Source organism: Giraffa tippelskirchi, chromosome 1, assembly GCF_054371585.1.
Source record: "Giraffa tippelskirchi isolate mGirTip1 chromosome 1, T2T-mGirTip1v1.2.pri, whole genome shotgun sequence".
NCBI lineage: Eukaryota > Metazoa > Chordata > Mammalia > Artiodactyla > Giraffidae > Giraffa > Giraffa tippelskirchi.
This window is the reverse complement of record NC_137275.1, coordinates 84473328-84761685: the sequence shown is the minus strand read 5'-3', so window position 1 is coordinate 84761685 and position 288358 is coordinate 84473328. Positions and strand designations below refer to the sequence as shown.

Sequence of the window (288358 nt, the reverse complement as noted above, 5' to 3'; positions counted from 1 at the left end):
ATTAATATAGATCCATTAATAACCCATCAGTTGCCTTTTGACCAGCTCCACAAAGCTTTCGAGTTGTATCATGCTGGAAAAATGTGAGTGTTTTCTTTGATGAACTTCTGTACCCTGAACTCACAGAAAAAAAATGACTTTTCAAACATTCCTAAGTGGTTTTGTGAAAAAAAGATGGCTACTTGAAGACCTTCAATATCTTTCATATACTCTATCTTATTTCCTGTTGTCACAAGGACAAGAAAAGGTTTTATCTACAAGTTCCTCTTTGGGAAAGATCTGTATTAACCTATCTCAAAGAAATGTTTGAGGAGTCAGTGTAACACTAAGCACCAGTCTACTCCACATTGGTCAATTATGCATTATTTTTCTGGTTAGAGAAATGATCTAGAATAAATGAGTTGACATTACTGGCATCATAAAATCTTGCAAGGATCTTTGAGGCAAAGGTTCAGACTCTACCCAGGGCACAAAACCTTTCTACATCATTTCTTGACAAATGTCAATCTGCTCCAGCTAGCATACCTTTAGGGATGAAGTGTTTACTCAGTGTGTTCATTTATATACTCAATGCATATTGAGTGATGGTACACTCTTTGCCAGGACTGTCCTAAGTGCTGGAGACAGTGGAGAGCAAGTAACAAGGAGTCAATGAGGAATTACTTGTGTGATGAATTCTTTGACTTTCTAACTCTGGTTCTAAGAACATCTCTCTTCCCTATTCTCTCCCCACTTCTCTACCTATATCGTTTGTTTGTTTTATGATTTTTTTTTAAGATAGGTATTTACATTTTAGCCTGCTATACCTTGTTGGTTTAGACCTAGCATGTCAGCACATTTAAATCAAGAATGAAGAGTCAAGAAAACTCATCTAAAATTTTAGAGACAAATAATAGAGGAAGGGAATGGATCTAGCAGGTAGTAGACACACTACAAACAGAAAGGAACTAAGGGAACCCATTTATTCTTCCCTAATTAGACATGGTATTAGATTCTAGGATTGATGGAAGTTGATAAGAAGCTGTAACAGAGGGTTTGGGTGTCTTTGTGATTATGTAGCCAGAAGAAATGGTGCTCAAAGCTGGGGTCTTCCTGTTATAGCTGATTTGGGATCCTGCTTTCACCCCACCCTATATTTCTTATAGGTAATCTAGATGAAGGTGGAGTGGGGTGGGGATAGGCAACTCAGTTTTTCAATACAGTGCATAATTGCTTTGCTGATATCACTGTTTCTCAAGGAATTCAATTGCTTTATTATTACACTTTTATGTTTCAGGATCCGCTGTATTCTGCTGTTCTGAGATTCCAAATAATGAAAGGTGCAAGGATATCTTTGGGGAGTTTATTCCTTTCCTGTTTCACCTCCCTGATTGTTCCAGTGCAGTGAAAAGAGCAGCAAAAAATATGGAAATGCAGTATGATTGTAAAAATGAAACAAGTGCACCTTGAATTTAATTATAATAAAATAGCCTCTTAGAGAGCAGATGTTTTATAATTCATTTTGTGACATTAAAAAAAGGGATGGTGGGATTTGATTGATAACATTTGTGATATGTCCATCAACCCAACTGATCTCTGTCATCAGGTCATGAAAAGTTGTCCCTGAGTTATCCCTTATTCCTATTCTCAATATACAGATTTCTCTGTATCTTTCACACCACTCCAGGGTTTACATGATGATTTTGCTGTTTCTACAACACATGGGGTCTCATAAATTCTTGGAAGGCTCTCTTGGGACACAGTGAACCATTTTCTATCCTGGGGTCTTCATACCATCCTATGCCTACAATGCCCATGACACGCTGAGGCACAGTTCCCATCTGCTTTCAAACATACAAGCATATGTGGGAAATTTTGCCACCTGCATCCCGAGGAACCATGTGTTGGACTTTTAAAGGGAAACTCACCTACGACCTCATAACTTCCTTTTCAAGTCTTTTTCTCTTCACTAAACAAATATAATTATTTCCTCACTAAGGTTGGGAGATTGGGAGAAGGATAAAAACAGCTCCTTTTATCTAGTTTTGTCCTTATACTTTTCATCTGTTCTTGGGTAATTTACATTCTCCTTAAACTTTTGCTGTTGAAACAAAGAAATCACAAGGAAAATTTCTTTTATAATCTTGTTTCATTTGTAATATCCCTTCCTGAGATTTGAGCTCAAAATGTCCAGCTGACTTAATGAGGGAAGGTCTAAGAATTTTTAAAAAACACATGAAGATTTTTCTTAAGTGAATACTTTAAATATAATCCTGCCAGTCTATCTCTGTCACCTTAACAAGCTCTTCCCTCTCTGAGTATCAACTGCCACATTGTCAAGTGGGAGAATAAGAGTAATGTTATAAGATGATTTTTAAGACTGGAGATCACATGTATAAATGAAGAAATAAAATGAAAACATGTATAAAATTTTAAAGAATAGAATAATTGGGATCCAAGGAAAGGGAAAAGATAAGGCAATGAAATTAAGAAATTTTAAACTAAGAATTTAAGAATAAAAATTATAGAATTCAAACATTCTAAAGAATAGAAAGACAAGGCTAGGAGAAACTGAGTTTCAAAAGAATAAAATAACTACTCTGTTACATAGATAAAAGCTATCAATGTGACCTAAAATCATGAGGAAAAAAATTAGTAACAGAATGTATTCTTAACAAAACACAACTGGAAAAATAGAAGAGCTGATACCAGAGCTGTATCAGAAGCTTGGAGTTGGAAATACCCAGCTACTAAGAACTGTCCCCCAAGCTGGAAGAATTCTACACTTGAACAGAAGCTTGGAAAGAAAAACAAAAACAAAAAACCCATAAAACACACAGTAGGGCCAGGAGAAAGATTCACTTAGATGGAAGGCTTTCTCACTGTCCCCAGACACAATTAGAGAGACACTAAGTTGATTCTATTGCATCAGAATTGTTGCCTCCTTTTTTTGTTGTTGTTGGGAGCATGGTGCAACATGCAGGATGTTAGTTCTCTAACCAGGGATGGAACCTTGTCCTCCGCATTGGGAGCATGGGGTCTTAACCACCTGACCACTAGGGAAATCCTTGTTGCCTCTTATCAGACTTTTCCTCTGTGATTGATCTCTGAACAATTCTATAGAAAGATTCCTAGTTAGGCATATTTCTGTAGCTTTCATTATATCTCTTTTCTACCTCATAGCCCTTAGGGTGTTTCCTTCTATTTCTGACACTGTCTTCAAAATGTCTCCAGTTATGTATTTGTGGAAACATTATTCACACACTCACTTCTGCTTTTTTTGTGGCCAGTTGTCTCATGTTCTATCCCCCCAAGGACAATTGAGTAGGTTTTATATTTTGTTTGCTTTTGAAATAAAATGGACAAAGAATTATTAATTTCATGGCATCTTTCTCAGATTTCAAGAAGTCCGAGTGCTAGGGGTCATTATTTCTCTTGTGAGATCACAATAGCACTATCACACTTTATTAAGAGTATCTCCTGGTTTACTGTTTAGGGCAAACCATATCTTTATCCCCTGTATCTGGTACAAAGTAAGTGCTCAATGAATTTTTTTGAAAGAATAAATCACAAAAACTCGATGAAAAGTTAAGAAGTTTTGCTCAATGCTTTAGGCTAAAACAATGATTATTTTCAGAAATAAGGAAGGCAGAGAAGTATGAAGAAAGGAGAATAATTCTCTGAGAACCCGCAATTCAGAAAGCATCAGAATAATGAAGATGTAGGAAGAAGAGATGATAGAACAAAGCTAAAATGGATGAGAATTTGTGTTCACTGTTGTTTAAAGGTAAAGATTAACAGCTGCCTTTCTGATGATTTCAATTTTTACCCACTATATACAATGGATGCTGGAAGTTCAAAGAGTTATATAAACTTCCTAAGTAAGCCGCCAGAGTATAACTGAGTACTTACTAAATACCAACCACTGTGCTAAGTACTTCACAATCATCATATAATCTTCACCTTAGCCCTATGTGTTTGGGAATATTATCTCCATTTCACAGATGAAATAACTAAGATACAGAGAGACTGATTAATTCACTCACTATGAAATAGTTATGTGACAAAACAAAGACTGAAATCTAATCAATATAAAAGCTGTGTCTATTTATTATTCATAAATAATACAGTGATTTAATATTTATTATTGTGAAAGTAAAAGTGTTTGTCACTCAGTCGTGTCCAACTCTTTGTGACCCCATGGACTGTAGCCCACCATGTCCTCTGTCCATGGGATTTTTCAGGCAAGAATACTGGAGTGGGTTGCCATTCCCTTCTCCAGGAGATCTTCCTGACCCAAGCATTGAAGCTGGGTGTCCTGCATTGCAAGCAGATTCTTTACCATCTGAGCCACCAGGGAAGCCCAATTATTTATTATTATTATTATTCTTGTATTTGTGGTATAAATAAATTGCTATGAGAAAAGCACAAGGGGTATGATCTTGTGACACAAAAGCTCCAAAAACTGAGTAGAGAGTGGAAAGATAGACTGAATTCATTTCAGATTGTGAAGGAAATGGGACAGTAGAGAATGGAAGGAGCAGGCAGTCAGGGATTCTTTTTCATGCCGTGAGTTTAAAACAAGGAAAGAACTGAGGCTTGATATTTCAGCAGCTCTGCTTTTAAAATGCAACCTAAGTACATATGGATATGGACATAGATACAGATATGTATATGGATATTGGACTCGTGACTTCCCAAGTGTTCTTCCCAAGCTCACAGGACAGAAAACCATAAGCTAGACCCAGCTAGCTAACTTTCATTTCTTACTTCTCACAATTGATATCATAGAGATTGAATAGAGGTGGAAAGAAAACAGCACATATGACTTTAATCAGATTTGCCTCATCTCTTCTTATCAATATATTCCATGACTGTTACAAATCTGTGAAGTACTGTTAATTCTTGGTGTTTTCAGCTGCACCATAAACTGGATGTCTAATATCTCTATGTGTGTGCTCAGTCGTGTCCAACTCTTTGCAACTCTATGGACTATAGCCCACCAGGTTCCTCTGTCCATGGGATTTCCCAGGTAAGAATACTGGAGTGGGTTGCCATTTTCTTCTCCAGATATCTTTCCAATATGAGGATCAAATCCATGTCTCCTGAGTTTCCTGCACAGGCAGGCAGATTCTTTACCACTAGCACCTCTTGGGAAGCCCCCAGCTAACTAATATCTAACAAAACTATCTTTCATTCCTTTAATCTGGGTTGTAAGGAAGATGAATATCTTTTACCTTTCACTTTACTTCTTACATACTAACATGAATTTTTAGTATAAACATGCATAAGTGAAATATACAGAAGTGATGTAAAAACAAAAGTGGAGTACATGGATTTTCAAAATATATATGGCCTTGAGTTATAAATCCTAAAAGATGATGCTGTGAAAGTGCTGCACTCAATATGCCAGCTAATTTGGAAAACTCAACAGTGGCCACAGGACTGGAAAAGTCAGTTTTCATTCCAATCCCAAAGAAAGACAATGCCAAAGAATGCTCAAACTACTTCACAATTGCACTCATCTCACATGCTAGCAAAGTAAAGCTCAAAATTCTCCAAGCCAGGCTTCAACAGTACATGAACCGTGAACTTCCAGATGTTCAAGCTGGATTTAGAAAAGGCAGAGGAACCAAAGATCAAATTGCCAACATTCATTGGATCATAGAAAAAGCAAGCGAATTCCAAAAAAACATCTGTGTTACTGACTATGCCAAAGCCTTTGTGTGGATCACAACAAACTGTGGGAAAGTCTTAAAGAGATGGGAATACTAGACCAACTTACCTGTTTCCTGAGAAATCTGTATACAGGTCAAGAAGCAACAATTAGAACTGGACATGGAACAACAGACTGGTTCCAAATGGGGAAAGGAGTATGTCAAGGCTGTATATTGTCACCCTGCTTATTTAACTTCTATGCAGAGTACATCATTCAAAATGCTGGGCTGGATGAAACACAAGCTGGAATCAAGATTGATGGGAGAAATATCAATAACCTCAGATATGCAGATGACACCACCCTTATGGCAGAAAGTGAAGAAGAACTAAACAGCCTCTTGATGAAAGCGAAAGAGGAGAGTGAAAAAGTTGGCTTAAAGCTCAACATTCAGAAAACTAAGATCATGGCATCCGGTCCCATCACTTCATGCCAAATAAATGGGGAAACAATGGAAATAGTGACAGACTTTGTTTTGGGGGGCTCCAAACATCACTGCAGATGGTGATTGCAGCCATGAAATTAAAAGACGCTTGCTCCTTGAAAGTTTCTTTAATAGCCACAAATCAATCAATGTAATACACCACATTAACAAATTGAAAGATAAAAACCATATGATTATCTCAATAGATGCAGAAAAAGCCTTTGATGAAATTCAACATGCATTTATGATAAAAACCCTCCAGAAAGCAGGAATAGAAGGAACAGACCTCAACATAATAAAAGCTATATATGACAAACCCACAGAAAACATTATTCTCAATAGTGAAAACCTGAAAGCATTTCCCATAAAGTCAGGAAGAAGGCAAGGGTGCCCACTCTCACCACTACTGTTCAACATAGTTTTGGAAGTTTTGGCCACAGCAATCAGAGCTGAAAAAGAAATAAAAGGAATCCAGATAGGAAAAGAAGAAGTAAAACTCTCACTGTTTGCAGATGACATGATCCTCTACATAGAAAACCCTAAAGATTCTACTAAAAAATTACCAGAGCTAATCAATGAATATAGTAAAATTGCAAGATATAAAATTAACACACAGAAATCCCTTGCATTCCTATACACGAATAATGAGAAAACAGAAAGAGAAATTAAGGAAACAGTACCATTCACCACTGCAACGAAAAGAATAAAATACTTAGGAATATATCTACCTAAAAAAACAAAAGACTTATATATAGAAAACTATAAAACACTGGTGAAAGAAATCAAAGAGGACACAAACAGATGGAGAAATATACCGTGTTCATGGATTGGAAGAATTAATATAGTGAAAATGAGTATACTACCCAAAGCAATCTATAGATTCAATGCAATCCCTATCAAGCTACCAATGGTATTTTTCACAGAACTAGAACAAATAATTTCACAATTTGTATGGAAATATAAAAAACCTCAAATAGCCAAAGCAACCTTGACAAAGAAGAATGGAACTGGAGGAATCAACCTGCCTGACTTCAGGCTCTATTACAAAGCCACAATCATCAAGACAGTATGGTACTGGCACAAAGATAGAAATATAGATCAATGGAACAAAATAGAAAGCCCAGAGATAAATCCACGCACCTATGGACACCTTATCTTTGACAAAGGAGGCAAGAATATACAATGGAGAAAAGACAATCTCTTTAACAAGTGGTGCTGGGAAAACTGGTCAACCACTTGTAAAAGAATGAAACTAGAACACTTTCTAACACTATACACAAAAATAAACTCAAAATGGATTAAAGATCTAAACGTAAGACCAGAAACTATAAAACTCCTAGAGGAAAACATAGGCAAAACACTCTCCAACATAAATCACAGCAGGATCCTCCATGACCCACCTCCCAGAATATTGGAAATAAAAGCAAAAATAAACAAATGGGACCTAATTAAAATTAAAAGCTTGTGTACAACAAAGGAAACTATAAGGAAGGTGAAAAGACAGCCTTCAGAATTGGAGAAAATAATAGCAAACAAAGCAACAGACAAACAATTAATCTCAAAAATATACAAGCAACTCCTACAGCTGAATGCCAGAAAAATAAACGACCCAATCAAAAAATGGGCAAAAGAACTAAACAGATATTTCTCCAAAGAGGACATACAGATGGCTAACAAACACATGAAAAGATGCTCAACATCACTCATTATTAGAGAAATGCAAATCAAAACCACAATGAGGTACCATTTCACACCCGCCAGAATGGCTGCTATACAAAAGTCTACAAGCAATAAATGCTGGAGAGGGTGTGAAGAAACGGGAACCCTCTCACACTGTTGGTGGGAATGCAAACTAGTGCAGCTACTATGGAGAACCGTGTGGAGATTCCTTAAAATACTGGGAATAGAACTGTCATATGACCCAGCAATCCCACTGCTGGGTATACACACCGAGGAAACCAGACTTGAAAGAGACACGGGTACCCCAATGTTCATCGCAGCACTGTTTATAATAGCCAGGACATGGAAGCAACCTAGATGTCCAGCAACAGACAAATGGATAAGGAAGCTGTGGTACATATATACACAATGGAATATTACTCAGCCATTAAAAAGAATACATTTGAATCACTTCTATTGAGATGGATGAAACTGGAGCCCATAATACAGAGTGAAGTAAGCCAGAAAGAAAAACACCAATACAGTATACTAATGCATATATATTGAATTTGAAAGATGGTAACAATAACCCTATATGCGAGACAGAATAAGAGACACAGATGCATAGAACAGTCTTATGGATTCTAAGGGAAAAGGTGAGGGTGGGACCTTCTGAGAGAATAGCACTGAAACATGTATTTTATCATATGTGAAACAGAACACCATTCCAGGTTCAATGCATGAGACAAATGCTCAGGGCTGGGGCAATGGGATGACCCAGAGGGATGGGATGGGGAGGCAGGTGGGAGGGGGGTTCAGGATGGGGAACACATGTAAACCCATGGCTGATTCATGTCAATGTATGGCAAAAACCACTACAATATTGTAAAGTAATTAACCCCCAACTAAAATAAATAAATTTATTTTAACAAATAATAATAATAATAAAATAAAAATAAAAGATGCTTGCTCCTTGGAAGAAAAGCTATGACCAGCCTAGACAGCATTTTAAAAAGCAGAGACATTACTTTGCCAACAGAGGTCTGTCTCGTCACCACTATGGTTTTTCCAGTAGTCATGTATGGATGTGAGAGTTGGACTACAAAGAAAGCTGAGCACCGAAGAATTAATGTTTTTGAACTGTGGTGTTGGAGAAGACTCTTGAGAGTCCCTGGGACTGCAAGGAGATCCAGCCAGTCCATGCTAAAGGAAATCAGTCCTGAATATTCATTGATGCTGAAGCTGAAACTCCAATACTTTGGCCACCTGATGTGAAGAACTGACTCATTGGAAAAGACCCTGGTGCTGGGAAAGATTGAGGCTGGAGGAGAAGGGGACGACAGAGGATGAGATGGTTGGATGGCATCACTGACTCTATGGACGTGAGTTTGAGTAACCTTCAGGAGTTGGTGATAGACTGGGAAGCCTGGAATGCTGCAGTCCATGGGGTCGCAAAGAGTCGGACACGACTGGCCCTGAATCACAACTAAATAATATCTTTAGGGTATGAGACACTGCTAAATATAACATTGACTTTTGAAAGCTTCAGACATAAAGGAAAATTGAATAGTCAAATGTAGTTTTGTTAAAAAATAAAAATTTTGAAATATTCTAAATGGAAGGAACCTGAACATGCATTGATTTCATTAACCAGTGGAGCTCATATACCCCACAAAGCATAGCTCTAAATGATACAAGTAACTAAAGCCAATATTCAACATGTTATACTAATATTGGATCAAGTCCCCAATTTTAAAAAACCTGGGGATGTGCCTATAATGAATAGGAAACTTGCTTATCTTGTTTACCTTTTAAATATGAGTGACTATCTCAGCATCTTGTTCACAGTAGAGGATCAACTGTTATTTGCAATAATGAATTAACGAATCCATGGACGTGCTGCTAAGTTGCTTCAGTTGTGTCCGACTCTGCGCGACACCACAGACGGCAGCCCACCAGGCTCCGCCGTCCCTGGGATTCTCCAGGCAAGAATACTGGAATGGGTTGCCATTTCCTTCTCCAGTGCATGAAAGGGAAAAGTGAAAGTGAAGTCGCTCAGTCGTGTCCGACTCTTAGCGACCCCATGGACTGTAGCCTACCAGGCTCCTCCGTCCATGGGATTTTCCAGGCAAGAGTACTGGAGTGGGGTGCCATTGCCTTCTCCAATCTCCATGATTATGTTACATGAATTACTAGGGTCTTCCCTAGTGGCTCAGATGGTAAAGCGTCTGACTGCAATGCGGGAGACACGGGTTCGATCCCTGGGTTGAGGAGATCCCCTGGAGAAGGAAATGGCAACCCATTTCCTGCTATTGTTATAATAGAGTGAAATACCTTGGTAGAACTATAATAGAGTGAAACCCGAAATCCAAGTGACAGGACAGCTGTAGCGATAAACATGGAGCAATCGGGAAGGAGCCAGTTTTTAGGAGGAGCCACAGATTCGCAGGGAAAGAAACTGTCAAGGCCGCCCGACACGTGTCAAGCCCCGCAGGCCGCCGGCTCCCGCGTCATGACCGTGGTGACCATCCTGAGCCTGGCGCAGCTTGCAGACCTGCCCGGGGTGGCCCTGTGGAGAGCCGGTGGCCCGCGGCTGCGTTCAGGATGGGTTTCCCTGCGCCCCAGCCTTCTTCCTCAGTGCGCGTGGCCACTTAGTCTTTTTCCTTTGGAAAAATGAAGGGAAGAGCCTGGCCAGCACTCATTCCTCTGATGCTTGTTACGTGCGCACTCTGTCCCACCCTGCTCCTTCCCGTGGGTCCCATCGACTCTGAAGGGGACTAGCCCCTGCTGGTTCGATAGGAAAGAATTGCCTGGAGGGCCTCCCCTCCCCCCATATTCCTAGTATATCTCTCACCCCTCTTACCCTTTGGGAACCATGTTTTATGTTCATGAGTCTGTGTTTTGTAAATAAATCACTTGCATCGTATTTTAGATTCCACAGATTAAAAAAAAAAATAGAATACCAATACCCAGGTATTCTTGCCTGGAAAATTCCATGGACGGAGGAACCTGGTGGGCTACACAGTCCATGGGATCGCAAAGAGTCGGACACCACTGAGCAACTTCACTTTCTTTATGTTACTTGGCCAAAGGAGACTATCTAAATCGGCTTGATCTAATTACAAGAGCACTTAAAAACAGGGAGAAATCTGAGAGATTTGAAACAGAAGGATTCAATGCACTGATGCTGGCTTGAAGATGGAGGTGCCATGTGCAAGGGCTGTAGCCAACCTCTAAAAGCCAAGAGTGACCCCTGGGTGGCAGCCATCAAGGAAATGAAGGCCTTAGTCCTACAATTACAAGGAAATGAATTCTGCCAATAAATAGAATGAGCTTAGAAGAAGATTCTTCCCCAGAGTCTCTAGATTAAGAGCCCAGCCCAGCCAATCACCTTGATGCTGGCCTCCTGAGGACCCAGTTGAGCCTGCCTAGACTTCTGACCCACATTGCTGTCAACTAATAAGTGGGTGTTGTTTTAAGCCACTGCATCTGTGAGGTTTTTCTCTTTATTTTGTTACACACAGACACAAAAGGATGCAGCTGTCAACATAATTGGTCATATTTAAACCACAATAAGGACATAAAGAGGAGGGTGTTACTAGCCCCCATTTTCAAATGAGAAAAATAAGAGACAAAGAGGCATTAGGTGACTTGCCCAAGGTCACACATAGTTTGACTCTTTTTGCAAAGAAGATATGTTGTGTTGAGTGTGTAGGTAGTTAGCCCTCAGAACAACTTGACAATATTTTAAACTAGAAAACCAGTTATTCTAACTAATTGTTCTAATTCATAGATTGGTAAAAGTTAGACATTTTACAAATTCTATGTTTCATTTGGCTCAGTGGTGAAGAATTTGTCTGCCGTTTCAGGAGACATAGATTTGATCCCTGGGTCAGGAAAATTGCCCTGAGGAAAGAAATGGCAACCCACTCCAGTTTTCTTGCCTGGAAAATTACAAGGACAGAGAAGACTGGTGGGCTATACAGCCCATGGGGTCACAAAAGAGTCAGACACTACTGAGCAACTAAACAACAAAAAATGTGTCTCATTTGGATGTCTAGAAGCCTAAATTTGTGTTCTTTTTTTATCACTTCCTTTTAAGTATTAAATTTAAAGTAAAAAAAAAAAAATCCAGTATTATTAAAAGTCAACAGGTTTATGGTAATTAGAAGATAACAAAGTCTATGACTAACCAGGGTAGTATATTCTAATTTTTAATATTTTTCATTATGTTTACCGTATGGATTAAAACATATATTTTGAAATTAGTTTGACTTCTTCATTCAAGTATTTAAACACAAATGATAATTTTAATACTATGAAGCAAGAAGAAAATGGCATGAAAAAGGAACAAAGAAGAGTTCTTGGAAAGTTAAAATGATTTCTAAAAATTTTTTTAAATGAAAATAATGTAAGGCTTTAAGAAGAAAATCTTTCAAAAAAAAGAGAAGACAAAACACCCCACAGAAATGATAACAGGAAAAAAAGCTAGGAGGAGAAAAACATAATATCAAACGTACAACTACTTGAAATTTAAACAGAGAAGAAGCAAAAAGGAAATTATAAAATAAATAGAAAATTTCCAAGATCTGAAAATGTAGAATACTTCTCTTTTCACACTAAAAAAACCCTTCATCAAGTAACAAAAACAATTAATGAAAAAACACTCACAAATGAATTATTATGACATTTCAGAAAATCAAAGCAGAAAGATTTTCTTTAAAAATCTTTCAGAAAAAAGCACATCATGGCAATAAATTAATAAGTAAATAAACATTTAAAATCAGAATGACTTCATACCTCTTATCAGCTTCATTAATGATATGAAAATATTAACGATGACTTCAAAATTATAATGGAAACTATTCTGAATCTATTTTCTAAATCCAGCTATATCAAGATTGGAGAGAGTATAGAAGTCTGGGAGAGGTCTAGAGCTCCAGAAAGTGGATCCTGTGCTAAAGAACCTATTACTGAGGGTTCAGGCACTACAGATGTCCACAGCACATACCTAATGTTTAACTTCTCTTTTTTTCTTTTGAAGTTAAATTTAGAAATTATCAGGGAAGCCTGGCATGCTACAGTCTATGGGGTCACAAAGAGTCAGACCCGAGTTACTGACTGAACAACAGCAACAACCACAGAAATTGTCAAATTTTACTTCACTACTTGTCATATTAGCAGATATTAATTAGAATACAAGTGTTGCAGATGTTTGAAGTTTGAGCCGACCTGGGATATACTTGCCATTCAAATTGGCAAAAGCACTAGTTGGTCTTTATTTTTTAATTAATCTTTATTGGAGTATAGTTTTCACAGTGTTATGCTAGCTTCTACCATATACAAAAGTTAATCAGGCATGCATATACGTATATCCACTCTTTTAGATTGAATCAGATATACATATAGGTATACCCACTGTTTTAGATTCTTTTCCCATGAGTCATCACTGAGTATTGAGTAGTTCCTTCTGCTACACAGTAGGTTCTTGTTATCTATTTTATATATAGTGAAAGTGAAGTCGCTCAGTCGTGTCCAACCCTTTGCAACTCCATGGACTATAGCCTACTAGGCTCCTCCACTCATGGAATTTTTCAGGCAAGAGTACTGGAGTGGGTTGCCATTTCCTTCTCCAGGGGATCTTCCTGACCGAGGGATCGAACCTGAGTCTCCCACGTTGCAGGCAGATGCTTTACCATCTGAGCCACCAGGGAAGCCCCTATATATAGTAGTGTGTCAATTTATCCTTCTCCCCCTTTTCCTCCTTGGTAACCATAAGTTTGTTTTCTACATCTGTGACTCTTTTTCTGTTTTGTAAATAAACTCATTTGTACCATTTTTTTAGATTCTCCATATAAGGGATATCCTACAATATCTGTCTTTGTCTGACTCACCTCACTCAGTATGATAATCTCTAGGTCCATCCATGTCACTGCAAATGCCATTATTTCATTCTGTCTTATGGCTGGGTAACAATTCATTGTCTATATGTGCCACATCTTCTTTATCCATTCATCTGTCAGTGAACATCTGAAGTAACATACCCCTCTCCACAGTAGTCTGATTTCTGGCATGAGCCAGGCTCCTGAGACTCTGTTAGAGGAGTTCCATTGGATCTCTGAGAGAGAACTCAGCTATTTCTGCCGGGGTTGCTAAGTTGGTAGAACACTTCTGAGAAGCTCCAGGAAGCAAAATAACTGAGCTAAGAATGAAATGAATACACAAGAAAGGCAATACAAGAGATGCAGAGAGGTTGCATCCTCATCACATTGCTTTTACTTACCATTCTACATACTGGGCTTGCTGCTGCTGCTACTAAGTCACGTCAGTAGTGTCCAATTCTGTGCGACCCCATAGACGGCAGCCCACCAGGCTCCTCCATCCCTGGGATTCTCCAGGCAAGAGTACTGGAGTGGGGTGCCATTGCCTTCTCCTATACTGGGACTAGCACATGCCTGGTACAGCAAGCTACAAGAAAGTTCTGACTGAATTACTGACAATTAAATCTATTTCAGTTCAGTTCAGTCGCTCAGTCACGTCCGACTCTTTGCGACCCCATGAATCGCAGCACACCAGGCCTCCCTGTCCATCACCAACTCCCGGAGTCCACCCAAACCCATGTCCATCAAGTTGGTGATGCCATGCAGCCATCTCATCATCTGGCCTCCCCTTCTCCTCCTGCCCCCAATCCTTCCCAGCATCAGGGTCTTTTCCAATGAGTCAACTCTTCACATGAGGTGGCCAAAGTATTGGAGCTTCAGCTTCAGCATCAGTCTTCTCAATGAATATTCAGACTGATTTCCTTTCGGATGGACTGGTTGGATCTCCTTGCAGTCCAAGGGACTCTCAAGAGTCTTATCCATCACCACAGTTCAAAAGCATCAATTCTTCGGTACTCAGCTTTCTTCACCGTCCAACTCTCACATCCATACATGACCACTGGAAAATCTATAGCCTTGACTAGACGGATCTTTGTTGGCAAAGTGATGTCTCTGCTTTTAAATATGCTATCTAGGTTGGTCATAACTTTCCTTCCAAGGAGTAAGCGCCTTTTAATTTCATGGCTGCAATCACCATCTGCAGTGATTTTGGAGCCCCCCAAAATAAAGTCTGACACTGTTTCCACAGTTTTCCCATCTATTTCCCACGAAGTGATGGGACCAGATGCCATGATCTTAGTTTTCTGAATGTTGAGCTTTAAGCCAACTTTTTCACTCTCCTCTTTCACTTTCATCAAGAGGCTCTTACTATAATTACTAATATACCTGATTTTATTTCTTCCTCATTTTTATGCTTTCTTTCTATGTTGTGTTCTCTATGCTATTTCCTTTCTTCTTTTTGAGTACCTCACACCATTTCCTTTTGTCTACTAGTTTAGAAGTTATACTAAACATTTTAATATAAGTGCTTATAAATTATCTTTACTATTCTCTGAACAATAGAGGGAACTTATAACAGTAACTCGAATCATCCTACTTCCCCATCTCCAATCCATATGATTAGGAAGCCTTTTCTCTACAAAAAAAATATAATAAATTTCTAAGTCCCTAGAACCATGTACTATCTACAGAAGAGCTTCATTCAATATTTATAGTAGCTTCCATGTATTTGATGCTTTGAGGTTTCAGACAGTATGCTAAGTGCTTTATAGGCTCCTCCAGTTATCCTGATCAAAGCCTTATGATGTAAGTTTCCCTTATTCTACATGTAAACAAACAGAAGTTCTGGAACATTAAATACTGTTCAAGGTCAGCAATTAGTTAACAGCAGAAATGGGTTTCAAACACAGGTCTTTCCACTTCCCAAGTCTGTGCTTCTAGCACTAAACTAGATTACCAATAGAAAACGTCACTACAGCTTACATTCATTTATTTAGCATATGAATTTAGCACCTTTTATATGCTAAATACCCACTCCAGTATTCTTGTCTGGAAAACCCCATGGACAGAGAAGCCTAGTGGGCCATAGTCCATAGAGTCACAAAGAGTTGGATATGACTGAACAACTGAGCATGCACACACATGTGCTCATATAGGTGTTTTATATATATATACACACACATAGGTGTGTGTATATATGTGTGTGTGTGTGTGTGTGTCTGTGTCTGTGTGTGTATACACACTCAAATAGATATAGAGGATACAGCAAACAAAACATATGTGGTGCCTATCCCAGGTACATTACTGTATGTTTACATGTTATTGCAGAAAAATAAATTCCCTTTTGGTAGATGGACTGGATGGAAGTAGTTGATTTATTTTCAGAGGAAGATTTTTAACATTTTTGTGGCACAAGAATGTTCACAGTATGTACTACTTGAGAGGAAAGTACAGGTATAAAAATGGTGACTTGTCCACACACTACAGAGCTATTGTTGGGCTTGCCTGAGTATTTCAGAGACGTTCTCTATACAATGAATGCCAGATCAGTCAACGGTTTTGCTGATGATACAGGTTCATCCAGCAAAACAACTTGAACAATGTAACTTCTGAGTGCTTGGATCACATGTTCCACACGTACACCAGTGAACATGGGGAAATGTGCCCAGCCAACATCTTCAAGTTCAGGGCACCTGGTGCTTCCACTGGGCTCATCAGCAGCTGAAATCAATGAGGAGAAAGTTATCCAGGAGAAGGATTGGCTCAAGCCTTTGAACTTCAAAATGCTCATCCATCAGAAGCTGGTGGAAATGATTGGTTTGGGCACTGGTTTTGCATTTCAGGCAACCAAACTATTCAATGCTACTGTTTATTGGTTTTAGAAAGAGAGGAAGGTTACCAAATATCAAGTGTGACTACACACTGAATTAATCTTATGTAGCTATATATTTTTAAATTATGAATGCTCTTTTTGAGCACTACTTACAAGACTTTATCAAGTGCTTCTTATAATGTTTCCTATGTAACCATCTAAACAGCAAAAATTGAGTTTTATACATTAAAAACTAGTATTTCAATCACTAACACATTTTCCATAACATCTCAGATATTACCTGTGTAAAAGTATCTTATTAGACACCAAGGCAAAATCTGAAGACCATTCTACCTAATTACATATTACCTGCAACATAAAACTGAAAATAAACCCTGGGATTACCAATGAAAAACTAATCCCAGAAAGTAAGACCAGCAGGATGGCTAAATAGGAAGTCCTAGTCCTCCTTTCCCTGCAGAAACACCAATTTAGTAATGATATAACCTGATAGCTGAGATGGTAAAGAATCTGCTTGCAATGTAGGGGACCTCGGTTCAATTCCTGGGTCAGGAAGATACCCTGAAGAAGGAAATGGCAACCCACTCCAGTATTCTTGCCTGGAGAATTCCATGGACAAGTATTCTTGCCTGGAGAATTCCATGGACAGAGGAGCCTGTTGGGCTATAGTCCATGGGGTCAGACACGACTAACACTTGTACTTTCACATAAACCCAAACATCTTTATGTGAATTCAAGATTCCAGTTACAAAGTTGCAGTACCACAAGGAAACACAAAACCAAGAACAGCTGCACTGTAAGGGTAAGAAAAGCAGCATCACTTTACCTGTATCAGCTCCACCCCCAAGCTAACACAGCTCAGTGTCAAGGGAGAAAGGCCCCAACCTGCAACTTTTGTTTTGGTAGAAAAGAGAGAGTGAACCCTTCTTTTCAGAGTCAACATCACATTTTCAGAGCCCTGGTTTCTGTCTTGCCCCACTTCTTACTGTTGGCAGAGCTATTGGCAGAAGCACCGTAGGTTGGAGGCCCAGAGGCAGCTGAGCACAATAGTAAACTGGAAGGCCTAGTTGGCACAGTTTTGCCTATCTGGGATAAACAGCTCACCCTGAGACTTCTCTGGGAGGGAGGGAAAGAGATGAGAGGAACATGCCTCCTACATTTTTTATTTTCTGAGAGCTGCCTAAAGAACTAATTTTTGTCCCTCCTCTGCTCAATCAGGGGGCTGATGAATCAGCACAATGTGTCGATCTGGGGGTCTGCAGAGACACTGGAAAAGTGGCAGGCAGCCTAAAGCGCCAGCACAACTTTGCTCAGGCTTCCCTGGTGGCTTAGATGGTAAAGAATCTGCCTGCAATGCAGGAGACCCAGGTTCAGTCCCTGGGTTGGGAAGATCCCCTGGCGAAGGGAATGGCAATCCACTCCAGTATTCTTGCCTGGAGAATTCAATGGACAGAAGAGCCTGGCGGGCTACAGTCTATAGGGTCACAAAGAGTCTGACACAATTGAGTGACTAACATTTTGTCTTCACAACTTTGCTCAATGGAGAGAAGGTGCACAGCCAGAACCTTCTCCCTCAGGAGGAAGGGAAAGGAATGGAGTGTGCCACCAACATACCAACTTTTCTGAGAGCAGCCTGCCAGATGGACCAATTTTTGTCTCATCTCACTCAGAGTGAGGGAGAAGGTGAGGAACAGAGTGTGCATCCAGCAGTAGGCATTTCAGAGGAGGGTCCAAGACTGTAATCTCTCTGGCCTGATTCAGGGCCCTGATGGGGGAGCTGCCTGGTGGACCAGGGAGAACAGAGTGGCTTGCTACTGCAGAATCAGAACCTGCAGAGCTACATAGACAACAGAGGAAACAAGATACAACAAGCTCCTGAAAAAAGAAACTAGCAAATCCCTCTAATTAGCACTTTACATACACAAGTTAGAAGAAAACACATCCACAATAAAGGCTTGAAGGAAAATACAAACTTTCTCAGCTAAACAAAAAACTGATGGAATTTATAGCCAGGACACCTGCCTTGCAAGACATGCTAAAAGAAATTCTTTTGAAAGAAGGAAAATTATATAGGTCTAGCTCAGATCTGTATAAAGAAAACAGCATCAGAAAATGAAGAAGTAAAGGAAAAGTAAAATCTTTCATTTTACTTTTTCTAAAACGAAATAGCAGATAATAGTTTGTTCAAAATAATAGTAGCAAAAATGTATTCAATTATGTGTGTTTGTATATATACACTATATGCTTATGTATAAGAGAAATAAATGACAGCCACGATACAAGGGAAACGAGGGAAGGATTAGGATCATTTGGTTATTACAAGGTACTCACTACCCATGAATCAGTATGATGTTATTTTTAAATGGACTTGTATTAGCTGTAAATGTATATTGTGAACCCTAGGGCAACTACTAAAAAAATAAGTAGGACTGTTAAGCTCAGAAGAGATTTGTCTGGGAGTAACATCAGTTAAATGGCAGAATAGAACATTTTAACCATCATCCTCCCACAGAACACTGATTCTGGCAGCCACTCAGGGTTGAGACTACCTTTGTGGGAGTCTGAGTTCAGCAAAGAAGTTCCAGCACATTTTTGGAGCAAAAAATCCTAAGAACAGACACATTAAAGAAGAGAAATAGAACATTTCACTTTGTCTGAATTACTCTTCCCTTGAGGCAGCACGGCTTGGTGCTAGGAGAGACCCTGTGACAGACAATTTCTTCCAAAGGGGAAGGTGAGAGCATGGGAGTGAGTGTCCATCCAGTTTCGCCAACATGTGAGACAGTTCCCAAGAGGCCCAGTTCTTTCTCACCTAACCCAGATTACTGAAGTAGTCTGCAAAATGGAAGGACTGGGAGAGGCTGGAAGGCAGCCAGGGCTCAGAGGTCATCAAAGAAACTCTACTAATCACTTCACCGTTCTTTCTACTAAACGTTTCATGGACTCCATCAAGAATTCTACTGATGAGCCACTGGGGTGCCTCATCTATGAACCCCAGCTGACTCACTGTCATCCTCAACACTTCAAATTTCTCTACTGATGCCCTTTACCTTCTCTGTCCATCCATGGCCAGGAAGAGCAAGCCTCTGCAGACAGCTAATGAGCAAGTGCAGAAAGCTGCCCTAACTCTGCAAGATGGACTGAAAACTCACAAACATGAGCACTTAGGAAACAAATGAGGGGCCCTCCACACCTGGCCTGGTTTTGCAGGATTGAGAGAAGGGATACAATCTTAAGAATGCACCTCTCCCAAGAGGGAACAAGAAGTGCGTAGTAGGTGCATCAACAGAGAGGTCTGAGAAAGCCTCAGAATCCCTAGCTGGACTAACAGGTGAATCCAAAGTCTGCTTGTAAAGAGTGGAGGAGGTTACTGCTTCTTCGAATCTGAAAACAACAATACAAGACTTTGAAGAACATGAAAAACCAAGAAAACATGACATTACCAAAGGAACACAATAATTTTTCAGTAGAGAACCTCAAAGAAATGGAGATATGCAAATTACCTGACAAAAAACTTATTATTTGAAGGAAGCTCAGCAAGCTCTGGAGAAGGAAATGGCAACCCACTCCAGTACTCTTGCCTGGAAAATCCCATGGACAGAGGAGCGTGGTAGGCTACAGTCCATGGGGTCGCAGAGAGTCGGACACGACTGAGCGATTTCACTTCACTCATTCATTCAGCAAGCTATAAGGGAACACAGATAGAAATAATTCAATCAAACTCAAAAGAATGAAGAAAGCTTATGTGAATTATGGGACACCATCAGGCAAAATAGTATTTCATTATGATAATATCATACAGAGAACAGAGAGAGAAAGAGGAAGAAAGTATAATTAAAGAAATAATGGCTAAAAAATTCCCAAATCTGAGGGGACATCCATATACCTGAAGGTCCCCAAACAAATTCAATCAAAAGAGGATTTCATTTGGACTTCCCTGGAGGTCCAGTGGTTAAGACTCTATGCTTCCAATGCAGGGAGCATGGGTTCAATCCTTGGTCAGGGAACAAAGATCCCACATGTTTTGCAATGTGGCCAAAATATATAAACAAAATTTTTTAATTAAAAAATAATTTTTAAAAAGAGGATTTCATTGAGACACACTATAGTAAAATGTCAAAAATCAAAGAATTTTGAAATTCAAAAAAAGCAGCATAATAATTTCCTTGGAATAAATTTCTTTGTTAAATGATAGGCACATTTTTAACACATTTAGTACAACACTGTCAAACTATCACCCAGTAAGTTTCTATCAGTTAACTTCCCTAACAATGGTGCATGTTTCCATAGGTGGGAAAACATTGAGTATTATCCACAGAAATATTTGATGCTTGGAGAAAGTGTCTTAATTTGGTTTCAATGTGTACTTTTTCAGTTCAGTTCACTGCAGTCACTCAGTCATGTCCTACTCTTTTCAACCCCATGGACTGCAGCACGCCAGGCCTCTCTCTCCATCACCAATGGTGATTTAAATATGTGGAAAGGGAGACTCAAAGACTTAAAATGACACACCCACTCTCATGGTGCATGTTCAGACCTGGATATAACTTGGCCTTTTGAAATCTACTCTGTACACCCTAAGTCATTGACTAGTTTCTTGCTCAAACTCAAGTCCGTTGAGTCGGTGATGACATCCAACCATCTCAACCTCTGCTGTACCCTTCTCCTCTCACCTTGAATCTTTCCCAATATCAGAGTCTTTTCATGAGAGAGTCAGTTCTTCCCATCAGGTGGCCAAAGTATTGGAATTTCAGATTCAGCATCAGTCCTTCCAATGAATATTCAGGACTGATCTCCTTTAGGATGGACTGGTTGGATCTCCTTGCAGTCCAAGGGACTCTCAAGAGTCTTCCCCAACACCACAGTTCAAAAGCATCAATTCTTCAGCTCTCAGCTTTCTTTATAGTCCAACTCTCACATCCATACATGCTGTTGCTACTAGGTCCCTTCAGTCATGTCCAACCCCATAGATGGCAGCCAACCAGCCTCCTCCCTCCCTAGGATTCTCCAGGCAAGAATATTGGAGTGGGTTGCCATTTCCTTCTCCACATCCATACATGACTACTGGAAAAACCATAGCTTTGACTAGACAGAACTTTGTTGGCAAAGTAATGTCTCTGCTGTTTAATATGCTGTTTAGGCTGGTCATAACTTTTCTTTCAAGGAGCAAGTGTCTTTTAATTTCATGGCTGCAGTCACCATCTGCAGTGATTTTCAACTTTTTAATAAAGATGATATAGACCTATTTCAAAAGTAGCATTTATCTTGCCCAAGGTGTCAATGATGAGTTTTCTGTTTTCCTCAGTGTCTTATAATGCCCAAAAGAATATCACTTCTTTGACTCTGCTTCTGGGGAAACTAGAATATCTATGTGCTGAGAGTAATTAAAAATAATCACATAATCACACATCATGGGAAACCAGAGAGGTGAATGGTTGGCAAATATGTGAAAGTGAAGGACAGAAAGGAATATGAGAGAATGATTCAGGAGAGTGTCAACAACTAAGATGCTATTAGGGGAGAAGCAGTTTGAAGAGAAGCAATAGGTGAAAAGGCAATGAAGTGATTATAAAAAAAAAAGGTGAATAAACTAAAGGAAGATCAGTTTGTAACTAGTTAAGAATTTCGGGAGTATCAATTAATGCCAGGTATTGCTAGATGCAGGTGATACCAGTATAACACTGGGTCTCCAAGAGTTGAAGAGATGGAAAAGCACAAGTAATAATACAAAATACTATTAAAAAGCTGAGAGATAAGTGTTAATAGATGACAAAGACAAAGAGGTCATTAAGAATGATTAGAGATGAGATGCAGAGGAGACTTGCCATCCTTGTTACTATCGTGGTGAGTATCCCTGCCTGTCACTTGGGAGACTGAGGTTCCCTGGTGGGGAGGCAACAGGCTCTTTTGGGCTTCCCTAGTGGCTCAGATGGTAAAGAGTCCACATGCAATGCAGGAGACCTGGGTTCGATACCTGGGTTGGGAAGATCCCCTGGAGGAGGGCATGATAACCCACTCCAGTATTATTGCCTAGAGAATTCCACGGACAGAGGAGCCTGCTGGGGTCGCATAGGGTTGGACATGACTGAGCCACTAATACTTTTTCACCTTAGCTGCATTTTGAAGAAGGAATTTATATAAAATAAAAGAGTGGGTAACATATTCCAAATAGGGGGTTAAGCACAATCAAGGCAAAGTGAAACTGTGTAACGTGGGCTTGGGGTAATGCTGATGGTGATGGCGAAGCTGCTGCTCCTGTTAATAAGGATGATGACCATCATCGTGTTTACCTTTCATTATTTGCCTAATGCAGTGTTTCTCCAAGTCAGACCACATAAGAATCTCTTGAGGAAGATTGTTTAAAGTTTATAATTCTGGACCCTACCCTTTGATGTTTGGCTTCTGCTAGAGGCAAATATTAGATCAGAAAACAGCAAGGGCACTATTTATTAACTTGCAGAGTAAGAATGTGAGTTCTTGGCTGGTCACTCTGGCGGCCCCTGATTCACATCCCTTAGACATGATTGATTCAGTGTTCTTCAAAGCTTCCCTCGAGGAAGTCAGTGAAATAGCTATTTTGATGAAAACCTTTATAGTTTGCAGACGCCATGAGGTGTGAGTAATTTAGGTAGCAGTAGGTATGAGAATAGTTTGAAATGAGATTCAATAATTACATGTCTCTAGGCTTGGAGCGTTTCTAGCAAAAGAACTCTCTTAACCTCCTAATCACTTGTTCATAACTTTTTGTTTTCTTTTGTAAGAGTTTCATAACTGCTATTTAATTTTCTCAGGGTCTTGCCCTAATACTGCTTCTCTCTTGTTCTGCCTAGGAATTATTGAAGCTTTTATCTCAAGACTTGGATGAGAAACTGTGCTAGGACAGAGAGGGCTGGCTTACAAGCACAGGAGAATGCTCTTAGGAGGCATTCCAGGTGCCTATGCTTTATTTAGGGAGCTATCACCCATATAGGGAAGAAGGTACAGGAGTGGAGGTGTTTGAACGGGATTAGAGGGACTTAGTCTTGTTCATTTCTCTCTCTTGAAATAATACCCTGATCTCCAAGCTTTCTGCACCCATGCATCTATTGTGAGAATGTATACATTATTCCTATTCAGCAATGCTTGGGCTGACTTACGTGAAATGAAGTCTGGCATGAACTATCAGAAGGTAGTTTGGGCTTGTCTCTCCCATAGGATCTTGCTAAAGACCAAAACAATAATCATTTTTTTCCTACCCTGTTACCTAAATCTAGACCTTCATTGGGCATATATTCTGAGCCCTAAGCAAACAGCCAAACAAGGTCAAGGGTAGGACTGCAACTGGGAGCAGAAACTTGGATCAATTCAACTTCAATAGGATTTTCCCTCTCTGTTACATGAGGCAGTACAGTGCACTGGTTAAGAGCATGGATACTAGCACTAACAGACTTGCATTCCAATCTTAGTTCCATGTCTTACATGCCTTATGGCAGTAAGAAATCCAGCTTCTCTGTCCTTCAGTTTCCCCATAAATAAAATGAAAATGATCATAGTAGCTCCTACTTCATAGGTTTGCTTTAAACATTAAGAAAGTCAACATGCGACAAATGTTTAGAACTGTGGTGGGCACATAGCACTGCCTTTCTGTAAGTGCTATCCGTTATTATTACAGTGTCTCCCAGGATATTATTTCATTTTCTCAGCACTGCCTTGTTTTTGGGGAATATGTCACAAAAAAAGCCACACGTGATTATGAAATCTAACAACTGCAATGAGAGAGTTCAGATTTCTCTCAAGTCCAAAAATGAAAAAAAGGTACTTTTTGCTTAGCTTGGGTCGGATGTTCACTCCTAGACCAAGCAAAACAGGCCAGGTTGGAAACTGGTTGGTTGGAAAAGAATTTGGTAGCTATGACCACAGTCATGCTGACATTCCTGAGCAGCTGAGGGTGAACAGGGAAGATCAACAGGGAAAATCACAGGGCAGATTGGTTCCATTGTGAAGTATGATCACCAAGAAAAATGAGATGTCAGCATTGCTTGGAAATCCAGCTTTTCCCTAACCAACTTGTTGTCCAGTTTCCTGAAAGAGCTGTCCCTCTTTTAATACTTGTACCAAACATCTGACCGTCACCCCCCCCATCCCTGCCCATTTTCCTCCATCCCTATTTATCTTGTGAGAAAGCTTACAGTAAACTGAAAATTCACCCAGTTGCTTCAGGCAAAAACCTTTCCCTCTTTATACCCAATCTACTAAAATCTCTGCCGGCTCTGTCTCTGATGTATTTCCCTAATTTGTTAGTGTTTAATGTCTATATCCCTACAGTTCCTAGAACAGAGGCTTTGAATCTCTTGTTGTTTTTCTCTACTCCAAGTATCTGGAACGGTGCCTGATACATAAGTATTGATTAAATGAATTAAAATGGATGTTATCAGAGGGGAGCTCCTGCTAGGCCTGTTACTAGTCATGTTTCTGCATCTCCACTCATCCTATTCTTCCTCATCACCTATCTCCACTTATGAAGCGTGATGTTAATCTTCTCTCAATGGGGTTTGTCAGCTTTTTAACACACGCTACCACTGAAAAGGAAAGCAGAAACAAACTTTCCATTGCCCCAAATCTCATTCCAGCTGCCATTGGGAATCAAGATGGATGTGTATATGGCTCTCTGAAAAGAGGGTGAAGAATTCTAAGCCAAGCACTACTAATCTGGGCTTCTGTTGACTGGCCATAGAAAGTACCACTGTAGTGAAGTAATTAGAACTTCTCGATTTGACTAAGTAGTGGATTGACTTTTAAATTTGAATAACGAATTTGATTTATAAAAGGATGCCCACGTATAACTTGACTTTGTCATTTGGACTTTGCAGCTTTGGGGAGTTTCTATAGTGGTGTCAGGCAGTTACTTTATAGCCAGCAATATATCAGGGTCAAATTGTCTAAGAATGACATAATTTAAGAAAAAGACCCTTTACGTTCATTGTCTCCTTTTCCTCACCTTCCTCTCAGTCCTTCAAACATGCCTTTGTGTTTTATATCCCTAACATTCCCCTGAAAGAGCCATTACTTAATTTTATTAGTGTTGTCCATTTTACTAAAGCCAATAACATCTTCAGCAGTCATCCTGACAGTTCAGTACGACTGATCACTCCTTGAAACTCTTCCTTTGAATTCTTGCCTCAATACTCTCCTGATTTTTATTCTATCATATTTGACTGTCCTTTTCTGACTTTTTTTTTTTTTAATATTTCATCCTTTTCTTCTTGGCCATTAAGTGTTCCCATCAAGTTTTCTGACTTGGCAGAGCAGGCTTGCTAAGCTTGAGAATTCATCCTTCTCTGGAGCTCCAGTACCTCCCTTACTAAGTCTTAGACCTGAATCTTAGCTATGGTCTGCCCTCCAACTTAAGGAGATTAAAAATGAAATGTTTCCCTTGGGATTGTTCTTTCATACTTTCTCTTTCTAAACCATTATTTTTTGTGTATGTAAGTAACTTTTAAACAACATGCTTATTATTTCTCTTTATTAAAGTAATACTTTTTCTTATTATAAGTGATATATGTTTACTTTAGAATATTTATAAAATATAGGAAGCATAAAGGAAAAATAACATTCTTATAATCTCATCATTTAATCACTATAAATGTTTTGGAAGTTTTTCTACACATATATAAATTTTAGTTTTTCAAAATTGACTATCTTATATATATAGTTGACTGTGTGCTACACTGCTTCAGTCATGTCTGACTCTTTGAAACCCCATGGATTGTAGCCTGCCAGTCTCCTCTGTCCATGAGATTCTCCAGGCAAGAACACTGGAGTGGGTTGCCATGCCCTGCTCCAGGGGACCTTCCCGACCCAGGGATCGAACCCGAGTCACCTAACTCCCCTGCATTGACTGGCAGGTTCTTTATCTCTTGCACCACCTGGGGAGTCCTATAGTTGACTCTCTCTCTCTCTCTCCATATATATATATATGTATATATACATATATATATGTATATGTGAAAGTGAAAGTGTTAGTTGTTCAGTCATGTCCAGCTCTTTGTGACGCCATATATTGTAGCCCTCCAGGCTCCTCTGTCCATGAAATTCTCCAGGCAAGAATACTGGACTAGGTTGCCATTCCCTTTTCCAGGGGATCTTCCTGACCCAGTGATCAAACCCAGGTCTCCTGCATTACAGGTGGATTCTTTACTACCTGAATCATCAGGGAAGCCCATATATATAAACATATATATATATGTGTGTGTGTGTGTGTGTGTGTATATATATATATATATATTGTGTTTTGCATCTTAAAAGTCTAAAATTACATTATGACAATTTCCCATGTTTTTACTATTCTTCTAAAGCATAGCTTTTAGTGGCTTTATTGTGTTTCATCCATAATTATATTTCTTCTGCAATTTGTCTAGCTGTGGTGAGAAGGAACTACTTTCTATGCAGTGCTCACGTTTCTCACTGTGGTGAATTCTCTTATTTCAGAGCATGGACTCTAGAGTGTGTGGGCTTAGTACTTGTGGTGCACAGACTTAGTTGCCCCTCACCACGTGGAATCTTCCAGGACCAGGAATTGAACCCATGTTCCATAAATAGGGAGGAGGATTCTTAACTACTGGACCACCAGGGAAGTCACCATTTGTACTTCATCCTTGTTTCCCTCTATATCCACATAATAAAAAGGATTTTTGTTTGTATAATTCATTTGGAACTTAGCACATACATTCTTTTTTGTTGTCTGTTTTATGGGCGGAGACTACTCTCTGGATTAGATTTGAGTCAAGAAATTCAGAAGCCAAAACTGTCGAGTAAAACTTTTCTTCTTCTTCCTATTTTTCTTCCTCCTCTTCCTCTTCTATATAGGAGAACTGGGTTTGAATCTCTATCAAGGGCAGTTTAATGATGGTTATTTTAGGGATTAAATTTGCCTAGTTATTTTTAGTCTTGAACATCAGTATTGAGTTAAGTTGATTTCTATTCAATTCAATCATTATCAATCTTTCTTTCATGTCAATCTCTACTTCATCTTGTAGAGCTGCTATCTGTCAAAACATTTCTATAGGGAGACTGGCGTTTGTTCCAGCACTCTCTTCCTCTTCATAGCACAGCAGTCAGACACCAATCAGTCAACAAAGATGATCACCTTCCCCAGTATTTCTTTCATTTTTTAAAGTATTAATTGATTAATTAAGCTGCATCAGGTCTTAGTTGTGGCACTGGGGATCTTTACTGTGTCATGCGAGATCTTTCGTTGCAGCGTGCACTCTCTAGTTGTGGTACCTGGGCTTCGTAGTTGCTCTGGAGCATGTGCGATCTTATACCAGGGATTGAACCCATGTCCCCTGCATTGCAAGTTGTGTTCTTAACCACTGAGCCACCAGGGAGATCCCACCATCCCTGGCATTTCTCCTCCACTAAATACCAATCAGGATTGACTGAGCACCTCCTCATTCCAGACACTCAGGTGGGTTCAGTAGAGTGACAATGATGGATAAGAGTTGGCCTCTACCTGTGCCAGGAGGCAGTATGTGGCAGTGATTATAACACGGATATAGATTTGGGCAGACCCTATCCTTACTATCTATGTGAACTTGGAAGTATTGACTATCTTGTCCATTTTTAATCTACAAAAAGAGGGGTGAACAGATGAAGTAATCCTTTTAAAGCTCTTATCAGGGAGGCTGACAGATAGGACAACACTCAATAAACATTAGCTACAGTGCTTATCCATAAAAACAAGCTTATAATCTATGGGAGGAAAGACAGACAGACGATCAAGTCTTGTATGTATCAGGCTGTCTGGGAAGTGCTGTATCATGGGTATAAACTAGTGCTTTGGAAGCAGAGAAGGAGGTGGCATCCTGAGTGGAGGGCTCAGGAAGCTTGGTAGAGGAGCCGATGTTTGAGGCAGACTTTAAATAATCTTGGAGAACAGAGAAGAATACTCACTAGGTCATTTCTATTGCCCTTTGTTCAGTGTAAGCAGTATGTGTATGGTTTCCAGAGACTAGGACTTTGATTTTCCTTCTGTCCATGTTTGGAGGCCTCATATAATCCATTATACAGTCAGCTATTTAACTTGAGGTAGTCTGTCAATGTGGATAAATCAAAAAAAAGGACATATTTCCCTAAAATTGCTGAGGGAACTTCCGTGGTGGCTCAGACAGTAAAGAATCGCCTGCAATGCAAGAGACCTGGGTTCAATCCCTGGGTTAGGAAGATCCCCTGGAGGAGGGTATGGCAACTCCCTCCAGTCTTCTTGCCTGGAAAATCCTATGGACTGAGGAGACTGGCGGGGCAGTCCATGGAGTTGCAAAAGAGTCAGCCATGATTGAGCATGCACACAAGAGCCAAATCATGGAATTTTAAATAAGACATTTAATTTGAGCTAAAATTAGTCTTCGTGAAATTCAGTCTCCTTATCAATAAAGAGATGATATGAACAATTAGTTTGGAGGTTGAGGTAAGAATGAAATGAGATTATGGATACCGAATTTCCAAACCATGAAGCACTATATACATTGTAGACAAGTTTATTTTTATTTATACTCTTTTCCTTCTAAACCCCTCATTTACTTTCCTTTTTTCCTTTCAAAAATCCCCCTTCCTCTTAAATTTTTCTCATTCTCATCCTTCATCTCGCCATTTTCTACCTTCCATTTCATTTTTTCTCATCTCCCTCAGTTTTTAATTTCTTCCCTGCCTTCACCCCTCCATCCCTGACTGGTGTGTAGGGGCTATGAATCACTCTGAGGTCTAAGAACACTGTAATTCTCAGCCTAGACTGGTGAGGGGCAGAGACAGAAAAACTCTCACTTCTGCACCAGGCAAAAGGAATGATGGGGCAAGCTGGACTCTCCACAGAAACAGCTAGCGAAGAAATGCATGGTTTGCTGTTGAAATGTAGTCCGTGTATGATCTTCCTAGTGGGTGGAACTTGGTTATTTAAGGCTGTGTTGAAGTTGCCATGGGATTCCCCATGAATCATGTTTTACACAATGAAGTATTCCTGGTAATCTGTAACTCAAATTTTATGAAATAAGGTCGTAATTGTGATAAAATAAGAATAATTATTATTTAAAGAAATATCTTAATCAATCATTCTGTAAAGTAAAAAATCCTTTTATAAATCTAAAATCAACATCAAATTGCAGCCATCTACTAACACAGGAAAATAAATAGTAGATAATATCTAAGCTTGAGCTGTATAGATATCTGAAGATAAAAATGCACTAAATGAATATGAGTTGTAAGACGTAAGAACTAGGTACAAAGATAAAGTAAAATGCTCCGCATGATGTTTTATAAGCATGAATTTGACTAAAGAAGAAAAATTAATAGTTTCTTTTGTCCAGCAATCAAAATAATCTCCAACTTTTCTTATCATTTTCTTCACATCAATTCAATTCAGTTGCTCAGTCACATCTGACTCTGCAAGCCCAAGGACTGCAGCATGCCAGGCCTCCCTGTCCATCACCAACTCTCGGAGTTTACTCAAACTCATGTCCGTTGACTCCATGATGCCATCCAACCATCTCATCCTCTGTTGTCCCCTTCTCTTCCCGCCTTCAATGATTCCCAGCATCAGGGTCTTTTCAAATGAGTCAGTTCCTTGCATCAGGTGGCAAAAGTATTGGAGTTTCAGCTTCAGCATCAGTCCTTCCAATGAATATTCAGGACTGATTTCCTTTAGGATGGACTGGTTGGATCTCCTTGCAGTCCAAGGGACTCTCAAGACTCTTCTCCAACATCACAGTTCAAAAGGATCAATTCTTCAGCGCTCAGCTTTCTTTATAGTCCAACTCTCACATCTATATATGACTACTGGAAAAACCACAGCTTTGACTAGACAGACCTTTGTTGGCAAAGTAATGTCTCTGCTTTTTAATATGCTGTCTAGGTTGGTCATAACTTTTCTTCCAAGGAGCAAGCGTCTTTTAATTTCATGGCTGCAGTCACCATCTGCAGTGATTTTGGAGCCCCCAAAAATTAAATCTCTCACTGTTTCCACTATTTCTTCATCTATTTTCCATGAAGTGGTGAGACCAGATGCCATGATCTTAGTTTTCTGAATGTTGAGCTTGAAGCAAACTTTTTCACTCTCCTCTTTCACTTTCATCAAGAGGCTCTTTAGTTCTTCTTCACTTTCTGCCATAAGGGTGGTGTCATATGCATATCTGAGGTTATTGATATTTTTTCCCCAGCAATCTTGATTCCAGTTTGTGCTTCATCCAGTGCAGCATTTCTTGTAATGTACTCTGCATATAAGTTAAATAAGCAGGGTGACAATATACAGCCTTGACGTACTCCTTTCCCCATTTGGAACCAGTCTGTTGTTCCATGTCCAGTTCTAACTGTTGCTTCTTGATCCATATACAGATTTCTCAGGAGGCAGGTCAGGTGGTCTGGTATTCCCATCTCTTGAAGAATTTTCCAGTTTGTGGTGATATACACAGTCAAAGGCTTTGGCATAGTCAATAAAGCAGAAGTAGATGTTTTTCTGGAACTCTCTTGCTCTTTTGATGATCCAGCGGATGTTGGCAATTTGATCTCTGGTTCCTCTGCCTTTTCTACTTCTCTAAATCCAGCTTAAACATCTGAAAGTTCATGGTTCATGTATTGCTGTAGCCTGGCTTGGAGAATATTGAGCATTATTTTGCTAGCATGTGAGATGTGCAATTGTGTGGTAGTTTAAGCATTCTTTGGCATTGCCTTTCTTTGGGATTGGAATGAAAACTGACCTTTTCCAGTCCTGTGGCCACTGCTGAGTTTTCCAAATTTGCTGGCATATTCAGTGCAGCACTTTCATAGCAGCAGCATCTTTTAGGATTTGAAATCGTTCAACTGGGATTCCATCACCTCCACTAGCTTTGTTCATAGTGATGCTTCCTAAGGCCCACTTGACTTTGCATTCCAGGATGTCTGGCTCTAGGTGAGTGATCACACCATCATGATTATCTGGGTCATGAAGATCTTTTTTTGTATAGTTCTCCTGTGTATTCTTGCCACCTCTTCTTAATATCGTCTGCTTCTGTTAGTTCCTTACAGTTTCTGTCCTTTATTGTGCCTATCTTTACATGAAATATTGCCTTGGTATCTCTAGTTTTCTTGAAGAGATCTCTAGTCTTTCCCATTCTATTGTTTTCCTCTATTTCCTTGCATTGATCACTGAGGAAGACTTTATTTTCTCTCCTTGCTATTCTTTGGAACTCTGCATCCTTCACATGATAAATTATAATTTTCTCTATTCCAGATAAACTCTTAATATTAGAACTTGTAATGCAGAAATTTAGACTCTGTAAACTGAACTTATGTGCCTTGCACTATACTGAGATAGCTACATAATTTATCCCATTTAATCTTAATATCATTTTATGAATTAAGTACTAACATCCTAATTTTAAAGACTGAAAAACTTAATTGTAATTAATTGCCTAATATCTCACAGGGATGTACCATATGCCTTATTCTATATTAGGTCTCTCATATAGCTACCTAGAAAATATATTTTAGACTAAGTCAGAAGAGGTGTGATTTGGGGTCACTGAGATGCTAATCAGTCTGTCTCTGAAATTAGGTCATGTCTCTGGAGTCACACCCTCTGAGCTATGGAATACACATGATCTGTCAAATGCACAGCCTTCCTTTGATCCAAGGCTGATTATCTCTGGGAGAACCATAAGATGTGATGTCATGGGAGGTAGGTCTTTGACGTCACATTGTCTTTTCCAGAAATCTGGATACCTTTAATTCTTCTTTGCAAGAAATGAAGGTATGAAAAAGTTTCATAGAGGAAAAATATTCCTCTATGAAAGAAAATAGAAGATAACGTGTTAAAATCAAAAAGCACACCTTTACCTTCCCCATAGGTATCTCTTACCTGTCCTATAGGAACAAAAATGATTAATATCCTGACATTATCAATGATATAGAATAGTCACACTTCAATGCACTCATTGGCACCCAAACATTCCATAATTGGGAAGTCATCTTACATCTCTGGGTCACTCACAAGCAAAGGATAAGACCAGAAGAAAATCTCTCTGTATTGACTCTAAATTCTCACCTTTAACTGTCACTCTAATTTGCCATTTAAGAACAAAGCAGACAGTTCTAATGTGTTGTGTTACTTAAATCTCTCTTCTCCATGCAACATCTTCCATTCCCACTCTTACCAGCCCTCACACCCACACCTAGTATGATTACAAACTAGCTGTGTCCAAGAAAATTTTCTTCAATGATGAAATTTTTCTTTGGTTTATTGCTCAACTCATTAGCCACAAGCCATATGTAGCCATTGAACACATGAAGTATGCTACTGCAACTGGAAAACTCACTTTTTATTTATATTTAATTTCAATTAATTTAAACTTAAATAGCCACATGTGGCCAGCAGCATAGTTGAGATTATTTTGTTCTCTGGCTTTTGCTAGGGTGCTTGAGGAAACTATGGTGTAGAACTTAAACACATGAGCTTTCCTTTCAGATCACTTACTAGACATTAGCGACCTTAGCAAGTAATTTAAAGTCCTGAATTGCCAGTCCCATCGTCTGAAAAATAGGGTGAACAATAGATCCTTTTTTACCCAGGGTAGTAAAAACTAAATGAGAATGCAGGTAAAGCACTTGGCAAACAAGTGCTGACATATATTAGTCATTAAAATATTAAAAGTAATGTTTAATTGTAGCAGAAACAACAATGACAACAATGATAGTAGTTTAATGGCCCTAACAAAAGATGAGGAAGAAGGCATCTATAACTGTACAAAAGATAAATGTTGCAAAAGATAACTGAAAGATTTTTTGCCTTTTTAAGATACCTGGGAGCTCTTTTATTTTTTCATTGGTGTGGTTTTGCGTGAGTTGATTAGATGTAAATAAGACTGTATTAGTATTTCAATGCAAAATACTAGAGAAAACTTTACCATTGACCAACCTCCCATTCTGAAAGTTTCTTTTCCCAGGAACTCTAGATGTCTGAATTTCCAATTTGAATAAAAACACAATTTAAAAATTAAACTGTTTCAAAAGTGATTAGGCTGGTATTTGGAATGACTAAGCATAATCGACAATATTTCCTCTCAATGCTAGTCCTTGGCTTCATTGAAGGAATCTACTTATTTTTCTAACACTTCTCCTGTATCTGCCACATTTTCTTCCTCCTTCACTATGTGCAGCAAGCACACTGAGGAAAATCACCCTTAAGAAGACTCTTGTTCTGGATGGAAAAAAATCTGTGATGAGCTTCTCCTATCATTCAATTCCATGCTGACAAGTTTCTAAGTTACTCAAAATCTTGCTTAACAATTACATAATACTCAAATATTTTAGTGAATCTTGTCCTCTTAGGCAACAAAATATTTGAGGTCAAGGATCTGATAAAGAGTATTAGCCATCTTTTACAAAGAGCACACAATCTTTTTCCTAAAATAATGCCTGTAACCATATCCTAACTTCTCAAAAGAGCCTTAAATGCAATGTTACATGACACTTATAAAGAACCTAATGTTATAGAAACAAAACCTTTCTAGGAATATAAAGACCTGGGTTCTAGGTTCAGGTCTGCAAATTTCTAGGTATGCATTAGTGTTTTAAAATATACCCAGGATTTGACTTAGTCAGATATGGATGATGACAGACATACAGAAATTTACTTAAAAGAATTTATTACTCACAGTTTCCCCCAAAGGAGGGAGCATGCCATGCTATGCAGAGTCAGTCAGAAGACAGAAAGAGGTAGGGAAAAGCATGGGCCAGAGGCTTTATTGTGGATTTCAGGAAAAGGAGTAGGCAAGGTGGGATAGGCAAGGCTACATGAGCTTCAGTGGATTCTGAGCCATAGGGGTGGTCCCCAGTTATCTGGTAACTGGACTTGGGGTGATTTAGGGCAGGAAGATAACATCCCAGATAGCTGGCAACAATAAAAGGAGGTGGTCGGGGATAGGAACTTGAGATTGGTTGGCTTGCATATCAAAGAGATACCAAAGCAAGCTGTTTGCTATCTCTAGAAATTAAGTAATCCTGGGAGAGGCAGTCTCTCCCTAGGTCTGCAAGGTCCCAAGATATCAAAGTGTAAAATATTAAAAAATGAAAAACATAATAAATACAATCAGTGAAAAATACTTAACTTCTTGAAACCTCAGTCCTCTCAAAGTTATAAAAATGGGGAAAATAATGCCTGTTTTTGCCCTACTCACAGTGATCACATAGTAAATGGGGTCTAGGCAGGGTGCCACTAGCATATTCTGCAACTACTTGACTACATTTCTCTCAAAATATAACTAAAGTGCAGAAATTTATTTTTGAGGTTGAGACATTAGGTTTGTGAAGGAGACATATCTAGAGCCTCAGAGGGAGGGAGTAGGTATGTGGTAGCTCAAATCATACTAGCTGGAAGGTAAAATGCTACAGGAAATTATGGGTGTCCTAGGCACAAAGGATAGTTGCAGGCCAATGGTCTGTGATCATGGCTGTACTGAATCCACTCCAACAGTCCCCTATGGCCCATGTAGGACTCATCTACCATATTAGTAATCTAGGTACTATGAGTGTAACTGCATTCCACAATGAATTAAATTACCTTGCTTTTGATGAGGAGGAAAAGAGTCAAAAAGTAAATGGTTGCTATCCCCATGAATGCTTTTTCCAATTTTATACATAAACAGTTCATTTGATTCTTTGATTAGATTTGCTTTTTTTTTTTTTTTTTGAAGCCATTTTATTATTAAGTTTCCTTGTACAGAATTTAAAACCAGAGATTCTATTCCTAAACTGGTAACTGCTGCTGCTGCTGCTACTAAGTCGCTTCAGTTGTGTCCAACTCTGTGCGACCCCATAGACAGCAGCCCACCAGGCTCCTCTGTCCCTGAGATTCTCCAGGCAAGAATACTGGAGTGGGTTGCCATTTCCTTCTCCAACGCATGAAAGTGAAAAGTGAAAGTAAAGTCGCTCAGTCGTGTTGGACTCTTAGTGACGCCATGGACTGTAGTCTACCAGGCTCCTCCGTCCATGTGATCCTCCAGGCAAGAGTACTGGAGTGGGTTGCCATTTCCCTCTCCAAAACTGGTAACTGACTACTTGCAAAAAAAAAAAAAAATTAACATAGATCTGCTTATAACCTATAACTCGCCTTTTGCAAGAAATGAATAGGCATTTGAATTGCTCCAAGATGAAAACTGGTGTTTGTGTGTATGTGTGTATGTTTGTGTAACGTATCTCTGTGTGATATCTTATACATATGACTCTTACACCCAAAATTTTATGAAAAATGAGAGGTGTCAGATCAAGTATAAAAGAGAGTGGTTGTAGGAAATCATGTAGATACAAGAGCTTTAAATCAGTTGTGAAGAATCCTTTAAGAAGTCATTGCGTGACCCTGAAGTCAAAGTCTCGGGTTAGTCGCTCGGTCATGTCCGACTACGTGCGACCCATGGACTGTAGCCTGCCAGGCTTCTCTGTCCGTGGAATTCTCCAGGCAAGAATACTATAGTGGGTTGCCATTCCTTCTCCAGGGGATCTTCCCAACCCAGGGATTGAGCCCCAGTCTCTTGCATTGCAGATGGACTCTTTACCACCTGAGCCACCGGGGAAGCCCGTGTGACCCTAAGTGCCTTTGCCCATGTCATCACTGTCGTCATCTATAAGATGAGGATAATGATACTTCTTCCCTTGAGAGTCAGGTATGAAGATCAAATGAGAAAATGAAAAGGAAAGACCAATGAAAGAATAAATACTACAAAATTATGTTATAATAAAATTTTCTTTGTGACTTGAGTACTGATATAAGTTAAATTAAATTACAGTACAACTTAATTAGCAACCTACTTATAACTAACACAATTTTGAAATGATCTGAAATGATCTAAATTCCTCCAGAGAGTTATTTATTTATTTACAAAGTACAATTTGTGCTGCTTTTATGGGTTTATTTTTAATCAATTGTTTATGATTTGCTACTTCAGAAGTATTTCTCTTCAGCATACATTTACTGAACATTTAAAAACAACACTGTAGTAGACATACTGGAAAAAGAGATAAAAGTAACCACTGCCTTCAGGTCACTGATGGTTCAGTATTATAAGATACTTGTACAAAAAGACCTACAATATAGGGCTGGAAGTGACATCTGGTCAGACAATCCAAAAGACTGTAGATTCAAGGCATAGTGACCTCATTTCTGACTGGAAGACTGGGGAAGTTCTCTGAGAGCAGGTCACTTCCAAGTTGGGCCTTGGGAGACTATATAACTACAATATGAACAACAGGGTAAAAGACATTGTAGAAATTGGAACTGTGCATAAGAACTGACAAAAGAGAGAAAAAACCTTCCATATAGTAAGCAGCAAAAAATTTATTTTGCAAGGGCCAGATTGTGTTTGTATAGAGTAATGAGTGAGTTTAAAGGCCTTGACTGAAAAATATTGTCCATGTAAACAAGTAAGAGTGCAAGAATGTTTACATTTAAAGAGAACTGGGTTTTCCTAGAATACTGTATTCCCTTTCCTGAGCCTTACTATATGATATTGCTATGCAATATCACCTAGTAGTGATTGATATAAACTAACAATAAGTTTTGTTGAAATTATCAAAGTGCACTTGGTAGACTGACTAAAATCAGTCAGTTACAAAGCATTTGAAAAACAGTGTTGGAGTGTTTGGCCTTGAAGCCATTTTCTAGCTCTATGAGTCCATCCATGCATCTCTGTACATTGAGTTCAGAGCTGATGGGACTAGGGTTATGGGTTCTGAAACAACGTGACCCAAATAATTTTTATAGAGCTCTGAAACTGACCCTTAAATAGGTCTCCTTTAAAATTCTTTAACTGAATAGCTCACTCCTATCCACTGGCAATATTCAAATAAAAGTATCCTTTTGGTCATTAGTAGTAAGAGAGTACCAAAATTCACCCATCATTAGCCTAGAAAAACTAATATGCAGAATACATCTTGAGAAACACCAGGCTGGATGAAACACAAGCTGGAATCAAGATTGCTGGGAGAAACATCAACAAACTCAGGTATGCAGATTTTCACCACCCTAATGGCAGAAAGTGGAGAAGAACTAAAGACCTTTTGATGAAGGTGAAAGAGGAGAGTGAAAACCTGTCTTAAAACTCAACATTCAAGAAATGAAGATCATGGCATTCAGTCCCATCACATCATGGCAAATAGTTGGGAAAAAATGGAAACAGTGGCAAATTTTATTTTCTTGAGCTCCAAAATCACTGCAAATGGTGACCACAGCCATGAAATTAAAAGATGCTTATTCCTTGGAAGAAAAGCTATGACAAACCTAGACAGCATATTAAGAAGCAGAGGCATTATTTTCCTGAAAAAAGTCCATCTAGTCAAAGCTATGGTTTTTCCATTAGTCATGTATAGATGTGAGGGTTGGACCATAAGGAGAGCTGAGTGCTGAAGAATTCATGCTTTTGAATTGTGGTGTTGGAGAAGACTCTTGAGAGTCTCTTGGTCTTCAAGGAGATTAAACCAGACAATCCTAAAGGAAATCAGTCCTGAATATCCATTGGAAAGACTGATGCTGAAGCTAAAGCTCCAATATTTTGGCCCCCTGATGTAAAGAACTGACTCATTGGAAAAAACCCTGATGTTGGAAAAACTGAAGGCAGAAGGAAAAGGGGACGACAGAGGATGAGATGATTGGATTGCATCACCGACTCAATGGCCACGAGCTTGAGCAAGCTCTGGGATTTGGTGATAAACAGGGAAGCCTGGCAAGCTGCAGTCCATGGGATCACAGAGTCAGACATGACTGAGCATTAGAACTGAACTGAACTGAGGTTTCGCATAGCTTTTCATTCAAGTAGCAAGTGTCCTTTAATTTCGTGGCTGTAGTCACCATCCACAGTGATTTTGGAGCCCGAGAAAATAAAATTTACCACTGTTTCCATTTTTTCCCCATCTATTTGCCATGAAGAGATAGGACCAGATGCTATGATCTTCTTTTTTAGAATGTTGAGTTTTAAGCCAGCTTTTTCACTCTCCTCTTTCACCTTCATCAAGAGGTCCTTAGTTCCTTTTCGCTTTCTGCCATTAGGGTGGTATCATCTGCATATCTGAGGGTGTTGATATTTCTCCTGGCATCTTGGTTCCAGCTTGTAATTCATCCAGCCCGGCATTTTGCATGATCTACTCCACATATTGAATGGTTTGCCTTGGAAACGAACAGAGATCATTCTGTCATTTTTGAGATTGCATGCAAGTACTGCATTTCGGACTCTTTTGTTGACCATGATGGCTCCTGCATTTCTTCTAAGGGATTCCTGCCCACAGTAGTAGATATAATGGTCATCTGAGTTAAATTCACCCATTCCAGTCCCTCTTAGTTCACTGATTCCTAGAAAATCCAACCAGTCCATCCTAAAGGAGATCGGTCCTGGTTGTTCATTGGAAGGACTGATGTTGAAGCTGAAACTCCAATACTTTGGCCACCTCATGCGAAGAGTTGACTCATTGGAAAATACCCTGATGCTGGGAAGGATTGGGGGCAGGAGGAGAAGGGGATGACAAAGGATGAGATGGTTGGATGGCATCACTGACTCGATGGACATGGGTTTGGGTAAACTCCAGGAGTTGGTGATGGACAGGGAAGCCTGGCGTGCTGCGATTCATGGGGTCGCAAAGAGTCAGACACAACTGAGTGACTGAACTGAACTCCACATATAAGATAAATAAGCAGGGTAACAATATACAGCCTTGATGAACTCCTTTCCCAATTTGGAACCATTCCGTTGTTCCATGTCCAGTTCTAACTGTTGCTTCTTGATCTGCATCCAGGTTTCTCAGGAGGCAGGTAAGGTGGTCTGGTAGTCCCATCTCTTCAAGAATTTTCCACAGCCTGTTGTGATCCACACAGTTGAAGGGTTTAGAGCAGACAGTGAAGCAGAAGTAGATGTTTTTCTGGAATTCTCTTGTTTTTTCTATAATTCAACTGATGCTGGCAATTTGATCTCTGGTTCATCTGCCTTTTCTAAATCAAGCTTGTATGTCTGGAAGTTCTTGCATCATGTACTGTTGAAGCCTAACTTGAAGGATTTTGAGCACTATCTTCCTAGCATATGAAATGAATGCAATTGTGTGGTCATTTGAATATTCTTTGTCATTGCTTTTCTTTGGGATTGGAATGAAAACTGACCTTTTCCAGTCCTGTGGCCACAGCCGAATTTTCCAAATTTGCTGGCATATTGAGTGCAGCACTTTCACAGCATCATCTTTTAGGATTTGAAATAGTTCAAATGGAATTTTGTCACCTCCACTAGCTTTACTTTTAGTAAGGCTTCCTAAGGCCCACTTGAGTTCATATTGCAGAATGTCTGGCTCTAGGTGAGTGATCACACCGTCATGGTTATCGGGTCATTAAGACCTTTTTGTATAGTTCTTCTGTGTATTCTTGTCACCTTTGCTTTATCTCTTCTGCTTGTTAGGTCCATACCATTTCTGTCCTTTATTGTGCCCATCTTTGCATGAAATGTTCCCTTGATATCTCTAATTTTCTTGAAGAGATCTCTAGTCATTCCCAATCTATTGTTTTCTTCTTTTTCTTTGAACTGTTCACTTAAGAAGACTTTCTTATCTCTCCTTGATATTCTTTGGAACTCTGCGTTCAGATGGATATATCTTTCCTTTTCTCTTTTGCCTTTCACTTCTCTTCTTTTCTCAGCTATTTGTAAGGCCTCCTCAGACAACCATTTTGCCTTCTTGCATTTCTTTTTCTTTGGGGTGGTTTTGATCCCTGCCTCCTATACAATGTTATGAACCTCTATCCATAGCTCTTCAGGCAGTCTAACAGATCTAATCTCTTGAATCTATTTGTCACTTTTACTGTCAGACTTTATTTTTTTGGGCTCCAAAATCACTGCTGATAGTGATTGCAGCCATGAAATTAAAAGACGCTTACTCCTTGGAAGGAAGGTTATGGCCAACCTAGATAGCATATTTAAAAGCAGAGACATTACTTTGCCAACAAAAGTCCTTCTAGTCAAGGCTATGGTTTTTCCAGTGGTCATGTATGGATGTGAGAGTTGGATGGTGAAGAAAGCTGAGCGCCGCAGAATTGATGCTTTTGAACTGTGGTGCTGGAGAAGACTCTTGAGAGTCCCTTGAACTGCAAGGAGATCCAACTAGTCCATCCTAAAGGAGATCAGTCCTGGGTGTTCATTGGAAGGGCTGATGTTGAAGCTGAAACTCCAATACTTTGGCCACTTCATGCAAAGAGTTGATTCATTGGAAAAGACCCTAATGCTGGATAGGATTGGGAGCAGGAGGAGAAGGGGACGACAGAGGATGAGATGGTTGGATGGTATCACTGACTCGATGGACATGGGTTTGGGTAAACTCCGGGAGTTGGTGACGGACAGGGAGGCCTGGCGTGCTGCAATTCATGGGGTCGCAAAGAGTCGGACACGACTGAGCGACTGAACTGAACTGAACTGTATAATTATAAGGGATTTGATTTAGGTCATACTGAATTACCTAGGGGTTTCCCCTACTTTCTTTAGCTTAAGCCTGAATTTTGCAAAAAGGATTTCATGATCTGAGCCACGGTCATCTCCTGGTCTTATTTTTGCTGACCGTATAGAGTTTCTTTACCTTTAGCTGCAAATAATACAGTCAGTCTGATTTTGGTACTGACCATCTGGGATGTCCATGTGTAGAGTCGTCTCTTGTGTTGTTGGAAGAAGGTGTTTGCTATGATCAGTGTGTTCTCTTGGCAAAACTCTGTTAGTCTTTGCTCTGCTTCATTTTGTACTCCAAGGCCAAACTTGCCTGTTACTCCAGGTTATCTCTTGACTTCCTACATTTGCATTCCAATCCTCTGCGATGAAAAGGGCATATATTTTTGGTGTAAGTTCTAGAAGGTCTTGTAGGCCTTCATAGAACTGTTCTACTTCAGCTTCTTCAGCATTAGTGGTTGGGGCATAGGTTTGGATTACTGTGATATTGAATCCTTTGCCTTGGAAACAAACTGAGATGAAATAGGCATTGATGCTAATTTGATGGAGAACATGCTATTACTGCTGAAGTGGCCACTTTTGCAGTGTTTACAAGCACATAAAAATGTCAGAAAAGTTGCCATTTCTGCTCTTCACATTAAATATGACTAACAGGTAGTAGCTATAAAGAAGCCATAGGTATTAATTTAATATAGTAATCTTCCCTACCTTGAAACCTTATTTCAGAATTTGACCCTAGAAAAATGGTAGTTTTTCCCCAACTTATTCACAAAGTCCTCAAGTAATTTACATTACTTAATTGGAGTATGAGGAAATGTTACTTTTCTTTACATTTTCTTTTTTGAAATTGGCTTAATAATTATCTATGATTTAGCAACATCAGACTTTGGCACCAAACATTACTCTTTGTAGTATTAACAGTGCATGTGATAGTAGAACAAAACAGTGCAAAGAAACTGAGATGAACTTTCATGAGAAAATTCAAATGCAGACCAAGCTCTGGTCTGCAGATTCCTGGACTAGAATATTATTCAGTTCAGTTCAGTGAGTCACTCAATCGTGTCCAACACTTTGTGACCCCATGAATTGCAGCATGCCAGGCTTCCCAGTCTATCACCAACTCCCGGAGTTTACCCAAACTCATGTCCATTGAGTCGATGATGCCATCCAGCCATCTCATCCTCTGTCGTCCCCTTCTCCTGCTCTCAAACCTCCCCAGCATCAGGGTCTTTTCCAATGAGTCAACTCTTCGCATGAGGTGGCCAAAGTATTGGAGTTTCAGCTTCAACATCAGTCCTTCCAATGAACACCCAGGACCGATCACCTTTAGGATAGACTAGTTGGATCTCCTTGCAGTCCAAGGGACTCTCAAGAGTCTTCTCCAACACCACAGTTCAAGAGCATCAATTCTTCGGTGCTCAGCTTTCATCACCGTCCAACTCTCACATCCATACATGACCACTGGAAAAACCATAGCCTTGACTAGATGGACCTCTGTTGGCAAAGTAATGTCTCTGCTTTTTAATATGCTGTCTAGGTTGGTCTTAACTTTCCTTCCAAGGAGCAAGCGTCTTTTAGGCTGCAATCACCATCAATAGTGATTTTGGAGCCCCCCAAAATAAAGTCTTTTACGATTTCCACTGTTTCCCTATCTGTTTCCCATGAAGTGATGGGACCAGATTCCATGATCTTAGTTTTCTGAATGTTGAGCTTTAAGCCAACTTTTTCACTCTCCTCTTTCACTTTCATCAAGAGGCTTTTTAGTTCCTCTTCACTTTCTGCCATAAGGGTGGTGTCATCTGCATATCTGAGGTTATTGATATTTCTCCTGGCAATCTTGATTCCAGCTTGTATTTCTTCCAGCCCAGCATTTCTCATGATGTACTCTGCATAGAAGTTAAATAAGCAGGGTGACAATATACAGCCTTGATGTACTCCTTTTCCTATTTGGAACCACTCTGTTGTTCTATGTGCAGTTCTAACTGTTGCTTGCTGATCTGCCTATAGGTTTCTCAAGAGACAGGTCAGGTGGTCTGGTACTCCCATCACTTTCAGAATTTTCCACAGTTTATTGTGATCCACACAGTCAAAGGCTTTGGCATAGTCAATAAAGCAGAAATAGATGTTTTTCTGGAACTCTTGCTTTTTCGATGATCCAGTGGATGTTGGCAATTTGATCTCTGGTTCCTCTGCCTTTTCCAAAACCAGCTTGAACATCTGGAAGTTCACAGTTCATGTATTGCTGAAGCCTGGCTTGGAGAATTTTAAGCATTACTTTACTAGCTTGTGAGAAGAGGGCAATTGTGCAGTAGTTTGAGCATTCTTTGGCATTGCCTTTCTTTGAGACTGGAATGAAAACTGACCTTTTTCAGTCCTGTGGCCACTGCTGAGTTTTCCAAATTTGCTGGCATATTGAGTGCAGCACTTTCACAGCATCATCTTTCAGGATTTGAAATAGCTCAACTGGAATTCCATCACCTCCACTAGCTTTGTTTGTAGTGATGCTTTCTAAGGCCCATTTGACTTGACATTCCAGGATGTCTGGCTCTAGGTGAGTGATCACACCATCGTGATTATCTGGGTCGTGAAGATCTTTTTTGTATGCCAAATTCAGACTTAAATTGAAGAAAGTAGGGAAAACCACTAGACCATTCAGGTATGACCTGAATCAAATCCCTTATAATTATACAGTGGAAGTGAGATATAGATTTCAGGGACTAGATCTGATAGACCAAGTTCCTGATGAACTATGGACGGAGGTTCATGACATCGTCCAGGAGACAGGGATCAAGACCATCCTCATGGAAAAGAAATGAAAAAAAGCAAAATGGCTGTCTGAGGAGGCCTTACAAATAGCTGTGAAAAGAAGAGAAGTGAAAAGCAAAGGAGAAAAGGAAAGATATTCCCATTTGAATGCAGAGTTCCAAAGAATAGCAAAGAGAGATAGGAAAGCCTTCCTCAGCGATCAATGCAAAGAAACAGAGGAAAACAACAGAATGGGAATGACCAGAGATCTCTTCAAGAAAACTACAGATTCCAAGGGGACATTTCATGCCAAGATGGGCTCAATAAAGGACAGAAATGGTATGGACCTAACAGAAGCAGAAGATATTAAGAGGTGGCAAGAATACACAAAACAACTGTACAAACCCTTCCCAATATCACTATCAGAAGCCATTTGTAGAACCTTTCTGCAAAGGAACCTATTGAACTTAGCTTTGTTTGGGTATCAGTTCAGTTCAGTCGCTCAGTCGTGTCCGACTTTTTTCGACCCCATGAATCGCAGCACGCCAGGCCTCCCTGTCCATCACTAACACCTGGAGTTTACCCAAACCCATGTCCATTGAGTCGGTGATACCATCCAACCATCTCATCCTCTGTCGTCCCCTTCTCCTCCTGCCCCCAATCCTTCCCAGCATTAGGGTCTTTTCCAATGAGTCAACTCTTTGCATGAGGTGGCCAAAGTATTGGAGTTTCAGCTTCACCATCAGTCCTTCGAATGAATATTCAGAACTGATCTCCTTTAGGATGGACTGGTTGGATCTTCTTGCAGTCCAAGGGACTCTCAAGAGTCTTCTCCAACACCACAGTTCAAAAGCATCAATTCTTTGGCACTCACCTTTCTTCACCATCCAACTCTCACATGCATACATGACTACTGGAAAAACCATAGGGCAGAGGTAATTTCTGAGATTATCTGGCTGTCACCTTCATTTTATGGGGAAGAAAATCAAGACCCAGGGAAGCTCAGTATAGTTACTTACCAGAATCCCATAACCAATTACCAGCTGGGTAAATTTGGCATTCTCACCACTCCTTTCTCTACATGAATCTTCCATGTTACCCTCACATCTTTCATTTAATTCCTTGTGCCTCAATTACATTGAACTTCTTTCAGTCTTCCCACAGTTCCTGTCCTTCAAAAGATACCAGTCATTGTCTATGAGCCTTCACACTCAGCCATGCCCAAACCAACCCTTCCCCGCCCCACCAAACTCTATGTTCCTAACTCCCAGCCATTGTCCAAATCACATTTTAGCAAGACCCTTGGGCTCCCAGAAATATAAGTTACATATACTTCCTCTCTGTTTCTATTGTGCCCTCTACTCCCCCCATTATACCATGTCAAACACTGTATTATAATTGTCTGATTATTTGTTCACACTATGAGACTGTGGACTCTGAATATCACGTTTATCATCATTACCCCAGCATCAAATGAATGCCTGAAATATAAGAGTGGCTTCTGACAAAGAAAAACAGAAAGAAGACACAAATTATCAGTAATAAGGAATCAAACAGAGTATATTACTACAGACACTGCAAACATCAAAAGAGTAATAAGGGAATACTATTAACAGTTCTGTGGCTCAGCTGGTAAAGAATCCGTCTGCAATGAGGGATACCTGGGTTCCATCCCTGGGTTGGGAAGATCCCCTGAAGAAGGGAAAGGCTACCTACCTGAGTATTCTGGCCTGGAGAATTCCATGGACTATATAGTCCATGGGGTCGCAAAGAGTCAGACATGACTGAGCAACTTTCGCTTTCACTCTTTGTTAGCAATTCTACACACATAAATTTAACAAATTAGACGAAATAGAGTAATTGCTCAAAGACTGCAGACTAAAATACAAAACAGATCATTTACATATTCTCACCTGGAAAATCCTATGGACAGAGGAGCCTGGTGGGCTAGAGTCCATGGGGTTGCAAGGATAGGACACAACTTACAGACTAAACCAAACCAACCAGCCAACAAATACGAAGGTAACTGAATTCACAATTTTAGACATCCCAAAATAGAAATTTCTAGACCCAGATGGTTTCATTAAAGAATTCAACCAAACATTTAAGGAATTAATATCAATTCTACACAATCTCTCTCAGAAAATAGAAGAGGAGGAAATAATTTTATGAAATTATTATTACTATGAAACCAAAATCAGACAAAGACAGTGCAAAGAAAAAAAACTAATACACCAAGTAGAATTTGTTCCAGATATGTAAAGCTGGTTCAATATTTGAAAATTAATCAGTATAAGCCACTGTAATCTCACAGGCTAAGGAAGAAAATCATATGCTCATATCATGACACAGAAAAAGCATTTACTCTTCTTTTCTTCCCTTCTAGCTAAAACATGCCTACTGGTGTTGCCTTTCATTGGGAATGTATTTCCTTTTCCTCATGTTCATCAGGGTCCTGGTCAAATCTCTTAAACCACATACAGAGATTTGCTCAAATTCAAATCCTGATTGTTAGGCTTCTTACCCAAATTGGTTTCAATTTCTCTGAGTAACCAGCTCAGCGTATGGAGAGGTGAGGAGCTTATGCTAAACTACTAGATAAAACTAGCTAGTAACATCCTAATTCCTCAACAATGGGACACATGCTTGGAAAACCAATGGATTACTCACATTTAGACTCCTAAATACCATATCTACATTGGAAAAACAACACAGACACAATTTTATACATGTTATTAGAAATTTTAAACTTGGACATTTAGAAGACCAAATTTAAAATTCAACAGAGTGAATTCAAATTTAAAATTCAAATTTAAAATTCAACAGAGGTTACTAAAAGGGTAACCTCATGACTAAGAGAAGAAAAACTTTGCACAATTTCACCTTTTGTGCTTTTGCACTGAGCTAAATCTTTTTCATATTATAATTAGGAAACAGGAAAATATGTTTCCAGTTATGAGGTGTATTAATTAACTGATTAATACACAAAGGTCAGGACTCAGCCTCTTGGTCAAACAGTGACCTCTACTCTCTTGGACTTTGAAAGTTGTAACCAGAATCTCCTTTTCTCAGTATATTCATCTGTGGCCAGAAGAACACAGAGAAAATCAGCATGAGTACTACAGGGAAAGTAAGTATAGTATTCTTTTTTATGTCATATCATAAATGTGTCAACCTGTGTGCTTGTCTATTTACCAACACCTCATCACTCAACTACTCTCTATACTCCTAAAGGTGGAAGACAATCTTCATCTTAATATCTCTCCTTCTCCTTTCCCTTTTCTTTTATTTCTTTTATGTGCCTCTTCAGTTTTTTTTTCTTTCAGTCCTTTAATAGGCAATATATCAAGCTGTATATCAAACTTTCCAAAGTTAAAGATATATCCCCTCCTTAAAGGATCTCATAGAGAGACATAGTAATTATGAAAGAGAGTCCAAGGGTAGTAAAAAAGCGAGGGGCATCACCCCTAATCTTGCCTGGCTTCCCAGAGAAAGTGACATCTAAGAGACAACTTACAGATGTAAGAATTCACCAGGTAAAGGAGGAGACAGTTGTGCAGGTAGACGAAACATGAGGAAAAACAGAAGAAAATTATCCAGAATTTTTCTGTTGTTCCTGAGGGCAGGAAATGACTAGAAATAAGGTTGGAAAGACTGACAGGAAGATCATGGAAAGCTTTGTAGACCATGTCAACAGATCCTGACAAACAGTTGGGGACAATATCATTTTTAGGTAAGGAATTAGCATGATAAGGATTATAGTTCAGGGCTTCCCTGTGGTTCAGACAGTAAAGAATCTGCCTGCAATTGGGAGACCTGGGTTAAATTCAGGTCTGGGTTAGGAAGATCCCCTGGAGGGGGGCATGGCAACCCACTCCGGTATTCTTGTCTGGAGAATCCCCATGGACAGAGGAGCCTGGCGGGCTACAGTCTATGGGGTCACAAAGAGTCAGACACAACTGAGCAGCTAAGCACAGCAATGCTATAAAAGATGGACTTCAAGGTGATGAGCCAAGCCAGGTGAAAGACAATGAGGACTGGACCACACAGTAGCAGCAGAAATGAAGAAGAGGTCAGATTACAGAAATTTTTAGATTGTGGAGGTTGAGGGAAAGAGACAAATCAAGGCTCTTTCCAGGTTTCTTTCTTGTATTATTGAATAGATTACATGGCAACTAACTGAAACAGAGAAAGCAGAGGAAAGAACAAATTGTGTGCTGTGTCCACCACTGGTCAAGGGAAGGGGTGGTGGTGGAAGAAAGAAATAACAGTGTCTTCATGTTTTATCACGTTGAATTTGAGATACCTGTAGGACAGTCCAAAGGGTCGCAAAGAGTCAGACATGACTGAGCAACTAAGCACAGTACATTTAAATAGCCAATGAATAGAATATAAAGCTTAGTAACAAGTCTGTTACTAAGGTCATCTACATAAAAATAATAGTTGATTCCATAAAAACTAGGTTAAATCACATAGGATAATAATTTATAGTGAGAACAATGATGGGCTGAAATCAGAACCCTTGAAGGACTACCTTACCACCAAGAACCTCTTCAATCTCAGTCTGCCAGTGACCACCATCATTTGATGAAATGCCACAACTAGATGGTCTCCATTCCTGCCTGCACCCCAAAACTGATTCTCTCCCATACCTAGGATCACAAATAACTCTCACACTGCAATGTCATTTCTACCCTGAAACTGAACAACTTCGTTTATCATAAGATAAAAAGTATGACATCTATCCTCTTGGTTGTGTAGCAGTATATAAATACAGTTAGAATTGCAAGCCTGATTTGAATACAGAGACTGATAGTACAAAAAAAGTTGAATTGAGGTCAAGAGGCTACATTCTGATTATATTTAAGTGATGATTTCTTCCTTTTTTTTAAATCTAGGCTTGAGTGTGAAAGAATTGGATTCAACCTTCTAATAATCATTAATATAGGAATTCTCTAACTCCCAAGCCTAAGGAGTTTCCCTTTCTGCCTCCATATTCTTTTTCCCAGGTTATCAGGTGCAGAGCAGCCATAGTCTGGAAGCCTGGTGGATCATTTTCCATTGAGGAGGTAGAAGTGGCTCCACCAAAGGCAAAAGAAGTTCGCATAAAGGTAAAAAAAAAAAAAAAAAAAAAAAATCCACAATATTTCCACACCAAAACTCAGAGCTGTTCACTGTAGGTTATACATTCTTTTCACAACGTTCAATTCAGAAAGAAAACTACACACTCTCCTATTTCTTTTTTATTAAACATTTCCATTAGTCTTCAAATCCAGCCAGAGTAACAGAAAGGTATAGCATAGGCTACATACCCAATGGACACTTGTTTTTAACTATTACTAATTAAAAGAAGTTTCTACCCACAAACCATACTTTAATCTATACTTTCAAATTTCTTTATGATATTCTTCATGATATTTAAGTTACCTTGAAATACAGTCCTCCCCCTATATCTGCAGAGGATTGATACCAAGACTTCCCCACTCCATACCAAAATCCTAGGAGGTTCAAGTTCCTTATATAAAATGGTGTGGTATTTGCATATAACTTACACACATTCTCCCATATACTTTAAATCATCTCTGCTAAGTCACTTCAGTTGTGTCTGACTCTTTGCAACCCTATGGACTGTAGTCCACCAGTCTCCTCTGTCCATAGGATTCTCCAGGCAAGAATACTGGAATAGGTTTTTGTGCCCTCCTCCAGGGCATCTTCTTGACCCAGAGGTCGAACCCACGTCTCTTACATCTCCTGCATTGGCAGAAGAGTTCTTTACCACTAGCGCCTAGGTTACTTAAAATACCAAACACAAGATAAATGCTATACAAATTGTTGTAAATACAGTGTAAATGATATGTAAATAGTTGCCAGCATGCAGCAAATTCAAGTTTTGTTTGGGGGACTTTCTGGATTTTTTAAAATAATTTCAATCCCTTATTGGTTGAATCCATGGATGAAAAACCCATGGATAAGAAGGACTGACTGTATGTTTTATGAAATTTTGTTTGATTATAGATAAATCAAGACTCAGTCTTTGGAATTCAGGTTAGAGCTGGAAGGGGCTTATGGATACCTGTTATTTTAAAAATAAGATTGAAATCAATAATGTACAGGACTGTTCAAGTGGTTAAATAAGAACAGAGACTTCAACTGCCTTTCTCAATCTTGCTTATATGTCTGGAATCATTTGGGAGCTTTGCAAAACGCTGAAAACTGAATCCCACCCTTAGACATTTTGAATTTGTGATTTATCTGGTGTGGAGTGCAGTCTGATCGGGCTTCCCAAGGGGCACTAGTGGTAAAGACCCCTCCTGCCAAGCAGGAGACCTGGGTTTGATCCCTTGGTTGGGAAGATTCCCTGGAGGAGGGCATGGCAATCCACTCAGTATTCTTGCCTGGAGAGTCCCCTGGACAGAGGACTTTGGACTGTAGCCTTACAGTCCCTAGGGTTGCAAAGAGTCGGACATGACTGAAGCAGCTTAGCATGCATGCAGTCTGATCATAAGAGTTTTTAAATCTCCCCTAGGTGATTCTAATAAGAGGCTACCAGCCCAGAAGTTAGCTCACCTGACTTCTAGTTCAGTTTCTTTTGAATTTTCACTATTTAATGTTAATAATGATGAATAAGTATTGTTTATTAATGGATCACAGAGAGATCATCATTTTCTAAGTTACCTTGCCTGTGCAATCCATGCCCTCTTTTCAAAAAGTCCTCTCTGGCCTATATGATCCATGGAGTTCACAGAAGGTCATTTGGCTATCTCTATTCACTCTCCACCCACAGGATCGCAACTCATACAGAGAGATGTGGACACCAACTCAAGGACATCCAGTCATTATCTGATAAGCTACAAATCTGAATCTCTCACTCAAGAATTTGAATAAGATACAGAAAGTCAGAGCAAGACAGAGGATGGAGGGAACTAGAGAGGCTGGAGGGGCTCAGGGCTGGCAGTCATTTTTAACCATGTGATCATGATGAATAAGAGAAAGCCTGTCTGCAGAGAATGATAGGAAAATGCAACTATACACACACTGAGTCAAAGAAGACAGATGAAGACAAAGGCTGCTTGATGGAGTTCTACATCCATTAGTTCTAACTACACTACTTACAGTCAGGTTGCAAGCAATTTTATGATAGCCTTCAAATTATCCCCCTTTTACATGGTCAAATTTCAATAGATTTCAATTCTTGACTTAGCCATGTATGTGTATGTGTATGTGTGTGTGTGTGTGCGCACATGCATTCCAACCCCATACCAATTTTAGAGATGAAGAAACTGAGACTCAGAAGGACAATTAATCCCCTGATCACACAATTAAACAGGGGTGCAGAGCCAAGATTTCAGCTCTGAACTCTTTAGTAACCACTGCTCTGAGTGCCTCCACTTTAAACTATCTGGCTGATTCACAACAAAAAAGTGGAATTACAACTTGTACCAATAACACAACTGTAAAGCCCTCATGTGAAATAAATTAAAGCCTCAATTATAATAGGAGTCATTATCCCTCTCCTGCCTGTATTCCAATTCCTTCATTTCTATAATTGGTCTTGCTCTTCCACACTCCCACCCACAAGCTCCAGTGAAGCACAAAGTGAGACCTTTGATGGCACATGTGGTTTTACAACGGTCTCTTCTGAGCCTATCCTACCCCCTCCAGTAAGTTTTAAAGTCATCATTTGATTCCAAAATTAGCTAGTGAAAAACAATGCATTGATTGAAACACATTACTGGCCCTCATCCAGAATTAAAACTAAGAAATGCATGCATTAATATTAATGCAGCATATCAAACTACCAAAACAGTTTATAACATTAACAATTCTAGAACATCTCTGAGACAGAGAAAACTATATTACTCTTTTCCTTCCATGCAGATGGTGGCCACCGCGCTCTGTGGGACCGAGATGAAAATGTTGAAGGATAAAAATCTTCAGCACCCACACTACCCTATCATTATGGGCCATGAAGGAGCTGGAATAGTCGAGAGTGTGGGAGAAGGAGTGAGCACAGTGAAAGCAGGTATGAACTGGTACCTGGAATTAGGAAATAGCAGCAACTTGGACGGAGAAGGCAATGGCACCTCACTCCAGTACTCTTGCCTGGAAAATCCCATGGACTGAGGAGCCTGGTAGGCTGCAGCCCATGGGGTCGCGAAGAGTCGGACACGACTGAGTGACTTCACTTTCACTTTTCACTTTCATGCACTGGAGGAGGAAATGGCAACCCACTCCAGTGTTCTTGCCTGGGGAATCCCAGGGACGGGGGAGCCTGGTGGGCTGCCGTCTATGGGGTCGCACAGAGTCAGACACGACTGACGTGACTTAGCAGCAGCAGCAGCAGCAGCAACTTGGAACCCACCTCAGGAATAAAAAGCATCCTTTAAATTATGTTAAGATTAAGTGAAATAAAAGGTAAAATATTGCCCATTTCTTAGAAAAGGTGGGTTAAGTATAAATTACAATTCAGTTCAGTCGCTCAGTCGTGTCCGACTCTTTGCAACCCCATGAACTGCAGCACACCAGGCCTCCCTGTCCATCGCCTACTCCCGGAGTCTACCCAAACCCATGTCCATCGAGTCAGTGATACCATCCAACCATCTCATCCTCTGTCGTCCCCTTCTCCTCCTGCCCCCAATCCTACCCAGCATTAGGGTCTTTTCCAATGAGTCAACTCTTTGCATGAGGTGGCCAAAGTATTGGAGTTTCAGCTTCAACATCAGTCCTTCCAATGAACACCCAGGACTGACCTCCCTTAGGATGGATTGATTGGATCTCCTTGCAGTCCAAGGGACTCTCAAGAGTCTTCTCCAACACCACAGTTCAAAAGCATCAATTCTGCGGCGCTCAGCTTTCTTCACCGTCCAACTCTCACATCCATATATGACCACTGGAAAAACCATAGCCTTGACTAGATGGACTTTTGTTGGCAAAGTAATGTCTTTGCTTTTAAATATGCTATCTAGGTTGGCCATAACCTTCCTTCCAAGGAGTAAGCGTCTTTTAATTTCATGGCTGCAATCACAGAAAAATACTAAATGTATTCTTTATACTTATATTTTGATATTAATAAAAATAAAAAATAGAATGCATTGAAATTGAACCTGAAAGAAAGTGCAAATGAGACAAAAATTTCCCCCCCAAAAATCAACTGAAACTGTTGAACAATTATTTAAATGAAACATATGATAAATAGTTCAACTATGATAAACAGTTGAACACATTAGTGAACTAAACAAGGAAGAAGTTCAGAAATGAATCAAATATATGTAAGAATTTAATATAGGATTATGTTTGCCTTTCAAATTTGAGGGGAAAACATGGATTTCAATATATTATATTGAAACAACTGGATAGTTTTCTGGAGAATAAAAGTAACTTGAGTTGCTATTACATTCTTTATAGAAAGAAAGACGCTATATGAATCCAAGAATTAAATGTGAAAAGTGAAACTGTAGAAGTATTATAAATTATTGTAACAGAACATTTTGTAATACCTCAAAGAAGGGAAGGAAATTTTAACCAACACAAAAAATTCAGATGTAAAATAACATATTGATAAATTTGAAAATAAAGTTCTTTAAAATTCTGTTAAAAAAATACCCTCCTCCCAAATCAACAAGCCAATATGACAGTGGGTAAATTTCTTTAATTTATAAAGAATTCTTTAACACTAACTTATAAAAATTGGCAAAGGAAATATACATCTAGTTTGGAGGGAAATATATAGAGAGATATAGATATATACACATATACACACAAATGCTTTTTAAGCATGTGAGAAGATGCTCGATCTCAAACCCTAAATAAATTAAAATTTTAAAGACAACAGAAAAACACTGTTTATCTAAAAAATTAGCAAAGACTTGAAAGTGTAATATTTAGGGCTGACAACCTCTAAGGTTATAAGACCAAAGTTCTCAACCTCAGTTGATGGGCTGTCAGCTGGGGCTACAGCCCTCAGCTCCTTGAAGCTGCTCACATTCCTTCTCACGGGGCCCCTTCACCCACTTCTAGCCTCAAAGCAGCAATGGCACATCAAGTTCTTCTCATGCTTTGAATCACTTTTTGTTCCTCTTCTGCTTTCCTCTTGTCTCCTTTCATGGATCTTTGGTCTACCTAAATAACCCAGGATAATCTCCTACTTTAATGTCAATTGCTTAGTAACCTTAATTGCATCTGCAAAGCCTCTCTTCTTTCCATGTAACATTCACAGGCATGATAACTTGACGTATTTAGTTTCTGGGAATTAGGATAAGACATCTTTGGTGAGCCATTTTAGAAATTCTGCCTACCACAGACCATATATGCTCAAAATATTTATTGCATTGTTCTTTTTCATGTCAGGGAGGAAGAAATAATAAAAATAGAAAGCAACCCAAATGTCTGTCAGTATACAGGGGGCTGCTTAAATAAATTATGATATATTTATATAACAGAATACTATGTAAATATTAAATAAATGATAGAATGCTGTATATACTAAGATAAGAAATCTCTAAGATCAACTGTTAAGTAAAAAAGTAAGGCCTATGATAGGGTACATAGTATGCCAGTTTTTGTATTTCTAAAGGGGTTATGTCTCTGAAAAATACCTTGGATATTGATAAAAGTAATTGTCTTTAGGGTGGGATAAGGAAGACCGGAGACTTGGATGTCAATTTTCACTTGTGCTGTTTAAATTTTACCATGAGTATGTATTACTTTAAAAAAACTGAAAATAAATGAAATTCTACAAATTATTTTTACAGAAAATATGAAGTAAATTGCTCTGGTTTACAAGGATAGACAATGGGGCAGTCAGTAAGTCCATCACAGGCAGGTTATTCTAATATTCTTCTTATACTTTGAATATTAGTAGAGAAAACTGCCTACCTCTGGAGAAAGGATTGATGTAAAACACAGAAGATAGCATGGAGACAATCCTTTCTCCCTGATCCAGGAGCTTATTCTGTGAGTTTGTGGTATCCATATAATTTTAAATCCAATTCTTGACAGCAGAAGTTATATAGAAAATGTAAGAAAAGACATGGCTCAGTGGCTACATGACAAAGTCATCTGGTGCCTCAAGAGGAACTTAGAGAGGAGGCAAATCTGAGGCCAGCTCCTTGGGAGTCAGACATTGAGCCCAGGGCTAGACACACATGCCAAAGATATCCCCTTTTTTGTAAGTATTCTCCACAAAGCAAGCACACTTAAATGTGGAACTAATTCTTAGTTATATTTTCTTGAGTGCCTTGTTGTTGAGTTCCTGAGATACAGCTATCTCTTTACTTTAAAAATAATGCTTTCATAAACACTTTTGCTCTCTTAGGAGATAAAGTTATCGCACTCTTTCTACCACAGTGTGGAGAATGCACCTCTTGCCTTAATTCTGCAGACAATTTTTGTATAAAATTAAAGTAAGTTTTTAAAAACATTTTTTTTGAAAAATTAATTCAATTTCCTTAAAAGGAATCTAAACTTTCTAATTCTAAGTAAATGCTTTTTGTTTGCTTTTGTCCATAAAAGACAGGGAGAAACCCACCTGATGTCTGATGGTACCAGTAGGTTTACCTGCAAGGGAAAACCAGTATACCACTTTGCGAATACAAGCACCTTCTCTGAATACACAGTAATGAATGAAATCTCAGTCGCCAAGATTGATGCAGCTGCACCTCTGGAGAAAGTATTCCTAGTTAGCTGTGGTTTTTCTACTGGGTATGGTGGTGCAATCAATACTGCCAAGGTGAGAAGCATTTACATTACATTACATTATGAATGTAATTGTTGACATATGGAGTTGGAAGGCCTTATGTATCTGGCCCATGTCTGCTCATATAGTCTGAGAGAGACTCATAAACCTGCCTCAAAACATCCTCGAGTTCTTTATTATTGTTTAGTCACCTATACTCCCTTGCACATATTTCCCATTCCCTCTTGGTCAGTAGTATGCAGTAACTTAAGTCTAGATGCCATTCACAAGTGGAGACATCAGGAATTCCTGGGAGTTAAACATAATACAGTTAAAAAATGACTATGTATACTTCCACATTCCAGTTAATTATTTTTTTCTTTCAACATACATTTATGGGGCCATTCACTGTTCCAGGTGCTGGGATTCAACAGCTAAAAGTGCCCATTGAGCTTCTATTCTGTTGCATCAAATAACAGATGGTGATAAGTTCCTATAAAAACAAAAGGGAAGTAAAAAGACCAATTGATGGAGAAGATGTTGGTATATAAAACAGACTAGTCAGGTAATCCCACTCTGGTTAAGTGGGTTACTGCTTTCTTTCAATTTTTTTTCTTTTTGGTGGTACCATGTTGACTTGCAGGATCTCAGTTACCCAACAAGGGACTGAATACAAGCCACAGCAGTGAAAGCCTGGAATCCTAACCACTAGGCCACTGGGGAACTCTAGTGTAGGTTATTGTTAAATGACAGTTTCTGGAATATCACCCAAACCTGTCTAGCTTCTTTCTTTAAGCGGTTAATAAATTTCCTTTAAAATTTTTTTTTCTTTGAATTTCTTATTTTGTATTGGAGTATAGCTGATTAACAATGTTGTAATAGTTTTAGGTGAACAGCAAAGGCACTCAGCCATACTCAGCCATGTATCCCTTCTCCCCCAAACACCTCTCCCATCTAGGCTGAAGCAGCAAGTGAATTTTAGCTTTTATTTTTTCCAATCTCCATTAGTCCCCATACTATCTAGAGACTTAGGATGGGGTTCATCTTAAATTAGTCTCATTTTAGACCCAATAAAAAATAAGTCTTTACCTTTATAAGCCACTGACATTGTAAGTGAAGCAAAGTTTACGGATATCCAAAAGAAAAGAGAGGGGAATTGTTGCAAGAAGGTAGAAAACTCAAAAATATATGAAATTAAATACTCTGTTAAATAAGTCTTAAGATTCAATGAAAGTTCATTAAACTTCTTCTACTTACCCTAATTCCTGAGACTTAAAACTCTTTTTACAGGTTAGTCTTTGTTCCTCTGTCAAAAAGTATCCCATATCTAGAAATATGTTGAGAAGCTAAAACTCTCTTCAGTTCAGTTCAGTCGCTCAGTCGTGTCCGACTCTTTGCAACCCCATGAATTGCAGCACGCCAGGCCTCCCTGTCCATCACCAACTCCCAGAGTCTACCCAAACCCATGTCCATCGAGTTGGTGATGCCATCCAGCCATCTAATCCTCTGTCGTCCCCTTCTCTTCCTGCCTCCAATCCTTCCCAGCATCAGGGTCTTTTCCTATGAGTCAACTCTTTGCATGAGGTGGCCAAAGTATTGGAGTTTCAGCTTCAACATCAGTCCTTCCAATGAACACCCAGGACTGACTAGTCACGTGTTTTATTTGAAAATGGCCTTTATGTCTCATAAAAAAGTACATTCAGATCTTGTCTGTCCAATTAAGTAACAGTGTATGTATGTTCCCTTCGCTCTTTTTTTCTGCCTTTGGGTATGCAGGTGACCCCAGGCTCCACATGTGCTGTGTTTGGCCTAGGAGGAGTTGGCCTGTCTGTTATCATGGGCTGCAAAGCAGCTGGAGCAACCAGGATCATTGCAGTGGACATCAATAAAGACAAATTTGAGAAGGCAAAGGAAGTGGGTGCCACTGAGTGCATCAACCCACAGGACTATGAGAAACCCATCCAAGAAGTTTTATTTGATGTGACAGGTGATGGTGTGGACTTTAGCTTTGAGGTCATTGGAAATCCAGAAACTGTGGTATGTGATTATCAATTGTGAAAATTACCAATATTTCTACCAGTCGTTATTTTTTTTTTAAGATTTATTTATTTATTGGCTGTGGTGGCTCTTCATTGCTGCACATAAAGCTTCCTCTAGTTGTGGTGAGTGAGGGCTACTCTTTATTGTGGTGTACAAGCTTCTCATTTCCATAGATTTTCTCTTGTGGAGCACAGGCTCTAGGTGCCCAGGCTTCAGTAGTTGCAGTGCACAGGCTCAGAAGTTATGGCACATGGACTTAGTCGTGCCACGGTGTGTGGGATCTTCCCTGACCAAGTATCGAATCTGTGTCCCCTGCATTGGAAAGCAGATTCTTATTGACTGGACCACCAGGGAAGCCCCCAGTCTTTATTTTAGATTTTTAACTGAGTGAAAATTCTAAAATTCCCTCCACAATCTTCTATTTAATTCTCTTTGTGCCCCTGACATCCCAGCTGGTACCTTCTGACTACTCTTATAAATCTATTCCCAAACACTGAACTCCCATACTGAGTTTTCTTCTCCCTCTGTTCCATTATATCAATACTATCCCTTCAAATAAGCAGACAGCCTACAATAGGCAGGAGAAAAAAAGCTTTGTCAGGAATTCTCACTGAATTATTTCATAATAAGGAGCAGCTTAGTAACTATAACTTCCAAGCCAGAAGATTTAAGTGTGATAAGAATAATTAATGACCCTGCAAAGCTCTACACTTTCAGCAAAGTCTTTCATGTTGGATCTGAGATAATCATCCAAGAAACATTATTTACCAACCTTGATTAAAAGAGTTCATTTCAAGAATGAATGAAAAAAACAGTAATTTTTCTGGCTGAATATGGTTTATGTAAGAATATAAATGTATAGGAAATTATTTCACAATTTGAGACTCTCTTTCTTTGGGACTGTAGAACTAGCATACTATTGGGTTGCATGTCTCCATCTTCTAATCAGCTCCATGAAAACCTGAGATCTGTCTCTTCCAACTGAGGCCCTTTCCTCAGCTTACAAAATGTTTCCATTCCTCACTACACATAAATCCCCTCATCTGTAAAATGATATAACAAAATCTTTGTCACAGGCTTTCCTGCGGATAGTCTTGCTCCAAAAAATAGCGTTTGAAAAGAAATAATGGGAACATTCTTATTTATAACTTTACTAATATATGATGCTGTACAAATAGCCAACTATATTTTTCAGTATCTAAAAGAATATACTAAGTCGCTTCAGTCATGTCTGATTCTTTGCAAGCCCACAGACTATAGCCCACCAGACTCCTCTGTGCATGGAATTCTCCAGGCAAAAATACTGGGGTGGGTTGCCACTCCTTTCTCCAGGGGATCTTCTCAACCCAGGGATTGAACCCACATCTCCAACATCTCCTGCTTGGAGATGTTAGAAGGGTTCTTTACCACTAGGGCTACCTGGGAAGCCTTATGAATATGTCAGCTCTAACTAACCACCAGTGTCAGTAATGGTCCTTATAAAAATTATTACTGTCATTATTATTATTACTACTACCATGGGTGCCTTTATTTTCATTTTTTGATTTTCATCTATTGTACCAGATACTATACTCTGTAGCACACAATGTCTTATTTATGTTTCAGCGCATTCCTAAAACATAAATGTTATTTCAAATGAGGACAAGGAGCATCAGAAAAGCATGTCACAGACCACTGAGAACAGTCAAGCTGAGATTCAGACTTAGGTCCAACTCTCAAGTACACCTTTTAACCCCCTCATTGTCTTACATTGCTTTACAACAGGCAGCTGCCCTGGCCTCCTGCCATGAGAGCCATGGGGTCTGCGTGATTATTGGGTTGATCATTGGTGTCCAACTCAACATCAGTGGCCACTTGTTCTTCTCAGGACGTTCTTTAAAGGGATCTGTTTATGGAGGTATGAATGATTCAGGGAAGAATGGAAATGTGTGGGATTATAGAGGAGGGAAGTAGAGAAATGTGTAATGAATACTTGAATGAGAGCTTTAGATTATAGTTTTTGTTTCAACACACAAGTATCTAAGATAAGGGGATGAATATTGATGTATGCAGTTGCTTCTTAGTAATTTTTTTCTCATGCAAAGGAAGAGATTTTTTTAATTGATTAGTGTCCAAAGTTTAATGCAAATTCTAAATCAAAAAGGAAAGGCAATACTGTGATCAATAATTATATTCAATTCAGTTATATGATGGCCAACTGGAATTCTTTGGAGAATATACTGAATTATTAGTAAATGGTTCATCTAATGTTAAATCTTACCCAAAACAATCAAGTTGGCATTGTACAACTCAAAGACATTAAACATAATGAACTCATGATTGAAAAGAGAAACGACTGATAAAAGTGAAAGAGAATATTTTTTCCAGAGGAAAAAAAATTTTTCATAGAATCCCTTGGTTTTCCATTTTTTAAACCTGTCTTAGAACTTATATATTTTAAAGACTTTAGAAGAGTTTTCTTACTGAGGAAGTAGAAAACAAACTAAAATAAATCTGTGTAGGATTCTAGGCTCATAAGCAAGCAACCTGATACTTAAGAGAAATATAGTTATCCAGAGATTTGGAAGAAATTTGAATTCTTGGGCAGAAGAGATGAGAACCAAGAGCTACCTGAATTTTGGGGACTGGTGATCCATTTGTGTTCTCCCAACTACTTAACGGCAGTGTACTGTAGATACCAGGAATCTTACTGAATTCATGGGTGTACGGTAGATAAATGGCATGGCCAGCCAAAAAAAGTAATAAATCAGTTTAATTATCAGTTCCCCCATTTGGGATAATTAGACATACCCATTGCTATTTCCTTCTAGAGACAACATTTCCCTCAGAGACAATAATTGTTGATTCCAAATACACATACTCAGTAAACTCTTGTAAAATAGGATCACTAATATTTCAAATAAAACTCACAAGGAAACTATTTTGCTTAATACCTATGCATTCATATAATGGTCATGAATGTAAGTTAATTCCTTCTACAGATAGTATAATCCACTGGTTTCAAAGGTTTTCAGTTAAAGGATAGCCTCTAATGACAGGACTGCTAAACCTCCTATAATGTACACAGTGAAAAAATTTCCCCCTAAAATTAGTGCCCTTGTTCAGAAACACTATCTAGCCTAGTTCTATGTTCTTGGACCCATCTTTTTTGTTTCTTTGTTTTTTTTGGTTAAAAGAAGAAACAGAAAACAAGTGAAAGTGTTCTTTACATAGATATAAAAATGCTTTATCAGATCACCAATCAACAGGCAGAAAAGACATCAAAAGTTGTTATCACAAGAAAAAACGGTAACTATGTGTGGTGATAGATGTTAACTAAACTCAGTTTAATAGTAATCATTTCATAATATATACATATATCAAATCATTATTATTATACATATAAAACAAATATGTTACATATTAATTACACTTCAACTTTTTAAATGATAAAAACAAATAGAAAAACGCACCATGCCTCATGTCATAACACAGAGCATCAGTTAGAATTCTTGATTACAAATAATTAAAACCAACTTAAATAGAAAATAAATGTATTGAAAGTGTTTTAGATTGTGTTGAGAATAGTTTTGGGAAGGCTGGAGAAACTGGCTGGGGCTGGAACCAAGAAAAGCAAGTAATTGCCAAGACCTTGTCACAGAACCAGCTGCTTAGGACACTGTTGCCTCCTTGCAAAATCACACAACTCACCCTTTGCAGAAATGAGCAGACCACCAAATTCTCTGTGGTGACTCACTGGGCATGTCGCTCAGCACAGTGCTAAATATGAAGACAATGTTTCTTGAGAATCACAAGAACAGAAAAAATACAATGCTAAGTTTTATATTATCTTAACTGACCCCATCTTTTCCTGTGCAATTTTACTTCCTGAAGGCACATTTTATTCTTATCTCGCGTTATAAACATTCATTTTTCAAAAGCTGTCACTGAGCACTGCCATGGTGAAAGTTCTCTTCCCTTAAAATATTTGGCTCTTTCATGAAGCTGCAGATACACACACACACACACACGAAGCATCTCTAAGGAGAGGTCCATGTTCTAGTTGCTGTAAACAAATACTCCTCTGCAGGCCCAGAGGTCTCCTCCAGGATAATAGCCTTCCACACAAAGTATATGGCTGGGACAGGCATTCATTCTCCTGATGGTCCAGACACGTTAGTAGGAAATCCTTGTTTTTCCTCAAAGCCAACACCTCTAGCTACAAATTGTAGGGCCTTTCTTGTATAATGGCTCTCGTATATAAAATCTATTGTTATTCTGTGTATTTCCAGGCTGGAAAGGCAGAGATAGTGCCTCTAAACTGGTTTCTGATTACATGGCAAAGAAGATTAACCTAGATGCACTAATTACCCATACTCTGAATCTTGACAAAATCAACGAAGCAGTTGAATTAATGAAAACTGGAAAATGGCAAGTAACTCACATAATTTTTATGTCTGAGTATTTGGGGACAAGAGAAAGTGTATGTGGAGGTGGGGGAGGCAATGGAAGGGAAGTCATGGCTGGAGAAGCCACATACAGGCAACTGAAGGAGGTTTCAGGAATTTGCAAATAATCTCCTTCCCTTATGTATTTTGTTTTATTACTACTTTATAAAATACATAATTCTTAAAATACTTAAATGATCACCTTCCCTTACCACTAGAATTTTATTCCCAATTTGGTATTGCTTTAAATGCACATTAACTTACTGAAGTTAGCTCATAAAATTCTAGCCCAAATTTAAGTTCATAATTTATAAAAAGACAATTATTATTTTTGTTGTTCTATTTCAAAGGAGAAATTATCTCTAGAATTCTAAATTCTGGCACCTATCTTCGGCCCACAAACCAGACACTAGCCATAAACTGGGCATTAGTATTCCCCAAGAGAGTATAAGCCTACTTACATATTCCTTACTCTTGGGGTTTCACATCATTTTGAAAAATCTCATAACTGATTTAATCTGCCTATTTTCACCTAAACTTAAGGAAAGGGAATCCACTTTATTCATTGGTATACAAAGTGAAAATTTGAAATTCAAATCAGAAATGTTGCTTTAGAAACATTTCAACTGTTTTTTTTCCTTTCCTTTCTTTTTAGTGTCCGCTGTGTCCTGTTACTTTAAGTATGATGCTCACCAACTAAATATCATTTGCATAATTTCACGATTTAGAAGAATTATCACACAACGCTGTTTCTATCTGCTTGCCTCTGATTCATTTAGCAATGGGCTCTTATCCGGCTTCTACTGTCACCACTTCATCACCATTGTTCTTATGTGACCAAGTGTCATCCAGGAACATCCTCCCTTTTAGAGCTAGATTAAGGGTGATTTGAATCACCGAATCCCAGATCCTTCAAATAAACAAAAATCATCCAGGATACCCCCACTTCATGCTCTATGTCTGAGCCCATGTTTCCTTGCACACTGGGTTTCTTCCACATCAAGTTCTGCCTCATTTCACACCGAAGAAACAAAACTCACCATTCATAAGCCTATTGTACATTCAATAAGTCACAAGTTCCAGGAAATCTGTACCTCCCAAGAAGCCCTCAGCCAATGACTGACAAAAGTTGCTAGAAAATACACAGTCCACAGAGTATCCCTATAAGATTAACTCCAATTGTCCACTTTGATAGTCGGCTTTAAAAACACACTCTTACACCCATATGCATAGAAGCATTATTCGTAATAGCCAAAAAGTGGAAGCAACCCAAGTGTCCATCAACAGATGATGGATAAAAAAAAATTGTGCATGTACACACGATGGAATTATATTCAGCCCTAAAAGGAAGGAAACTCTGACACATGGGTGATAACATGGATGAAACTTGAAGACATTATGCTAAGTGAAAAAAAAGCAGTTATGCAAGTATAGTTGTGAGCTGGACCCCATTGTAAGATGCACCCCAATGATCCCCACCTTCTGATATTCATGCCCTTGTGTAATCCCCTCTCCTTAAATGTGGGTTGGACTTCATGACTCACTTTTCACAGTAGAAATGATGAGATATCATTTCTGAAATTGAGTTCTATTCCATCTGGGGAGTATCTCTCTTCAATTGCTTGTTCTGGGAGAAGCCAGCCTGGTACATCTAGAAGCGGTCTCAGGAGAGGACCTGAGCTTAGAAATGGATCTTCTGAGGCCTGTGAACAGCTATGTAAGTGAAACTGGAAGAACATTCTCCCTGAGCCAAGCTTTGAGATGACCAGCCCTGGCCAATACCTCAATTACAACTTTGTGAGAAACCCTGAACCAAACCACTCAGCTCAGCTGTTCCATGATTCCTGACCAATAGACACTTTGAGAACACAAATGCTTGTTTTAAGGCGCTAAGCAACAGATAACTAATACACTGGTAGTAAGTGAGATAGAGTCTCTCTTGGCATGCTCTTGGGATAAAATTACTGTGAGTCTCCTGTGATCAATTTGGATGGGATACAGATTACAGGAGAGTGCTGCCTTGTGCATTATTATTAGCACTTGAGAGATAAGATGGTAATGGTAATTATGAGGACTGTGGATTTGGTTATTGTTAAGTGTCATCAATACACTGAAGGAAAAAAAATGATAGGCTTGAGTCAGACAACAATCAACCAAGAGTATGACTAACAACCATAAGACTTTTATAGCAGCATTTAAATGTCCCCCTATCTCCTACAACTAGAGGACAAATTGGGCTGAAAAATCAGGCCAACGATTTAATTATGATATTAGCAAAATTACAGAGAAGTTTTCATCTATAAATCTGTCACTAAAACCAGGGCAATGATAGGAAAGGGGTGATATCTTAAAACTGAACTGGACTATCTTAACTTTGAACCGCAGATTCTCCTAAATGCTATAGGCCTAAAGAAGTGTGCCACTCCCCCTTGCCACAGGTAGTAGCCTCTCCTTGCCTAGAGACCACAAGGAGCCTTACTAAGGTGAATGCCTCATAAAATGATACTTGCCTCCTTAAAGGTATACCTCTACTTCTCCTCATGATTTCTAGGCCAATAAATGCATTCAAATCTCAGTTTGACTAGGGAAATAGTTTATTTTTTAAAAAAAAAAAAACTACAAAATCTGGCTGACATGTATTAGTAAGAACTAGAAAAACATGTTGAAATCAATCATAAGCATTCTAAACCAGAGACTATAAGGGAGAGATTGTTGGAATAGGAGCAGTGTCTTATAACTCATGACTTAATCCCTGAGAAGGACATCTGGAGTCAGTTCTGTGCTAGTGGAATGGCTCCTCAAAGCTTGGAGGAGAAATAATGCTTTACAGTAAATGAGATGAAGACACCATAAATGCTCTGGAAGAAGCCAACAGGTTTAGAGAGGAGTGATGTCAGCATCACATGAGCATGAAACACTCCCTTTGTCTCTCCCCTTCAGTCTACAACCAGTAAAACATCCATAACTCAACAGAAGTCCTCTGCCCAACACACGAAGATGTCAGAGATTTCCACATCTGTACATCTAACAGTCAGTAGACTGGAACATATAGAGGAGGCAGAACTGAAGAAACTATGGAGGCAGTCCCTGTGATCCCAGCTCACCAGCTGTGGTGGCTGAGCCTGTAGCCCCAGAGAACCTGGTAGCAACAGGAGAGGTGAGACACTTGACTCCAGTCTTCTGGCTATGCAGCGGTGGGGCCTGCAGCTCTGTCCCTGAAAGCACCCATGACCCCAGCTCACTGTCCCCCACAATGGCAGCTCCTGTGAACTCCAAAAGCACAGATGCAGCAGAGGGACCTAAAACCTTAGCTCTTCCCCCCACCCTCCTTCTCTCCCTATGGTGGCAACTCAGGTGATCCCAGATGTGGTGGAGGCCCCAACCAATCCAGTGCCCCAGGCAGTGATGCCAGTGACAGCAGCAACCCCAGGATCAATGAGGCACCAGCAACCCCAAAGGCATAAGCAGTATCAACAAGGGTACTGGGCAACACCTCTGGCAGGGACACTGCAGAGTGGGAATATCTCAAAAAAGCCAGAGGCAGCTTATGTAAGAAAAATAAAAAACTTGAACTATATTGCCACCCATAGATTTATATTTCATAAACATAAATCTGTTTTGTTGAAAAAAAGGCCTTTAATTACAATTTATCTAATTATTAGATTCAAGTTAAAAAATAAATAAAAAGCTTAAAGATGTTTGCTACTTCAAACGTACCAGCAGAGGGACAACCAATCAAGCACCATGAAAAGCCATGATAACATGCAATCACAAAAAGAAATCAATAATTCTCCAAAAATCAAACTTAAAGTCAGACAATACTGTGATCTAACTGATAGAAATTTCAAAATAGTTGTCATGAAAAAACTCAATAAGCTATAAGAAAACTTGGAAAGGAAGTTCAGTGATCTCAGGAATAAAATTAATAAACAGAAGGAATACTTTGCCAAAGAGATTGAAGCTCTCAAATAAAGAATCAAATAAATTCTGGAACCAAAGAACTCAATAAATGAGATGAAGACTGCATTAGAAAGCACTAAAAATAAAGACCATATTTAAGAGAGAATCAGTGACCATGAAGATAGAAACCTAGAAATGACACAGGTAAAAGAGGAGCAAGAACATCTTTTTAAAATGAAAAAATAATATGAGAGCTATCTGGCTCCATTAGGAAGGGCAATATAATAATAATTGGCATCCAAGAAGGAAAAGAGGGGGAGATGGGAGCAGAGAGTTTGTTTAAAGAAACAGTAGCTGAGAACTTCCCAAACCTGAGGAAGGAGCTAGGTAAACAAGTCCACAAAGCTAAGAGAACACCGAATTACCCCAATGCAAAAAGAAATTCTCCAAAACACAATATATTAAAACTGTCAAAATTTAATGACAGGAAAGAATTTTAAAGGCAGCCAAGGAGAAAAGGACAGTGACTTATGAAGGAACCTCATTAGGCTACAACAGATGTCTCCATAGCAACTCTACAGGCCAGCAGAGAGTAGAATGACATACTCAAAATATTGAAAGATAAAAAAATATCAGCCAAGAACACTCCATTCAGCAAAGTCATCTCTAACATATGAAAGAGAAATAAAGACTTTCTCAGATAAACAAAAGCTGAGGGATTTCATTACCACTAACCTGCCTTATAAGAAATGTTGAAGAGAACTCCTGTACCTGAAATGAAAAGGCAAGTATAGAAAACTTTGTGTAAGGTGCTAAATAGACAAAAGGAATCAGAAAATTGCAACTGTATATCAGAATAAGTTGTTAAACAATTACAGCATAAATGTTAAAGGGGGAAAAGTAGTAAAAATAACTGTAACTACTTCTATCTGGTAACCAACTCACACCATAAAAAGGGATCATTTGAGACAACCTAGACATAAAAGGCAAAGAAGGAAAGGATGGAACCTGTGTAGGCAAGTGAAGGAAGATAAGATGTTATCAGCAGGAAAAGGACTATTTTATCTGTGAGATGTTTTATACAAACCTCATGGTAACCACAAAACTTAAATCTAGAGCAGAGACATGAAACATTCAAAAAAAGAGGAAACCAAAACAAAATATATCATAGGAAAGCACCAAACTAAAATATCAGACAGAAACACAAGGGAATAGAGTGATAGAACAACTAGAAAACAAAAGACAAAATGACAGTACTAAGTCCTCTTTTATCAATAATCACCCTAAATGTAAACAATTGAATTCACTAATCAAAAGATACAGAGTGGCCGAATTGTTTTTGCTTTTATTTCTTGTGCCTTGGAAGACTAATCTAGGAAAATATTGCTACAGTTTATGTCAGAGAAGGTTTTGCCTATATTCTCTTCTAGGAGTTTTATGATGTCGTGTCTTATACTTAGGTGTTTAAACCATTTTGAACTTATTTTTGTATATGGGTGAGGGAATGTTCTAATTTCATTGATTTATATGTAGCTGTCCAACTTTTCCAACACCTCTTGCTGAAGACTGTCTTTTCTCCATTGTATATTCTTGTCTCCTCCATTGTAGATTGGCTGTAGGTATCTGGGCTCCCTGTTCTGTTCCAGTGATCACTGTATGTCTGTTTTTGTGCCAATACTATGCTGCTTTGATTACAATTCTTTGTAGTATTATCCCAAGTAGCATTTTCAAATGTTCAGCCATAGTTTGCCATGAGCAACCTGGTGACCTCAAAAACCAGCAACATTTGTTTCTATAAAGTGTGCCCTTTCCAGTATCTTAGATATTTTTCATATTTTGATGGCTAGAGTAGCAAATATAAACCAAGAGACAATATATATATCAGAAAAAGAAGATTCAAAGAATGTAAAGGCCTTCTGGTCTTGTTAAAAGATAAATCATACATAGTAAATTACTGGTGAAAGATGGTTTAAAACAACCCCAACTTAAGTCTACAAAAAACATTTGCAATTTTGTAATTTTTAAAAACAAATAATTTAAAATGTAGGTCTTTAAAACTCTGTAACAACATGCTTTTCTTAACTAATTCCAGTAGTCATGTACAGATATAAGAGTTGGACCATAAAGAAGGCTGAGTGCCAAAGAATTAATGCTTTTGAACTGTGGTGCTGGAGAAGATCTTGAGAGTCCCTTGAACAGCAAGGAGATCAAATGGGTCAATCCTAAAGGACATCAACCTTGAGTATTCATTGGAAGGACTAATCCTGAAGCTGAAGCTCCAATACTTTGGCCACCTCATGCAAAGAGCCGACTCTTTGGAAAAGACCCTGATGTTGGGAAAGATTGAGGGCAAGAGGAGAAGCAGACAACAGAGAATGAAATGGTTGGATGGCATGAATGACTGAATGAACGTGAGTTTGAGCAAACTCAGGGAGATAGTGAAGGACAGGGAAGCCTGGCCATGCTGCAGTTCATGAATTCACAAGGAGTCAGATATGACTTAGCAACTGAACAACAACAAGTCTTGAGGCACCTCCATGGTGTTTTCCAGACAGAATTCAAATCCCCTGAACCAAAGCACCCCTCAGTGAATATGATGTTTTCAGTAGCAGTTGTCCTCAGCAATCCAATAGGTATTTCCTCAATAACCTCTCTTAATGCATGGACCCAGCCTTTGGAAGTTCCTTGCAATCTCACAAATTACATTTATACCCATAATTTCCCATGAATCTGCAGAATGCATAATGACCAAGATTAATTTAACAAGAAAGAATTTTTAACAAGATATCTTTTTAATGACACTAATAGTCATAGAGATGTCAAATGTGACACTTTCTCATTTAAAGATGGTCTAGGACAAGGTTAATAATCAGCTGCCTGTTGCTCTGGCTAAGCCATGAGAAAAGCACCATGGGTAAAGAATAAAAGCAAAATATAGCAATATAGTATAATCTAAACAAAAGTATATCGGGTTATTAGTTGGGGTTGTCATGTCCTGCTAAGCTAAGCAAAACTTAGTGTGGACCTTGGAACACAAGGTCAGCACAAGTTCAGACCGCTGCTTGTACACACACCAAGATGTTTTCCCAAGGCATGTGCCAGGGTATGACCTCCAGCTGGGTGATACCCCTTGTACAAGAAAATAACAAAGGTAGTTCAAAGTTATCAATAAAATGGGAGACGTGACCAGGGACACAGGAGTCTGATTTCATCGTAGCACAACAGATACTTTCTGCTTGCCAGGACACTAAATAAAAGTGATAATAAAAAGAAAAAAGTGATGTGGCTCTAAGGAGCAGGTCTCTTGATTCAAGAGGTGTTAAGTTCCCCAGTCCCATCTCTAAAACTTTAATTCTGTCTCTAGTTTCTTTTTCCCAAACTGTGTGTTGACCACTTTCAATCCCTACCTGCTGCGCTGGAAGCAGCAGCCCTGTATGCAAAAATTGCTGATCCTAGTTATTCATCATTCAATAAACAAATCGTGTGTGTAACAGCTGTCTGCCAGGCAAGGTTGACAGCCACCACATGCATGATTTGAACAAAAGAGATGTTCAGTTCAGTTCAGTCGCTCAGTCGTGCCAGACTCGTTGCGACCCCATGAATCGCAGTACGCCAGGCCTCTCTGTCCATCACCAACTCCTGGAGTTTACCCAAATCCATGTCCATCGAGTCGGTGATGCCATCCAACCATCTCATCCTCTGTCGTCCCCTTCTCCTCCTGCCCCCAATCCTTCCCAGCATTAGGTTTTTTTCCAATGAGTCAACTCTTCGCATGAGGTGGCCAAAGTATTGGAGTTTCAGCTTCAACATCAGTCCTTCCAATGAACACCCAGGATTGATCTCCTTTAGGATGGACTGGTTGGATCTCCTTGCAGTCCAAGGGACTCTCAAGAGTCTTCTCCAATACCACAGTTCAAAAGCATCAATTCTTCGGTGCTCAGCTTTCTTCACCATCCAACTCTCACATCCATACATGATCACTGGAAAAACCATAGCCTTGACCAGACAGACCTTTGTTGGCAAAGTGATGTCTCTGCTTTTAAATATGCTATCTAAGTTGGTCATAACCTTCCTTCCAAGGAGTAAGCATCTTTTAATTTCATGGCTGCAATCTCCATCAGCAGTGATTTTGGAGCCCCCCAAAATAAAGTCTGACACTGTTTCCACTGTTTCCCCATCTATTTTCCATGAAGTGATGGGACCAGATGCCATGATCTTAGTTTTCTGAATGTTGAGCTTTAAGCCAACTTTTTCACTCTCCTCTTTCACATTCATCAAGAGGCTCTTTAGTTCTTCTTCACTTTCTGCCATCAGGGTGGTGTCATCTGCATATCTGAGGTTATTGATATTTCTCCCGGCAATCTTGATTCCAGCTTGTGTTTCTTCCAGCCCAGCGTTTCTCATGATGTACTCTGCATAGAAGTTAAATAAGCAGGGTGACAATATACAGCCTTGATGTACTCCTTTTCCTGTTTGGAACCAGTCTGTTGTTCCATGTCCAGTTCTAACTGTTGCTTCCTGACCTGCATACAGGTTTCTCAAGAGACAGGTCAGATGGTCTGGTATGCCCATCTCTTTCAGAATTTTCCACAGTTTATTGTGATCCACACAGTCAAAGGCTTTGGCATAGTCAATAAAGCAGAAATAGTTGTTTTTCTGGAACTCTCTTGCTTTTTCAATGATCCAGAGGATGTTGGCAATTTGATCTCTGGTTCCTCTGCCTTTTCTAAAACCAACTTGAACATCTGGAAGTTCACGGTTCATGTATTGCTGAAGCCTGGCTTGGAGAATTTTGAGCATTACTTTACTAGCATGTGAGATGAGTGCAATTGTGAGGTAGTCTGAGCATTCTTTGGCATTGCCTTTCTTTGGGATTGGAATGAAAACTGATTATAGGAAAGACATAAGGAAAGACAGATATTACACATATAAACACATAAATAAATAGAAAATTACAAACTGTGACAAATATCAGAAAAAGAAGATAATTGGCTGCTATGAATCAGAATGAAAAGATGGAAAGTCAGGTTTTAAATACTTAGGGAACCTGTAAGTACTAATATAGCAATATGTGTTTAATAGACCTAGATAAAAGGTTTGTATTTGCACTGAGTGTTTTTACTGTCTTTTGGGATCTGTTCTCTGATTTTTAGGTTTTCATTATTTGTTTGACAGGCCTGCTTTTCTTCTAACATTAGGAGGATGTGAAAATGTTTGAACTGTAATTACTCATTTTGGTTTTCAATAATATTCAATAAAACATGTGTGATGCTTAATAACTCAGTAATGGGCTTCCCTGGTAGCTCAGTGGCAAAGAATTCACCTGGCAATGCAGGGGACACAAGTTTGATTCAAGATCCAGGAAGATCCCACCTGCCGCGGAGCAACTCAGCCCCTACACAACTGTTGAGCCTGTGCTCGAGAGCCAAGGTACTGCAACTACTGAGCCCATGTGCTGCAACTACTAAAGCCCGTATGCTCTAGAGCCCATGCTTCACATCAGGAGAAGCCACTGCAATGAGAAGCCCGCACACTGCAATGAAGAGTAGCCCCCACTTGCTACAACTAGAGAAAAGCCCGCCCAGCAGCAAAGAGCCAGTGAAGCCAAAATAATAATAATAATAATAATAATAACTCAGTATCTTTTCTGTAGTCTCCTCACCTTTGTTTTCTCCTGAGGAAAAACTTTATGTTGACTCTGCTTCAGAGCAGCTCATGTTCATCCTGAGAAAGATCCCCCACTATAGCCTGTGATGTACCTAGAGTTTGCATTGTAAGCCAATGATAAAGAATTACTATAAATCCACTTAAATCCTGTGCACTATTCACCCTAGAGATACAACTGAGTAACACCAAATTTGAAAGTGAAAGCTAAAAGTGCTATGAATAAAAAGTATGAGGGGGTTTTGAGAGAGTAACATAGGGGCCCTGACCTGGTTTGAGAGATTTGAGGAGGCCTACCTTGAAGCTGAAACTCCAATACTTTGGCCACCTCATGCAAAGAGTTGACTCATTGGAAAAGACCCTAATGCTGGGAAGGATTGGGGGCAGGAGGAGAAGGGGAAGACAGAGGATGAGATGGCTGGATGGCATCATTGACTCGATGGACATGGGTTTGGGTAAGCTCTGGGAGTTGGTGATGGACAGGGAGGCCTGGCGTGCTGCAGTTCATGGGGTCTCAAAGAGTCTCACACGACTGAGCTACTGAACTGAACTGAACTGAACCTTGAATAAGTGAGGTTTATGCTAAAATCTGAAAAATAAGTTATATTTGTCTGACGTCCTAATGCTAAAACAACTACCTTAATATAAATTATCACTTTACAGACACTCATCTAAAGATGAAAAAAAAAACAAAACACCTTTTCTAACTAGGACCTAGAGAAGCAATTCATTACAATTTTATTAACAACAAAAATAAAAGTAAATGTAAATTTAATTTAAATTTATAAAAAATTTTACAGTAAAAGTAAGATGAGCAACATCCTAGAAGTCAAAATTCTACCTACGGGTAATGTCAGGAGTAGGGAAATTATAAAGTTCAAATTTTACAACTTTCTAGACCAGCAGCTTAACTGGAAAAAAACATGAACTTTGTAAGCAAACATTTCAAATCAAATCCCCACTCCTCTAACTAACAACTTGGCATCAAACAAGGTGGCTATGCTGTTTTATCTGTTAATAAGAAACATAATGTCAACCTCACAGACTGTAATGATTAAATCAATAATGTACATAAAGGTGTCTGATTTCTAACTAGGCACTCAGTGAGGGTTAGTTTGTTTCCACTAAATAAAACCAAACAGCAGTTTTATCTTGGTTAATAATTTAAATTGCAAACAAGAATTGTAACAGGACAAACTCCTATTATAGAAATAAATCTCTCAGTGAAAATAAGCCTTCTCTTTACCCTTCCCAAGATAGAGACTGTGAGATCAAGGACTTTTGGCTAATGATTGATCAGCATGGACATTTCAAAGTCTCTTTTCTAGAAATCAAAGAACTTCCACTGAAGTTAGCCAAGGACCCAGTCCTATCCCAGATCTGGAACCCCAAAGCTACTAGTCCAAAATTGTCTGCTACTGCTTCTCAAATTAGGGCTTCCCTGGTGGTTCAGTGATAAAGAATCCACCTGCCAATGCAGGGGACACAGGTTTGATTCTTGGGTTGGGAAGATCCCCTGGATCAGGAAATGGCAATCCACTCCAGTATTCTTGCCTGGGAAATCCCATAGACAGAGGAGCCTGGTGGGTTACAGTCCATGGGGTCACAAAGAGTCAGACACAACTGAGTGACTAAGCACAGCACTGTGTACTCAGCACTATATATATTCATTATCTCAAGGAATTTTTCAAACCACCCAGTGAAATAGGATTATCATACCTATTCTAAAGAGGTAAGAAAGGAAGGAAAGTGATCAGGTTGGGACCTGTGCATCTAGAAGGGGACACAGAGGGGAGGGGGATTACATGGGCTCAGATATCCTCCTGTGGAGTGAGCAGTTTGAACTACATATTGAGCACCTCAGCCCTGGGGTCCAACACTGGGAGGGCAAGTCCACTTAGCTGGTTTGAAAACCAGTGGGACTGACAGCAGGACTGTGAGAAACCTAGACTCCACTCACAAAGAATGTGTGCACACACCTTGCTGTCTCCCAAAATAAGGTGGAGGAAGCAAACTGAAATCGTCTGGGACTCTGAGCAGTTTCCTGCCATTGCCTCAATGTATGTCCCAGCCTGAACCAAGTGTCTGCCCTGGCCCTCTTGTTCCATGGCACAGCTCCACACTAGGGCAAGGGGAGATACAGCCAGGGTGAGTGAGCAGTTGTGCAGGATGAAGCCTACTCAGACCCTATGTGGCATCTTAACAGGGTGAGGGTGGCCATTGCTAGTGCCCATGGAGTCAACAGATTCAGAGCTCTGATTGGGACCAGGACTGCCACAGCCCATGCCCTGCCTCAGGCTGAAACCTACACCAGCCTCTCTTGCTTAAGCACCACTTCCCTCTGGGTGGAGGGAGCAGTTAGTTGCTGGGAAGATGGAGAGCACACACTTAGAGGGATTGGAACCAGCTCAGACCCAACCCTCAGGGTTTTACACCAGCAACTAGGGTCCTGATCCTGCTCCCAATAAGGTCCTGCTGGACACTGAGCAAAGGAGAAGACCTAGCACATACCTGAAGAAGGAAACAGACACCCAGGTACAGAGAGTCCCAAGCAAGATGAACCCAAACAGACCCACACTAAGACATATCATACTCAAAATGGAAAAATTTCAATAATGAGAGAGTTCCAAAGGTAGCAAGAGAACAGGAATCACATACAAGAGAATCCCCATAAGGTTATCAGTTGAGGAGTGACAGGGTCTGAAGCAAGTTGTAACAGTCTATGGAAGACTAACAGGGCAAGTAGGGAGACTGGTGGAAGTGACTGCAGTAATACAGATGGCAGAGTAGAAGGACTTAATACAAGATGGTGGAGTAGAAAGATGTGCACTCATCTTCTCCTGCAAGAACTCCAAAATTACAACTCATTGCTAAATAACCATTGACAGGAGAATGTTGGATCCCACCAAAAAAAAAGATACCCCACATCCAAGGGCAAAGAAGAAGCCCCAACAAGATGGTAGGAGGGACAAAATCGTGTTTAGAATCAAACCCCATACCTGCCAGAGATGCTGGGAGGGTGCAAACAAAACCTTGTGTGCACCAGGACCCAGAGGCTCCACAGAGACTGAGTCAGACCTGCCTTTGAGTGTTTGAGTGACTCCTGTGGAGGCACAGGTCAACAGTGGCCTGCGACAGAGCCAGGGGCTCTGCATGTAGCAGACCTGGGTCACAAAGAGTGTGGCATAAGCCCTCTTGGAGGAGGTTGCCATTAGCCCCACCATAGAGCTGTCGAGCAGACAACCCACAAACTGCAGAACAATTATACCAAAGAAATTCTCACGTTGTTAAGAAAGTTCTAGGACCCACAACAGATTCTCCAACCTGGGGATCCAGCAAAGGGACTGAGAAACCCCACCAAATTTGACTTTGGAGGCCAGTGGGATTTGATTACAGAACTTCCACAGGACTGGGGAAACACCCTTGGAGGGCACAGACAAAACCTTGTATGCACCAGGAGCCAGGAGAAAGGAGCAGTGGCCCCACAAGAGACTGAGTCAAACTTGCCTGTAAGTGTCCAGGAGTCTCTGGTGGATGTTTGGCCTCAGGCCAAACAACAGGGAGGGAACATAGCCCCACTCATCAACAGAAAATAGGATTAAAGGTTTACTGAGCTAGGCCCCACCCATCAGACAAGACCCAGTTTCCCCTACACTCAGTCTATCCCATCAAGAAGCTTTCATAAGCTTCTTATCCTTATTCATCAGAGGGTAGAAAGAATGAAAACCACAATCACAGAAAACTAATCAATCTGATCACATGGACCACAGCCTTGTCTAACTTAATGAAACTATGAGCCATGCCATGTAGGGCACCCAAGATGGACAGGTCATGGTGGAGAGTTCTGACAAAACATGGTCCACTGGAGAAGGGAATGGCAAACCACTTCAGTATTCTTGCCTTGAGAACCCCGTGAACAGTATGAAAAGGTAAAAAGATAGGACACTGAAAGATGAACTCCCCAGGTCGGTAGGTGCCCAATATGCTAATGGAGATCAGTGGAGAAATAACTCCAGGAAGAAGGAAGAAATAGAGCCAAGGCAAAAACAACACCAAGTTGTGAATGAAATGGGTGATGGAAGCAAAGTCTGATGCTTTAAAGAACAATATTGCATAGGAACCTAGAAGGTTAAGTCCACGAATTAAAGCAAATTGAAGTGGTCAAATAGGAGATGGCAAGAGTGAACATCGACATTTTAGGAATCAGTAAAATAAAATGTACTGGAATGGGCAAATTTATTCTGATGACCATTATATCTATTATTGTGGGCAAGAATCCCTTAGAAGAAATGGAGTAGCCCTCATAGTCAACAAAAGTCCAAAATGCAGTACTTGGGTACAATCTCAAAAATGACAGAATGATCTCTGTTCATTTCCAAAGCAAACCATTCAGTATCACAGTAATCCAAGTTTATGCCCAACCAGCAATGCTGAAGAAGCTGAAGTCGAACAGTTCCATGATGACCTACAAGACCTTCCAGAACTAATACCAAAAAAAAAGTTGTGCTCTTAATCATAGGGGACTGGAATGCAAAAGTAGGAATTCAAGAGATACCTGGAGTAACATGCAAATTTGGCCTTGGAATACAAAATGAAGCAGGGCAAGGACTAACACAGTTTTGCCAAGAGAGCACACTGGTCATACCAAACACCTGCTTCCAACAACACAAGAGACAACTCTACACATGGACATCACCAGATGGTCAATACCAAAATCAAATTGATTATATTCTTTGCAGCCAAAGATGGAGAACTCTATACAGTCAGCAAAAACAAGACCGAGATTTGACTGTGGCTCAGATCATGAACTCCTTATTGCAAAAATCAGACTTAAATTGAAGAAAGTAGGGAAAAACACTAGACCATTCAGGTCTGACACAAATCAAATACCTTTTGATTATACAGTGGAAGTGACAAATAGATTCAATGGATTAGAGCTTATAGACAGAGTGCCTGAAGAACTGTGGACAGAAATTCATGACACTGTACAGGAGGCAGTGCTCAAGACCATCCCCAAGAAAAACAAATGCAAAAAGGCAAAATGGTTGTCTGAGGAGGCCTTACAAATAATCGAAAAAAGAAGAGAAGCTATATCAAAGGAGAATAGGAAAGATATACCTATCTGAATGCAAAGTTCCAAAGAATAGCAAGGAGAGATAAGAAAGCCTTCCTCAGTGATCAACGCAAAGAAATAGAGGAAAACAATAGAATGGGAAAGTCTGGAGATCTCTTCAAGAAAATTAGACATACCAAGGGATTATTTCATGCAAAGATGGGCACAATAAAGGACAGAAATGGTATGGACCTAACAGAAGCCAAAGATATTAAGAAAAGGTGGCAAGAATACACAGAAGAACTATACAAAAAAGATGTTAATGAACCAGTTAACCATGAGGTTGTGATCATTCACCTAGAGCCAGACATCCTGGAGTCAGAAGTCAAATGGGCCTTAGGAAGCATCACTATGAACTAAGCTAGTGGAGGTAAGCTATTTCAAGTCCTAAAAGATAATGCTATTAAAGTGCTGTACTCAATATGCTAGCAAATTTGGAAAACTCAGAAGTGGCCACAGGACTGGAAAAGGTCAGTTTTCATTCCAATCCCAAAGAAAGGCAATGCGAAAGAATGTTAAAACTACCCCAAAATTGCACTCATCTCACACGCTAGCAAAGTAATGCTCAAAATTCTCCAAGCGAGGCTTCAATAGTATGTGAACCAAGAAACTCCAGATGTTCAAGTTGGATTTAGAAAAGGCAGAGGAATAAAAGATCAAATTGTCACATCTGCTGTATCATCGAAAAAGCAAGAAAATTCCAGAAAAACATCTACTTCTGCTTTACTGACTATGTTAAAGCCTTTGACTGTATGGATCACAACAAACTGTGCAAACTGTGGAAAAAAAGATGGGAATACCAGACCACCTGACCTGCCTCCTGAGAAATCTGTATGCAGGCCAAGTAGCAACAGATAGAACTAGACATGGAACAACAGATTGGTTCCAAATTGGGAAAGGAGTACGTCAAGGCTGTATACTGTCACCCTGTTTATCTAACAGATGCAGAGTACATCATGCAAAATGCCTGGCTGGATGAAGCACAAGCTGGAATCAAGACTGCTGGGAGAAATATCAATAACCTCAGATATGCATATGACACCACCCTTATGGCAGAAAGCAAAGAGGAACTAAAATGCTTCTTATTGAAGGTGAAAGAGGAGAGTGAAAAAGCTGGCTTTAAGCTCAACGTTCAACAAACGAAGATCATGGCATCCAGTTCTATCGCTTCATGGCAAATAGATGGGGAAACAATAGAAACAGTGACAGACTTTATTTTGGGGGGCTCCAAAATCAGTGCAGATGGTGACTGCAGCCATGAAATTAAAAGATGCTTGCTCCTTTGAAGAAAAGCTTTGACCAACCTAGACAGCATATTAAAATGCAGAGGTATTACTTTGCCAACAAAGGTCCGTCTAGTCAAAGCTATGGTTTTTCCAGTAGTCATGTATGGATGTGAGAGTTGGACCATAGAGAAAGCTGAGAGCCAAAAAAGTGATGCTTTTGAACTCTGGTACTGGAGAAGACTCTTGAGAGTCCCTGGAATGCAGTCAATCCTAAAGGAAATCAGTCCTGAATATTCATTGGAAGGACTGATTCTGAAGCTGAAACTCCAATACTTTGGCCACCTGATGCAAAAAACTGACTCCTTGGAAAAGACCCTGATGTTGGGAAAGATTGAAGGTGGGAGGAGAAGGGGATGACAGAAGATGAGATGGTTGGATGGCCTTACCGACTCGATGAACATGAGTTTGAGTAAACTCCAGGAGTTGGTGATGGACAGGGAAGCCTGGCATGCTGCAGTTCCTGAGGTGGCAAAGAGTCAGACATAACAGCAACTGAACTGAACTGATTTCTCTGCAGAAACTTTGTAGAACAGAAGGAAATGGAATGATATATTTAAAGTGTTGCATGATATATTGAAAGTGCTAAAGGGAAAAACCTACAACATATGATGCTCTACCAAGCAAGATTATCATTTGGATAAAGAACTTTTCAGGTGAGCAAAAACTAAGAGTTCATCAGTACTAAACCTATCCTAAAAGAAATGTTAAAAGATCTTCTCTAAGTGGAAAAGAAAAAGCTACAGCAAGAGGTAAGAATCTCTAGGAAAGGAAAAAAATATCACTAGTAAAGGCATATATATAGTAAAGGCTATAGAGCAACTATTTAAATAAACTAAAAAGATTAAATGACAAAAAACAATAAAATCAACTGTAACTATAATAAACAGTGAAGGGATAAATACGAAGACATGAATATGACATCAAAAACACAAACCTTGGGGGAGAGGAGTAAAAAAAATGCAGATCTTTTAGAATATGTTTGAATTTAAATGACTACCAGATTAAAACAAGTAGATAAATTTATAGGTCAAAAACTCCATGGGAACCACAAATCAAAACCTAAAACCGATACACAAAAAGTAGAGAGAAAGGAACACAAGCATATTAGGGTTCTTACTAACATTACTAAAGAAAATCAGCAACCTACAAGGGAAGAAATGAAGAACTATAAAAACACCAGAAAACCAGCAACAATCAAAACACACAGGGTGGCTGATTGGATTAAAAAAGAAGACCCATCTATATGCTACTTACAAGAAACTCGCTCCTGAGCAAAAGACACATAGAGATTTTAAGTGAGGAGATGGAAAAAAGATATTTATGCAAATGGAAATGATAAGAAAACAGGGGTAGCAATACTTACAGCAAATAAAAGGAACTTTAAAACACAGTCTATAACAATAAAATGGCACCCCACTCCAGTACTCTTGCCTGGAAAATCCCATGGACGGAGGAGCCTGGTAGGCTACAGTCCATGGGGTCGCTAAGAGTCGGACACGACTGAGCGACTTCACTTTCACTTTTCCCTTTCATGCACTGGAGAAAGAAATGGCAACCCACTCCAGTATTCTTGCCTGGAGAATCCTAGGGACGGCAGAGCCTGGTGAGCTGCCGTCTATGGGGTTGCACAGAGTCGGACACGACTGAAGTGACTTAGCATAGCATAACAATAAAATAACACCTTTTCTTCCTGTTATATATATGTGTGTGTGTGTGTGTGTGTGTGTACATATACATATATGTATGTTTTTTGTTTTTTTTTTTTTGCCTAAGTAGATGTATATAAATACATCTAAAGAAACTGCATCAGAAGCAAAAAGATATGCTTCCTTACCAAGGATTGATAAAGACAGTCTCCTTGACTGAACTTGAGTCAGGCTGTTCTGAGCCCTCTTCTGACTAGGCCTTGACCTTGGATTCTGTCCTTAGCCTGCTTAGTTCTGCTGGATCATTAATATTACATCAATATTACTCAACAATCCTGCTGGGTGAGTTTAGTAAAACTTCTCTATTCTCAATATCTAATCAAAGTCCTCAACCCTCACCCTTTTTATCTTACCATCCTAGCATGTCTTCAGCAAGAATTTATTGAATTGGTGTAGCAAAAATAACTCTATTCTGAATGTTTCCTCTTAGCAAATTTCCAGTGACTCCCAACCTGCTCCTTAGTATAAATCTCCACGTGTCCTCATTAGATTCACAGTCGAGCCAGATCTCTCTCCCATACTGCAAAACCTTCATTGCAGTAGTCCCTCTTGAATAGTCTTCCTTACCATCTTTAGTGTCATGAATAATTTTTTCTTTCATAAGAGTCAACTGCAACTGAAGGTTGTTAGAAAGTAAAGGCAGCCCAAGAAAATGACTTGTGTGTTTTCACTGAATCATCAGAATAGTCTTAGTTTTTAAAAAACATGACAGAATATAGCTTGTTGGGCTTAAATTCAATATTTAAAGAGAACATAAGACAAGAATTAATGTCACATTGTTCTTCAAAAAGTTACTGTCATGAAAGATAAATAAAGCCTAAGAAATTGTTCACAATTAAAGGAGGCAAATGAGATATGACAACTAAATTCAATATATGATCCTGGACTGAAATTTGCACTCATAGGGAAAAACATGCCATAAAGGGCATTATTAGAAAATGGTTAAAACTAGAACATGGACTTTTTTATACTTAAAATTTTTTTTTCTATTTTGAAACAATCCCAATTTACAAAAAAAAATAGCAGGTACAGAACAAAGAATATGTCTTTTGAACTATTTGAGAATAAGCTGACAATATCTCAAAACCCCCAAATACTTTAATGCATATTTTGTACAAAGATATTCTTACAGTAAAAACATCAAAATCAGAAAATTAGTATTGATATTCTATGACCATTTAATCCTCAGACTTCATTTGAATTTCTTAACTGCCCCAATAATGTCCTCAGAGCAAAAAGATATGTTGGTAATTAGAATAGGAAAAAGGAGTCCAGAATGGCGGTGGCTAAAAGACAAGAAAGGGAAAAGCCTGTGAAAATAGAACAAAGGAAGGTCCAAGGACCGGAGTGAGGACCTCAGGTAGAACAAACAGCACTACTAGCTAGCCCAATTTACATACGGCAGGGCCAGGGGGAGGGAAAAAACATATTAAAAGAGGAGCCAAAGGGCCAGGGGTCTCTCACCCATGTGCAAGCACACACTCTCTCTCTCTTTCTCTCTCTCACTCTCTTGCTCTCTCGTGCTCTCTCTCTCTCTTCTCATCGTGTCTTTTGGGTCAGCATGCCCTCACGCCTCGAGGATGTAGTTTTCTCTATTTTCTAAATAAAACTGAGCTGTAACACGGAGCTATAACACTGATCTGTCCGAGAGCTGAGACACGGTCTGTCCAAGGGCTTTAACGTCCGTGCTTCAAATTTTTGTTGTAATGAGACAGAACTGAGGAAATTAAACACTCCCCTGACAGATCCATTTCGGAATCACAAGTTGCATGTAGTTACTATGTCTCTTTAGTCTTTTAAGTCCTCTATCTTTCCTTGACTGTTATGGCCTTGGTGTGTGCATTCTAAGTCGTTTCAGTCATGTTCGACTCTTTGCGACCCCATGGACTGTAGACCACCAGGCTCCTCTGTCCATGGGGATTCTCCAGGCAAGAATACTGGAGTCAGTTGCCAAGCACTCTTTTGGGGGATCTTCTAGACCAAGAGGTCAAACGTGTGTCTCTTACGTCTCCTGCATTGGCAGGCATGTTCTTTACCACTAGTGTCACCTGGGAAGCCTTTATGGCCTTGGTAATTTTCTGTTAACTTAAAAAAATTTTTTTAAATAAAGAGATTTAAAAAAACCAGAATCAATGGCATTACTAGAAATTTTGTGACTCTATTATTTAATATTAATATTTATGTATGTATAAGTTGGGCTTCCCAGGTAACACAGTGGTATAGAATCCACTTACCAACTCAGGAGACACAAAAGACACAGGTTCGATCCCTGGTCAGGAAGATCCCGGAGAAGGATATGGCAACCCACTCCAGTATTCTTGCCTGGAGAATCCCACGGACAGAGGAGCCTGGCAGGCTACAGTCCATGAAGTCACAAAGAGTTGGACATGACTGAGCTGCAGAGCACATACACACAATGTGTTGTATGTGTTTTCCAGCTTCCAAGCAAGTCTCAAGATTGAGAGAATATTGCTAAAGCAGTAATTACCATGTAATCATAGTGTTCTTTGGAACCATTGAGAATTCTATAATAATCTATAAAAAGTAGATTAGGTATGAAATTTGTTTTATAGTGACCCTAACTAATTAACCCAGATCTTGTATGCTGCTGCTGCTGCTGCTAAATCGCTTCAGTCGTGTCCGACTCTGTGCGACCCCATAGACGGCAGCCCATCAGGCTCCACCATCCCTGGGATTCTCCAGGCAAGAATACCGGAGTGGGTTGCCATTTCCTTCTCCAGCGCATGAAAGGGAAAAGTGAAAGTGAAGTCGCTCAGTCGTGTCTGACTCTTAGCGACCCCATGGACCCCATAGCCTACCAGGCTCCTCCGTCCATGGGATGTTCCAGGCAAGAGTACTGGAGTGGGGTGCCATTGCCTTCTCCGAGATCTTGTATAGGTGGTCCCTATTAGATGCCATCCCCATTCTGGGATTTCTAAATAGATTACTTAGGACTGGTTTATGAGCTCCATGTAGGCTTCGGGTTCAGAAACCAGTCCTAAGAAATGAATTTATATGCTACAGCTAAGACAAAAATGAAACTAACTCCATAACAGACAACAACAAAGAAAATCCAAGGAGAATAAAAATAAGATTTCTAATTAAGGACACTAGTGGTATACATTTGAAGATTTCAAAATAAAATTATAAAAGGAATGAAATGTAAATGTCAAAAATACGCCAAGAGCAGAAAAATTAAAATGAAAGAACCTCTGTAGTTAGATATGTTAACTATATTAGAATATGTAAATGTTCTTTCCAGCTTTAAATGGTTGAAATAACAAAAGATCAGAAAGTAAGGATTCTTATAGTATCAACCCAAGAATTTGGGATTTCATTTTGTTGGTCCTACCAAATGAAACATTTCTTCTTCCAACATAGTTTCTTAAATTTCACGACTTAAGAACTGAAAGGAATGTATAAAAGACAAGATCTAGTTCAAGTCTTTCACTTTTAAGGTGATAAAATCTAGGCACATGGATGACCATTCACTCTCAAGATTAAATAGCTGAGTCAGGTCTTGATCCAAGGTCTCTCGATTTTTAATCCAGTACTTTACCCCTACATAGAAAAATCGTCATTGATTTTGTGATGGATAGGGAGATCCTATCCACATGTAACTATAGGAATGTCAATTTCCTGAGCAATTTACCACAAATGAATGTAAAAGATTGAAAACCTATAAGGTAATCTATCTAGCTTATCTCTTCATAGATTCTGCCTCTTCCTTAAATTTATGAGAAGCTAGGAGTCCTCTTTGTTGATGGGACCAGGTATGGTCATAAAACTCCCTGGAAATTTAGAATCTAGACCAAATAAAACGTGTTGATTCAGTCTCTTCCTAAGAGTCTGGCTTAGGAATATGTGACCTGGGGAAATAGTAATCATAATTTCAACCAAACAAACAGAGATCAAAAGAAAGCCCATCTGCAGCAAGAGGAATGAAGATGCACAGAAAGAAGAGAAATGGAGACGTTCCCATGGAGGTCTACTGCATAGTTCCAGTTCCTTCCTGAGGCTGATTTGACTCTGCTTTGGGATTCCATGTGCTTTGGGATTCCATGATACATCCCCATATATTTGTAATAAATCTCTGGCCAAAAGCCAGGTCAAGTGAGATGCTGCAACCAAACAATCCCAAGTAATTCTATAGCCTTTGCAATACAAAGTAAAGTACATTTCAAGCAGTCCTTTATTTGTGTAAGGTGATATTCACCAAAATGGACACATCTTTTTTCTCATTAGCCATAATATATTTATACTGATTCATTAATACTTCCTCACACAATCCTCTTTGTAATGCTTCAACACAAACATTAGCAATTTAACAATTTGATCTAAAATCCTGGAACAGAGAAAATCTAATTCATAAGAGTTGAACCAATGACACTGACGTAGCACACTTAATCTATTGGCTGACAGAGAGAAGCATGTGGTGACTGATACACGCATGAAACACATACAAATGGAACAGGGAAATCATAAAAGTAGGTGTCAATATTTTTCCATGCCTCTTCATGGGAGGTATTGTTTTGACTTTGAGCCATTAATTTTCTTTAAGTAAACGTATATCTAGAGAAGAGAGTAAAGAGCATTTATCCAGGTTTATTGTGATTCTGTTTGATTCCCCAGTATTATTCTTCTCCCAGATGATGAAATTAAGCCAAACAGCAGTTTTTAATATATTCCCTTGCAATTATTATTTGCCTAGAGATGAGCATGTGATTTGAGTTGGCCTAATTAGTTTACAATCTCCCATGAATTTAACTGGAATATACCTGGCTTTATTTCTTTGTTTTCCAGAACCCCTCATCCTGGGTGATATAACTTTTTTCCTTTTTTTCCTAAAGATATTTTTTTATGTGGACCATTTTTAAAGTTTTTATTGAATTTGTTACAATATTGCTTCTATGTTTTGGGTTTTTTGGCCTCAAAGCACATGGGATCTTAGCCCCTTGGCAAGGGATCAAACTTCCACCCCCTGCACTGGAAGGTAAAGTCTCAACCACTGTAACTCCAGGGAAATCCTTGATTTTTTTTTTTTCTTTTCTGGAACTGCAAATCCAGTAATCAAATTCAATCCAGTTTCTTCTCCTTCTGTCTTCCCTCTCCTCATCTTTCAATTTCACACAAACAAGGGAGCATGTGGTACCAATCAAGGACTGTAATCAAAAGGAAAAAGAGCCTTTGATGAATTCCACAGTGACAGTAAAGCAGAGAAAAAGATAAAGTCGGGGTTCTTACTGACATCACCAAACCACTAAATCAATCAACTCCAGAGCCAGTCCTGCCCCTGGAAATGTAACTAAAGTCATAATGATCTTAGGAAGCTAGCTTGAGTCAGAGATTTCTATCATTTTTTGCACAAAATATCTTGAATAATTTAAACCCTGCTTACTCTAAACAAAATAACCCAACTTTCTTTTGATTTCCCAAAAGCCAACTGATTTGTCTGAACTCTGAATTCTAATTTGAGTTTCATAAATGTATGTATTGATCAGGAAGGATATGGCCTTTGCAGAGATCAGCAATGCATTTCTGACAGGCCCTGTATATCTCTGATTATAAGTTAGGACTAACAGGCATCAGAGTGGGCAGTCACCTATGAGGTTTTTGTGGATTTTCTTGGCTGCACTCTGCAGCATTCAGAGTCTTAGTTCCCTGACTGTGCCCCCTGTATTGGTAGTACAGAGACTTAACCACTGGACCACCAGAGAAGCCCCCACCTATGAGTTTAATTTTATGCCTCTTTGCTCAGAACTACCTTATCCCTAGATGAAAAAATATCCTGTTTTTTAGGACTTTAAAATTAGTAGGATAATCATGGGCCAGATATTTACTTCATGCAATGTGAGTATATTAATCTGTATTCAAAAATATACTTTAAAAAGATGAATTACATAAATGTATTTAAAGTGTAAGAGTAATCATCTCCAAAAATACATAAATAGCTAATTTTCTCTGTAATTTTTACTGACTTCCAATTATTCCATCCCACCACCACCTCTCCCCTCAATCAAGAAAAAAATACAACAGTTAATATGCATTTAAAAAATATCTCCAAAAGTAACTGTTCTGTCTTAGCCCAAACCATCTCAAATTAGAAATATCTTTCTTTTTATTAAACAGCCTCGACTGTAAGATTATGAGAAAAACTGCAGCAGTGCAGAGCAACAGTGGTCTGGGGCTGGGAGAGTGCCGCCACTCCTGCTGAGGAGTGTCCCAATCTCCTCTTGGGAAAAGAATCAGAGACAAACAGCCACACACGTGCATCTTGCTAGCCAGATTTACTGCCCGAAGACAAATCACCATTTCACTCAAAACTGCTTTCACCACCAGCAAATGCTCTGTCATTGGTTATTATTACTTTAGTATCTTCTCACTGGCATAAATTAAACTATCTTCATAAAATCATGACCCATGACCTCAGGCCTGTTTGCTCTATAAAACCCTTATAGGAAAGCAAAAGTCTCTTAACAACATGGGTCATTGAACTTCTAAGCCACTTAACAGATGACCTTAGGAACACAGGTGAAAATAATTAAAATCAACAAACAAGATGTTTGCTAAACCTGAAACTTAAGTTACTAGGTTTACTGAACAAACTACACCTTTTTTCTACTGTGCTCCAGCTCACCTAAATAATACTGTCCTTTACGGTTTCAAGTCAACTTCCAGGAATCTGTCTTATTTCACCCACCACTTTTCCAATTCATAAGCATGATTCCTCCCCTTCAAGCCAGGTTTAAAGTTATTATATTTATGGATACATATTTCTGTAGGTTTCATATGTCAGTCCTGTTTCTCTGATTAGATTGAAGACAGGATGTTTCTCTTTTACCTAATAAATAAGCCAAGTACATAGTACTATAACCAAAAGTGAGGTCTGGCTGCTTGCTGCTCCAAAGCCAACAAACAGGCAAGGTTAGTGGAAAGCAAAGTTTGCTTTATTTTGGATGCTGGCAACTGGTGGCAGGGTGGAGAGGGGTGGGAACTCCTGTCCAAGGGCAACTCCACCCACCCCAGGCCACTGACAATCAGTTGGCAAGAGCTTTTATAGATGAAGGGAGGGGGCTATATGCAGAAACAGCACTGTCAGCTCTGACATTCATCTTTTTCTTGTAATATATGGAAGACTTTTATTTAATATCAGATTGTATAATGCCATAAAAGGAAGGATTAAAAATGTTTACTGCATAAAAGTACAAAGTAAAATTTTCTTAAAGTGATTTTGAGATTTAGCCTTAGGTCATAACTGTGGGTCTAGATCTCCAACAATCATCTTGAAATTGGTCAGAAGTGGTCTGACCAGTGTCATCTTGATTGTCTTAAGTATAGTTAATCTTCAGTTCCAGGTTGGTTTGTTCCCATTTCCTTGAGGCCAGTTCTTGGAATTGTGACAGCTTATGTCATGGCCACAGTCTGTCATCAGTAATTAACTTCTACCTGGTGGGGGTTTCAGTATCTGTAAGACAGTTCACAGGATATTGCTCAGAATATTATCTGTAGCCCTTGAGGAGGAACTAAAGGTCCTTAACTATGGTTAATGACAGCTATTATCATTTAGACTCCCCCCCTTTTTTTCATTATTAACTTTTTTAAAATTAATTTATTTTTTATTGAAATATAATTGTTTTACAGAAATCTGTTGATGGACATCTAGGTTGCTTCCTTGTTTTAGCTATTGTAAATAGTGCTGCAATGAACAGTGGAATACATGTGCCTTTTTCAGTTTTGGTTTCCTCAGGGTATATGCCTAGGGAGTGGGATTGCTGGGTCATATGGTAGTTTTATTCCTAGTTTTGTAAGGAATCTCAATACTGTCTTTCATAGTGGCTATACTAATTTACATTCCCACCAAAAGTGTAAGAGCGTTCCCTTTTCTCTGCACCCTCTCCAGTATTTACTGTTTGCAGACTTTGATAATGGCCATTCTGACCAGTGTGAGGTGATATCTCACTGTAGTTTTGATTTGCATTTCCCTAATAATGAGCAATGTTGAGCATCTTTTCATGTGTTTGTTAGCCATCTGCATGTCTTCTTTGGAGAAATGTCTGTTTATATCTTTTCTCCACTTTTTGATTGGGTTGTTTGTTTTTCTGGTATTGAGTTGTAGGAGCTGCTTGTATATTTTGGAAATTAATCCTTTGTCAGTAATTCCATTTGCTATTATCTTCTCCCATTCTGAGGGTTGTCTTTTCCCTTGCTTATAGTTCCCTTTGCTGTGCAAAAGCTTTTAAGTTTAATCAGGTCCCACTTGTTTACTTTTGTTTTTATTTCCATTACTCTAGGAGGTGGGTCACAGAGGATCTTGCTATGATTTATGTCATCGAGTGTTCTGCCTATGTTTTCCTCTAAGAGTTTTATAATTTCTGGTCTTACATGTAGGTCTTTAATCCCTCTTGAGTTTATCTTTGTGTTTGGTGTTAGGAAGTGTTCTAATTTCATTCTTTTACATGTAGCTGTCCAGTTTTCCCAGCACCATTTATTGAAGAGGCTGTCTTTGCCCCATTGTATATTCTTGCCTCCCTTGTCAGAAATAAGGTACCCATAGATACATGGGTTTATTTCTGGGCTTTCTATCTTGTTCCATTGGCCTGTATTTCTGTTTTTGTGCCAGTAACATACTGTCTTGATGACTGTAGCTTTGTAGTATAATTGAAGTCAGGAAGGTTGATTCCTCCAGCTCCATTCTTCCTTCTCAAGACTGCTTTGGCTATTCAGGGTCTTTGTATTTCCATATAAATTGTGAAATTTTTTGTTCTAGTTCTGTAAAAATGCCATTGGTAATTTGATAGGGATCACATTGAATCTGTAGACTGTGTTTGGTAGTATAGCCATTTTCACAATATTGATTCTTCCTACCCAGGAACATGGAATATCTCTCCATCTGTTTATGTCATCCTTGATTTCTTTCATTAGTGTCCTATACTTTTCTGGGTACAGTTCTTTTGTCTCCTTAGGTAAGTTTATTCCTAGATATTTAATTTTTTTTTGTTGCAATGGTGAATGGGATTTATTCCTTTCTTTCTCTTTCTGATTTTTCATTGTTAGTATATGGAAATGCAAGTGATTTCTGTGTATTAATTTTGTATCCTGCAACTTTGCTAAATTCACTGATTAGCTCTAGTAACTTTCTGATACTATCTTTAGGGTTTTCTATGTACAGTATCATGTCATCTGCAAACAGTGAGAGCTTTACTTCTTTTCCGATCTGGATTCCTTTTATTTCTTTTTCTTCTCTGATTGCTGTAGCTAGGACTTCCAGAACTATGTTGAATAATAGTGGTGAAAGTGGACACCTTTGTCTTGTTCCTGATCTTAGGGGGAATGCTTTCAGTTTTTCACCTTTGAGAATACTGTTTGCCATAGGCTATCATATATGGCCTTTACTATGTTGAGGTAGGTTCCTTCTATGCCCATTTTTTGAAGAGGTTTAATCATAAATGGGTACTGAATTTTGTCAAAGGCTTTTTCTGCATCTATTGAGAGTATCATATGGTTTTTATCTTTCAATTTGTTAGTATGATGTGTCACATTGATTGATTTGTGTGTATTGAAAAACTCTTGCATCCTTGGAATAAACCCAACTTGATCATGGTGTATGAGCTTTTTGATGTGTTGCTGAATTCTGTTTGCTAAAATTTTGTTGAGAAGTTTTGCATCTATGTTCATCAGTGATATTGGCCTGTAGTTTTCTTTTTGTGTGTTGTCTTTGTCTAGTTTTGATATCAGGGTGATGGTGGCCTCGTAGAATGAGTTTGGAAGTGTTTCTTCCTCTGCAGTTTTTTGAAAGAGTTTTAGAAGGATAGGCATTAGCTCTTCTGTAAATGATAGAATTCTCCTGTGAAGCCATCTGTTCCTGGGCTTTTGTTTTCTAGGAAATTTTGATCACAGCTTCAATTTCAGTGCTTGTAATTGGATTGTTCATAATTTCTATTTCTTCCTGGTTCAGTCTTGGAAGATTGAACTTTTCTAAGAATCTGTCCATTTCTTCTAGGTTATCTATTTTATTGCCATATAGTTGTTCATAATAGTTTCTTATAATCCTTTGTATTTCTCCATTGTCTACTGTGACTGCTCTTTTTTCGTTTCTAATTTTGTTGATTTTATTCTTTTTGCTTGATGAGTCTGGCTAAAGATTTGTCAATTTTGTTTATCTTCTCAAAGAACCAGCTTTTAGTTTTATTAATCTTTACTATTGTCTCTTTCATTTCTTTTTCACTTATTTCTGCTCAGATCTTCATGATTTCTTTCCTTCTACTAATTTTGGGGTTTTTCTGTTCTTCTTTTTCCAGTTGTTTTAGGTGTAAAGTTAGGTTGTCTATTCGATGGTTTTCTTACTGCTTGAGGTAGGATTGTATTGCTACTGCTTTTGCTGCATCCCATAGGATTTGAGTTGTGATGTTTTGTCATTTGTTTCTAGAAATTTTTTGATTTCTCTTTTGATTTCTTCTGTAACCTGTTGGTTATTTAGAAACGTGTTGTTTAATCTCCATGTATCTGTGTTTCTTAGTTTTCTTCTTGTAATTGATATTTAGTCTCATAGCATTGTGGTCAGAGGAGATGCTTGATTTGATTTCAATTTTCTTAAATTTACTGAGGTTTGATTTGTGCTCCAATATGTGGTCTATCCTGGAGAATGTTCCATGTACACTTGAGAAGAAGGTGTATTCTTCTGCATTTGGATGGAATGTCCTGAAGATATCAATGAGATCCATCTCATCCAATGTATCATTTAAGACTTGTGTTTCCTTATTAATTTTCTGTTTTGATGATCTGTCCATTGGTGTGAGTGAGGTGTTAAAATCTCCTACTACTATTGTGTTACTGTCAACTTCTCCTTTTATGTCTGTTAGTATTTGTCTTTATGTATTGAGGTGCTCCTATGTTGGGTGCATAGATATTTACAATTGTTATGTCTTCCTCTTGTATTGATCCCTTGATCACTATGTAGTATCCTTCCTTATCTCTTGTAATCTTCTTCATTTTAAGGTCTATTTTTTCTGAAATAAGGATTGCTACTCCAGCTTTCTTTTGCTTCCCATTTGCATGGAATGTATTTTTTCATCCTCTCACTTTCAGTCTATAAGTATCTTTAGGTCTGAAGTGGGTTTCTTGTAGACAGCATATATATGGGTCTTGTTTTTGTATCCATTCAGCCAGTCTGTGTCTTTTGGTTGGGGCATTTAATCCATTTACATTTAAAGTAATTATTGATATATATGTTGCTATTGTCATTTTCTTAATTGTTTGGGGTTGATTTTGTAGATCTTTTTTCTTCTCTTGTATTTCTTGACTATATATGTCCCTTTAACATTTGTTGTAAAGCTGGTTTTCTGGTACTGAATTCTTTTAACTTTTGCTTGTCTGAAAGGCTTTTGATTTCTCCATCAGTTTTGAATGAGATCCTTGCCAGGTACAGTAATCTTGGTTGTAGATTTTTCCCTTTCAGTACTTTAAGTATATCCTGCCATTCCTTTCTGGCCTGTAGAGTTTCTGCTGAAAGATCAGCTGTTAAGTGTATGGGATTTCCCTTCTGTGTTACTTGTTGCTTCTCCCTGGCTGCGTTTAATATTCTTTCATTGTGCTTAGTCTTTGTTAGTTTGATTACTGTGTCTTGGCATGTTTCTCCTTGGATTTATCCTGTATGGGACTCTTGGACTTGATTGACTATTTCCTTTTCCATTTGGGGGAAATTTTCAACTATAACCTCTTCAAAAATTTTCTCGTACCCTTTCTTTTCCTCTTCTTCTGGGACACCTGTAATTCGAATGTTGGTGTGCTTTACATTGTCCCAGAGGTCTCTGAGACTATCCTCCATTCTTTTCATTCTTTTTACTTTATTCTGCTCTTCAGAAGTTATTTCCACCATTTTATCTTCCAGCTCACTGATTTGTTCTTCTGCTTCAGATATTCTGCTATTGATGACTTCTAGAGTATTTTTAATTTCAGTAATTGTGTTGTTTGTCTCTGTATGTTTATCCTTTAATTCTTCTAGGTCTTTGTTAACTGATTCTTGCATTTTCTCCATTTTATTTTCAAGGTTTTTGATCATCTTTACTATCATTATTCTGAATTCTTTTTCAGGTAGTTTGCCTATTTCCTCTTCATTTACTTGGACTTCTGTGTTTCTAGTTTATTCCCTCATTTGTGTAGTATTTCTCTGCCTTTTCATTATTTTTTTTTAACTTATTGTGTTTGAGGTCTCCTTTTCCTAGGCTTCAAGGAAAATTGAATTCTTTCCTTCATGAAGGCTGAATTCTTTCTTCCTTTTGGTTTCTGCCCTCCTAAGGTTGGTCCAGTGGTTTGTGTAAGCTTCATATAGGGTGAGATTTGTGCTGAGTTTGTTTGTTTGTTTGTTTTGCCTCTGATGGGCAAGGCTGAGTGAGGTGGTAATCCTGTCTACTGATGATTTGGTTTGTATTTTTGTTTTGTTTATTGTGCAGATGAGACTTCCTGCACAGGGTGCTACTGGTGGTTGGGTGACATTGGGTCTTGTATTCAAGAGGTTTCCTTTGTGTGAATTCTCACTATTTGATACACCCTAGAGTTAGTTCTCTGGTAGTCTAGGGTCTTTGAGTCAGTGCTCCCACTCCAAAGACTCAGGGCTTGATCTCTGGTCAGGAACAAAGATTCCACAAGTGGTTTGTTATGGAATTAAGTGAGATTAAACCAAATATCCAAAAATGAGAAACCAAAGATGAACCCCAGACAAACGGCAGTTACAAAATAATGAAATAATAATGAAAATAATGGAATATACACATATACATATACACTCATGAGCAAAGTAAAAAGAGTCCAACAAAAATACAGTAGACTGACCTGGTGAACAAAGGAAATCAAAAATTATATTCACCAGTTAAGAACAAAACTAACTAAAGTACAAACTGGAAAACAAAACTAAAGCAAGGTGCCAAGGGGGAATAAAGCAATGAAAACAAAACTAACAAATATGTTGAGAAGAAAGAAAAGAAAGAAAGAATAGATAAGCAAAGTTAAACAGAGGTAGATGAATATTAACTACAAGATTAACTGCAAGGGGAAAAGAACAGTAGGAAAGGCAAACAAAGGAATAAATGTAGAAAAAATATAGCAGATTTAAAAGAATTAAAAATTACAATTATAAAAAAGAAAAAATGGAAGAAAAAAGGAAAACTTCACAGAATTGCAACAGCCCAATGTAGAGGTAGAGGTTTATAACATCAAAAAAAGTGTGAGTGAATATACACACATATATATATACAACCATAAGCAGAATCAAAACAGTCCAACAAAAATAAAATACAATAGATTGACCCAGAAGGAAACCAAAAATTATATCTACCAGAACAAAACTAACTAAAGCACAAACTAGAAAACAAAACTAAAGCAAGGTGCCAATTGGGGAATAAAGCAATGAAAAGAAAACTAACAAATGCATTGAGAGGAAAGGAGGGAAAGAAAAGAAAGAATAGATATGAAAGTTAAATAGAGGTAGATAAAGAATATTTATATACATTAAAGATTAACTGCAAGGGAAAAGGAGAAGGCAATGGCACCCCACTCCAGTCCTCTTGCCTGGAAAATCCCATGGATGGAGGAGCCTGGTAGGCTACAGTCCATGGGGTCGCTAAGAGTCGGACACGACTGAGCGACTTCACTTTCACTTTTCCCTTTCATGCACTGGAGAAGGAAATGGCAACCCACTCCAGTATTCTTGCCTGGAGAATCCCAGGGATGGCAGAGCCTGGTGGGCTGCCGTCTATGGGGTCGCACAGAGTCGGACACGACTGAAGCGACTTAGCAGCAGCAGCAGCAAGGGAAAAGAACAGTAGGGAAAGCAAACAAAGGAATAAGTGTAGGAAAAATAATAATATATTTTTTAAAAATTAAAATTAAAAAAAGAGAGAGAGAGAGAAAAAAAGGAAAACTCCACAGAACTGCAAAAGCTCAACACAGAGGCAGAGGTTTATAACAACAATAAAAAATGTGACTGAGGAAAAAAAAAGCTCAAAAGCTTAATTGGATTCCATAGAGCCAATAAAATCAACAACTACAACAGGAGAGGAAAAAAAGGAAAGAAAAAAGAAAAAAAATCCAAAAGAATCTGCAGAACAATTCAAAACATAAGAATAACACGTGTTTTTCTTGAGTCACTGCTGTCAGAGTCCTTTCCTTCGCTGGGAGTCACAGTCCACTTTACCTCCCTAGAAGGCCCTCCAACACTGTGCTGATCTCTGGACCTGCTGTAGGGCAGCTCAGATTCTAATCTGTCCCTACTCCTGTGTATTCTTGTCTACAATGTCCACAGGTATCAGAACTAGTGCGTTTTCTTTGTGGGAGCTCTCAATGACCTTTTATATGTTCCATAGACACAGAGTCTGCCTAGTTGATCATATGGATTTAATCTTCAGCTTGTACAGCTGGTGGGAAGGTTTTGGGTCTTCTTCCTTAGCCACACTGCCCCTGGTTTTCAATTGTGGTTTATTTCCACCTCTGCATGTGGGTCATCCACTGGGGTTTGCTCCTGAGGCTGCCCTGGAGGACTTGGGTTTGCCCCTGTGAGGGCCAGGCATGGAGGTGGTGCAGCTGCTTGGGTCGCAGGGGTTCTGGCAGCACCAGGTACTCAGGGAAGGTGACAGCTAGGGCAACAGCTAGAAGGGTATGGCAACAAGTATTGGCCAATATGCTCCAGCATTCTTACCTGGAGATACCCTCTCCCTGATAGAGATGCCTGCCAGGCCACAGTCTACAGGGCTGCAAAGAGTCCAACACGACCGGAGTGACCCTGAGCACATAGATGCAAGTCTTTTTTGCCTGTGGCAGCTCTGCCCCAGTGAGAGTTGAGAGTGAAAGTGGCACAGCTGCTTGACTTGCAGGGACCCTGGCAGTGCCAAGTGTGCAGGAACAGACTGCCTCCACCACAGGAGTTATGGCCCTATCACAGCCTTTTTTCAAGCCTCTTGTAGCAGGTGATCAGAAGGCCTCTTTGGCCAGTCTTTCTCCATAGCTCTGCCCACTTAGGCACTTAGAGGGCTTCCTTGCCTGAGGTCCTTCTCTGTTGTTTGGCACTTCAGGCACATAGAGGGGCCCTCCAGGCTGGGGTCCTACTTTGTAGATCAGCACATCAGGCACTTAAAGGGGCACCCTGAGTGGGATCCTGCTCTGTAGTTCAGTGCATCAGGTGTTTGATTGGCCAGCCTCTCTATTGTTCAGCTGCCAATGCTGGCGTGTGAGGAGAGAGAGGCTATGGTAATGGCTCCACCCCCTGAGTGTGACTCAGCAGTATTGCCTTGCTTCCATGCTTGCCTAGCTTTCCTCCACCAGCATTTCCCACCACAATCTCCTCCCTCACATCCCCTCAATCTGTCTTTCTGCAGTCAACAGCAGCCCTCACTCTGGGATTGCTCCACAATCCCTAAACTCCAGCTCCCAGCCAGGGAACCAGCGTTCCTGTCTGGGGTGTGTATGGCTGCGGCAAGGACTGTCCGATTCTCATTCCATTTAGGCTGCCACAGGTCAGCCGTTTCACTCTCAGCCTTAAATGTTTCTCCTCTGACTCAGACAATTGCCCCAATGTGGGGATTGGACCCCTGCTTCAGTTCCCCCACTGGCTGAGGGCAAGTCCAGTCCTACTAACACTCCTGTTTTTCCCCCTAGTTCCTTCATCCTACTGAGTTTTGCATGGTTCTATATATTCTTTTCCACTGGTCACCTACTCCTGTCCACTCTCAGCTGGTGTTCTGCATGCACTTGTGTGTCTGAAGGTGTATTCCTGATGTATCCATGGAGAGAGATGTACTCCACGTCCACCTACTCCTCTGCTGTCTTGTTCTCCCTCCCCTTTTTTAAAATTAAGATTTTTAGTTGGCATTTCAGTATCAAACTCTCAAAAATTAATAGAATGAATAGACAGGAAAGTAGAAGGATAGTGTATACCTGAAAAGCACCATGAACCAACACAATATAATTTAAGATTTATACAATTTTCACACAACAGCAGGGTACACATTCTATCCAAATTCCCATAGACTATAAACCAAGAGACACTGGAACATATCCAAGGACATAAAAACAAGGTGCAAAATTCTCATGATTAGTCTTGTCAGATTGTTTTTCTTTGCTTCTGCTTTTTCTCACTTCTGATTAAACTTATCCTTTGGCTAAAGTTTTTCCACAGACAACAAGCAGGCAGAGGACATGAGGAAGAAGGAGCATAGGGTTCTGCTCCATTTCAGTACCACACAGCACTCTGTACCTCAAAAAGTTCATCTATTATCTGTTAAACCATTGAACAATTTCAAATTAGTTGATCATTATTAAATATTGTATATGTGTAAGGCACTGCAGGGACACAAGATGAGTAAGTCTTTGTACTAATGAGGAATGTCAAGGAAAGAACTCAGTGTTTCAGATTATAAGGCAGCATAAGATAGATGATGTAAAAAACATACCAGTTACTCTGGATGTTCAAAAGAAGGGAAAGAATGGAAGGATCAGAAGAGGCTTCATTTGGAAGATGATTTCTGAGATAAGCCTTGAAGGAAAAGTAGTAATTTCACCTACAGAAGTGGAGGTACAGGAAACAAAATTAACAAAGGCAGGTAAAAGGACAGTATAAGAGATAGTCAGGTGACAGCTGAATTTTTCAGCTTTGTTGAAAACTAATACACTAGCAACCAAAGTGTAGCTCCATACATATTAGTAGATTAAAAATCCTTGAGTTCCAGGATAGCAAATTCATATCTAATTTGATAGATCCATTATGCAACCATTTAGATTTTTGAATAGGAAATTAAATTATTTTAATGTCCCTTTGGAAATCTATTCTGAAGAAGGAAGAGACCAGGAGGTCAATGAAGAAGTTGTGAAAGAAATACCACTTAAGAAACAGTGAGGAATACTATTTCACACCTGCTAGGATGGCTACAATGAAAGAAAAAAATAGCAAGTGTTGATCAAGAGTAGAGAAACTGGAAGCCTCATACATTGCTAGTGGAAAAGTTAAATGGTGCAACCATGACGAAAACTTTGGCAGTTGCTCAAAAGTTACACACAGAGTTAACTTAGCAATTTCATTCCTAGCTATATACTCAAAAGAATTGAAAAGATATGTTGTCTACATGCAAAAACTTGAACATGAATATTTTAGCAGACTATTTATTCATAACAGCCAATAAGTGAAAAAATATATTCATCAACTGAAAAAATATAAATAAATAGTGGTATATCCATACAATATAATATTACTTGGCAATAAAAAGGAAGGACATACTGATGCATGTTACAATATGAATGAAACTTGAAAACACTGTGATAAGTGAAAATGCAAAAGGCCATATACTGTAAGGTTACATTTAAGTGAAGTTTCCAGGACAGACAAATCCACAAAGACAGAAAGTGGATTAGTGGTTGCCATAACGATAGGCAAAGGGATAAATAAACTACTAAGTGTGGGGTTTCTTTTCGGGGTGATGAAAATATTCTGGAATTAGTATTCATGATTGCTGCATAATATTGTAAATATATTTAACAATCACTAAACTGTATATTTAAAAATGGTCAAAATGGTGAGTTTTATGCTAAATGAATTTATCTTATTTTTTGAAAAACAAAGAAGAAATACTGAAGAAATAAAATACAATGGTAGTCATGTGACTAGAAGGACAAATGAGGGAAATGTTAAGAAATTACAGTCTACTTTTTTTTTTTTAATGTTTAGGCTTTCTTTATTAAAAGTCAGAAGTTGATATTAAGCACATCAAATAATTTTTGAAATTAATATGTTCACAGGACAGCTGTCATGAAGCACAACATGAATTTCATAATTTGAACTCTACTGAGATATAGAAGCATAATTTTATTTTTTTAAAGACATTTTCAACTACACATATACTCACTTATCAGTTGAATAATGGAAGGCAAGCTTATATCCCATCTGTCACGCACATTCTGTCACAGTGTATGATATTGGTGATTTCTGAAAAAATTAGTTGTTGGATTGGAAGCAAATTTTTTCTTAATTAATTTTTATTGGAGTATAGTTGTTTCACAATGTTAGTTTCTGCTGTACAGCAAAGTGAATCAGATATATGTAGATATATAGATACACACACACACACACACATATACACTCTTTTTTGGATGTTCTTTCCATTTAGGTCACCACAGAGCATTGAGTAGAGCTCCCTGTGTTATAACGTAGGTTCTCATTAGTTATCCATTTGAGTGCAGAGTTCCAAAGAATAGCAAGGAGAGATAAGAAAGCCTTCCTAGTGATCAATGCAAAGAAATAGAGGAAAACAATAGAATGGGAAAGTCTAGAGATCTCTTCAAGAAAATTAGAGATACCAATGGAACATTTCATGCAAAGATGGGCTCAGTAAAGGACAGAAATGGTATGGACCTAACAGAAGCAGAAGATATTAAGAAGAGGTGGCAAGAATACACAGAAGAACTATACAAAAAAGATCTACACGACCCAGATAATCACAGTGGTGTGATCACTCACCTAGAGCCAGACATCCTGGAATGTGAAGTCAAGTGGGCCTTAGGAAGCATCACTACGAACAAAGCTAGCGGAGGTGATGAAATTCCACTTGAGCTACTTCAAATCCTAAAAGATGATGCTGTGAAAGTGCTGCACTCAAAATGACACCAAATTTGGAAAACTCAGCAGTGGCCACAGGACAGGAAAAGGTCAGTTTTCATTCCAATCTCAAAGAAAGGCAATGCCAAAGAATGCTCAAACTACTGCACAAGTGCACTCATCTCACACACTAGTCCCTGGTGGCTCAGAGGTTAAAGCGTCTGCCTCCAATGCAGGAGACCTGGGTTCGATCCCTGGGTCGGGAAGATCCCCTGGAGAAGGAAATGGCAAGCCACTCCAGTATTCTTGCCTGGAGAATCCCATGGACGGAGGAGCCTGGTAGGCTACAGTCCATGGGGTTGCAAAGAGTTGGACACAACTGAGCATTTTCACTTTCACTTTTCACACACTAGTAAAGTAATGCTCAAAATTCTCCAAGTCAGGCTTGAGCAATATGTGAACCATGAAGTTCCAGATGTTCAAGCTGGATTTAGAAAAGGCAGAGGAACCAGAGATCAAATTGCCAACATTCTCTGGATCATCGAAAAAGCAAGAGAGTTTCAGAAAAACATCTATTTCTGCTTTATTGACTATGCCAAAGCCTTTGTGTGGATCACAATAAACTGTGGAAAATTCTGAAAGAGATGGGAATACCTGACCACCTGACCTGCCTCTTGAGAAACCTGTATGCAGATCAGGAAGCAACAGTGAGAACTGGACATGGAACAACAGACTGGTTCCAAATAGGAAAAGGAGTACGTCAAGGCTGTATATTGTCATCCTGCTTATTTAACTTATATGCAGAGTACATCATGAGAAACACTGGGCTGGATGAAGCACAAGCTGGAATGAAGATTGCTGGGAGAAATATCAATAACCTCAGATATGCAGATGACACCACCTTTATGGCGGAAAGTGAAGAGGAACTAAAGAGCCTCTTGATGAAAGTAAAAGAGGAGAGTGAAAAAGTTGGCTTAAAGCCTAACATTCATAAAACTAAGATCATGGCATCTGGCCCCATCACTTCATGGCAAATAGATGGAGAAACAGTGGAAACAGTAGCTGACTTTATTTTGGGGGGCTCCAAAATCACTGCAGATGGTGACTGCAGCCAGGAAATTAAAAGACACTTACTCCTTGGAAGGAAAGTTATGACAAACCTAGACAGCATATTAAAAAACAGAGACATTACATAGCCAGCAAAGGTCCATCTAGTCAAGGCTATGGTTTTCCCAGGAGTCATATATGGATGTGGGAGTTGGACTATAAAGAAAGCTGAGGGCTGAAGAATTGATGCTTTTGAAGTATGGTGTTGGAGAAGACTCTTGAGAGTCCCTTGGACTGCAAGGAGTTCCAACGAGTCCATCCTAAAGGAGATCAGTCCTGAGTGTTCATTGGAAGGACAGATGCTGAAGTGGAAACTCCGATACTTTGGCCACCTGATGCGAAGAGCTGACTCATTTGAAAAGACCCTGATGCTGGGAAAGATTGAGGGCAGGAGGAGAAGGGAACGACAGAGGATGAGATGGTTGAATGGCATCCCCGACTCAACGGACATGAGTTTGGGTAAACTCCGGGAGTTGGTGATGGACAGGGAGACCTGGCGTGCTGCAGTCCATGGGGTCACAAAGAGTTGGACATGACTGAGCAACTGAACTGAACTGATCTCAGAGATTTTAACTTGTAAAAAAAAGCTAAAATCAAAGAAGCATAATTAGATATAGGAAATAGAGGAAACATGCAGTAAAAAGCAAGAGCTAGTTTGTGCAGAAACACAACAAATTCAGTTTGAACCATCATGGATCCCAAATACGTTGTTTGGGTATTTATACTGAGATTAATGAATTACTATTAAAATTATATACTAATTCAATGGGTGATAGAGTATACTTTTAAACATATGTAACATTGGAACTTTTGAGAACAACTACAAGTCTGAAAATCAACTGTTAGAAAAGGTAAAGCCATCCTCATGGAAAGAATCTACAATATTAATTTTAGCATTGGAAGACACATTCACATTCAAAATCCCAGGGTTCTACCATTTCGAAATCTCTTATCTGTTTCCACTTAAAATACTTCTTAGCAGGTTCTTTATGAAAGAATATAAAAGAGAGTCCCCTTCTTCAAAGAAGCTCATCAAAGTGCAACACAAAAAGAAAGGCAGAAAGAAGGTAAATACCTAACATCAGAAAATATGTTAAAGCATATTGGGTTTCCAAGGTAAATACTCAATTTGCCCAGCATTTATTAAATACCTAGTATCTTTCAGGACTCTAGAGTACTCTCTGAGGGGTGTAAAATGTAAGTAAATACAATCATTATAGTTAGGGACACTGGAGGCTGGAGACAGAGTGGTTTTGCTTCATGTAGCTATCTATGTCGGAGAAGGCAATGGCACTCCACTCCAGTACTCTTGCCTGGAGAATCCCATGGACAGAGGAGCCTGGTAGGCTGCAGTCCATGGGGTCGTGAAGAGTCGGACACGACTGAGTGACTTCACTTTCACTTTTCACTTTCATGCACTGGAGAAGGAAATGGCAACCCACTCCAGTGTTCCTGCCTGGAGAATCCCAGGGACGGGGGAGCCTGGTGGGCTGCCGTCTATGGGGTCGCACAGAGTCGGACACGACTGAAGCAACTTAGCAGCAGCAGCTATCTATGTGTGAGTGGTGAGTGGATGGAAACACAATGAATGCAGTAGGGATTCAAAGAGGAAAAAGATCATCCTGAATAGAAGAGCTAGAAATGGCAAGATGGTATCAGAAAATGAACCTTAAGAATATGATCTTAGGGTCCTGAATAAGTTCAGGGCTTCCCTGGTGGTCCAGAGGTTAAGAATCCACCTACCAATCCAGGGGACACTGGTTCAATGATCCCTAGTCTGGAAAGGGATCATGCCCCACTTGCCCCACATGCCACAGGGCAGGTAAGGGCGTGTGCCACAACTACTGAGCCCAGGGGCCCTAGAGCACATGCTTCACAAGAGAAGTCACCACAATGAAAAGCACACACACTGCAACTAAAGAGTAGCTCCCCAACTCCAACGCAACTAGAGAAAGCTGGCACACAGCAAGGAAGACCCAGTACAAGCAAAAATACATAAATCTTAAAAAAAAAAAAAAAAAAGAATATGTTAGTTTAGAGGCAGAATTGGCAGTAGTAGGTGTTCTAATCAGGGGAACCAGTTTAAATAAAATCATGGAGGCAGGAAGGCAGGCACACAGTGCATCGGAGGAAACCTGGAAGATAAGTTTTGAAACACAGACTGGGTTGTAGATACATGGTCTTGAATGCCAGAGTGAGAATTCAGTAGGGATTAGAGAGTTCTTGATGGTTTTATACCAAGAGAATGATATAATAAAAATTGTTGAGAATACTCATCTAACAACATTTTGAAACACAGACTGGCAGAGGGAGCTCTGCATAGGAAAATCAGTTTTTAAAAAAAGGCTATTGTGATGACATAAGCAATAAGTAAGATTACTCTTATCTATCTTATCTACAGTGTAATAATAAAAACAGAAAGAAGGAAATGAAAGGCACAATACACAAAGCATGTAAACAATGCAGAAAGCAAGGTCAAGCGGGGTTTCAAAACAATAAAAAAAGAATGGAGACGCTAGTGTCAAAACAGGCAAGCTAGAGAAAGGAGGCTGGAGTCAAGAAAGAAGATGAAATTATTCTGTGAACACTATTAAAATAGAAACATCTAAAAAAACAGAAACATCCAGGAGCAAACAGAAACTCCTGGCAAAAGTTTGGATTAAAGAGAAAGAAGTCATAAAAATAAAATAAGAAACGCTAGAAAAATCAAACACTAGAAAAATTTTTAAAGGTCACTTTTAAAAAAATGAGGCCACAGACAATTTTCCAAAGAATTTTCAATTAAAACATAGAGATGGAAACCAGACAAGTAGAGAAGTGAAATCATGAGTAGTAAGAAATTAGAAACGAAGAGTATAAATTATACTTCTAAAAATTGTAATAGAAAAACTTAGTCAATAATAAAATATTAAAGTTTTAACTAATATAAAGATAGTTCTACTATCTCTCTGGAGAAGATAGTAGGATACTATGGCTTTTTACCAACTGGATCAAAAGTATTTCAATATTTTAACAGTTGGCTTCACCTTAATAGGGTATGTTGGTTGCATAAAAGCCCCGAACTTTCCCTAAGGAAACTCAAGCACAGGCACAACGAAATACATGAAAGGAATTTTTAAGCAATCCTGATTCAGTATAAAACAGAAAATGCATGACAAAAATTGTGGTCAATTCATATAATGGAATACTCTACAGTATTCATATAATGGAATACTCTACAGTAATTAAAATAAAGTATAGCTACAGGCAATGTGGCTAAATCTCACAAAAATAGTTGAGAGGGAAAAAAGCCAGGAAAGAACATATGCCCTATGACTCTATCCGTATAACTTCTAATCTGTAAAACTAAACTATATTGTATGAAAAAGAAAGTAAAAGTGAAGTCGCTCAGTCGCGTTCTACTCTTTGTGACCCCATGGACTGTAGCCTACCAGGCTCTTCCGTCCATGGAATTTTCCAGGCAAGAGTACTGGAGTGGATTGCCATTTCCTTCTCCAGGGGATTTTCCTGACCCAGGGATCAAACCCAGTCTCTGGCATTGCAGGCAGATGCTTTACCATCTGAGCCACCAGGGAATCCGCTATATAGTTAGTAAAACTAAACTATATTGTACAGAGAAACATAAATCATAAAAGAAATGCAAGGAAATTATTACTAGGGTTGTGAAAGAGAAGGATGGATATAGGAGAGATTCAGAGGCACTGGAGATGTTTGTTAATTTTATAATTATTTGATAACTTACCTAATAGCTTTAATGACCTTTATAATTATCTGTTGACTTATCCAATAAGTTTAATGACCTTTTCTATGTTATCTTATATTTTGCAATAAATGAAGAAAAAAACAAGTAAACAAATCCCCCAATAACATGTGGAAGAAATGAGGGTTTGCAGCTGAAACAAGATAGCACAAATGATGACATGAAGAGATGGGCGAAGTTTCAGACTACAGCAAACAAAAAGGAGAGAAAATGATTGGAGAACACAAGAGCTGAAATGGTATTTATTCAAAGTCAATTCATTACAGGACATGGAGCACCCTGGATAGAAGTAGAAGAGCTTCTTAAATCAGAGAGAAACTTCCAAGGCAAGTTTCCCAAAGAAAATGAGCACCAAGGGAAAGGTAAGCAAATATACCATTTCTTTGATCAATTCTTTGGGGATTGTGTGTGTGTGTGTGTGTGTGTGTGTGTGTGTGTGCCTCTTTATACATCTGCTAAAAGAAGTTTCCTTGGGTGTTATGGTCCTTTAATGGACCGGAATCTTGGGGTACGGAGTCGACGATAAGAAAGTGAAAGAAGGAAGAAAAGAGGCTGATGTTCCCTGGTTTACACAGTATGTCAATATAACTCTAGACAAAGAGTTAGCACCGTCTACGTAGGCACAGGGCGCCCTCTCGAGGACGTCATGAAAGCCCGGGCAAGTAAGTAGACACAGTGGACACCTGTGCTTCATGGAAGCAGCCTGAAAGAGAGAGAGAGAGATGAAGAAAGACACAGGGCCGATGTTCTGATGGAACAGGGCGTTTATTCAACATATTGTGGGCATATATATACTGTCTTACAAGATAGCTTTTTCAGCAGAAACAGGGATCAAAAAATCTTACAAGTTATCCAGGAGGCCTGAGGTTAGAATCATTCTCAAGAGAGGGGATTGTAAAAGTTACTTTCCATATCAGAAGGGAAGAGAGTTGTAAATGGTTACTTTTCACTGTATGGAAAGGCTACTTTCGATAAGAACGAGATACATAAATTCCTATTATTCCCAAGAGCTGGCTTGCCAGCCCTCTCTCACCTGCATTCAGGGGCTGTTAAGGAACATAGGATTTATGCAAGACCGAAAATGGCACACAGGAAGCTTCCTGTTAAATGCTTCCTTACACTTGGGTATTGCTCTCAGAAAGCAGCAATTTAAAGCTGATCAAAAGCTAAGTCCCAGGGAATTCCCCGGATGTCCAGTGGTTAGGACTCTGCATTTTCACTGCAGGGGGCACAGGTTCGATTCCTGGTCAGGAACTAAGATTCTGCATGCCACATGGCCAGCCAGAAAAAGAAGCTAAGTCCCCATCAAGAGATGTATGAATAAAGAAGATACACACAAACACACACACAAACACACAAAATGAATGTTCAGTTCAGTTCTGTCACTCAGCCGTGTCTGACTCTTTGCAACCCCGTGGAATGCAGCATGCCAGGCTTCCCTGTCCATCACCAACTCCCAGAGCTTACTCAAACTCATGTCCATCGCGTCAGTGATGCCATCCAACCATCTCAACCTCTGTCGTCCCCTTCTGCTCCTACCTTCAATCTTTCCCAGCATCAGGGTCTTTTCCAATGAGTCAGTTCTTCACATCAGGTGGCCAAAGTATTGGAGTTTCAGCTTCAGCATCAGTGTTCCCAATGATTTTAAAACTCAACATTCAGAAAACTAAGATCATGGCATCTGATCCCATCATTTCATGGCAAATAGATGGGGAAACAATGGAAACAGTGAGAGACTTTATTTTCTTGGGCTCCAAAATTACTGCAGATGGTGACTGCAGCCAAGAAATTAAAAGATGCTTGCTCCTTGGAAGGAAAGCTATGACCAATCTAGACAGCATATTAAAAAAACAGAGACCAATTATACCTCAAAAACAAATAGCAAAAGAGGTCGGATTTGTGGTTACCAGAAGCAAGGCGAGGGTGGGGAAGGGGCGGGGGTGGATGGAGAGGAAGAATTGCATGAAGTTAGTCAAAAGGTACAAACTTCCAAACCTCCAGTTATAAGACAAATAAATAGTAAAGATATAATGTACAACTTGGTACATATAATCAACTGCTGTATGTTATACTTAAAAGTTGTTAAGGAAGTAAATCCTAAGAGTTATCACAGGAAAAATTTTTTTCTTTCTTTAATTTTATGTCTATATGAGATGATGGATGTTCACTAATCCCACTGTAGTGATCATTTCATCATATATGTATGTCAGGTCATTATCCTATACACCCCTTGAACTTACACAGGGCTGTATATCAATCATATTTCAACAAATTTGAAGAAAAAAAAATAAAGATGATCAAAAGGAAATGAGTGACCTCCATGCTAGGAATTTACTCTAGAAAATAATTGAATTTGCCAAAATGCTTACTACAAGGGTGTTCAATTAAATACTATTTATAATGGCCCCAAAAAGAGAGATTTCAGTAACTGTGCCATAATCATAAAATTTATATTTGTTAAAATGTTAGAAAAGAATATGGAAAATATTCATTGTGTATTAATAAGTAGAAAAAAAGGAGATTATAAAATATTACAATTTTGTCCCAAGTGAAAAAGCTCAAAGGATCTACCTCAAAGTCATAAAGTAGAAGACAAAATTACAGATGGGTTTTGTTTCTTTTTTTCTTACTTGTATTTCTATATTTCATTTATAATAAGACTAATATTTAAAATATAGTTCAAATTGCATAACAAGTGTCAAAAATACATGTTCATGTGAACAAAGACTAGGAATATCATACCAAAAGTAAACATAATAGCATTAGAATGAAGTATAGGTTTATTTCTTTCTACTTTCCTTCAGTATTACTTATTTAAAATTAAAAATAAAATTTTAAGGGGTTAAAATGATAGATTATAGAATCTTTAATGCTTAATTTCTTTTCATATATTTTTATCCAGATTTTTTCAAAGGGATAAAATCTTTATTTAATGTATGCTGCTGCTGCTAAGTTGCTTCAGTCGTGTCCGACTCTGTGCGACCCCATAGATGGCAGCCCGCCAGGCTCCCCCATCCCTGGGGTTCTCCAGGCAAGAACACTGGAGTGGGTGGCCATTTCCTCCTCCAATGCATGAAAGTGAAAAGGGAAAGTGAAGTCGCTCAGTCGTGTCCGACTCTTTGTGACCCCATGGACTGCAGCCTACCAGGCTCCTCCATCCATGGGATTTTCCAGGCAAGAGTACTGGAGTGGGTTGCCATTGCCTTCTCCATATTTAATGTATATTCCACTGATAAATTTAATAATTATGTAAGCCTCATTTCTTAAACTTTTTTGTGCATATGAATCACATGGGGATCTTGTTCAAAAGGAGGTTTTGATTCAGTGGATTTTGGACAGGGCTTATAGCTCTACCAAATTCCCAGGTGATGTTAATAACTGCTGGTGTCAAGGAGGTTCACATTTTGAGTAGCAAAGTTGTAAAACACATCCACTCTAGCAGTAAGGATTCAGGTAATGCAGAGCTGATAAATCAATCGCTTGATCATAAAATACATATTGGTCATCTACTCTCTCCAAATCCTATAAATTTATCCTCTCTGTTCTAGAGAGGGAAAAAAATCAAACCTTTACATTAAGGTAAACTTTAATAAACCTGTTCTTTTCAAAAATTAAAATTGCAGTGACTATAATGTAGACTTTGACTTCCTATTGTCAATTAAGGTCCCTTGTCTTTACAATAACTATGTATAACATCCAGCCACAAACCCCAAAACTCTCTTTCATGAAATAATGGTATCAACATGTTCTTTCACTTTTTTCCATGATATTTTTTTCTCTCTCTCTCTTCCTTCTGTTCTTTCCCCCTCCCCCTTTCCACCTTTCTCCCTCTTTCTCAGATTATTAAATGCAAAGCAGCTATCGCCTGGGAAGCAAACAAGCCCCTCAGCATTGAAGAGGTTGAGGTAGCTCCCCCCAAGGATCATGAAGTTCGAATCCAGGTGGGTATGGACTTTCCCAGGGCAGGACAAACAAGACACCATATGCTGACTTGGCTTTGGTCAGGTCAAACCTATGTGGTTTGACTGAGAGTTTCAGGAGTTTTCCACGAGGGGGATTACGTTTTTAGGTTCACATCAAAAACAGGTATTTATTCCCAGGAGGGATAAATTATAAGAATCAAACACAGGAATTTACATTAGATTAGAATTAGGTAGGTTTTCTTTCTGTTTTCTGGTTGCCAGTTATTGAAAGCGGTTTTAAAAGGAAGATTGAGAGTTTGGTTCAAAATAAGAAAAGATCTGTGGGTGATCAGAGGAGGGAACAGAAGCGAGAGGGCAGGGAGAAGAGATGGTACTGAGCAGAGAGGGATCATAGGTGACAAGGTGGGTCAATTTCTCTATTTTCCCTGCAGTTGAGCTGGCTTATATTTTTCCTCAGGATCACCACAGTAAGAGTTTTTGCCTGAGAATGAATGAGATATCCTCATGAACAGAATCTTGAAGAATAATGCAGGGATACTTTCTAATTAATTAAGACAATCCTTTATTTGATACAGCTCTTTTAACTATAAAAGTTTATTACTTCAATTGTATTTCATTTAGTTTCAATAAAATCTGAACAAGCCCTGGAAGCCTGTGTTCCCTGCACTCCCTCTAATAGACTTTAAATTATTACCTTTGATTTTTCCTCTCTTAGAGACAGTGACTGCCAATTCTCTTTGTGTGATTTTTCAGGGACAGTGAAAGGAAGAAAACAAAGATGCATTAAGAGGAAAGAATATATCCTAATATATTTTTAACTGTTCCTTTTATTTTTCAAAATGTAGTTCTTTTATTGACCTCAATGAGTGTTGTTAAGTTTCAAGGCGTCATTGGGCCTAAAATTATCCTAACAACCCTAATGATATAATTACAGAAACAGGACTCAAGTCTGTGATTGCTTTGCAGATAATTGCCACCGCCCTGTGCCATTCTGATACCTATATCCTCCATCCTCAATTTGAGGGGGGGTTTTTCCCAGTGATCCTTGGCCATGAGGCTGCAGGAATTGTGGAAAGTGTTGGGCCAGGAGTGACCAATTTCAAACCAGGTATTTTAATTTCTGATTCCAACTAAACGGAAATATCAGGGTATTTCAGGGATAATATCTGCTACAGTCTTGCCTTTGCATGCTATAATCGATCTCTACTTACATAAGGGGACTATCTTTTCCAAAGCAAAACTAAGACACACAATCTATCACAATCTAGCAATGAGGCAGAATATCTGCAGTCAGAACTGTCTAATGAAATCTGGAAAACACAGTCACTTTATTTACACCCAGCACAGAGAAGTTGTCCTATGAAGCAAAGCTACAAAGTGAGTTTACACTGAAGCCTCCATGGGGGCACAGATGACAATTTATAGCAACCTCCTCTAAATAAAACAGAACTATTTTAATATATAAAGAATGAAGACTCTTAGGTAGCTTAAGTGGGAAATATTATGCATATGTCAATGTTAGCTGAAATGTTTTCTTGGGAACTTGTAAGATAAATATATATAAAGCATGCCAACAGCCGAAATTATTTACTTTACATGTTGTAACAGATCCACCAAATACTGTAATATGAGCTATGCACTTGTCACTTATCTAGGATGAACCACATCATTCTTTCCTCCTTTAATGAGGATACTCCAAATTGAGAGGTATATTAGTATCTTTCTATTCCAAACAAGATTATAGAAGCAAATTGCTCTTCAAAATTTGGACTCTACAAAGAAGTCCAGCCAATTAAGGCACAGATCTGCCACTTACTGGCTGTGTAACCTTAGTCAGCTAAGTCATTTTTCTGTGACTCAGTTTAGATTTCCATTTTCTAAAGTGGGGATAATAATAGCACCCATCTCAAAGAACTGTTCTGAGAATTAAAGAGATAATATATGCAAGCAGTTAGAATGGTGACCGAGACATACTAAAGGTTGAACAAATGTTAATTATCATTATTGGACTTTAGTCATCAGAGGCTAGAAGTCTTTGTTAAATTCAAATTGAATAAAAAGTAGAAAAATGTAGAATTTGAGTGAACTATGGTGAAACATGGAGAAGATATATAATTTACTCTCCATATTAAGCTTATTGCCCACATCTCCTATAATTAAGGTGTTCCATTCCCTTCAGGTTGTTTACAAATGTAATAAATAATAGGCATGACATAATAAATAATAATCATGATGCAGAGTGTTGCAAGGACAACAGAGTGTCTGACAGGACTCTGCACCTGATGGTATCAATACAGATGTGTTGCTTGACTGTCCAGCAGAGAAAAAAAGAAAAAAAAGATAACATATGCAGTACTTGGGAGAATCAGCAATCTTGTAGGTTAACAAAATATTGTAGCTACCTATACTTCCTACAGAATATAAGACATACACGTTAAAGAATAGTGTTTTCCACCAATTCACCTGGTAAAAACTATTTATAAGTAACAACTTGGGCATCATCTAACACATGGCCTTTTTCTTCTAGGTGACAAAGTAATTCCACTCTACGCACCTCAGTGTGGAAAATGCAAGTTCTGTCTGAGTCCACGCACAAATTTTTGTGGAAAACTCAAGTAAGCTCTATAAGCTATTAGTAAGATAGCGGGTACAAATATTTTGAGCAGTACATTGGCATACCTAAATGGAGCTGAAAATGTTCATATTCTGTACCCACCAATTCTTGGTGTATATAAGAAACCATTGCAAAATCACCCAAATGGACATGCACTATTATGATCACTGCCACATTGTAATAACAAGAAATTGAAATAGGGCAAATGTCTATTAATAGGAGAACAGATTAACAATCACTGTGTAGTAACACAATGGAATTACCATATAAAAGTGAGAATGGCTAAACTTGCTCTAAATGTTTCAACCCAGAATAATCTCACACATATAATGGTAGGGGAAAAGAAGCAAGTTTATGACATATATTTAGTCATATACCATAACAATACCATATACTGTATTATTCATGGTTCATGTGAATATAGTAAAGAAAATGATAAACGCCAAATTCAGAATAATAGCTACTTCTGAAAGGTTGTTGCTGAGCCATGAAAGACTGGGATTCTTGGCCTCCAGAGGAGAGGAATTCAATCTGGGGCCAGTGACAAGGCTTGATTGCTCAAGCTTTTGTGTAATAAAATTTTATTAAAGTATAAAAGAGAGAAAGCTTCTGACATAGGTACCAGAAAAGGGCAGACAGAGTGCCCCCCCTCGCCCCAGCTAGTCTTTAGCAGGATATTATATAGTTTCTAGCAGGCTGCTAATTAGAGAAAGGAAATGTCTCAAAACTCAGAGTGGCACCAGGCCCCTCACCCACAACACATATTTTGAGATAACATTGGCACAAGGTGAGTCATCCCAGGCCATAAAATTGCCTTAAATCTTGAAGAAAGGCAGGTTTCCAAGCAAATATATGGTTTCATTAACATAGATTAGGAAAACAATTGTATGAGTAAATCGTATTGGGTTGTGAGTCTTAGGTGGAACCAACTTGAAGACAGACTCTAGGGTAAATACATAGTTCATTAACATAGCTTAAGAAAAACATTTCCTTAAGAAAATGCATTGCTTTGCTCTAGGTTTGAGAAAACTTAAGTTCAGGTGGAGCCAGGTGTCATCATGGCAACACAGAATTTTAAGAGAAAACTTTTAAGTTTGTATAGAGAAGGGGAAAAAAATCTGACACTTATAGTTTGTTTCCTTCTGCCGCTTAAGAGAGAGATAAAAAACATCTGACACTTGCATCCTGTTTCCTCCGTTTGGAGACCCCTAGCCTTCCTGCCTTTTACCCTCTCATTCCTGCCTTTTCTCTTAGGAGAATTATGTTGCCTAGGGAAAGGGGAGTCATTCTCATTCCGTAACTGCTTCTAAGCTGGTAAGTGGCATTGTCCCTAAATTGGTGAGGCAACATATTCTCCTAACCCTCATATTGAGGGTCTCTGATCCAGGGGCTCCAAGTAGTAGTTGAAGGAAGCTGCTGCAGTCAACAGGAGTTTGGGCAACAATTTGTAACTTAAAAACCTTCATGCAACTAGAAAGAAATCCAGCTACACAGTTACAGATGCAGGGAGCAAACAGCAAAAACAGAACAATAAGCAAAAAGTCATATTATGTCCATAGTTAAGGTACAAAGTGTTGCACCAGTCGATTTTAGGATTGTTAGATGTCATCAGATTAATGAGGCATCACATATGATTGTTGTTATCAAAGGTAGTCACAGATTTGGAGACAGTCCTTTCCCTGAAGTGGAAGGACTCCCACCATGGGAAGCCATCCACTGATGAAGAGGGGAGCACTCCACAGACCCAGTAGTTAGATCGATTGTGGAATGCAGTGTGGGAGTGAGCCCAGGACAGGAAGGCATTATCTTGAGGATCAAACAGCAGACTCAGGAATTTTGGAGTCAGCAGAAGCAGGCTCACACAGATTATCAGGCCCATCTGAAAAGTACAAAGTAAGAGCGTAGAAAGTAAAGGAATAAAATGACATCACTTAGTTCTGGTCAGGGTACCACTTCTTAACTCGAGTGTGGTACACCCACGAATCAATTCCTGGCACTCTGACAGCTGTGGGAGAAGGAAGAATAACCTGGTAAGGGCCTTCCCAGAGGGGATTGAGGGATTGGCCCCCAGATCCCAGTGCTTTTATCAGGACCTCGGCTGCTGGCTCAAACAGAAGCTTTTTTGACTCAGAGGCTCGGTCAGGAGTTAAACCTCCCAGAGTTCCTCTAATGCCTGTTGAAAAGCTGAGAGCTGAGTTACATAATTAGTTAATGCCAAGGCTTTAGAAAAACTTTTCCATTGAGCATTTTCAGAAATTTCTGATTGTCCATATTCAGACTGTAACCATCCTTTATCAGTAACCTTCGCTCCTCTTTTCTCATATCTTTCTAATTCTTCCTCAGTATATTGTGGTTTTCCTTATCCACAGGACCTGTCCAGATCAAAGGCCTCTGTAGTGAAGGGGTTTCGTTAAGTGCCACCTTTCTGGCTTGACAGCCAGCTGATTACCCTTGGCTATTTTACTCCTGTCCCTGCTGTGCCCTTTATGCAATGCATAACAGCTACTTCTTTAGGGCAATATATAGCAGTTAGGAGAAGGCAATGGCACCCCACTCCAGTACTCTTGCCTGGAAAATCCCATGGACAGAGGAGCCTGGTAGGCTACAGTCCATGGGGTCGCTAAGAGTCGGACACGACTGAGCGACTTCACTTTCACTTTTCCTTTTCATGCACTGGAGAAAGAAATGGCAACCCACTCCAGTATTCTTGCCTGGAGAATCCTAGGGACGGCGGAGCCTGGTAAGCTGCCGTCTATGGGGTCGCAGAGTCGGACACGACTGAAGCGACTTAGCATAGCATTGCATAGCAGTTAAAAGTCTCTCAATCTCTCTGAATGTGCTTAATAGGTTCTCCTGTTGCTGTTTTAAATTGTCTTTCTTTCCAATTTGCAGCATGAGCATGTAAAGTCAAATAAGCATATTTAGAATCAGTGTAGATATTTACTCGCTGCCCTTTGCTTAACTCAAGAGCCAGAACCATAATCTCCGCTAGCTGAGCACTCGTTCCGTGGGAAAGATTCAGCCATTACCATGGCATAACTTGCTTTATGCTTCCCATCCCGAACAAAAGAACTGCCATCTGTAAATATTTCCATGTCAGGATTGTCTAATGGGGTATCCATCAGATCTTCCCGAGCTGCATAGTTTAAAGTTAGATATTGGGAACAATCATGATCAGGTGTTTCATTTTCCTTTTCAGGAAGGAAAGCGGCAGGATTTAAGTTTCCACAAACTTCAAGCTTAGTTATTGGTCCTTCTAACAACGACTGATATTTAAGAAGCCAACTGTCTGTCATCCAAATATTAACCTTAGAGTTTAAGAATACACTCCTATAGGCTGCTGGTGAGGCCTTCGGGGTTGTGTCAAAAATCGCAAGGCCATACCTTTTCTTTCAGTGACAAACAAATTAATTTCTGACCCTGTGGGCAAGCTCAAAGCTGGAGCTTGCAGGAGAGCAGTCTGAAGAGCCTTAAAAGCTTTTGAGTATCTGGAGACCAAACCAGTTTGTCAGTTTGGACTTGATGAGTTTCAGTTATAAGTTTATACAAAGGCCGACAAGTTCCCCATAACCCAGAATCCAAATGCGGCAGTACCCTATGATTCCAAAAAATCCTCTCAGTTGTCTTAAAGTCATAGATAGAGGCGGAGAAGGCAATGGCAACCCACTCCAGTACTCTTGCCTGGAAAATCCCATGGACGGAGGAGCCTAGTAGGCTGCAGTCCATACGGTCGCTAAGAGTTGGACACGACTGAGCGACTTCACTTTCCCTTTTCACTTCCATGCACTGGAGGAGGAAATGGCCACCCACTCCAGTGTTCTTGCCTGGAGAATCCCAGGGATGGGGGAGCCTGGTGGGCTGCCGTCTATGGGGTCGCACAGAGTTAGACACGACTGAAGCAACTTAGCAGCAGCAGCAGCAGCATAGGTAGAGGATGATTTAATATAGGTTTAACTCAGAAAGCAAACTTCAAATCAATGACTGAAAAATATTTGGCTCGTTCAGGAATTTCAGACAATAGAGTATAAGAATTAGGCACCACGGTGTGTAAGGAACTACAGCCTCATTTATTGTTTGTAAATCTTGAACTAGTCTCCATTCATCATTCGACTTCTTTATACCCAAAATAAGAGTGTTGCATGGATTGTTACAGGGAATTAATAGCCCCAGCTCCTTTAAATTCTCAATGATGGGTTTTAACCTTTTCTTAACCTCAGGTTTCAGTGGATACTGCTTTTTTTGTGAAAATAAGTGCAGGTATTTGAGCTTGACAACTACAGGAATAGCGTTTTGTGCCCCACCCACAGATTTTCCATCAGCCAACACTCTAGGATTTACATTTTGTTCAATTAAAGGGAGAGAAAGGGAGGGCTCCATATTCACGAAAACAGAGGCATGGACCTTACTCAGTATATCCCTCCCCAAAAGGGGTGAGGGAAGCTCTGGCACGATCAGAAACTCGTGTGAAAATAGCACAGAGTACAGTTGCAGACTGAATATAACATTTGGCTCGTCCAGACAGGCCCATTACGGAAGCAGATCTGGGAGAAAGTGGGCCAGGGGCTTCAGTAAGCACAGAGTAAGTTGCCCCAGTGTCCAAAAGGAAGTTGACGGATTGGCACCCCCACAGTTATTAATACTCGGGGTTCCTCAGATGTAATTAGGACAGGAGCTTGCGTGGGGACACCGGGCATCTTCAGTCCTGATCGTCTTGAGAGTCTGACCCCTGAAACCTACACCTCTGGGGGCAGTCTTTCCTCCAATGTGGTCCCTTGCAGACCAGATATGGAGCCAGGGGCGACTTAGATGCCTGAGGGCAATCCTGTTTGAGGTAACCCTCCTTTCCACAGTAATAGCAAGCCTATTCCTTTTCACCTGGGTCTCTCTGGGAATTTTTCTCAGGCTGTTTAAGAATGGTTCTGACAGCCATTACAAGGGCTTCCCCCTGTTCTTTCGTCATTCTCTGCCTTTCTTTTCCTCATATTCCCTGCCATGATAGACTGTCTGAACCTGTTGCAACAGATGATCTAAAGACTGATTTGGCCCATCAGTTCAGTTCAGTCGCTCAGTTGTATCCGACTCTTTGCAACCACATGAATTGCAGCAAGCCAGGCCTCTCTGTCCATCATCAACTCCCAGAGTCTACCCAAACCCATGTCCATCGAGTCAGTAATGCCATCCAACCATCTCATCCTCTGTCATCCCCTTCTCCTCCTGCCCCCAATCCTACCCAGCATTAGGGTCTTTTCCAATGAGTCAACTCTTGGCATGAGGTGGCCAAAGTATTGGAGTTTCAGCTTCAACATCAGTTCTTCCAATGAACACCCAGGACTGATCTCCTTTAGGATGGACTAATTGGATCTCCTTGCAGTCCAAGGGACTCTCAAGAGTCTTCTCCAACATCACAGTTCAAAAGCATCAATTCTGCAGTGCTCAGCTTTCTTCACCGTCCAACTCTCACATCCATACATGACCACTGGAAAAACCATAGCCTTGACTAGACGGACTTTTGTTGGCAAAGTAATGTCTCTGCTTTTAAATATGCTATCTAGGTTGGCCATAACCTTCCTTCCAAGGAGTAAGCGTCTTTTAATTTCATGGCTGCAATCACCATCAGCAGTGATTTTGGAGCCCCCCAAAATAAAGTCTGACACTGTTTCCCCATCTATTTCCCATGAAGTGATGGGACCAGATGCCATGATCTTAGTTTTCTGAACGTTGAGCTTTAAGCCAACTTTTTCACTCTCCTCTTTCACATTCATCAAGAGGCTCTTTAGTTCTTCTTCACTTTCTGCCATAAGGGTGGTGTCATCCACATATCTGAAGTTATTGATATTTCTCCCGGCAATCTTGATTCCAGTTTGTGTTTCTTCCAGCCCAGCGTTTCTCATGATGTACTCTGCATAGAAGTTAAATAAGCAGGGTGACAATATACAGCCTTGATGTACTCCCTTTCCTATTTGGAAACAGTCTGTTGTTCCATGTCCAGTTCTAACTGTTGCTTGCTGATCTGCATACAGGTTTCTCAAGAGACAGGTCAGATGGTCTGGTATTCCCATCTCTTTCAGAATTTTCCAGTTTGTTGTGATCCACACAGTCAAAGGCTTTGGCATTGTCAATGAAGCAGAAGTAGATGTTTTTCTGGAACTCTCTTGCTATTTTGATGATCCAGTGAATGTTGGCAATTTGATCTCTGGTTCCTCTGCCTTTTCTAAAACCAGCTTGAACACCTGGAAGTTCACGGTTCACGTATTGCTGAAGCCTGGCTTGGAGAATTTTGAGCATTACTTTACTAGTGTGTGAGATGAGTGCAATTGTGCGGTAGTTTGAGCATTCTTTGGCATTGCCTTTCTTTGGGATTGGAACGAAAACTGGCCTTTTCCAGTCCTGTGGCCACTGCTGAGTTTTCCAAATTTGCTGGCATATCGAGTGCAGAACTTTCACAGCATCACCTTTGAGGATTTGAAATAGCTCAACTGGAATTCCATTACCTCCACTAGCTTTGTTCGTAGTGATGCTTTCTAAGGCCCACTTAACTTCACATTCCAGGATGTCTGGCTCTAGGTGAGTGATCACACCATCGTGATTATCTGGGTCATGAAGATCTTTTTTGTACAGTTCTTCTGTGTATTCTTGCCACCTCTTCTTAATATCTTCTGCTTCTGTTAGGTCCATACCATTTCTGTCCTTTATCAAGCCTATCTTTGCATGAAATGTTCCTTTGGTATCTCTAATTTTCTTTAAGAGATCTCTAGTCTTTCCCAATCTGTTGTTTTCCTCTATTTCTTTGCACTGATCGCTGAGGAAGGCTTTCTTATCTCTCCTTGCTATTCTTTGGAACTCTGCATTCAGATGGGAATATCTTTCCTTTTCTCCTTTGCTTTTCGCTTCTCTTCTCTTCCCAGCTATCTATAAGGCCTCCTCAGACAGCCATTTTGCTTTTTTGCATTTCTTTTCCATGGGGATTGTCTTGATCCCTGTCTCCTGTACAATGTCACGAACCTCTGTCCATAGTTCATCAGGCACTCTGTCTATCAGGTCTAGTCCCTTAAATCTATTTGTCACTTCCACTGTATACTTATAAGGGATTTGATCTAGGTCATACCTGAATGGGGAGAAGGCAATGGCAACCCACTCCAGTACTCTTGCTTGGAAAATCCCATGGACAGAGGAGCCTGGTGGGCTGCAGTCCATGGGGTCGCACAGGGTCGGACACGACTGAAGCGATTTAGCAGCAGCAGCAGCAGCAGCAGCATACCTGAATGGACTAGTGGTTTTGCCTACTTTCTTCAATTTAAGTCTGAATTTGGCAAAAAGCAGTTCATGATCTGAGCCACAGTCTGTTCCCGGTCTTGTTTTTGCTGACTGTATAGAGCTTCTCCATCTTTGGCTGCAAAGAATATAATCAATCTGATTTCGGTGTTGACCGTCTCGTGATGTCCACGTGTAGAGTCTTCTCTTGTGTTGTTGGAATAGGGTGTTTGCTATTACCAGTGCATTCTTGTGGCAAAACTCTATGAGCCTTTGCCCTGCTTCATTCTGTACTCCAAGGCCAAACTTGCCTGTTACGCCAGGTGTTTTTTGACTTCCTACTTTTGCATTCCAGTCCTCTATAATGAAAAGGACATCTTTTTTGGGTGTTAGTTCTAGAAGGTCTTGTAGGTCTTCATAGAACCGTTCAACTTCAGCTTCTTCGGTGTTACTGGTCGGGGCATAGACTTGGATTACTGTGATATTGAATGCTTTGCCTTGGAAACGAACAGAGATAATTCTATCGTTTTTGAGATTGCATCCAAGTACTGCCTTTTGGCACATATACCTGTTTTAATAGCTTACAGCAGATATCTGGAGCCAATTGAGTAAGAAATCTTTTAAGATCACTCTTCCCTCTTCATTTTCGGGATCAATTTCAGTGAATCTGCGAAGGGATTCCCTCAGTCTATCTAGGAATTTACCAGGAGCTTCCTTCTCTTCCCGTTCTCTGTTTGCCAATTTGGCATAGTTTAAAGTCTTATCTCATGTTTGCCTGAGTCCTTCAAAAACACATCTGACAAAATGACTCTAATCCCATCTTCCTTTAGCTGTGTTACAGTCCCAATCTCGTTCTATAGTTGGGACCGCCTGATTCTCAGTGAGGAGGGCGGCTATCTTGTCCTCCATCTTCCCTACTGATTCACTGCCAAGCATTCATCTCCATAGGCAACAGCTTTCCCCAAAACTTTTGAGTTTTTGAGGCGGGAGTTAGTGTTTGTCCCAAGACATACATCACATTCTTCCAAGTAAGGTCATAAAGCAGAGTAACACCCTTAAAAGCTCTAATATATTTTTCTGGGTGCTCTAAATAGTGTCCTAGATCCTCCTTGATTCTTTGTATTTCTTGATAAGAAAATGGCTTATTAATTCTCATAGACTGATTATTTCTCCCAGTGGGTGCTTCATGAAGAGGCAAAAGCTTGTGTGGCTGTTCCTCAGCCCCTCTGGCTGCTCTGCGCATATGATCCCAGGGATAGATTGGAGAAACCTGCTTTTCTTTACCTCTTTGTCTCCTGTCTTCCATCTCATCCTGTATGTCACCCTTAGTTTTTGCTGTTGATAGAGCCCACATTGTAAGGCAAGTGCAGAGAAAAAGAGAATGAGCCAGGTAGTCAGGAAAGAAAAAGGAAATTTATTAGAGGGAAAAAAGAGGCTGACTGGCTCTTAAGGAGAACCAGTGTTCTCCCTTTCTGATGGACTCCTTCTTATACCCCACCAATGAAAAATTCTCTGAAGGGATGGTCACATAGCTGGAGGTCTGGAATCTGGTGGTCTCGCAGCTTTGAGAAGTTAGGGACCAGTGAGATAACCGAGTGCCATTTGGGCAATTTGGTCAGTCTCACAGATCACTGTGATTTATTCTTTGTTTGAGAGGTCGACATAACAAGCCATCTTTTCAACGAGACCCCATGTGGGCCCTATCACACATGGGGTCTCATTGTCAGAAAACCCGGCAGGGAAGATCCACCACAGCTGGGTGGGTTCCTCTCACAAGCCCACCTCCGGTGGTCCCCTTCCTTGGACGTTGCCAAGAAACTGAGACGAGTTCCAGGACGGGACTCTCCACTTGCCTTGCTGGACTGACATCCACACACCAGCCCACATTTCATCCATTGGTTACGAGGGTGAGTGAAATCCCATTCCCTTGGATCCTGTCTCTTTCTTGCCTCTTTCCAAGTCCTAGGGCTAGGCGGGAGGATCCCCACGGCCCTCGGGCCCTTGGCCCTGCACCCCATCTGATTTTGAAATAGAGGATGCCCATTTCAAAGCAGACTATTATTACTCTCTGAGAAAGTCCTGAGAATGGACTGAGAATGGCCTTTTCTCTTGGACCTTTCTCCTCGCTTTCTCTTGCCCTTGTCTAACCTCCCTATTCAGCCACAATGGGAAATTCTCAATCCCAGCACTCAAAATCTACTCCTCTAAGATGCCTTGTCCAAAACCTAAAAGCCTTGGGCTTCCAAGGGGAGATTAGACCAAAAAGGCTTATTTACTATTCTAACACTGGCTGGCGCAATACAGACTTGATAACAGGCCCCAATGGCCAGAAAACAGAACTCTCAATTATAATACTCCATGGGATCTCGATAACATCTGCCGCCGCAATGGCAAGTGGTTAGAAATCTCTTATGTTCAGGTTTTCTTCGCTCTCTGCTCTCGACCCTCTCTCTGTGAATCCTGTTCTACTTCTCAAATACTCTTAGCCTACTCTGGGCCACATCCTCCTAATACAATGTCTCCCGATTCCTATTCAGACTTTTCTTCTTCTTCCTTCGACCCTTCCGACCACAGCCCACCCCCTATCACTCCCAATCCCCTTGCAGCCTCCAGATCCAGTTCCACAGCCTCCACCTTACATCCCCTCCTCCTTCCCTCCTTCTCAAGGCCTCAGCCACAGCTGCAGCTCTGAACCCCCCTCCCCAGCCTGTGCCTGAAATAAGCTCTGAGATCTCAGCCCCACCCTCTACCCTGAGGGTCCCAAGGCTTTACCCAGACCTCCCTAGATCCCCTCCTAGTCCTGAAAAATTTTAAAACAGGAAACTTCACCACAGGACCCTGCTCCTTCCCCTGCTCCACTCCTCCCTTTAGGGGAAGTAGCTGGAGCAGAAGGCATTGTTTGGGTTCATGTCCCATTCTCCCACACCGATCTCAGAAAAAAGCAACATGCCTCCTTCTCCTCATACCCAGGTAATTATCTAAAAGAATTCAAGTATCTTACCCAATCTTACGACTTAATCTGGCATGATATTTAAATCATACTTTCCTCCATTCTTCTCCCAGAAGAGAAGGAACGAGTATGGCAAGCCCCTCAGGCACATGCTGGTGAGATACATAGGACAGACGACACTAAGCTCGTAAAGGGCAACAGCTGTCCCCTGAGACAATCCCAACTGGGAACATCAGGCAGGGAGACCTGGACTAGCAGCCCATAATCACATGGTTGCTTGTCTCATTGTGGGCCTTCAAAAGGCAGGGCATAAAGCCATCAACTTTGATAAGCTCCGGGAAATAACTCAAGGGCTAGATGAAAACCTAGCACAATTTCTAGTCAGGTTAACAGAAGCGCTACAAAAATATACAAAATTAGACTCCCCTTCAGCAGAGGGCACCATTGTCCTTAACACCCATTTTATCTCCCAGTCGTCCCCAGATATTCAAAATAAACTAAAAAAGGCAAAAGGCCCTCAAACCCCTCAATGAGACCTTTTAAATTTAGCCTTTAACATTTTCAATAACCAGGAAGAATAGGCAAAGCTAGAGAAGGCCCAATGAGATCAGGCCAAATGCCACCTTTTAGCCCTTGCCCTACATGGCTCCAAGGCTCCATCCACCAACAAAGAAAGGAAGCCACCTGAGCCCTGCTTCAAATGCGGCAAAGAAGGCCACCGGGTCTGCTCATGCCTAAAGCCAAGGCCCCCTCCAGGTCCATGTCCCAGCTGTGGCATAACAGGACATTGGAAGGTCGACTGCCCAAATACCCCTCCAGGGATCCAGACATTCCCCTCCTGGTCCCAAGCAGGAGTCATCTGACCCAGCTCTGCCCAGCCTCTTCGGACTTGCAAATGAAGACTGAAGGTGCCCAGGGCCCTAGGCCCCGACTCTCATTACCTCTACAGAGCCCGGGTAACTCTTACAGTGGCAGGACCGCTTACAAGCCTTCACCAACCGAACTATCCACGAGCTACTTCTAACTCACTCAGATTATCAAAAACTTCGACCCCACACAAATCCCTTTGACCCGAATTCCAGCCTTTTCTTATCTTATCCCCACGATGCCCCTGTCCTGCAGGAAGCAGTTACAGAAGATTGACCTTTGGCCCTTATCCTAAATCAAAAAGGCTGGAATGATAGGGCCCATGTGGGGTCTCATTGATAAGATGGCTCATTATGTTGACCTTGCAAATAAAAGAATAAAATCACAGTGATCTGTGAGACTGACCAAATTGCCCAAATGGCATCCTGTTATCTCACTGGCAGTTATATTCTCAAAGCTGCAAGACCACCAGATTCCAGATCTCCGGCTATGTGACCATCTCTTCAGAGAATTTTTCATTGGTGGGGTATAAGAAGGACTCCGTCAGAAAGGGAGAATGCTGGTTCTCCTTAAGAGCAAGTCACCCTCTCTTTTCCCTCTAATAAATTTCCTTTTTCTTGCCTGACTGCCCAGCTCACTCTCTTTTTCTCTGCACTCACCTTACAGCTGTCTAAGCTTCTCTTACTTCAACTGTCCGAGTTTCTTTGAAACCAGCATAGTCTGAGGTCATAATGAGACAGGGGTTGTTTGGACCTCTACTTGGGCAGTTTGAATCTCAGTCTGGGTTTTTACCAAGACTGAGGCAACCCTTCTGGGGCCGGTGGGGGGGGGGGGTTCCCTGACTTTCAGTTTGGAGCCCCGGGTACGAGGGCAAAGTAGGAGGACAGGAGGGAGCTGAAGGTTTCATACCCAAATCTATACCCTTAAGACATAAGTCTGGCATGTCTTGCAGAGAGAAAAAGGTCAACACATATGCTACTTCTATCCATTTCCCTTGTTTTCTACAGAACCGGTCAAATTGTAAAACAGTATTATAATTAAGAGACCCTCCAACCGGCCACCGTTCACCTTCCTCCAATGGATATGGTGGCCATGCACTATCACATAGGAAGATCAGGCATATAGTCTTTAAGCTCTGAGGATCAAATCTATCCCAGTTTTTCAGGATACAGTTCAAAGGAGTGAGGCTGGAATTGTTAGCTCCTATCTGCAAGAGAGAAAAAAAGCGGCCAGCACCATATTTCTACTGGAGGCGTCCCTCTCTGCTCTAGATGGGGGTGTAGACAGACTTTCCACCGAAGCTTTCTTTCCCTGGTCCGACTTAGTCTGTCCCTTACTGACGCAGGCACCATACTTATCCCTCCCAGTTCTACCACCAAGGCGGGGTGGAGATGCACCAGGGGTAGACCCGATGGCATCCCAGATTGATTTTCAATTCCTTACCTGCCTATTACCCTCTCACTTCTACAGAGGATGAGAGAGAAATGCAATGCGTCACAGTAATTTACTCCAAGGCCACACGGATTGGAGAACCTAGATTTTGAACCTAGGCAGTCTGGCTCCGGAGTCAAAAATCTTAATTGCCTTATTTTTTACTTAGGCTATAGGAAAGATATATTTATCCTTAATGCTAATTGAAACTAGTTATTTCAGAAGCTAAAATTTTACTACTCATATCTATGTGTGCACGTGTGCTCCGTCGCTACAGCCGTGTCAGACTCTTTGCGACTCGATGGACCATAGCCCTCCAGGCTCTTCTGCCATACTGTGCTTCAATTTACTCATCTATAAAAAGGAGACACTAATAATAGCTACTTCACAGGGTTGTTGCAGATATTCAAAAAATGAACAGACCCTTTTGCAAACCTCTAATGAAATAACAGATTTTGACAATGACCATCAATTCTTTCTAGCATCACAAAGAGATAAGCTATTACATGCCTCTAGGTGAAAATACACAACACTATTTTAGCAATATTCCTACAAAAACATAAAATTTGAATCAGATCAAGCATTTAGATCAAAAAATTAGTTTAGAGGAAATACAGCAATGGAGAAATATGTTAAACCAGATTACAGGAACATAATCAGAAAAATCTAGAGTGAAGAAAATTCTGTAGGACAAATAACTATTTATTCAACAAAAAAACTGCAGGGGAACAAACAAGGGGTAGGGTGAGAACCTATAAATCAAGAGACATAAAAGACATACCAACCAAATGAAATCTTTAGAATTAAAAAAATCTTTTAGAGACACATACTGAAATATTTACAGATGAAACAGTGATGTCTGAGATTTACTTGAAAATAGTCCAAAGTGGGGAGGGTAGGTGTTTGTGTCAGGGAGCAGGTAGGTACTTTTTTTCAGGAAAGTAATCAGTTGTCCATGATATAGACGGTTGATGAGGTCATGGCCGGAGGTTCCAACTAAAGAAGTTTCCAAAGCACTAAAGAGAACTCGATTCAGTTCCTCTACATCATGTTGCCTCATTTCCTCATCACTGTCCACCCAAAGCTGTCAGTGAGATCGGCTGTGGATGCAGCTTCCTGGTCTAAGAGCAGAAGCTGTGCAAACAACCTCTGTAACTGTAAAGGTATGATTCGGACCTTTGCATCAGGTTTATCCTTGTCCTCTAATGAACCAAGCTCTTCTGGGCCAAGAGAGAATAAAGCTTCTCTGAATTCAGGTGTGAAATGAAGAGTCTGAAGAAGGGAATTGAGGTAACAGTTTCCACCCTGATTTCTGATTCCACTTAAATTGGTGAATTCTCTAGGAGCAGATGGCTCCAAAGCTTTGGTCTTTAATTGTTTCCCTTTTCCATAATGATTATTTGACACACTGGAATAATCTTCTTCAAATAGGTCCCCAGATATTGTGAAACTAAATACTACCAGCCTAAAGCCCAGACCCCCGCCCTGGACAAAACTCGAAGCGAAAGAACGCGCCGCAACGGGGTCAGGGGTCCTCACGGCCGGGCCCGCTGCCTTCAGGGGCCGCGTGTCTCCCAATCCAGGAGCCTGACTGGGAGGCGGGGTCACAGCAGACAGGCCTGCGGAGGGCTGCGGGCCAGCCCTGAGCAGCCTTGATTAAAACAGGAGAGAAAAAAAAATGTGGGCCAAGAGTCTTCTTAATTTGGCATGGCTAGCTGTCAGTTTAAAAGATTTAATAGATATTTATAACAAATAGAGCATCTGTATTCCTGTTGATGGATTTAGGACACTGGGGTGATCAGTGTCTCGAGCTAACTCAGTCCAAAGCAGGAACTCCTAAGAAAATAGTTCCTCAGATCTCAGTGATGCTTATTGCGACTGTGCTGCTAAGTATGGTTATCATCTTGATTTTACACACTTTCATCAGCCTTTTTGGAGAAGGAAATGGCAACCCACTCCAGTATTCTTGCCTGGAGAATCCCAGGGACAAAGGAGCCTGGTGGGCTACAGTCCATGGGGTCACAAAGAGTCGGACACGACTGAGTGACTAACGCACACACACACAATCAGTTGTCCATCAACTTTCCCTTTTTTGTATCTTTTTTTTCCTAGGAATTTTAAAAATCCTTTGGGTGATCAAAAATTAATGGAAGATGGAACTAGCAGGTTTACCTGCAAAGGAAAACCAATTTACCATTTCATGGGGACCAGTACCTTCAGTCAATACACTGTGGTCTCAGATGTCAACCTTGCCAAACTAGATGACGATGCCAATTTAGAGAGAGTTTGTCTGCTTGGATGTGCATTTTCAACTGGCTATGGAGCTGTCATCAACAATGCCAAGGTAAAATCGTCAATCACCAGGCTGTGTCAGATAGATGTTACTGGGAGGCAGCATGATAAAGCAGCCAGATTTATCTTCAAAAACTGGCTCTGTCATTTATTACCTTTGTGATTCTAGGCAAGATATTTAACCTCTCCACTCCTCTCTCTCTACTGTAATATCTACTACAATTAGTTGTGGGGATAATTAAATCATATTACATATGTAAGACATCTGGCCCAGAGGCTAGCATATAGCTGGCATACAGTTCATGTGCATTTCCTTTCCTTTCCTAGGATGTTAGATTATTGACTATCCCTGATTTAAGTACAGTCTGCTTAAACATGTCCCCTAAATATGTCCCATGTCCTGGGACAGCAGACCCGGTCAAGAGACAACAGAAACTACACCCATATAGCCACCTAGTTTCTCCCTGATGCGGCAGATTCCTCTCTCTCAAATGTAGTAATTCATCTCTGCGTCTCACTTTGCCCCTTAGTGGCTTCAAGGGAGGGTCTCAGATGGCAGCCCTGATGGTGGCGAGATGCGTCCCTGAAATTCCATGTTAGAATTTAGAAGCTTTTACAAAGCTCTTCAACTGACAGGCTAGAAAGATGTCACTATCACTTGGATGCTTGAAACGACCTCCTTTTTTTTCTTCGTCTTTTTTTAATTTGTACTGCCTGCCTGCAAGCAAGGCTCCCCTTCCATCCACTCCCACTTCCTCCTCCCTCTGGTGCCACCTGAGAAGCTGGCCCCCAGGCTGCCCTCGCTGTCCTCATGCAGCACCCCGGATCAGTGAACCCACCCCCTCGCCCCCAAGTGCACCCCCACAGGCAGATCTGAGCACATTATCCATCTTTCTTGTCTTCCTGTCCTTAGTTACCCTCTCTCCCTCTCTCCATCCGTCCACTAGCACTCGCTCTCTGCCTATTTCAAGGGCCTCATTCTGAGCTTCGGGAGGCTGAGAGAAAGCACAGAGCTGCCAGAGTCAGGCACATGTAGGTTCAAACCCCACTCTACCAATTCTGTGGGATTTTGAGTGCTCCGTTGCTAAGTTGTGTCCGACTCTTTGCAGCCCCATGGATTGTAGCCCACAAGGCTCCTCTGTCCATGCAATTTCTCAGGCAAGAATGCTAGTGACCTCCTTATTTGAACCTCCTTGACATCAATGTTTATCCCTTAACTCTAAACTGCAAAATGCAACCAGAGTGGTCTTCCTAAATAACAAAATCTGGAGATTTCATTCCCTTCTAATTATTCCCCTTTTCCTTCAATATGCTACAGTCATTCTTTCTATTTCCTTTCATGGCTCGCTGTTCCCCTGGGCCTGACCCCCAGTCTCTGGGTTCTAAATGTGGCCTCTAGACTTTTCACACCTGGCTCCCACCAACACTGCCTGGAAAGCTCCCCAACTTCTTCTGTCTGACTCCATTTATTTGTCACTTTCTGTTGGAAGCCTACTCCATCCTCCCAGGCATGCATTGGGTGTCCCTCACAGTTTCCCCTAAAGTATCTGTATTTATCCCTTTCTTCCTTCTTATCACACTGTGGAGAAATTTCCCACTTATTTCTCCTTCCTATTAGATGATCTGCTCCATAAGGACAAGAATTCTCTTTTGTTCATTGTGATGACTCCAGAGCCTAGCCTTGTGCCTGGCACATAGTATGAGCTTGGAAAGTTTTCAGCAAGTGAATGAATAAAGCCAGGTTCATATGTAACCCCTAAAAACATCTTGATGAGGCTTGGTCCTCAGCTTTGCAATCCAACTATTGTTTTTTATAAGATTACATACCCTTATTCAGTGTCAAGAAAATGAAGTCAGCCTAATCAAAATAAAAGACTGATCTAGTAGCCAAAATATCAAGATATGACTTTTTGTTGAGAATTATATCAGTCAAGCAGATAGGGATGCTACTCTTGGCTCTCAGTATATTATCTCCTTCTAAAAATTCATTTGTTCATTTATTCATTAGCAAAAATTTAAGACTATATGGGAAGTCAAACGATAATCTGGAGGCTCCTACAGGAAGGATATTGTTAGTTGGGTGGAGTTAAGGGCTGATGTGACCCTGGCAGTCAAGGCATATGTTCCTCTAGATAACACTGGAGACACAGGAAAGAATTACTGTGCTTTGCTACAATCACCACCACCACCACCACCACCACCATAGCTACTTTTTCACCCTGCCCTTTTCTGGACTCCAAGTTGACTATCACCTTCTACCACTGTAGTCTTTCTTCAGGGATATTACACTTGAGATTCATCCATAATTTACTTTTATAAATTTATTTATTTTAGTTAGGGGCTAATTACTTTACAATATTGTAATAGTTTTTGCCATACATTGACATGAATCAGCCATGGGTTTACATGTGTTTCCCTTCCTGGACCCCCCACCCACCTCCCTCCCCATCCCATCCCTCTGGGTCATCCCATTGCCCCGGCCCTGAGCCCTTGTCTCATGCATCGAACATGGAATGGTGTTCTGTTTCACATATGATAATATACATGTTTCAATGCTATTCTCCCAGAACGTCCCACCCTCACCTTCTCCCTCAGAGTCCATAAAATTGTTCTATGCATCTGTGTCTCTTATTCTGTCTCGCATATAGGGTTATCGTTACCATCTTTCAAATTCCATATATATGCATTAGTATACTGTATTGGTGTTTTTCTTTCTGGCTTACTTCACTCTGTATAATGGGCTCCAGTTTCATCCATCTCAGTAGAACCGATTCAAATGTATTTTTTTTAATGGCTGAGTAATATTCCATTGTGTATATGTACCACAGCTTCCTTATCCATTCATCTGCTGATGGACATCTAGGTTGCTTCCATGTCCTGGCTATTGTAAACAGTGCTGCGATGAACATTGGGGTACACGTGTCTCTTTCAATTCTGGTTTCCTTGGTGTATATGCCCAGCAGTGGGATTGCTGGGTCATATGGCAGTTCTATTCCCAGTTTTTTAAGGAATCTCCACACTGTTCTCCATAGTGGCTGTATTAGTTTGCATTCCCACCAACAGTGTAGGAGGGTTCCCTTTTCTCCACACCCTCTCCAGCATTTATTGCTTGTAGACTTTTGGACAGCAGCCGTTCTGACTGGTGTGAAATGATACCTCATTGTGGTTTTGATTTGCATTTCTCTAATAATGAGTGATGTTGAGCATCTTTTCATGTGTTTGTTAGCCATCTGTATGTCTTCTTTGGAGAAATGTCTGTTTAGTTCTTTGGCCCATTTTTTGATTGGGTCGTTTATTTTTCGGGAATTCAGCTGCAGAAGTTGCTTGTATATTTTTGAGATTAATTGTTTGTCTGTTGCTTCGTTTGCTATTATTTTCTCCCATTCTGAAGGCTGTCTTTTCACCTTCCTTATAGTTTCCTTTGTTGTGCAAAAGCTTTTAATTTTAATTAGGTCCCATTTGTTTATTTTTGCTTTTATTTCCAATATTCTGGGAGGTGGGTCATGGAGGATCCTGCTGTGATTTATGTCGGAGAGTGTTTTGCCTATGTTTTCCTCTAGGAGTTTTATAGTTTCTGGTCTTACGTTTAGATCTTTAATCCATTTTGAGTTTATTTTTGTGTACGGTGTTAGGAAGTGTTCTAGTTTCATTCTTTTACAAGTGGTTGACCAGTTTTCCCAGCACCACTTGTTAAAGAGATTGTCTTTTCTCCATTGTATATTCTTGCCTCCTTTGTCGAAGATAAGGTGTCCATATGTGCGTGGGTTTATCTCTGGGCTTTCTATTTTGTTCCATTGATCTATATTTCTATCTTTGTGCCAGTACCATACTGTCTTGATGACTGTGGCTTTGTAGTAGAGCCTGAAGTCAGGCAGGTTGATTCCTCCAGTTCCATTCTTCTTTCTCAAGATTGCTTTGGCTATTCGAGGTTTCTTATATTTCCATACAAATTGTGAGATGATTTGTTCTAGTTCTGTGAAAAATACCATTGGTAGCTTGATAGGGATTGCATTGAATCTATAGATTGCTTTGGGTAGTATACTCATTTTCACTATATTAATTCTTCCAATCCATGAACACGGTATATTTCTCCATCTGTTTGTGTTCTCTTTGATTTCTTTCATCAGTGTTTTATAGTTTTCTATATATAAGTCTTTTGTTTCTTTAGGTAGATATATTCCTAAGTATTTTATTCTTTTTGTTGCAATGGTGAATGGTATTGTTTCCTTAATTTCTCTTTCTGTTTTCTCATTATTGGAGTATAGGAATGCAAGGGATTTCTGTGTGTTAATTTTATATCCTGCAACTTTACTATATTCATTGATTAACTCTAGTAATTTTCTAGTAGAGTCTTTAGGGTTTTCTATGTAGAGGATCATGTCATCTGCAAACAGTGAGAGTTTTACTTCTTCTTTTCCTATCTGGATTCCTTTTATTTCTTTTTCAGCTCTGACTGCTGTGGCCAAAACTTCCAAAACTATGGTGAATAGTAGTGGTGAAAGTGGGCATCCTTGCCTTCTTCCTGACTTTAGGGGAAATGCTTTCAATTTTTCACCATTGAGGATAATGTTTGCTGTGGGTTTGTCATATATGGCTTTTATTATGTTGTGATATGTTCCTTCTATTCCTGCTTTCTGGAGGGTTTTTATCATAAATGGATGCTGAATTTTGTCAAAGGCTTTTTCTGCATCTATTGAGATAACCATATGGTTTTTTTCTTTCAATTTGTTAATGTGGTGTATTACATTGATTGATTTGCAGATGTTAAAAAAACCTTGCATTTCTGGGATAAAGCCCACTTGGTCATGATGTATGATCTTTTTAATATGATGTTGGATTCTGTTTGCTAGAATTTTATTAAGGATTTTTGCATCTATGTTCATCAGTGATATTGGCCTGTAGTTTTCCTTTTTTGTGACATCTTTGTCTGGTTTTGGAATTAGGGTGATGGTGGCCTCATAGAATGAGTTTGGAAGTTTACCATCTTCTGCAATTTTCTGGAAGAGTTTGAGTAGGATAGGTGTTAGCTCTTCTCTAAATTTTTGGTAGAATTCAGCTGTGAAGCCGTCTGGTCCTGGGCTTTTGTTTGCTGGAAGATTTCTGATTACAGTTTCGATTTCCGTGCTTGTGATGGGTCTGTTAAGATCTTCTATTTCTTCCTGGTTCAGTTTTGGAAAGTTATACTTTTCTAAGAATTTGTCCATTTCTTCCAAGTTGTCCATTTTATTGGCATATAGCTGTTGGTAGTAGTCTCTTATGATCCTTTGTATTTCTGTGGAGTCTGTTGTGATCTCTCCATTTTCATTTCTAATTTTGTTGATCTGATTCTTCTCCCTTTGTTTCTTGATGAGTCTGGCTAATGGCTTGTCAATTTTGTTTATCTTCTCGAAAAACCAGCTTTTAGTTTTGTTGATTTTTGCTATGGTCTCTTTTGTTTCTGTTGCATTTATTTCTGCCCTAATTTTTAAGATTTCTTTCCTTCTGCTGACCCTGGGGTTCTTCATTTCTTCCTTCTCTAGTTGCTTTAGGTGTAGAGTTAGTTGATTTATTTGATTTTTTTCTTGTTTCTTGAGGTACGCCTATATTGCTATGAGCCTTCCCCTTAGTATTGCTTTTACAGTGTCCCATAGGTTTTGGGTTGTTGTGTTTTCATTTTCATTCGTTTCTATGCATAATTTGATTTCTTTTTTGATTTCTTCTGTGATTTGTTGGTTATTCAGAAGCGTGTTGTTTAGCCTCCATATGGTGGAATTTCTAATAGTTTTTTTCCTGTAATTGAGGTCTAATCTTACTGCATTGTGGTCAGAGAAGATGGCTGGGATGCTTTCAATTTTTTTGAATTTACCAAGGCTAGATTTATGGCCCAGGATGTGATCTATCCTGGAGAAAGTTCCATGTCCACTTGAGAAAAAGGTAAAATTGATTGTTTTGGGGTGGAAAGTCCTGTAAATATCAATTAAATCTAATTTGTCTATTGTATCATTTAAAGTTTGTGTTTCCTTGTTAATTTTCTGTTTAGTTGATCTATCCATATGCGTGAGTGGAGTATTAAAGTCTCCCACTATTATTGTGTTATTGTTAATTTCCCCTTTCATACTTGTTAGTATTTGCCTTCTATATTGTGGTGCTCCTATGTTGGGTGCATATATATTTATGATTGTTACGTCTTCTTCTTGGATTGATCCTTTGATCTTTATGTAGTGTCCTTCTTTGTCCCTTTTCACATCCTTTATTTTAAAGTCTATTTTATCTGAAATGAGTATTGCGACTCCTGCTTTCTTTTGGTCTCCGTTTGCATGAAATATGTTTTTCCATCCCTTCACTTTCAGCCTGTGTGTGTCCCTAGTTTTGAGGTGGGTCTCTTGTAGACAGCATATATAGGGGTCTTGTTTTTGTATCCATTCAGCAAGCCTTTGTCTTTTGGTTGGGGCATTCAACCCATTTACATTTAAGGTAATTATTGATAAGTATGATCCCGTTGCCATTTACTTTGTTGTTTTGAGTTCGTGTTGAAACATCCTTTCTGTGTTTCCTGTTTAGAGAAGATCCTTTAGCATTTGTTGGAGAGCTGGTTTGGTGGTGCTGAATTCCCTCAGCTCTTGCTTGTCTGTAAAGCTTCTGAATTCTCCTTCATATCTGAATGAGATCCTTGCTGGGTACAGTAATCTGGGTTGTAGATTATTCTCTTTCATTACTTTAAGTATGTCCTGCCATTCCCTTCTAGCCTGAAGGGTTTCTATTGAAAGATCAGCTGTTATCCTTATGGGGATCCCCTTGTGTGTTATTTGTTGTTTTTCCCTTGCTGCTTTTAATATTTGTTCTTTGTGTTTGATCTTTGTTAATTTGATTAATATGTGTCTTGGGGTGTTTCGCCTTGGGTTTATCCTGTTTGGAACTCTCTGGGTTTCTTGGACTTCTGTGACTATTTCTTTCCTCATTTTAGGGAAATTTTCAACTATTATCTCCTCGAGTATTTTTTCACGGCCTTTCCTTTTATCTTCTTCTTCTGGGACTCCTATGATTCGAATGTTGGGGCGTTTCATATTGTCCCAGAGGTCCCGGAGGTTTTCCTCATTTCTTTTGATTCTTTTTTCTTTTTTCCTCTCTGCTTCATTTATTTCCATCATTCTATCTTCTACCTCACTTATCCTATCTTCTGCCTCTGTTATTCTACTGTTGGTTCCCTCCAGAGTGTCTTTTATCTCCTTTATTTCATTATTCATTCTATATTGACTCCTTTTTATTTCTTCTAAGTCCTTGATAAACATTTCTTGCATCTTCTCAATCTTTGTCTCCAGGCTATTTATCTGTAACTCCATTTTGCTTTCAAGATTTTGGATCATTTTTATTATCATTATTCTAAATTCTTTTTCAGATAGATTCCCTATCTCCTCCTCTTTTGTTTGGTTTTGTGGGCATTTCTCATTTTCCTTTACTTGCTGAGTATTTCTCTGCCTTTTCATCTTGTTTAGATTGCTGTGTTAGGCGTGGCCCTTCTGTATTCTGGTAGTATGAAGTTCCTCTTTATTGTGGAGGTTCCTCACTGTGGTTGGGGTTGGACAGGTGGGTTGTCAAGGCTTCCTGGTTGGGGGAGCTTGTGTCGGTGTTCTGGTGGGTGGAGCTGGATTTCTGCTCTCTAGAGTGTAATGGAGTGACCAGTATTAATTTTTGAGATGTCTATGGATTTGGTGTGCCTCTGGGCAGCCTGTATATTGATGCTCAGGTCTATGTTCCTGCGTTGCTGGAGAATTTGCGTGGTATGTCTTGCTCTGGAACTTATTGGCTCTTGGGTGGAGCTTGGTTTCGGTGTATATGTGGAGGCTATGGGACATAATTTACTTTTAAACCTAGTCAGTTCAGTTCAGTCACTCAGTAATGTCCGACTCTTTGAGACCCCATGAACCACAGCACACCAGGCCTCCCTGTCCATCACCAACTCCCGGAGTCCACCCAAACCCATGTCCATTGAGTCGGTGATGCCATCCAGCCATCTCATCCTCTGTCGTCCCCTTCTCCTCCTGCCTTCAATCTTTCCCAGCATCAGGGTCTTTTCCAGTGAGTCAGCTCTTCGCATCAGGTGCCCAAAGTATTGGAGTTTCAGCTTCAACATCAGTCCTTCCAATGAACACCCAGGACTGATCCCCTTTAGGATGGACTTGTTGAATCTCCTTGCAGTCCAAGGGACTCTCAAGAGTCTTCTCCAACACCACAGTTCAAAAGCATCAATTCTTCAGTGCTCAGCTTTCTTTATAGTCCAACTCTCACATCCATACATGACCACTGGAAAAACCATAGCCTTGACTAGATGGACCTTTGTTGACAAAGTAATGTCTCTGCTTTTTAATATGCTGTGTAGGTTGGTCATAACTTTCCTTCCAAGGAGTAAGCATCTTTTAATTTCATGGCTGCAATCACCATCTGCAGTGATTTTGGAGCCCAGAAAAATAAAGTCACCCATTGTTTCCCCATCTATTTGCCATAAAGTGATGGGACCGGATGCCATGATCTTAGTTTTCTGAATGTTGAGCTTTAAACCAACTTTTTCACTCTTCTCTTTCACTTTCATCTAGTCAAAGCTTACCTAAATTCCCAGAATCTGTTCTTCCTGCTGTTGAAGGACAGCTAATCCACCTCATGAGATGCTCAAAAAAAGAGATATAAATTTGATAGGAACAAGTAAAAAGAAGTGAATTGTCAGTAATCTAGACAAAAGGCAAGAGCTTTAATAATTTTTAATTTACCTCTGAGAAAAAAAGTGATGCAATAACTCTGATTAATTATTAAGGACCATTCCCCCAGCATCACCAGAACTCCTTGTTCTTTTCAATCTGTTTGTATCCTTTATTGCCAAATTAATTACATTTCATAGAGATCTTTGAAAGCATAAAAATGTCCTAAGAGTGTTGTCTGTAGATACATAATCATACACTATTTAAAGCTCTATTTTTAAGTGAGATTATACCTTATAACCTTCCCTTGTGGCTCAGATGGTAAAGAGTCCACCTGCAATGCAGGAGACTGGGCTTCAATTCCTGGGTTGGGAAGATCCCTGGGAAGAGGGCATGGCAATCCACTCCAGTATTCTTGCCTGGAGAATCCCATGGATAGAGAAGCCTGGTGGGCTACAGTTGATGGGGTTGTCTAGAGTCGGACATGACTAAGCGACTAACACAAACAAAAAAACAAACAATACTTTATAATGACCTCCCCACCCTGAACTGCAATTAAAGACACTTTTACACACAGGTGTCCAGTTGCATAACACAATTGGTACAGTGTATTCAGTTTATACACTGTTGTGAGCTATGCACAACAACTGTGTACAACATTGCTTCAATGAGAAAAATGCGTGTCTACTTCCAATTAGACTTACTGGTGAACTTTATAACAGTCTCTGGAGAAATATATTTGGAAATATACTAAACTCATGCCACAGTATCATAGTAAAGATTACATAGTATGTATAGAACAGTATTCTGAATATTTGCAAAATATACATATTCTTTTTCCCTGAGTGGCAAAAGCCAGCATATGCATGTCTAGTATGACACACAAGCTAAAGTAAAGTAGCCTCTCTTTCCTTAATGGTTTTGTTTTCGAATTAGAATATATCAAATACTTTCGCTGGACACATTTTCTCTTTCTCTTGTGTTATGCTTTTAATTCTAACTGTTTCTTGTCACCACTGGAAAATATTAATTGAACATATCTCTGTATAGTATTTTTCCCACTATGCCACTCTACAAAACAACATATTCCAGCAACAGCAGATTTCCTTGTCATCTCATATGTTTCTATTGAATTCAATGTAACAAACATTTATTAAAGACAAAACATGCAGAAGACTCTTTGATAGCAATATGAAACATTATATGCTCTCAAAGATTTTAGTCTTTTAAGGAACCACGTGCACACACACAAAATCATTCAAAACTAATTTTAAATTATATGATATAGAAAAAGAAAAAAGGTGGGTGCTAATTTCTAATTGTAGAATCAAGAAACATTTCAAGGGTAGAGTGTGATTTAAGTTAGGCCTAGACATACAGGTCATATTTAATGAAAGGAAATAAGGTGAAAAGCACGTCAAGCTGAGGGAACAGCATGAACTAAGACATGGGGAAAGAAAACTACAACATTTGGCTGTAGTTGTAGTACTGGGATTATTATGGAGAAGAAGTTGAAAGGTATTGAACCAAGATAATAAAAATCCTTCAATGCCATACCTTCTTTGTTCCATTTGAATGAAGTGATGATTTGGTATCAAGTTAATTCACATTTAGAGGCATATTATTGGTTATTCAAAACCAATCACAACATTAACACCAAAAAAACAAAAAAGACCTATTAGAAATACAGATGTCAAATTACTTGTGACCTTTTTTATCTATATCTTATTTAAATTTAATTTTTCATTTTATAATGCAATATAGTTGATTTACAATGTTGTGTTAGTTTCAGGTGTACAGCGAATTGATTCAGTTATACATATACATATATCCATATGCAAATAGTGCTGCAAAGAACATCTGGCTTGTGATCTATTTAAAGTGAAGTTGCTCAGTCATGTCCGACTCTTTGCGACCCCATGGACTGGAGCCTACCAGGCTCCTCCATCCACAGGATTTTCCAGGCAAGAATACTGGAGTGGGTTGCCATTTCCTTCTCCAGGATATCTTCCTGACCCAGGGATTGAAGTCTGGTCTCCCGCATTGTAGGCAGACACTTTACCGTCTGAGCCACCAGGGAAGATCTATTTAAAAAAGAAACCAATAAGCCTTTTAAAATGTGTGAGCTTCAGTTTTTGTTCTCATAACACTAAAGGGAAAAGGAAGACAAGAGAACAATTTTTACTTGGGTTTGTAGAATTATGAGCTGATAATTCTAATTCTAATGGCCTTCAAATGTTTCTTCAAATTTAGCCAGTGATTCATACATCTTCACATTGGCAAATTTCCCCCATTTAGTTATATCATTTAGCTTTACAACAGACAGGCTTTTATATATCTGTTCCTGCCTCCACTTCACTCTGTCCCTTTTTCAAAAAGTGGAACCAGCTGCTTGAAAAGTTAATTTATAATGTTCTTGCCTGCAGGTCACACCTGGTTCTACCTGTGCTGTCTTTGGCCTAGGAGGTGTCGGTCTCTCTGCTGTAATGGGTTGTAAAGCATCAGGAGCTTCCCGAATCATAGCTATTGACATCAATAGTGAGAAGTTTACAAAGGCCAAAGCCCTTGGAGCCACTGACTGCCTCAATCCTAAAGACCTAGACAAACCCATTCAGGAGGTCATCATTGAAATGACCAATGGAGGTGTGGATTTTGCCTTTGAGTGTGTAGGAGGAGCTAAAATCATGGTATGTATTTTTTATAATAGGATATAATAAACATTGCTTATTGACATAATTAACATTGAAAATATATTAATATGTTTATATTTAATATTAATATTTATGTATATATAAGTTAAGTTTATATAAGCAATACTTATTAATATATTAGATGCCATTATATGTTACATAACATGTAATTAATTTTTATTTGTTATATTGCTAATTACTACTTAATATTAATGTGCTATTAATATTTATCTTTCACATGAAATTCAGCAAAAAACATTAAGAGAAAACTTAGAAATTAAAACTTTATATAAGAATTGTGCCTATGAGAAGTGAGGGAAAAAGAAAAGGCAGTCCTAGAAGAGGGAATAGAGAGGGTGACTGGTGTCCCTCCTAACAGCCAAAGGTATCCACTCTCACCTTAAAGTACAGCCAGGAGGGGTTAGCAACGTGAAACAAGCCAGTTCTGTCCATCAGATCTAAATAAACAGGCTGCAGAATTAGGTCCAAATTATGTATGAAATTTTCAACTAAAAAATCAACAAGCTGCAAAATTAAATCTAAATCCTTTTTTCCTAAACACTACAATTTTGTATCATTCAGATTTCTTCTCTCAGGACAGGAAAGCAGGGCCCTTCTAAGTGCAGGGTCCTGAGCAACTGCATGATTGCAGATCCACACCTCTAGTCCTGTCCTGCTCCAAAAGATGGGATAAAGAGCCAACAAGCAATGTAGGGATTAGTTAGCCTCCAGAGTGTGCAGCCTTAGTCTCCAGCAAATACTTGCCTAATGCATATTTGCTCAAAGACATCATTAGGAAGAGTTTTGTTTTGTTTTTTTAACAAGATGACTAGAGAATTCATCAGCTAAATTTTCTGCCTAAGGAGTCTTATTTCGTTAGTGAGAACTGTGATGTATTAATAGTTATGACACTATTCCTTTTTATTTACACCTTCATTCAGCCTGGCTCCTAAAATTCTCCTCCAAGGAGAGGCTTTCCAGGTGGCACTAGTGGTAAAGAACCCACCTACCAATGTAGGAGACACAAGAGATGAGGGTTTAATCCCCAGAGAAGGAAATGGCAACCCACTCTAGTATTCTTGCCTGGGAAATTCCATGGACAGAGGAGCCTGGTGGGCTACAGTCCACAGGGTTGCAAAGTGTGTGTGTATGTTAGTCACTCAGTCGTGTTTGACTCTTTATAACCCCATAGACTGTAGCCCACCAGGCTCCTCTGTCCATGGAATTTCCCAGGCAAGAATACTGGAGTGGGTCACCTTTCCCTTCTCCCGGGGATCTTCCCAAACCAGGGATTGAACCTGGGTCACCACACTGCAGGCAGATTCTTTACCATCTGAACACCACTGGGAGGCTATAAAGAATGCAATTCTGTACTGCAGTCTCCCAGGAGCAGGCTTTGCTGATTCTTCTCCTCAGTTCTCATCTGACACGTCTTCCCCAGGAGAGAATAGAAACTGGGAAGAGCTGCTGAGAGCAATTGGCTTCCCTTCCTGGGTCTCTCCTCTCAGAATGGTTTCACTGCAAATAGTGTGACTGCTTAAGAGAGGATCTGGCCGGTAATAAGCGTATGCGCGTATGTGCTCAGTTGCTCAGTCCTGTCTGACTCTTTGTGACCCCACAGGCTGTAGCCCACCATGCTCCTCTGTCCATGGGATTTCCTAGGCAAGAATACTGGAGTGGGTTGCCATTTCCTCCTCTAGGAGATCTTCCCGACCCATGTCTTCTGCATTGGCAGATGGATTCTTTACCACTGCACCACCTGGGAAGGATTCAATAAACGCTAGCTATTACTGAAATTCATGCAGGGAGGGTTCCTTGTCCTGCACTGCTCCTCTGCATCCAAAGCTTCAGGCCCTATTTTTTTAATTCTCCTTGGAGCCTGAGGACTGCGATGTGCCACATCCATTCCTCCACTTCCCACAGCTCACATGTTTCACAAACACTGAAATTCAGCCCATTTAACCGTATTTTTCTAGTACAGAGATTCTCAAAACTGGCTATACTTTAGAAGTATCTGGGGAGTTGTTTTTCAGTGTCAATAAATAGACCCATACCTAGAATATTCTCATGCACTGGGGACCCAGGTACTAATATTTTTTACAAGTTTCTCAAGCTGAGAACCACTGATCTAAATCTTTCAGGTTCCATTATTATTTTATTTATTACACCAAGAAATGTATTTTAAATTATGGAACAGCATCACACTACAGAATCCAAATAAAAAAAATATGGGTTTATTTAACCACAAAAAATGAGCTGCCTACTCTTCCACCAAGGGAAAGGAAAGCTAAATTTCTAGGTTGTGGAAGAGATTCCAGTAATGGGTACAAACTTGATTCCAATGACTTCTGATGCTCTAAAGCAGCCTAAGAAACCCAACAAAACAACTAGAAATTTACAATAATGTACAGATGCATAGAACAGTCTTATGGACTCTGAGGGAGAAGGTGAGGATGGGACATTCTGGGAGAATAGCATTGAAACATGTATATTATCATATGTGAAACAGAACACCATTCCAGGTTCAATGCATGAGACAAATGCTCAGGGCTGGGGCAATGGGATGACCCAGAGGGATTGGATGGGGAGGGAGGTGGGAGGGGGGTTCAGGATGGGGAACACATGTAAACCCATGGCTGATTCATGTCAATGTATGGCAAAAACCACTACAATATTGTAAAGTAATTAGCCCTCAACTAAAATAAATAAATTTATTTAAAAAAAAAAGAAATTTACAATAATGGACAATTTTATAAGATTTTGAAAATTGAAAATAATTCTGATCAAAAGTTATCAGAGGCTACTAAATAAAACCCTGTATTTGCATATAATACCCATTTAACTAAGTCATATTTATGGAGGTCAATTCCCTGCTTGGAGAAAAGCTCAGAAATGTAGAAAAGGGCAATAGGAAAGACATTAAATTTAAAAACAAAGAGGAGGGTTCCTTGGCGGTCCAGTGGTTAAGACTCCACGCTTTCACTGCAGAGGGCACAGGTTCAATCCCTGGCTGGCAAACTAAGATCTCTAAGCCACATGGCACAGCCAAACCCAAAATGGGAATAATCTAAGCAGCTCCCTTAAGGTAGCAAGCAGTACCTGTGTTGTTTTCCTCTCTTTGTGGGTCCTTCTGTACAATATTCATTAAACAAAAATGCTTCTGCCCTACAAGAAGTGTAGAAAGTAAAAGAGTTGCTATTTAGAAATGTTAGAAAGTTTCAAAACTATAAATAAACACATATTCAAATAAAGATTTTAAAACACATTCTAAAAGTTCTAAGTCATTTTCCATCCCCAGTAAGACAGACAGACACAGCAAGAGAAGAGGGAGAGAATATACTGTACTTCAGACTGCTTCTTTCATATAGTGATCAGTGATGAAAAGGAACAGTATTTCTATTGGAACTTCTGTAGAAGTAAAATCACCTCAACAAGTGAGAATCAAGTTGACCACGTACTGTGGCAAAGGAGAAGAAAATGGCAACCCACTTCAGTACTCTTGCCTAGAAAATCCCATGGACAGAGGAACCTGGTAGGCTACAGTCCATGGGGTCGCAAAGAGTCAGACATGACTGAGTGACTTCACTTCACTCATTTCACTCACTTCATACTTTTATCACTGGAGAAGGAAACGGCAACCCACTCCAGTATTCTTGCCTGGAGAATCCCATGGACAGAGGAGCCTGGTGGGCCAAGGTCTATGGGGTTACAGAGAGTCAGACACGACTGAAGAGACTCAGCATGCATGGCAAAGGATGTGGGGTAAATTATACTTTTCTTCTATAACATTAGTCTCAAAAGATTTTTAAATGTTCAGCTATACCTCAGGGCTTCTATGTGGAATGGCCATCCACAAGTTTATATTTTTCTTAAACTTATTTATGTTTTCAATCTTGGCATTTCATATTAACTCCAAACCTGCAGTGGGTTAAGATAACAATATTTTTTCTTCTCTCATGCAAAGATCAGTGCAAATCCTCTGGGTCCCGTTTAGTGTGGTGACTTAGCAATGAAGGAAGTTCTAATTTATGGCTTTACAATCTCAACACGAAGTTCTCTTGGTTGTTAGAGCAGAAGGGATAGCTGGCAGGTTGCCCACTGGCTTTTCCATTTTGGCCAGGATATGCACACATCACTCTAGCCTGTAGCCCAGAACTAGTCACATGATTCTATGTAACTGCAGGAGAGCTAAAAACTATAGGGAAGCCGATGAAATGTTTAATGAGCAGCAGCCACTGTCAGTTTCTGTTCAACTGTTTTGTCTTCTGTTTTAAATAGCATTTCTTTTCATTTATCCTACATTGAGATCTATTAAGTTTACAGTATATGACTCATATTTACTTATTCACTCTCTCTTCATGACTTAATTTGGATCCTAAGCCAATTGAATTGAAAATCTCTTTGCATATTCCATTGTAGATGGTCAAAAACTTGTTGATACGAGTTTACAATATCATCTATAGATCTTTCCTTAACTTCATGTATGTGTATTTTTCCTGACATACAATGAAATACACTATAGGTTCAGTGTATTTCAGTGTATAGATTCAGTGGTATTTCGGTGTATAGGTTCAGAGTAACAGAGTAAAATATGTTTTGTTTCATTTAAATATCATTTTTGATGATGTTCAAAATTTTATTGGATGTACTATCTGAAACAGAACATAAGTGCCTCAAGTCTCACTCTGTATTATGACCATAAGGTCATAATGCAGAGTTGTGTAAATTTTCCCTGAAGCATTGAACACACCCACGTTGCAGTTCATGTTCTACTTTTCTACCTACTCAGCTAATCTTTTTTTGTTTGACCTTCCAGAGAGCAGCCCTGGACAGTGTAACAGTAGGTTGGGGAGTATGCACTATCATTGGAGTAAACATTGGTGACAATGGATTGAATGTTTCTGCAGTGGAGCTGTTAATGGGCCGTACTCTAACTGGAACAAGCTTTGGTGGTCAGTTTTTTTCTTTTTTCTTCATAGTAGTACTCAAATTATCATAATGAAGGTTACTGAAAGGAAAGAAAAATTATTTTTTTAAATATTTAGTGCCTAAAACATATCTGAAGACTACATGAAAGCTCTTTATTCTATTGGTTACTTGAAAGTAAACAGAATTTTTATAGAAAGATAACTGTAATTTGCAAATTGAAATTCAATTTACATTAAAATAGACCAACATAGGGGAACAAAAGGTAGACTTGGATCAAACTGAGATAATTCCTTATCTAGAAATAGAAAATAATCTTGAATTTTTCTCTTGAAGAAAAAATTTAATAGATTAAAAATCCAAAAAAAAAAAAAAAAAAAAGCCTAAAGATGGCAGGGGGATAATCTATTTGAAACAACCCATATCTGACCTGAAAATTTCATTCATTTGGCAAACACTGGTTAAACTATCCCTTCATGTCAAGACCCATGTGTTTATTTGACATTTTGGGCAATTACAGGTTGGAAAGGTGTCACTTCTGTTCCAAAGCTGGCTTCTGACTACAAGAATAAGAAATTAGATTTGGATGCATTGGTGTCCCATACCCTACCTTTTGACAAAGTCAATGAGGCATTTGACCTAATGTACCAAGGAAAAAGGTAAATTACCAGATGAGTGAGTAGTCTGAAAAATCTTTACAATGATTCTATTTTCATTTGATGTTGAAAACTAACCAGTTTGTCTTTTCTGACACTTTCCACATTATCAGCAGTACTCAAAACCCTTAAAAGATTAAATAGTGGCCATTTGGAAAAAAGAAAAGCTTCCTACTCTATCCCCATAATATACATGGAGTATATTAAATCACGTCTGATTCTTTGTGACTCCATGGACTGCACCACACTAGGCTTCCCTTGTCTTTCACTATCCCCTAGTCTTTCACTGTCTCTCACTATCTTTTCTTTCACTAACTCACTCTCTCTTTGCTCAAAGTTACGTCCACTGAGTCAGTGATACCATCTAACCATCTCATCCTCTGTCACCCACTTCTCTTCCTGCTCTCAATCTTTCCCAGCATCAGGGTCTTTTCCAATGAGTCAGCTCTCTGCATCAGGTGGCCAAAGTATTGGAGCTTCAGCTTCAGCATCAGTCCTTCCAATGAATATTCAGAGTTGATTTCCATACACTGTTCCAAAACAGAGTGATGGTATAAATTGACACACATTTTTCCCCTTCATAAACAATTTTAAACTCAGTTGGGGCTACTCTGGAGAGAGAGTGATTTCTAGATTATAATGTCAGGTTCCTTTGGTACATTATTGCCCTGGATCTGGAATCACTGTGGTCTGCAACTGACATAGAAGGCCCACTCCAGGCCCTTAATTATCAGATTCAAATGAAAACCATGAAAATGTGAGCAGTGGGGGGCAGATGTCCAATAGTTCAGGGATGTCCCAACTCTCTCATTTTCTAGGTTTGTCATGGGTATCCTATAACTAATTCAAGTCTACAATTTCAGCTATATTAGCACAATATAGAGTGCTAATATAGGGTCTATGCTCTCTTGGCATAGACCCTAAGAACTGATTTATAAAAGTGTCCCAATTACAGGATCCCTAGTAACTGGGGAGCAAGACTAGGATCAATTATTTTGGTTAAAATAGCCACAGCAATGGTCACTGGGAGCAAAGGACAAAACACCAGGACAGTATTGAACAGAGAAAATGCAAAAAGGTGACAAAAAGAAAATATATGACAAAAGAGGCAGGGGAAAACCATACAGTTAAATGACAGGAATCTGAAGCAGAGAATAAATGTTGCAAAGAAGAAAATAGGTCCACAGTGTGAAGACCCCGGGTATTTCCTGGGGAAGAAACCTGAGAAAATATCTCTACTACATGAACTTCCTAATTTGCAAATGTGTTCACTGTAACATATCAAAAGGAACTTCAATAAAAAGAAAGGAAATCATCCCTTCTGAATGAGGTGAAGATGATTTTCTTTGCAGTTTGAGTGAAGACTCCCTATGTTTTCAGATAGCTTAACAGAAAAGAAATGTGTGAAGAAAAAACTGAATCTCTTGCATGAATGTCTGCAAACAGAAATAAAGAAGCAGTTATGTGACTATGTAAATTACATAAAGAAGAATTATCAGTGAAAGGCTACCTGGCTAAAATCAAATCCTTTTTATATAAAGATCTGTCCTTGGAGAACAGAGCTCAGGCTTTCAGTTGGGAAGTGAATGGATGTCTAGAAAACAAGTGGTAAAGACTGCAGAATGAGAACAGCAGAGGAAAAGGAGTCCCCCAAGCTTGTTTCTAAACTTTGTATACTTAGAAAAAGCAAGTCTGATGAGAAACAAAGTTTAGGCCCAGCCAGGATTATAAGGCAAACTACCAGGCAGACCACCGTCACATCTCATTTCACAAGGAGACCTGAGGAAGAAATTGAAAGACCAAAACTGGACAATTTCGTCAACGAAGAAGAAAAGAACCAAGAGGAAAAAAGACATAAAGTCACATCTAGAGAACCAGTTGCTAGACCACTCACTACAGAAGAACCAGAAAGAATAAAATCCATAAACACACTTGGAAATGGAAGAACAAAGAGATGAAGAGATTTAGAAGTCAAGCAAAGAACAAATACCTAAACAGAAATCTAAGGAGGAGCCACACAGAACCAGAAGTTCAGGCTGAAATGGATAAAGGAGATAAGAAAAAATGGAAAGAAACACAGAAGACAACCCAAAGATTCTAGCTGCCAGAGACCTGAAGAAAAATAATCTTAAAGAGTAAAATCACAAGTTTCTCATTACAAAGATAAGGATAAAAAATTTTGGAAACTGGAAGTCCAAAATTAAAGTGCCAGCAGAGAGGAGAAGAGATGCAAAACTACATCCAAAGACCCAACTGAGAAAAAGAAAAAACACCTCAAACTAAAACAATGGTGTCCTCCAAGAGTCACCCTCTGAAGTGCATTCAATGCAGACAGTACCTAGATGACATCACATCAGACCTCCTGGAGCTGTTCCTAGTAGGCAAGTGTGAGGACATGTAGCTTTTCATACATTCACAGCAAAGTAAAGGTCTAGAAAGTCCTGTTAGAAAACTAGGCCTTGGAGGGGGCATGGATTCTGATGCCCTGATGGCAGAGGATAATAGGGAGACCTATATCTGCAAGCAGTGGTATGATCAAGACTATAAGAGATTTGAGTTCCCTCCAAAAACTCAGCTGATGGAGAAAAAGTAAAAAGTCTACACACAAGCTGTGCTTATCTGACTGAAATGAGGAAAAAGAAATTCGCAAGATCACAGAGCAGCTTGAGCACCTGGATGGCCGAGTTCCCTACAGTTCAGTCACCAAGGATGTCATTCAGTATCAAGCAGGTGAAAGTGTATACCTCTACCCTGAGGCCTTCACGTTGGACATGCAGCTGTCCAGTCCTGTAAAACACTCACAGAACGAGCCTATGGATGAAGATCTGAATCCAGAATACTACAAGAAATACATCAAACTACGTCAAAGGCAGAGAACTGGACACCCCTGAGCTATACTGAATTGGCCACATAAGACATCTTCTGTATCAAGAGTAATGGCAAGCCCAACGAGTGAGACATCAAGATCAGACAAGTTCTACAGGTTGGCCAAGGCCTCTGCTCTTCCAGGAGGCTCTGCCAGAAAATCGTGCCTACAATGGAATTGTAACATCGCACACATGTTTTAAGAGTTAGGTAGAGGTAGTTCTTTTTCCAAATGTTTCTAATTATCTGTGGATACTGACAATGACCATAACTATCTGTCATAACCCTTGCTTTTAGACCTCTATTTTAAAGTTGCTGAGCTCTTTCTGCAAAAGAAATCCATGAGCAGAAGTCCAGCAAATGACAAAAGCACAGGGGTGGAATGTGTGGGCTCTGTCTGAGCCGCCCCTCAGGGATCCTTGAGTTCTGTTTATGACTATCTGCATTCTGCTCCTTCTCATGAGTCCCTCCCCACTCCCTGCTCTTCCTGGGCTCTCCTTCCTTCCTTTTTATAGGGTCTCTCTCTATCCACACTTTTCCTAATATCTTGACTTCACTCAGTCTTTTTCTGGGATCCTAACAGTGGTTAGGAGCTAACCTGAAACTAAGCCATACAGATATAAAGTTGCTTTACTTCCTAACTATTGCAAAGTGAAGATTTTCTAGAGAAAAAAAAGAAAAGGAAAAATAAGCACTATTCTTTAAGCTACACAGAGTAACTTAGTGTGTAAGCCCCACAATATCTTTTACAATCTCGATAACCCTGTAAGTAGTATTCATCACATTAGAAGTTGGATTGGGATTTAGGGCCTTACTGGGCTTCTCTAGTGACTCAGATGGTAAAGAATCTGCCTGCAATGTGGGAGACCTGGGTTTGATCCCTGGGTTGGGAAGATCCCTGAAGAAGAGAACAGTTATCCACTCCAGTATTGTGGCCTGGAGAATTCCATGGACAGAGGAGCCTGGCAGGCTACAGTCCATGGGATTGCAAAGAGTTGGACATGACTGAGCAACTTTCACTTTCACTTTAGAGCCTTACTGGCATTCATAGCTCCTCCAGCACTCTTTTTCTCAGTCATGGAATATATCCACAAGGACTACTAAGTAGCAGCCAAATGGAAAATGTTGCACTACTTTACCAATACCTGGGCAAGACTCCCATACTATACCATGTAGGCCTGATAATCAGTGGTAGAATGGAGGCCAAGGGGTAGACCACCTGAATGAGGCCTCCTGCTTCCACCTGGCTCACCAAGAAAACCAGTTGACTGTCCACACAGCTAGAAAGGTGGCAAAAGAGAAGGCAGAGGATGGGCCTCCCCAGGGATGCTGACCATGTGGAACAGGAAGTACAAGTGAGATTAGACCCTCCTGCCATACCAACTGCATAGTAGCAAGGAAGTGAAGGGAACACAACACCCAGTTGGCCTCTTAAGGTGCAATGACCCTGACTTATGGTGCGAAAAGCCACAGAGGTTCCCTTCCCATCAGAAGGTGTAGCTCCAGGTCCTGGGTGAAAACAGTAATGTATGCTGGCAACCTGCTGATGCCAGGGATTTCACAGCTCCAACAGCAAATAACTTCAATATATTGAAGGAGTAGAAATCTTTGAATTCTCTGAAAGCAGCATTCCAACACATCAACCACTCGTTTTTTTGATGCCCAATTTTCTCTAAGCTACAGGAGAGCCAAGAACATTTACCCCAAGATGAAAATCACAGTACAGTCTCCACTGTTAGTGGAGTGCTCTACTTCTCTATAACACCAGCGGGCAACAAGAACTTTGCCCAGAGTCAAGTGAGAGTCCCCAATTTTTCCCCAGCTTACTAACACCATGTGAAATATTAGTAATGTCATGAATGGAAGTGCGTGACAAGATAAAAGAAATTAGGCTTAGTGAAGTAGGTATCTATACAGAAATATTAAACCAAATCTTGAAACAAACAAAAAAAATTATTTGTGGGTTTTGGTGAAATTTACCATGAAAATTATACTGATTGTTGTTTTATTATTATTAACAGCATTCGGACAGTCCTGCTCTTTTGACAACACTGGGAACAATTTGGAATACTAGCTGACTAAATCTGAACCTGTCTGGTTAATCCATTACCTGATATGATGAATAATGATAGCCATGAGTTTAAACAGATATTTACAGTTAACACCCAATATTAAATAGCTATAAAAATTATAGCATTTGTATCTATAAAATATATCAATATTTCCTATGTTAAATAACTATGATAGTTGATATGTTTATGAATAGAGTCATATGTTTGGGCATTGTTTAAAACTAGTTCTGGAGAGCTGAAAGTGGGGAATGAAGGGGTCATAAATAAAACTAGATTGTCTATACACTTGTAATTTTTTAGGTGGGGTGATAAATATATGGGGTTTTATTATACTGCTCTCTCTACTGTTGTATATGTTTAAATTTTTCCATAATAAAAAGCTTTTTACCAGAAAAAAATCATTATGGATATATAGAATGTAATAAGATACATATATCTTTAAAATGTACATCATATATGTAACACAATTTACAATAAGTAACAAGCTACTCTTCCTTAATTAGCTGCTAAATAATTTTAACACCTGTTAATTTCTCTTAGCTCCACTTCACCACTGCGAACTATAATCACAAGTAGTGGGATATCAGAAACTATCTAAATGAGTGTGTATATATATATATATATAAAGATTTTTTAAAAGAGAATATATTTATACTCTCTAATTTCCATTTTTATTAAATAAGTCCCCTTTTTTTCTTTCATAATTATCACAATGTACAATGTAAACATCTATTTACTAAATTTGTACTAAATAATCTCTTAATAATTTGTATTAATCTATTTTCTATATTCAACTAGAAATGTCAAAGAACTATGTACTTATTAAATGTAAATAAAGTTATTAATAGTTGCAAGACACAATAGACAATAAGATTTATATGAAAAGCAAAATGAGAGTTTTCAAACTATTATACTAACAGATTTTACAATGGACAGTTTAAGAATAAGGTAGATAATAATTCAGATCAGAGTAACAAAGACTATTTCTCAGTTTAGCATAATTTCTGAAATCTACCAGGTAGGGGTTTTTTTGTTTGTTTGTTTTTAACATTTACCACACACTGAACTCTGAGAGAAGATAAACTCTGAAGCTTTGGTGGGGGAAGGTAGTAATATCTCAAAGTAGAAACTTATATTTCTGTTTATTTAAATTCTCTTTCATTAGAAATAGAAGCCAGTTAATGCATATGTAAAGGCTCCCTTTGTTGGCATTGGGGATAGAACTCACCCTGTGTGTGGTTGGCCTTTCTCATGCTATTCCCTACGTTAGTTCTGTGCTTTTTCATCATGCCCTGCCCTCCCCTCCTTGGCTTCCTCAGTCCTTCCTAGGTCTAGCTTGAGACCCACCTCCTCTCAGATCTTGGCAATCTTACAAAGCTGTATTTATTCCCTGATCTCCTTTGGCTCTTGGTGTCTTTAGTGAAATCTTACTGCATGCAGCTTCTTCCATTGTTATTTTCAAGTCTATGTTGGTAAACTCATTAAAGGTAGAACAATCCTTGAAGCCACCCTTCTATTAGAAATGCTAAATGAATACATGTTGTCTGATACCAAAATTTATCCTCACAATGTTGTAGCCACATGATCTGGGAAACAAACTCACTCAGAAGGACAATGCAGATAGCAGAGTGCAGTTTATTATACCGGTGGGCCCAAGGTAGAGTCTCCTCTTAGCCAAGGACCCCGACCAGTTTTTGTGAAAACCATATATACCCTAAGTGTACATGTCCAAACCCACCTCCCCAATTCCCTGAAACTAGTCTGAACAAAGAAAAAGAAAGATACAATCAAAGTTAACCCATGATTCATATGCCTTAAGCCTAGATAGTTAACAGTGGACAGTTATCAGTAGGCCTGTGGTCATACCCCAATAAGCATAATAGAATTTATGATTCTGTTTGGTTACACAGATAATTAGGGTATTCTTTTAGGCGATGGAGAGTCTAGGTATGAGCCCTGGGGCTCTTCCATCTGGGGGATCTGGTTTTCCAGTTGGTATGTCGTTTCCATAGATACTGGGCATATAGTTCAAAGTCCACTGTCTGGCCCAAGATGGAGTCCTGCTTTCAAGATGGAGCCTGTTCTGTCTGTTTCCTCCTTCAACAAGTCTCCAAATAGTTTGTATTAGACCTTTTGAATGAAAGTTTTCCAAAACATTTCTATGCCCCTCTTTTTTTCCTATATAGAGAAACACAAATCTAACCCTAATAACTTAGAATAGCCATTAGGAACATTATTTTAATTAGTAATAGTAATTAATTAAAACTAAAGTTAATTAGTAAAATTAATAACTAGGTTAATAACAATTAACTAAGCTGTGAGGCAGTACTTTCCCTCTCTTTCTCCAAACACTCCTGCTCACCATCCCTGCCTCTATCAGTCTTCTATTTTTCCACATCTGCTTCTCTGATTTGAAAAACAAAAAAAGTCTATTATTCTTAACAAAGCTGCTGGGAATATTTATGAAATCAGTGACAACTCAGGGTATTATGTATGGGGTTTAAGGAGTAAACATTATCATCCCTTTAGCAGCAAAGGCCTTTTTTCTCATCCAGGTCCCCAACTGCAATTCCTAGTGAATTTATATAGTATAATTCCCCAAAATGTACATCTAATGTCTAAGTTACCCAAATATCTCTCTCTTAAAGTAAGAAATAATGCTGAGTTTTTACAGAATATGCCAGAAACAATAAAAATCATGCAACAATAATTCATTTGCTAATATGCAGAAAACTTCCATTTAAAAACTCTACTTTAGAGACATAAAAAATAATCTGCAAACTACTGACAATTGTATGGTTTTCTTGAGGGCTCTAATAGTCATCTGTTACTTTTTAAATGTTACTTTAAAATTTTTTTCTTTTTCCTTATGGTTTATTATCGGATATTGAATAAATTTCCCTGTGCTATACAATAGGACCTTGTTTATCCATTCTACATTTAATAGTTTGCATCTGCTAGCCCCAAACTCTCAATTCATCCCTCTCCAAACGTTACCGGTTTTTTTGGCTGTGCCTCTTGGCTTGTGGGATTTAACCAGCAGTGAGAGCTCCAAGTCCTAATCATTGGACCAACTACCAGAAAATTCCCTAAAATGTTACTTTTTGAAATACTAGGGGCAATACAAGTTATAGTATTTCTAGGGCACAAAGCCACTGAAACAAAACTGAAATGGAACTTGACCCCTCCAAAAGAAAAATATGAGACAAAAAATCCACCAGGTAAAGGTTTGCGTTCTCTAACATAGTAAGATACACAGGTGTGTTTTTTTTAAGGATATTGTGACCTGAAATTATTAGAAATCTTTAAGAATGCCCGTTAATAGAGTGAATAATATCTGAATAAAAGCAGTACCATCACTTCTTCTTAGAAGGAAAAAAATGATTTTTTAAGCTATATTAACTGTCCTCAAACGTCTTGGACTGTCGCTGTTTTCTAAACGCTACCACAATGCCCTCTGGTGCTTGTTGCTTTAATATTTTTCCATCTATTTTCTTTGAGGAAATGGGCTTCCCTGGTGGCTTAGATGGTAAAGAATCTGCCTGCAATGTGGGAAACTGGGGTTCACTCCCTGGGTTGGGAAGACTCCCTGGAGTAGGAAATGGCAACCCACTCCAGTATTCTTGTCTGGAGAATTCTGTGGACAGAAGAGCCTGGCGGGTTACAGTCCATGGGGTCACAGAGTCAGACACGGCTGAGCAACTAACACTTTCACATACTTCCTTTGAGAAAAAGAATTCAGGGAGACAATAGCAACTTTCACATATATCATAGTTGACATTTTAAAAAGTACTTTCATGTGCATTATTTAATCTGATTCTTCAAAATTATCACTGGACCACAGCTTTTTGAGGGCAAGGCCATTTTTAATATTCTTTAAGTGAGTGCTTTGCAGAGAGGTCAAATTTTCCCTTATGGCTAAAACTAAAGTTTGCCTCCCTAGTTCTGTTCTCTAGAGCATCACAAAATTCAGTCCCTCCGCTAGCCAAAGTCGCCTGACACACCTCTTTCTCCCTTACCACCATGTCCTCTTTATTCCTAATCACATATCGCTAAGTATTTTTAAACTCGATATTCCATATGCAGTCAGAGAAACACCTATTCTGAATAATATACCATTAAATACAGGTTATATTTGTATATTCTTTAGTCAATCATCTCCACTGTTGACAAATATTGAACTGTGTAAAAGCCCTAAATATTTCCTCTCTGGAATGCTAGTAAACCAGAATGTGCTTATTCTATCACTTAAACCCAAGGATAGACCATTTTTCTTCTCTGAAGTTTCAAGGTCTTTTTAAAAAGAATTTGTAAGTATATTAAGCCTTTAATAATAAAAAAAGGAGAGACTTTCTTGGTGGTCCGGTAGTTAAGACTCCATGCGTCCACTGCAGGGGGACACAAGTTCTATCCCTGGTCAGGGAATTAAGATCCTGCAGGCCACACAATATGGCCAAAAAGTAAAAATAAAAATAGGAGAAGGAAAACAATAACCTCCTTATTTTACTGTTATTAAATAACATTTTTATCCCTTTCTCCATTTCTATCAATTAAATTCTTTCTATAGGCCAGCTTACACTATAATAAAATTTCAGAACTTGACCTTAAAAATAAAAGTCTTCAAGACCTAAATGAACATTTCTCCAAAGAAGAAATACAGATGGTCAATAGGTACATGAAAAGATGCTCAACACTCCTAATCATTAGAGAAATGCAAATCAAAACTACAAAGAGGTACTACATCACACTATTCAGAATGGCTATCATTAAACAACACAAGTATAGTATATTAACGCATATATATGAAATTTAGAAAGATGGTTATGATGACCCAATATGCTAGACAGAAAAAGAGACACAGATATAAAGAACAGATTTTGGACTCTAAGGGAGAAGACGAGGGCGGGATGATTTCAGAGAATAGCCTTGCAACATGTACATTCAGTTCAGTTCAGTTCAGTCACTCAGTTGTGTCCGACTCTTTGAGACCCCATGAATTGCAGCACGCCAAGCCTCCCTGTCCATCACCAACTCCCAGAGTTTACCCAAACTCATGTCCATCGAGTCGGTGATGCCATCCAACCATCTCATTCTCTGTCGTCCCCTTCTCCTCCTGCTCCCAGTCCTTCCCAGCATCAGGGTCTTTTCCAATCAGTCAACTCTTCACATGAGGTGGCCAAAGTATTGGAGTTTTAGTTTCAACATCAGTCCTTCCAATGAACACCCAGGACTGATCTCCTCTAGGATGGACTGGTTGGATCTCCTTGCAGTCCAAGGGACTCTCAAGAGTTTTCTCCAACACCACAGTTCAAAAGCATCAATTCTTTGGCACTCAGCTTTCTTCACAGTCCAACTCTCACATCCATACATGACTACTGGAAAAACCATAGCCTTGACAAGACAGACCTTTGTTGTCAAAGTAATGTCTCTGCTTTTAAATATGCTATCTAAGTTGGTCATAACTTTTCTTCCAAGGAACAAGTGTCTTTTAATTTCATGGCTGCAATCACCATCTGCAGTGATTTTGGAGCTCAAAAAAATAAAGTCTGTCACTATTTCCACTGTTTCTTCATCTATTTGCCATGAAGTGATGGGACTAGATGCCATGATCTTAGTTTTCTGAATGTTGAGCTTTAAGCCAACTTTTTCACTCTCCTCTTTTACTTTCATCAAGAGGCTCTTTAGTTCCTCTTCACTTTCTGCCATAAGGGTAGTGTTATCTGCATCTCTCTGCAATCTTGATTCCAGCTTGTGCTTCTTCCAGCCCAGTGTTTCTCATGATGTACTCTGCATATAAGTTAAATAAGCAGGGTGACAATATACAGCCTTGACGTACTCCTTTTCCTATTTGGAACCAGTCTGTTGTTCCATGTCCAGTTCTAACTGTTGCTTCCTGACACGCATACAGGTTTCTCAAGAGACAGGTCAGTGGTCTGGTATTTCCATCTCTTTCAGAATTTTCCACAGTTTATTGTGATCCACACAGTCAAAGGCTTTGGCATAGTCAATAAAGCAGAAATAGATGTTTTTCTGGAACTCTATTGCTTTTTCGATGATCCAGCAGATGTTGGCAATTTGATCTCTGGTTCCTCTGCCTTTTCTAAAACCAGCTTGAACATCTGGAAGTTCACGGTTCACGTATTGCTGAAGCCTAGCTTGGAGAATTTTGAGCATTACTTTTCTAGCGTGTGAGATGAGTCCAATTGTGCGGTAGTTTGAACATTCTTTGGCATTGCCTTTCTTTGAGATTGGAATGAAAACTGACCTTTTCCAGTCCTGTGGCCATTGCTGAGTTTTCCAAATTCGCTGGCATATTGAGTGCAGCACTTTCACAGCATCCTCTTTTAGGATTTGAAATAGCTCAACTGGAATTCCATTACCTCCACTAGCTTTGTTCGTAGTGATGCTTTCTAAGGCCCACTTGACTTCACATTCCAGGATGTCTGGCTCTAGGTGAGTGATCACACCATCGTGATTATCATGTGATTATCATGACATTGTGATTATCTGGGTCGTGAAGATCTTTTTTGTACAGTTCTTCTATGTATTCTTGCCACCTCTTCTTAATATCTTCTGCTTCTGTTAGGTCCATACCATGTCTGTCCTTTATCAAGCCCATCTTTACATGTAATATTCCATTGGTATCACTAATTTTCTTGAAGAGATCTCTAGTCTTTCCCATTCTGTTGTTTTCCTCTATTTCTTTGCACTGATCACTGAGGAAGGCTTTATCTCTTCTAGCTATTCTTTGGAACTCTGGATTCAAATGGGAATATCTTTCCTTTTCTACTTTGCTTTTCACTTCTCTTCTTTTCACAGCTATTTGTAATGCCTCCTCAGACAGCCATTTTGCTTTTTTGCATTTCTTTTCCATGGGGATGATCTTGATCCCTGTCTCCTGTACAATGTCACGAACCTCTGTCCATAGTTCATCAGGCACTCTGTCTATCAGATATAGTCCCTTAAATCTATTTCTCACTTCCACTCTATAATGGTAAGGGATTTGATTTAGGTCATACCTGAATTGTCTAGTGGTTTTCCCTACTTTCTTCAATTTAAGTCTGAATTTGGCAATAAGGAGTTCATGATCTGAGCCACAGTCAGTTCCCGGTCTTGTTTTTGCTAACTGTATAGAGCTTCTCCATCTTTGGCTTCAAAGTATATAATCAATCTGATTTCAGTGTTGACCATCTGATGATGTCCATGTGTAGAGTCTTCTCCTGTGTACATTACCATATGTGAAATAGATGACCAGTTCAAGTTCGATGCATGAAACAGGGCACTCAAAGCCGGTGCACTGGGACAACCCTCCGGGATGGGATGAGGAGGGAGGTGGATGGGGGTTCAGGATGGGGGACACATGTACACTCATGGCTGATTCGTGTTAATGTATGGCAAAAACCACTACAATATTGTAATGTAATTAGCCTCCAATTAAAATAAATTAATTAATTTTTCTTAAGGTTTATAAATAACAAATGCTAGAGAGTGTGTGGAGAAAAAAGAACTCTCCTATGCTGTTAGTGAGAATGTAAGTTAGTACAGCCACTGGGGAAAACAGTATGGGGGCTCCTCAGAAAACTAAAAATTGTTGTACTATGATGTCGAATGGTTTGCCTTGGAAACAAACAAACATCATTCTGTCGTTTTTGACACTGCACCCAAATACTGCATTTCAGACTCTTTTGTTGATTATGAGGGATACCCCATTTCTTCTAAGGGATCCTTGCCCACAGTAGTAAATATAATTGTCATCCAAATTAAAGTCACCCATTCTGGTCCGTTTTAGTTCACTGATTCCTAAGATGTTAATGTTCAATCTTGCAATCTCCTGCTTGACCACTTCCAATTTGGCTTGATTCATGGATCTAATATTCCAGGTTCCTATGCAATAGTGTTCTTTACAGCACTGGACTTTACTTTCACCACCAGGTACATACAAAACTGAGCGCTGTTTCCACTTTGGCGCAGTCATTTCATTCTTTCTGAAGCTACTAGTAACTGCCCTCCCCTCTTCCCCAGTAGCATACCAAACGCCTTCTGACCTGAGAGGTTCATCTTCCAATATCATATTTTTTGTTTTTTCATACTGTCCATGGGGTTCTCTAGGCAAGAATACTGGAGTGGGTTGACATTTCCTTCTCCAGTGGACCACATTTTGTCAGAACTCCTCACTATGACCCATCTGTCTTGGGTAGCCCTGCACAGCATGGCTCATAGCTTCATTGAGTTATGCAAGCCCCTTTGCCATGACAAGGCAGTGATCCATGAAGAAGAAAATCAGAATTACCATATGATCTAGCATTCCCACTCCTGGGCATATATCCTGACAAAACTATTAATTCAAAACAATACATGCACCCTTATGTTAATAGCAGCAATATTCACAATAGCCAAGACAGAAAAACAACCTAAATGTAGTATACATGCACAGTGGAATATTATTCAGCCAGAAAAAATGAAAGAATTTCATCTGCAGCAACATGAATGCAACTAGAAATTATCATACTAAATGAAGTCAGAAAAAGACATACTATCTGATATCACTTATATATGAAATCTAAAATATGGCACAAATGAACTTATTTATGAAACATACATTTCAACAGGGAAAACAAACTTATGGCTACCAAAGGGGAAAGAGGGTAGGAGAGAGATAAAGTAGGAGTTCGGAATTAGCAGAAACACACTACTATATATAACAAAGATAAATAACAAGGTTGTACTGTATATATACAGGGAACTCTGCTCAATGTTCTATAATAACCAAAATGGGGAAAGAATTCGAAATAGATACTTGTATAACTGAATCACTTTGCTATATACCTGAAACTAACACAACAATGCTAATCAACCATACTCCAACAGGAAAGAAAATTTTGTATAAATAAATAAAATAGATAATAAGGTCATACTGTATAGCACAGAGAATTATATTCAATGTCCTGTAACAAACTATAATAGAAAATGAAAAAGAATATGTATATATTGGTACAAATATATTGGTATATTGGTATATAATATATATGGGGCTTCCAAGGTGGTGCTAGTGGTAAAGGACCTGCCTGTAAATGTAGGAGACGTGGGCTCAGTTTCCAGGTTGGGAAGATCCCCTGGAGGAGGGCAATCCACTCTTGTATTTCTGCCTGGAGAATCCCCGTGGACAGAGGAGCCTGGAGGGCTACAGTCCATAGGGTTGCAAAGAGTTGGACAAGACTGAGGCAACTTAGTGTGCACACGCGTGAGCACACACACACACACACACACACACACACGTCCCAAAAAAGGCAATGCCAAAGAATGTTCAAACTACTGCAAAATTGCACTCACTTCACATGCTAGCAAAGCAATGCTCAAAATTCTCCAAGCCAGGCTTCAACAGTACATGAACAGAGAACTCCCAGATGTTCAAGATGGATTAAGAAAGACACAGGAACCAAAGATCAAATTGCCAACATCTGGGGGATCATAGAAAAAGCAAGAGAATTCCAGAAAAACACCTACTTCTGTTTCACTGACTATTCTAAAGCCTTTGACTGTGTGGATCACAACAAACTGTGGATAATTTTTAAAGAGATAGGAATACCAGACCCCCTTACCTGCCTCCTGAGAAACCTTTATGCAGGTCAAGAAGCAATAGTTAGAATTAGACATGAAACAATGGACTGGTTCCAAATTGGGAAAGGAGTACATCAAGACTGTACATTGTCACCTTGCTTATTTAACTTATATGCAGAGTACATCATGAGAAACACTGGGCTGGATGAAGCACAAGCTGGAATCAAGATTGCAGGGAGAAATATGAATAACCTCAGATATGCAGATGACACCAATTTAATGGCAGAAAACCAAAGTGGAACTGAAGAGTCTCTTGATGAAGGTGAAAGAGGAGAGTGAAAAAGCTGGCTTAAAACTCAACATTCAAAAAATGAAGATCATGGCATCTGGTCCCATCACTTTATGGAAAATAGAAGGAGAAACAATGGAAACAGTGACAGACTTTTCTTTTTCTTGGGCCCCAAAATCAATGCAGATGGTGACTGCAGTCATGAAATTAAAAGACACTTGCTTCTTGGAAGAAAAGCTATGACAAAACTAGACAGAGTATTAAAAAGCAGACATTACTTTATTGACAAAGGTCCGTATAGTTAAAGCTATGAGTTTTTCCAGTAGTCATGTATGGATGTGAGAGTTGGACAATAAAGAAGGCTGAGCACTGAAGAACTGATGCTTTTGAACTGTGGTGTTGGAGAAGACTCTTGAGAGTCCCTTGGGCTGCAAGGAGATCAAATCAGTCAATCGTAAAGGAAATCAGTCCTGAATATTCATTGGAAGGACTGATGCTGAAGCTTAAGCTCCAATACTTTGGCCACCTGATGTGAAGAGCTGACTCATTGGAAAAGACCCTGATGCTGGAAAAGATTGAGGGCAGGAGGAGAAGGGGACGACAGAGAACGAGATGGTTGGATGGCATCACTGACTCAATGAACATGAGTTTGAGCAAGCCTCATGAGGTGGTGAAGGATAGGGAAGCCTGGTGTGCTGCAGTCCATGGGGTTGCAAAGAGTTGGACACTACTGAGCAATTAAACAAGAGCAACAACAACAACAACAACAACAAAAATATATATATAGTAATTGAATCACTATGGTATATACCAGAAACTAACATAGCATTGCAAATAAACTGTACTTCAATTGGAAAAAAAAAAAGAAAATATCTTCTATCTTGCCTTTGGATACCATGTTAGGGCACAACAGTCTGGAGCTACAGTAGCCATCTCACAACCGTGATGAGAAAGAGGAGAATGTCAGAGAAGTTGAACTAGAGGCTCAACATCACTGAATAGCAGAATTTACCATTCTCTTTCATTAAACTGTCCAGCACTTTCAGAAGAAATTATCTACGCCCATAGGCTTTGAATGATCATCTATTTTAATACTCTTCTATGGCAAAAATCTTGTGATCCCCAAGGCTTTGCTTTCAATATTTACTTCCAAGAATCAGAGTTAATTTTTTATTAACTGTTCCACCCTTGCATACTTAATCTACTCCTTAGAATCAACTGGGTTTTCATTTGCTTTCAGCCCCATTAGGTCAGATTTTTCATCCCCAGACTGACCCACTCCCCTGATGGTCTGTCTTCTTGCAAACTCCTGATACAGATTGACTGATTTCATTGCAAGTCATAGAAATCAATTCTGATTAATTTATAATGATATGGAATTTATTAAAAGTATATTTGGTCAGAAAACTATTAATATCAAGAACTAATAATATCAAGAAAGCTAGAAAACACTTTCAGAGATTTATGGTTTGAAATTATGTCCAAATCCATGCAGCAGAACTGATCTGGTCACCATTTTCTTGTCTCAGGTTCAAGATGCTGCATATCAAACCATCAAACCCAACCCTAGACAGAGGCCATCACCACTGGCTTGACTGCCATTATTACCATAGGAATTTAGATCTGCAGTAGGGAAGGAATGAGGGGCTTCCTTCTTCTCCTTTCCATCTTCCATCTCTTCTCATTGCATACTAGCTACTGTTTCAAGTCCCTTCAACTGTCCAGCCTAGAAAAGAGGAGACATTTGGCAGAAAAGACTTCATTTTATACAACCAGAACTGTTGCAATTGGTGTCTAACACTGGTGTCTTTTGGGTATAGCATCCTTTAGAATCTAAGTTCCTTCTTGAGTGGGGAATTTCTATGGATTTCACAAAGAATCCTCTGACCCAATAGGGATGTCCTATCTGCAGTTCCTTTGAAGGAATGATTCTTGCTACAACTGACCAGTTAAGACAGACCTTGGCTTCCACCAGGGTCATCTTACTTCTCCAGATGGATCTCTTTGGTTAAACTCCTTTGAAGATGATCAACAACTGTATCCCTTTGCAGTCTCCACCTTTGGTCTATGGAAACACATTAGCATCCCTCTCGCCACTAAACTTTGCTCTATTTCATTCTGCCACCAGACAGGCTGTTCTAGCCAGCCTCTAGCCATAATTTTTTAAATTTATTTTAGATAACCAACCTTGAGTCTTTCAAGTTACAGAGAAAATATCTAAAGTTTTTTTGACTGTTGTTCTTCTCTTGACTTCAGATGAGGGCTAAGTGTTTCCATCATTCTTACTTCTCCAGCCTATCAAGTTTTCCATAGTCTCTCTAGTTCTAGTCAGGAAAAATATACGCTCATGCTACTTACAACAATGGATAACTTACAATATATTACCTACAAAAAATACAAAGAAAATGTACTTCTTTGGGATCACAGAGCCACCCTAAGAAGTCTCTGACCTCCCAATTCTGTGATATGTATTTTTCTTGAAAAGCAACAGGAAAAACTGCACAATTTTCAGATTTGCAAACTATTAATAGATGCCTATCTTCTCTGTATGCTATGCATATGTGTGTTTTCCCAAGAGAAAGGGTGTGGTAGGTAGCTTTTGGACCTCAGTATTTAAAAGATTTACTACCAAACATTTCTGGCTCCCTCATGTTTAACCCATCTGTGGCTTCCTTCAGTTCAGATAGTTTCCTGTTCCAATTCATAGGGGCTATAGTAAGGGCTGTCTCTACCCCTGTGATGGAATATGTACCCAAGCAATGGCAACTGAAGCTGGAAAAACAAAAAAAGTTCCCCTCAAAATGTAGCAGACATTTATGGCTTCATGAACTCTTCCTTCAATTCATTCAGTGCTTTTCTTTCTTATAAGCTCTATGAAATATGCTTCAACTTTTTGAATTCTGTTTGACTATGTCTAGTGAACACTTACATGCATGTCACAGTCTAGAATGACAGGTCATTTTCATCTAGTAAGCCCTTCCTTTTAAAATAAGCTGAATTATTTTCTTAAGAGTCAGAATTAAGTACAAGTTAGCAGTGTCACTCACTGTTTCCTCTCTTCTACTAAATGAACTGGAGAGCATAGTAGGTCAAGAATTTAACAAAAAGCCTGCTTCCATATGCCACCAGGAGGGTGAAGTTCCCAAATACTTCTATATTTTTCTGCTACACCCATTTTGTTATCTGTATTTGGAAAATATCACCTGTTATCTCCTACCTGGTCAGGCTATTTCTAATTTAGTCCACACTAGCAAATTCTCTAATGAGACTGAGGGCCTCTGATTTCACCTTGTATCAAGTTTTCCTTCTCATAGAAAGTAGATGTGACTTACACATCTACTTATGACTCCTATTATTTTTTAAAACACTATTTTTTAGAACAGTTCTGGGTTCACAGCAAAACTGAGCAGAAGGTACAGCATTCCCACATACCTCTTGCTCCCTACCACACACACAACCTCTCCCACTATCAATATTCCCCACCATACTGGTATTTTGCTACATGAACTACACTGACATATCATTATCACCCAAAGTCTACACTTCTATGCTAAGGTTCACCCTGGTGGTGTACACTCTATGGGTTCTGACAAAAGTATAATGATACATACCCTCTGTGTAGTATCATACAGAATAGTTTCATTGCCTCAAAAACTCTCTCTATTCCACCTATTCATCCCTCTCTCCCCACTAACCAGAATATTATATACAGTATGTAACTATGTAGGCTTTTCAAATTGTCTTCTTTCGCTTAATAATACACATCTAAGATTCTTCCATGACTTGTCAGGGTTTAATAGCTCATTCTTTATTAATGCTCAATAATATTGCATTGTCTGGAGCGAGCAGCGGCTGCGTGGTGCTGGAGCAGCCGTGAGGTGATACCCCACGTACCAGGGTAAAGGAGAAGCCCCAGCAAGATGGTAGGAGGGCTGAATTCGTGGTTAGAATCAAACCCCATTTCTGACAGAGATGCTCAGAGGGCTCAAACCTTGTGCACACCAGGACCCAGGGACCCCACAGAGACTGTGACAGGACTGTGTTTGAGCATCTCCTGTGGAGGTACGGGTCAGCAGTGACTGCCACAGGGACAGGGGCTCTGGGTGCAGCAGACCTGGGTATGGCATAAGCCCTCTTGGAGGAGGTCACAATTAATCCCACCATAGAGCTACCAGAACTTACACAGGACTGGGAAATAGACTCTTGGAGGGCACAAACAGAACCTTGCATGGACCAGGACCCAGGAGAAAGCAGTGACCCCACAAGAGACTGACCCAGACTTGCCTGTGAGTGTCCAGGAGGCGTGGGTCAGTGGTGGCCTGCTGCATGGTTGGGGGCACTGAGTGTAGCAGTACATGCATGGGATCTTTTGAAAGAGGTCACCATTATCTTCATTACCTCAACCATAGTTTGGCCCCAGGTAAATAACAGGGAGGAAACACAGCCCCACCCATCAACAGAAAATTGGATTAAAGATTTACTGAACATGGCCCTGCACATCAGAACAAGACCCAGTTTCCCCCTCAGTCATACTCTCCCATCAGGAAGCTTCCATAAGCCTCTTAGCCTTTTCCATCAGAGGGCAGATAGACTGAAAACCATAATCACAGGAAACTAACCAATCTGATCACATGGACCACAGCCTCATCTAACTCAGTGAAAATATGAGCCATGCCATGTAGAGCCATCCAAGATGGACAGGTCATGGTGGAGAGTTCTGACAAAATGTGTTCCACTGGAGAAGGGAATGATAAATCACTTCAGTATTCTTGCCTTGAGAACCCCAAAAACAGTATGAAAAGGCAAAAAGATAGGACACTGAAAGATGAACTCCCCAGGTCAGTAGGTGCCCAATATGCTACTGGGGATCAGTGAAGAAATAACTCCAGAAAGAAGGAAGAGATGGAGCCAAAGCAAAAACAACAACGAGTGGTGGATGCAATGGGTGATAAAAGCAAAGTCTGATGCTTTAAAGAACAATATTGCATACAAACCTGGAATATTAAGTCCATGAATCAAGGCAAATTGAAAGTGGTCAAATAGGAGATGGCAAGAGTGAACATTGACATTTTAGGAATCAGCAAACTAAAATGGACTGGAATGGGTGAATTTAACTCAGATGACCATTATATCTACTACTATGGGCAAGAATCCATTAGATGAAATGCAGTGGCCATCATAGTCAACAGAAGAGTCTAAAATGCAGTACTTTGATGCCATCTCAAAAATTACAGAATGACCTCTGTTCATTTCCAACGCAAACCATTCAATATCACAGTAATCCAAGTCTATACCCCGACCAGTAATGCTGAAGAAGCTGAAGTTGAATGGTTCTATGAAGACTTACAAGACCTTCTAGAACTAACACCCCCAAAAGATGTCCTTTTCATTATACAGGACTGGAATACAAAAGTAGAAAGTCAAGGAACACCTGGAGTAACAGGCAAATTTGGCCTTGGAGTACAAAACGAAGCAGGGTAAAAGCTAACAGAGTTTTGCCTAGAGAATGCGCTGGTCATAACAAACACCCTCTTTCACCAACACAAGAAAGATTCTACACATGGACATCACCAGATGGTCAATACCGAAATCAGATTGATTATATTCTTTGCAGCCAAAGATGGAGAAGTTCTATAAGTCAGCAAAAACAAGATTGGGAGCTGACTGTGGCTCAGATCATGAACTCCTTATTGCCAAATTCAGGCTTAAATTGAAAAAAGCAGGGAAAACCACTAGACCACTCAGGTATGACCTAAATCAAATCCTTTACGATTATACAGTGGAAGTAAGAAATAGATGTAAGGGACTAGACCTGATAGACAGAGTGCTTGATGAACTATGGATGGAGGTTCATGGCATTATACAGGAGACAGGGATCAAGACCATCCCTAAGAAAAAGAAATCAAAAAAGCATAATGGCTGTCTGAGGAGACCTTACAGATAGCTGGGAAGAGAAAAGAAGCGAAAAGCAAAGGAGAAAAGGAAAGATATTCCCATTTGAATGCAGAGTTCCAAAGAATAGCAAGGAGAGATAAGAAAGCCTTCCTCAGTGATCAGTGCAAAGAATTAGAAGAAAACAATAGAATGGGAAAGTCTAGAGATCTCTTCAAGAAAATTAGAGATACCAATGGAACATTTCATGCAAAGATGGGCTCAATAAAGGACAGAAATCATATGGACATAACAGAAGCAGAAGATATTAAGAAGAGGTAGCAAGGATACACAGAAGAACTGTACAAAAAAGATCTTCATGACTGAGATAATCACAATGGTGTGATCACTCACCTAGAGCCAGACATTCTGGAATGTGAAGTCCAGTGGGTCTTAGGAAGCATCACTACGAACAAAGCTAGTGGAGGTGATGGAATTCCAGTTGAGCTATTTCAAGTCCTAAAAGATGATGCTGTGACAGTGCTGCACTCAACATGCCAGAAAATTTGGAAAACTCAGCAGTGGCTACAGGACTGGAAAAGGTTAGTTTTCATTCCAATCCCAAAGAAAGGCAATGCCAAAGAATGCTCAAACTTCCGCACAACTGCACTCATCTGACACACTAGTAAAGTAATGCTCAAAATTCTCCATGCCAGGCTTCAGCAATATGTGAACCGTGAACTTCCAGATGCTCAAGCTGGTTTCAGAAAAGGCAGAGGAACCAGAGATCAAATTGCCAACATTCACTGGATCATCAAAATAGCAAGAGAGTTCCAGAAAAACATCTACTTCTGCTTCATTGACAATGCCAAAGCCTTTGACTGTGTGGATCACAACAAACTGTGGAAAATTCTTCAAGAGATGGGAATACCAGACCACCTGACCTGCCTCTTGAGAAACCTGTATGCAGGTCAGGAAGCAACAGTTAGAACTGGACATGGAACAACAGACTGGTTCCAAATAGGAAAGGGAGTACGTCAAGGCTGTATATTGTCACCCTGCTTATTTAACTTATATGCAGAGTATATCATGAGAAACGCTGGGCTGGAAGAAGCACAAGCTGGAATCAAGATTGCTGGGAGAAATATCAATAACCTCAGATGTGCAGTTGACACCACCCTTATGGCAGAAAGTGAAGAAGAACTAAAGAGCCTCTTGATGAAAGTCAAAGAGGAGAGTGAAAAAGTTGGCTTAAAGCTCAACATTCAGAAAACTAAGATCATGGCATCTGATCCCACCATTTCATGGCAAATAGATGGGGAAACAGTGGAAATAGTGACAGACTTTATTTTTTTGGGCTCCAAAATCACTGCAGATGGTGATTGCAGCCATGAAATTAAAAGACGCTTGTTCCTTGGAAGAAAAGTTATGACCAACCTAGACAGCATATTAAAATGCAGAGACATTACTTTGCCAAAAAAGGTCCATCTAGTCAAGACTATAGTTTTTCCACTAGTCATGTAGGGACGTGAGAGTTGGACTACAAAGAAAGGTGAGTGCTGAAGAATCGATGCTTTTGAACTGTGGTGTTTGAGAAGACTCTTGAGAGTTCTTTGGACTCCAAGGAGATCCAACCAGTCCATCCTAAAGGAAATCAGTCCTGAATATTCATTGGAAGGGCTAATGCTGAAGCTGCAACTCCAGTAGTTTGGCCACCTTATGTGAAGAACTGATTCATCGGAAAAGACCCTGATGCTGGGAAAGATTGAGGGCAGGAGGAGAAGGGGATGACAGAGGATGAGATTGCTGGATGGCATCACCGAGTCAATGGATTTGAGTTTGAGTAAACTCCAGGAATTGGTGATGGACAGGGAGGCCTGGTGTGCTGCAGTCCATGGGGTTGCAATGAGTCGGACATGACTGAGCAACTGAACTGAACTGAATACTGCATTGTCTAGATGAGCCACAATTTACCCATTCACTTGCTGAAGAACATCTTGGTTGCTTCCAAGTTTTGGCAACTATGAGTAAAACTGCTATAAAGTCTTTGTGGGCATTAGTTTTCAACCTTTGGGTTAATACCAAGGAACAGGATTTCTGGATAGTATAGTAAGAAAATGTTTAGTTTTATAGGAAATCAACAAACTGTCTTCCAAAGTGGCTGAACCATTACATATTCCTACCAACAATGGATGAGAATTCCTGTTGTATTCAGTGGTTTTGGATTTTGGCCATTCTAATAAGTGAGTAGTAGTATCTTATTGTTTTAATTTGCAATTCCCAAATGACATATGATGTTGAATACCTTTTTATATGCTTAGTTGCAATATAGTGTGTCTTTAATGAACAATTTGTTCAGATCTTTTGCCCATTTTTTAATTTTTAGTTTTCTTATTAAGAGTCCTTTGTATATTTTGGGAAATGGTCCTTTATCAGATGTGCCTTGCCAATATTATCTCTGTCTGTGGCTTGTCCTATTCTCATGACAATGTACTTCATAGAGCAGAATTTTTTTATATTAATGATGTCCAGCTTATCATTTGTTCTTTTTATGGATCATGCCTTTGGTATTTTAAAAGTAATCACAATAACCAAGGTCATCTAGATTTTCTCCTATGTTATCTTCTAGGACCTAAAACTATAAAGTTTTGCATTTTACATTCAGGTCTATGATCCACTACAGGTTTTAATTTTTGTGAAGTTTGTGTCTAGTTTCTCTTTTTTGTTTTTTTTTTTTTGCATATGAATAGCCAGTTGTTCCAGTTACCATTTTTTTTATCAAAAGACTACATTTTACCAAAAAGACTACATTTTCTCCATTGCATTTTCTTAGATATGTCGTCAAAGATCATTGACTATATTTATGTGGGTCTGTGTCTAGGCTCTCTATTCTGTTCCACTGATCTGTTTGTCTATTCTTCTGCCAATAACCACACTGTCTTGATTATTATAGCTTTATAGTAGGTCTTGAGGTTGGGTAGTGTCAGTCCTCCAACTTTCCTCTTTTCCTTCAATATTGAGTTGACTATTCTGGGTCTTTTGCCTCTTCATATAAACTTTAGAGTCAGTTTGTCAACAGCACAAAAATAACTGCTGAGACTTTCTAACACCATACATAAAATAAACTCAAAATGGATTAAAGATATAAATGTAAGAACAGAAACTATTCAATTCCTAGAGAAAAACGTAGGCAAAACACTCTCTGACATAAATCACAGCAAGATCCTCTATGACCCACCTCCTAGAATAATGGAAGTAAAAGCAAAAATAAACAAACCAGACCTAATTAAACTTAAAAGCTTTTGCACAATGATGGAAACTATAACAAGGTGAAAAGACAACATTTAGAATGAGAGACAATAATAGCAAATGAAACAACTGACAAAGAATTAATCTCCAAAATATACAAGCAGCTCATGCAGCTCAATACCAGAAAAATAAATGACCCAATCAAAAAATGGGCCAAAGAACTAAACAGACATTTCTCCAAAGAAGACATACAAATGGCTAACAAACACATGAAAAGATTCTCACTCATTATCAGAGATTTCACTCATTATCAGAGAAATGCAAATCAAAACCACAATGAGGTGCCATCTCACGCCAGTCAGAATGGCTGCCATCAAAAAGTTTACAAACAATAAAAGCTGGAGAGGATGTGGAGAAAAGGGAACCCTCTTACACTGTTGGTGGTAATGCAAACTAGTACAGCCACTATGGAAAACAGTGTGGAGATTCCTTAAAAAACTGGAAATAGAACTGCCATAAGACCCAGCAATCCCACTGCTGGGCATACACACCGAGGAAACCAGAACAGAGAGAGACAGTTGTACCTCAGTGTTCATCGCAGCACTGTTTATAATAGCTAGAACATGGAAGCAGCCTAGATGCCCATCAGCAGACAAATGGATAAGAAAGTTGTGGTACATATATACAATGAAATATTATTCAGCTATAAAAAAGAACACATTTGAGTCAGTTCTAATGAGGTGGACGAAACTGGAGCCTATTATACAGAGTGAAGTCAGAAAGAAAAACACCAAAACAGTATATTAACACACATATATGGAATTTAGAAAGATGGTAACAACGACCCTATATGCAAGACAGGAAAAGAGACACAGATGTAAAGAACAGACTTTGGACTCTGAGGGAGAAGGCGAGGGTGGAGTGATTTGAGAGAATAGTATTGAAACGTGTATATTACCATATGTGAAAGAGATGACCAGTGCAAGTTCAATGCACAAAACAGGGCACTCAAAGCCAATGCACTGGGACAACCCAGAAGAATGGGATGGGGAGGGAAGTGGGAGTGGGGTTTGAGACAGGGGGACACATATATACACATGGCTAGTTCATGTCAATGTATGGCAAAAACCACCACAATATTGTAATTAGCCTCCAATTAAAATTAATTAAAAAATAATAACTTGCTGAGATTTTTATTGGAATTGTGTTGAATCTATAAATTAAGAGAGGGAGAAATGGCATCTTGAAAGTATCAAGTCTTCCTATCTGTGATCATGGACTATCTCTCCATTTATTTCATTCTTGCTTCTTTCTTCAGATTTTTGCAGTTTTTCTTCACAGATGTTATACATACCTTACTGAACTTAAACCCAAGTATTTCATTTTCCCCATACTAATGTACATTGGATTGTTTTTAATTTCCAATTCCACTTGTTTGTTGCTGGTATATAGGAAAGCAATTGACTCTTGTGTACCACCTGTATCCTTCAACTTTGCTATAGTCATTAATTAGTTCCACAAGTTTTTTGAGAATTCTTACAAATGAGGTCACGAAGAGTCAGATACAACTTAGTGACTGAACAACAACAGATTTTCTATACAGTCATATCATCTGTGAACAAAGACAACTTTATTTCTTCCTTGCCAATCAGTCTATCTTTTATTGTCTTGTTTTACTGCATTAACTAGGATTTCCAGTGTAATACTGAGAAGGAGTGGTCAGAGAGGATATCCTTGCCTGGTGCCTGATTTTAATAGGAAAGCTTCTACTTTCTCATCATTAAGTATGTTGTTAGCTGTAGATTTGCTGTAGATATTCTTTATCAAGTTGAGAATGTTCCCCTCTACTCCTAGAGTTGTCATCATGAATGGGTGTTGGATTTTGTCAAATGCTTTTTTTTGCTTCTATTAATATGATCACAGGGGGTATTCTTTCTGCCCCCTCCTGATGCCTATGTCAGAAGCTTTCTCTATCCCTTTTATACTTTAATAAACTCTATTGCACAAAAGCTCTGAGAGATCAAGCCTCGTCTCTAGCCCCGGATTGAATTCCTCTCCTCCGGAGGCCAAGAATCCCGGTCGTCTTTTCGTGATTCAGCAAACAACCTTTCATCTTGGGGACTCATCCAGGATTCTTCAGGACAAGATGGGAGCTAACAATTCCAGCCTCACTCCTTTGAACTGTATCCTGAAAAACTGGGATAGATTTGGTCCCTGGGCTTAAAGAAGACACACCTGGTCTTCCTATGTGATACTGCATGGCCGCGGTACCCATTGGAGGATGGCAAACGGTAGCCAGTTGGAGGGTCTCTTAAGTATAATAATGTTTTACAATTAGACCGGTTCTGTAGAAAACAAGGGAAATGGGTAGAAGTAGCATATGTGTTGCCCTTTTTCTCTCTGCGAAATATGCCTGACTTGTGTCCTAAGGGTATAGATTTGGGTGTGACACCTTCAGCTCCCTCCTGTCCTCCTACTTTGCCCCCATACCCGGGGCTCCCAAATGAACAAACTGAAAGCCAGAGAAACCCCTCAAGAAGGGCTGCCTTGGTCTCAGTGGAAACCCAAACTGAGATTCAAACTGCCCATGTAAAGGTCCAAACACCTCCTGTCTCAGTACGACCTCAGACTACTCTGGTTTCAGTAGAAACTCAGACCATCGAAGTAAGAGATGGAATGGAGAACAGGAGACAAGGACATAAGGTAACGCAGGTTTCTCCGTTGTATCCCTGGGATCATATCCGCAGAGCAGCCAGAGAGACCGAGGAACAGCCGCACAAGCTGTTGTCTCTTCATGAAGCACCCACCAGGAGAAATAATCAGTCTATGAGAGTTAATAAGCCTTTTTCTTACCAAGAAACACAAAGAATTAAGGAGGATCTGGGAGACTATTTAGAGGGCCCAGAAAAATATATCACAGCTTTTAAAGGTGTTACTCTGCTTTATGACCTTACTTGGAAGGATGTGATGTATATCTTGGGACAAACGCTGACTCATAGAGTCGAGTTTTGGGGAAAGCGGTTGCTCACGGAGATGAATGGCTTGGTAATGAATCAGTAGGAAAGAGGGAGGACGATATAGCCGCCCTCCCCACTGGGAATCAGGCGGTCCCAACTATAGAACCAGATTGGGACTATAACACAGCTAAAGGAAGATGGGACCAGAGTCATTTTGTCAGATGCATTCTTGAAGGACTCAGGCAGGCGCGTGCTAAGCCTTTAAACTATGGCAAATTGGCAAGCATAGAACAGGAGGAGAAGGAAGCTCCTGGTAAGTTCCTAGATAGACTTGAGAGAAGGCCTTCGCAGATTCACTGAGATTGATCCTGAAAGTGAGGGAAAAGTGATCTTAAAAGATAGATTTCTCACTCAGTCGGCTCCAGATATCCACGATAAGCTATTAAAATGGGCGTATGGACCTAACCCGTCTTTAGATAATCTGTTACAACTGGCTCAGACAGTTTATTATGGTAGGGAATATGAGGAAAAGAAAGAAAGGCAGAAAAAGACAAAGGAATAGGGGGAAGCCCTCGCAATGGCTGTAAGAACCGTTCTTAAACAGCCTGAGAAAAATGCCCAGAGGGACCCAGGTGAAAAGGGATGGGCTTGCTATTACTGTGGAAAGGAGGGGCACCTCAAGCGGGATTGTCCTCAGGCATCTAAGCCGCCCCCGGCTCCATGTCCGGTCTGCAAAGGACCACACTGGAAGAGAGACTGCCCCCAGAGGCGTAGGTTTCACGGGTCAGACTCTCAAGACAATCAGGACTGAAGGTGCACGGGGGTCCCTACACAAGCTCCCGTCCTAATTACACCTGAGGAACCCCGGGTACTAATAGGTGTGGGAGGCCAATCCGTCGATTTCCTTTTAAATATGGGGGCGACTTATTCAGTGCTTACTGAAGCCCCTGGCCCACTTTCTTCCCGACCCGCTTCCGTAATGGGACTGTCTGGACGAGCCAAAAGATGGGCCTGATAATCTATGTGAGCCTACTTCTGCTAACGCCAAAGATCCTGAGTCTGCTGTTTGATCCTCAAGACAATGCCTTCCTGTCCTGGGCTCACGCCTATGCAGCATTTCATAATCGGTCTAACTGCTGGGTCTGTGGAGCACTCACTCCCCTCTTCATCAGTGGAAGGCTTCCTGTGGTGGACATCTCCAATTCAAGGAAAAGATTTTCTCCAAGTCTGCGAATACCTTCAACAACAATTATATGTAATGCCTCTTCTTCAACTGATGATATCTAACAACCTTAAGATGGACTGATGTAACTATGGACATCATGTGACTTTTCATTTTGATTTTAACTTGCTTAAATGACTATTTTGCCTTACGTCTGTAACTGTATAATAGGGTTTTCTAACCATCTAAAAGCTTTTAAGTTACAAATGGTTGTCCGAGCTCCTAGGAGTGCTACAGCCTCCTCCAACTATTACTTGGGGCCCCTGGATCACAGACCCTCAATATGAGGGTAGGAGAATATGTTACCTCAACAATTTAGGGACTATGCCCCTAAACAGCAGGAAGTAGTTATGGAACGAAAATGATGCCCCTTTCCCTTGGCAACATAATTCTCCTAAAAGAAAAGGGGGGAATGAGAGAGTCCTTTCCTAGGCAGGTTGATAAGAAGTCTAGAGGTCCCCAAGGAGAGAGGGGTCTGGAATTCTCAAGGAGGAAGAAGAGACAAACTTTTTTCTTTTCTCTCTACATTCCTTAGGATTATATAACAACAATGTATCCTGCCTGAAGACAGTCTGTGGATTAAACTTTCTGGCTAATTCTGTTATCTTAAAATGTAAATTATGGGAGTAGGTCTGTCTTTACAAAGATTATATAACAATAATATATCCTGCCTGAGGACAGTCTCTGGATTAAACCTGGCTAATCCTGTTAAATATGATCACAGGAGTTTTCTTCTTTAGCCTGTTAATGACTGTGGATCACAATAAACTGTGGAAAATTCTGAAGGAGATGGGCATACCACCTGATCTGCCTCTTGAGAAATCTGAATGCAGGTCAGGAGGCAACAGTTAGAACTGGACATGGAACAACAGACTGGTTCCAAATAGGAAAAGGACTACATCAAGGCTGTATATTGTCACCCTGCTTATTTAACTTATATGCAGAGTACATCATGAGAAACACTGGGCTGGAGGAAGCACAAGCTGGAATCAAGATTGCTGGGAGAAATGTCAATAACCTCAGATATGCAGATGACACCACCTTGATGGCAGAAAGTGAAGAAGAACTAAAGAGCCTCTTGATGAAAGTGAAAGAGGAGAGTGAAAAAGTTGGCTTAAAGCTCAACATTCAGAAAACTAAGATCATGGCATCTGGTCCCAACACGTTATGGCAAATAGATGGGGAAACAGTGGAAACAATGGCTGACTTTATTTTGGGGGGCTCCAAAATCACTGCAGATGGTGATTGCAGCCATGAAATTAAAAGACGCTTGCTCCTTGGAAGGAAAGTTATGACCAACCTAGACAGCATATTAAAAAGCAGAGACATTACTTTGCCAACAAAGGTCCATCTAGTCAAGGCTACGGTTTTTCCAGTAGTCATGTATGGATGTGAGAGTTGGACTATGAAGAAAGCTGAGCGCTGAAGAATTGATGCTTTTGAACTGTGGTGTTGGAGAAGACTCTTGAGAGTTCTTTGGACTCCAAGGAGATCCAACCAGTCCATCCTAAAAGAGATCAGTCCTGAGTGTTCATTGGAAGGACTGATATTGAAGCTGAAATTCCAATGCTTTGGCCACCTGATGCAAACAGCTGACTCATTTTAAAAGACCCTGATGCTGGTAAAGATTGAGGGCAGTAGGAGAAGCGGACAACAGAGGATGAGATGGTTGGATGGCATCACCGACTCGATGGACATGAGTTTGGGTAAACTCCAGGAGTCGGTGATGGACAGGGAGGCCTGGCGTGCTGCAGTTCATGCGGTCACAAAGAGTCAGACACAACTGAGTGACTGAACTGAACCGTTAATGAAATGAATTACATTAGTTGATTTTCAATTGTTGAACAAAGCTGCATACCTGAGATAAATCCCACTTGGTTGTGCCATTTAAGTCTCTTTTTTTTATTAATTACTGGATTCAATGTGATAATATTTTGCTAAGGATTCTTACATGTAGGTTCATGAGAGATATTGGTCTCTAGTTTTCTTTTCTTGTAATGGCTATGTCTGGTTTGGGTATTAAGGTAATGTCGGCTTCACAGAATGAATTAGTAAGTATCTATCTTCCTCTGTGTGTCTCTCTCTGGAAAAGACTCTAGACAATTGGTATACTTTCTTTCTTAAATAGTTGGTAGAATTCACCAGTGAACCCCTCTGATCCTGGTGCTGTTTGGGAAGGTTATTAATTATTGATTTCAGATATAGGCCTATCCAAATGTTCCATTTCTTCTTGTGTGAGTTTTGGACAGATTGCCTTTCAAGGAATTGCCCATTTAATCTAGGTTATAAAATTTGTGGGCATAGAGTTATTCATAGTATTATTTATTATCCTTTCGATGTCCATAGAGATTTATCATGATGTCCCTTTTTCGTTTCTGAAATTGGTAATTTGTGGGCCTCCCTTTGATTCTTTTTATAAATTTAATGTTTTGACTGTGCCATGCAGCTTACAGGATCTTAGTTCTCCATCCAGGGACTGAACCTGGAATCCCGGCAGTGAAAAGTGCTGAGCTGTAACCATGGGACTGCCAGGGAACTTCCCTCTACTCTAAATTTTATTATTTCTTTTCTTCTGCTTACTTTGGACTTAATGTGATCTTTTTACTTTCCTAAGATAGAAGGTTAAATGATTAATTTTGGATCTTTCTTCTTTTCCAATACCTGCATTCAATGTCATAAATTTTCCCATAAGCACTGCTTTCACTACATTCCACAAATTTTAAGTTGTGTTTTCATTTTCATTAAGTTCAAAATATTCTTTAATTCCTCTTAAGAGTTCTCCTTTGACCTATGTGTTATTTAGAAGTGTATGGTTTAATCTCATGTATTTGTAGATTTTTCTAGCTATCTTTAATTCCATTGTGGTCAGAGAACATACTTTGCAAGATTTTTACATTTTTTTAATTATTAAGATGTGTTTTATGGCCCAGAAGGTATCTCAGTGAATGTTCCATGTGACAGTGAGAGGAAAATGTAGTCTGCTGTTGTTGAATGAAATAGTCCACTGATGTCAATTATGTCCAGGTGATTGATGGTTCTGTTGAGTTCAACCATGTCCTTACTGATTTTCTGCCTGCTGGGTCTATCCATTTCTGATAAAGGGGAGCTGAAGCCTCCAACTGTACTAATGGATTTATGTATTTCTCCTTAACGTTCTATCAGTTTTTGCCTCATGTACTATGAAGCTCTGTTGTTAGACACATATAATTAAGGATTGTTATGCCTTCTTTGGATAACTGACCTCTTGATCATGCAACACCTCTCTTTATACCTCATATTTATTGCTTTGAATCTGCCATCTGAAATTAATATAGCTATTCTAACTTTATTTCGAGTAGTGTTAGCATATCTTTCTCCATCCTTTTACTTTTAATTTATATGTACCTCTCTATTTAAAATGGGTTTTTTGGGGAATTCTCCAGCAGTCCAATGGTTAAGACTCCATCCTTTCACTGCTGAGGGCCCAGGTTCAATTCTTGTTCAGAGAACTAAGATCCCACACTTTGTGCAGTGTGGCCAAAAGAAATTCTTTTAATTTAAAAAACTAAAGCAGATTTTTAAAATACAACATATATTTGATATTTGTTTTTAGATTCACACTGACAATTTCTATCTTTCAATTCATGCATTTAGACCATTGACATTTTAAATGATTATTGATACAGTCAGATTACTGTCTATTGTATTTGTTACTCTTTCCCATTAATATTTGTTGCCCTTTGTTACCATTTTTGTCTTCTCTTCCTTTTTGGTGTTAACCCAATACATGATTCCATTTTCCCTTCTTAGTATATCAATTGTACTTTAAAAAAAAAATTAGTGTTTGCCGTAGAATTTGCAATATATATTTATTACAACTAATCCAAGTTCAGTTTCAAATAGCGCTATACTGCTTCACTGGCAGTACTAACACCTTACAAAAACAATATAATCCTAATTCTCTCTCTAATCCTTTGTGTCATTGCTGTCATCCATTTCAATTATACATACTTATAATCATGAAGTATTTTTTCTATTATTATTTTTGAATAATACTGTTTTGAGTATTTTTATTTTGAATAAAACTGTTATCTACTATGTTCTCTGTTAAATCAATAAAGAAAAATAAAAGTTTTTATTTTACCATCATTTATTCATTCCCTCTTGCCCTTTTCTTTATTTGGATGAGTTTCTGACCTGACTCACTTTCTTTCTCTCTGAAGAATTTCTTTTAACATTTCCTGCAAGGCACGTCTTCTGGCAACAAATTTTGATGTTTATCTAAGAAAGTCTTTATCTCTCATTCACTTCTAAAGGATAAAGTCACAGAACACAGAATTCTAGATTGGAAGGTTTTTTTCTCAACACATATGTTTCATTCCACTAGATTCTTGCTTAGATGATTTCTGAGGGGAAACTGGATGTAGTTTTTACCTTTGCTCCTCTTTTCATAAGATGTTTTCTTTCCTTCTGGCTTCCTTCAAGATTTTTTTCCTTTATCTTTGATTTTCTGTAGTTTGAATATATTATGCCTAAGTGTATTTTTGTTTGGTTGGTTTTGTTTTGGTTTTTGGCATTAGGCTCCCTGGTGTTCCCTGAGCTTCTTTAATCTGTGGTTCAGTATTTAACATTGACTTGAGGAACTTCTCAAGTCTTGAGTTTACCAGAAGCCATCCTGATTCACAATCTAGTTGTCTCTATATAAATAAAAGTTAAAGCCACGGTAAAGATAAGTGGGTGATGTGAAACATTTTGGACAACCCTTAAGGTATATACTGAGGACTCATTAAAAAAAAAAAAAAAAAAAAAGAGCAGCGAGAAGAGAGTGGTCTGTCCAATAAAGCCATTTTAATAAAATTCAGCATCCCTAACAGAGCTTAAGAGTAAACTAGCAAATAATCCATCCTCACTCTCTCTACACTCTGCTCCACTCTAAAAACACATCAACTGCATCCATGTCCCAGAGATTTTTCACTGCCCCCTTCTCCTCCTTGCACAGTTCTCTCCCCATGTCCTATGAACCATCACCATAAACCCTACTCACCCTTCAGCAGTAGCTGGAATAGGAGCCTGGAGTAAACTGAAGAATGTTGCCCGCCATCCAGTTCTACAAAGCCTGAGTTATTAGCCACAGCAATCACTGACCCGCAATACACACTGAGAGGAATTCTGGGAAAAGATCAAGAAAGAGGCACTCTGTGCTCTGGCAAAATAGGTGAAATAGGCCCTCAGATAGTTAGAAATATTTCAAGAGAAACATTTTTAGAACCTAGATTCTCACATCCTCCCATATTTAGAAAAAATACAAAAATCATTTAGACATCTGCTCCTCAGGACTAGCAATAATCCTCCAAGAGATGTATGCTTGATTACAACCCTGCACCCAAAAATCACACGTATACTAGACTTCCCCCACCTTTTCAGAATAGTTCCTCAGGGATATCTGAGAGGCTGTCTCCAGGCCACAGTCCTCAGTAAGACACTGAAGAAACTCAACTCACTGGTCTTCCTTTGTGCTTTTTTTTTTTTCAAGTTGACACTGGGACGTTTCCCAATAAGCCCCCGTTTTGGGGGTGCCCTTTATCCTCCTCCTCAAAGCTCAGCTGATGGAGACTCTCCTACAGAGCTGTATCTCACTCATTTTGAGCCCTCAAGACGTGCCCACAAGGTGTGTAGAAGGTGCAGTCCTCTTACGGTTTCTCACGTACTTCCAGTGAAATTCCTGGCTCCTAGCCCTCCACAACTCTCGTTTATAAGCTTTATCTACGCTGCCTGGGCTACAGTTACACAGGAAAACCCTCATCTGACAGATATTTTACAGACTGTGTTTCGTTGCTCACTAAGGGTCCGCTGCCGCTTTCCAGCCTACTGGAAACTCCAACTGCTCGCGAGACCACTCGGTATCAACTAAACTTCCGGCCTTGCCAGGCCTCAAGCCCCACCCGCCACGTTCCAGCCCCCGCAACCCCCGCCTCCACGCTTGTCCCGGCGCAGGCGGGCGCATGCCCCGCCCACCTCCCCGACCCTGCAGGGCTGTTCGCAGTTGTCTGCCTCATGCTGACTGCAGTCTGAGGAAATGGCGAACCAGGTATAATCAGCCGTTACGCGGGCCGAGTCCAAGAAAAGAAGGGAGGGAGGGAAAGCTTGGAGCTGAACCTGGCCGCTGGCTTGAGGGGAGTAGGGGTCGCGCGGGGCTTGGCCTGGAGCCAGACTCTGGCTGATGGAGCTGAAACGCGGCCACGGGGAGCTAGCAGCTCAGCGGGGAGGGAGGGAGGAAGCTTTGTTTCGGCTCCTCTCGTGGGGGGGTTCTGCTGCTTCGCGGGCAGCCGAAGCGGGATGGGGGTGGGGAGAACCGGAGAGTGGGGGCGGGGTGGAATCGGTATCGTGGTATTTTGGAGGTGGTTTAGGAGTCGCCACCCTTTGCGTACATAAAGATACATCACTTGCTGTGGATCGTATTTACAGGTAGCAAAGCTGCAGCCAGAGCCCGTGCTTCTAACCCCTAGATTGTGTTTCACCATAGTAGTTCGTAATTGAGCTGCTATTCAGCCTCCAAGGACTGTACTTTTGGAAGGCTCCGTAACGTTTTGGAGCGCCTGGGCACCGGAGCTTTATACACACCCTACTTTAATCCTTTTGTAACACCTATGCAAGATAGTACCCGATTTGAGATCAAAGACTTGAGAGAGTTACAGGTTAGTCGCGATTAGTGGTCACACTGAGGATAGTGAGGCGGGATTGCACCCTGTGCAACAGACTATTAAAAGTTCCTGGAATACACATTAGCTAGTAAAGGCAGATATATGCGAGTAACAGGATTAATCTGTCTAACGTCGCTGTTTGTTTTAATGCTTTACAAAGTTAAGAAATTTTCTTGAAAGATTTGAACTTGAATAGAAATGATAAAGTCTAAACAATCTTTAAGATTTAACAAGTTGGCAGCTGTTTTTCCTGTGATAGGTCAAATATTGAAGCAGGGCAGTTGCCTGCGGATTTAGAGTGAGGCTTTGCTTTGTTTAGAATTGTTATTGAAAGGAAAACGTTAAACTTTCAGATATGCTTTATTTATTTATTTTTGTTTGTTTTTTTGGTTTTTTTTAATAAATTTATTTATTTTAGTTGGGGGCTAATTACTTTACAATATTGTAATAGTTTTTGCTATACATTGACATGAATCAGCCATGAGTTTACATGTGTTCCCCTTCCTGGACCCCCCACCCACCTCCCTCCCCATCCCATCCCTCTGGGTCATCCCATTGCCCCGGCCCTGAGCATTTGTCTCATGCATCGAACATGGAATGGTGTTCTGTTTCACATATGATAATATACATGTTTCAATGCTATTCTCCCAGAACGTCCCACCCTCACCTTCTCCCTCAGAGTCCATAAAATTGTTCTATGCATCTGTGTCTCTTATTCTGTCTCGCATATAGGGTTATCGTTACCATCTTTCAAATTCCATATATATGCATTAGTATACTGTATTGGTGTTTTTCTTTCTGGCTTACTTCACTGTGTATAATGGGCTCCAGTTTCATCCATCTCAGTAGAACCGATTCAAATGTATTTTTTTTAATGGCTGAGTAATATTCCATTGTGTATATGTACCACAGCTTCCTTATCCATTCGTCTGCTGATGGACATCTAGGTTGCTTCCATGTCCTGGCTATTGTAAACAGTGCTGCGATGAACATTGGGGTACACGCGTCTCTTTCAATTCAGATATGCTTTAAAAGAGGGGAGGAGGGATTTAAAGCTTAGATTATGAATGAATTATTTATTGTTGCTTCAGATCTCGAGAATATGTGATTTCATTGTTAATATTTTGAATTTTACCTTTGGAGTTTGAGATTTATGGTACATTGAGGTGAAGAAAGTTTCTAATGCAGTGTATGAATTTTTTATCAGCATTTAATATCTGCATCTTAATTTTAAAAGTGATTATTTCCAGCCTCATAAGGTTACACAAGCCACTCATCTGTCAGCATAGTTCAGCTCTTCTTTTCCTCCACTCTTTGTTCTCTTGCTGCTAATAGCTACTAGCTTCTTTCTGCAAAGCTGCACTCTGTCAAGGACTGTATTAGGGGATTCATTTTCATATCCACCGCTCACAATCATTCTATATGTAGATATTTTATCTTTATGTAACTATTCCTCACCTTTCATCCCAGTTAAAAGTGACGCTTCCCCAAACCCACCAACCAAAGTTACACTGTTACACTCTTTCTCCACATTTTGCATTCTGTAGCACTTTGGGCCTCTCCCTTTAAATCACACATTTTGTAATCATTGGCTTTCAAGTCTACTATAAACTCAGCACGACCTTTATTCCATAAACATGTTTCATAATCATTCTGTGAACTAATCAAAACCTTCCTCATTACACTTGATTCTCTGGTAAAGGAGAAGTATACCAACTGAAATCTCTAAAGTGCACTATACTGTAGAAATATAATATGAATCATGTATATAATTTTAACTTTTCTGTTAGCCACGTTAAAATGGCATTAAGTTGGATTAAAATTTAACCCAGTGTGTTCAAAATACCATCGCAACATGTCATCAGTATTTTTTAATAGTGAGTCTTCAAAAACTGGGATTATTTTACAGGTACAACTTAACCTCAGTTCAAACAGGCCATTTTTCAAGTGCTCAAAAGCTACATGTGGCAGGTGGCTACTGTATTGCATAGCACAATTGAAAGGGATAGATGCGGTTTGTTTTTTTTTCAGATTCCCCATTCTGATTCTCTTCCTTATACTATTTCCCACTGTGCAGTTTCACAGTAAACCAGTGTTACTTATACCAGCCTGAGCAAAAACTTTCATAGGGCACATCTTAAGCATTCAGAGCCCTTGGGCCCTATACCAGACTACTGAATCAGATTCTCTTGGAACCTGTATCCTTAACCTTCTCCTGCTTATGCGTTGTAGAGGGTCATTAAATGTTTGATGAATGAAACTTTTTTCTTGGTCGTGCAGCTTGCAGGCATCTGAGTTTTCCCCTCCCCTGCCCCCTCAACAGGGACCCAGGCCCCAGCAGTGAAAGTGCTGAGTCCTAACCACTGGACTGCCAGGGAATTCCCGAATGAAACTTCCACATGTGATCATTTCAATGAAATTTTTTTAATGAGTACTATTTATATAAAGTATAAACACATGCCAGGCAATTCTCCATATCACTTGGAGTTGTGTCTTTGTGAATCTGTGATATACTTTCTGAGATTAGCATTCATCATCATCTAAATTAACTTACGTAGTTTGTGATTAGTTCAGGAGGATAAATATCTTGCTCTGTATTCCCCATTGCAGGTTATCAGGTGCAAGGCTGCAGTTGCCTGGGAGGCTGGGAAGCCTCTTTCTATAGAGGAGGTAGAGGTTGCACCCCCAAAGGCTCATGAAGTTCGAATTAAGGTAATGAAACATCTAAGACACTGGAAGAGAAGGCCTACAATTAGGTCTCTGGATAGATGAGTCCTCTGAGGTCTACAGAGGAGAAATCCCCAAGGACAGTGTCAAGGAGAAGGGACTAAGAGTCATCCAGCCTTGGAATCCCAGCTCTCAGTTCATCCCTCTCACCTTTGCAGTGCTCCTCTCCGTCTTTTTAGCTCTGGTGTTGCACTCAACAGCCTTCTCCATGGATCAGTGGATGAGTGCAATTGATCTTCTGTAGCCTGGGTTTAGGGTGACTTTATAGGATGTTCCCCTTTCTGCTGATCCCATAACTTAAGATGTATTCTTAAGATCCTTTGGATTATTGGAAGAAACTTCAAATAAGATTTGGGAACAGGTTCCTAACTGACTGGATCAACAAGCAAGTGAAGCAGGCTTGCTTAGAGAGCTTTAAAATGTACTGACCTTTGCAGAGAAGTCCAAGGTTCAGGGGATTCATTATTCCAGCACCTCTTAATCTCTGCTGTGGCAGAGAAAGTGAAGTTACCCCTGGAGAGAGGCATATTGCACAGGCAGCCAGCTGGATACTCTGGCATTCTACTCTGTACTTGTGATGTAAAATCAGTGCTTTAAAGTAATGACCATTGAGTAAAATGAACCTTCTAGGAAAAAAAAACCATTTTTTGCTGTGAATTGGAATATACTTCCCCCATCCCACCTCCAATTCTCATGCTTCCTGGGATCACATTTAACAAGTCGAGAAGCCAGGGCCAGATAATTTTTTCAGATTCTTTTAACCCAGGCCCAGGAATCTGAAATCTTTACAGAAATCAACCTGATTGTGATTTTGCTACTAAAGAAAAAGTTGATCCTGGATGTGCTAATATGAGCTGTACAGGGCTACAAGTCTTCCCTGGGAAACTGCTAACAAACAGCTAAGAATGTTACACTGTCATGGGGCTTAAATGTGAGAAGCAGGAAAACGGACACTCCCACGACTTTTCCTTTTTGTGCTTTTGGCAGTTTGAAAAGAAAAGAGATACTTAAAAGCCAGAAAAATTGGGATAAAGGGCTTATTTAAGCAGAAATTCTGTGTGGCTGCTAAAGAGGGAGTTGGTTCCAATAAAAGCTCTTGAGTTTTGCCCCAGACCAAGCAAGCTGGCATATGTCTTTTTAGAAATCTCATTCCCCAACAGTCAGGAGGAGGCCAGCAGTCAGATGGGCCCTACCTGCTTTTGCACACAGTTGGTGTTCCTCTCCACACCTGCAGAAAGCACCGTGCCCATAACATGCCCTGGTTTACCTTCTCCTGCTAACATGTATTGAAAAGGAGAACAGATACACTATGTTTCATTGCCTATAAATGTACCATTACTAAGAAAAGGCTGCCAGTTCCACTTGTTAAGATGCCATCAGTGATAAGCACGTGCTGATTTTAGAGAGGTTAAAATATGAAAGAAATGTATCTTCTAATCAATAAAATATGCTGTTAAGTAAAAATGTCTCTCCTTTGACCTATGTGTCACTCTAAATTGCATGTGCGTACACTTAGATGCTCTTTAATATCCTGTTAGATTATTGCCACTGCAGTTTGCCACACTGACGCCTATACACTGAGTGGGGCTGATCCTGAAGGGAATTATCCAGTGATCTTGGGACATGAAGGTGCTGGAATTGTGGAGAGTGTTGGTGAAGGAGTTACTAAGCTGAAGGCAGGTAAGGAGGGTATTTGAACCACTTATTTTACAATTTTGGCTTATTTTTATAGGAAATTATATTTCTGATAAACTATACACTGTTTATTTTTGAATAAGTTACCACCTAACTAAGTTGTCAAGATTGATTTTATTCCTCATCTGGAAAACACAGGTACTTCAGAGCTTTTTCCTTTCTGATTATGAGACTGCTACTTATCTGACATGGTTTTTGCCCAATTAAGCAAGAATTTTTGAAGATGCACCAAGTCATTATGTTGAAGCACATGACCTCCTTGTTCTCGACTTATTATTTTAAAAGTTTCATTTAGATAAAAATTTGAAGCTCTTTTTTTTTTTTTTTTTGCATAGTCAGGCAATGTCTGAATGATGTTATGTAGGTAAAGTTCTAGGCCTTAAAGTTGTTAACCGCAAAGCTGTGGGAGTTGACAAGAATGGGAATTTGTAGGGGCTGAGGTATTTGTTTAGAATCAGATGCTACCGATTCAGGGTAGTGTCCTTATATTTGTTTTCTAGGTGATACTGTCATCCCACTTTACATCCCCCAGTGTGGAGAATGCAAATTTTGTCTGAATCCTAAAACAAACCTTTGCCAGAAGATAAGGTTAGTATCTTTTTATTTTATTCTTAAAACAAGAGGTAATATTAATCATGATAATAAGTAATTATGTGTCAATTTATACAGAGCATTCTACATGAATTATTTCATTCTGTCTCTTTGGCAACCTGTCATTATCACTGGTATCACTGTATTTTCATAGATGAGAAAATTTAAACTTGGAAATTAAGTGGTGTGCTCAGCATCATCAGCTGTTAGGAGAGATAATACAATTTTCTGAACCCATTCTCTTTCCATAATACTAGGCTAAATTTGCCAAAATAGGTAGTAAGGAGGACATGCTTATGAAATTAAATGAAGGCATTTTTATGAGCCATTTTATTGTCCATGAAACCGAAGTAATAAAACTTAGCTCATAAGGTTTTGGAAAGACTCCAGGAGATAACATAACCCTTTGACAAAAGGTGGTTATTTTATTGTAGCAAGGTAACACACTTGAAGAACTTCTTTGAGGCATTTAAGATCTTGTGTCTGTTTGCCCCTTTTTTGTCACTGAAGTAGAACATACATATAATGAAGTAATTAAAGTGTACAATACTAAATGTACAGCTCAATGAATTTTTATGCCTATACACACCTCATAGTTATAACATCCACTCAGATCAAGATAGAAAACCCTTCCAGCTGCCCACAATGTTCTTCATGTCCCTTACAAGTCAACACCTACCTCCCTCAAAGGTAACCACTATTCTGTTATTTTTCACTGTAAAACTTCATATAAACAGAATTATGCAGTATTTGCTCTTTTGCCTGGTTTCTTTCATTCATAATGTCTGTTGAGGTGTCCATGCTGCTATATTCTTCTGATTCTCTTTTGTTTCATTCCACATATCTATGTTTACCCTTTCTCCTGCTCATGGACATTTACATTGCTCCCCAGTTTGACCCTGCTATGGTTAGTGCCACTGGGAGTGTCCATGTGTGTCTCTTGATGGATACCTTCGTGGACATTTATGCAGCTTTCTCTTGGGTATTTCCCTAGGATTGAAATTGCTGAGTCATGGGATATACTCCCACCAGCAGTATTTGGGAGATCTGTTTGTTTTTGCATTGTTTTCTAACGCCATTGACAAAATTAGTTTCTTATTTTGGAAAACAAAATTGCACGCATTTATTTTATCACAAACACAGTTACAAAACTAGAACCGAAAAAATAAAACTATAGTCATTTTGAAAGGGAATTCCAAACACTATCTGAAAGACTTCTGACATACCAAGTAGAATAATGGTTATAGGCTTTTTTGTGGCTATCTGTAAGCTTTTAGAAGGACAAGTTCTTTCAAAGCTTAAAATAGATCCCATATCACCTTTTGTTCATGAACCTCTTCTGAGAGCAGAGCAGTTTCTGACATTGAGAGCTAAGCAGATTTAACTTGCTCTCATAAAGATATAAAGGTTGTTTGTGGTCAAGCTTTGTCACCTATTTGTTTGTTTCTTGTCGTATTTATGTTTCTCTCAAAGGAAATGTTCTTTTTTTTTTTTAAATAAATTGATTTATTTTAGTTGGGGGCTAATTACTTTACAATATTGTAATAGTTTTTGCCATACATTGACATGAATCAGCCATAGGTTTACATGTGTTCCCCTTCCTGGACCCCCCACCCACCTCCCTCCCCATCCCATCCCTCTGGGTCATCCCATTGCCCCGGCCCTGAGCATTTGTCTCATGCATCGAACATGGAATGGTGTTCTGTTTCACATATGATAATATACATGTTTCAATGCTATTCTCCCAGAACGTCCCACCCTCACCTTCTCCCTCAGAGTCCATAAGACTGTTCTATGCATCTGTGTCTCTTATTCTGTCTCGCATATAGGGTTATCGTTACCATCTTTCAAATTCCATATATATGCATTAGTATACTGTATTGGTGTTTTTCTTTCTGGCTTACTTCACTGTGTATAATGGGCTCCAGTTTCATCCATCTCAATAGAACCGATTCAAATGTATTTTTTTTAATGGCTGAGTAATATTCCATTGTGTATATGTACCACAGCTTCCTTATCCATTCGTCTGCTGATGGACATCTAGGTTGCTTCCATGTCCTGGCTATTGTAAACAGTGCTGCGATGAACATTGGGGTACACGCATCTCTTTCAATTCTGGTTTCCTCGGTGTGTATGCCCAGCAGTGGGATTGCTGGGTCATATGGCAGTTCTATTCCCAGTTTTTTAAGGAATCTCCACACTGTTCTCTAGTTTGCATTCCCCCAACCGTGTAAGAGGGTTCCCTTTTCTCCACACCCTCTCCAGCATTTATTGCTTGTAGACTTTTGGATAGCAGCCATTCTGACTGGTGTGAAATGGTACCTCATTGTGGTTTTGATTTGACATAACAATCATAAATATATATGCACCCAACATAGGAGGAAATGTTCTTGAATCCACAGGAAGTTGACTTTTTCTTCATCTTTATATATTTTACTTGTATATATACCAAAGGGTTTATCCAAGAGTGTACATCAAGTTCTAGTGTTTATTTTTATTAAAAGTAACATATTTATTAAGCACTCTGTGCTAGGCACAATGCTAATTGCTTTACATAACCTCTCATTTGATTTTTTAGCAGTCTCGAAGAAAGATGGTTTCTCTGATTTTCTAATGACAAAATGAAGGCACAAAAGTTAATTTACTTGACAAGGGCCACATGGGATTTGAACACAAGTGTGTGTGACCCTCTAGAACTAACACCCAAAAAAGATGTCCTTTTCATTATAGGGGACTGGAATGCAAAAGTAGGGAGTCAAGAAATACCTGGAGTAACAGGCAAATTTGGCCTTGGAGTACAGAATGAAGCAGGACAAAGGCTAAAAAGAGTTTTGCCAAGAGAAAGCACTGGTCATAGCAAACACCCTCTTTCAACAACACAAAAGACTCTACACGTGGACATCACCAAATGGTCAATACCGAAATCAGACTGATTATATTCTTTGGAGCCAAAGACAGAGAAGTTCTATACAGTCAGCAAAAGCAAGACCAGGAGCTGACTGTGGCACAGATCATGAACTCCTTATTGCCAAATTCAGGCTTAAATTGAAGAAAGTGGGGAAAACCACTAGACCATTCAGATATGACCTAAATCAAATCCCTTACGATTATACAGTAGAAGTGAGAAATAGATTCAAGGGATTAGATCTGATAGACAGAGTGCCTGATGAACTATACACAGAGGTTCGTGACATTGTACAGGAGACAGGGATCAAGACCATCCCCAAGGAAAAGAAATGCAAAAAGGCAAAATGGTTGTCTGAGGAGGCCTTACAAAGAGCTGTGAATAGAAGAGAAGCAAAAGGCAAAGGAGAAAAGGAAAGATATACCCATTTGAATGCAGAGTTCCAAAGAATAGCAAGGAGAGATAAGAAAGCCTTCCTCAGTGATTAGTGCAAAGAAATACAGGAAAACAATAGAATGGGAAAGACTAGAGATCTCTTCAAGAAAATTAGAGATCCCAATGGAACATTTCATGCAAAGATGGGCTCAGTAAAGGACAGAAATGGTATGGACCTAACAGAAGCTGAAGATATTAAGAAAATGTAGCAAGAATACACAGAAGAACTATACAAAACAGATCTTCATGACCCAGATAATCATGATGGTGTGATCACTCACCTAGAGCCAGACATCCTGGAATGTGAAGTCAAGTGGGCCTTAGGAAGCATCACTACAAACAAAGCTAGTGGAGGTGATGGAATTCCAGTTGAGCTATTTCAAATCCTAAAAGATGATGCTGTGAAAGTGCTGCACTCAATAAGCCAGCAAATTTGGAAACTCAGCAGTGGCCACATGACTGGAAAAGGTCAGTTTTCATACCAATCCCAAAGAAAGGCAATGCCAAAGAATGCTCAAACTACCGCACAACTGCACTCATCTTACATGCTAGTAAAGTAATGCTCAAAATTCTCCAAGCCAGGCTTCAACAGTCTGTGAACTGTGAACTTCCAGATGCTCAAGCTGGATTTAGAAAAGGCAAAGGAACCAGAGATCAAATTGCCAACATCTGTTGGATCATTAAAAAAGCAAGAGAGTTACAGAAAAACATCTGCTTTATTTTTGAGTGTGTGGACCACAAGAAACTGTGGAAAATTCTTCAAGAGATGGGAATACCAGACCACCTGACCTGCCTCTTGAGAAACCTGTATGCAGATCAGGAAGCAACAGTTAGAACAGGACATGGAACAACAGACTGGTTCCAAATAGGAAAAGGAGTACGTCAAGGCTGTATATTGTCACCCTGCTTATTTAACTTATATGCAGAGTATATCATGAGAAATGCTGGGTTGGATGAAGCACAAGCTGGAATCAAGATTGCAGGGAGAAATAGCAATAACCTCAGATATGCAGATTACACCACCCTTATGGCAGAAAGTGAAGAAGAACTAAAGAGCCTCTTGATGAAAGTGAAAGAGGAGAGTGAAAAAGTTGGCTTAAAGCTCAACATTCAGAAAACTAAGATCATGGCATCCGGTCCCATCACTTCATGGCAAATAGATGGGGAAACAGTGACAGACTTTATTTTTGGGGGCTCCAAAATCACTGCAGATGGTGACTGCAGCCATGAAATTAAAAGACACTTGCTCCTTGGAAGAAAAGTTATGACCAACCTAGACAGCATATTAAGAAGCAGAGACATTACTTTGCCGACAAAGGTCTGTCTAGTCAAAACTGTGGTTTTTCCAGTAGTCATGTATGGATGTGTGAGTTGGACTGTAAAGAAAGGTGAATGCTGAAGAATTGATGCTTTTGAACTGTGGTGTTGGAAAAGACTCAAGAGTCCCTTGGACTGCAAGGAGATCCAACCAGTCCATCCTAAAGGAAATCAGTCCTGAATATTCATTGTTAGGAATGATGCTGAAGTTGAAACGCCAATATTTGGCCACCTGATGCAAAGAACTGACTCATTTGAAAAGACCCTGATGCTGGGAAAGTTTGAAGGCAGGAGAAAAAGGGGACGACAGAGGATGAGATGGTTGGATGGCATCACCGAGTCAATGGACTTGAGTTTGAGTAATTTCTGGGAGTTGTTGATGGCCAGGGAAACCTGGCGTGTTGCAGTCCATGGGGTCTCAAAGAGTTCGACACGACTGAGCGACTGAACTGATTGACTGTGTCTGCCTTTAGGGCCCATATTCCTAAGCAAGATGTTACATCAGCCATTTAGAATATCAAAAATAATTTTGAAACCATTGCAAGAGATAAGCTGCAAGAGAGAAGATAACTTGAATCCATGGGGACTATTACACTTTTGAAATAGGCCTCCTAAGAAATCTGAATTAATCAGTTTGGACATCTGTTTTTATCTGCTGATCTGGATAGTTGCTTGTAATCTCTGCTATGTGGATGCTGTTTTGGCTTAATGCTTTTTGAAGTTATATTTGCTCATAGTTTCATGATGGAATTTTTTTTTTTAGATTAATTTATTTTAATTGGAGGCTAATTACAGTATTGTAGTGGGTTTTGCCATACATTGACATGAATCAGCCATGGGCGCACATGTGTTCCCCATCCAGAACCCTGCTTCCACCTCCCTCCCCATCCCATCTCCCAGGGTAATCCCAATGCACCAGCCTTGAGCACCCTGTCTCATGCATTGAACCTGGACTGGCGATCCGCTTGACATATAATATACACATTTCAACGCTACCCTCTCAAATCATTCCACCCTCACCTTCTCCCACAGAGTCCAAAAGACTGTTCTTTACATCTGTGTCTCTTTTGCTGTCTCGCATATAGGGTCACATGATGGAATTTTAAAATCATTTCATGTGATCCATAAGTTGTACCTGTTAAAATTATTTCAGTACTCTTGACAGGTAATCTAAAAGGATATTGAATGTTGGAAAAGATTCATAAGATTATAATTCTTTTAAAAGTTTTCCTAATCAGGCATTGGTAAAAGGTGCTAAATTGAGTAATGAATACATTAGAAATTAGAGTTTTGGTCTTAGCACAGTCTTCTAACTATTTACTGGTCATCATTTTAAAAAACTGATTTCTTTTTCTTTAGAGTCACTCAAGGAAAAGGATTAATGCCAGATGGCACTAGCAGATTTACTTGTAAAGGAAAGACAATTTTACATTACATGGGAACCAGCACATTTTCTGAATACACAGTTGTGGCTGACATTTCTGTTGCTAAAATTGATCCTTTAGCACCTTTGGATAAAGTTTGCCTTCTGGGTTGTGGCATTCCAACTGGTTATGGTGCTGCTTTGAACACTGCCAAGGTAAGTGTTGGCCTGGGTTTTGGCTTCCACCCTCTAACCTCATACAGCAAAACTTTGCCAAAAAAGTGAACTTGGCCCAACTTGTAAGAAACCTAATGATTTCGCTGACTCTTACGGAATGAGTACCTTACAGGCTGTCTTTAATGTTAGGTGGAGCCTGGCTCTACTTGTGCTGTCTTTGGCCTGGGAGGAGTTGGATTGGCAGTTATCATGGGCTGTAAGGTGGCTGGTGCAACCCGGATCATTGGTGTGGACATCAATAAGGATAAATTCGCAAGAGCCAAGGAGTTTGGGGCCTCTGAGTGTATTAACCCCCAGGACTTCAGTAAACCGATCCAGGAAGTGCTCACTGAGATGACTGATGGGGGAGTCGACTATTCCTTTGAGTGTATTGGTAATGTGAAAGTCATGGTGAGTATGCCTGGTTTCATTCCATGTGCTTGTGTGTGTGTGTGTGTAACTGCCTTTTTAAATGTAATTTCCTTTATTAAGATAAAAAATTGTTTTGCAAAGGAGAAGTCTTAAATTCTCGGATTAGAATGGTTGCTGAAAGAAAGGAAAAATAACTATTGAACTATACAAGGGAAAGATGAAGGAAAATGTTTCTTTGCCTTTCCGTCTATGCTAAATCTTAAAAGTGCATTTCATTAAATGAAAAGGCAAAATGATGCAGTTACAGAGAACATGGGCTTTGGAATTAGATATATATCCACATAGTAACTCAGTAACCTTGAGCAACTACTTAACTTCTCTGAATCTGTTTCCTCAAGTGTAAAATGCAGATAGTAATCAGGCATAGGTATTGTAGGTATGTACTTGACAGAGTAGACACTCAGCAGAAGTATTACTGTTACTTCTCTGCTGCTGCCTTTATTAAGGTCTTTAGAATTTCGTGCCAAGACTTAACTTTTTAAAGTAGACAACAAATAAAAGCTTTAAATTCTTTCAATTTGTGTTAATATTTAGCCACGTTAGCAAATTCTTTTAAAAATACCTGTTAAAATTGTTCAATAAAATTAAACAACTTAATAAATACTTTGATCATTTTGTTGCCATTTTTCTAAAAAAGCTTTCTATACCACTACCCTGTTCCCCAAAAGTTTCTGGGGAAGTAGATATTCTTAGCAAAATGCACTGACTTCTGTGGTTCGCCTGCAGAGAGCAGCGCTGGAGGCCTGCCACAAAGGCTGGGGCATCAGTGTGGTAGTGGGAGTAGCTGCCTCTGGTGAAGAAATTGCCACTCGTCCGTTCCAGCTAGTCACGGGCCGCACGTGGAAAGGCACTGCCTTTGGAGGTAATTTGACAGATGAGGACATTTTCTTCTGTTATTTCCTTTAGCAGAATTGTAATCCCAGTGAGTACAAACCTGGGGACTGGGGAGGTGCTCAGCTTCTCCTGAAACACAAGGCTACTTTTTATACACTGAAAAAAAATACTAATATTCCATTAATGAAATAGCTAGGACTAGGTCAGAAGTAGGATTCAGGATAAACTAGACCAGCCACCTTGTGTCATCTGGTAGACTTATATAGGTTATTGGCATTTTTTTACTCATTTTCCTAGAGAGTGCAGTGATCCCTGGATGTGATCATGCTTCTCTCTAAACAGTACTGATTTCAGCAGTAACCAGTCTGAGTAAAACATTGTTAGACAGAGCCTTATAACAAAATGGAAAAGCTGGCAGACTGATCATTTTTCCCTTGAGTGATCCTAAAAGTATGTGGTTACTTGGGGTTGCCAACTACCAGGAGAATGCTAAGAAAAAGTTTCTATCCTTAGGGTTTCTCAGCTAGGGAAGAGAAAAGACATCAAAACATGTTTATAAATCCCAACTATTGTGAATGAAGGAAATTTTAAGTTTTTAATAGATTTTTTAAAAATATATCCTTACCATTCTCCTAAGGAAAAAGTACTACATAGCATGAGTTTCAAATGAAATGTTCTGCGTCTAACAAAGTGTCTTTTTCTCTGCCTCATATCATGCCACATTTTTTCTTCAAGGCCAGAAGATTGGGAAAGTATGAAAAATGAGGGGTTTGGCCAAAGTTTTCCTTCTTTATACTACACAATTTGTCAAGGAAAAGGTCAAGCTGACTAAACCCTCTTTTCAAAGCCCTAGACACTAGTATGCCCCACTTGAGTGTATTAGAACAGACTTGTAGAGCCACACATGCAGCTCAGGGGCATCAGCTGAAGGTCCAGAGCTACATTTGGGAATGTTCTAAAAATGTCTGGGAGACTGAGCCAGGGGGGATTGGAAGTCACTTCTACCTGAAGCCTCACCAAAGCACATGCTTGTTGGGAAATAAGCTGGAGCCTTGGGGCCCCATGGGTGTTGCTAACACATGACTCACAATGTAAACAGAAGTTTTGGTGTAGGGAATAGCGGTGGCTGTAGTTGTCTCAGTTACCAGGAGATTTAAATGAGGGGGGAAAAAAAGCACCAGTTGGCAATGAAAAGGTAATCTGTCGAGGATGTAAGGAGGGAGATTTGGAAAAGGGTCAGAAAAATCCCCTGGAGAAGGAAATGGCACCCACTCCAGTATTCTTGCCTGGAGAACCCCATGAACAGAGGAGCCTGGTGGGCAGCAGGCAGTCCTTGGGTTCGTAGAGTTGGACACAACTGAAGCGACTTCGCACACACACAAAAGCAGCTTGACATATAGTCCAAAGAAACCCTAGTTTAAAAGGTGGGAAAGCTTATCTGTACATTTACTGCTTCTTTTAATAATACAAGTGAAAAATTGAAGGATCTGACTTTGTTTAAAATCTTAACATATAAGTAAAGATCTTCTACTTTGCTTTTCAGTTCACAGTTTTTATTCTGAGATGTTATCCTTATTGTTGAAATTAAAAGCATAGAAATAAAGTCGTGTATCACATCAATTTTTTTCTTCCTTAAATTTCACGATTATAGAAATTTTGCTGTTGTGGACTTAAAATAAGCTTGTTGTGAGACTTCTAGAGTTCTGTATAGTTTTAAAATCTCCATTAAGATTTAATGAGATTTTAGTAAATCTTAACATAGAAAAAGAAAAGTGCTCAAAAGGCATCTGCTTTTTTCTTAACTAAAGATGTGCATTAAATTCTTCCTCTTCTCTAGGCTGATTTTGAAGTTTTTCTTTCCTCTTTAATTCACAAAAAAATTCATTCTCTTATATGTCTTTGTCACCTACTAAATAATAAGCATACTATAGAGATTTGTTGGAAAAAGTAATGAATAGATGTATGATTTCCTTTAGGATGGAAGAGTGTAGAAAGTGTCCCAAAGTTGGTGTCTGAATATATGTCCAAAAAGATAAAAGTTGATGAGTTTGTGACTCACAGTCTGCCTTTTGACCAAATTAATGAAGCCTTTGATCTGATGCATGCAGGAAAGAGGTAAGCTTTCTCTTTAGCTGTGTAGTATAGACCGTGGTAACGATTTGGGGCTTACGGAGGAAGTATTAAAAAAAAGTTTTAGTGGTGTTAAATAATTCTGAACTTTTGTTTATTTTTTCCTTCTCTTACAGCATCCGAACTGTTGTAAAGCTTTAAGTTCAAAAGAGGAAAATTTTTCCACCCTTGTAACTAAGTCTTGTGGTCTGATTGGAGCAGCCACACAAGCAGAATGGAGCTCTGTCAAGTTCACAGCTTCTTAGATCTTCATTAACCTACTCTAAGCAATAATGTTTTGTGTGTAAATTCCTACATGTCTAATCAAGAATAAGGCTAATACTGTCATAAATCTGTTTTCTGGTCTCTTCTTCACATAAATAATTGCTAGCTCATTAAGGAATATTTTTAGCATAATAAAAGGAATGCCCGTATATGTGTGGGAGCTGTCAGCTGTTGTATGCTGAATTCATTCTCATGATTCCTCTCCCTATTATCTTCACTCTTTAAAGGAAAGATGGAGGAAGCAAGGCAGTGGTGAGTGTATGCCCTTGTCTTCACTGTCACTGGTAACTTTCTTGTAACTTTTAAGGATCTCACACCCATTATTAAAGAACAGATTTCTCCAGTCAACCCAAATCTGTTTCGGTGAGATTATCTTTTTTTTTTTTTTGGCTGCACTGGGTCTTCGTTACTGCACCAGCTTTCTCTAGTTGTGGTGCATGGGCTTCTCATTGTGGTGGCTTCTCTTGTTGCTGAGCACAGGCTCCAGGGTGCATGGGCTCAGGAGTTGCAACATGTAGGCTCTATAGAGTGTGCGGGCTTAGTTGCCCCAAGGCATGTGGAATCTTCCCAGACCAGGGATAGAACCCGTGTCCCCTGCATTGGCAGGTGGATTCTTAACCACTGGACCACCAGGGACGTTGAAGATTATCTTCTTGAGGGCAGGTACTGTGCATTGTTCAAACTTAGATTCCCAGTTCCTGGTATGGCATCTGGCCCATACGGAACACTAGAATTCATCACTGAAACTACCTTTTAAGTAGGTAGTTTTGTGTTGATCACTCTGTGAACTTATTTCAAGTATATGGAAAACATTTACATACTGAATATCCAAACTGAAGTACTTATGTCAGATCTTAACACTTCACTCCTTCATACCACATTGCCTTTCCTCTCCAGAATCTGGTGTTTATCATTGTCACCCAGGTCGCCATACTTTTACTATACAAATCTGTAAACCCTCCAGTCTTCAGTGTTATACATGTTTTAAACCTGATGCTATCTTATTCTGCAGCTATTTCACTCATTATTGTGTGATTAATCCCTGTTGTATATGATCCCATTCATTTAGTACTGTGCAGTAGTATTCACCTGTATGAACTACCATCATTTATCTGTCTCCAACTGATGGCATATAGTTGTTTCCCAAATTGTTTCTGTATTGCTAACAACACTGGTGGAACATCCTCATACATCATGCACAGTGTTGGTCAGGTAGGATGTGTATCACAGGATAACGTTTTAAACCTTACTAGAAATTGTCAAATTGCTCTTCAAAGTGGTTGGAAACTTTTACAAATCACCTGGGTATGAAATGACTTTAATTTGCATTTCCCCTAATTACTGAAGTCTTTCATTCTTTTGGTCATTTGTATTTTTTTTTTCTTCTTCTTCTGAGCTTCATTAGGTCCTGAAACCAGGTACCGTGGGTTTTTACTGGGTTTGAGTCCCAGCCATGTAGGTTCAAGTCCCAAGCAGGGTTTTGGTTGGGTTCGAGTCCCAGCACATGGGCTCAAGTCCCAATCTGAGGTAAATGGTTTCACTACCTTTATTCATCAACTCTCGGAAAAGACAAGATTATGTGTGTCAAAGTGAAAAAAGAAATCTAAGTGTATTGACAACATCCTTCTCCCCTTCCCTCTAACCTGAAGATTCTCTGTTTGTTCCTTGCCTGCCAGGCTTGGGAGTAGAGTGAAGGTGCCAAACTGAAGAAACCCAGGTAGAGGATGGATCCGTTTCTGTAGAAGGCACATGAAGATCCAGGAACAAGGAGGGGGTTGGAGGAACTAAATGTATCAAGCATGAGAAGATGTGTGTCTTTCTCTAACTTAGATTATATTCCATTAAAAGTTATTACAAGACAATGGCTATATTTCCCTGTGCTGTACAAAAATATCCAAAATTGTGCAACTCTGATTGGGACTTCACTCCACAGTCATTTAGTTGAGATCACACACCCACCTGGTCTCAGGACTTAATGTAGCTCAGGTTCTTTTTTTTTTTAATTGATTAAACATTTTTTTTTATTTTGTATTATGGTATAGCCAGTTAACAATGTTGTTGAGAGTTTCAGGTGAAGTTCAGGTTCTTGATGTCTTTTTGCAGTAAGAACATACTGAGAGACAAGGTAATAGATAAGAAATGGGTTTATCTAGAGAGTAGCTCACCAACAAACAAGATGTGGGCCATCTCAGGTGAGAGCCCCCATATTTCCTTTTTTGTAAAGGTATCTCTTTACATCCTTGGCCCATTTTTCTATTGGATCAATTCTTTTTTTCTGAGTAATTTTTAAGACTTCTTTATTCTAGATACCAATTCTTTGTAAGTTTTATATTTTTAATATATTTTGTATTTTTAAATTTTTACTTTAGTATGGTCAAACCTAGCAGTGTTTTCCTGGTGCTGTTAAGTAGCATTTAGGCTTCTTTACCCTGAGCAGAATAAAGAAGCAAACAAAAATGGTGGATAGTCTTAACATCCCGGTAATCCATTAACACAAAAGTAAATACATGAGGGCAATACATGCAAGAGTTAGAACATTCAAATAGTAGAGAAAATTACATGAGAAAGAAAAGGTAAACTTCCCTCTCTCCCCCAAAATTGGTGGCCACCAGTAAGTTTATGTATCTTCCTAGAAGTTTCTATGAATGAAATAACATGTATACATATAAATTTATACAAATGAATACTAATTAACACTATTCTGTGCCTTTTAATTTTTTCCACATTATAGCATATCTTGACTGTCTTTGTATCAGGACATCGATATACGTATCTTTGGTTGAATTGAAAGCACATGCTTTTTCTTGTTTTAATTCTTCTGATTGATGTGGCTTAATTGCTCCCAATATGAAAATAGAAAATGGCAGTTATGGTCAGGACTTCTTTTTGGATCTCTGGTGCATTTGAAGGACAAGGCAGTATAATCTAACTTCTCTCATTTTACATGGAGGCCTAGAGACTCAATAGGGGCCAAAAGGGCTCCAACCTACTGTCCTTCGTAAACTGGAAGAGGAAATTAAAACTAGCTTCTACCCCAGCTGTAAGAAATGTACTTTAATCTGGTTTGTTTTAGCTCAGCCTTCCAGGAACAACGTATATTTTACTGCCTTAAGCAATTGCAGTAACAAAGAACATATGAGGGTAATAATGGAGAAGAGCTACTAATTCTTTTAAAAGATTCTTCCACTATAATACATGAGTTATACGTGAATGAGAATGGCAAACATTTTATGTTCACCAATATGAGAAAGTAAAGCAATTTTAAGATCGTAAAATAATGTAACCCCAATTCTTGTAGCTGGTCAATTAGGAAGTTTACTTTTCATTTCTGTCACAGTGAAGTGTACGTAGTCTTGAGCCAGCTAATTCAGTTTAACAGGTATGAGCATTTGCTGGATGAAAGCACAGTTGCCTCTTTGAAGGAACCAGTATCACTTGGATCATGAGACTGTAGGTTTAAAGTATTTCTTGTTAAGATCCTTTCAGTACACCCTCTTGGATGGCATCTAGGCTGTTACGTATATTGTGGAACCAAATAGTTTTTGGAAGAACACAGACCATACCGGACTAAAAACATTCATGTGCATGTGAGCAGATCCGGCTGTTCAAAATGAGAATTCCGCCACCTCAGAAGTATTACTGGGAATTTTTTGAAGTTATGTTTAAACTGCTTTATTGAATAAATGGTGTATAAGTTTAACACAAATGGCTAGTCTCCACTGTGTATTTTATGAAAGCTAGTGAAAAAAAAAAATTTAAGGATGTAAAATTTACAATACTGCCAACTTTTAACAGCTTTTTGTTTCTCATTGAAAATTTTTCATATACTTGGCATTTTTCAAATCTTGCCGGCTTTTCCATTTTCAGCATGTTGGGCTATTTTGCTTTCTATTTAACCCACCTAGTGATGTTCACTGTAAAAAATAGGGCATAAAATATGTAGGCATGTCTGACTTGGAACAAGTTCTTTATTACGTGCACAGGGGACTAATATAAAGTAGAATGTGTGGAATGATGAGGTTTTTGAGGTGAGGAGACAAAGCTGCATTATATCCAAACTTGGTTAGAGTGGAGGCAGTTACTGTGTGTACAACTTAAAAATGGCTATACATAATGCTACTTCCATTTCTCTCATTTCAAAGCAAAAGTAAATGTAGCTGGTGAATCTCAAACGTTTTGTCGACCTGGGGAGAAGGGAGCATATTTTACATGTGCAGAATGCTTCCAGCATCTTCTGCTTGGCTGCCAGTCCCTCAAGTAGGCTGATGATCAAAGCCTTAGAGTAACTAACAGTTCTTTGGCCCTAGAGATACTGTGTGACCCAGGAAAAAAGACCTACTCAACCAATTTTGTTTCAATTAACATGCAAGATCAGATTCTTTGTCAGCAAATACCCTTTAGAAAAAATACACCACAAACCAAATTTGGAAAACATTTAAGTATATTTAAACAGTTACTCAGATAATAAGTGCATAGAACTATAACAAGAAAATCATATCTTTAAAGAGACAATTATGAAGTGAACTGGCACAGTGAACCAGTACATACAAAGTCCTCCATTACACAGATTTCTTTTGGTGGAACTTTATAAGAACAAAGCGGATGGGATGGGCTTTTCCCTTGGGGCGGGGGCGGGGGGGTGCTTTTAAAGCACACAGAATTTTATCAAGCCAGACATCGTAACAGAATTCACTGAAATGAGCTAATAGGCACATGCTCTCTTCAGGGAAGGAGTGCTGATTCACCACAGAACTACCCCGACTCTAGACAGGGGCTGAAACAGTCCTGATGACCAAGAATCATATCTAGATGAAACAGTGGAAATTTGCTTTCAAATACCTATTGCTCTTTCTTGCAAATCTACATCTTAATACTAACAGTTCTTATCCTTGTCTATTTTGTTTCCTCAGAACCACCCAGGGATCAGATGTACTGGTAAAGTTTGAAAAAATTCTACGCTAAATTTTCTGTTGACCTCTGACCCAAGTACTGAAATAAAGTGAATTTGATTTAGTCACATTATATATGGAATAAAACAGTTGCTAAGTTCTGTGTCATTGCACAAATAGGATACCTCCTTAGAGACGGAAATTTGTCCTAGCCATGCAACTAGTTTAAAAAATTAGAGAACTCAGCCGTGGTGTCCTGCTTGTTGATCTTGTGATCTTCTGACACCACAGTGCAAATGTGCCTACAAGTGTGTGGGAGTGAACACTGCCATGTGTTTGTTGTTTGAAGTGGGATGAGGAGGCTGGAGTACTAGTAAAAGGGCCAAGCACCCAGGAGTTAGAAACAATTACAAAAGCTCTGCAAAAGTAGAAAGGCTGGACATGCACAAGAAAAACTATTTAAAATACTTTGAACTCTTAACATAAGTGGTAAGTGAAAATCTTTCCAGGAAGCCCTTCTTGAGTGCTCCACATAAACTGATTTTTGGCACAGTTTTTGGCAATACTGACACATATTTTAATATAATCACAGAACTACCATATACAGACAGCTCTGCTGTTGCTCACTTAAGTCCCCAGAATGAAAAGCAGCAGGTAACAGGTCACCAAGGCCACCTGACGCCTGCCTTTGTAAGAAAACCAAATGCAAACCATTTTTTTTTTTTTTAGTACTTGGCACCAAAAGGAAAAAGACGGAAGGAGAAGGCTGCCTACCCTTCTGAGCTGAGACTAAGCGGGGCCACAGAATTTCAATACATGGAGCCTGTGCTGCCTTTCTTTAGATGTTCATTTTTCTAAATAAAGCAAAACATGTTAATAACTTATAGAATATCAGCATAATGCAGCTTGTATTGTAAAACCATATCCAGATTTTTTTCCCAGTCTATTAGAAAATGGGCTATACATCCACATTACAGGTGGTACAATTTGCTCCTCTGGTAGCTAGAGAACACACACCATCAGATGTAGACAAAATCGTAGTATCACACTCTCTCAATCAATTCCAGTGTTTCCAATTCCGAGACCACTAAAATATCTCCACCATCTCTATAACTTGTTTTGCCCTCAAGATTCACTGCATTTATTATTAAAAAATAACTCATGGGTTTATGGGCTTCCCAGGTGGCAGAGTGGTAAAGAATCCGCCTGCCAAGCAGGAGATGCAGGTTCGATCCCTGGGTCAGGAAGATCCCTGGAGAAGGAAATGGCAACCCACTCCAGTATCTTGCCTGGGAAAGCCCATGGACAGAGGAGCCTGAGGAGGCTGGTGAGCTGCAGTCCATGGAGTTGCAAACGAGTTAGACACAACTTAGCAACAAGCAGCACACACATGATTTATGAAATTTAGAATACAGCAGAATCAAAACGAATTACTTCAAGTAACTTTTAAACCAGTACCCTCCTAGTGAGAGATGTTCCAAGAACAGGAACAACCACAAATTTTGCACTTAGGTTTATTATTGGTAGTGATTTTGGTGTTGTAATTCTGAAATTATTTTACATGTCATGTAGAATCAAGCAAATAAGTAAATATTAGTGTTGTTCAGAACCAAAATTCTCACCGTAGGAGAAGGAAAATACAAATACGAAACACGGAAGAGTGAGGAAGACTAGTGTTAAATTTGAAATCAAAGTATCAGAATGAATTCATGATTTTTTAATTAATTTTTGAATTGGAGGATAATTACAATATTGTGATGGTTTTTGCCATACATCAATATGAATTTATAAAAAGTGCATTTCTTGGCCCTGTTCCCTGAAGGGGCCAAGGAGCAGTTAACACCCCAGCAGCACCCAGATCCTGATTTCCAAATACCATTCCTCATAAAGAGAAACAGGGCTCCTTGGAGAAGTAGCCAGTTCCCAGTCTGGGGCAGGAAAAGTATATGACAAACTTAGAACATATGGCAAAAAGCAAGAACATGCCCAAAGACTGATAGGCATAGAGCAAAATGACCCATAAATAAGCTTCAAGGTGCTTCCACTGGCCAAATATGGAACATTTAGAGGAGTGACCAACACTTTTAGAAACAATCAATAAGCTAATGCTGATACTCAAAAAGAAGTGGGCAGAGTGAGGGGGAGCCTACTTTTTCAAGTGTCAGTTTCATAAGAGATCAAAAAAAGGTAGAAAAGCGTTGTTCTATAGTTTAAAAAAAAAAAAACCCTACAGATGACAACTGAATGCCATGGGTTTGGACTCTGCATTTAAAAAAAAGAACACTTTGGAGAAAGCTGACTCAGGTGTCAATGTGTACTATACATTAGACAACTCTGAATATTCAGTTCCTTGGATGTGACAATTGTACAATGATCGTGTAGGAAATGTCCTTAGTTTTAAAAGAGATGCTGTGACAGTAGCAGATAAAGTACGATGCCATTCCTCTCAAAAGGAAAACGTTTATTATATCAAGAGACGAGGCACAATAACAACTGCTGAATACAGGAAAGGGTATATATGGGTATTTCACTACACTATCAACTTTCTGTAAATTTGAAAAATCTTCAAAATTAAAAGCTGGAAGTTAAAAAAACGTGGGGTGGGGAAAGAGGGAAGAAATAGCTTACAGACACAATCTTGGGGCTTCAGCACAATGGAACATCCGTCTCTCGAATTTAATCAAACTCAGTGAAAAGCCAGAGCGATGACAAGACAAACTGAGAAGTCAAGCTAAGATGGCAAATTCCTAAACATCTTCTTCCTATCAATTTAGACATGAGGGTGACAAGTAATATAAAAGTGTTGGTGAATGGGTTCTAATTCACCTTTACACATTTTGTCACCAAAAGCCATAAACTGAAGATTAAATGCAAACATGTTTCCCTTCTAAATTATAATTAAAAGGGGGCTGAACGACTGGCAGGGGGAAAAAAAATATTTTAAAAGTTAATACAAAAAATAAAAAGTTAACACGCTGACATTTTGAGAAGTTGGCAAAATGATAAAACTACCCTAGATGTTTTCTCATCTACATCTAATAAACATTTGTAATTAGACATATACAATTAGACTAGAGCCCCATACTGTTTTTACATCTCCCAAACAGAGAAAAGCATCGTCACCAGTGTGGTGTTTTAAAAACAACAAAAAACCGTCCCACCAAGATTTTTTTCCTTGAGCTCGTTTTCTAAAAGTAGACATTGAATAAGCCCACACTGCTAATTCCATGATCAGCACATAAAATGCTGCACTACCTGTGTGGCGATCTTGGTCTTAAACAACTCTCAGAATCATGGTTACATCTCAAATACTACTGGTAGACTGCTGAACTAAACACAGTACTGGAATTTGTATACAGACATTCAACATTAAAAAGTATTTTTACTCAAATCATCATGAGTTTATTTTAAATGGTGAAATCAGCCACCCCATTCCCACCACTTCTTTCTAAAATCCCAAACAAAATGCAGCAAAGTTAACGACCACGTGGCAGAATAATCAAACTTTTTAATCTCCCTTTACACATTATATTAACATTTATATTGCAAGGCATTCCATTCACAAATATTACAGTTTGATAAAAAACTTCACACGCATACCCCCAAAAGTCTATACCAGATTCAGCCACGTTACCAAATCATTAAAATAATAAAAAGTAATGAAAACATTATCGTAATTCCTTTAAAGCAATAAAGGTCTGAGGCACTCTGGGAAAGATGTTCTCTTACAAGTGTGACATGTCAGTGGAATCAAATTATCTTCGCAAACAGTTTCCAGATACCCAGTAATCAAGTATTCTCCAATGACAATGACTTTGATCTGTCTTCACTGGATACTCTCCCCTTTGGGACTGAACTACTGAAAGAAGCACAGATGTTGGGCAGCGGAGGTCATTTCTAATGAGGTTCCCAACTGTGTAAAGGAGAAGTGTGATTTCAGCACACCCAGGACAGTGCGTCCCTACTCCAAGGGAACTGTCCAACCTCCAGAGATGTCCTTCCGCCCCACCACCAGCTTTTCCAGACTCTGCTCCCTGCTGGAGAGGCTTCAGAACTGTCTCTTCCCCAACTTACACAGTGCAACCTCCAGCCTTCTCTGAGGATCTCTCCAAGGTATGCCCTTGAAGTAGGACAGAGAGGGGAAGGGAGCGTTTTTCCTCCCATTATGAGCAAACAGAGGTCTGAAATAGCAACGTATTACAAAAACGTCCTTCTCTGCAACAGCCAGCTTCTGCTTGGAGCACAGCTGTTTCTGCCATAAACTCGACTTTTAAAAACCTGATAACCTTTGTCTCAAGTGGATTTTGCCACATACATTCCACTCACACCGAGCCCACATTGGAGGGTCTCACTGACCGAGTGCTTTCTTATGCACAATTATAAGCGTAAATAATTAGCAGGGGAAGGAGGGAAGCCAATTTCCAGCTGGGAATTAAATCACTGCAAATGATGGGTCCGTTTTTGACACTACAGAACCTCAGCAGGGCAGAATCAGCACAAGCCCCAGGTCACATAGTATTCAGTAATTACATACATGGAATTTAAAATGTACACGTATATACTTCCACACATACATAATAATAAAAAAAAAACTGGGAGCAAAGTATGTCACAGAAGTCTCAAGGATTCTCTTCTCCAGCACTCACCTGGAAAGCAGCTGGTGGTGCCGGCCCAGTGGTGGCAGTGACAGAAGCAACTAGAAGCAGGTTTAAGTAAAAGTGCTCAAAGGGCAAGGAAGAAAAACAGGGGTGCAGGGATTTTTGTGTGTGTGGGGAGAGGGGAGTTGAGAAATGCTTCCTTTATTCTTCTTGGCCTTTTCAGACCCAAGACAAGTTCTTGAGGACACATGTCAGATGTTGTAGTCCTTCCTTATCGATAGTCAAAACAAAACAAGTAATAAAAAAATTTCCTCTTCCGTTCTGTACTCTCAATAAAATGCGGAGTACAGCCAGAAAGTATAACTGAGATGTACCGTCTTGGGGGAAATTAAAACTGGGACATGAAGTGAGGCTGCGCGCTATCAAGCCGCCGGGTCAGGATCTCACAGCCAGTGTCCGTGACCAGCAGAGTGTGCTCGAACTGGGCAGACCGCTTCCCGTCTCTTGTCACCGCCGTCCAGCCATCCGGCCAGGTTTCATCCTGCCATCCGCCTTAAACGAACAAACACCATCTCTTAATTCTACCACTCAGTCCGTTTTCTAAGTACACTCTAGGGAGGTGTACTTGCCCGTGCTCCTCTATCCTCGGGTGGCTCAGAAAACTAATGTTACAATTCATTATTAAGATTCCTGTGTACACTTCATCTGTTTAAGCTAAAGCCTTTCCAACTTCATTTTGCTCTTTAGTTCAATGAAGCAATAATAATGTTTAAATTTTACAACTTCACGTTTTGTATACTTCTCAACTACTGAATGAAGATGCTGTTTCCAAAATAAAGGCACTCAGTTTCCTTTTTGTAAATGTACCGATTACCACTCATCCCAGGACTACATTAAAGAACTAGCTCTCTCCTGATATAACTTTGGCACCTGACTAAACCATAGCCAGTGTATATTGTGAAGGAAATAAGGTAACTTTTTACACTTTTATTATAACATTTAATTCCTGTGTAACTTTTAAATGACAGGCACATAGATGGTGAGAACAGACTATTATACTGTGAAATTTTTGTAGACCTCACCCCTGTAACCAGAAAGAGGGCAAAGAGAAAGAAACAGGAGTTTGACAAGAGAATTTAAAAATTATGATGAGGCAGAACGGGTTAGAAAGGAAATGACGGTGTAAGAAGCTGGGAGACAATGAAAGAAAATGAGAGAAAGAAAATGGGGGTGAGATGTAGGGCAGGGAAGACAGCAGCGGAATTACAAGGTTCTACAATTCCAGACACTACTAAAAAAGCGTACAGAGAATGTTCCTATCTCCAAATTAGATGTTAAAAAATAATAATAATATTCTTTATTTTATACTCTTTACCAAACATTAGATCTTATTGCCTCAGACAAATCCTAGAGTACAAAGTAGTGAGGTAACCTACTTCTGCAACATTAAATCTCGGTCTAAGAAGAAAATATGAGGCAGCTTAAAGAAATTTAACTCATGCTTTGTCAACCATCATAACGATGAGTGAATAGATAATTTTCAATGTGATGAATGATCTTTTCACAAATGGATTTAAGACATTAATACTTCTTTAATTTTACTGTTATCTACTGAAGCAGATTCTTTACTAATGTCAAATCAAATATATTTGACTACTGTTCTGAGGAAATTCCTCTTTGAATTAGACACTTTCCACTTTGGAGCTGGGATTTAGCTTAGCTTAGTTACACTGAAGTATATCTGCTATAATTTGATGATTATCTGAACCAGCTCAGCACAATGTTATTTGCTTACTCCAGGAAACACCACTTTGAAGTGAAGAAGTGAAGTCGCTCGGTTGGGTCCAACTCTTTGCGACCCCATGGACTGTAGACTACCAGGCTCCTCCGTCCATGGGATTTTCCAGGCAAGAATACTGGAGTGGGTTGCCATTTCCTTCTCCAGAAGATCTTCCGGACCCGGGAATTGAACCTGGGTCTCCTGAATTGTAGGCAGACACTTTACTGTCTGAGCCACCAGGGAACTCAAGTACCTGTTAATGAAAATAGGTACATAACCAAAATACACTTTCCTCTCCTTGTCCTTGCCTCTCTCTGCCATGATACTTACTTATCTTGCTTATACACGGTCATTGTTCTTCTGGGGAGTGACAAAAACAGTATCTTACATTTGTAGAGCCCTTTAAAGGTACTTTGTGTTAATACAAATCATCTCACTTAATTCTTACCACAGCCCTGGGCATTCAGATAAAAGATAAAGGTTGTAACTTCCATTTTACAGAAAAGGGAGTAAAGGATCAGGTTAAGAAGGCAGCCTCTAAAACAACCTCCAATGCTTCCCTTCAATGTGGACTGGGTTTAGTGACTCACTTCTAAGGAAGAAAATCTGGTAGAAGTGATGGGGTATCACTCTCAAGATTAGGTTATAAAAAAGACTGGAAGGATCCTGAGGGGACCTCATTAAACACTGGGGACAGGACGCAAGAGCCCTACGACTGCTGCCCCACTCTGCATCCCCTAATCCCAACAGACAACTGGTGAAGGAGGCCCCGGTTATTACTCCAACAGCCTCAGTGAGGGCTTGAGTCGTGACACCGATCGTGGCTGTCATGTGCCTGTCACAGTGACCGACAACAGCAAGGACATAAAACTGCCAGTGCGAAGCATGTCTGGGCTGGGCTTTCTCCACAGCAGTTGTGTGATGACAGCACCTGACGACCAAAGTGGAGACCCTGAAGAGGCAGAACAGCTCATGACTTTAGAGTCCCACAAATTCTGCGACATAACTAGCTAAGTGACTTTGGGCAAGTTATTAAACACTTAACCTCTTCAAAAATCAGTTTGTTCTCATGGACAATGGGGACAGCACCTACCTCATAGGTTGTGGAGAATTAAATAACTGTGTCTGCCTCAAAAAAAAATGGCTCTAATTTCCTTTTCGCCCCTTTTCTCACCCACACCAAGACACGCAACAATTTCCACACTGCCTTGATCGATGGAGGCAACTAATTATTACAATTCACTCTTTGACAGAAGCTTCATGAAAAGGGACCAGGATGCAAGTACTTCACCATCTACTCACAGCAGATGAAATACCATGGAGAAAGTACTGCTTTCTTCACAACCATTACAATTTTCGGTTCTCTACATGATACTGAATCAAGTTCGAGAGGGGACAGGGAGTGGAAACGAAGCAAAGTTGAGCGGACTACTAATATGATCATGAGTAACCAAACGTAAATAAAAATTCAATTATAGAATGTTACGGCATGCCTTTTTCCTCACCTTCACAAATCATTGGCTCAATTGTAAATACATGACCAGCCTTCATCACTCCAACTGCTTTATTTTCTGAAATTAAAGAAAAAAAAAAATCTCAGAACACAGCAAAAAACCTACAGCATATTGTTTAACACTTCCCTGGAAAAAGTACACAACTTACATTCCCATGAGTGATTCTTATATTAATGTATTTCTCCTGACTCCCCTTTCTTAAAGTAGATCATTCAGCAAACAGGGGTGCTCTGAAAACCACCTACTCTGGGGCACATATTGTCCTAGGCATACTTCCTTTTGCTTATGTTTTCCCTAGGAAAATACAGAGATGCCCTAGACTGGATTTCAGATGTACTTAGCACTTCTATGAAAGCAGAAGTACCTCCATTTATGTTATAGCAGGGTTAGAATAGCAATTATGTAACCAACAAAGTTCCATACTTATCCAAGTATGACAGTATACAGGAGAACCAGATATTTCAGACTATGCCAGAAGTTTTGAATCTCCTGGCTAGGACAGGAGTGGGTGTGGATGTGGGGGTGGAGGTAAGGGCACAGCCCATGGAAACAACTATATCATTTTTACAAAGTTTTGTAAACTGTCTTATCTTGGGATGGGAAAAAAAGCCCCTGCACACTAACCTACTTTTTTTTAATGCTGGTAGGATTATTCCTGTTTTTACTGGAAACAAAATTTCCATTTATCCCTCCTATTTTGTCCAAGTTCGCCGATACCTATTTTTCAGCATCATCATGAGAAACTCAACTGTTAGTGTCCAGATTTGCCATCTCCCCAAAAAGGCCAAAAATTTGAAAAAGGTATAGGTCTTTTTAGACAATCTCAAAAATGGAGAACAGGTTAACTTTCAGAATAAAAATCAAGAGCTGCTAAGAGCATCAGCAAATGGGTGGCGGCACTTTCTCTGCCTGACCACCAGGTGGCGAAAGCATCGGCTTTCAGGCTTTCTCTATAAGATTGCTGTGCTTCCAGATGGTGACCCATGTGTCCACTGGGTCTATTCAACAGGCCAATTCTGTTTAACAGCTCTGCCTAGGTTTGTTCTAACTTCACCCTCACGTTTACATTCCTGCACATCTTTCCTCGTGAACAGCAATCATCCTGCTTTCTACTATCTTGCTGCCAAGTCGCTTCAGTCGTGTCCGACTCTGTGCGACCCCATAGACGGCAGCCCACCAGGCTCTGCCGTCCCTGGGATTCTCCAGGCAAGAATACAGGAGTGGGTTGTCATTTTCTTCTCCAGTGTATGAAAGGGAAAAGTGAAAGTGAAGTCGCTCAGTCGTGTCCGACTCTAAGCGACCCCATGGACCGCAGCCTACCAGGCTCCTCCGTCCGTGGGATTGTACAGGCAAGAATACTGGAGTGGGGTGCCATTGCCTTCTCCTTCTACTATCTTAGGTATTGCCAAAATAAACAACTTACAGATTCCAAATCAGGAGTTTCTAAATTATTATAAAAATCTGAAGGGCAAAAATAATTTTGACTCTTTATCTCTAATTTCATGAACTTTCCCTCCAAATGACATGCAATTTACTACATATATAGACTTGGTCATATGCCCGTGGGGATATCAAGAGTCAGTGCAGTATCACAAAAATAAAAATGGATAAAGGAATCGAGAACTGTACTGGCTGATATAGCAGCACCTGGGTACATGAGGCTAAACACTTGGAAAGTGGCAAGTCAGAATGTACATGTAAAAAAATATGCCGATTTCAAAGACAAAAAAGCATGTACTACATCTCAATGATTGTTTTATACTGATTAAATGTTGAAATGCTAATATTTTTAATGTGATAGATTAAATAAAATATAAAATTAACTCTGTTTCTTACTTTTGAATATGACAACTAGAGGTTTTAGTATTACATGAAAGTGAAAAAGAAAGTGAAGTCACTCAGTCATGTCCGACTCTTTGCGGCCCCACAGACTGTAGCCTACCAGGCTCCTCTGTCTGTGCTGTAGGCTGACGCTTTCCCGTCTGAGCTACCAGAGAAGTCTTTAGTATTACATATGTGCCTCATATATAATTCCACTGGACAGCGCTGATAAAGAGAATCCAAGTTCTACTCCTGTTTCTGCCACTGATTCACTGTTCAAGAAGTTACAATTCCCAACTCACTTTGACTCATGGTTTCAGTTTCTTGACACAGCTCACTCAACAAAAACACATCATCTGAGTGTCTACACTATAGCAGATAATACTGCTGAGTACTTCTACAAAAACGTGGACCTGCTCTACTGTCTGCCTCACAGACTCACCGTGATATAGATCATGGTATCACCTTTACTTCCAAACAGTAACGACAAGGAAGCACATAAGCGCTCATCTTAACAAAGACCTCTTTTATATAGGACGGGGAGGGAGGTTACACAACAATTTCCTGGTTTCACACTCAGGTGCTTAGGAATACGGAGTTACCAGTTAAAGAAGGAATCATTTACATTCAAAAGGCTCTGCTGTACAAAGACTCCAGTAGCTTCCTTTAATGTTTCCCTAAAGAGACCACAATATGATTTATTTTAACCCGATTAACACTTGACTTTTCATAAATATGGCAAAGTGGATGAAATGAAGTATACATGGGTCCTTGTTTCTTTTTTCAGAATCGTTTATTTCTAATTAGCAGCTTAACATGAAACTCAAGAGGCATATCTTGTGTGTCAGTGGGGCCACACTGTGCTGACACTATCATCACTGACCCATATATCTCCTTCTCCCATAAATTTTATTTCCTTCAAAAAATCTCTCTTCATGACATATACCCACTACTACATATAAAACAGATAACTAGTAAGAATCTACTGCACAGCACAGGGAACTCTACTCAACACTCTGTAATGACCTACATGGGAAAAGAATCTTAAAAATGAGTGGATATATGTTTATGTATAACTGATTCACTTTACTGTTTTCTTGGTGGCTCAATGGTAAAGAATCCGCCTGCCAAGAAGGAGATGCCAGTTTGATCCCTGCAGGGTCAGGAAGATCCCCTGGAGGAGATGGCAACCCACTCCAGTATTCTTGCCTAGGAAATCCCATGGACAGAGGAGCCTGGCAGGCTACAGTCCATGAGGTTGCAAAAGAATCAGACATAACTTAGCAACTAAACAACAACATTAACTGAGTCACTTTGCTGTATACCTGAAACTAGCACAACACTATAAATCTACTATATTCCCCATAAAAAGTAATATAAATAAGTAAAGCCTCTCTTTATACCATCCATATCTATATCTGAGTTTCTTACCTCTGCAAGTAAGGGTGCTTTTTTCATTCTCTCCCTTGCCCACACCTTTTCCACACACAAAACACATGCATGTACACGTGTGGTACACAGCACTGTCATCAGAATAGCTACTTCCACTGTTGAAGGGAATGCACAATAGGAGACCACAGGGCTTAGAAGGAAGGAACAAAGTTGGCTACTTATTATCTATTGCTAGCTTTTACTTTGCACACAATTCCAGCTGAAATAAAAAGGACCCCCAGGGTCTGCTAATAAATGTTTATTGATTTATGTCAAAGGCTGTGCTTAAGTGACTTCTCCAGTTTCTCCTGTTGAGCGGTTTCTCACTGATTTCCCTCTCTCGTCACAACTACCGATGTCTTGGATTTTACCACCTCACACCTGGATTTACGGAAACAACTGTGCATTAGGCTGACAAGCCTCACTAGCTCACTCCTGCAGTACATCCCAGACACCACTGCTAAATTTATCTTCTCAAAATAGCAATTTCACCTTGCCATTCTTCTGCCAAAAAATGTTCTGCAATTCCTTAAAAATGTAGTCAGATATCTTCCATCTGGCACTGCCATTTCTAGCTCACACGTAACTCTTAGCCCAAGCTTATCTTGTCTCTGTTCAGTCTGTCTCAACCTGAAGCACCTATTCATGCTTCCCCACCGTGTGGAATGCTCTTCCTCATCTTCTCCAGCAAACCAAAATCTCCTTCTTTCTTTCTCCCACAAGACTCAGTGCCAAACAGCTTACATCCTTACTAGGCAGCAAGGGAAAGACTGACTCTAGAAAGGCAGAGAGAACCCAGGTACCAATCCTACCCCTGACATTTATTCACTAGTTTGTGTGGACTTAAGTAAATCAGTTCCCTAAGCACAAACTCTGTTTTTTAAAAACAGAGCTAAGAAATTACTTATAGAGTTGTGATGCACAAACGAGATAACATAAATCATCACCATCATCAGCATCTTCATTCTAAAAGTTAATTTTAAGTGCTTTCCAAGCAAGATCTCACTTAATTCTAGTAACAGTTCTAGAGTAGGTACCATTCCCTGACACTGTATATATGAGCAAACCTAAGCCCAAGAAGGTACATGAAAGTCTCTACATAACAGTGGCTCCTCTATATTTATTAAATTCCTTATGTTACCTAATATGGACATCTTTCATTTCCAGCACTAAATAACAAACTTACTCCCGTCTGTCTTATCTCTTCAAGAGAAAAGGTTCTGTAAAACTAATCACCCAACACTTCCTTGTTAATCTATCAGACAGCACTCAATCTGAGGAAAAGATACTTTGTCTATTCTCCTCTATACCAACAAAGAACACAGTATCTGACATGTATTAAGAACTCAAATCAAACTTAGCAGAATCAATTTTATCTAAGGAGTCAGAATATATGCGGCAGGGACTGTTGGCTGTTCACCAAAATTACTATTTTCCTTTTCTTCCAGAGTACTCAGCTAGATCACATTTCCCTACCTCCACTGCAGTTAGTATAGTCATATGACTGAATTCCTGTCAATGAAAGGTAAATATAAGTGATTTGTGCCAAGTCCATGTTGGCCCACTAAAACCTCCCAAGCATACTCCTCCATGCTTCTCCCCTCCTTCCCAATATCTGTAAGATCAGAAAGGGAACACCCAAAGTGACCCTGAAAGCTATGTGTTGAAAGTGACAAGAGCCTACATCAAAGAATAACTGTTCCACCCACCCCCCACAGTGACCAAACACACAGGCTCTGGACTATTGTGAGCAAGATATGTGCACAGTATACACATTTTGGGGAGCTATTTATAACAGCTAATAGATTATTCTAATAGATACAAAACAGTGGGTCCTGTTAAATGTTTGGAAAAAAAAGATCTGCTAAATAAACAATTAGCCAATACAAACTCTTTGGACAGCAACTTACTGGCGTAGTGGGGTACATTCGGGGCTGTATGAAAAAGCTTGTGGATTCCATGCCCACAGTAACTTCGAACAACTGAAAATCCATTTGCTTGTGCATGCTTCTGAATAATGTTTCCCAATTCTCTGTATCGAACACCAGGCTTTACTGAAAGGAAAAGAGAAGACTCGTAGCAAAGAGAAAGAATAACTGATAATTACTAAGCAATCACTATCTATGCCAAGAACCATTCTGAAGGTTTTACACGCCTACACGCAAGACTTTCAAGATGAGGAAACCGAAGCTCAGAAAGGCTAGGCTGCTGGGAAATGATGAAGCTGAAAGTCAAGCCAGCAGCACCTGGTTCCTCCTTTGCTGCAGAAGAGGAGGGTCTGTGCAGCAGTCAGGGGCTGGAGAGGCACCACTTGCTCTCTGAACAAACAAAGAGAGTGGAAAACACACTCCTCTTCCTCACCTTCTCTAAGGTCAGTGGGCTTTCCATTAAAGCGAGCAGGAGAGAGAAGAGAATAAAGAGCATCAGGAGAAAAAGGAACATTCATAAAGGAAAATGACTTGTCTTTAGTTTCAGTCTGGTCGACTTTTCAAAGAATTGCTTCCCCTGGGCATCTTTATCCCCATATAAGTGGTTCTCAAATTGTTCATTTGCCTCTCAAGAAAATCTTGGGAGTAGGATGTAGAAAGGTACTTCTCACTATATACTTCCTGTCCTGTTTACTTTTTATGACTTTTACCATTGTTTAAATAAAAACCAGAAGAAGTGGTTCTTATTGCTGCTACGGCTCTCCTAGCACTGGGACCCCAGGATTTGGGCTCTGCCAGACTCGTGGGGGGTCCAGCCACGGTACTGGGGGTACCCCCCTCCTTACAGTCTCCTTCTCTGCCAGCTCATTTCTAACCTGAGGTTCAGACACACCATATCCTCTCCAGCCAATCACCTTTCTGGGCAAATGGCTTAAGGAATCATTTTCATAACATTTACTTGCTCTTAACCATATGGATCAGCTTGGTTGTTTTATTGGGAGGTGGGGTGGGGGAGATTAATGATTTTTGAGGAACATGCTGACTTGCATGATGATTTTCTTGCATTTCCACCAAAGCCTTCTTACCAGCCCCAGTCAGCAGGGAGGAAAGCAAAATTTTAACCCATGCTGCACATACAATAAAGGAAATACCTGTTCAACAATAATGATGCAGTATGAGAATGGAGACTTCTCCCTAATTCTCAAGTCAGAGGCAATTCTGGTCCCAGGGGTACACTTCATAGAATTTGGAGACATTTTTTTGGCTGTCACAACCTGGAGAGGTGGTGCAACTGGCCTCCAGTGAATATAGACCAGGCATGCTACTAAGCATCCTGTGGTACACAGGACAGGCCCCCACGGCAGAGTATCATCAGACTCAAAGTGCCACAGATGTGCAGGATGAGGAGCCCTATTCCAGAAAGCTAATTTCACAGTTGGTCCAACTCTCCAGAGCTCTGAACCAAGGTGAGCAGTCAAATTATCAGAAAACAACAGGCACGAATGATCCACACATAGGAGTTAATAGCACTTTCCAGAGATTAGGCAACTTCTACTCTTGGTTGTCTACTGTTCTAAAGATTTTAGTTCCTTAGCACGTTTCACTCCTGTGACTTTGTAAAACAACATTCCAGCTATCTGGTTATTTCAATCAATTCATAGAGAAGCAAAAGGGATATAAATATTGAACAAAGAACTCTAAAAATTATTTAAACCTAAAGCTTCCAAAATAAGAGACTAAATATTAAAGTTCTCATCTCACAATACCACCGTGAATATCAAAGTTTTTAAGTATAATCAACAGTGAATTAAAAGGAAAGGAAAATCTCACATTATGATATATAAAAATAATCACATGCTTTCATTTTTCATTCCTCTGACTTTATTAAATTAGTAAAAACTACATCATCTCCTGTTTGCCTAAGAACCCTGTCCTGTCCTACACAATGTTGATGATACATTGATCGATTTAATGGTGGGGGCAGGGCTGGATAATACATTGACCAATAATGCTGAAATGCTGTGATTTTCAACTGAAGAGTTGTTTGCCCTCAAACTGTCCTTCTAATAGTCTGTTTACATTTGCAACAAGCCTTTCTTTGTCTTTCCTCACAAGATACGGCATAAATTTTTAAAAACCATGGATGAACTGTTTGTATGAACAAAGACAGACACAGTCTGAGAAAAATTCCACAGAAATACACTTCACCAAAGACATTATTCACTATAATAGCAAGACATCTGGAAAACACCAAAATCCAGCAGGGGAATAGTTGTAGACATTTTTATACTGTGGAATAAAATATAAGGCAATTAAAAGAATGGGTAGATCTATGCATGCAGGTACGTACATATTCTAATATGGAAAGATCTCTAAGATATTATTAGTTGAAAAAGTACAAAAAAAAAAGAAGAAAGAAAAAGTACTAAATTACAGAATACTACAAATATTATGATTCCATTTAACCTAACTAAACACATACACACAGTTATGTGTAATAATGTACTGTGGAGAAAAAAATCTAAATGTTAAAAGTGGACACCTCTGGAAAAGAGAGATTTGAAAAAAAAGAGAGGCAAGTATAAAGGAAAATCACTCATTTTTTTCTCTCATAATCTGATGCAGTCTTATAGTTTTCTATAATAAGAGAACAGAACACGTATGAAAGAATTAAAAAGTAAGAGAAAAGTTACAGTCTGGAACTATCCACACATTCTTCCCCATTTATCAGCAATGAAAAGGAAGATAAATCATAAAAGAGACAAAGGAATAAGCAATAATCCAGTCCATCTTCATCAAGGGATTCTCAAGTCATCTTTAAACCTACTGCTGCCAGATCCAGAGCTAACTCGGGCAGGGCAGAAGCACAGTTGGAAGGGGCAAGGCATACATGGTGCAATGACAGGTCACTCGGGGCCCACATGACTCAGCAGCTTCAGCGGGTGCCCAGCCCTGAGCCTCACCTGCGTCAATAGCTTGCATCAGGCACTCATACGTGGTCTGAACCAGTTTCCGAGCTCCCTCATCCACCTCTCCAACAAAAAATGTCTCATTCAGGTCCCCATGATAACCATTCCGATAAAGAGTGATGTCCACTGCAAAAGAATGTGCAAACATAAAGACCACATTCATTTTTATCTCAAAATTCAAGTTTTGCCGACATGACAGAATCAAGCAGGTTAATGAAGAAAATAACTTCTAAGCAACACCAATGAATAAATAACTTAACAACCAATGGATATCTCGTCTATAATGCGCCTAAACGCACTGTAGAGGACAGGTCCGTGGTCACGTAGCACAAGCCAGACGGCGGGCTTCAATGCTCTTAGAGCACAGATTAGATCGTTATGGCAAAAGAATAATGTATCCCCCAGGATACATTCCAGCAAGATCAATAACCCAAGTTAATAACATTAAACGAAGGACTCTGCCACACTGTGACATTAAACAGAAAATACTGCTTTCTCTCATTATCTTTTAACAAGTTTTTCCTCATCCTAGTCAATCAACAAACAGAAACATTTACACTGTTCTACAATTATTTTTCAAAAACTCATTTGCCTTTCACTTATTTGTGACTATTCATACTTCTCTTTGTCTTCATGTTTAAAAATACAGATTACCACTATACCACTAAGCTACACTATATGTATCCTTGAGAGCACATTGAATTAGTATTTTTAAACCATAAATCTTCAATCAAGTTATAATATCACAGTATAGATGTATTGGCTCTAGCACAACACACACATTCCTGAAAAACCTCATATAACATGCATGCAATAAAAAAATAGAGCTTATATGTAAATTAGCATTGGGCAGACCTCTCAAAATCTAGGGAGTTTTATAAACTGATACTCCAACTGCAGCAAAAACCATTCATATAAAAACAGTGTCAGTCAAGTCTCCGCTACCATTCACAGCCAGCATCACAGTTGGTCTATTCTCTGCAGCCTAACACTTGGGCTCATGCTTCCTCGTTTGATACACAGATTCTTGAAGGTATCTGATTATTAAAGAAACCAAGTTCACCAATATTAAAAATATCATCGAGGGGAGCCTAACTCATCAATTTATTTTTTAATTACAGAGGGAACCGTCTTGGCAGCTTCTTTCTCTGCACTAGCAGTTTCCCAAAATAGCTTAACACAGTGGTCCCTAAAGCCACTCTCTGAACTTCAAGGACAGTACTTCTGCAGAATTTTGAGCCTTTTTTCTTAAGGGCTTCACATATTGCTAATAACTTCTCTTTATCTGTAATAGTGGACTAAAAGGAATAAGAAAAACAATCCCACTTGAATCAGTTATTAGTTCCACATTTCACTGACATCCTCCATTTACCAGTCACATATTAAAGTTCTGCATTAAAGAACTTGTAACAAACACATTATACTAGAAGTATCTTGAAAGCAGTTAACTGAAAACCACAAAATAGGTTTCCAGAGATTTCAAATTTAAGTTTTAAATATGAAAAAAAATAAGTTAAAGACAAGTGAAGAAGATGCAAGTCACTATCAGACTCCCAAAACCTTGTTTCTTTGCTCACAGCAACAAAGGCCACACATTTCTTACCATTAACAATATCACCTTCTTGCAAGGGTCGTCTGTCTGGAATTCCATGGCAAATCACTTCATTCACTGAAGTACAACAAGACTTCGGGAAATTATAATAATTCAGGGGTGAAGGGTAGCAATTTCTTGCAATGCATGCCTATAATAAATTAAAAATAGAGTAATTCGGAATGTGCAAAAGAAAAAGCTAGTATGCATGCAATTAACCAGATTTTAAAATTTGAAAAATGTGGAAAAATTTGTTGTACAGATGTTCCTAATGAAAAACCTATTTAATATTTTATTTTAGAAATAATAGTAGATACTACCTTTAATATCAAATAGTAGGGTTTCTAACAGTCAGCAAACCAATTTATTGATAATTGCAAAAGAAAAGCAAATTCATGCATTACAAATATTTACAAATATATACAAATGTCACTATATGAAGATTTATGTTAGAATTACCGACTCCTTATGAAAAATATATTAAAGTAAACATTAATGTACACAGTTAATTTTAATTTCTTATATAAATGCCTCTATCTCTATGACCAAAAAAATGAATACTAGTAACAGTTAAGAATCTGCCAATCTGTCTGCAATGTGGGAGACCAGGGTTCAATTCCTGGCTCAGGAAGATCCCATGCAGAGGGGAATGGCTACCCATTCCAGGATTTTTGCCTGGAAAATTCCATGATTAGGGAATTCCATGTGTACTGGAATTCCTGGTGTACTACAGTCCATGGGGTTGCAAAGAGTCGGACATGACAGAGCAACTAATGCTTTCACTTTCAAAGTATTTCCAGAGATATTCATGTAGAACATTCATACAGAGTAACATTCATGTGGGAGCAACAAAGGAATCACTAAGAAAATGATCTAGTTCTCCATAAACAAGTCTTATGTTACTTGGATGTTTTTATACAGTGGTAGTCACAGCATACATAATTTCTCTTTCCATACTGCCGCAGTCTTCAGACTAATAATTTTTAAACAGCTGCCTAAAATACAGTTTGTGAAATGTACTATAATTTTATTGGCAATTCTACTATTACTGAAAATTTGGTTTTCTCAACTACAAATATTACAACCAATAACTACATGCCTATCATTTTTCCTTTAACCATCTGCTTCTATAATTCTCACAGCAGTACACACAGGAACACACAGAAGCAGACTGCATTGACCAAAAATGCCAGCTCCATTACTTTCAAGTTGAATAACCCTGGGCAATTTAACCTCTGCCTCAGTTTCCTAATCTATAAAATAGAGATGACAGTAGTGCCTATCTCAGAGTTGTTGGGAGATGAAATGAGTCGGTAAAAGAAGCACATAAGACCTGACCTATAGGAAGCATTCAAACTGCTACTGGTGCATAACCACATACAACCCTGGGCCATGGTGGGGGTGGCGGGTGGGGCGGGGGCAGTGAGTTGGCACAATGATCCCCTCCCTGCCTAGTCCAAAATCCACATAAAACTTGACTGCCCCCCAAATTTTACTAATACACTATGGCTGATCTTACCAATAACAGAAATTAATGCATACTTTGTATGTTATATGTATTATATGTATTATATACTGCATTATTACAATAAAGTAAGCTAGAAAAAATATTTTAAAAATCATAAGAGATAATATATTTACAGTACATATATATATTTACTGAAAAAATTCACATATAAGAAGATCCATGCAGCTCAAATCCATGTTGTTCAAGGGTCAACTATATTTTATAATATATTGAATACCCTAAAATTAGGATTTATAATTTCAAATAAAAAATATATTATAGACATTTTTCTAGCTCAAGACACATTGTCAAATATCTTTTCAAAAGGATAGTCCTGATTTAAATACCGTCACCATGTAAAAGAGTATCAGTTTCACCATCTTCACAGAAGTAATGGACATAAATATCTTTAAAATACTTCCTAATTTAGAAGGTTTTATGACTATGCTACTGGAGATCAGTGGAGAAATAACTCCAGAAGAAAAGACCATGATGCTGGCAAAGACTGAGGGCAGGAGGAGAAGGGGACGACAGAAGATGATATGGTTAGATGGCATCACTGACTCAATGGACATGGGTTTGGGTGGACTCCGGGAGTTGGTGATGGACAGGGAGGCCTGGTATGCTGCAGTTTATGGGGTCGCAAGAGTCGGACACGACTGAGCGACTGAACTGAACTGATTACTTGCATTTGTTTGATTATGAGAGCAGGTTTAACTAGCCTTCCATGTGATTTAGTAACTAGTTAACTGCTCTTCTGCTATGAACAACCTAACCATATCATGTGTGTACTCATCTACTATATGGCTTCAAGGTCTCTCCTTGGAGGATGAGCAATCTTTCTTTTAAAAGTATACCTGGACTTCCCTGGTGGTTTAGTGGTTAGGAATCTACCTGCCAATGCAGAGGACACGAGTTCGATCACTGGTCCGCACATGCCATGAGACAACTGAACTCGTGTGCCACAACTACTGAGCCCGCATGCCTCGAGTCTGAGCTCCACAACAAGAGAAGCCACCGCAGCGGGAAGCCCGTGCACTGCGACAGAGAGCAGCCTCCTGCTCGCCAGAACTAGAGAAAGCCTGTGCTCAGCACCAAAGACTCAGCACAGTCCAAAAAACTAAATTAAAAAAAAAAATTTTGAAATATCCCTATACTATATTTACTACAAACATGTATCTAGTCTCTTTGTAGCCTTGTTATTGTAAATAGATAAAAAAGGAAACATTTTTTACCACTAGTTTCAGAAGTTATATTCTTTTTGATTTCAGAATATTTGACAAACGCGGTAGCATGATTTACCTAAAAGCACTAATAAAATTAATCATCTTGTAAAAGCTAAACTAAAATGTTATGAAATGTGAGGTTTCAGAAACAAGGTACTTCGGGCTTACCTCAGACCCCAATATCAGATACTTACAGATGGGATAATGTCTGTTGAATACTTTTTATATTTGAAACAAAGTGATAAATTTGCTTTCAAATTAGTTTTTAGCCAAGTGTAGATATTCAGAGAAGGCAATGGCACCCCACTCCAGTACTCTTGCCTGGAAAATCCCATGGACGGAGGAGGCTGGTGGGCTGCCGTCTATGGGGTCGCACAGAGTCGGACGTGACTGAAGCGACTTAGCAGCAGCAGATATTCAGAACTTAGGTTTAGTTTATTTATACGACTAAGACATCTAACAGTATACAAAAATTTCTCAAAGCATAAAAGTAAAATTCTTACTAAGTGTACAGCATGATCTATTTCTTCAGTGGTTACACCTGGTTTAATCATCCCAGCGGCAATGTCCAATACTTCTCTAGCAAGCTGTAAAAGAGAAACACTTCATATATTTAAGAAGAAATGAAGTAGCATTAGAAATCTGTACCCTCTGTACTAACTTAGATTTTATGGGATACTGACAAAATGAATCTCACCTTGAATATTATAATCCTGAATTTTTATTTTACAACCATTTATATGTATTTCTAACATATTTCTAATACCCATTAATAAATGTGTATGTGTGTCTGTGTAAACATATAAATAAAATTGGGCTAGCTAGCAAATAGTTTAATTAGTGCACTTCACTGATTTCTATGTGAAAATGTACATCTTAAGTAATCTAAACAATAATCAACTGATGAAGTTTGAGGCTTCTCACAATTCTACAATGGAGAAGGAAAGGGAGGGAAATAAAAGAATAGATAAATGATTTTCATTAAAGAACCACAGCAAATAACTATTACATATAGAATGGATGGAGAACAGGGTCCTACTGCATAGTATAGGAAATTATATTCAATATCCTAGAATAAACATAATGAAAAAGAATATAAAAAAGAATGTATACATAACTGAATCACTTAGATGTTCAGCAGAAATTAATACAACATTGTAAATCAACTATACCTTAATAAAACATTTAAAAAATATATATATATATGGCCAGTCACAGTCTCACTGTGCAACATTTGCCACCTTTGTACATGAGCAAATCATTGACTTCATGTGTTATAACTACTTAAATAAGTCCTATCCTAGGAAGAGGGGAAAACTCTTACCCTACATACGAGCCGCATCCCTTCTATATCTTCAGATGAGAGTAACTTAATTTGAGAAGTACCTTTAAGAGCCTGCTCAGATTCAGACATTCCTGGAAGAGAAAATCACTAAGTAAAACCAAAATGAACAAAAAGATGTAGTATATAAAAGCATAATTATCTCCCAATGATAAAATAATAGTCAAGCCTATTGCACACAATGGTATTTCATAATATGGGAGGGTCCAGGTCAGGGTTTCTGAAAAAATACTTTCAACATGAAATTTGCTAAACAAACTGAAGGAAGACTTCTAAAGAACAAATTTTCAGATTTATTAGAAATCAGTCAAGATGGCATATTTATTATTTGACAGGCAGTGTGTTAATAAGGTCAATAAATGATTTACATTTGAATAGCACCATATAATTAATTTATATCTGTTTTCATGATCATCTCCTTATGTAGCAAGCATATATCAACAACTGATGAATTAATTACACTCATTTATTTTTTAAACTAGAACCTAAGTCAGTGTTTTTCAAACTGCAACTTGTGATCATTTAGTGGCTATTAGAGGGCTATGACTTAACATTTTTTTAAAGTAAATAAACTGAATAGAAAATAGACTATATATAGGCTGTTGTGAAATGTTTGGCTGTTAATTTATACACACACATATATACAGACCATGTTATAAAATACAGTTCTCACTCTGGTTCACAATCAAAAAAAGTTTGAAAAATATTGCCCTAAGAATTTTCACTAATAAAATCAGCTTAATTTATTCATATACTGAAAAGCATTAAAGCTAGTATAGTAACAATTTCAAAATCTGACAAAAAGACTATAACCATAAACTGCTCTTTATAAATGCTGATATAAAAATCCCAAATAAAATATTATCTAGCAGAATCTAAAAAACACATAGTACACCATGAATTGAGTGAAATTCTTATTGGAAAGACAGGGATAATTCAATATTAACTATCAATATAACTCATCATAGTCATAGACTAAAGAATGGAAAATAAATGATCATCTAGAAAGATAGCTCTAATAACACAGCCAGCTACCACCTTTACATGATACATACAAATCTCAATCCAAGAACCAACATCATGGAATGCCAACTATCAGCACTAGTACTGTTAGCACTGTTCTGACAATACTGCCGATGTATTTAACAAGAGAAAGAAATAAGACATATAAACTTAGAAAGAAAAGGACAAAATCTTCATTAATTTCAGATATGATTATATATGCCTAGAAGAAGGGAATACCTAGAAAATAACTAGAAATAAGAATTTAGCAAGTTGGCAGATTGTAATATATAAAAATCAATAACTTTGCCATATACAAAGCGAAAGTGAAAGCTGCTCAGTCATGTCACTCTTTGCGACCCCATGGACTGCATACTCCCTGGAATTCTCCAGGCCAGAATACTGAAGTGGGTAGCCGTTCCCTTCTCCAGGGGATCTTCCCAACCCAGGAATCAAACCGGGGTCTCCTGCATTACAGGCGGATTCTTTACCAACTGAGCTATGAAAACAATAAATCAAAGTATACAGAAGATACTATATTCACAAGAATAACTTCAAAAGATAAAATATCCAGAAATAACTTAATGTTAAAAGACCTAATGAAGAAAATTTTTAAAATATCACTGAAAGACATAAAGGAGACTTAAAATAGAAAAACATACCCTGTTCTTGGATAGGAAGACTCAATATTGTAAAGGTGTCAATTCTTCCAAAATTAGTCTATAAATTTAATACTATCCCCATAAAAAATGGTAATAGGATATTTTTAGAAACCAGACAAGCTGATCCTAAATTTCACATGGAAAAACAAACATGCAAGAAGAGTCAGGAAAATTCTGAAAAAGAGGAAAGGTGGGAGCAACAAGGCCTACCAAATATTAAAACACTATAGCTATAATAATTAAGAGTTTGGAAATGGCATATGGTTAGACAAATGGGTTAATGAAACAGAACAGAATCCAAAAATAGACCCAAAGATATATGAAAATATAACACAGTGATATAGGTTACATTTTAAATCAGTAAGAAAAAGACTGATTTTTAAAAATAACCAGTGACGTGACAACCAGATATTCTTCTGGGAAAAAATTAAGTTGCAGCCCTACTTCACTCCTAATAATAAATAAGTTTCACATGGGCCCCAAATTTTATCCCATACACAAAAAAAATAAAACCACAGAAATAGTAGAAGAAAACATAGGAAAATATTTTTATTATCTCTGAACCAAAAAGGTCTTTCTAGGTCATAAAGCCATAAACACCTTAAAAGAAAACACTGACAAATTTTACTACAAAATAATGTTGAATGTTTGTCATAAATGTCATTTATAAACAAAGACAAAAATGTAACTATCTGCTTGGGAGAAAACATTTTATAGTACATCAAGAGACTATTTTCCTCAATATAGAAAGAACGTTTATAAGTCAGTATGGAAAAACTAAGTAATCTGAGAAGGGGGAAAAAGGCTAAGGATATGAACAGATAGTTCAAAAAGAAAAATACAAATGATTTTTAAAAGTAAAGAGATGGGGACTTCCCTGCTGGTCCAGTGGCTAAGACTCTGAGTTCCCAAACAGGGGGCCCGGGTTCAATCCCTGGTCAGGGAACTAGATCCCACATGCTGAAACTAAGACCCGGCACAGCCCAATAAATAAATTAAATAAATAAATAAATAAATAATAAAAGTAAAGAGATGCTCAACCTTACTCATAACTTAAAAATGCAAATTAAAATAACTGCAAAGTATCATTTTTCATCTTTCAGATCAGCACAGATCATAAAACTTGATAACATACTAAGCTGAGGAAGATAGAAAAGACTCTCACATGTTTTTAACTGAAGAATCGCTGAGATTTGTAATTATCTCTCAAAATTTTTTAAATGCACATATCCTGTAATCTAGCTATTTTACTTCAGACAATTTGCTTATAGAAATATTCTTGACCTGTGCACAAAGATGTAATTACAAGAACAGTTCCTGTGGTCAAATTGGCAGAAATAAAAACCTGGAAATAATCTAGAAATAAATTGGGAAAAACCTAGAAATAAATTAATAGGCGTCTGGTTTAATAAATTATAACATGTACACACAGTGGACTACTTCACTCAGTGAAAAGAAATGGTTTAATGTGAACTTATATGGAATATTTACAACATAAAATACAGTAACACAAGGTGAAAAGGTGTATATGTTTTTTGTATAATTGGATGGAGAGAGTGCTACCGTGTGTACGCACAACGAAGACTGCTGAAAAGTTCTGCAAGAAATCATTAACAGTAATTACTTCTGGGAAAACGTACTCACTTTTCCCTTCATAACATTTTATCCTACCAGAATTTACCTTATCTATGTACTTTTTTGTTGCTGTATTTGGGGCGGGGCGGGGGGGTGGGGGGGGCGGAACGCAGGATCTCTAGTTGCAGCATGTGGGAACTTCAGTTGCAGCATGTGGGATCTAGTTCCCTGAGCAGGGATTGAACCCTGTCACCCTACACTGGGAGCGCAGAGTCTTAGCCACTGGACCACCAGAGAAGTCCCTATCTGTGTACTTTTTAAAGATACAATTTAAAACTATACTCTAGAGTATTAAATACACTGATATAAAACTATACATCCTCAACAGTATGTATTCTATCATTCAGACTCTTTCCCTTCAATTTATCTGAAACAATGGAGTTTAATTAAATTTTCAAATTAGATTCATAAGAACTTAATACAGTTCCTTTTTTTCTTGGAGAAGAAAAACAACAGTAGCTTAGTTTAGTAGATTAAACCACATGAAAATGCTGATATTCAACCATTTTTGACATGCAAACTCAGTAATTTCACAGAACCTATGCTGCAAATTGGGTATCCCTGGTGGCTCAGTGTTAAGAATCTGCCTATAATTCAGGAGACTGGGGTTCAATCCCTGGGGAGGAAAGATCCCCTGGAGTAGGAAATGGCAACCCATTCCAGTATTCTCACCTGGGTAAGTTCAATGGACAGAGGAGCCTGGTAGGCTACAGTCCATGGGGTTGCAAGAGATGGACACGACTTCTCGACTAAACCGCCACCATGCTGCAAATTACCTATCTTCTCTGTGTCTCACTATAATTAACTATAAAATGGAGACGACAATAGAACCCACCTCAGGAGTGCTCAAAGTATAAAATGGAGTAATACATGTAAAGAAGTTGACACGATGCTTGACACACAGTTATGAAAAAATAAGTATCAATTACAGAATCATCAGCATCACTATTACTATTATTATCACCCCATTACTACTATTTCTATTACTGCTACAGTACAGAATCTTTAGTTAGGCATGCACTCAGGGCCTCTACCATCTGCTTTTATCTAAACAGGTATTATTTAATTAAGGCAGGAGAACATGTTAAAATAACTTTTTAAAAGCTAGAATTTGATATAACAACACAAAATACAGTATTATGTTGGATGTAGCCTTTAACAGCTATATAAACAATGTCTTCAGAATTGATTAGATTTTTAGTGTGAGGAAAGAATTTTTAATTCAAATATTCTAGTTTATCTTGGAAAAAAAAATATCAGAAATGCAGCAATGAAAATTTTCTACTAAAAAAGTACTCTTTTCCTTTGTAGTAGTCATCAAGCTCATAAACTGAAAATATGAAGTAACAGCATAGCAGAATTTACCTAAAGGGTGATCAGCATAATCTGGTCTTTGAATATAACTTGGCACTGGCCTTGTTGGCATCTAAAAACAACAAAGAGGTTAGGTGGATCTGATTCAAATGTGAAAGTAATTTTCATTATTAAAATCTACTAACAATGCAATTAAAAGTGGGGGAATAAATACCAAATAAAAAAGTTCATTCATCTCATTTAAATGAAAAAAAAAAAAAAAGCTTTACATGACATCTTAAATATCACAACATATCTATTTCATGAAGATTGAGCTTTACTTTCCTGATGCTATTGTCATGCCCTTTCCCAGAATATGTAAGTAATAGAGAGAGTGACAGAGGGCACTGAAGATTTAAGATTACACACAGACAAGGAACGTGCCTGTGTTGTTCCAAACAAATTGGTGAACCAAAATAATAACGAAAAGTTGTCTCGAAGTAAATGTACACCATTATGTTCCTGGTCATTATCTCTGGAAACTACAATTAAAGAGACTTTCTTATACTTTTCCAAATTTTAAAAATTAAAGATGTACTTCTTTAATAAAAAGACAACAGTAAAAAGAATTTAAATATTTGAGAATGACAAATTTCAACTTAAGTCAATTCCAAGGTTATGACTCTGAAGTCAGTCTGCCAAAAACATAGGAAGGAGCAAGAGTGGCAGAAAAATCTTATCTAAATTAAAGTAGAAATATATCACAGTAAAAAATTTTAGAAAAGTCGTAATATATACTCCCATTATGTATGCTGGCCTAAAAATATCTATTCTACCTCATTCTTTTTTAAAAATTAAAGAAGTCTTGATCCTTAACCTAAAATTTCTTCTGCTTCATCTATGACTGGCAATTATCCCTACTAACTTGTAAACAACACACCATGAAAGCTAAAAAGCTAGACTGTAACCTTAATCCTGATGACATGATTCATACACGGAATACAAATTATAAGAACCATTTTTAGGAAACTGAAAATTATGAAGACTGATGTAAAGAAATATTAAATTTTTATTACCTTATTTACTCACCAGTGGATAATGGGGTCTGAGTTTTCCAGTATATCGATAACCTGCCCATGGATCAGTGTTGATATCACCTTCTACAGTCCAGGAAGACACTTCTCGCTTGGCCTTTTCATCTTCTGGGAGATGGATGAATGAGAGAAAGAAATGCCTCAGTATTCAAGCTACTAAGCAGCAGCATACTTTTAACAATCACATACTTGAATGCCAAGCCAAAGAGCCCAGGCACAAAATCAAGGAAACTTCCACCTTAACCTGAATCCCCAAAATACTATGTTCTTGCTCTATCCACAACCCTCTGACTCTTGAAAGATCTAAGTGTCTTGGAAAAAGCCCGAACTAAACATATCGTCAGTTTTTACACAATGTTGAATACGAACAGCACATGGTCAAACTCCTTTTCTCAAATAAATGCTAAATGCATTCTCTCTACAATGCCAATTTACAGGAAGCCTGTTTTTTTGAAATATAAAATGTGAGCCTAGGCAAAACTTCCCAGCTGAGGGCAGACATTATGAATGGGTTCCATGTTTTTACTAGAAGAACAGATTCTAAATAATCCCCAAGCAAATTTAAAGTTTAAAAAAAAACAAAACTTCTCACTTTGCTGATGACAGACTGTCAAGTAAACATTTTAAGTTGCTTTGAAAATTTTATATGAGTATAATTTGCTTTTTTCAGGAAGGAGGTAACAGAAGGAAGTAGGTAACAGAAGGGAGTAGGAAAAAGCAAAGATAGGGGGAGGGAATAATCAATCAAAAGTTACTGAAAATTCATTAGAAACATAAGAACCAAAGACCCCACTACCAGGTTAGTTAATAATATATAATGCTGCATTAACTGAAATGCACCTAAAATCTTTTTCACACAGAACATACCCTCAATGGTACCTGAGCACACTGCTCTATCTACAAACTAAAACAGAACTACAAACCTGAGACTTTAAACAGCAGGAATTCAAATCCCTCCCACACCAAGTAACAGACTATACGCTTCTCAATGCATACCGATCTTTTCCTGATTACTGTTATGCTATCACAGGTTTTAAAAGTCAGGGTTCAAATAATTTTAGAAAAAAAACTCCCCTTTAAGTGATCTATTTAAAATACAAAATGGGAGAATAGATATCATTTTAAGCTAAAGAGGAATGGTGAAATGAGTGAAGGTTGTCAAAAGGTACAAAAATCCAGTCATGTGATAAATAAGCCCTGGGGATATAATGTATAGCATGGCAACTAAAGTTATCAACAACAACAGAGAAAGATAATCTAGTCTCATTTTCTCATTTTTCAGATGAGGGAACGGGGGAAGTTTGGTTCACATGGGCAGAGAAATGTGGAAATGCTGCTTTCTAGTAGAGTATTCTCTCCACAAAGCACGTGGTCAACTTGGGAGTGAAAGACCCTTGACGTGCAATTGACAAGAAATGCAAAAATACAACCAATCCATTCACATTATTTTGGAAGAAAATATAATTATAATAGTACATATGAAGTAAAAGAAGAGAAAAGAGAAAGAAAAGCTCTACTACGTTACTGAATTTTAGGTATTTTTCTCCCCTATGAAGTTCAAGAAAGCCTCTGTGAATGCTAATGTCAATAGGAAAGCTGTTTTTCATTCCATGACAAAAATGGACTCTATTCATTGCCACTGGGACCAAACATTATAGTGAAGTGAAAGTGAAGTCGTTCAGTCGTGTCCGACTCTTTGCGACCCCGTGGACTATAGCCCACCAGGCTCCTCCATCCATGGAATTTTCCAGGCAAGGGTACTGGAGTGGGTTGCCATTTCGTTCTCCAGAGGATCTTCCTGACCCAGGGATCGAAACCGGGTCTCCTGCATTGCAGACAGACACTTTACCATCTGAGCCACCAGGGAAGCCCCCAAACATTATAGAAAATAATTCAAAATGCAGGCCAACTGATAACCTGCTTTAGTTGTGATAGCACCAAGTGCTTCTGTCTGAATTATGAAACTCAAGAATAATTTTCACCAGAAACAAAGCACAGAACAGCAATCAAGATGCAGGCTTTTTGCTTTAACATACTCCAAGGGAGAGTGCAGGGAAAAGGAAGGATGTAAAAACCTTTCAAAGCTTCTTACTGATCTGGACTCTGAACTGTCCACAATCAATTTTCAAGAGAATTCAAAGCAGACCTCAAACAAGCATTATAACCCAAAAGCTAGCTAGACAAGAATGAAATATGGCAGGTTCTTTTCTAATCTCTAGGTATAATTTACTTAGGGAAAGTCACTCTTCCAAAATAAATTTTACTTAAAATTTAAGGATCAATTTGATCTAAGCCCCTAAGTCCTACACACATAACAGAAATCCAATAAACCGGAATTGGACTGGGGGTTGGTAACAAAATTGCACACTAACTGCTCTTTTCACAAGGACTGTGAAAGCACAGGACAGCAGAAACAAACACCTGTAAGCCGTCTTTCGAACATCACCATGCAACAGGGCCAGGTGAGCTGCAGGTGGTGCCAGAGAGTACCCGATACATACAAGGTCAGATCTCAAGTAGTACATATCACATTCTTCTTTCTCTAAAACACGTGGCCTCCTCCAGTCAGCTTCCACAAAAAACTGCCCGTATCTAAGCTCTGCCTGGGACAGAATTTTCTGACCACAATCCTGACTCAGTTCTCCCAATAAGTGGTTGCTGCTGCTGCTGCTAAGTCGCTTCAGTCGTGTCTGACTCTGTGCGACCCCATAGACGGCAGCCCACCAGGCTCCCCCGTCCCTGGGATTCTCCAGGCAAGAACACTGGAGTGGGCTGCCATTTCCTTCTCCAATGCATGAAAGTGAAAAGTGAAAGTGAAGACACTCAGTCGTGTCTGACTCTTCGTGACCCCATGGACTGCAGCCTACCAGGCTCCTCCGTCCATGGGATTTTCCAGGCAAGAGTACTGGAGTGGGTCGCCAGTGCCTTCTCCGAAGTGGCTGTTGAGCACTTACTAATTACTGCCCATTTAACTCTCACAACAAACCCATGATTTCGGTAGTTTGGAGGTGAGGCTTAGAGTAATTTGTGCTCACAAAGCTTGGTGCAACCAGTTCTGAAATATTACCTAACCTCTTCCCTGTACAATCCAAAACTCAAGCACACTAGCTTGGAGGGGCAGAAGAGTAGAAGAAAAAGTATTACTTAGAGGTGGTTGGTTTGTTCTGGCCGCGCCACGTGGCCTGTGGGGATCTTAGTTCCCCAGACAGGGCCTGAACCCCAGCCACGGCAGTGAAAGCATTGTGTCCAGCTGTACTGTCAGAGAATTCCCATAGAGGTTCTCTTTTTTTAAGTGAGTTTTTATATCATATTTTTGGCTATTCAAAAGACACTTGTCAAACACGTTGACACGGTGACAAAGAAACTTGAGTGTGTTAGTGCTAAGTGTAAAAGTACAGACTAATACAGTATTGAGATGTGAAGTGCTACAACTTACACAGATCAGACTAAAGGCAAATGCTAATACTACGTAAACTCTGGCAGTAGGTATGCGTAGGAAAGATGCACCCAAGCATCAGCATTACAGGCTTTTCAAGACGTTACAGCCAAGTGGTCTTCTTCCCTAGGACACATGAAAAATAAATGGTGCTCTTTAACTCACACTTGGAACTTTCCTGAGGCCTTATTAACTTCTGCAACCAATAAAACTCTTCCAAGTCCAAACTATTTCATTAGCAAACTCTAGCAAACATTTTCAGAAGAAATAATACCAATACGACACAACCTCTTCCAGAAAAAAGAAAGGGAAGAGACACTTCCCACTTTATGAGTCCAGGATTACTCTAATGCCTGATCCAGTCAAAGATATAAAAGCAAATTACAGACTAATATCCCACATGAACATAAATACAAACCAGTCATCTTTAATTAGAGATCAGTACACAGAACTATTTGCTATACTGTCTGACTATTACTTCTTGGACTAAGGAGCTATCTTTTAAGACGCCCTGGTTGCTTCCCAGCCCAATCCTATCTCTTATTTCTTTTTTCTCCTATTCCCTTTCTCAAATACTCTTCTTAGCTCTGGAGATCATCTTTCCCCACACCATCCCCTCCTCTAAGACTGTCACCCACTATGGTTATTAGGGTGTGAAAAACACAGGACCTGAGGGCTGACTTGACCCAACACCACCCAAAGGGATCAAGAATATTAGGCTCACCCCGTGAACCTAATCCCATCAGATCCAAGAGGACACAATCTGAAACATGGCATCATACTAAACTCCAGAGATGTACGTAAAACACAAGTAGTTTCAGTCCAGTACAGTAAAAATTACTTAGGGAACACCAGTTGTTTAACTGTCTTGTAGTATAAGTCATAATGAAATAGTTCTATCTTCAGAAACCCAATACTGAAGAAACGAGCACACTTCAATGAGCTGGCAAACACTTGGAGAAGAGACTCGTTTCAAGTTCTTTTAGTAGCATACTCTTTCACCTCAATCCTTCAGTTCCCTATGCTTTAAGTTCCTGGGTGCCTGCGTGCACACTAAGTTGCCCACTCACGTCCGACTCTTTGTGACCCCATGGACTGTAGCCCGCCGGGCTTCTCTGTCCATGGGATTCTCAAGGCAAGAATACTGGAGTGGGTTGCCATGCCTTCCTCCAGAAGTTCCTGGGTAATAAAATGTTAATAATTGGCTCAAAGAGCTCTAAAATTACCTAACACATCTGATGCACAGTATTTAAAGTATGAGTAAATAAAATAAAATGGCATATTTAAATCTATCTCTATCCTTTAATTTGAAGTAACAAATCCTGTCACTTATGTTTTTTTAAACTCATTTACTCACAATCACTTTTCCTCATCCCTAACCATATTTCCTCCCACAATAGCCTTAGCACTTCCACTAAATGCAGACTTCACTTTATATAACCACAGAATGTCTTTTTAAATTTTTATTTCCTTTTCCTTCAAATGGTGGTTAAATTGATCTCAATGAGATTTTGAAGGTATATAAATATAAAACAATCTACCAAACTTTATCAGCAAATTCCTTAAAAATATAAAGTAGATGAACTAAAAATACCAAAATCAGTTAGGTTGAAAAAGAAATCTTATACCAAGAACCATGTACCGTCTGCCACTCCTTCATCCATCAGGATGGCAATGCTTTAAGAACAAAAAGTCCTTGTCAATTTTCAAGTAATTGTGATGAGTTGTCTTGAGTTAGCCACCCTAAAAGGCTTAAATTTATAGGATGAGTCGCCAAAGCAGGAAAGATGACTCGAATCAGTGATAGATCAGTGTGGCTGACAGCAATAGCTAAAAAAGCAGCCAATAGTTTGACTTTGTGGTGTTTCACAAAGGAACTTCAAAAAAGAAAATTAAACATTAGGCTACAAGTAATAACATTAAAACACCAAAAAAACAAAGTGATACAATTCTGAGTTAGACAAAGCAATTGAAATTGACACGAGGCAAAAACAAAAGCAATCGGATTAAATGGAGCTCCTGTGCCCCTGCCTGCAACAGGCAAATGCTTCAAGTACAGGAGAGAGAGGGCACCAGATGCCAAGATCAGGACATTCTCTGGTACTGCTCAAGCCAATCCAACTATCATAGCAACCATCTTGTGTTTTCACGGTACATATGCAATACAAGATTAATAAAGGTATTACTCAGTCACATTTTACTTACAGGATTGAATACCACAAAGCACAAAATTGTCCTAATTCTAGCTTCTGGATTACACTGTCAGAACATTCTTGTCTTCTGCAAGAAGTCACTTCTAAGAAAAATAGTATAGAGATAAGTAACTTTACTTACTTGCTTTCTTATGCAGTAACTTGTGAGTTGCCCAACTTCCTTTAAAACATTCCTAAAAAGAACAAACATGAAAATCAGTGTCACTTTCCTTAATTGGAAACATTTTAGTCATAGTTATATTTCAATTTTATGTTATCAAATTATTTTGAAGTATTTGAAAAGAACCCTGAACCAATGGAGCAATCGTACACTAGGAGGAAAAAAAAATAAGGAAAAATTTGCAGATTCTCCCATGATTTATAGTAGTTTGATTCCCAGTTCATCATATGTCACTACTATGTTAGTATATCCCAACACAGATAACCATTTTTAAAATGAATTTTATGTTCTATAGACAATGCAGTAATTTTAAATGCTCGTTCAGGGCTATATGTAATATCTTATATGTCCAAATATTTAAATGCAGTTTGAGACTGGAAAGTGAACATCTTTAATGTTTAATGATACCATCTAGGCTGAGTATTCATTTCACTGTACCAATTCCTATAGTGCAGTACTTCATTTTTTCAGACCACTGAGTCCTTTGAGAATCTTGGGAAAGTAACCATTCTCCTCCACAGGAAAAATATATCTATGCACATATAATGTACAGAGTGCCCTGTGGTTGTAACATGCACTGTATATTGATATGATTGAACAGATGTGTATGCATATGTTTATATGTACACAGGTGCTGGGCATTCGGTAGTAAATAATATAGGTCCATTTCAGACAAATATTACATGGCTAATTACACAATTAAATACATAGTTTAATCCTAAGGAAGCCTATAGGCTTCCTTGGTGGTGCAGATGGTAAAGAATCTATCTGCAACATAGGAAACCCAAGTTCGATCCCTGGGTCCGGAAGATCTCCTGGAGGAGGAAATGGCAACCCACTCCAGTATTCTTGTCTGGACAATTCCATGGACAGAGGAGCCTGTGGGCTACAGTCCATGGGGTCACAGAGAGTCAGACACAACTGAGCGACTAACACTTTCACTTTCTTAAGTCCTAAGGGCTAAAAAGTAAAATAGGCAGTGCTATGAGACGAGGCAGAACACAAGAACTAAAGACAGAGGCAGGGGTCAGATCACACTGAAGAGTCTGCTCTATTCTAATGATAACGAAAGCCATTAAAGGGTTTTAAACAAAGGAACAACCTGATGACAACTTGGTTACGCATCCCTGATCTCCATTAACAAATCCAAAATTAAAACTCCGTTAGTACACAGAATGGTTCTGAAGAACTCCAAAACACTAGTTTTTAATAAAGGCAATCCTTGCTATGCATAGTAGTGTAGAACCATTAAAAACCATTGTATAATCTGTAACCGTAAAAAGCAATCTTTAAAATCAACAGGAAAAATTTAAATCGTTCCATGGCCTTTAAAACTTTTTGCCAAAACATTAAAAACTCTCTTACTCTAGGTTATAAATATACAGGAAACTGAAAACTTTGTTTAGTATGCTGTAATTTAAAACATTAGATATGTTGAAAATTAGAGTATTTTACTTTTTTATTCAAAAACTTATCAGATGTATGGCAGAAACCAACACAATACTGTAAAGCATTATCTTCCAATTAAAAATAAATAAGTTAAAATGTTGAAAAAAAAAAACTTATCAGGACTAATCTGAACCTGCGTGCTTTCTCCCCACTGAATAACTCAGTAGATGGAGTGAGCATCTTTTTCATGCTTGGTATACTTTCTAGCTTTGCAACAGCTTCCAAATTTTATCTTTTGCACTTTCAATACCTCTGCTGCTGCTAAGTCGCTTCAGTCGTGTCTGACTCTGTGCAACCCCATAAACGGCAGCCTACCAGGCTCCCCCATCCCTGGGATTCTCCAGGCAAGAACACTGGAGTGGGTTGCTATTTCCTTCTCCATCGCATGAAAAGTGAAAAGTGAAAGTGAAGTCGCTCAGTTGTGTCCGACTCTTGGCGACCCCATGGACTGCAGCCTACCAGGCTCCTCTGTCCATGGGATTTTCCAGGCAAGAGTACTGGAGTGGGGTGCCACTGCCTTTTCTTTAATACCTATGAGAGTTCCTTTAATGTAAAGTTCTTGTTGATGTCCCTTCCCCTAAGACACTATTGATTCTTTTCATCACAACCATTTTCCTCATTTATAATAACCAGCCTGTTTCTGAGTTCCTCTGACTGCATGTCTAGAGTCTCTAGAATGGTGGGCAGTGTCAACATCCCCACAGTCAGCTACAATTCTTCTACAATTCGATTTATGCTCCACTTAGGTTTCACATCCAGCACCAACACCTAGCATTTCTTTGTTGCATTTTCTTCTTAGCCAATTCCTTCTTTCAATGATTCATTTGTGTAAAGTGTCATATAAGTTTATCACTGTAGAACAAGAAAGCTAGGCAACTACAAGCTCTGCTGTCTACAAGAGAACCAAGTGACAGATGCCCAGGGACCAATCACTGACAGGCTTTGAAAAAAGCAGAGGGGCCAGATGCTCACTAATCAAGGTGTCGGGCTGTGATTTCTGAGGCCATATGAGAAATGAATAGCTAGAGGTAAAGTCTCATGTACTTCATGTCATTACCTATGTGGCTGAGAGACTGGTTTTAACTAATCTGTGGTAACTAAATTTATGCATATCAAAATTACAAAATAAGATCTTCCTTTATATAATTGGCAACCTGATACAACCTATTTATAAAGCTTTTCTAAATAGGTTATGTGAACAAAATACTTTTGCCTCACCCAGCATCTTTTTTTACCCTCACAGAAGCTGACGCATATTTCCTTAAATAAAATAACATCTCTATCCCAAGTGATTCAATTTAGAGAACACAGAAGTTTACATACCAATTTAAATCAAGAAAGGGAGGGGGAAAGAATATCAGAGAGGAGAGGTAAAAGAAGCATTTAAAATGTTACCAAAAATCCACCATCTACTTATTACTAAGGATAATACATACTTCATAAAGGGCTTATAAGTAGGAACAACTTAAAACTCACACGATTTTCTAAACTAAGTTTCAGGCAATGGCAAAACTCATGGACTTTGAGGTCAGACCTGTACCCTGGCTTGATGACTTATAAGCTGTACAACACAGAGGAAAAAAATCTTAATATCTCTAAGTCCCACTTTCCTCAACTGTTAACGTAGGGAAAACTGTGTAAAAATGTGTGGTCAATAACAAGCGCTCAATTCTAATTATTATCCATTTTATTATTTTTAAAAGCAATTTAAATTTGGAATTTGAGAAGATGGTACACCTATATACCTTCAATGTGTGCATCAACCCTGTCTGAATTCTTAGCTGATGAAAACTTATGGCCATTAGGCAGCCAGTGATGACTGTGGGCTTTGTAGCTAATGAGCATCACTGTTTCAGCTTCCCTCATGGCTCAGTCCGGAGAAGGCAATGGCACCCCACTCCAGTACTCTTGCCTGGAAAATCCCATGGATGGAGCCTGGGGGGCTGCCGTCTATGGGGTCGCACAGAGTCGGACACGACTGAAGCGACTTAGCAGCAGCAGAAGCATGGCTCAGTCGGTAAAGAATCCGCCCACAATGAGGGAGACCTGGGTTTGACCCTGGGTTGGGAAGATTCCCTGGAGGAGGGCATGGCAATCCACTCCAGTATTCTTGCCTGGAGAATACAAGGAGGAGCCTGGCGGGCCACAGTATGGGGTTGCAAAGAGTCAGAAACAACTGAGCAACTAGGCACAGCCCAGCATCACTGTTCAGGGAACCTGCGCATCACGGAAGGGGACCCAAGAGTGGGAACAACCTCAAGTTTGAACAGACTTTCCAGTCAAAACAGCAAAGAACACCAAGAACAACGAACAGCCTGCCAGTTCAAGGGGTGTGTGCGCAACCTGTGACCAACCTTCAGCAGAGTTATAGGCTATGCAGACACAAAAGCAAACAGGAAGGCAGGTTTGGGGTTTTCTTTTTTTAATTTAAAAAACATTGAGCTTGGGAACTCCCCGGTGGTCCAGTGTTAGGACTCAGCGCTTTCACCACTGTGGGTCAGGTTCCATTTCTGGCCAGGGAACTAAGATTCTGCCAGCTAGGTGCCATGGTCCCAGAAAAGCACTGAGCAGCGACATCAGTAGCCACACTGCAAAGGAGACAAAAGTCAGACTCACGGACTTCGTGGAGCTACAGAGCCCAAATAGGATGTATGGCATGGCTATCTGAGGAACCACTGAGCTGGTGATGAGTTTACCATCCTCCCCCACCAAAATCACCAGGAGCAACACAGAGGTGACCACCAGGGCACACACAGAGTGGTCCAGATGCCCTCCAATCCTGGCTCAAGGAACAGAAAAGGGAACCCCTAGTGCTCAGAGTACAGTCCACCTTCTCTTCTCATCCCTGTCCTCTCACACCCCAAACCCCAAGTGATCCTGAGGCAAGTAGGAGGCAAAGTGCTGAGCAGGAGGTATTTCTTCTCTAATCAGTAAAGCTGCAGTCCAGACAGGATGGGGCCAAACCCTTTTACTTTCTTCTGTCTGTGTCCTCCTGTCATTTGGCCCAGACAAAGGCACAGTCATGACATACAGCAAAGGTAGGTACCTAAAACCCCACTTTTCTGGCCAGAGAACCAAAAACGAGAATTCCCAAGGAAGGAGCTTCCTAGAGTGACCCCATCAAGTTGTTCATAATACAAACTACTGATGTGTGTGAGAACAGAACTAACAGAGAACATCATTCATGTCTCACGGACAGATGTGAATGGCGCTGCAAAGGCTTTGAAAACTGAACTGACACTGGAACCAAAGAAGGCAGGTTAGGACTTGCAGGCTGACTCTAACCAGATTAGTTAGTAGCCAGCTAAAACTTAAAATATCAACATTCTCCACAAGATTTAAACAAGACTCAAGGTTTCATAATATGCAAAACTTTCCACAGGATACAATCTAAAATTATCCAGCATATAAAGAACCAAGACAATCTCAACTTCTAAGGGAAGTGAGTCAACAGACACCAGTGCTAAGCTGACACCAATGTTGGCATTAACTGACAGAATTTAAAGCAGCTATTATTAAAATGCTCCAACAATCAGCCAAAAACACTCTTATATCAATGGAAAAAAAGAAAATATTCGCAAAGATACACAGAAAAACCAAATGAAAATTTCAAAACCGAAAAATACAATAGCCAAAATAAAAAATTAACTGGATATATTCAGTAGCATGGGCTTCCCTGGTGGCTCAGCTGATGAAGAATCTGCCTGCAATGTGGGAGACCTGGGTTCCATCACTGGGTTGGGAAGATACCCTGGAGGAGGGAAAGGCTACCCACTCCAGTATTCTTGCCTGAAAAATTCCACGGATAGAGGAGCCTGGAGGGCTACAGCCCAAGGGGTTACAAAGAAACAGCCAGACCCGACTGAGTGACTAAGCACAACAGCAGCATCCAGTAGCATAAAGGAGATGACAGAGGAAAAACCCAGTGAACTTGGAAGACCAAAAGAAACTATCTCATTTGAACACAGAAAAGATTAAAAAAAAAAAAGAAAACAGAGCCTCAGGACCAGTATGACAATAACAAAGAAAACTACTAAGGATAAAGAGGAAAATTACATAATGATTTTTTTAAAAGGTCAAATAACTAAGATGATGTAACAGTTTATATCGTATATATCAACACAGCTTCAAAATACATAAAGCAGAAAGGAACATAAGTGCAAGATGAAACAAAAATCCACAATATAGTTGGAAACAAAAATCAACAACCACTCATAATAAAAACTCTCAGTAAACTAGAAGAGAATTTCCTCAGCTTGATAAAGATTATCTACAAAACGTCTACAGATTACAGCAAGTCCCCTATATACAAACAAGTTTCATTCCAAGAGCATGTTTGTAAGGCCAATAGTTAGCCTAAGTACCCAACTAACACAATATAGTACTGCACTGTAATAGGATAATACTTTTCACACAAATAATACAGAAAAAACAAACACAAAAAATAAAAAATCATTTTCAGTCTTACAGTACAGTACCTTGAAAAGTACAGTAGTACAGTACAACAGCGGGCACACAGAGGCTGGCACTGAGTAAACGGGCAACCAGAGCTCCTGACTGGAGGAGGGAGGGGCGGTGGGAGATGGCAGAGCTGAAGGATCGTCAGCAATGGCACAGAGGGAAGCTGCAATTTCACTCATGCTTGACAGTGATGGCACAGGTTCTGGTTCCCTGATGTTTTCAGTTCTATCTACTCTCTTAAAACTACAATCCAGCAATATCTAGGCAGTAGCACTTTTTTTTTCTCATCACAGACAATCCGTAGCACTGGACGGCATTCTGCAACCTTCATGTGCCATTCTTCGTTTGGGTCCTATGCCTCAAAAACTAACAGCGCCTCCTCAAATAAAGAAAATCCCCTTGCCATTTCCCATGTTGTGAATCTCTTTGGTTCTTCAGTTACTTCTTCCTCTTGTCTCTCTTGGTCCCTCCTCTGGGCCTCCGATTCCATCAGGCCTTCATTAGTAATCTCCTCATGTTGCGTGGCAACAGTACAGTAAAGTAGACAAAAGCACAGCCTCTTGTAGAGGATGCATGTGACAATGTATACCAGACACATGAATTTAAACACAACTGGACATGCAAACACACGTTCACATCTTTGAGAGTTTGCAACTTTCAAAGGTTCATATGTAGGGGGACTTACTACATAGAAAGCTAAGTGAATGGAGTTGTACAAGGAAGGAAAAGTAATTATACTGTAATAATAATACATAACACTTATGTAGAGCCTACTATGTGCTAGTCACTATGCCAACTACTTTACATATGTTAAGTCCTAACAATCCTATGAAGTAGATACTATTTATACAGTACTCATTTTACTGATGAGAAAAGTTGATCCACACTAAATGACCTGCCCAAGGTCACACAACTATTAAGTGGCAAGTAGACTACATGACTCAAAAGCACTCTGCAAGTCAGAAGACAGCCACATGGCACGTGAGGAGTGTAACTGCCAAACTCGCTTCTTCAATTCCAGGAAACTTAGTGACAAGGCCTAAAACCAAATAATCAAGACAGAGAAATATAACCATGAAAATCAGTTTAAAGTGATGGAAAGAAAACCAAATTCTGGGGATATAATGTACAACATGATGAGTGTAGTTAACAATATTGTATATTTGAAAGTTGTTTAAAAAGTTCTCATCACAAGGGAAAAAAACTGAAACTGTGAGGTGATAAATAATAACTGAACTTATTGTGGTAACTGTTTCACAAAGTATACAATATCTAATTATTATGTTGTATACCTTAATGGGCTCTCCCAGTGGCTCAATAGTAAAAAGAATCCACCTGCCAATGCAGGAGACCTCGGTTCAATCCCTGGGTTGTGAAGATCCCCTGGAGAAAGATATGGCAACCCACTCCAATAAGAACTCCATGGACAGAGGAGCCTGGCAGGTTACAGTCTCTGGGGGTCACAAAGAGTCGGACACGACTTAGTGACTATACAACAATACCTTAAACTTATTCAATGTTCTGTCAATTATTTCTCAATAAAACTGGAAAAACTAACACCAGGTTAAGAAATACCTGGTATTAGAATATTTGACTCTAAGCCATATGCATGTCTTTTCAAGAATCAAAGCCATATTGAACACATAACTGGCATAATCTCTAAAATGTCCAGTGCACATATATTTAGGTTCCTTTTCTACAGCCAGTATTTTAAGTTGAATGCCATTTTCCAGCTGCAGGAAGATTCTATCTGAAAGACAAATTGTTTTGAGTTAAGGCATCTTGTCACTTAAAGTAGATTTAAACCAATTAACACAGCATTAAGGCAATGTGTTTATACTTTCTGCTCACAGTGTGACCAACTGGACAGCCTACTCTTTGCTCCACAACTGGTTATCCCCCCAGTGGCCAAAATACACGGCTCGCCTCTTTCAACCTCTCCCTGGGGGATGTCACCTTATGGTGAACAAGGCTTGTCAGGCAGGCATCAGCAAAGACAATCACATTACTCTTTCTTTTCACATCAATCTCACATCCTTCCTAATGTTGTTGTTCTCTGTGACTCACCTCTCACAGTGGGCACATCTACACAGTGACCATTATTTGTTGACTGTTCCAAGTTTCTCCACTCAGAAGGTAATGTTATTTGCAACATGACAACATCCAAAAATTCAATCATCAAATCTTCTTGAATTTTAAATAAACAAAGAATTTTTTATTCTAATTGCAAATGCATGCCATCTGGAGTGTATCAGAGTAGGTGCCAAGTTTTCTTTTTACCCCTACTGATCACAGAACCCTTGTAACAAGAAATCTAGAACTCTTTAGTATTTAAACAGAAAAAAAGAGGGGCTCTGACTGGGATAGGAGCAGGGAGGTGGTACCATGCTGACCTATGCCCAATTTCATACATATCTTATCTTTCAAAGCAATTAAGCTTCAATAATCAGATGCCCTCCTCCCCTCCATTCAAACCATACTTTCCTTCAAGAGTTCAGAAGATAACAACAAATGATTTTAAATACAACCTTTTCTGTAAAACTCTTCCTGTCCCCCAGTGAGAAATGACACATCTTCTAAACCCTTTAGCATTTACTGCCTTTACAATTCAATTAATAATCTACTTCATGGTGATCTCTCTTAATTTGATTCTCTAGTAAACTGTGAACAAACTAAAAGCAATGTAAGTTTTTTAAAGAAACTATATTTCAAAATGCTTCTCCTTGATTGTCACTTCATACTGGGCAAAGTAAAAAGCCCAAGATGATATGCAAGGACCAACAGTTAAGTTTTGGTACCCACCTTAAATATTCATGGTAAACTATTTTCTTTTCATATCTACTCTGAAAAGTCGTAGCTGTGGAAAAACTGCCAAGATTTAGAAATAACCCTCCTTGATTCTATTTCAGGAAAAAAAAAAAAAAACTTTCAATAAGATTATCAACTTACTCCTAAAAAAGCAGAACGTGTTCTATATTTTTCAGACTACCTGGTGTTCTAAAGAAGCTTACAATGCACTGGATCAATGCCATACCATGTCAATTTCTCTCCCAATTAAAATTTCAATGTAGCTATCATCAACTATTAATAAATATGTTGAAATTCATCACATTCACTAAAAATCAGCTATTCAAATAAATAGCCCTGTATTTTCCTCAGAGGATTTCAGAGTATTTTGTACTTGGTTTGTGAGACCTACATCAAATCCCACCTTTTAAATAAGAGGACTAATAGGATTATTCTCATTAAATAAACCGAGAAACTGTCTCACAAAACAGCTTACCTAGCTAAAGACTTGTATTTCAAAATATATGAATATTTGAGGAAATGAAGGAACCAAAGTATTCATAATAAATACCTCTCAAGACACCTGCCATCCTCTTACTTGCTGAGGCTATGACCTAACAAGGGCACAGTCTTCAAAACCCCTGACAGCATCAAGTACATTCTGTACTTCCTAGTTAACTCTTGAAGACGGAACAGTGCTCCTTCCTTAGACCACAATCTCATTCTTCTCCCATTTCTTTACCTGACTAGGACCACTCAAAACCCTTGAGTGACTTATTCTTCACACCCTGGAGAATCAACCTCTGACTCTTACCTGAGCAATCTTTCCTTCCTTATCTCTGAAAAATGTACCAACAACCTCACTAAACTAGGGTGAGAGTTCCGCCAGAGAAGATCGCACTTTCCTTTCCCTTGCACGACCTCATCTATCTGTTCCTGACACTCAGATTTACATCTTGTCCTCACAAGTTTTACCTATCCCTTCAGTCTACTACAAATGCTACCTTCATAAAGTGTCCACACCACACCCCATCCCACCCCATGCCTAAACAGGGCACATGTATTTATTCAGCACTCCTTTGACAGTACTTTGTCTCACTACTCTGCTTCCCATCTATTTCACTGCACCAAAGCACTGGCTATAGACTACCTACTGATACTAGAATGGTAAAGCTTTTACCCCACTTTTTCCTTAACACCAAGAGATGTCTACCAAGTTTTAGGAGCTGATATGAGGTAGTATGGTTCTCAGTTCTGAATAGGTCCTCGAATCACCTGGAAAATGTTTCTTTTAAAATACTCATGCTGTTCCCCACAAGTTAAGCAGAATAGTGGTTATCAGGGCTGGGTGGAGCAAGCAAAAGAGAGCTGTTTAATGAGCTGTTTCAGTTCTGCAAGATTAAAGAACTTCTTGAGATATGTTCTACAACAATGCAAATATAATAAACACCACTGAAAAGTACCCGTAAAAATGGTTAGGATGGTAATGTCTCTGTGTGTTCTTTACCTGCAGAAAAAAGAAATTCATTTTTTAAAAGTTACAAAGCTGTATGTAATACAGAACAATGATTCTGGTTTTGTTTCAAAAACATAAAAACAACAAGTAATACATGAATGCTGACCACATATGCCAAGCACTGATTTAGGCAGTAACCGTTAATTGCACCTTTAAATGCACCAACCGTTAATCCTCACAACTCTACAGGGTAGATTCTATTATTTCCCATTTAACAGATGAGAAAACGGAAGCACAGAAAAATTAACACGTTAAAAAAAACCCACACAGCTAATTAATGGCAAAGCCAGGTTTTAAATGCAGGCTCTCTTGAGACAGTTTCCATGCTCTTAACCTCTAGGTAATAAATATATAAAAGTCTGAAAAGATAATAAACCAAACTGTAACATACTCTTAGGATACGATCACGACACAGGTTTCACTTTAAACACTTCTGTTTTAGATTTATGCAAAGACCATGCACTGCTTTTTATAACAAACAAATGGAGGTTATTTACATCTTAAAAAAATATACTCAGTGGAACACAAAGTCTCTGGGTCTGCTAACAATCATTTTATTTGCTTATATTTCTGTACTCAGACTCTTCACCACTGCAAGGCTGTGGTTACTTGCTGTAACGCACATGCCTGAGCTTGCTCCTACTTCCATAAACATCCTTCCCCTGGAGAGAAGTCCTCTCCGTCTCGCTAACAGACACCTTTTTACTTACCTTTTTATTTATTTTTTTCAGTGTACCCAAATCCATTTCTTAACCTCTCCTTCAGGAGGCCTTCTAGGGCCTTACCTATACCATTTTTCACCTTTTTACTACGCTGCTTTGAAGAACTGCCCATTAGCAGTTTTATTTGTGTCCTCCAGAGCCATCAGCAAACTTCCTTGAAGGTGTCAGTACCTTCCTTCTCGAGCCAGGGGCGTGGAGCATACTGAGCAGGCAGAACCAGATTTCTCAAGACATTCCTACCACAAACAAGGGCTCCCTGGAGACAGGCTGGGTTCCAGATCTGGGACAGGGAAACTACAAGGTAAACCTTATTTGCCTTGGGCCAGAAAGCTAGGGAACAATCAGAGACTACTGGAGGAAGGTCAAAAGGATACAGAATCCACTATCCTTCAAAGGTGTTATGGTAGGTAATTAATTACAAAGTGAAAAATGTACAGTGAGCGGGCAGCACTTCCTAACCAAGTGATCAGACTCAGGAGCGCCTCCTGATGTGATAGGATATGAAGTACACAGCATCACTCAGAATCCTGTCAAGTGAATCCTGACAGAACAGACAGGGGATAAAAGAACAACTCAAAGACACTACAAGGAAATAATCAGATAACCAAGGACGTGTGCATTCTGCAAGACAACTGACTAGTCTCTTCAAAAAGCCAGCATCATGAAAATAAAGATGAAAGGACTGTTCTATACTAAGACTAAGAAATGTAACAATCACACACTACTTGTGAGCTTTGAAAGGATCTTGATTCCAAAAATTAACCAAAAACACAACGACTGAAGATGTTTAGGAGATAACTGATAAATTCAAACAGGGTTGACTATCAGAAGATATTAGGGAATTCTTGGCAATATTCTTACGTGTAATCATGGTACTGTATTAATAAGTAAGAAAGAATATCCCTGTCACTAGAAGATACATGCTGAAGATGATTACATGTAACCATGTAATGCGTGTGGTGTCATGTTGTCTGTGACCTAAAAATTTTCAACTAATACATATACAAATGCAATACACGTAAGAACTCATAAATAAAGCAATTAGAGCAAAATATGTAGGTGACTGTATACTGCAATTAGCTATAAGAATCTTCTTTAAACTTTTGTATGTTTGAAAATCATCACAATAAAAAGCTAGAAAGACTAAATAAAGTTATAAAATAATTAAAAGAAAAAAATTCCTTGTCTATAACTTTCACTTAGCACCTCTAGGTCATTTAACTTTTTTTTTAAGTACTTCCTGTCCATACAAGTAACCATAAGCCTCTTGAGGATAGTAAATTTTAGCAGGTTTGCAGATGCAAAAATAGCCCAACAAACGTAGTTATTCATAAGTAACACAACAGGCAAAACCCAAAATGTCTATTAATGTCAAGTCCTAGCTAGGATATGGAACAACATAAAGTTTCCCCTGATGGTAGAATAAGCACAATCACACTGGAAAAAAATCTGGCTCAGTCAAAACAGAGCTGAATGCATACATACCCCATGACCCAAGAACTTTTCTCCTGGTTGTATACCCATGAGAAACTCTAGCACATAGGCATCAGAAGCTAGGTACAAGAATGTTTATAGTAGTACTGTTTATAACAGTAAAAACCTAGAACCAAATTTCCATCAACAAAGGAATGAATAAACTGATACATTAATTCACAAATATTATACAGCAATGAAAATGAAAGAACTAGAGCTACATGCAACAAGGGTTAATCTCAAGAACAGAATATAAAGAAAGAAAGTTGCAGAAGACTACATGCAGTGATTTATAAAACCTTCAAAAACATCAAAACTAAACAATGTATTATCTAAGGAATCAAATACATGGAAAAGCAAATGAATGATAAAGGCAACTCAGAACAGGAAGTACCTCTAAGGTGAGAGACACATAGGTGCTTTCTGGTTTTACTTGCTTCATTAATATATTCTTGTTAATAATTCAGGTGGTTAAGTACAGAGGCATTTACTGTACCATATTTCTTTAGATACTATGGTTGACTTACTGTTAAGTTTTTTCTTCTATTCACCATTTAATAAAAACAAATGAGTTTTTTAAAAAAATACAGATCCTGACTTTAAGGTACTTAAAAACTTAAATTCAAAAGCAATACTAAATCATGTAATACCTCCATTTATATTTTCCTCTACATTTTAGTAGTGAACTATGCAAGGTTATCAGTATTCAAATAGTTAAGCCCATCACTAGTACCAGTTAGTGAAATAATCAGTAAGAAAATAAATGCCCAATCAGAGAGGGGGAAAAAAAAAGTCATGTCACATCTAAAACCTAATGGCACTTACAATTTACCTATTTTACTGAATGATTTGAGCTCATGGCTTGATTGATAAAGCAGGGCAACCTTCAGAATCTGATGCAAAGGGCTGCCCTTTTACACCTTTTATCAAGGCAGGACCAATTAATACAAGTTCTCAACAGAGATGGAGACATCTCTGTTGCCTGCCACTTTATAATAAGAAAATTGCTAAAGTCACAAAATCTCACTTATACCCTACCCACTTTTTAGAGGCCTGAGCCTATGACCTAGACAAAGGCCACAGTAGCAGACCCCATGACAGGGATTTTAGGAATGCCTTCCAACAGACACCACAGAGCTCTAGTGTATCAGGAAGAAGTCCTCACTGAACCTGGCTATAAAACAGACAGGTTACTGGGAAAAAAAAAAAAGAGACCTTTTTTTTTAAATAGTCAGAACCTTAACATGAGACCTATCCTCTTAATAATTTTAAGTGTCAGTATAAAGTACAATGGTAAAGAACAGATCTCTAGAACTTATCCATCTGCAGGACTGAACTTAAATGCCTGTTGATTACTAACTCCCCAATTCCCCCTTCACCCATTCCACTCTTTGAGCCTATGAATTTAACAATTGCAGGTACCTCATGTTAAGTGGAATCACTTTCAATGATTGGCTAATTTCTCTCAGCACAAAGTCCTCCAGGTTCATTTATGCTGCAGCACACTGCAAAATTCCCTTCTTTGTTAAAACTGCCTAGTATGCCATTATACGTTTATGCCACATTTTATTTACCCATTTATCTATCCATGGATATACAGAGGTTGTTTCCACAACTTAGCTACTGTGAACAGTGCACAAAAAGAAAAATCATTTGCAATGAATAGTTGAGAGGAAGTTTCAGAGGTCCCTCTCCCACGTTCAACTATTGCAGCTAAATATACACACTGAGAAAGGCGGGCCTAGCTTACACGGTGTGTTAAACTGTTCTTTATTCAAAGTCAGACCCAAGGCTAATACCAATCAAAGAAAAAAAAAGATTTATAATTGTTGAGCTGCCAAAGTATGAATAAGCACAAGCTTCATGTTAAAACTGAATCAAGAAAGGTTCAGGATCAAGCAGAGAGGATGGTTATATCTGTATTTTGTTTCATTAGAGCTTTAACATGGAGAGAATCTCAACGGTTGCCCTATAGCATATTCCTGCCCATGTTACATCTACTAAATGGATTTTCTATTAATACCAGAGACAACTCCTCATTTATACAGAAGGAGCCACCACGCTGGGTATGCGTTTAGCCATGGGCTTATGTGTCTGGCATCCCCACCAAATTAACTAAGACCAAACTAAAAATTGTGCAAGTATGCTAAACCTGAAAAAGACGCACCAAAAAAAAAGGAAGAAAAAAAAAAGTGACTACCACTTCTGTCACAAACTATATAAACAGTATAAGCTCATATCTACTTCCAATAACCCTTCAATCTCTAAAAAAGTAACTCGGAGTTAAAGATTGGTTAAACTTTTGATTATCTACCAACCAAATGATGTTTGCTTTTTACAAGTTCTACAATAAAAGTATAATTCATGCCAAAACTCCAACATAAGCATTTATAATACAAGCATGTCAATAAAAGGAGATCTCCATCCACCACCAGGAGGTTCTCAAACTAGTAATAATCCATTAACTACACTGTGAGAACTACCAGCACCTCAATGTGGGTTCAATCCTTGGTTTATATACCAGCCCCACCATTACTCTATACTCTCAAGTAATCAAAATGATTTAAAGTTTCACAAGAACGTTTATTGAAAAGCAGTTAAACAGCAGCTAAAAAATTAAAAAGAAAGTAAGCTCAACCATACATGAGTAAATACAAGACAGTACACCTATCACATAAAATATTATTCAGCCATTACAAAGGATAATGTAAATGGAGCCATTACACACATTCCAAATGTATTACTTAAGACATAAAAGAGAGCAAATTCCCTAAGATTATGTATATGATCAAGTTATTTTGATAACAATCCATACAAGTATACGCACATAAGTGTATGTAGGAATACATAAATATTTGTAAGACTACCCATCAAAAGACTTACAAAAATTATCACCAAGCAACCTTTCACCTGTATTTTCTAATTTTTCTACAATAAAAGTTATTTTTGTTTAAGAAAAAAAAATTCACAACTGGATACTGCTATCTTACAGCAATATCTAGAAATAGTGTGAGGTAATGTAAGGAATTTTAAGAAAATCCCTAGAAATGTCAGGAACTTTGTTATCAAAGGAGAAAGTGTTTTAGAGGACAGGGCTACATTTCAAAGACCTACATATTGGAAGTACAATTCTTTCCTCACTTTCCAACTCCAACATACGAGATGCCCACCCACTCATTTTCTTACTGAAGACCCAGGCAGTCACTTTACATGACCACTACTTCTTTGAAAGAACCTATTCCAAGAAGTTGTTCAAAATGTTCATAACAAATAAGGCTCCTCCTCAAACATTTTAAACCTTCCTTATGGCTAGCTACAATGGTAGTAGACATAAGGCATGTGCAACAACACTATTTACCGAACACAGTGTTGAGGCACTTTGCAAGCTCTTATTCACCTTCACCTCAACTATAAGGAGGGTGCATCATTAGCCCTGTCTTACAAAACAGGACACAACCTACTTAAGGACATGGTCGCAAAAAACCCAGGTAAGACTCCAAACCCAGGCTCCTTCCCTTTAAGTTCTTATGCCTTATGAAGGGCTGCAAATCACTCAGGTCCTTCTCTGCAGATCCTTTAACTACAGCCAAGATAGTATCTGCCCTGGAGTGTTCACTAAGGGCTTGACTGCTCTTTGCCTTTCCTTCTCAAGCCTAACGACCTTTTTTCTTTCATTTAATGAACTGAGTGCTTACTGTGTACAAGGTACTTACGAGAAATACAAAAATGAGTACAGCACAGCCTCCATCCTCAAAAAACTCTTACAAACTCTTTGGGACTATGAGTAAACTACTAAGCTACTATAAAACCTAGTCAACTACTACTGAATAAGATGGATACAGCTATCAAGAAATACCATCAAACATCACAAACTCCTGTAAAGCTCCATTTCAAGTGAAATAGGTTTTACTCATTAAAAAAACCAAAATTTGTCTTAAAATTAAGCATCTTAAGTAAAAATATTTCTATCTTCTAAGCATAAATACCGTATAACAATAAAAAGAGCTAACATTGATTAAATGTATTGCTACGCTAAGTGTTTTATTAATACATACAAACCCTGAGGTTGGTACTATTCAAAGCCCCATTTTAAAAGGCTGTAACTGGACCTTCCTGGTGGTACAGTGGATGAGAATCCACCTGCCAATGCAGGAGAAATGGGTTCGACCCACAGTCCAGGAAGATTCCACAAGCCACAGAGCAACTAAGCCCAGTGCACAACTACTGAGTCTGTGCTCTAGATTCAGGAGCCACAACTACTGAGCCCACAAGCTGCAACTCCCAAAGCCTGGGGGCCCTAAACCCAATGTGCTGCAACTAGAGAAGCCACTGCAATGAGATGCCCACTTACCGTAACTACAGAAAGCTGTTGCGCAGCAACAAAGACTTAGCACAAACGAAAATAATATAATTAATGTTAAAAAATAAAAGGCTATAACAAAAAACAAAGGTTACCTGCCTAAAGCACACAGCTAGTAAGTAATGGAACTGTGATTCAGTTGTGGCAGTTTATTCTGGCTTCCCTGGTGGCTCAGCAGTAAAGAATCTGCCTGCCAATTCATGAGATGAGGGTTCCATCCCTGGGTTGGGAAGATCCCCTGGAGGAGGAAATGGCAACCTACTCCAGTATTCTTGCCTGGAAACCTACTCCAGTATTCTTGCCTGGAAAATTCCACGGACAGAGGAGCCTGGGGGGTTGCAGTCTATGGGGTCCCAGAGTTGGACACAACTGAGCATGCACGAATGCACCTCTTTATTCTGCCTTTTGACTCAAGCATTTATTGACCACCTATTACATGCAGAGCATTGTGTTGAGAAATGAGGAGAGGGCAGTGAGAGTTTAGTCATGATGCTCACCTTCTGACTGAAAGACAGATAAACAAAAATCAAATGATCAGACTGTATAAAATGTTATAAAGGAAATAAGGTGGTGTGACAAGATAACTGGAAAAGGCTTACTTCTGTTCTCTTGTCGTTTTGTTCACAGTTTATTCCCAAAGACAAGCGGGTCAGATAATCAACCTGGGGACCACAGAAGTAAGGAGAAGAGAAAAGACAGACCACTGCTAGTGAAGATGATCAGAGAAGTGGCAAGGAGAAGCCCCAGTTTCATCATACATGTGGAAATTGGCTTAGTGATTGAACAAGGTCTCAAGCTGGGACTGAAAGAGCATCTGTGATTTCAGAAGACAGGTGATATTATGGGTAAAGGAGTAAGTATAAATACTGCTAAGTCGCTTGAGTTGTGTCCGACTCTGTGCGACCCCATAGACGGCAGCCCAGCAGGCTCCTTCGTCTCTGGGATTCTCCAGGCAAGAATATTGGAGTGGGTTGCCATTTCCTTCTCCAGTGCATTAAAGTGAAAAGTGAAAGTGAATCACTCAGTCGAGTCTGACTCTTCGCGACCCCATGGCTGCAGCCTACCAGGCTGCTCCGTCCATGAGGTTTCCCAGGCAAGAGTACTGGAGTGGGTTGCCATTTCCTTCTCCAAAGTATAAATACAGACTCTGGTTAAAGCAAGAGAATAAAGCTGGACTCAGAAGAGCTGCCCTGACTATGAGGCTAGAATCCTGCAAGCAATGGTAATTCTGCTCATCATAGGTGAGGGAGAAGCACAGTCAGACTGCTATGTTAGGGGAAAAATAACTTTTGCACGAAAGGTTTTGTTCCTTTATTTGTGTGTGTGTGTGTGTGTGTGTGTGTGTGTGTGTGTGTGTCTGTGTCTGTGTGTCTGTGTGAGTGTTTACTTGCAAGTTGGGAAACTACAGTAGAGAAATGAACTAAGAGAAACTGGTGAGAAACTTTAAAAACTGACTAAAGGAGGAAGCAACAGGAATGAAGAGATAGCTTCAAGCATCAGTCAGGATATATTCGACTACAGGCATAACAATGGAACAAGAAATATAGCTGCAGAATCCAACATGAAATACCTACCATACTAAATATACCCTGCGTGTTTTCACAAATGTGTTGGCATGTTCCCACAAACCCCAATGAACCAATGTCCTTTCTACTAAATAATGCATGCCTAGGAGAGTATCACCTATCCGTGATGACTATAGTTTCAAGGCATCTTTTCAGAATCTCAACAGGTGTCTGTACATATTATTTCATTTAGCATTACAAAACGACAACTAAATTTGAGCAAAACATAAACCACCACATTATTCTACTCAGAGAGTACATGATTTTCAAAAACAAACTACTTGATTTTTTTTTTAAGTCCAGGTCCCACACAGGCCTCAACAAATCACAGAATTTGAAAATTATTTTAAAGAAACAAAAGGACTCAGACCAGGTTCAGCATGTTGAGAAGTCCCAGTGCTATTTTTAGAAAGAGCAACACTTCTCCAAGTGTAACTTTTTCCAAATGATACTAACAAGGTCAAGGATCATATCCTATCTGCAAACAAGATCTGCACAACATTGCTAGGATCTTTTACAATGGCTTATCTTACAAGTGTTGGGATCTCTGGGATTTTATTTACATCTTCATTTCACATATAGCTTTATGTTTACACATTTTATATTTGAAAGTTATATTATTTGTGTTTATTGCTCATGTTTTCCTTCTATTCATTTGTGTGTGTGTATATATGTGTGTGTGTGTGTGTGTGTGTGTGTGTGTGCGCGCCACGCTCTACTGCCAGCCTTAAAAAAAAAACTGTGTTTGTTTTATTAAGATTTCACATTCACTGGATAATTTGGGTCTCAGAACAACCTTGTGAAATACATTAGTAAAAACTTCGTCTTCCCCTCTGTACAGTGGTGGGACTGGAGCTCAGAAAGATAAACGTGACTAGTTCAAGATCTCACAGTCAATGGCAAGGACGGGGCCCTGTCGGTGCCTTTAGACTCTTTGTGCATGCTGTCCTCCCCGCAGGACACTACCAATTTCGTACTTGAATATTCCCGTGCCTCACTTCAACAAAACTGGATTGTAACTAAAAGCCGTACAAATGCTGCCAGGCCAAAACTCTGAGCGTCTAAATGCAGCCGGAACACTAGGACTCTTCAGTAAACAAACACCAGCACGCGTTTCAGTCCGGACACCATTCAATGCTGGCTTTGCTCCACTGCACAAAACTTGTTAAAATATGGCCTTAAAGCATAATCCTTAATGGAACTGTCTTTTTCGCTCAGTGGGAAGTTCAGTTAATCTGAGGTGACTCATACTATTACCTTATGGTTTTGTAAATCAATAATTCTGAGTGCCAAAGGAGAAGAACGAATTACACAGATCCCTCTCCATCCGCAACTCCAAAGTTGCGTAAGTGTCCATGTGCGGTAGTAAAACCTAGGGACAGAGGTGGGTGGGGCTGTAGCTAGCACTGCCCCTCTCGGCGCCCCCACCGTCGCAGGTAACCCTTCTCCAAGCGCAGCGGGTCTCTTCCGACCCCTAATCCCGTAGGACCAGAGTGACTACCCGGCCCCGCAGCCCCCACCGACCAAGACCAGAGCCCCGCCGGGAGCTGCAGCTGTGGCGACTCGCACAGCCAGGGCTACCCCCTTCCCCGGCGATCCCACCTGTCCCGTGTAACCCGCACACCTGGCAGCCCCCGCCCGGTCAGAAGATGCGCCTAGAGAACTGGCTCCTAAACGCGGCGCCCTAGGGCAGTTGGGAGACCCGGGGCAAGTCCGCTTCCGACCCCAGCCCACAAAGCAGCGCGCCCGCGCCCCCACCCCCGCGGGCGCCCCAGATCCCCGGGAGGAGAGAGGGGGCGGCGGCGCGGCAGACTAGGCGGAGGAGGAAGAGCGGCCGGCGAGCCCGCCCGGGGAAGAGGAGGAGCGTGTCCCGACCGGCCGCGAGGGCAAAGCGGAGAGAGAAGGGCGGCAGCGGCGGGGCCGCGGGGGAAGCAGGAGTCTACCTGCGAGCAGAAGTACGAGCCCTGGATGCCCAGCTTGATGCAGGTGGGGCACTGGAGCTTGGCCTCGCTGCTGCAACCGTCCGTCTCGCACACACGCGTCTCCACCGCCGCCATGCTGCCTGGCTACTGGAGGAGCGCCTCACCGAGGAAGAAGGGGAGGAGGGAGGGAGGAACGGCTGGGCAGAGGGAGGGCAGGGGAGGGGAGAGAGGCCGAGCCGGGGGAGGAGCTCGGACCGCCGGGCCTGGGCGCGGGAGGAGGAGGAGCGCGGGGCCTGCCCAGGGCACGCTGCGCGCCCCGCCCCGCCCCGCGCGCGCAGCTGGCCCCGCCCCGTGGCCTTCGCCCCGCCCCTCACCCGAGGCCCCCAGCCTCTCGGCCGCCAGCGCGCACGTGGTAGCCGCAAGGATACTTGGCCTGCCCCTCGTCCTCTCCGCGCGGTCACGCTTCTACCTGGCGCGAGCCGGCGCCGGGAGCCCAGGTGCGGCCGACTAGGAAAGGCCCCCTCGGTTGCCTAAGGAGAAATCCCCAGTTGTCGCCTACAGACTGGATCACAGGGTCTTGAACGTCTGCCTTACTCTCAGGCCGTTGGAAAGGACGCTCCACTCCTCTGTGTTGGTCTACCCGGCAGCTCCTTGGAAAAGGAAAGTAACTCCATTTTTAAGTTCTGTTTCTCGCAGATAGTGTCTGCTTTGAGGCCTGAGGACCACCGCTCATTCATAAAGAAAGGAAGCCCGGGAACTGTTAATGAAGAAGTGTGCTGGGTTTTGTGTCAGCTTTCCCTCGTGCCCTCTTATTTTTCACACCATTCTCCCCTCCATTCGCAAAGTACGTGCTAGTGATAGTAACACAACTCCTGAATATCCAGTACAATTTTTTGGATTATACCAGTTGATTGTTTAAGAGGTAAATAGGGGAGGGTTGTGTTGATCATGAAATGTCACAATTTAAAGAAGCTTTAGAGGTCATCTAATGCAAACCTAAGGCTCTTCGGCTACATCCCAGGTGTGCCATTTTCTAATTTGCACTTGCGTATGGTTCTGTCAAGAGGGAGGAGGGACGCACTAGTACTTACTGATCATCAACTTGGTAGTGCAAGTTCGTGTGCCCAACTGCACAGTGAGAGCAAAGAAACCAAAACACTGGCGTTTGGAGCAGAGAAAGGTTTATTGTAGGACTGTGTAAGGAGATGGATGACTCCTTGTTCTAAACCGCACCCCCCCCATCCCACCCCATCCCCAGCCCCCAACCCTGGCTCCCTGAAGGGTTTTGGCAACACATTTTTTTAAAGCCTGGTGAAGGATGGAGGGAGTTGCAAGGTGTGCGATCAGCTGGTTTACAATTTTCTGATTGACTAAAAGTGAGGTAACAGGGTGGTATCTCGGGTAAACCGCAGTCCTAGGCGACAGAAGGCCTGCGGCTCTGTGCTTATGGTTATCAAGTAACATCTTCCATTCTGTGAAGGGTTTTCACATCTATTAAACAATTCAGGTAGTGTGAGTTAAATACTATTATCTGGGTATTTCAGAGAGGAGCTAAAACAGAGGATTTAGGGAAAGGCCACATGGAAGGCCCCATAGGATCCCGCTCCATTGCAAACTAAGTGCAGAGAACTTTGTGTTACCTAATTAATATTTTTTAAAATCTTTCCAAATTTGATAGATGAGAAAAGCACATACTTATTTTCAATAGTTTTGTTACATAAGCAGTAGATATAGATAATGTAATAAAATCAAATAATAAATTGTAAAATGTTATATATACATAAAAAGAAATCAAGCACCAAATATATGTATATACATAGACGTATGTGTATATGCACATACAGGCTTTCTTAGTGTCTCAGAGGTAAAGAATCCAGCTGCCAATGTAGGAGATGTGGGTTCAATCCCTGGGTCGGAAAGATACACCGGAGAAGGAAATGGCAACCCACTCCATTATTCTTGCCTGGGAAATCCCATAGACAGAGGAGCCTGGTGGGCTATAGTCCATGGGGTCTAAAAGAGGCAGACACGACTTAGTGACTAAACAACAGTAAAAACAATATGCACATATAGCACATGTATATGGAATATTTTTAAACAAAAACTGGATCATACTATGCAGAGTATTTAGTTACCTGTTTTGTTCAAGTTGTGAACTATATTGCCATCAAATATACTTTTTCCAGGAAATTCCCTTGTGGTCTGCTGGTTAGGACTCTGCACTTCCACTGTAGGGGGCACAAGTTTTATCTCTGCTTGGTGAGCTAAGATCCCATATGCTGTGTGGTGCAGTAAAAAATATATCATATATATGTAATGCATATTGGGCCTCCCCTGTGGCTCAGCTGGTAAAGAATCCGCCTGCAATATGGGAGACCTGGGTTGGATCCCTGGGTTGGAAAGAGCCCCTGGAGAAGGGAACAGCTACCCACTCCAGTATTCTGGCCTGGAGAGTTCCATGGACTGTATAGTCCGTGGGATCACAGAGAGTCGGACATGACTGAGCAACTTTCACATAATGCATATATATGTATGTTTTATAAATATGTGTGTGTACTTTTTCCACATAATTTTGATGTCTGTATAATATTCTGTTATATAATTTACTGAGCCAAATTCACTAATAAGAGACATTTAGAATATTTTCAATTGTTCAGTTCAGTTCAGTCGGTCAGTCGTGTCCGACTCTTTGCGACCCCATGAATCGCAGCACGCCAGGCCTCCCTATCCATCACCAACTCCCGGAGTTTACCCAAACCCATGTCCATCGAGTCGGTGATGCCATCCAACCATCTCATCCTCTGTCATCCCCTTCTCCTCCTGCCCCCAATCCTTCCCAGCATTAGGGTCTTTTCCAATGAGTCAACTCTTCGCATGAGGTGGCCAAAGTATTGGAGTTTCAGCTTCAGCATCAGTCCTTCCAATGAACACCCAGGACTGATCTCCTTTAGGATGGACTGGTTGGATCTCCATGCAGTCCAAGGGACTCTCAAGAGTCTTCTCCAACACCACAGTTCAAAAGCATCAATTCTTTGGTGCTCAGCTTTCTTTACAGTCCAACTCTCACATCCATACATGACCACTGGAAAAACCATAGCCTTGACTAGATGGATCTTTGTTGGCAAAGTAATGTCTCTGCTTTTAAATATGCTATCTAGGTTGGTCATAACCTTCCTTCCAAGCCCAAAAAAATAAAGTCTGACACTGTTTCCCCATCTATTTGCCATGAAGTGATGGGACCGGATGCCATGATCTTAGTTTTCTGAACGTTGAGCTTTAAGCCAACTTTTTCATTCTCCTCTTTCACTTTCATCAAGAGGCTCTTTAGTTCTTCTTCACTTTCTGCCATCAGAGTGGTGTCATCTGCATATCTGAGGTTATTAATATTTCTCCTGGCAATCTGGATTCCAGCTTGTGTTTCTTCCAGCCCAGCGTTTCTCATGATGTATTCTGCATATAAGTTAAATAAGCAGAGAGACAGTATACAGCCTTGACGTACTCCTTTTCCTATTTGGAACGAGTCTGTTGTTCCATGTCCAGTTCTAACTGTTGCTTCCTGACCTGCATACAGGTTTCTCAAGAGACAGGTCAGATGGTCTGGTATTCCCATCTCTTTATAAACAAAGCTTCTGTATCTTTTTAGTTCTAGCTTTACATAAATCCTTATTTATTTAGGATATATTCTTAAAAGTAGAATTGCTGCATCAAAGGATTGTCACTGCTGTTGATTCTTTTTTATATAGTTTGCTAGTTTGTTCCTCAGAAAGTGTATAAAATTTATACTCTGGTCAGAACTATATTGGGGATCTTATTTCCTGAGACCTTGCTAGTGCTAGGTATTATCTATTTTTAATGTTTTTCATTGGGATAAATAGATAAATCTATTTGTTATCAAATTATAGTAAGGCTGAACATTTTTCTCTGATTATACCTTTTTTATTTCTATTTTCATGTGTTTGCCTTTATTTGTTTAAATGTATATTTTCAAGAACAATGCTAAAAAAAAGTCAAGACACAAATTGGCCACGGTACCATCACCTAAACTCATCAGTGTTTCATCTATCCTATTTACCTTCAATCCTTTTTCATATGTGTATTAAATGTTTACATATTTGCTGTTATTGATGGAATATTTTGTTCTGCATTTTCACATAACACTATGCCATGGATTATTCTTAGATTTATAGAAAACCAGAAGTCCCATTCCTTTTCTATATGATAACTCTTTGTGTATTTGTACTATCATGTCTTATGGTTTGTACGTTCTTACTGTATTCCCTTGTATTTTACTGTATGCCTAGATCCCTTGTCATCTTTGTCCATCTACTCTGGAGGAATTCCAGTTTGCTGGCTTCTGATGGGTTGTGCGCAGGATTGAGCTAATCCGATAGAGGAACAGGAATTTCTGAAAATTCTAGTTAAAAAGACTCTCAGGGTTCTTCTCAGGCACAAGGAGACTGGAAACTCCTGTTGGCCATCTCCTCTGGAGGCTGCTATTTCCTTGATCTTTATGAAAGCCATACTGTAGGCCAATTAAGAGCACAGAGGTTGCATTAAGATAGGCACTGTTCAGTTCAGTCGCTCAGTCATGTCCACCTCTTTGCAACCCCATGGACTGCAGCATGCTAGGTTTTCCTGTCTGTCACCAATTCCCGAAGCTTACTCAAACTCATGTCCATAGAGTCGGTGATGACATCCAACCATCTCATCCTCTGTCGTCCCTTCTCCTCCGGCCTTCGATCTTTCCCAGCATCACGGTCTTTTCAAATGAGTTAGTTCTTCACATCAGGTGGCCAAAATATTGGAGTTTTAGCTTCAGCATCAGTCCTTCCAATGAATATTTAGGACTAATTTCCTTTGGGATGGACTGGTTGGATCTCCTTGCAGTCCATGGGACACTCAAGAGACTTCTGCAACACAACAGTTCAAAAGCATCAATTCTTCTGTGCTCAGCTTTCTTTATAGTCCAACTCTAACATCCATACATGACTACTGGAAAAACCATGGCTTTGGCTAGATGGGCCTTTGTCGGCAAAGTAATGTCTCTGCTTTTTAATACGCTGTCTAAGTTGGTCATAGCTTTTCATCCAAGGACCAAGCATCTTTTAATTTCATGGCTGCAGTCACCATCTGCAGTGATTTTGGAGCCCCCCAAATAAAGTCTCTAACTGTTTCCATTGTTTCCCCATCTATTTGCCATGAAGTGATGGGACCAGATGCCATGATCTTAGTTTTCCAAATGCTGAGTTTTAAGGCAACTTTTAAACTCTCCTCTTTCGCTTTCATCAAGAGGCTCTTTAGTTCTTCTTCGCTTTCTGCCATAAGGGTGGTGTCACCTGCTTATCTGAAGTTATGGATATTTCTCCCAGCAATCTTGATTCCAGCTTGTGCTTCATCCAGCCCAGCATTTTGTGTGATGTACTCTGCATAAAAGTTAAATAAGCAGGGTGACAATATACAGCCTTGACGTACTCCTTTCCTGATTTGGAACCAGTCTGTTGTTCCATGTCTAGTTCTAGCAGTTGCTTCTTGCCCTGCATACAGATTTCTCAGGAGTCAGGTAAGGTGGTCTGGTATTCCCATCTCTTTAAGAATTTACCACAGTTTATTGTGATCCACACAGTCAAAGGCTTTGGCGTAGTCAAAAAAGCAGAAGTGGATGTTTTTCTGGAATTCTCTTGCTTTTTCGATGATCCAACAGATGTTGGCAATTTGATCGCTGGTTCCTCTGCCTTTTCTAAATCCAACTTGAGTTGACACCTCTTCCTGCAAACCCCTTCCCTTAGTCATATTTCCATATCAGAAAAATACAAATTAGAGTACCTTCTTTATAGAGTTCTGTCATAATTAATTTGGATCGACTTTTTAAAGTGCTTAAGAGGCAGATAAGTTATCGTTATCATCAATATTAGTTAGCCTTGCTGTAAGTTTCTCTTTGGTCCCCTTCACCCCCACAAGACAAGCTATTGAGTGACATAAACTTCCTTGACCACCATTCTGGCTGTTCTTAAGACAATCAATTTTATGCTTTTGTTTAATTGTGAAAAAGTAACAAAACAGATTTTTATGAAATTATGCCAGACATAGTCTACTTTATTCTTTTCTTCCTTCTGATATTTTTAACTCAAAGTCCCTATTGGACATCAATTTCTGTTTTAATTCCTGTGGGCAGAGTTCAGGTAGCCAACTTATAGCCAAAAGAATGGACTTTAGAGTCCCAGATAAGAATTTGGTGTTTCTCAGAGTCCTTTGGCCCTAGAGGCACTTGTTTCTCTGAACTTTAACACACAGAAAAGCATTTTTCAGATAATGTCTAAGCACATACCCAAAGCTATCTCCAACTAGCTAGTCTGCTTCAAGTGTCCATGGGCAGTTTATATTCAATATGATCAAAAAGAAACAATTGTCCTCTATTGGGCACTTTTGTCACCCCCTTTAAATCTGCTTTTCTTTCTGAATTCGCTATTTTGTTTGATGACATCCTTTCTATTTTTATCTCCCAAGTTAAAAATTAGGCTCTCTCAGGACTTCCCTGGTGGTCCAATGGTTAGGATTCAGCACTTTGACTGCCATGGCCCGAGTTCAGTCCCTGGTCAGGGAACTGAGATGTTGCAAGCCATGTGGCACAGCCAAAAAAGAAATTGGGCTCTCTCTTCTTCCCCATGCTCCAACATCAAATTAATTACTCAATCCTATAGGTTTTATCTTCTAAATAGTTGTTTTCTGTATTCTCTCTATTCTTTGGCTGCATTTTTAGTTTAGGCCATTTTAATCCTAAGGTTTACAGTAGCTTCTTAACGACCTCTAATTCCACTGAATCTAATCCCTGCCATCAAACTGATTGTTCTAAGAGATAAATCTGATCATTCCTTTCCCATGCTTAACATCCTTCCCTAATATGGGGCCTGTGGAGCTGGAGCCAAGATCCAAGAGGTAACCAGAGCTCGAAGAATTGGGGCCAGTGAAACAGTCAGAGCTAAGGGGATCTGTGGGAACACTAGGCCAAAGCAAAGGAGATAATCAAGGATCAGGAGCTTGGTACATAAAAGGAAAATGAGAAAATAAGTAGCTAAGGATATTGAGAGGCAAATTTTCACTGTCTAAGCAGAAAGTTTAAAATATGGGAAAGCTGAAGGCTAGAATGAATCGTGTAGGATTATACTGGAAATAGAAGTATCAGTGTGAACTCAAACTTTAGATAGATAATACAGTTGTATGTGTATATGTTTGGGTAACACTTCACCCACTAAGAGGACCTAGTAGCAATGAACACACCAAATTTCCAGATCTTGGTTTCTAAAAACCATTCCCCACTAAAAGGAATCATAGCTTCTTGGAGAATTGGCACATTACAGGAACAGGGGAAGTACAAGATAAGTCTGTAAAGTCGCATTGTACCAAAATATAAAGTAAAGCTCAAAAATGATGGAGAGTATAAAAAGGACATTGGAGCCAATTTGAAGGAGCTCCCGCTGCCGAAACTGGAGATAATCTGAGGTTTAGAATAAATAATGATAGTATCAGGTTATAAGCCATTTTAAAAAGTGGTCATCCGTGAACCCATACTGATAAAAACACACAAATAAACACACAAATGAGAAACTAAAGTAAGCATTTCTTTATAACAGAATGTCAGATATTAAATGTGGAAGAAATGAAGTTGTTAGAAAATTACAAACTAGTGGAGGTGATGGAATTCCAGTTGAGCTATTTCACATCCTGAAAGATGATGCTGTGAAAGTGCTGCACTCAATATGCCAACAAATTTGGAAAACTCAGCAGTGGCCACAGGACTGGAAAAGGTCAGTTTTCATTCCAATCCCAAAGAAAGGCAATGCCAAAGAATGTTCAAACTACCGCACAATTGCACTCATCTCACACGCTAGTAAAGTAATGCTCAAAATTCTCCAAGCCGGGCTTCAGCAATACATGAACCGTGAACTTCCAGATGTTCAAGCTGGTTTTAGAAAAGGCAGAGGAACCAGAGATCAAATTGCCAACATCCGCTGGATCATCAAAAGAGCAAGAGAGTTTGAGAAAAACATCTATTTCTGCTTTATTGACTATGCCAAAGCCTTTGATTGTGTGGCTCACAATAAACTGTGGAAAATTCTTCAAGAGATGGGAATACCAGACCACCTGACCTGCCTCTTGAGAAACCTGTATGCAGGTCAGGAAGCAACAGTTAGAACTGGACATGGAACAACAGACTGGCTCCAAATAGGAAAAGGAGAACATCAAGGCTATATATTGTCACCCTGCTTCTTTAACTTATATGCAGAGTACATCATGAGAAATGCTGGGCTGGAGGAAGCACAAGCTGGAATCAAGATTGCTGGGAGACATATCAATAACCTCAGATATGCAGATGACACCACCCTGATGGCAGAAAGTGAAGAAGAACTAAAGAGCCTCTTGATGAAAGTGAAAGAGGAGAGTGAAAAAGTTGGCTTAAAGCTCAACATTCAGAAAACTAAGATCATGGCATCCGGTCCCATCACTTCATGGCAAATAGATGGGGAAACAGTGAAAACAATGGCTAACTTTATTTTGGGGGGCTCCAAAGTCACTGCTGATGGTGATTGCAGCCATGAAATTAAAAGGCGCTTACTCCTTGGAAGGAAAATTATGACCAACCTAGACAGCATATTGAAAAGCAGAGACATTACTTTGTCAACAAAGGTCCATCTAGTCAAGGCTATGGTTTTTCCAGTGGTCATGTATGGATGTGAGAGTTGGACTATAAAGAAAGCTGAGCGCAGAAGAATTGATGCTTTTGAACTGTGGTGTTGGTGAAGACTCTTGAGAGTCCCTTGGTCTGCAAGGAGATACAACCAGTCCATCCGAAAGGAAATCAGTCCTGAATATTCATTGGAAGAACTGATGCTGAAGCTGAAACTCCAATATTTTGGCCACCTGATGCGAAGAGCTGACTCATTTGAAAAGACCGTGATGCTGGGAAAGATTGAGGGCAGGAGAAGGGAACGACAGAGGATGAGATGGTTGGATGGCATCACTGACTCAAAGGACATGGGTTTGGGTGGACTCTGGGAGTTGGTGATGGACAGGGAGGCCTGGCATTTTGTGATTCATGGGGTCGCAAAGAGTTGGACACTACTGAGCGACTGAACTGAATAGTAATACTTGAGCTTCCCTTGTGGCTCAACTAGTAAAGAATCCGCCTGCAATGAGGGAGACCTGGATTCAACCCCTGGGTTGGGAAGATCCCCTGGCGAAGGGAAAGGCTCCCCAATCCAGTATTCTGGCCTTGAGAATTCCATGGACTATATAGTCTGTGGGATCCAAAGAGTCCAACACAACTGAGGGACGTTCGCTTTCACAGTAATATTGGGCTTCCCAGTGGCTCAGCGGTAAAGAATCCCCTGACAAGCAGGAGACACTGGTTCGATCCCTGGGTCAGAACGATCCCCTGGAGGAAAGCACGGCAACCCACTCCAGTATTCTTGAGTGGAGAGTCCCGTAGACAGAGGAGCCTGGCGGGCTACAGTCCATAGCATCACAAAGAGTTGGACACGACTAAAGCAACTTAGCACAGGTGCACGCATAGTAATACTTTACTCAGGCAAGTGCAAAAATGATTGGGAGAAAATTTGTTAAGGAACAGAATAGTTACATAACCTCAGTGTAACTCCCTACCAAATATATACCATTTAAAAAGGCAAAATAGGAACTTCACAGCTGAGAAACCTTGCAGATGCTTTCCTATGTTCTCAAGGTTAAAATCACCAGTAATAGGACAAATCAACTTTGTGCATCTCCTAATATGAAACACCAAGAACACAGTATATCTTTTGTGGTATTCCTGCCAAAAATGCATAATTGACTCTAATCATGAGGAAACATCAGACAAATCCAAACAGAAGACAGTCTATAATATAATTGACCTGTACACTTCAAAAGGCCAGTGTCCCAACAGAGAAAGATTTGAGGAACTATTCCAGATCTAAAGAGACATAGCAATTAAATACAACACCTGAAACTGGTTTGAATCTTGGACCAAAAGAAAATAAAATGTTTTTGCTATAATAGAAATTGGTTGTATTTGATCCTTATTTAATCTCTTGGTGAAATTACTATTTCTTCAAGATCCAACTCATATCACTTCACCCATTAAATTTGTGTTGACCCATGCAACTGTGACTTCCATGTGGCTCAGACAGTAAAGAATCTGCCTGCAATGCAAGAGACCTATGTTAGATCCCTGGGTTGGAAAGATCCCCTAGAGAAGGGAATGGCTACCCACTCCAGTATTCTGGCCTGGAGAATCCCAGGGACTGAGAAGCCTGGCAGGCTACAGTCCATGGGGTCGCAAAGAGTTGGACACGACTGAGCAACTGACACTTTCACTTCATGCAACTCTGGGGCTTCCCAGGTGGCACTAGTGGTAAAGAACCTGCCTGCCAATGCAGGTAGATGTAAGAGACACAGGTTCAATCCCTGGGTCTGGAAGATCCCCAGGAGGAGAGCATGGCAACCCACTTCAGTATTCTATGGGCTTTCCTGGTGGCTCAGAGGAAAAGAATCTGCTTGTAATTCAGCAGACCCAGGTTTGATTCCTGGGTCGGAAGATCCCCTGGAGAAGGGAATGGCAATCCCCTCTAGTATTCTTGCCTGGGGAATCCCATGGACAGAGGAACCTGGCGGGCTAGAGTCCATGGGGTAGCAAAGAGTAGGACACGGCTGAGCGACTAACACATGCAGTTCTACTTCAGCAGTGCCTTCCATTGTGCTACCTCTAAACCAGGTAGTAAACTCAGGTGTTACTATTGCAATTAACAATAATTTTAAGCAACATTTATAAAGAAGTTATTATATGATATGGTCATATGTATAAGTAAGTACTACTCTGTAAGTACAAGTAAGATGCTAATGCAGTTACTTTTAATCCTCACGAGGACTCTGTGAGGTAGGTCCTAGTTGTTGTTCAGTCACTCGGTCATGCCCCACTCTGCCACCCCATGGGCTGCAGCACACCAGGCTTCTCTGTCCTTCACTATCTCCCAGAGTTTGCTCAAACTCATGTCCATTGAGTTGGTGTGCCATCCAACCATTTTATTCTCTGTTGCCCCCTTCTCCTCTTGCCCTCAGTCTTTCCCAGCATCAGGGTCTTTTCCAATGAGTTGGCTCTTCACATCAGGTGGCCAAAGTATTGGATCTTTAGCTTCAGCATCAGTCCTTCCAAAAATATTCAGGGTTGATTTCCTTTAGAATTGACTGGTTTGATCTCCTTGCAGTCCAAGGGACTCTCAAGAGTTTTCTGCAACACCACAGTTCAAAAGCATCAATTCTTCAGCACTTAGCCTTCTTTATGGTCCAACTCTTACATGACTACTGAAAAAACCATAGCTTTGACTATACAGACCTTGCCGACTAAACAGTCGGCAAAGTGATATCTCTGCTTTTTAATATGCTAAGTTTGTCATAGCTTTTCTTCCAAGGAGCAAGTGTCTTTTTATTTCATGGCTGCAGTCACCATCTGCAGTGATTTTGGAGCCCAAGAAAATAAATCTGTCACGGTTTCCATTTTTTCCCCATCTATGTGCCATGAAGTGATGGGACCGGATGCCATGATACTAGTTTTTGAAATGTTGAGTTTTAAGCCAGCTTTTTCATTCTCCTCTTTCACTTTCATCAAGAGGCTCTTTAGTTCCTCTTCGCTTTCTGCCATTAGGGTGGTGTCATCTGCATATCTGAAGTTATTAATATTTCTCCTGCCAATCTTAATTCTAGCTTGTGCTTCATCCAGCTTGGCATTTCGCATGATGTACTCTGCATATAAGTTAAATCAGCAGGGTGACAATTTACAGCCTTGACATACTCCTTTCCCAGTTTTGAACCAGTCTGTTGTTCCATGTCTGGTTCTAACTGTTTCTTCTTGACCTGCGTACAGGTTTCTCAGAATGCAGGCCTGGTATTCCCATCTCTTTAAGAATTTTCCGCAGTTTGTTGTGATCCACACAGTCAAAGGCTTTAGCTTAGTCACTGAAGCAGAAATAGATGTTTTTCTGGAATTCCCTTGCTTTTTCTATGATCCAATGAATGTTGGCAATTTGATCTCTGGTTCCTTTGCCTTTTCTAAATCCAGCTTGTACATCTCGAAATTCTCAGTTCATGTACTGTTGAAGCCTAGCTTGAAGGATTTTGAGCATTACCTTGCTAGCATGTGAAATGAGCTCAATTGTGTGGTAGTTTGAACATTCTTTGGCATTGCCCTTCTTTGCGATTTGAAAGCCCAGGTCCTAGTACTAATCCCATTTTTGTCCAAGTTCACATAAACAGTAGGTGGCTGAGCCTGGGCTTGTGTTCGAGTCTGTCTGACTACAAATCCAATGCTCTTAACCACTGTATCCATTACCTTTAATCTTTCACCTGTCTCTCCTACTAGTCTGTAACTTCCTTGTGACAGGAGGATTTATATCTTATTTTTTTTTCTATTCCCAACCCTTAACCTTATCACAATTCTTGATGTATAATAAGTGCTCAGCAAATGTTTTTCCTCCTTAAGTTTTATGTAACTTAACTATGAATTATCTCAAATGTGCAAAAGAGAAAAAAGGTATGTGTGTGGTGATTGAAAGAGAGTCGGGGGTGGAAGGGAGAACACTAGTTTTATCAGAACCCAAAAAGAAGTAGATGATACTCTCAAGCTGGATGACTTGAGAAAAGTAAAAAATTTGATAAAAGGACTAGGGACTTCCTGGTGGTGCAGTGGTTAGGTCTCCATGCTTCCACTGCAGGGGGCACGGGTTCTATCCCTGTTGAGGGAAGTTATACACGTCTCACACTGTGGCCAAAAAAAAAAAGGACTGTATACTAAGGATTGGACAGGGCCTTGGAAAACCAAAAGAAATGGTACAATAACTGAGAGTTAACAATAGGAAAATATTTACATTTCTCAATCTGAAGGGGTAAGAGGACAGGGCAGTAAGTTGCAACTGTCCTAGAAAATCAAAGCCAGAAGGTTTGGTATTCAGATGCAGTGGAAAATGGATCAATTTAGTTTTCTCTTTCCAGAGTAGCATTTTTATTGATGGATGCTAAAGAATGCTTTGTGTTTGCCAAAGAAATATTTGTAGCCAAAACTGAGAAGTTTATTAACATTCTCCAAAATTTAGTTTTTTGTTTCTGTCTGCTCCCCTTCATGGGCCCACAGTATGGAAACTGATGTTCAGGATTCAACAGATTCCTGCATGGTAACTTACTGGACATGTCCAGTACTCAACGCAATAAATGCAAACACCAAAATCCAGAGTGAGCTGGGAGGAGAAGGCCTCCTAGCAGGAGTTACGACTTTTGGTTAAGAGACGTAAGCAGCCCAAAGCCACCCCAAAGTCAGTAATCTAGGACCTCATTCTCTTCCTTCCCCTTCAGTCCTCTAAAACTACAACGATAAGGAGCCTGTCATCTACAGTGGACCATACAAGTCCACCTCAAAGGGTAGAGGGCCAGATTGAGAAGGGATTACAAAACAGTGACATGACTTAGCAACTAGACAACAGCAACCACCAAGCCTCTTAAGAAATGAAATACTGGCCAATACAGTTGAGGTCCTAGTGTACCCCTCCTCAGTCACATCCCTCCACTACCTCTCCTGCAGTGCTGCCATAAAAATTATTATACTTCTGCATAATATATCTTTTGATTGAAATTGAATAACAGAAGTTTATGACAAGGACTAACACTTTCCCTGTTCTGTCATGTTTTCATAGCTGAGAAGCATCATGGTGTAAACAATGGCTTGGGAGTCAGAAAACCGATCCATGTGTCTAGTTCCAAACCCTTTGTCTTGTGCAATGCACTTCAGATCTTTCAGCTTTTGTCTCCTCATCTGTAGAATGTTGTTAAGGAAATCAAATGAATTTGTACCTATGAAATCATTTTGTAAACCATAAAATGCCATATGAATGTAAATGATCACTGCTTATGCTTACCTCCCTGCTATATATGACATATCCTGTGAGAGCAGGAACCTTGTCTCTCTTGTTTGTTTGCTATTATGTCCCTAGAACCCAGATTAGGGACTGGCACAGTATAGGCGTGGCATTAGCATTAGTCAGGGAAGGCTAACTGCTGTAACAGACAATCCCAAGACACTCAATGACTTAAGAAAATCAAGAGTTTATATCTCCCTATGTCAGAGTCAGTTATAGATCAGTCGGGGAAGCCCTGCTTTCTCAGTCAATCTGATCTCAGATCCCAGATCAGTCTTTTATGTATACCACATCCTGGGTCCTTGGAATCCTTACCTGAGAATAGGCTGCCATGAGAACTCTCCTATGCATGAGATTGCACAGGTCACCACGGGAGTGGTGTAGTTCACTCTAGTGCACTGGCCAGAAGTCAGTCCCTGGCCACATACAAGGGATGCTAGAAAACATAGTTTATCTGTAACCTAAACATAAGAGAAAATGAGTTTGATCAGCATCCTACCATTACAAAACTTTCACAGTATCTATAGAATAAACACATAAAGAAATGAAGTATACACATATGAATGCAGCCTAGGATGCACTTTTGTTTATCAGCTTCTTAGTAATGACATTTTTTTTAAACTTGAAGTGTAGTTGATTTGGGGGCTTCCCTGGTGACTCAGTGGTAAAGAATTCACCTTCTGATGCAGGAGATGAGGGTTCAACCCCTGGGTCAGGAAGATCCCCTGGAGAAGGACATGGCAACCCACTCCAGTGTTCTTGCCTGGGAAATCCCATGGACAAAGGAGGCTAGTTTATGAGTCTCAGGGGTTGTAAAAGAGGTGGACATGGCTTAGTGACTAAACAACAACAACAAAAACAATAGTTAATTTACAATGTTGTGTTAATTCAGGTACACAGCAAAGTGATTCAAATATACAAATATTTATTCTTTTTCATTATAAGTTATTATAAGGTATTGAATATAGTTCCATGTGCTATACAATAGGTCCTTTTTTAAAATCTATTTTATAGGTAGTAGTGTATATCTGCAGAGAAGGCAATGGCACCCCACTCCAGTACTCTCGCCTGGAAAATCCCATGGACGGAGGAGCCTGGTAGGCTGCAGTCCATGGGGTCTAACGAAGAGTCAGACACGACTGAGCGACTTCACTTTCACTTTTCACTTTCATGCACTGGAGAAGGAAATGGCAACCCACTCCAGTGTTCTTGCCTGGAGAATCCCAGGGACGGCGGAGCCTGGTGGGCTGCCTTCTATGGGGTCGCACAGAGTCGGACACGACTGAAGCGACTTAGCAGCAGCAGCAACAGTGTTTATCTGTTCATCCCAAGCTTCTAGTTTACCCCTCTCCCCGCCACTTTCATAACCGTAAGTTTGGTTTCTATGTCTATGAGTCTGTTTCTGTTTGGTAAATAAGTTCATTTATATCACTTTTTTAGATTCCACATGTAAGTGATATCATTTGTTTGTCTTTCTCTGACTTACTTCACTTAGTATGACAGTCTCTAGGTCTATCCATGTTGCAGCAAATGGCATTATTTCATTATTTTTATGGGTGCATAGTATTCCATTGTGTGTGGGGGGCAGGGGTGTTTGCCATATCTTCTTTATCAATTCATCTGTAGATGGACATTTATAGGTTTCTTCCATGTCTTGGCAATTGTAAATAGTGCCACTGTTGAACACTGGCGTGGATGTATCTTTTCAAATTAGGGTTATCATCTTTTTTGGATCTATGCCAGGAATGGGATTGCTGGTTCATATGGTAACTCTGCTTATAGTTTTTTAAAGAAACCTCCATACTGTTCTCCCTAGTGGCTGCACCAATGTACAATATCCCATTAATTATGTAGAAGGGTTCACTTTTGTCCACACTCTCTCCAGCATGTAATTTGTAGACTTTTTGATGATGGATGGCCATTCTGACAGATGTGAGGTGATATTGCATTGTGGGGTATTTTTAATTTTTCTATGTATTTATTTTCAACTGCCCTGGGTCTTCATTGCTGCATGCAGGCTTTCTCTAGTTGCGGTCAATGGGGGCTACTCTTCATTATGATACATGGGCTTCTTATTGTGGTGGATTCTCTTGTTGGGGAGCATGGGCTCTAGAGCTCAGAGCCTGTGGCGCACAGGCTTAGTTGCTCTGCGGAATATGGAATCTTCCCAGGCCAGGGATCGAACCAGTATCCCCTGCATTGGCAGACAAATTCTTAACCACTTGACCACCAGGGAGGCCCCTCATTGTGGTTTTGACTTCTATTTCCCTAATGTTTAGAGATGTTGGACATCTTTTCATGTGATTGTTGGCCATCTGAATTTCCTCTTTGGAAAAATGTCTATTTAGGTATTCTGCCCATTTTTTGATTGAGTTATTTGTTTGTTTATTTGTTTGCTTTTGAAACTGAGCCCTATGAGCTGTTTGTATATTTTGGAAATTACTCCCTTGTCAGTTTCATTGTTTGCAAATAATTTCTCCCAGTCCATAATTTGTCTTTTGTTTTGTTTATGGTTTCTTTTGCTGTACCAAAGCTTTTATGTTTAATTAGCTCTCATTTGTGTCTTTTTGCTTTTATTTCCATTACTCTAGGAGACAGATCAAAAGAAATATTGCTGCAATTTATGTCAAAGAGTGTTCTGCCTATGTTTTTCTCTAGGAGTTTTCTAATATCCTGTCTTACATTTAGGTCTTTAATCCATTTTAACTTTATTTTTGTATATGATGTTAGAGAATGTTCTAATCTCATTCTTTTCCATGTAGCTGTTCAGTTTTCTCAGCACCACTTATTGAAGAAACTGGTTTTTTTCCATTGTATATTCTTGTCCCCTTTGCTGTAGGTTAACCGTAAGTTTGTGGGGTTTCTGCCCTGTTCTATTGCTCTGTGTGTCTGTTTTGGTCCCTGTGCCATGCTGTTTTGATTACTATAGCTTTGCTAGTTAACTTTTCTAAGGAATAGTATGATAAACTTTTTTTTTTAGTTATAGTCAGGGCCACTGCTTGACCTACAGGTATTGGAAAAATTGCCTTATCTGTTTTGAGGAGTTAGCTTGACCTTAATTAAAATGCTTTAATTTTAACATGTACATATTTTAATTCTACTAGAAAGTGGTTTTTACAATTAATATTAGCATTGTATACACTTGTTTAGGTTTATGTGTCTGTGTACATAGAGTAGCAAACTAATAGAACGGGATTACAGAAATGCACATTTCAGCCATGAATGACATAAAACATATCCCTGTGTCCTTCTGTACAATATGTATGTGTTCATCAGACAATAGATATTGTAAATTATATCTCTAATGATGATTTTTATTCATGAAATGAAATAGAATTAGCATGTTTTGCGAAAAACCTCTCCGGAAGGCAGTATTTCCTTTATTGTGTTGCCATAGATAGCTTTTCTGCAATATTCTTTTTCAATTTTTAAATAACCAGATTTTAACAGGCTGTTTAAGATTCTAAGCAATGACATCTTTTCCTTCTTATTAAATTATGAGGCACTCAATGCATTTTAATAAATGCTTTGATTAAATTGTTTGTATGAATAACAAAACTTCCATTGGTCTTGATTTACCAACATGTATGTGAAATCATGATGGGGGAAAAATTCCCACACTTACTGTGTACATGAATACAGAGACTCTTAAAACATTTTAAAGACGCATACTTAAAACTATATTTTAAATAGACAGTAATTATTATTTGATAAATATTTATAAATACTTCTAAGAGAATGATTTTCTCACTTGATAAATAGCATCTGCTAGAGATAACAAGCTAGAAAATATAACAAAAATTTCTTTTATAAAACCAATTTTAAAAAATACCAACAAGTAGCTTGTCACGAAATGTATTAATATCAAGAAGAAGAAATTTAGAAAACCTTATTGAAAGACTTAAATAAATATAAAGAATATTTATATATAGGAAAACACACATTCTTAAAATTGAAGTATAGTTGACTTCTTACAATGTCATGCTAGTTCCAGGTGTACAAACATTTTTTCTGATTCAGTTTATCCCAAGTTAATATATAGGTTAGTTATAATTAACAGTTAAAATCAGTGAGATACGTTATTACTGTTTTGTTAATTGTTGAAATGATTTTTAATTTTATTTATTTTTAATAACAGTAAAAGATAGTCACAAAATTATGGAGGGGAAGTAATAATTAAAAGAGAAGTCTAATTTTACCATATATAAAACTATGTATGGTACCAGTATATCAATAGTATAGTCCCATAAGACAAAATAGTCTAGAAAGCAGAATGATAGAGTCCAAAAAATAAGAATATCTGAATTCAAATTCTGAATCTCCTTGATAGTTAGTTTCTCCTTGCCTCCTTTCTATGGTAATGATTTAGTCACTAAGTTGTGTCCTACTCTGCGACCCCATTGACTGTAGCCTGCCAGTCTCCTCTGTCCATGGGATTCTGTAGGCAAGAATACTGGAGTGGGTTGCCATTTCTTTCTCCAGGAAAAAGTGAAGTGAAAGTTGCTCAGTTATGTGCGACTCTTTGCAACCCCATGGACTATACAGTCCCTCGAATTCTCCAGGCCACAATACTGGAGTGGGTAGCCTTTTCCTTCTCCAGGGGATCTTCCCAACCCAGGGATCAAACCCAGGTCTCCCGCATTGCAGGTGGATTCTTTCCCAGTTGAGCCACAAGGGAAGCCCAAGAATAATGGAGTGGGTAGCCTATCCCTTCTCCAGGGGATCTTGCCAACCCAGGAATCTAACCAGGGTCTCCCACATTGCAGGTGGATTCTTTACCAACTGAACCATGAGGGAAGCCCCTCCTGTGTAAGAGGATTTACTCACATATGGTGTATGATGTATATGTGCTAAGTCACTTCAGTCATGTCCAACTCTTTGAAACCCTGCGTACAAATCAATATAAAGGCAAAGAATGATTGAATAAATAATCTTAGGAAAATTAGGTAGAAATTTGGGAAAAGATAAATTGAAAAATGATGAATTAAGAACAAACGTAGGGCTTCTCGGTTGGCTCAGTGGTAAAGAATCCAATTGTCAAAGCAGAAGATACAGGTTCAGTCCCTCATCTGGGAAGATCCTACATGCTGCAGAGCAACTAACCCCACCACCACAACTACTGAGCCTGAGCTCTATAGCCCAGGAACCACAACTCCTGAGCCCATACACCATAACTACTGAAGCCTGTGTGCCCTAGAGCCTGTACTCTGCAACAGCAGAAGCCACTGTAATGAGAAGCCCATGCACTGCAACAAAGAGTAGCCACCGCTCAGCGCAACTAGAGAAAAGCCCAAGCAGCAGGGAAGATCCAGCACAGCCACAAATAAATAAATAAAATTACATATAAAAAAGAACAAAAGTAAAAAATTAAAAATAATTAGCCGAAGAATAACTGAAAGAAATAAAATTAGATATTTAGAAAACCTCTGAAAGATTTTCTAAAATTCTGTTTAGAATTATTTCAAACAGAAGACTAAGTCCAAATTCAACTTTATCATGTATTTATTGAGCACCTACCATGTCATAAGCATTATTATAGAATCTCAGGTTAGGTCAGTAAACAACAGACAACACAGAGATTGTAACCCTGAAGGTTCCAGCAAGAATCAAATATCAAGGATAGGTAACTGTTTTCAAGAAAAATAGAGAACTGTGTGGTAATGGTTTATAGACAGACATATAAATAAGTGAAACAGAATTGGGAGTCCAGAAATAAACCCATGCATTTATTTTCCAAAAAGTTGAAAACCACACAAATGTCCATCTACTGCTTAATGAATTTTTTCATGTATTGTATCTGTATAATGGAATAGTATTCGACCATAAAAAGAATGGAGTACATGTTACAACATGGGTAAGCCTCAAAAGTATTATGTTAAGTGAAAGAAGTCAAACACAAAAAGCCACATATTGCATAATTTCATTTATATGAGATGTCCAAAATAGGCAAAACCATAGAAATAGAAATTAAATTAGTAGTTTCCTGGAAACAAGGAAAAGAGAGATTGGGGAATGACTGAGGGTTTCTTTTTAATTGATGAAAATGCCCTGGAACTAGTGGGGATAGTCTTATTGTTGTTCTTTGGAAAGTGATTTTTGCTCCTGTAAATGCTTTTAAGATTTCCCCCTTTGTCTTTGGTTTTCATTAGTTTTGCTGTAATGTCCCGGAGGTGATTTTCTTTGCATTTATCCTGCTAAGTCTAGAGTTTATTGGCTCAATGGCTTGATATCTCTTGTTGGATTTTGACAATTCTGAGTCAATATCTCTCATTTCACATATGTTAAAAGTAAATTTCAATTACACATATATTGTTTCTTATCAGTGTCCTATATGATTCTTAATATTTTCATTAGTTTTTAATATTTTTTAAAATATTTTCTATTCATTCTCTTCTCCAACTTTCTGTCTGAATGCTGGGAACTCCAAATGTTATTATTTGGTGGTTTTTTTCTCCTGATCTTAAATCATTCAAGAAAATAGTTCTCCTGTCTCCTGCCAAAGAGGTGTGTTTATCTGACTGCCTCAACCCCCAGGAATGAATGTGCATCTTCTCACTTTATTCTCCCAGTCAACTTCTGGACTCACAACTTCCGCTTGTCCAAATCTCATGTTTTCATTCCCATTTTCTTTGACCTTGTGGGTTTTAATATATATTTTATTCTTTTGCTGTCCCTTTAAGGAAGCCTTGAGTAGAAGAAAAAATAAATGATTATTCTGCCATGCTTAACAGGAAGTCATATGTCCAGTACTATTCAGTGTTGGTAAGAGTGTCATGAAACAGCATTCTCATAGATTTCTGATGGTGGTGGCCTTTTTATAAAAAATGTTTAAATCTGATTTCTCTTCTGAGCAGAAAGCCTAAATAAATAATCTAAAATTCAAAATTTAGAATATTTTCTAGGGACTTTCCTGGTAGTCCAGTGCCTAAGACTCCACATTCCAAATGCAGGGGGCCTGGGGTTCAGTCCCTGGTCAGGGAACTAGATCCCACATGCTGCAACTAAAGAGAGCACATGTGCTGCAACTGAGACCTGGTTCAGCCAAATAAATAATTTTTTTTAGAAAAGGAATGTTTCCTATTCAGAAGGATATTCACAGTAGCATACTTAATGACAAAGTTCAGATTAACCTAAATAGTAATAATTTGGTAATAGATAAATAAATTTTAGAGCCTACATCTAATAGAAAATTGTACAGCCCTTTAAAATTGTTTGTCAAGATATGTATTAACATAGATAAATGCTATTACATTATGTTAACTGAAAAGGACACAATTTTTAAAAATTTTCTAGAAACAAACACAACTCAGAACAGAAGCATATAAAAGTATGTTTCTGTATGGAAGTAACTTATCCAAATATGGACAATACTTACCTTAGGATGGTAGAATAGTGACAAATGGGTTTTTTTTAATATATATATATATATATATATATATATATACACTTCTCTATATTTTCCATTATGCCTAATGAATGTGTACTTTCTTAAAATAACGAAGATAGGGAAAACACCATTTTAAAAAGAAGAAACATTATTTCTTTAACTTACACACTATGCTATTTATAATATTAATAATATGAAGCCCACATTATTTGTTCAAAATATCATATTTCTTTTTAATTCATTACAAGTCCTGGTTTTAAGTTCACTTATAAAGATGGAGCGTTTTCAACATGGCTTTCTTTTTTTTTTTTTTTTAATAAATTTATTTATTTTAGTTGGGGGCTAATTACTTTACAATATTGTAGTGGTTTTTACCATACATTGACATGACTCAGCCATGGGTTTACATGTGTTCCCCATGCTGAACCCCCCTCCCACCTCCCTCCCCATCCCATCCCTCTGGGTCATCCCATTACCCCAGCCCTGAGCATTTGTCTCATGCATCGAACCTGGAATGGTGTTCTGTTTCACATATGATAATATACATGTTTCAATGCTGTTGTCCCAGAACGTCCCACCCTCACCTTCTCCCTCAGAGTCCATAAGACTGTTCTATGCATCTGTGTCTCTTATTCTGTCTCACATATAGGGTTATCGTTACCATCTTTCAAATTCCATATATATGCATTAGTATACTGTATTGGTGTTTTTCTTTCTGGCTTACTTCACTCTGTATAATGGGCTCCAGTTTCATCCATCTCAATAGAACTGATTCAAATGTATTTTTTTAATAGCTGAGTAGTACTCCATTGTGTATATGTACCACAGCTTCCTTATCCATTCGTCTGCTGATGGACATCTAGGTTGCTTCCATGTCCTGGCTATTGTAAACAGTGCTGCGATGAACATTGGGGTACACGCGTCTCTTTCAATTCTGGTTTCCTCAGTGTGTATGCCCAGCAGTGGGAATGCTGGGTCAACATGCCTTTCTTAAAAATAGTGTTTGAGAAAGAATTCTGGACTCACAAACCTAACAAACCCCTAGATCATATTCTCTACATTTCGTAGAAAACATGTTTCACTTACAATTCAGCCTCAGAATTAAATTCTGTGCTACTACAACTCTAAAATGCAGTGCCTTAGATAAATATCAACCAAACACTACAGAGTTTAATTTGAAATACGTGTTCCACGTTACAATCTGATCTCCCTCAATACTGTTTAACAAATTAAAATGGCAAATGGCATCATCTGCTAACCCTTTGAGGCAGCAAGAGATACTGAAGAGTTGCTTGAGTTTATCTCTGCTGATTCAACTATGTGTTGCAAGACTGTTCTAAAATTGATTTATACAAGTTGAACCAGAAGTGATTTTTTTAAGTAGATTTAGAAATGTGGTATAAAATAAGCATTATTCTGGTTTTCTGTTTTGAGTGCTTGAGATAAATTTAAAAGAAGTGAAATCTTTAAGTAATTAGAATTAGACAATTATATTGTTAATTGGCTGTACCCCAATACAAAATAAAAAGTGTTAAAAAAAAAGAATTAGACAACTATACATAAGTTGTGAAACATTGGAAATATACACTAACACAAATGCCATATTGCAGATTCTGAACTTAATTTCTCATATGAACTGTGAAAATAATGCATCATCTACAGGCTAGCAGGATCTAAAAGATGGAAACTTCATTACCAAGGAACATAACATTTATAGGCAAGAAAAGAGCCTTTCATATTCTGTTTATGTTCACAGCAACCCTCTTAGCAAAGTGAGAAGCCCAGAAAAGAAGCAAAGTATAATTCTTAATATCTTTCCATTTGGGCTCAAATTACACAGAATGGTTTATTCTGCCTTCCAGTAGATAGCTGGAAAGACAACTACTACAACAAGCCAGTTTGGAAATGAAAGACAAGCATCTATTTGTCTTACAGATTTATATTAACTTCTTCTCTGATAGCTCACCCAAGCTTCTTTGGGGGCCCTCTACAGCTGCCATTTTGCAGTGCTTAGTGGGACACTCACTCACATGAAATGAGCTTACAGATTTCTGTTGCTTCCTTTCTTAGCAAAAAGGTCCTTTCCTATCAGTGCTTTCCAAGTTACTCTGTTTTCATAGCTTTATGACTCTCAAAGGAACACACAACGTGTAGCATATAAATTAGGAAATTTATAGTATCCATTCATGGAGCTTGATTTATGGCAGGACTCCCATTTCAGCTCTGTTCTGGGCATGTCTGAAAGCAGTGAAAGAGGTGAGATTCTACAGGGGCTAGCAAAGAAACCTCAAAGGAGAGGTCAGATGGGCTACCAAGGTCAGAATGTCTTTGTGAGAAAGCTACTTCATCTAGCTGTGAGTACAGCAGCTCTTATGAGAATAACCAGTGTAACTGTGTGATACTGTAATACTTGTCTCCTGATAATTCAAGAAGTGTCAATATGCAACCTGGATTGCATAATCTGTCCATTTTGCTTTTCCCAGTGTCATCAGCATCGAAATGAATAATGCAACTGAATAATGCAGTTCACTCATTCCTTATCTTACAGTTAAGCCGTATGTCTTCTCAAATACTTGGTATATTTAGGCAAGTTTTTTTTTCAATAATAGTTTTTACAACAAGAATATTAGTTCTCTAAGGAATCGCAAGTAATTTTATAATCATAACTGTTTTATCTATGTATTGTGATATATTTTACGGACAGGAAGACGATATGTTTTCAATGTCGCATGTCATCTCTTATTTAAAGCATTGATATGATATATAAGTACTTGATTCTATAATTTATAAAAACTGAATAAGACATGACCGTAAGATGTGAAAAACTGAATCATTAGAAAAAACCCTTATGCTAGGAAAGATTGAAGGCAGGAGGAGAAGGGGATGACAGAGGATGAGATGGTTGGATGGCATCACGACTCAATGGACATGAGTTTGAGTAAGTTCCGGGAGTTGGTGATGGACAGGAAAGCCTGGTGTGCTACAGTCCATGGGGTCGCAAAGAGTCAGACACAGCTGAGCGACTGAACTGAACTGAACTGTAAGATACTTTTGGAGGGTTCTCTGAAGAGTCTGATATTAGTGAACCTGCACTTTTAAGGCTTCTAAAAATAGAGATCACCTACAAAATCATGTTATATTCCTGAGAGTCTCAAATATTGAAAGAAACTATTTGCCATAAGATCTCTCTCTTCTGTTTCACTTAGGATGAAAGCCTTTGATGAACTTGTGAGATTGTGGAAAGAATGTTTCTAACACTTTAGTTGTATTCAAAGATTGAAATGCAGTCAACAGCTTAGTGGGGATATTCCTACTTATTTGACGAGTTGAATTGTCTCAACTCAGAAAATAGAAGATCAGCTTCTAATATACAAGGATTTCATAGGATGCAAGAAGAGAACTCTTGCCTATGGAATTAGTAAAGTAAAAATGTTTGTTGTACAAATTTAGAGATTGGCTCATGTATAAAGAATCCTGCCCACACTGTAAAAGATTACACTTGCCATGACTTAGAAGATTTGAAGAAGCAGGATGCTGATTCTGAGGTCATAGGGCCTTTGGGGATGTGTTTATTTGCTTGGACTAAGATAACAAAATACCATGAACTCGGTGGCTTAAACAACAATTTATTTTCTCACATTATGAAGACTAGAAGTCCACGATCAAATTATTGACATATTTGGTTTCTTCTGAGTCCACTCTCCTTGGCTTGTAGATGTCCAAATTCTTGCTGTATCCACACATGATCATCCCGTGGCCAGTGTTGTCTGTGTCCTAATCTCTTATAAAGATACCAGGTCATATTGGATTAGGGCCCATCCACATGGTCTCATTTTATTGCCTTCTCAGTCACTTCAGTCATGTCTGACTCTTTGCGACCCTGTGGACTGTAGCCCACCAGACTCCTCTGTCCATGGGATTCTCCAGGCAAGAATACTGGAGTGGTTTGCCAGGCCCTCCTCCAGGGGATCTTCCAGACCCAGGGATTGATCCTGGGTCTCATATATTTCCTGCATTGGCAGGCAGGTTCTTTACCACTAGCACTACCTGGGAAGCCCATTTTATCTTAATTACCTCTTTAAAGGCCCTGTCTCCAAATACAGTCACATTCTGAGGTGCTGGGGATTCGAATTTCAGTACATGAATTTGAGGGGGACACAGTTCAGTCCGTAATATTGGAAAATGTGCTATTCTGGATCTCTCAGAATATAGATCCAGGAAATGTGGAAGTAGTTCACAGTATTTCCCAGCGTAGGATCTTGATTATTCACATGGTAATGCTAGAAGATCCAGGAGAAGATGCCTGCTGCTGCTGCTAAGTCGCTTCAGTCGTGTCCAACTCTGTGCGACCCCATAGACGGCAGCCCACCAGGCTCCCCCGTCCCTGGGATTCTCCAGGCAAGAACACTGGAGTGGGTTGCCATTTCCTTCTCCAATGCATGAAAGTGAAAAGTGAAAGTGAAGTTGCTCAGTCGTGTCCGACTCTTCGCGACCCCATGGACTGCAGCCTACCAGGCTCCTCCGTCCATGGGATTTTCCAGGCAAGAGTACTGGAGTGGGGTGCCATTGCCTTCTCCGGAAGATGCTTGAGCTTACAAAAATATTTGCGTATATTGTCACACATTCAGAATAGAAGTCAGTTACTGCTGTTATATATATGTATAAATTTATTGATTTATTTATTTTTGGCTATGCTGGGTCTGCATTGCTGCATGGGCTTCTCTCCATTTGTGGCAAACGGGGGCTACTGTGCAGCTCGGCTGTGGTTGCATCTCTTGTGGAGCATGAGCTCTAGGGTACTCAGGCTTCAGTAGTTACAGCGTATGGGCTCAGTAGATTGCGGTTCCTGGGCTCTAGAGCACAGGCTCAATAACCATGGCACAGGGGCTTATTTGCTCTGATGCATGTGGGATCCTCCAGGACCAGGGATAGGACCCACATCTCCTGCAGTGGCAGGTGGACTCTCCACCACTGAGCCACCAGGGAAGTCCTTGTTATAGGTTTTTTGATTAATTTTTTAGAAACTTTTTGTTTTATATTGGATTAGGAAGCTGATTAGGGCTGATTAGGGCTTCCCACATGACTCAGTGGTAAAGAATCCACCTGCCAGTGTGGGAGATGTGGGCTCAATCCCTGGGTCAGGGAGATTCCCTGGAGAAGGAAATGGCAATCCACTCCAGTATTCTTGCCTGGGAAATCCCACAGACAGAGGAGCCTGGCAGGCTACAGTTCAGAGAGTTGCAAAAAAGTCAGACACAACTAAGCAACTAAATAACAATAGCTGATTGATGATGTTTTGATAGTTTTCAGTGGCCAGTAAAGGGATTCAGCCATACATATACATGACATTCTCCCCCAAACTACTCTCCCATCCAGGCTACCACATAACATTGAGCAGAGTTCCTTGTGCTGCTGTTAGGGGTTTTTTAAGTTAACTTTTATTGGAGTATAGTTTTTATAATATTTATTTATTTATTTGACTGTTCCAGGTCTTAGTTGCAGCATGCAAATTCAGTTGCAGCATGTGAACTTACTGAAGTAAGTGAAGCAAAATGAATCAGTTATACCTATACATATATCCACTCTTTTTTAGATTCTATTCCCATATAGGTCATTACAGAGTATTGAGTAGAGTTCCCTGTGCTATACAGTAAATCCTTATTAGTTACCTATTTTATGTATAGTAATATGTATATATCAATCCCAATCTCCCAATTTATCCCTACCCCTTTCCTCTTGGTAGCCATAAGGTTGTTTTCTACATCTATGACTCTTTTTGTGTCTTGTAAATGGATTCATTTGTACCATTTTTTTAGGTTCCAGATATAAGCGATATCATATTTGTCTTTCTCTGTCTGACTTTGTTTTAATTTTTTGTAAAGATCAGTAAAGAGTTAACAACATTTTCTTCCCAGTAGTAGTAGTAGTAGTGAAAGTTGCTCAGTCATTTCCGACTCTTTGCGACCCCATGGACTGAATTCTCTAGGCCAGAATACTGGAGTTGGTAGCCTTTTCTTTCTCCAGGGAATCTTCCCACCCAGGGATCGAACCCGGGTCTCCCGCATTGCAGGCAGATTCTTTACCAGCTGAGCCACAAGGGAAGCCCAAGAATACTGGAGTGGGTAGCCTACCCCTTCTCCAGGGTATCTTCCCAACCCAGGAATCGAACCAGGGTCTCCTGCATCGCAGGCGGATTCTTTACCAACTGAGCTATCAGGGAAGCCCTTTCTTCCCAGAGCCTTTGTCAAAATTGTTTACATCATCTCCCTTAATATCAGTTTCAAAGATATTTGTTTGGTTAGAACATCTCAACCACATATGTATCAACAAATTTGCAAGTTTTTATCCAAGAAGTGGGTGTTTACATGATGCATTTGTCAGCACAGGCTCACTGCTATAATAAGTAAACCCCGAATCTCAGCACTTTAAAGTTTATTTCTACTTTCTATAAAGTCTAGTCAATATTCCTGATCATGTAGCTCTCCTAGGCAATTTTTCTCCAAGTGATTGCTCAGAGAACTAGGCGCTTTCCATCTTATAGCACTACCATCTTAAATAGGTAGGTTCCAAGGTTTTGTGGAAGGGAAATAGAACATGTAGAAGGCACTCCAGATGTTTACTTCCTTGACCCAAATGCAAAAGAACGTCACTTCTGTTCATGTTGGCTAGAACCAGTCCTTAGATTCAGAGAGACTAGAAAACATAATCCTTGGCTGGACAGCTGCTTTCCAGTAATAGCTCTCCACTGTGAACACAGAACTTGAATCTTTGGTGATCAGCTGGCTCCCTCTGCTATGTACAGCAACTCCAGCATATGCTATGCTATGCTATGCTATGCTATGCTAAGTCGCTTCAGTCGTGTCCGACTCTGTGCGACCCCATAGATGGCAGCTCACCAGGCTCCGCCGTCCCTAGGATTCTCCAGGCAAGAATACTGGAGTGGGTTGCCATTTCCTTCTCCAGTGCATGAAAGGGAAAAGTGAAAGTGAAGTCGCTCAGTCGTGTCCGACTCCCAGCGACCCCATGGACTGTAGCCCACCAGGCTCCTCCGTCCATGGGACTCTCCAGGCAAGAGTACTGGAGTGGGGTGCCATTGCCCTCTCCGGCAACTCCAGCATAGGTTTCTTTAAATACAGTTGCATTGGCAAATTAGTGACTAAAAGCCAAACTGCCCAGCTAGAACCCTGACTCTGCTGTTTATTGGCTGTGTGACCTTGGAAATACTGCTCACCTCTAACCATCTCAGCTTTCTCATCTATAAAATAGGAATTTTATTCAGAGATTTGAACAGACTACTGTAAAGCACTTGAAATATTGCCTAGCCCACAGTCAACACTCAGTAAATGTTAGCTATTATCATTATTCTCATGAGTATGTCCCCACCATACTCCTTGTGAAGTAGGCTGTAAAAGTTTCAAGAACCCATAGCCCTCAGTGCAGTAGAGATGACCCAAGTGGGAGAACTCTGCCCAACAAAAGTGCCCATGACTGAATGAATGGACCAGTATTCTCTCTTGTAACAGCTGAGTGTTTAACACACAGAGTAAGTCAGCAGGTTATTACAGGGTAGAATTCAAAAAATGAAAAGAACAAAACCAAACAAACACCCAGAGAAAAGACAATGATCAGAAGCCATGAGACAATAAATGCCAACAGCTGTCAGACACCGTGAATGGGGAAAGCTAAGAAAAACAATGGAGAGAATGGAATAGCAGGAACAGGGGCTACAAAAAGTAGCTGAGTCACCAGAATGGTATAGGGCTGCAATAGGGACCCATGGCATCATGAGAACACAATGACACAAATGGCTAACATCCCAAATGACCTTCCTGCTTCATTCCAGTGGGAGGAGGATCTGACTGTAAAACAGATACTTCTCTTCCTTACTTTAAAGCCCCATCACTTAAGATTTCCTACCTTGTCATTTTGGCTTGTGATTTGAAAGAGCCTGTCATCATAGCCACTGTGATTAACTTGAAACTTATAAGTGATCTTGGTACTTTTTTCTGATACTATGAATATAGTGGCTGTTAATTTCAGTTCACAGATCCAGGTGTAGAAGAAATGTTCTACAACAAGGAACTTCCTGATTCTGAGCACCACCAGCACCCTTCCTCCGATGTGTTGAAATTTAACCTTGTTCATTCTTGGAGCTTGATGCCAACTTACCCAGGATGGTTCACAGTTCTGGAATCTTAGGTAGTGCCGCAGCATCCGGCAGGTGGAATACAGCCCGTGGGTTGTTGGTCATCTCTTCACAGCCCTGACCATGCTCTGTCCACATCATCCCCTCAAGTCCAGCAGCTCTGAGCTGCTTCTGCACCAGGTTCACTGCATGGATATTTTTACCGAGGCTGTGAACTCCATGCACCCTGGGGTCTCAAGCACCCTGCGATTGTGCCTTTCTAGGGGCTATCTTGCTCCCTCCCTTGCAATACTACCCAAAAGTATGATCCAAGTTCCCATGTCTAAACCCATGCCTCTGGCCCTCATTGAACCTAAAGAGTCTTTTTAACATTATTATTAACAGAGAGAAGCTCTTTTACTTCAACTTTCTCCAAGTCATTTTATCCCTACCTGTACTTTCTCTCTTCTGCTGAGGTTTAACCTTTTGAAATACAAACCAGAAAGTTTTCCAGCTGACTTCCATGCCCATCCTTACTACACACACTTCATCTTGATGAAGAAAGCAAAGACCTTCCCACTACATATATGAGAGAAAAGGAAAGGGAAAAATAAAGAGAAAAAAGTTAGATGCTTTCGGGAATTCACTGGCAGTCCAGTGGTTAGGACTCTGTGCTAACTCCGTGCTTCCACTTCAGGGAACTAAGTGGGAACTAAGATCCTTCAAGCCACTCACCACAGCCAGGAAAAAAAGTTAAACATTCCAAAATACTTTTTGTTCTTCTTTTTTTTTTCCTTTTTGCTGTAGATACCTGGAAGCTCAGGTTCAAATTTTATGCTCAGTACAATTACAGACCCTTGAAATGAGGATATTTACAATTATAGACCTTTGGAATGAGGATATTTACTAGTTTTTTTTTTTTTCTTAAATTCTGATTTCAGGTTGTCATTCTCATTTTATCAACTTTATTTGGTATACTTTGTAAACAAATACATTTTCCTACCTATTCAAATCCATATTGATTTTTTAAAACTAATTATTGTAGCAGTGTGGAGGGTAGCTGAGATGGGCCGATAGAGACATACTCATATTCATCAGGACTCAGAACTGGAAGGTCTGTCTTGATGTCCTGCAGTTCTAGTGACTCTAAGCTTCCAATGACCTCTCTTGTATGCTCAGCCATAGTAGAAACTCAGTTACTGTTTCTGATTGTCCTGCTCTAGGTCCCACCAGTAAACTGACCATCTTTCTTTCAACATAATGGCATCTGTTTATTTTAGCTTCTCCTTATTCTTGACTTCTCCTACTTATAGGCTTGTACTAGTTACCTTTTGTCAATCTTTGTCTTTCAGTTTTTGCTTTTTGCTACCATTTGAGCACCTCCCAAAGAAAGATAATATTCATAAGACTAATTAACTGCAATTATTCCCAATTGAGTTTTCCTGATAGATCAACTTATAGGTTCATTTTTTTCTCACTAGACTACTGATTTGTTTTAAAATTATATTAAAGGATATAAATCAACAGCCAGATGAAAAGATATATAGGGCAAGGTCCCGAACAAAAGAGCATCTGTCCTCGAGGAGCTTGGGGCTCAGCATGGTGGCCTGAGGAACCCATGTAGAAACCAGTTCTCCTACATGGAAACTCCAAAAAAGGGCCTCAACTCATAGGTTATTGACTAAATGGTTATTGACTTTTCTTGGATCTGATAACTGCCTTTGTTTGTAACAATGCATAAGGTGTCAGGGTCCTTTCGTACAAGAGAATTGTATACAGAAGTAAAACTCTAGAAGAGGATAACAGGGAAGAACCTCTTAGAAGGCTCTGTGGGCAAATAGGTATCCTAAAGCTTAGCTTGTTCAATATTACCATTAATTAAAGATAGGGTAAATAAAGCAAATATTGCTCTCAGAATATAAATATATCCTTTCCCTTTGAGGCTTCCCTGGTGGCTCAGATGGTAAAGTGTCTGCCTGCAATGTGGGAGACCCAGGTTTGATCCCTGGATCAGGAAGATCCCCTGGAGAAGGAAATGGCAACCCACTCCAGTACCCTTGCCTGGAAAATCCCATGGACAGAGGAGCCTGGTAGGCTACAGTCCATGGGGTCGCAAAGAGTTGGACACAACTGAGCGACTTCACTTTCCTTTCACTTTTGAGGATAAAACTCCACCCTGACCCATTCAGACATTGTTTGGTTCCATGACCTTTTTGATGCAATGACCAGAGTCCAGATTTGTATATTTGCCATAGTCTGGGTTATCAGGTCTTAAGTAAAACTTTAAGCAACATGGTAGCCTGTGACTACAAAATGAGATTATACTTTCCAGTGAAAGTGAAAGTCGCTCAATTGTGTCTGACTCTTTGTGACCCCTTGGACTATACAGTCCACGAAATTCTCCAGAATACTGGAGTGGGTAGCCGTTCCCTTCTCTAGGGGATCTTCCCAACCCAGGGATCAAAGCCAGGTCTCCCGCTTTGAAGGTAGATTCTTTACCAGCTGAGCCATCAGGGAAGCCCTTACACTTTCTCTTTGACTCTAAATATTATTATGACACAAGTTTCCAAGTGGCCCCCTGAAAAAATCCCCAACAGTTCTGATGATGACTTGTTATCTTAAACACTATTTAATACATATTCATTTGTCCAGATTCCACTAGCTTATAGATGCAAATAAAGTCATGTTAAGGGAAATAACCAACTAGTGATCAAGTGACATCATCACCTACATAATGCAGGACTTCAATCTCCTTTGAAATCTCACTTTCTTGAAGTGTTTTAGGCATCTTCACCTGGTGTCTCACATATGCTCACAAACACACCCCACCAGGTACCACATTCACTTGCTGGAACCTGGAGCTCTTCCACCAGAAACTTGGTTTTTTGGCAGGATCTGGCCCTGCTCTGCTGGCATGGTAATTCCTGCTGGGTTTCACTGGTGTTCAGGAATGCCTCTAGATCATATGATGAGCACTATAGGTACCAAGTTCCCGGCAGACACTGCTATGGTTCCACAGACATCTCAGCTTCTGCTTTACTCCAGCATGCATGGCAGTTCTTGCTCTGCCTGTCAGTGTCTCTGACCCAGCGCCACCCAAAGGCACTAAAGAAAAATGTTCTCCCCTGTCTCTTCTCACTGGGGGAATCCAAACCAGCAGTGTTGGGGTCTTAACAGATTTCGGTGGAACAGCACTTTCAATTTTTACTTAGCGCCCTTCTTCTCCCAAGGTCCCAGACACCCACTCAGGGGACTTGTAAATGAGAATGTGCTTAATGATAGCCACCAGGCTGCCAAGATCACTATTCTCTTAAAATTCAAGTCCATTGTTTTTGACTTGACTTTCTTCAAGATAATTTCTCCCAAGAGGCAACTTTGTCCTCATCCAAATAGTTCCTGGTGGGCCCACCTTACTAGTTTGCCAGACCCTCCTGCTCTTGCCTGAAATTCACCTAATTACAACTTTCTCCCCCAATTCTATCTGCTAGATTAAAATGAAATCTTTATGTAATCGTGCATAAGTAAATATGCTCTTTCCACCTCTAAAAGAAAAGCAAAGCAGCTCTATAGACATTAGCAAGTGCTAACACAGTGACAGAAAATACTGTAGAGATGAGAAAAACAAACCCACTTCATGTCAGAGCCAACTGCTTAGGTTAATATATGTAATTAATTATAGACTTGCCAGCTTTCAGCAACTTTGCATAAATTATTGCATAAATAATAAATCATTGAAATCCAGAATCTCAGAATCATTAAGAAAGCTGTCAGTAATTCATGGGACTGAAGAACAAAGAAAATGAAGACTTGAATCTATCTTGCTAACCTATTTTAGCTTTGCTTAGAGCAAATTTTTATGTAAATTAAACAAAATTAAATAAAATAAAATGTAATTATGAGCTAGTTTTGTTGAGAAATGTCAAAAGCATTCATTACAGATTCAAGAACAATTTACCATAAACTCAAAAGTTAATTACAAATCTGATTATAATAAATCACTAATACAATTGATTAAACTATTTCATCCTGAGTTGAAACATTTTTCTGTTTCTATAGCACTTGTTGGGTTTGTTTATTTGGGGTTTCTTTTTGGCTGTGCTGGGTTTTAGTTGCAGCATGCAGGATCTCGTTCCTTGATCAGGAATTAAACCTGGGCCCCCTGCATTGGGAATGTGAAGTCTTAACCTCTAAACCACCAGGGAAGTCCCTGTGGTTGATTATTTGTTTGGTTTTTAATGTCTGTACCATTCCCAGAAGAGCATTTTATTTTTTCCGTAGTACGCACTCCAAATAGTATGATAAATGAAGAAGCAAATGAATGGTTGTCATGTATAAAAGAAGGACTATTTCCCTCAAATATTCTAGGCTGCCTTCTTGCAGCATCATGGCAAAGCGACTAGGACCCACACCAGAGCCAAATAGTCCGGATTCTGGTTCTGACTCTGCATCTGTTACCAGGGTGAACCTGGAAATGCACTTAACATCTCTGTGCCTCAGTTTCCTCATTTGAAAATGGGAATAATAATAGTGCCCATCTCATAGAATGTGATGAGAATTAGATGCAATTTCATGTGTAAAGTCCTTGGAACAATGTGTGACACATGATAAAGCACAATTGATTTCCATCATTATTCCTCTAACTTACATATGAATAATCTATTTTAAGTAAAAAAGAAACTAAAGAATTTTGAAATTTCAAAACTATAACTAATTTTAGATAAAGTGACGACTAAACCTTAAGAACTTTGCGGGGACTTCCACCGTGGTCCAGTGGTTAAGACTCCATGCTTCCAATGTAACGGGTGCAGGTTCAATCCCTGGTCAGGAAACTAAAATCTCACATGCCACATTGCATGGCCAAGAAAAAATATAAGAATTTTTCAGATTATAAAATGTCATGCTTGCCAAAGAGGAAAAAGATACCCAGGAGATGTGACCATGAAGTAAGAGAATTCAGAAGTTTAGAGGGAAATTCTGGTGCAAGAGATAATACTTATGGCAAACCAAAAGCAGAGGTGAGAGGTCCCAAATCACAAGGGGACTAAAGAAAACCAAAACAAATATTGCCAGTAGACATACCACAGGTCTGGTCACCATGTGAACATGATCTTAAAGGATTTCAGCTCAATCTTTGAGGAATTTCTTACCTAAGGAATGATTTCTTCTATTTCATATATGACCAGTGTTTGCAGATACCTATGATCAGTCACATCCTTGAGACCCACCTCTGATTTGTTCCATAGATGGGGTTCACAATGATATGCAAGTTAAGACTCAGACTAACACAGTCCCATCTCCAACTCATCTTACGTATATGTTTTTCTGCTCCCCCCCTTGAGCATCATGCCTGAAAAAGCAGACACTTGCTCAGCTGGCAACTACCCATATAGTTGGGTCAATGCAGGAGACACGGATTCAATCGATGGGTCAAGAAGATGCCCTGGAGTAAGAAATGGCAACCCACTCCAATATTCTTGCCTGGAAAATCCATCAATAGAGGAGCCTGGCAGGCTGCAGTCCATGGGGTCACAAAGAGACATGACTGAGCACGCACTCATGCACACAGTACTTTGCCCATCTTCTCAATTTCTTCTGTTGTTGCTATTGTGTTTAGCTATGACTCTTCTTAGCTAAATTCTTTGATTTTTTGGCAATAAGATGTATATAACATGTTCATGTAATTTTTAAAAAAATCTCTTCCAGATTTTTGGTTACATTCCCTTTCTCATTTCTAATATAGGTATTTGTTTTTTCTCTCTGTTGTTATAATTTAAGGTTATCGGCTGAGAGTGCTTGAGATACCCATCTACCCAACAGGAATGGTCTTGTCAATAAAGCCTCTCCACTGGCCATGATTCTCCCTCTCTTGGACAGAGCTTGGATGGATAGTGCCTGAATTTGTTTGTCTGATTCTTCTCATTCAGCACTTCAATAACTGACCAGACCCCTGCTCTCTGACACAATCTTTCTTTAAATATGTTAAAGACTTCTCTAGTGGCTCAGTGGTAAAGAATCTGCCTGCAATGCAGGAAACGTGGGTTCAATTCCTGGGTTGGGAAGATCCCCTGGAGAAGGGAATGGCAACTCACTCCAGTATTCCTTCCTGGATCATCCCATGGACAGAGGGGGCCTGGTAAGCTACAGTCCGTGGGGTCACAAAGAGTTGGATACAACTGAGCAACTAATACACACACATAGTCTGCTTAGGTTGATCTGGAAGCCACTCTATTTAAGGTGACTTTACCTATTATTGGTTTTTGCTTTTGATATGAAAAATAACATTTATTTTCTGATTTTAAAAACAATACAAGCAGGTTACAAAGCAGTTAAATACTCCAGAACAGCTTAAAGAATGTAAAATTGACCAGAGGAACCACTAACCAGTTAAAGCCATTGTTAACATTTTGGTAAACATCCTTCCAGATCACCCTCAATTAAAATTTAAAAAGTATCATATTATACATGTCTTTTTATAATCTACTTTTTTACTCTACGATATACTATAGACATTTTTCCATGTCAGTATCTATGAATGTCATCATTTTCAGTTCAGTTCAGTCACTCAGTCGTGTCTGACTCTTTGTGACCCCATGGACTGCAGCACACCAGGCTTCCCTGTCCATCACCAACTTCCAGAGCCAGTGGTCATCATTTTAGCCGTCATTTTAGCAGGTATATATTGTTACCTTGTATGAATGTCCCACAATTTATTGGGTTTAATTTTCCTCACTTTGGTCACACTGCACATCTTGCAGAATCTTAGTTCCTCTTCTAGGGATCGAATCTGGGCCACGTCAATGAAAGTACCAAGTCCTACCACTGGTTTGCCAGGGCATTCCCTATTTGTTTAAAATTTTAAAGCATTCCCTATTTGTTTAAAATATCAAAGGAACATCTTATTTTGAAATTTCTTGAAAGTTACTTCACCATTATGTCCCTAGAGCAAATGCCCACTTTTCTTTGTTTACCATGTGCTGGTTCTCTGCTAAGACTCTATATGCCTGAACTTAAATTCATTCTTCTTAGAAAAGCAGAGAGACTTGAGTGAAAACCTAGTTCATCAACTGTTTTCCAGCTGACAAGGTACCATAGATTTTCCACAAAAAGGTAGTTTTTTTCCCCACTTGTTTTGTTTGTTTGTTTTTGTATCCAAAATGTGTTTATTGGGATGGTTTCCCATTCATCTTGATACAGGGTACTTTTAGTGCTGCTTCCATCTGAAAGAGCATCCTTCTGTAAGCTTTGCTTTTCCTCCTGTAGGCTGACAGAGGACGGTAGAGCAGCCAATGCACAAAACTACTGTTTGTACATGGCTAAAGATGGTGGTGATTTTATAGCATACTGGGCATTTTACATCCATGAAATAGAAATTGGGGCTCTGCACCAGGCACTTCTTCTGGTGTTTCCTCTTTTCCTTTTCTGGAGAGAGATGAAGAAGATCCTTTGCGAGAGGCATGTTCTCATGAGGAGGTCATCACCGCCAGAAAGACACTTGTTTTGAAAGTGCTCTTGAAGGCATCATTGGCTTTTTTGGCTGAATCTCCACTTTCACTTCAACTAGCTTTTGTTGTGCTCTTTCCAACACTGATTTGAGATCCAGTTTCTTCACTGATAAAATAAGGTAGATGGATGGGTTATTTCTAGGACTTTTTTTTCTACCTCTGAAATATTTGATTCTGGATAGAAGACAGTGTGATGGGTGTGTTTGTGCATTTTCAGTGGAAGACATAAGACGAAATGATTATAAACTTTCCCTTACCATCAAAATGTTTATATCAGAGAAGATAAATATATAGACCATGCGTAAGGTATAAAAATTAAATCTTTTAAAGGGAATTTTATGAGAACATATAGGAGAGCAAATTGACTAAAGGCAAAGAAGGCTTCATGGAAAAGGAAATTAATCTGGACTTGAAGACTAGATGACAGCTAAATGTGCAAATCTACAGATTTGTGAAGATGTAATCTGTGATTTAAGAGTAAAAGTAGATGGGATGGAAGGTGTATCAGATAACTTGTATTTGCTCCTTTGGGCCCCCTCTTCACTGTGCTCCACTTTCAATGTTCGTGCTCTTGAGAAGAGTCCTTATGCCTGGGAAAGTTTACCTGCACTGGTAGATTTGCTTTTCCTCCGACTTCCAGTTGGGTTCAGCCAGTTTGAAAATAAGAGAGTGAGGGAAGACTGAAGTAGGAATATTTGTTCCCTGACCCCCTCCCTGCCAAGTCTCCATGGCTTGCTTCCTCTACTGAAGGCACAGCTCTAATTTAGAATCCAGCTCGATACTGGGCCCTCTATCCTATTCCACTGATTTGTTTATCTGTTTTTGTGCCAGTATCATACTGCTTTGATTACTGTAGCTTTGTAGTATAGTCTGACATCAAGGCTTATGATTCTTCAAGCTTTGTTCTTCTTTCTCAAGATTGTTTTGGCCATCTCAGGTCTTTTGGGTTTCCATACAAATTTTAAAATTATTTTTTCTCATTCTGTGAAAAATGTCGTTGGTATTTTGATAGGGATTAAATTGAATCTGTAGATTAACTTGGGTAGTATGGTTATTTTAGCACTACTGATTCTTCCAACCTAGAAATGTGGTATATCTTTCCATCTATTTGTGTCATCTTCAGTTGCTTTCATCAGTATCTTATAGTTTTCTGAGTACAGGTCTTTTCCCTACTTAGGTAGATTTATTTCTGGTATTTTATTCTTTTTGATGTGATCGTAAAGAGAACTATTTCATTAATTTCTCTTTCTGATAGTTAGTTATTAGTATATAGAAATGCAACAAATTTCTGTATATTAATTTTGTGTCTCACCACTTTACTGAATTCATTGATGAACTCTAGTAGTTTCCTGGTAGCATCTTTAGGATTTTCTATTGTGTAGTAGCATATCATCTGTAAATAGCAACAGTTTTAATATTTCCTTTCCAATTTAGATTCATTTCAGTTCTTTTTCTTCTGTGATTAATATGTCTGGGACTTTCAAAACTATATTGAATAAAAGTGTATGCCATCCAGTTTTTGCTGTTGCCTTGATATGGTATCTGTGATAATTGTGAAATCATCATATCTTATCCATGATGTATAGGGGCCACCTTGCCACTTGGACTCATACCCCAAAGCTGTATTACATCAATGATGTGTCATAATCAGTGGTATCTTAGGATGGAAGAACTGTAGTATATTGTTCTGTAGTATAGTATATTGTATATATTGTTCTATAGTATAATGTACTGCCTGACATATTCTTAGGAAAGGCTAAAAAGGTCCACTTCAGATTCTTGTGGAAAAAAAGACAGTTTGAATTTTATTCTGTAGGCAAATGAGGGCAATTCTTGGGCTTCTAAACAGACTGCCATAATTAAGCTTATGATGTAAAAATGATCTTTGAACAATGTGAAGGGTGAACTGAATATAGATGTCTGAATATGGGAAGACCAATTGGGCTGCCATTGCAATAATTTAGGGGAAAAAAGTTATGATGGCCCAAAGTAGGGTAACTAGAGTGAAAACAAAGAAAATGGGACAGATATGACAGCCTGATAAGACTGTTATTGTTTCAGGAAAAAGCAGTTAAATCAGAATAGCACAAGTTTTGGGTTTAAGACTTTCAGAAAATCTAAAAAGATAGGTACAGACCCATGGATTTTCCCTTTCCTAATAGTT

General features: G+C 39.4%; 5 protein-coding genes, 1 long non-coding RNA gene and 3 pseudogenes across 11 annotated transcripts in view; 5 read left to right on the top strand and 4 right to left on the bottom strand.

Moving 5' to 3' along the window:
- Window positions 1–1301, top strand: part of LOC145547361 (alcohol dehydrogenase 1-like) — a 16454-nt gene extending 15153 nt beyond the window's left edge. The window contains exons 8-9 of the mRNA XM_081596764.1: window positions 1–83; window positions 1277–1301. The exon at window positions 1–83 is cut by the window's left edge and continues 56 nt beyond it. Of these exons, the coding sequence (XP_081452890.1) occupies window positions 1–83; window positions 1277–1301 (108 nt within the window). The remainder of the gene's footprint in view (window positions 84–1276) is intronic.
- A 45501-nt stretch (window positions 1302–46802) lies between these two features.
- LOC145547365 (alcohol dehydrogenase 6-like) lies at window positions 46803–62776 on the top strand. The gene is made up of 9 exons (XM_081596778.1): window positions 46803–46820; window positions 48700–48801; window positions 51569–51713; window positions 55005–55092; window positions 55202–55418; window positions 57141–57401; window positions 59169–59301; window positions 61676–61814; window positions 62487–62776. The coding sequence occupies exons 1-9, from the start codon at window positions 46803–46805 to the stop codon at window positions 62509–62511; spliced, it is 1128 nt and encodes a 375-aa protein (XP_081452904.1). The 3' UTR covers window positions 62512–62776.
- LOC145547411 (uncharacterized) lies at window positions 55535–175139 on the bottom strand. The gene is made up of 3 exons (XR_014083819.1): window positions 174689–175139; window positions 174317–174441; window positions 55535–55857 (listed from the first exon to the last, which is right to left on the bottom strand). It is a non-coding gene; the product is annotated as an uncharacterized LOC145547411 (long non-coding RNA).
- On the top strand, window positions 102640–146286 carry LOC145547315 (all-trans-retinol dehydrogenase [NAD(+)] ADH4-like). Of its 2 annotated transcripts, none has more exons than XM_081596605.1 (10): window positions 102640–102768; window positions 103208–103303; window positions 106781–106882; window positions 107831–107972; window positions 109392–109479; window positions 124090–124321; window positions 135365–135625; window positions 140445–140580; window positions 141075–141213; window positions 146097–146286. In XM_081596605.1, exons 2-10 carry the CDS (start codon window positions 103286–103288, stop codon window positions 146119–146121), a joined length of 1143 nt encoding a protein of 380 aa, XP_081452731.1. In that variant the 5' UTR covers window positions 102640–102768; window positions 103208–103285; the 3' UTR covers window positions 146122–146286. The 2 variants fall into 2 exon arrangements, with proteins under 2 accessions (XP_081452731.1, XP_081452742.1); XM_081596616.1 differs by having other exon boundaries at window positions 103019–103303.
- Window positions 122816–123901, bottom strand: LOC145538749 (ubiquitin carboxyl-terminal hydrolase 40 pseudogene; annotated as a pseudogene).
- LOC145538743 (DNA (cytosine-5)-methyltransferase 1 pseudogene) lies at window positions 141802–143611 on the top strand (annotated as a pseudogene). Its single transcript, XR_014077217.1, has one exon. The product of XR_014077217.1 is annotated as a DNA (cytosine-5)-methyltransferase 1 pseudogene (transcript).
- Window positions 175140–175293: 154 nt separating the features above from the next.
- Window positions 175294–194588, top strand: ADH5 (alcohol dehydrogenase 5 (class III), chi polypeptide). 4 transcript variants are annotated; one of them, XR_014083757.1, is made up of 10 exons: window positions 175294–175360; window positions 178584–178685; window positions 180239–180380; window positions 180896–180983; window positions 187003–187222; window positions 187373–187633; window positions 188381–188516; window positions 190465–190603; window positions 190735–191134; window positions 192559–194588. XR_014083757.1 is itself a non-coding variant. In XM_081596655.1 (9 exons), the coding sequence occupies exons 1-9, from the start codon at window positions 175349–175351 to the stop codon at window positions 190757–190759; spliced, it is 1125 nt and encodes a 374-aa protein (XP_081452781.1). In that variant the 5' UTR covers window positions 175294–175348; the 3' UTR covers window positions 190760–191236. The 4 variants fall into 4 exon arrangements, 2 of the variants coding, with proteins under 2 accessions (XP_081452781.1, XP_081452792.1); XR_014083760.1 differs by having other exon boundaries at window positions 187373–187637; window positions 188385–188516; window positions 192559–192744; XM_081596655.1 differs by lacking the exon at window positions 192559–194588 and having other exon boundaries at window positions 190735–191236.
- A 4562-nt stretch (window positions 194589–199150) lies between these two features.
- Window positions 199151–249399, bottom strand: METAP1 (methionyl aminopeptidase 1). Its single transcript, XM_081596591.1, has 11 exons — window positions 249250–249399; window positions 228935–228986; window positions 223160–223272; window positions 222143–222203; window positions 217461–217552; window positions 216640–216723; window positions 213416–213554; window positions 211807–211938; window positions 208826–208969; window positions 203655–203720; window positions 199151–200921 (listed from the first exon to the last, which is right to left on the bottom strand). The coding sequence occupies exons 1-11, from the start codon at window positions 249361–249363 to the stop codon at window positions 200758–200760; spliced, it is 1161 nt and encodes a 386-aa protein (XP_081452717.1). The 5' UTR covers window positions 249364–249399; the 3' UTR covers window positions 199151–200757.
- A 36420-nt stretch (window positions 249400–285819) lies between these two features.
- LOC145547268 (small ribosomal subunit protein eS27 pseudogene) lies at window positions 285820–286148 on the bottom strand (annotated as a pseudogene).
- Between the last annotated feature and the right edge of the window lie 2210 nt (window positions 286149–288358).

What these genes read in the sequence shown, in the direction of transcription:
- METAP1 (XM_081596591.1), bottom strand. Translation starts at nt 249,363, where the DNA reads ATGGCGGCGGTGGAGACGCGTGTGTGCGAGACGGACGGTTGCAGCAGC. An exon ending in GAATGTACCCCACTACGCCA is followed by an intron (nt 203,721 to 208,825) that starts GTAAGTTGCTGT and finishes CTTTAATTTCAG; the next exon opens with AAAATAAAGCAGTTGGAGTG. An exon ending in TGAGCCAATGATTTGTGAAG is followed by an intron (nt 200,922 to 203,654) that starts GTGAGGAAAAAG and finishes TGTTCGTTTAAG; the next exon opens with GCGGATGGCAGGATGAAACC.
- LOC145547365 (XM_081596778.1), top strand. An exon ending in AGTGAGCACAGTGAAAGCAG is followed by an intron (nt 51,714 to 55,004) that starts GTATGAACTGGT and finishes TTGCTCTCTTAG; the next exon opens with GAGATAAAGTTATCGCACTC. An exon ending in GTGCAATCAATACTGCCAAG is followed by an intron (nt 55,419 to 57,140) that starts GTGAGAAGCATT and finishes TTGGGTATGCAG; the next exon opens with GTGACCCCAGGCTCCACATG.
- LOC145547315 (XM_081596605.1), top strand. An exon ending in AGTGACCAATTTCAAACCAG is followed by an intron (nt 107,973 to 109,391) that starts GTATTTTAATTT and finishes TTTTTCTTCTAG; the next exon opens with GTGACAAAGTAATTCCACTC. An exon ending in CTAATGTACCAAGGAAAAAG is followed by an intron (nt 141,214 to 146,096) that starts GTAAATTACCAG and finishes TATTATTAACAG; the next exon opens with CATTCGGACAGTCCTGCTCT.
- ADH5 (XM_081596655.1), top strand. An exon ending in AACCTTTGCCAGAAGATAAG is followed by an intron (nt 180,984 to 187,002) that starts GTTAGTATCTTT and finishes CTTTTTCTTTAG; the next exon opens with AGTCACTCAAGGAAAAGGAT. An exon ending in CTGATGCATGCAGGAAAGAG is followed by an intron (nt 190,604 to 190,734) that starts GTAAGCTTTCTC and finishes CTTCTCTTACAG; the next exon opens with CATCCGAACTGTTGTAAAGC.